The sequence below is a fragment of the Canis lupus genome, chromosome 24, assembly GCF_003254725.2.
Source record: "Canis lupus dingo isolate Sandy chromosome 24, ASM325472v2, whole genome shotgun sequence".
Classification (NCBI taxonomy): domain Eukaryota; kingdom Metazoa; phylum Chordata; class Mammalia; order Carnivora; family Canidae; genus Canis; species Canis lupus.
In genome coordinates this window covers 29,445,639-29,733,996 of record NC_064266.1, presented here as the reverse complement: position 1 = coordinate 29,733,996, position 288,358 = coordinate 29,445,639, and the positions used below count along the sequence as shown (strand labels likewise).

At 42.1% G+C, this 288,358-nt stretch overlaps 2 protein-coding genes and 3 long non-coding RNA genes across 12 annotated transcripts; 3 read left to right on the top strand and 2 right to left on the bottom strand.

Moving 5' to 3' along the window:
• Window positions 1–16,944: 16,944 nt before the first annotated feature.
• Window positions 16,945–21,937, bottom strand: LOC125753534 (uncharacterized). The gene is made up of 2 exons (XR_007405602.1): window positions 21,606–21,937; window positions 16,945–19,455 (listed from the first exon to the last, which is right to left on the bottom strand). It is a non-coding gene; the product is annotated as an uncharacterized LOC125753534 (long non-coding RNA).
• A 664-nt stretch (window positions 21,938–22,601) lies between these two features.
• LOC112673394 (uncharacterized) lies at window positions 22,602–77,023 on the top strand. Of its 2 annotated transcripts, XR_004809024.2 has the most exons (4): window positions 22,602–23,011; window positions 24,341–24,486; window positions 75,883–75,983; window positions 76,610–77,023. It is a non-coding gene; the product is annotated as an uncharacterized LOC112673394 (long non-coding RNA). The 2 variants fall into 2 exon arrangements; XR_003144773.3 differs by lacking the exons at window positions 75,883–75,983; window positions 76,610–77,023 and adding an exon at window positions 27,138–28,504 and having other exon boundaries at window positions 22,607–23,011.
• On the top strand, window positions 40,488–40,947 carry LOC112673393 (60S ribosomal protein L39-like). The gene has a single exon (XM_035705856.2). It carries the CDS (start codon window positions 40,595–40,597, stop codon window positions 40,748–40,750), a length of 156 nt encoding a protein of 51 aa, XP_035561749.1. The 5' UTR covers window positions 40,488–40,594; the 3' UTR covers window positions 40,751–40,947.
• A 5,980-nt stretch (window positions 77,024–83,003) lies between the features above and the next one.
• On the top strand, window positions 83,004–286,656 carry CHD6 (chromodomain helicase DNA binding protein 6). Of its 6 annotated transcripts, XM_049100161.1 has the most exons (39): window positions 83,082–83,179; window positions 91,794–91,844; window positions 137,926–137,981; window positions 148,691–148,794; window positions 149,886–150,406; window positions 169,382–169,529; window positions 171,326–171,475; window positions 184,574–184,636; window positions 185,495–185,553; window positions 186,210–186,327; window positions 190,971–191,057; window positions 191,249–191,383; window positions 195,352–195,473; window positions 196,673–196,916; window positions 198,320–198,496; window positions 199,110–199,253; window positions 202,629–202,884; window positions 203,679–203,889; window positions 213,225–213,420; window positions 228,718–228,882; window positions 230,187–230,366; window positions 231,359–231,469; window positions 233,425–233,627; window positions 234,300–234,499; window positions 235,203–235,362; window positions 240,551–240,640; window positions 242,977–243,080; window positions 248,291–248,420; window positions 250,209–250,269; window positions 263,602–263,662; window positions 264,372–264,588; window positions 265,935–266,143; window positions 267,202–268,773; window positions 272,000–272,151; window positions 272,537–272,743; window positions 274,011–274,463; window positions 276,058–276,249; window positions 277,227–277,346; window positions 283,742–286,656. In XM_049100161.1, the coding sequence occupies exons 4-39, from the start codon at window positions 148,768–148,770 to the stop codon at window positions 284,636–284,638; spliced, it is 8,142 nt and encodes a 2,713-aa protein (XP_048956118.1). In that variant the 5' UTR covers window positions 83,082–83,179; window positions 91,794–91,844; window positions 137,926–137,981; window positions 148,691–148,767; the 3' UTR covers window positions 284,639–286,656. The 6 variants fall into 6 exon arrangements, with proteins under 6 accessions (XP_025325878.1, XP_035561748.1, XP_048956119.1 ...); XM_035705853.2 differs by lacking the exon at window positions 91,794–91,844 and having other exon boundaries at window positions 83,050–83,179; XM_025470092.3 differs by lacking the exon at window positions 148,691–148,794.
• LOC125753470 (uncharacterized) lies at window positions 286,505–288,130 on the bottom strand. Of its 2 annotated transcripts, none has more exons than XR_007405387.1 (2): window positions 287,685–288,130; window positions 286,505–287,072 (listed from the first exon to the last, which is right to left on the bottom strand). It is a non-coding gene; the product is annotated as an uncharacterized LOC125753470 (long non-coding RNA). The 2 variants fall into 2 exon arrangements; XR_007405386.1 differs by lacking the exon at window positions 287,685–288,130 and adding an exon at window positions 287,432–287,675.
• Window positions 288,131–288,358: the final 228 nt, after the last annotated feature.

The following is a 288,358-nucleotide window of genomic DNA, read 5'->3' as shown; positions in this document are numbered from 1 at the left end:
TCAAGCCCCACATTGGGTGTAGAGGAAAGAAAGAAGAAAGAAAAGAAAAGAAAAAAGAAAAGAAAGAAAAGAAAAGAAAAAGGAAAAAAAGGAAAGAAAAAAAAAGAAGGAAGAAATCTCAAGTCTCTAGAAGACTCAAGTTCTCGATAATGTGTGTAGTCTCGACAGTGCTCAACAGAATTAGTTTTAATTCAATCTCCACTAGTAATTTATTGAACAAGTTACTTAGCCTCTCTGTATGTCTGATTCCCTGTATATTAAGTGGAAATAATAAGAGCACTGCTTCCCAGGGTTGCTGTGAGGACGAAAGAGATAAGACCTAGCAATTTTACTTTTAGGAATTTATTCTACAGATAAATTCACACTTGTATGCAAAGAAATACATAGAAAGATTTTCATTGCCCTGTTTTCTGTAAGAACAAAGGACTAGGAACAACATAAACATCCCTCAAAAGGAAAGTGGTTTAAGAAATTATGACACATCCATAAAATGGAATGCCATGTAGCTTTAAAAATAAATAAATAAAATAAATCTATTTGGGCTAAAATGGAAAAATCACCAAGATATATTGTTACATGCAAAAAGCAAGGAGCAGTATAAAATAGTTAAGATACAACCATTTTTTGTTATTTGAAGGGTGTGCCCGTGTATGGTGGCTCACAGATTTAAAAAATTCTGGAAGAATATATAAAAAACAATGTTTGCTTCTAAGGAGAGAAACAGAGACAGGTGGGAGGGGAACTTATATTGTACTGCATATTTTCTTGTACTATTTCAATTTTACATTTATCATTCTTGATAAAATAATAATGTAAATAAAATGCTTATCCCTCAGTACCAGTAAGTGTTCAGCATTGGTGGTGGTGGTGGTGGTGTTATTGTAATGGATTAGTATTGATTTCTTTTGGCTAACATTTCATGACACTGGCTCCCTTGAAAGACCCGTCTCCTACCTCCTTGCCTTCTCCTCATTTCTGTAAGGAGCATGAGAAGCAGGAAACCGTGAAGACCAAATTCCTATTTTCAGCCTTGTGCAGAAGGAACAATCCACCTGGCTACATCTGCACGCCAACATAGCCCTGGCTGCCTCTCAGAAAAGGTGTGAGGTTCAGCTAGAGGTGCTGGGAATGCGGCAAGATGACTCCAGCAGATGGAGTCCTGCTGCAGCGCCCCAGGAGGTGGTTCTGGGGCGGGGTGGGGGGAATGCCTGTCCTTGAACAGTAGCCAGGTCTCCAGAATTGTAGTCAACGTTGACTGCCATCCATCACTGCGGCTATGCACTCTGCCGTGTGGCAATGACACAAGATGGGGATGCTGGATGAGAACATTTCCTCCCCAGGGTGGCCACCCCACCAGCCAGGCAGGACCCACCACGGAGACAGTCAGTGTAGGAGGCTGACTAAGGGCCTCTCAAATATGTCCGTGTCCTAAACCCTAGAACCTATGGATGTTACCGCATAAGGCAAAAGAAACTCTTCACATGGTATTACATGAAAGCTCTTGAGATGGGGAGATGATTCAGGGATATCTGGGTGGGCCCAAGGTAATCACAACAGACCTTAGGAAGAGGTTCACAGGAGGCTCCAAATCAGAGAAGGCCAGGCAAAAGTGGAAGCAGAGAGAGTTGAAGATGCTACACTTCTGGCTTTGAAGATGGAGGAAGGAGGCATGAGCCAAGGAGTAGAACTCTAGAAACTGAAAGGGATGCCCTCCCCAAAGCCTCCAGAGGGAGTAGAACCCTGCCAACACCGATTTCAGTCTAGTGAAATCCATTTTGGATTTCTGACCTCCACAATTATCAGACAATAAATGTGTGTTGTTTAAAGCCACGAACCTTACGGTGACTGGTTACAACAGCCATAGGGAAAGGACACAGTCAGGATCCACCTCTCACAGTCTTCCCTGCTCCGCTCACCTTCCCCTTTGAGCTGCCTTAACAGGTAAACCTAACCCTCCAGGTTCCAAGGGGCAGGTGAGACCCAACCTCACATCCTCTCAGCCTCAAGCCTTTTTTTTTTTTTAAGATTTTTTTAATTTTATTTATTCATAGAGACACACAGAGAGAGAGAGAGAGAGGCAGAGACACAGGCAGAGGGAGAAGCAGGCTCCATGCAGGGAGCCCGATGTGGGACTCGATCCAGGGTCTCCAGGATCGCGCCCTGGGCTGCAGGGGGCGCCAAACCGCTGCGCCACCAGGGCTGCCCTCAGCCTCGAGCCTTACATTAGAGTCCCTCAGCTAATTCTCACCACCTGCCCCCTCTCTGGCTCTACTGGGATGTGAAAGGCAAGACTTGGCTGACCTAACTGCAGGGACCCTTTGGCTTTGTGGTGGGGAGAGCCACCCCCGTCATGTACACACCGTGGCATAAAGCAGTGGTAAGGAGCATGGGTTCTGCAGGCTCCCTGCCTGTCACAGAGGTGTGACCCTGGCCGAGTTACTTGACCTCCCTGTGCCTCTGTTGCCACACCTTAAAACAGAGATACTAATAGCACCCAGCTCTGGGGCTGCTGGGGGGATTCAATGGGTTAATAAACATAATGCTCTTGGAACAGGGACTGGGACATAGAAAGAGCTATAAAAAGGATTTTATTATGATTCTCCCAGAGGATATCAGGCTTTCTGAAGAAGGACTAGATGCTGAGTGGCCAAAAATTGCTGACTATTCATCCTGGGGCAGGAGGATTCTGGGTAGGACAATGTGTGCTCGGCTATTTCTAAAGCTCGAATGCAGGCTTTCCTAAGCCCAACGTTTGGTCCTAGGGACGCAGTGAAGACTTCGAGCCACTCCCAGGACTGGCATGTGCCTTTAGAGCAGCTGCCAGAGCCTGAGCCAGAACTCCTTCACCTTAGCTTCTCCGTCTCCACTCCTCCGCTCCATCAGGAACAGCATCCCTGGACTGCCCAGGGCTTCCCACTGTGAAGGATGACCCGCAGGACTATGGTGTGGTCTTCCCTGGTGCATCCTCATGCCAGGTGAGGATTACTCACCAGCCCTGGAGTCAGCCAGACTTGGATTTGAGAGCCGGCTCAGTCAGGATGTCAATAAACATCAAAAGCTGTCTTGTAGGGGCACCTGGGTGGCATAGTTGGTTAAGTGTCTGACTTTGGCTCAGGTCACCATCCCTGGGACCAAGTCCTGCAGCAGCCTGCTCCCGGCTTGGCACGGAGTCTGCTGCTCCCTCTGCCCCCACCCTCACCTGCTCGTGCTCTCTCACTCTATCTCAAACAAATAAAATATTAAAAAAAAAAAAAATAGGGCAGCCCCGGTGGCGCAGAGGTTTAGCGCCGCCTTCAGCCCAGGGCGTGATCCTGAAGACCCGGGATCGAGTCCCACATTGGGCTCCCTGCATGGAGCCTGCTTCTCCCTCTGCTCCTCCCTCTGCCTGTGTCTCTGCCTCTCTCTCTCTTTCTGTGTCTCTCATGAATAAATAAAATCTTTTTAGAAAGAAAGAAAGAATAAAGAAGAAAGAAGGAAAGAAAGAAAGAAAGAAAGAAAGAAAGAAAGAAAGAAAGAAAGAAAGAAAGAAAGAAAGAAAGAAAGAAAGAAGAAAGAGAGAGAGGGAGGGAGGGAGGGAGGGAGGGTCTCACGGGTGTCTCAGTGATTGAGTATTTGCCTTCTGCTCAAGACGTGATCCCGTGATCGGGGGATGGAGTCCCACATCGGGCTCCCTGCATGGAGCCTGCTCCCTCTGCCTATGTCTCTGCTGTTGTGCCCAAGATTGCGAATCCGAGAAACCACCAAGGAGCCGACACCGATGCAAACACACGAGGGTTTATTTACAAGCTCGAGCTTGGGTCCAAGTATACCCGACACAGTGGAGCAGGGACTTGGACCCCGTGGTGGGTTTCAGCTTAGTTTTAAGGACTGGTCTAGGGGACCTCCAGAAGAGGGGGAGCAATTCCTCAAGTTCTGTTTACATTTTGATATGGGGCTTCAAGGGCATTGAGCTCTGTTCTTATTCTAATAGGGGCTTCCTGCCCTTGGCTTGGGCTCTGTTTTTATTCTAATATGGGGCTTTCTAGGATGTTAAGCTGTAAACTGTTTTCTTCCTGTAATGAAGTAAAGTTCAGCTCTTATTCACCGGGGCCTGGGATGGCTGTACCTGCGAAAACGCTGAACTTAAAGTGGAATGGCCTTAATTTTCTCGGCCTCCACATCTGCCTCTCTTTGTGTGTCTCTCATGAATAAATAAATAAAATCTTAAAAATAATAAAAATAATAAATAATTAAAAGAAAAAAGAAAAGCTGTCCTGTAAAGTTTGTCCCTTTCATATTTTTGCTTGAGCATTTTTCCCAAGATTACAAAACCATGAGTCGGTCCTACCATCTTGCGCTGCCATCTCTCAAGCAGCTTTTGTCACATGCAGTGACTCATGCAGCATCCCCACACATCATCCCATGCGGTGTCTCCACCCAGTGTTCCCACAGATGGTCCCTCTTCTAACTTACAAATGAATAACTACCTTCTCCTTTTACCACTGCCTGGTAGTGACAAGGACTCTCTCCTTGACCAAACTCTAGCCAAGCCCTTCTGAACCCTCTTCTCCATTAAGCCTCAAGCTAGTCCTAGGAAGACTTACAAACACCAATACACCCAGGGCCACATCCCTAAGATGAACCTAACCCCCGCCCCCCAAAAGGGGCCTGCCTGAGAAAATGCAAGACTCCCAAAAAAACTAACCTTTTCTTCCAGAGGACACTTGAGAACAGGGCTCCAATCTCCAGCCTTGGTGGGAGGGTGGAGCAAACCCAGATAGGCTTCATGTGGACCCACACACACACACTTTTCGTAAATTTTCATTACCCAGACTCTACTGAGCCCTGGTTCACCACTCTCCTTAACCCCTCATTCTCCCTCTAAAACACCCAGTCACCTCTGTACAAACCAAAATGGAGTTCAGGTCACACCAGACTCTCTTTTCTTTTGCAACAGTATGTTACTGATTAAAATTGGTCCTTAACCACTGTTAACCAGTGGCCAACTTTGTTCATCTTTGACACTAGGCACCAAGCTAAGGGTTTCTCTTGGCAGTATCTCACTTGATTCTCACAGGAACCCTATGAGATAGGGTCTATTACAGATGGAGAAATGAGGATCAGAGAAGTCTTTTGCTGGAGACCACAATGCTGGTGCACAGCAGAGCTGGCCCACAGCAGAGCTGACCATCCTGCCACTACATACTTCCTACCCTGTTGCAGAGAAGAAAGAAATCATTTGAATCAGAGAACAACATTCTAATCCCAAAAGTGACATGGCTTCAAGCTCAAAGCAGAAATGGGAGCTGTCCACAGGTGTAGGAGCCCCTGGCCCATCACCCATCAGCGGGAGGGGAAAGCACTGGCCACCAGAGCTGAGGTTCACAGGGAGCCAGCTCTGGGCTTCAGCAGTCTCATCCCATTTTTCTAAGATCAGCACAGCCACTCAGCTTCTCCGACTCTCAAGTCATCAATTCTGACCCTGGCATCCAGCCACCGGAGTAATTTTATGGCACCTTGGGGCTTTTGTGTGCAGCCAGGTTTAGGCAGCAGGACAGATGAAGGGCTCCCCACCCTCTTGCTATTACCTGGAAGGAATTTGCTTTGCTTCTTTTCTGTGAGATTAGAAATACATTCCTGTGAAATCTGTTGGGCAGAGTGGGCATGAACAGCATTGGCAGGTCTGGTCTCTGCTCTAAAGAGAATCACAGCCCTTGGGGGGACTTGACAGTTTAAAAAGTATTCAGAAAAGTGCTCTGTACATGGAATCTGAAGACTAGGATTTGAATCTTGAATACAGCAAGTGATCTTTTTAGTCTCAGTTTCCATAACTTGAAAATGGTAGCAATGTCTCCAGCAGAACCTACCTTAACTGCTCAGCGTGTCGGTGCTCCAGGGAAACACGGGCAGTCCAAGGTCAAGAGTGTCCATCCTTAACCTAGAACCCCTTCACAAGCCAAAGAGAACCTAGTTGTTGAAGGACTGTCAGCTTTCTCCCCCCAAAACAGCAATGTGTTGTATTGAAAGCTCAATATTTTCAATAGATTAATTTCCATGCATTTTAGCTTCAGAGAATAATTTCAAGTTTGGAAGATTCATTTTTTTAAATGCAAATTGGCTTTGACTTGGAAAGAACTGAGATGGAGTTCTGGGGTGGGGCCTCCAATCTTAATGGCATATTTGCATATCAATGGCCTCTTACTTCATTTGCTGCCTTGGCCACCCTCCGAGCTTAGATGGCTCAAGACGTAATGGGAAGATGGGAGAAATGCTGGTCGTTCTTCCTTTTCAAAGTTTAAATATAGGAACTGCTTTGAAATAAAAATTTCCCCATGGACTTTTGAAGTCAGCCTGAGCAGATAAAATAGATAATATTTTATCAAACTTACCAAGACTAAAAGAGTGTGGAATGAATTCTCTTACATTTGCATGAGCACGCATACCCTTTAGAATTCCCAGGAGGCCAACTATAGGCCGGTCCTGCACCCCCAGGTGTTTATTGAGGGTGGCACTGTACCCCACATGCTGGGGCTACTAAGAAGTCAAATGTGGGCACTGCCCTTCAGTACTTGGCAGTGGATTAGTCAGGTCCTAAAGAAACACTGAAACGGCTGCAGAAATGCAATCTGTAATGAAGGCTAAGGTGGGGGGGGGGGGGGGTTGTGCTCTGAGATTGTATAACAGGGGAGCCTCCCAGAACAAAGAAGTGAAGAAAAAACACACGTGAGACACGTGTGCATCCATCCTGGGGAGCAGGGGAGAAGTTGTTTGTGGTTGAAGAGCCTGAAAACAGGACCGTGTGGCGGCAGAGCAGAAGGCACAGGGAAGAATGGTACACGTAGACGCCAGGGGGCTTAGCAAAGATTTTGGTCTTTGTTGAAACAACAAGGAGTATCCATTTATTTCAAAAAGAAACAAACCCAAAATGGGTTCATTTGTGCCCCACCCACCCCCTACCTCCCAACAGCAAACCAAGACTGAAGTAGTTACAACTCAACCCAGGAATGAGACCTTTCAGCTGTCATTGGAAAATTTCCCCCATCAGCACCAGTGAGGCATCTGCCTGATAAACAACCCTGTCATTCCCTTCCCCACCGCCCCCCAAAAGAAGATGTCTTAAAAAAAAAAAAAGATTTATTCATTCATTCATTCATTCACGAGAGACACAGAGAGAAAGGCAGAGACACTGGCAGAGTGAGAAGTAGGCTCTCCACAAAGAGCCTGATACGGGATCCAGGTTCGCGCCCTGAGCCAAGGGTAGATGCTCAACCACTGAGCCACCCAGGCGTCCCAAGAAGATGTCTTGACCAGAAACAATCCTTTCTTTTCTTTTGCTAATAATCTCCTTGCTCCACCCTCCTATCTATGAAAACCTTCCTTTTGTACATCCAACTCCCTGAAACATCTCTCTACTTGCCAGAGGAGATGCTCCCCATTCATGAATTGTTTAATAAAGCCAATTGCATCTTCAAATTCACTCAGTTGAATTTTTGCTCTCTAATACATTGAAGGATTCTTTTTTTTTTTTTTACACTGAAGGATTCTAAGAAGGGGAATGATGTCATCAGAAAATTCACATTAAAAAATATAAAAATAATTTTTTTAATTTACATTTTAAGAAGATATTTTGGCTGTTCTGAGGAGAGCAAATTCAGAAGGGGAGCCTGGGTAGAAATATGAAGAGCAGTTAGGGGGCTGTAGGAGAATAGTGGCGTGGACTAAGGTGGTGGTACAGAAGATGGAGACAGTGCATGGATCAGACAGGAATTCAGGTGGTCAGAGCAGCAGGAGTTGGCGCTGCTACAAGAGGAGGGGAAAAAGAAGCAAGCATCCTGGATGATGCTCTGGTTTCCAGTTCACATAACTGAATGGGGGGCAGAGTGAGTTTGCTGCCACTCCTGGAGACAGTGAGACCAGAGGAGGACCACACCTGGCAAGGGGCTGGTGTACAGTGTTGAACGTGCTATGTGTGAAAGACCTTAGAGATAGCTCTGAGATGAAAACAAGGACTGGGTTTGGGGAAGTGGTCTGTCTGAAGATGGACATGGGAGCACCCTCTAAGCCATAGGGAGGCTGGGATGAGATGATGTCAGAAGAGTGAGAAGACAGGAGGAGCTTCAGACAACCCCCAATATTCCTGCTCTGTGAAAGTCCCCCCACCCTGAGCCCACGCAGCTCTTCCATGTGCCATGCGGGGTATATTTGTACCTCACTGCTGATGTACTTTATCCCTTTTCCAACCCAAACATTTCATCAGCACATCATCTACATAGCTTTGAGACAGGGAAACTGAAGGGAACCCATAAAGGACTACTTTTTGTCCCTTTCCCTGCCTCTATTCTTGCCAGGACCTGCAGCCCAACCTTATACATGCCTTAAGGTACTGATGAGGTAGGTCCTCCTAGTAAAGGTCAAGGAGTTAATGATTTCTTTGGAATCTTCCAGCACAACAGATAACTACTAAGGAGAGACTGGGTTGAGGTTGTCATTAACATTTTACCACTGACTCCAGACACCTTGATATCAAGATACCAAGACCTCTAGTTCCAGGGCATAAGTGAGCACTTGTCTTTGTTTTGACCAGTTCGTAGATGACTGAGAGGACATATATATCAGACCATCACCCTCAATAGAAACCCCAGGCCTCAAGCAAAGATGAGACTCGCTTTCTTATCCTTTCCAAGTCTCCCAGATACGTTTGTCCATATCTGCTCTCTCTATATCTTCAGTTAAACTCTGCCCTCATTTCCTCTTAGCTCATGTTTGGTTTCTATTCTTTGTAAAGCCAAGGACCCTGTTGGCTCATCCTGTGGGACCCCCTCTGTGTCTTCAGAACTAACCAGCCTGCATCAGTTTGTATTCTTGCCAAGAATTTATCATCTGAATCTAATCACGAGGATACAATCTGGCAAATCCAGATCATGGGATAATATACAAGACAAGTAGATTGGCCCCTTCAAAAATATCAACGTCCTGAAAGACAAAAAAAAAAAAAAAAAGAAAGAAAATTAAAACAAATCTAGGGGACAGTTCTAGAATCTAGATTAAAGGAGGGGGAAAATGACAATCAAATGTAATATATATCCTTGACTAGATCACAAGTCTAAAGGGTATAAATTATATGATATTTGGGGGACAATAGGGAAAAAATATAGTATATTAGAGAATATTTATATCAATGCTAAATTTCTTTTTTTTTCTTTTTTTTAGGATTTTATTTATTCATGAGAGACACATAGAGAGAGAGAGGCAGGGACACAGGCAGAGGGAGAAGCAGGCTTCATGCAGGAAGCTCAACCTGGGACTTGATCCTGGGTCTCCAGGATCACACCCTGGGCTGAAGGTGGTGTTAAATTGCTGAGCCACCCAGGCTGCCCTTAATGCTAAATTTCTTAGGTCTGATCATGACATTAGAGTTATATAGGACTGAGTTAGGGACAAATGGGGCTAGGCACGGATAGGTAGGGAGCCATGGAAGCAGGCTCACAAAAATCCCAAAAATGCTGAGGTGTAAGGAAATCAGAGATAAGGAAACAAGCCAGACCACTCTGCCCTAGGTGTAGGCAGGGAGGGTGTCCTTTTTTATGACAGTCATTTGTGATCAACAAAGAATAACCAGTTCCCAAAGAAGTAAGCCATTAAAGATGTTATCACTAGTCTTACTCAATGGTGATATCAATAGATAATATTAAAAAGATTTAGAAATAAATAGATAGATAGATAGATAGATAGATAGATAGATAGATAGATAGATAGATTTAGGTTCCCTGGTTGGCTTTCAATAAAAGACCAATCCTACAAGCCCTCAGGGGCAACCCTGTCAGGACCCCTCTCACTCCTAAGAGCTTTCTCTGTATCTTTGCTCAATAAACTTCTATTGCTTTACTCACTCTCTGTTGTCCGCTAGATTCATTCTCCAACGTTGTGAGACAAGAACCTAGCTCTCCCATATCAGGACGATATCCTGGTTCTCAGGTATATGCCAAGAAGTATTTAGGGATGTTACATCTGAACTTTTAAGTGGTTAGGAGAAAACAAACAAACTTAATATGCATAAGAAGAGAGAGAAATAAAGAAAATACTGGAATGGTAACAAACAAGACTGTAAGTAAAAGTTTTATGAGTATTTGTTGCATTCTTCTTGTAAACTCAATTTTTTAATTTCTTAATATAAATAGGGAAATTGCAATGATTTCTGAGGCCCACTACCCAGACTTTGCTCAAACTTTACAAGGGTACAGCACTTCATAAGACTGCCTTCACTTCAGAAACCAATCACAAGTTTGGGGTTCCCCAGGCCACCCTCACATCTGATCTGCTGGCTGCAAATTCAGGACCTCCCACCACCACCTCAAATCTGTTAACTCAGTAGAACATCTCACAGAACTCAGGGAATTGCTCTACTTACAAGGAGTTTTATATAGCAGAAGGATAAATCAGAACGAGCCAAACGAAGAATTACACAGGAGAGGAGAGCTCTGAGAGGGTCCTACTATTTTATCCCCCTAGAGTCAGGACCTATTACCCTCTCCTACACTGATGTATGACCACACACAGAATATTGCAACCAGGGAGGTTCACCTAAACTTCAGAGTCCAGTTTCATTGGGGTTTCATTACACAGCCATGATTGATTGACTCACTGGCCACACTCCCTTCTCCTCTCTGGAAGTTGAGAGGGTATCACAGGGCTCAAAGCCCCAACCCTGAGGCGCCTGGGTGGCTCAGTGGTTGAACATCTGCTTTTGGCTCAGGTTGTGATCCCAGGGTCCTGGGATCGAAGTCCCGCATCAGGCTCCCATAGGGAGCCTGCTTCTCCCTCTGCCTGTGTCTCTGCCTCTCTCTGTCTGTCTCTCTTGAATAAATAAATAAAATCTTGGGCAGCCCCGGTGGCTCTGTGGTTTAGCACCTACTTCAGCCCCGGGCGTGATCCTGGAGACCCAGGATCGAGTCCCACATCAGGCTCCCTGCATGGAGCCTGCTTCTCCCTCTGCCTGTGTCTCTGCCTCTCTTTCTCTCTCTCTCTCTCTCATGAATAAATAAAATCTTAAAAATAAATAAAATAAAATAAAATAAAATAAAATAAAATAAAATAAAATAAAATCTTAACAACAACCAAAAAAAGCCCAATCCTCTAATCACAACATTGGGCTTTTTTGGCTTGGCCCGTCCCCAGTCTGAGTCATCTTACCAGTATCAATTCTCAGGGCCCACCATGGATATGATAAGGAAGCAGGCAACTAGCTGAGGACAAAGCACAAGCTGACACTCTGCAGCCCCCTCCCCAACACACACACACACATATACTCCTGGGTGGGATACGTGTGACATTCCTCCAGGAAACTTCCAACTGTCTTAATATTAATGCCTTGCTAGAAGGGAAAACAACTTTAACTTGACAATGGCCAGGCCTCTAGTATCTTGTAGGTCCTCTTTAGCACATGAAAGTCCTTTTGAAAACTTCTCTTTTTCCTTACCCCCAAATATATAATCAGTCACCCCTCACAACCCAGGTACAGTAGCTCTTTCTGCCCACAGATCCTGTCCCCATGCTTTAATTAAACCACCATTTTGCACCAAAGACGTATCAAGAATTCTTTCTTGGCTGTGGCTCCTGACCTCACCCCACCAAACCTCACCTACATTCCAAAATTCAATCAGATAAACAAAAGATCTTTCATGACTCAGGAAATTCTAAGTATTTAGAGGATGTTCCCCAGAAGCCAGGGGCAAGGGCCAGACATTCTCTTTAACACAGAAACAAGACAAAATATATTCAAAAACAATTTTTTTTTTCAATTCCATCAAGAACCACAGTAAATAGGTCTCAGCATTTGAATCAAAAACTATCAGACTCCAGGGACATTGTCTCAGCTCCCCTCAGACTCCTACACAGCACAGGCTGTTTGCATCTTGAGTTTAAAGAGGCCACTTAGGGATCCCTGGGTGGCGTAGCGGTTTGGCGCCTGCCTTTGGCCCAGGGCGCGATCCTGGAGACCCAGGATCGAGTCCCACATCGGGCTCCCGGTGCATGGAGCCTGCTTCTCCCTCTGCCTGTGTCTCTGCCTCTCTCTCTCTCTCTCTCTCTGTGACTATCATAAATAAATAAATAAATAATTAAAAAAATAAATAAATAAAGAGGCCACTTAGATGTCTCAACAGTTCCCATTTCAAAGAAAGGAGAAGTCAATTCACTTTTCTACTCAGGGTCAGCCACAAACAGTAAATACACAGTTGTAAGGGAGTGAGAAAATAATTTACATTTGTTACCCAATACTTCCCAGTTCAATTGAATATACCAAATTCTTAGGGTAATCAGAGCCTACACTGTTTCAATCAAATCGGATCCTTCTAACTATCCAAATCAAACAGGGAGGAAGTAAGAATTCCAAGAGCAGTGTGAAAAATCACTGTATAATTGTAAATTAGAACTGTAATCAGTCCTCCGGCCCCAGGCCTTCTTCATGTCTAAGCTGTGAACCAAAATGATTTACTGTGAATATATCTGCAAGAGAAGAGCTCCAAGGCACAGGACAGAGAGAACTGCCTTGTTCACATACCTCGTTGTGGGAACAGAGGGAATATTCATAAAAAATGAAAAAAAGGCTTGTTATCCAGCAAATAGAGGCTCTAGAAGCATCTGTATTTTCTGGAGAGGATCCACTGAATAGCAGTCTGGATATACCACAGAAAAGAGATTTTTCACCCCAGAATCCCAGCTCCACTCCCCAGAGGGAAGCATTGTTAATTTCTCAAGCTTGTTCCAGAAATATTTTATGCATCTATCCACCTATCTGTGCACTTATGCATCCTTTTTGTATAGATCCCTATTTCTGAAAACATCATATTATTCTGTAGCATACTTTTTTCTTTTAACAATGCATCTTAGACATCCTTCTACATCTACACAAGCAGAGTTACCTACCTCATTTTTGTGAAGCTTGAGTGATGCTGCTGAAGGGGAGCAAATTTTGTCACACGAAGTGATCTGCCTCTTTGGCATTCTGATTATTTCAAGCTGATTATTTTTAAGAAACTACAAGACAAGAGAAGCTCTTGTGTCTGCACCCATTTATTGAAGTATACATGTTATTACATTTTTTGTTCATTTTTCTTCTGTTAGTCTGTCCTGTGTCAATTTAATTATTAAACCAGCCAAAGAACTTAGAAGAGTTGAGGGGAATTTTTTTCTCCCCAACTCTACTCAAAGTGTAGTCTGTGCACCAGTGCTAGTCCAGGAACTATGTGTTCTGGACTGAGAAAAGATAAAGGAGAGCTTGTACCAGAATGCAAAGCAACTATGTCTCTAAACACACTATTCAGCTACATAAACACATATACATATATATGTATTTATTTTTATATGTATTATTGTATATGTATAATTATATGTATTATTTTTAGAGATAGCACATATATGTATATGTATTTATGTAGCTAAATATATATGTATATGTATTTATTTATATATAATATATATATACACATATACACATATTTTTTTGTTAGTAAGACTTTCTTGATAAAGTCATTAATTCACATTCTGGCTCAAGCTCCTAATCCCCTAGCAAACCAATAAAAAACAGGATGTCTACTTTGAGCAACATCATCATTGAGCATGTATACCATAAGCTATTTAACCAATCCCCTGCCTTTTAGGATTTACTTATTTATTTTTAGAGATAGCACAAGAGTGAGGAGGAACAGAAGGAAAAGAATCTCAAGCAGACTCCCCGCTGAGCAGGGAGCCCAAAGAGGAGCTGGATCTCACAACCGTAGATAATGACCTGAGCCAAAATCAAGAGACAGATGCTCAACCAACTGAGCCAACCAGGTGCCCCAAACAATCTTGATAGGCACTTAGGTTACTATAAGTGAGTATTCTTGTGTGCATACATCTTTATGCACTTGGAAGAGTATTTCTGTACAGGTTCCTGGGAGTAAAATCAAGGTAAAAAAGCTGATCATGATGGTGTCAGTGGCTGGAAGAGAGTTCAGAGATAACTAGTCCAACTCCTACATTTCTTTGATGAGAAAATTGAAACCAGAAAGGTAAAAGCTAGGTGAAAGGTCAAACAAGTCAGTCATTTAATCCTCACAACAAGCCTGTGAGGTAGGCCTTACTACTTTCTTCAAATCCAAAATGATAAAACCAATGACACAGAGCTTACAAGCCTACTACAAGTCATCCAGCCAACAAACAGCAGCATCAGAACCCAAACCCAGGTTCATCCTACTCCAGTGCCATGATCCTAATAGTGAAGCCAGGGTTTCTCGAGCTGGACTCTGAACCACTGGCATCAGGATCACCTAGGGAGCTTCTGAAAGGGCAAACCCCCAGCTTCCACAAAAGATCTATTCACTCCAAATCTATGAAAGTAAAGCCCAGAATCTGTACTTCTGCTAAGCTTTCCCACACAACTCCTAGGCTCACAGAAGTCTTCTTATATGATGAAGCATTTACCTCATTGTTTAAGCTGTCTGGCATTGGTGTTCATCCACATTGGGATTCACACTGTTCCCTGAGGATAATGATGGGCTGCGCTGTCTGTCTGAGATTAAACAGCTTCTCAGACCTTAACCTGGGCCTATCGAATGAGTATTTCCAGACGAGAGGACTGTCTATCCATGTATTTAGCAAGTTCACAAGTCATTCTTATTTTGGGGGGAGATTCACAGCCAAAAGTATCCTAAACATTACTCTGCGCTCTAATTTAGGTTCTAATACTTAATCATTCTAAGCTTTATTTTCCTCATTTGTAAAATGGACATAAATATGCCTGCTTGGCAGAGCCACTGTGAAGATTAGATACTGTACCAATTAGAATTAGATTTACTTGCTTATAATGCAAAGTAACAATGGCTTAAACAAAGGTTTTTGTTTTTTTTTTTTCTCTCAGGTTAAAGTCTGGAGCTAAGCAATCTAGAGCGGATATGAGGTCTCTAATCATCAGGGATGCAGACTCTTGCTATATGTCTATTTGTCCTTTCATCATGAACAAATTGCCTCTTGGAGCAAAATGACTGCTGAGGTTGCAGCCATTTTGTCTTTAATCCTGGCAGAGAGAAGGGAAGAAGGGAGGCACCTCCCAGCTGATTCAGATCCCCTTAAGGAGCATTATTTGTAGGTTCCCATAACACTTCTGCTTTTTTTTTTTTAAGATTTTATTTATTTATTCATGATAGTCACACACACACAGAGAGAGAGAGAGAGAGGCAGAGACACAGGCAGAGGGAGAAGCAGGCTCCACGCAGGGAGCCTGATGTGGGACTTGATCCTGGGTCTCCAGGATCACGCCTTGGGCCAAAGGCAGGCGCTAAACCGCTGCGCCACCCAGGGATCCCAACACTTCTGCTTATATTGCATGATTAGTCATACATACAATCATAGAGCCACAACTAGTTGCAAGGAAGGCAGGGAACCATCTTTTAGTTCAGTATCCCGTCTTTGCCACCCAAATAAATCAGGCCTCTGTTACTTAAAAAAGAAAGGAGAATAAATATTGGTTTGGCAGCCACAGAAATGTGCTCCCACAGACTTCCTACTGCATGGAGCTGAGGACACCAGCTGCTGTGCTTTGAAATTCACTGGCCACACTTCCCATGGGCTGCACCCCACCAATGACTGAGTTTGGTTGGGTACAAAGTCAGACCCAGTCTCAAAAGACAAGGGACTCCTTCCTTGACTGGCTTGAACTGAAGGATTCCCTGACAGCTCTGCCTAACCTGCTAGACTGAAGTCTCCTTAAAATGGAGAGCATTGTGGGACACTTGAACCCAACCATCTCTCCCTACCCCCTTCATTTGGGGTCTGATGGCCCTCCTGGCCTTGAAGCACTCTCCCTATTTCCTTTGAAACAGACTTTCCCTCCACCCCTAATAAAACCCTTACACAATTAATCCCATCCTGGTGTCTGCTGCTCAAAGGACCCAGACTAGCAACACTGGCCAGGCAATTCAGTCTCTAGCACAGATTCAATAACACATGTAACACCTGCATAACACAGGGATGGGCATGTGGTAGGTTCTCCACAAATCGTAGCTGTGTGGTGATAATGGTGGTGGTGGAGGAGGAAGGGAAGAAGTAGTGCAGAGCTAGCTATCCAAAGAGGAGTGTTTACAGATTGGGGGTGGATAAGGGTCTCAATCAAATCACCCTGATTCTCCTTCATCCCTAGAATGTTTCTGTTACAGTAAAATATGGTTAAAATCAGGACCAGAGTCAATATGAAAGGAGAAAATAGACTCTAGATAGTGGTCATTACGGGGAAAATGAACTGCTATTACTTAGCATTAGCCTTTTCAGATTTTTTTTTTTAAAGGAGGTGGGGAGAAAAAATTAGGTGGACCCTAAAACAAAACTACACAAAATAAACCCAGTATTCTGAGCAATTCTGGTTCTCATATTGGAAAAACAGTAACCAGAAATTACCCGGCATAATGACCTAAGAACACTACTCCCATGTGAATGTTTTCAGAATGCAATCTAAAATACATGCAAGGCTCTACCAAAATAATGAAGAATTCCAAGCAGGAAATACAGAGGGAAGACATAATGGGAAGAAAAAGTGCATGTAATCTGTATAGAACACAAAAGTTCTATGGAAGCTTAACCAACATTATGTACTTGGCACATAGTAGGAGCTTAATGAGTGATGGTCTTCCAGAAAATTGAATGGCTCATTCCGAGTTACAGCTCACCATTCATTTATTCATTCAAGAAAAATTTGTAGAAACCGACCATGTGCCAGGCCCTGTGCTAGGCCATGAGGGTGCCACAGTGAGTAAGACAGTTGAGGTCCTTGCCCTTACCATTCTGCAAAGAAACCTCCTTTGCAGACATTTCATGTACGACTCTCTACTTCCATCTTTCCAAAATTATCTCAGATTCAGCCTTGGGTTTCCATTGGCCTCTGTGTTAGTCATCTACTGCTGTATAACAAATTAACCACCAAAACTCAGCAGCTGAAAAGAACAAATACTTTTTTTTTTTAAGATTTTACTTATTTATTCACGAGAGACACACAGAGAGAGGCAGAGATAGAGGCAGAGGGAGGAGAAGCAGGCTCCAATGCAGTGAACCTGATGTGGGATTCGATCCAGGGACTCCAGGATCACGCCCTGAGCTGAAGGCAGACAGTCAACCGCTGAGCCACCCAGGCGTCCCAAGAACATATACTTATTATCTCACAGAGCTAAGGACAGACTTAGCTGGATAGTCTGGCTCAGCATCTCTCATAGGGTTTCTGTCAAGGTGTCCGCTGAGCTAGAGGCTTTGCTTCCAAGATGGCTCACACACATGGCCAAGCAAGTTAATGCTGGCTGTTGCCAGAAGGCCTCAGTTCTTTGCTACATGGGTCTCTCCAGAGGGCTCCTCATGACATGGCAGCTAGCTTTCCCCAGAGCAAATGATCTGATAGAAAGACAGAGACAAACACACAGAGAGACCAAGAGAGCAGCTGCAATGTCTTCTGTAACCTAACCTCAGAAACAACATGCCATCACCCCTCTATATTCTGTTGGTCACACAGACCACTCCCTGGTATGTAGGTGGGGACTCCATAGGGTGTGAAAGCGAGGAGGCAGGGGGGTCATGGGGGGGCATCTTGGAGACTGGTGACCACAGCCTCAAGGAGAGCCTCCTGGTCCCAGGCTTCACCCAAACCTCAGGAGGTGGGTGCAAATTTCACTTTTTGAAAATACAAAAGCATAGAGCAGCAAATTCAACTCCTGGAAACCCAGTGTTTGCACCCCAGAGAACTACATTTCTTCATGTAGCATCACACCATAGTTCTGCATAGAAGGACTCACAGAAACTGTTCCAGAGAAGTCACTGGTGTTTCACTGTTCAGCATCCTCCCTCTGAAAACCCATCCTCGAGTTACCATTTCCACTTGTTCTCTACTTTCTCCAATTCCTTCAACTTTTCATTTTATCCTCTTGCTTATTTTGTACTTGTATAATTCCTCTCAAAGCTTTTGTGGTTGAGATGGGAGTACAAATATATTTTTAAAGATTAGAGTTTTTGCCGGAAGACTGATGACTTGCACACATGTGCCATCTAGTGGTAAGAGTGCTAACTGCCAGAATAGAAACATTCCGGATTCCCCCACCCAACCCCCCCATTTGATTTTTCAGGGAAGCAGGAATGGGAGGGGTGGTAGAGGAGGGAGACCGGCACCTCTCTCTGTGCTTTGTCAGGGAGTTGAGACTGCTGCGGATTTAAGAGGCTCCAGATAGGGCAAAGAAGCAGGTGATTCAGTGGCTGGAATCCAACATGACTTACTGCAATCCAGAGAAGCACTAGTGAAGATTGCAAATGAGAAAGGCCCCGGTGGTGTAAGGGTTAAGTGAAAGGTGTCAGAAAAACTAAACCATGAAAATGGACCGGATTCAGGCAAATGATTACTTAAAAGGTACTTCATGTGGGTTGATTGCAGATGTGACCAGCCATTTTTCAAGCATTCACATTAACAGCAGGAAGAAGCTTAGAGTCTAATGTTTTTGTTTTACTTATGAGAAAACTGGGGTGCAGAGGGACGGAGCACCTTGTCCACTACAGCCTGTTAGGTCCAGGATGACCCTGAGACTAGTCCTCTTTCCTCAGGACCACACTGCCTCTAATCATGCAGAGCAGATGCTTATATGGCTTTCGTTTTGCAGTTTCAAAATAAAAATCAGATTGTCACATAACAATGCTGAATCCAGGATGTTTCCAATTATTGCTCACTGGTTTTCAGCTGTACCTTGGCACACACCCCAGGAAGTCAGGATGGAGATGAGGCTGAAGCCCTGGTTTCATTCACCTTCCATGGATAGCAGAAGTCCTTAGTCCACATAATAGGGAGGGATTCTAGAAGCCATCCCAGTAGCTGAGGGAGACCGGCCTGGCGATGAGAAGGTAGTCCATTGATCCAATGTTAACACAGCATCTGCTCCGGGCCAGGCTCCTGCAGGATGCTAGAGTGGTGAGATCAGTAACGTACTGGCCACATCCGTCTGTACCCTGATGTGTGTCCTTGGACATGGCTTGAGCCATGGCTACGGTAGAGACTGGATCTGGAAGGCCCATGAAGATCGAGCCCAGGGGTCTGTAGTCTCAGACTAAGCTGTCCTGGACACAGCCTGCAGTCAGAAGAGGACCGGGAAGTGTGGGATGGGAGCTACTATCTAAGCAGGAACTCTATCACCCTGGACAGCATAGATAAATAGAACATTTTAATCAACTCAGGGAATTCTATAGGACAGCACATCCAAGAGTACCCTTTCCTGCATGTTCTGCTTCTGAGTCTCACAGTCCTTCTAGGCCCTGTAAACACTGATAGAAGAAGAAACTGCCATGAGTCACTGGTTTTGGTTAGGGGCAGAGCCCCAGGACGACGGCCGTCCCAGATCTGATGTCCTCAGGTACAAATAACCCACTTGATAGAAGATACTTGGAGTTTGGTTCCTTCAGCGTCTCAGGCTCCTGTGCTGGCTAAAGGTGCAAGAATAGGGGCAAAGGGAGTGGAGGGAGTGTTATGTACTTCGACTTTCGAGGTCAGAAAAGATCTAGGTTCCTCATTATCCCAGGTTCCTCATTACCAGTGGGGTGATCTCTGGAGCAAGCCTTTGGGCACCAGCTTTCTTTCTTTCTTTCTTTCTTTTCTTTCTTTCTTTTCTTTCCTTCTTTCTTCCTTCTTTCTTTCTTTCTTTCTTTCTTTCTTTCTTTCTTTCTTTCTTTCTTTTTTAAGATTTTATTTATTTATTCATAAGAGACACAGAGAGCAAAAGAGAGAGAGGCAGAGACACAGGCAGAGGGAGAAGCAGGCTCCCTGCAGGGATCCCAATGTGGGACTGGATCCCAGGACCCCGGAATCACACCCTGAGCGGAAGGCAGACGCTCAACTGCTGAGCCACCCAGTGGTGGCTGGTGCCCCGAGCACCAGCCTTCTTGACTACAAAAAGAATCTAAGACCCATAACTATTATGAGGATTAAATGAGACGGTGCCTGGCCATGATAAGCGCAGACTTCTTACTCATCTCTTCTTTGGGATGCTACCCTCTACTCAACCGTAGCCAGAAACCCCACGTCACCCTCTCATCGGGTATCAGGTGGCGGCTAGTGACGGGTACCTCTTCCACTCATTCTCTCAGTGGATATTTGTTCTGAAAATACTAACTGCCTGGCCTCATGTTCTGCATCATACAGAGAAAGAATACGAGTTCCTGGGGAAGAGCACAGAGGAAGTGACAGTGCGACCAAGACCAAGTCCACCCACTCAGCAAGCACATGGAAGAAGGCGTAGTACCAAGCAGAGGTGAAAAGGGAGACTGGAAAGAAGGTAAATCCAATGTTGAGGGTCCTTGAACACTGGGCCCAAGCAGTTTGACCTGCAGGGAACACAAAGCCTCTAAAAGGGAGCAACATCATCACATCCGAGTTTTGAAAATTCTTGTCGGGGGATCCCTGGGTGGCTGAGCGTTTAGCGCCTGCCTTCAGCCCAGAGCATGATCCTGGAGACCCGGGATCAAGTCCCACGTCAGGCTCCCTGCATGGAGCCTGCTTCTCCCTCTGCCTGTGTCTCTGCCTCTCTCTCTGTGGCTCTCATGAATAAATAAATAAAATCTTAAGGAAAGAAAGAAAAGAAAGAAACAAGGAAGGAAGGAAGGAAGAAGAAGAAAGAAAGAAAGAAAGAAAGAAAGAAAGAAAGAAAGAAAGAAAGAAAAGAAAGAAAAGAAAAGAAAGAAAAGAAAGAAAGAAAGAAGAAAGAAAGAAAGAAAGAAAGAAAGAAAGAAAGAAAGAAAGAAAGAAAGAAAGAAGAAAGAAAGAAAATTCTTGTCTATTGCCAGCATGTGACGACTTAAAAAAGAGGCAAGCCTGGAGGAAAGGAGGCCAGCCTCAATTTGCTCTACTCCCTCCCAACTTCACTGTGCTCCAGTCACAAAAGCCTCTTCTCAGTTCCTTGAATAACAAAATCCTAGGTTCTGTCCTGCCTCAGGGCCTTTGCACTTGCTGTTCCGTCCGCCTCCACTACTCTTTCCTGGGCTGTCACAGACCTTCCTTTTTCTGGGCCTCCCAGTCTCCGGTGGGGCCTGCCTTTCCTCCTTTCCCTAATCTCCCAATCTGACTTCTGGCTCCCTCCATCCTTCTCTCTTCTTGCAGCATCCTGTTTCCTCCTTCTAGTTTTGAAACTTTGAAACTTTACTCCTATTTGCGCCCTGTGACCCGTCTCCCCCACTAGAGGCAGGTTCCATGTCCCCAGCACTGGGCACAATGCCTGGCTCCCAGCACACCCTGCATAAACACCGGCTGGAGACGTTAGAATGGCCGGGATGGCGCACGGGGTGGGGGGCTCAGCGGGGGGGCATCTGCCGGCAGCCCAGGGCGTGACCCCGGGGTTCCGGGATCGAGTCCCGCGTCGGGCTCCCCGCGTGGAGCCTGCTGCTCCCTCTGCCCGTGTCTCTGCCTCTCTCTCTCTCTCTCTCTCTGTGTCGCTCATGAATAAATAAATAAAACCTTTAATAGAAAGAAAGGCCGGGATGATGCTGACTTAACCCAAGGTAGGAGCAGCAAACCCGAGAAAGGGGGTGACCAGCACACGACCGGCCGGGCAGCCCGGGCAGGCCAACGACCCCTCACCCACCACATCCTCAGTCTTCCCCTCAGTGAAATGGGACCGTCGCCCCCGCAGCTTAGGCAGAACGCACGTCCTCGAGGCAGAAACAAGGCTGGGGCTGGGGCTGGGGCCGAGCGTCGTGTGGCCCAAGAAGGCAGCCCGCGACGGGGGCAGCACCCGGCAGGTGCAGCGGCTGCGCTCCGCGGGGCGGAAGTCTGTGCCCGGCTGGAAGTCCAGACCTGGAAAGGATCCGCCCTATGCGCAGCGCCATGGTCCCGCGTACCCTTAATAAGCGTCCGCTGCGCAGCAGAGGAGGGGGGGAGTAATTTAGGGCCGCTATCATTTGTTTCCTTTAAAATTCTTTCCCCCCAAAAAAATAAAAATAATAAAATAAAAAATAAAATAAATAAAATAAAATAAAATAAAATAAAATAAAATAAAATAAAATAAAACTTTCCCTATTTCTCAGCAGATCCCTCTAAAAAGTACTTTGCAGAAACCCGAGCTTGGAGAATTCTCAGGACTAGAGGGTAAGAGGGTAGAAGGTTATCCCAGCATGGGATGATCCCGAGGTAGATGCGAAGATGCTCGCGCACTGCGCTACCTGGTGGAGAGGGAAGAGCCAGTGTGGAAGGCTCGGCCGGACTCTCCCCACGGGTTCCCGCTCCATGAGCGACCCCAGGGAGAGCTGAGAGCCCCAGGCCCCAGGCATCTGCAAGTGACTACATTTCCCAGAGGTCTGTGCGCAACAGTAGGGGGGGCGGAGCCGCGCCTCTCCTCCCAGCCTCCGGTGTGCCGGCTGTTTTAATCCAGAAAGCTTCGCCCCCACCCTCCCCACCCCCATCCCCACCCGGGTCTCGCAAAGCTCCGCAGACGCGAGGGACGAACCAGGTATCGTCCTCATTTAACCAACCAGGAGCAGCTAAGCGCCGCGAGGCCTTCTGGGAAATGTAGTTTCCTAAACCACAGGGACGACAGTGGGAGAGACGGCGAGCTTTGCGAGCCAATTAGGGGCGGGCTGGAGCTTGTCAGGTGACCTCTGCGGCCAGCGGCTGCGCGGCGAGGATGGATCCCGGGCTGCGGGCAGTGGCCGGTGCCAGCGCCCGGTCTCCGCTTCTGGGCTGGCTTCCCCAGTCCCTGAGCTGTCCCTCTTGGCGCGACGCAGCGCCGCCCGCGTGTCTGCAGATCCTTAAACCTGTGCCGGCTCTCCGTGACCTCGAGTCAACTTGCAGGCTCAGTGGGACCTCCCCCTGCTCTTCTACCCTGGCTTCTGCAGCAGCCAAACTGAGCCACTCGAGCGGCTTCAGAGCTTTAACGTCTGGTCTTTGGGAACCTTTTCCACTGTCTGTTCTCCCTCTACCCCCTTGTGCTCACCCTGGACCCTGTCGTCTCAGAAGCATGATGTATGGGGACTACATCACCTAACCTCTCAGGTTGGTGACCCTGCAATCAAGGTCTCCGACCTCACCTGAGCTCAGTGGGTTGGGAGAGCACTGAGGGGAGCAGGAGCGGGGAATCTGCTGCCAAGACCTCCGGCGGGAGTGTAAGGCTTCGGAAGGGCTGTCCTTGTGGCCTTGCAACTCAGGTTCCTCCTAAAAGGGGGAGACAGGAGGGCCTGGCTGACTCAGCCCTGGGAGCATGACACTCTGGATCTTGGGGTCTTGAGTTTGAGGCCTACATTGGGTGTAGAGATAAATAAATGAGCTTTAAAAAAAAAGTAGGGGGCAGCCCTGCAGGCGCAGCGGTTTAGCCCACGTCGGGCTCCCTGCATGGAGCCTGCTTCTCCCTCTGCCTGGGTCTCTGCCTCTCTTTCTCTCTCTCTCTCTCTGTCTCTATGAATAAATAAAATAAAATAATTTTAAAAAAAAGTAGGGGCACCCGGGTGGCTCGGTGGTTGAGCACCCACCTTTGGCTCAGGTGGTGATCCCCGGAATCCTGGGATCGAGTCCCGCCCGCGTCCGGCTCCCTGCTTCTCCCTCTCTACCTGTGTCTCTGCCGCTCTCTGCGTGTCTCTCGTGAATAAATAAATAAATTTTTTTTTAAAAAATAAATAAATAAAAATAAAAGAGCCTGAGAATGAAATACAAAGCAAAGCTAAATATTAGTCGTGAGAATGCTAGAATGGCACTTTGGTACGAAAGTGGAAGATACTGATGCTCAAACAGAAGTGCTAAGTGGCATATAGAGAATGAAATGAGAATCAACAAGAAGACATAGCGAAGATGCTAAATTAATATGTTAATAGAGTTAAATGAACCCAGAGAGCAGATAATAAAGTCCTTTATAAAGCATGATAAGGGCAGCCAGGGTGGCTCAGCGGTTTAGAGCCGCCTTCGGCCCAGGGCGTGACCCCGGGGTCCTGGGATAGAGTCCTGCGTCGGGCTCCCTGCATGGAGCCTGCTTCTCCCTCTGCCTGTGTCTCTGCCTCTCTCTGTGTGTCTCTCATGAATAAATAAATAAACTCTTCAAAAAATTTGTTTAAAAAGCATGATGATTGAAAAGGAGAGGGTGTTTCTTCTTTTTTTTAATTTATTTGGAAAGGGTGTTTCTGAGGGAAAGCCAGGTATATGCAATGTTTTGTTAGCCTTCCAGAAAGATTAAATAGTATACCAAAAAAAAAAAAAAAAATCCCTTGGGAAGTGGCAGGTGTAAGAAAACCCTGGAAATCAGTAATCTGGCTTCAAAAAAAGAATACTTTTTTAAAAGGAATCTTTTCTTGAGGGGAAAAGGAGATCTAAAACAAGTATGTTTGGACATTTCAGAGGCGCCTGTTGTGCTGCATCTTACAGACAGAATCTCATGGAAACTGGGTTCCTGCTGTCACATAGGCCATTCCGCAGATTTTGGATCCCAGGATGGAGGCCACACACAGCCTGAAACTGCTCAGGAAGTTTACTGCCAAGCACTGGTGAGATTTAGTTTGGTGTCGTTCTCTCTCTCTCTCTCTCTCTCTCTCTCTCTCTTTTAAGATTTTGTTTATTCATGAGAGACACACAGAAAGAGGCAGAGACATAAGCAGAGGGAGAAGCAGGCTCCATGTAGGGAGCCCGATACGGGACTTGATCCCAGGACCCCAGGATCACGCCCTGGGCCAAAGGCAGACGCTCAACCACTGAGCCACTGTCCCTGGTGTTGTTCTATTATGATGATAATGTTTTATTAATGTATATCTTTCATTCCTCTGTAGTATGAGGTCCATTTGTCATGGAAAAAAAGCCATGAACTGCCTTAAACCCTATCTAGTGTTTTCACACACCATGTGATATTTGATATAAGAAGACCCGCACACTGGTGAGTTAACAATTAACTAGGAAAGATACGACTTTGAAAGCAATCCAGTTTGTTAGGCTTCTACATGTCAGCCTCCCCACCTGATTCTAAATTTAAAGACTTACTGTTTACTAACAGGAAGTTACAACTATATTTATATGTGTCTCTGGGGAAAATGCATGCAGAGAATAGCCATATCTTTATATGCAAGGCACATATCCAGAACCAAACAAAACAATTCCGGACTCCCACATTGAACATTAATATTTTAGGAGTAGAGCACAAGATCCCCAGTGAACAAGAAAACCTACGCATTATAGAAAAAGAAATCATGTAGATATCAATTCTCATTAAGGCAGAGCAATGGATCTCAAATTATTTGTGCAGGACTAGTTGTTTCTTTGTTTTCAATTCATTACCCTCCAATACTTCTGTAAAATAAGAATTTATTTCTAGAAAAAATTAAATTATAGTGAAATATAAAATATAATCCCATTTTTAGTTATTAGATTTAACATACATAAAATCTCTCTAAAATTACTATAAAAGCGGGACACCTGGGTGGCTCCGTCAGTTGAGTATCTGACTCTTGATCTCAGTTCAGGAGCCCACATTGTACTCCATGCTAGGCATGGAGACTACTTTAAAAAATAATCATAATGAAAAATAAAATTGCTATAATAGCTCCCAAACACTTAGGCTCGATGCTATATTTAGTTCATGGCAGACTAGATCGGCAACCCACACTTGTCTAAGGATCATATTTGAATAGCACTGAGATAAAGCATCTACAAATGAAGATCTTACAGAAACATATCACATATTACTCCCTGATTCACAGTTTTATTAGTTTTATCATATCGACTTTTACTGAAGCCACAATTGTGTATCGTTTAAAAAGTCAACCAGGAGTGCAAGGTTTAAAAAAAAAAAAAAAAAAAAACAAGAGTCTTCTGGAAGTTTCCTTCACCCTCCCCTTCCTAATTCCTGGTGCTTCTTCCTCCATGTCTCTGAACAATAAGCAAACAGTGCTACTTAAGTGACATATTTTCTTCTAAGTGATAAATGATAGTGAATAGCCATCACCCACCTTAAGAAATAAAGCATTGCATTTATAGTTGGAGATCTGTGTTACCCTCCCTGATTTCATTCCCTCTGCCAAAGCAAAACCATGTGTGTGTTTTTTTGTGTGTTTTTTATTCTCATTTTTTAAAGATTTTATTTATTTATTCATGAGAGACACAGAGAGACAGAGGCAGAGACATAGGCAGAGGGAGAGGCAGGCTCTTCACTAGGAGCCCAATGTGGGACTTGATCTCAGGACCACGGGATCACAACCTGAGTAGAAGGCAAACGCTCAACCACTGAGCCACCCAGGTGCCCCCCATACATTTCTTTTTTATACTTTTACTAGATGTGTCTAAATCCCCAAATATCTTGTCTTTTCATGTTTTTAAGTTCTAATAAAAATGGCACAGTACTTCCTAAAACTTTTTTTCTTAAGTTTTTTGAAAATCATCCTCCATAACACGCATAGCTGTGGTTCATTAATTTCCTCTGATATATAGTAGCTCATTATTTGAATATAGTTGAATTTATTTACCCAACCCCTGTTGACAGAAATTTGGATTGTTTCCTGTTTTTATTATTACAGTGTCTCCTCAAACACAAGTGCAGGAGCCTAGGGCATATACACATGTCATCCTATGTGATTCATTTACCAGTGAATGCAGTCCTGGCTCAAAAGGCATATGCATCTTTATGCACCTTCACCTTTAAATATTATCTGCTTGGTCTCTGAAATGCTTGTACCAATTCACACTTTGGCAGGGTAGGAGAGTTCTCATTTCTCCGTATGACCACCAACATTTGAAACTGTCAGACTTAACTTTCCCAGTCTGATGGATTTGAAATGTACCTCATTATGGTTTTGTTTGCATTTCTCTGATTAACGATGAGGTTGAGCATCTTTTCATGCATATATTAGACATTCTGGTGTCTTATTCTCTGATTTACCTGCTTATTTTTTTCTCATTTTTCCATGGAGCTTTTTAAATTATTGACTTATTAGTTATTTATATATTCTGGATTTGAATCCTTTGTCAATTATGTATTTTTGCAAATATTTTTTCCCAGTCTGCCGTTTGTCTTTTCACATTTTTAATGATGTCTTTTGATACTTGAGCATTTTTAATTTTAATGATGTTGATTTTATCAGCTTTTTTCTGTATAGGTTATGCTTTTTTTAATTCAATTTTTTTCTAATTTTTTATTTATTTACTTAAACAGAGAGTGAGAGCATGAGCAAGGAGAGGAGCAGAGAGAGAGAGAGAGAGAGAGAGAGAAGCAGACTCCCTGCTGAGCAGGGAGCCCAATGCAGGATCCCAGGACCCAGAGTATCATGACCTGAGCTGAGGCAGACACTTCACCACTTGAGTCACCCAGGTACCCTTTAAATTCAATTTAATTAACATATACAGTATTATTAGTTTCAGAGATAGAATTTAGTGACTCACCAGTCGCATACAGTACCCAGTGCTGGGGCACCTGGGTGGCTCAGTGGTTGAGTGTTTGCCTTCTACTCAGGTCATGATCCCGGGGGTCCTGGGATTGAGCCCCCACATCAGGCTCCCTGTGGAGAGCCTGCTTCTCCCTCTGCCTATGTCTCTGCCTCTCTCTGTGTGTGTCTCTAATGAATGAATAAATAAAATCTTTAAAACAAAACAAATACCCAGTGCTCATTACTTCAAGTGTCCTTAATGCCCATCACCCAATTACCCCATCCCTCCACCTGCCTCCTTTCTAGCAACCTGCCTCCTTTTGTTTCCCAGAGTTAGGAGTCTCTTATGGTCTGCCTCCCTCTCTGTTTTTATCTAATCTTATTTTTCCTTCCCTAGGTGTGCTTTTATATTTTGTTAAATCTGTGCTCTAGCCAAAGATCATAAGACATGCTCTCATAATTTCTTCTAAAAGTTTTCTTGCTAGGTTCTCAAATTCCACTTGGATTTTTTTTTAATGCCATTCAAGAAAGAGTTCCAATTTTATTTTATTCTTTCCTCTGAATAACCAATTACTCATCACCATTTTTTAAAAACTGTCTTTTCTCCACTCATCTGCAAAGCCACTCTGTCATGTATATCTGCTGTCCATCTATGGCTGTGTTTCTGGGCTCTATTCTGTCCCAGTGCTCTCAATCTCTGCCCCTATTCCAATGCCACAGTCTTAACGACGGTACATTACAGTAAGTCTTGTGTACAACGCTGAGTCAGCCATCCTCTGCTGCATTTTCATGTGTGTTTCACCTACTCTTGTACCTTTCCATTCCTATTTTAAAATCAGCTTGTCCCGTTCCCAAAGAAACATAACCCAAAGAGTCACATGCTCCACTGACTGTGCCAGCCAGGTGCCCCAACATAAAAACAGATTTTTATTGGAATTGCAATAAAAGCCACATGTTCCTATGGAGAATTGACTTCTTTATCTTAATAACTTTTTCTGCCCATGTTCATATGTTTTCCTGTTTATTTAATTCACCTTTAAGACTTTTTTCTATCATTTTTTATAGTTTTCTTCATGAAGGTTTTAAACATCTTTTATAGATTTATTGCAAAGTATTTTATAGTTTCCTTTTTATTAGAATCCTTTTAAATTTTGTTTTCTTTAGGGACACCTGGGTGACTCAGCGGTTGAGCATCTGCCTTTGGCCCAGGGTATGATCCTGGAATCCCATGATCGAGTCCCATGTCGGGCTCCCTGCATGGGGCCTGCTTCTCTCTCTGTCTGTGTCTCTGCCTCTCCTTCTCTCTGTGTCTCTCATGAATAAATAAATAAAATCTTTTTTTTTTATTTTTGTTTTCTTTAGAATTCTTTTTCTAGATTTGTTGAGATATAATTTCTTCTTTAATTTTGTAAATGATCTTTTTAAAAACTATGCTTTCCAACTCCTAGTGTCAGAACCATGGGAAAGCAATTGAGCTGCCTTGCTAAACTCTTGTATTAATTCTAATAATCTGCAAAATATCTTTTTCTATGGAAACAATCAAATAACCTGTGAATGATTCTATGGAAGTGATATGCAGTAGACTGAATAGTGAGCCCCCAAAGATGCCCACATCCCAACCCCCAAAACCTGTAAATATGCCACCTGACATGACAAAATGGACTTTGTAGATGTGACTAAATTAAAGGTCTTGAGATGGGAGAGTTGCCTGGATTACCTTGGTGGGCCTAGTGTTATCACAAGAGTCCTTTTGAGAGGGAGGCAGAAGGAAAATGAAGGCTGTGTGATGAGGTACAGGAGAGAGACCATTCAGTGGTATAAACAAATTTTGCTGTGAGGCATTTTGATGATGGAGATAGGGGCCCCTGGCCAAAAAATGTGAGCAGTGACTAGAAGCTGAAAAAATTAAGGAAACATTCTCTAGAGCCTCCAGGGGGAACACATCCCTGCTGGCACCTTGATTTTAACCTCTAAGACTTATTTCAGACTTTCAGAACTGCAAGAGAATAAATCAGTGTTGTTTTAAGACTCCACATCTGTAGTGATTTGTTATAGCAACAACAGAGAAACTAATACAGGCTTATGGAAGATAAACTTTGGAAGACATATCTGGTCTGAATTCGTTTTAATTCTCTTCTCTCATTTGCAAGTTTGGTGGTTTTAGACCTCTAACCTGGAATCTTGTCTCCTCAGAACAAGATAGAAGCTATTTTCTCCCTTTACAATCTTTGTATCATTTATTTCTTTTTCTTTTCTTCCTGTTCTGCCTGGTCAGACTCCCCAGATACAATGTTGAACAGAAAAATATTAGAGGACCGCCCCCCTTGTCATCTCCCTGATTTTAGATGATATTTTTTTTAAGTAATCTCTACACCCAATGTGGGACTTGAACTCACAACCCTGAGACCAAGAGTCACATGCTTCATTGACCAAGCCAGCCTGGTGCCCTTCATCTTGCTGATTATTTTTAAAAGATTTTATTTATGTATTTGACAGAGAGAGCACAAGCAGGGGGAGCAGCAGGCAGAGGGAGAGGGAGAAGTAGGCTCCTGCTGAGCAAGGAGCCTGATGCTGGGGCTGATCCCAGGACACTAGGATCATGACCTGAGCCAATGGCAAATGCTCAAGCAACTGAGCCACCCAGGCACCCGATCTTGCTGATTTTAACCAGAATGTTTAATACTTCACCATTTAAGTATTCTATTTAAGTATACTTCACCTTTTAAGTATTTAAGTATTCTATTTGAGAGGAGAAAAAGTATTTGCTGTAAAATATTGGTAGAGAGTTTCCTAAAATTAAAGAAATTTCCTACTCCCCATTGGCCAAGATTATTATTATTATTTTTAAGTAGGCTCCACACCCAGTGTGGAACCCAACATGGGCCTTGAACTCACAATACTGAGATCAAGACCAGAGCTGAAACCAGAAGATGGACACTTATCCAACTGAGTCATCCAGGGCCCCTGGCTAAGATTATCTTTAACATAAATGAGCGCCAAATGTTATCAAACACTTTTTCTATGCCTGTCAAGGTAATTATGTAAAATTTCTCCTTTAATCTATTATTGTGTTGATTTAGATGAATACTTTTTTTTTTTAAAGGTGGGCCAACTTTTCATTACTGAGCTAGAACCAGCTTGGTTCTATTGCATTCAGCGGGCTAACATTTTAACTAAAGCTTTTGCATCTACACTTACAAGTGAAACTGGCTACCCTCTGATATCCTTGACTAGTTTTGGTTCAGGGTTAGATAGGCTCACAAATTGAGTTGGGGAGTGTTCCCTATCCTGTTATTTTGGTTGATTCTTTTTATTTTAGAAATTAAGCATTTATTTACAGCTACAGAAGATTGAGTTTCTTAAATTCCACACACTCTTACCCACAAATACACTTCTACTGTGCTCATTATCCCTATATAATTAGATAATTTTTGGTTCAGTCAATATTCAACATTATCAGGATTTTGTAAATACTACATACTAATGAGCTGTATAGATTATATTTATTTATCCTTTCCTTTTTTTAAAAAAAGATTTTATTTACTTATTCATGAGAGACACACAGAGAGAGAGGCAGAGACACGGGTAGAGAGAGAAACAGGGTCCCTGCAGGGAACCCGATGTGGAACTCCATCCTGGGACCCCAGGATCATGCCCTGGACCAAAGGCAGACGCTCAACCACTGAGCCACCCAGGCATCCCTACTTATCCTTTCCTATACAACTTTTGGCTTTCCCTAGAGTAAATTGGCCTTTTGGCCTCTTTCTGTTTGTTTGTTTATTTTGGCTTAGTTTTCTATATACCAATCAATAATTCTTCCTGAAACTATTGCATAGAACTGCAGATTTCTCAGTTCACTTAAATATTAGGTAACTGAACAATTGCAAGATTTTTGTGGAGAAATTTCTCCTGGAATTCTCTTGTTCTCTCCAAACTGTCCTGTCCTCTGTGCCTGTCTTCAGCTGTTTTGGGGACTCACCCCCTTTATATTCTTTTTGTCTCATTTCTGTATTAGAATCCTTGTGTCCTCAGGGCACCTGGGCGGCTCAGCCAGTTAAGTGTCTAACTCTTGATCTTGGCTCAGGTCTTGATCTCAGAGTGGTGAGTCTACTGGGTGTGAAGTCTACTTAAAAAAATAAAATAAAATAAATAAATAAATAAATAAATAAATAAATAAATAAATAAATAAATAAATAAATAAAATAGAATCCTTGTGTCCCTGTTTCCAGGTTTTCTTCTCTCTTGATTTACATGTTTTTTTTTTAATTTTTATTTATTTATGATAGTCACAGAGAGAGAAGGAGAGAGAGGCAGAGACAGGCAGAGGGAGAAGCAGGCTCCATGCACCGGGAGCCCGACGTGGGATTTGATCCTGGGTCTCCAGGATCACGCCCTGGGCCAAAGGCAGGCGCCAAACCGCTGCGCCACCCAGGGATCCCCTCTCTTGATTTACTAGCTCATTTTGGTGGGGCACATTCTTTCATTTAGAGAAGGGGTACTTGGAAGATAAAACTCCTGAGGCCTAACTTGTCTGAGTTTATCTTAATTCTCCACTCTCATTTACTGTGTTGATCGGTATAGAATTCTAGATAGGAATCGTCTTCCTTCAGAATCTTGAAGGTATGCAGTCTTTTACTTTCAGTCTTGTTGGTGAGAAGACCAAGACTGTTCCAATTCTCAGTTTTGTGTATGTGAGGCTTTTTTCCCCTGTCTTACTACTTTTATAATAATCTCTTCACTTCTCATGCTCTGACATTTCATAAAAATATGCTTTGATATAGATTATTTCCCTTGTTGCATTGGACTGTTAGGGTTTTTTTTTTTTTTTTAAGATTTATTTATTTTATAGAGAGTGAGAAAGAGCACAAGCAGGGGAGGGGCAGAGGGAGAGGGAGAAGCAGACTCCCCACTGAGTAGGGAGCCCAACGTGGGGCTTGAACCCAAGACCCCAGGATCACTTAAGCTGAGCTGCTGAAGGTAGACACTTAACCAACTAAGCCACCCTGGCATCCCGTTAGGGCCTTTTAGTTAGTGTTTAATAAACACAAACAAAAGAAAAGAAAATCTTAAAAAAAAAATAGAAGCACCCTTCTGATGTTAAGTGAGATGTTACATCTATCTGCTCAGATGTAAAAGTTAACGTATCAAAATGCTGATTTCGAGTCCTGAGTGTCTGGATGGGGCTTATCTCCCAGTGGTCTTCACAGTAGGGTGACCACGTGGGAACCCAGCTGTTTCACTGGGGCAATGCCACATGTCAATAGTGCTTTTCTCTCTCAGCCTAGCCCTTTTCCCAGAGAGGAAACTTCCTTCTTCCCTCCAGAGGTTGTAAGCTTGTCTGCCATCTTTTTGGCTGTAGGGTGGGAAGTTGAGTGGAGTGAGTGGGGGGGAGGGGGACGTTTACCACTCACACATAGACTTTCGCTGACTTTGCATTTTCAGTACAGTTCCCTGTTTTCACCTGGTGTGTGGTAACTCTGAACCCAGGGCCTCTTGGTGTGAAGTCCCCATCTTTCTCCATGTGGGCAAAGTAGTCTCCTGGTTGTGCAGGTGGGAGTGGAACTCTGGGCATCTCACTGACCCTCAGAAGGACAGCCAAGATGTACCTCCAAGCTTCAGTCCCACCTCTTGTCCCCATCTTTAGGGGGATTCCAAGCAAGGAATCCACTTGCTGTTTCTTATGGCACGCCATGTCCCTTTCAGTTTTAAAGATTTTATTTATTTATCCATGAGAGACACAGAGAGAGGCAGAGACATAGGCAGAGGGAGAAGCAGGCTTCTTGTGAGGAGCCCTATGCAGGACTTGATCCCAGGACCCCAGGGTCATGACCTGAGCTAAAGGCAGAGGCTCAGCTGAGCCACCTAGATGCCCCCCCTTTCAGTTTTAAATGTTAGCTTTCTTCACTCTTTAAAATGAGTTACTGCTGAGTTTTCCAGCTTCCAAAATTTTCTTGACATGTCATCTGTTCCTGTATCATCTCTCCAGTTCTTTGTCCTTGTGGATATATGCCTTTTCAGTTGTAATTTCTCTGCTAGCATTTGGAGGCTTTGGGGATGATGTGTTTTTAATGCCACACACACACTCACACACACACACACACACACACACACACACACACACACATCCCAGTGTGGATGTAGGACCTGAGGGGAGGAGCACAGAAAACCGCAGATAGTCTGCAGGGCCTCACTTGGGTCTGCAGCAGACTCTGGTTTTCAGAGGCCTCCCCACAGCTGGCCGACTGCCTGACGTGGTGTTCATTTGTGTGATTGAGTAGAGAGGAATTCTCCACGTGTGTGTTCAGACCAGTGGCATTTCTGCAAAGTGCAGCAGAGAAAGGGGCTACTGAACTGAGGAGAGGGAATCAGGCTCAGCTGGAGCAAAAATCTCCTGGAAAAGTATTGACAGCCGAGATCTGGATGAAGCTCACCCACCTCAAGGTCTCTTTTGAGAGAGTTAATTCCCGAGGAGGCAATACTGGGCGCTCCTGAGGAACAGCCTAGGAGAGCAGAGTCCACCACCAGCCCCTGCTCAGACTCAGGGAGTGAGTACTGGTCTGACTCCAGCACCTGAGGCTGCCTCCCAGAAGTGAGCAAACAGCAGATCTCTCCTCCACAGAGAGCACCCCCAGAGGCTAGTACCTGGTTAACAGCACTGGCCACCTCATTTCCAGTGTGGAGCAGATAGCCACAAACAGGAGAGCTGCCTCTTGGACAGGATGCTAACCTGCCCCTTGCATCCAGCAACCAAAGTCAGACAGGGCAGAGTCTGAAAGAGGAGAGTGGAGCTCTCCCGTGTGGCCAGGACTCCGTGGCCCATGGTGGAGGCATCGTCTCAGAGATGACTGGGCAGTCCCCCATGCAAGTTCTAACCACACAGACCCCAGGACTCTGCTGCCCTGCGGTCAGGCCGAGAAGCAAAGAGAAGCCTCAAAGAGGTGGGAAAATGAGACAAGGGCCTGTAAGAATAAGCATGCTCTGGACTGTGTTCCAACACCACCAAGCAGTTCTCTGCTTCTCCATGAACACTAACGGGGTGTCCCACACTGTCTACCTAGGGATGGCAGCAAATCCCGCAGGCTAAGGGCTTGGTCCTACAAGGATGCCTGAGGTCACACACCTTTCTTAAGTCCAGGTTGTCACCTAGACTTCTTTTTTATTTAAGATTTTATTTATGGGGATCCCTGGGTGGCGCAGCGGTTTGGCGCCTGCCTTTGGCCCAGGGCGTGATCCTGGAGACCCAGGATCGAATCCCACGTCAGGCTCCCGGTGCATGGAGCCTGCTTCTCCCTCTGCCTATGTCTCTGCCTCTCTCTCTCTCTCCCTGTGTGACTATCATAAATAAATAAAAATTAAAAAAAAAAAAAAAAGATTTTATTTATGTATTCGTGAGAGACACAGAGAAAGAGGCAGAGACACAGGCAGAGGGAGAAGCAGGCTCTCTGCTGAACAGGGAGCCCAAGGTGGGACTCAATCCCGGGACTCCGGGATCATGACCTGAGCTGAAGGCACATGCTCGACCACTGAGCCACCCTGGTGTCCTGTCACCTGGACTTCTGACCAACTGACTATAAATTGGAGGTTTCCACAACCCCTTCCTCAGGTTTGAGTAATTTGTTAGAACAGCTCACAGAGCTGAGGGAACCGGCTTTCTACATTTCCCAGTTTATTATAAAGGATATGACGAAAGATACAGATGCCCAGCTAGATGAAGAAGTCCAGAGGGCCAAGTCATGAAGCGTCCCGAGCTCAGGAACTCCTGTCCCCATGAATCCTGGCACATGGATGCATTCACCCACCCAGAAGCTCATCAAATCTCCTTGTTTAAGAGCTTTTATGCAACTTAATTTGCAATGCCCTCCTTTCCTTAAATCGGTGAATGGAGCCCAAAGTTCCAGTCCTGTAATCAATGGTCTTTTCTGGTGAAGAGTTGACTTAGTAGAGCCCCCAACCACCCTATGTCACTTGAGTAGCATGAACTCAGTTGTGATTAAGAGGCCTTGTTATAAATAACAGAAGGTACTCCCATTACTGAGGAAATTACAAGAGTTTTAGGAGCTCTGTGCGAGGAACTGGGGATGGAGATCAAATATATTTGTTATTATAGCACAGAGGCTGACCTCTCATCCGCAGCAATAGCTGCTTCTACTTTCCAGGGGGTGCCATGACTCACATCAGTGAGGAAATTATTCTCCACACAACCCTTCCCTTCATGCAGGTGGGTGAGGGAGGGACAGGAAAGGCTGGGCAGCAGCCACTGTCAATGCTTTGCCCACCGCACCCTGGCCCCCTGGGCTGTGTTTTATGCAGACTGGTTCTCCCCATGCCTGCACCTGCAGCTCTTGGTAGAAAGCCAGGGAATGTATGTGCCCCTAGGGCCAGCCATCAGCCAAAGACTGACAAACACAGGGGGATAATCCTCCCACTCTCTGGCTCCCCAATGGGGGCAATTTTAAGGCTTTAAGGTGTCCCCAGGGTTCCCATGAGGGACTGAGCCAGAGCTACCCTCCTTCAACATTGCTTGCTGTCACATCTTTCCTCGGCTTCCTTTCCAGGTCCGATCCCCCACTCCCTGCCATTTGAATGCTTAAATAAATAATTTTCATATGAATCTCCTTCTCCAAATCTGCTTCTGGAAACTTAAGCTAACACAGCCTCATATTTCAGAGTCCTTGCTGGCTCTCTGTTACTAAAAATGGAAAGACGGGGTAGCCCTTTGTTTATAAAGCACAATGACAATGCTGCAGGTTGAAAATGTAGACCCTGAGATGAGGAAAGAATGCAGAATTGTTTCTTTACATTGAAGGGAGATGTTGGGCTTCTGAAGGGTGCCTGGCATGGCAAGGAAGACAGGAAGCTGGAAGCTTGAGGCGGAGAAGGGGCTGAGCAGCTGGGCAGTAGGAAACCCCTCGATTGCACCATGCCTTCCATAAAGGCTCCTGGCACACACCCCCTGTGGGTGTGATGTCTGGAGCAGGAGGAACCCAGTGAAAAGGCTCTTCGGGAAGCGATGCTGCAGTGCAGGCCAGCAGGATGGGAAGGCAAGGTGCTCCCAAAGCAGGAACTCTGAGCCAGAGAAAACTAAGGAAAACATAATCCATCAAACGTGCACTGCACGCCCCCCACACACACACATACACGTGCATGCATATGCACACACACACACCAGTCCACCAAGAGGTGGAAAAGCATAAAACACCCTCCTTTGAGATCTGATTAATGCATGAAGTGACAAACTTGAAGTAACTAAAGGTATAAGTTCCAAAATCATCCCAAGAATATGCAAAGGTGTCTTCAACATTGAGGGGATCCCTGGGTGGCTCAGCGGTTTAGCGCCTGCCTTCGGCCCAGGGCATGATCCTGGAATTCCAGGATCGAGTCCTGCATCAGGTTCCCTCCATGGAGCCTGCTTCTCCCTCTGCCTGTGTCTTTGCCTCTCTCTCTCTCTGTGTGTCTCTCATGAATAAATTTTTAAAAATTTTTTTAAAGGTGTCTTCAATATTGAGACAGCATTTCTCAATTAAAATTGGGGTTACATGGGCCTGGCTCCAGGCCATAAATTTGATTCAAGTCTATTCCATTCATTTTTTAAGTTTTATTTATTTTAGAGAGAAAGCATGAGCAGGGGGAGGGCAGAGGGAGAGGAGAGAAGCAGACTCCCCATTGAGCACAGAGTCCAACTTGGGCTCGATCCCACAATCCCAAGATCACAACCCAAGCCAAAATCAAGAGTCAAATACTTCACCATATGAGCCACCCAGGCGCCTGTATTCCATGAATTTTGGGCCTCCTTGACCATTGGCTACCTCATTATCATGGCAAAAGATAGGCATAGAAGAGACAAAGCCCAACACGCAAGCACATTTTAAGCCTCTGCTCAATCATGTGTACCAATATCTCATTGGCCAAAGTAGGTCATATCACAGACCAAAATCAAGGTGCAATAAAGTACATTTCTTGCATGGATCTGCAGTGTAAAACTAATTATTTGCTGAATAATCATCTAACCTACCACAGGCTGAATCTTGGACAACCAAGGGATGTTGTTCTAGGGAGAAGTGGGAGGAGTATGTGTTCCATAGAGAGGAACGACATCAGGAAGGTCAGAGAGACACAAGGTTGTGTGGCACATTTAAAGAATGACAGGTGGTTTGAAGGACAGGACACTGGTGAGAGATGTTGAGTATGTGCAGGAGCTAAGTCTGGAGAGAAAGGTAAGAGCCAGTATCTCAGGATAGGAGGAAACCCAAAAGATCTAGGTAGATTTTTTAAAAGATTTTATTTATTTATTCATAAGAGACACAGACAGACACACATAGGCAGAGGGAGGAGCGGGCTTCCCACAGGGAGCCTGATGTGGGACTCCATCCCAGGACCCTGGGATCAGGCCCTGGGCTAAAGGCAGACTCAACCGCTGAGCCACCCAGGTGTCCCAAGATTTGGATAGATATGAGCAAGGTAAGAGGTCTGTCCTCCCTGTTAGGTTTTCTTTCTTTCTTTTTTTTTTTTAAGATTTTATTTATTTATTCATGACAGACACACACACACACACACAGAGAGGCAGAGAGAGGGAGAAGCCTGATGTGGGACTCAATCCCAGGTCTCCAGGATTATGCCCTGGGCCTAAGGCAGGCGCTAAACCACTGAGCCACCGGGGCTGCCCCGTTAGGTTTTCAAGGGACTCTTGCCTTGTCTCTTGAAGTCTCTACTTCTTGGCAGAAAAAAACCCTTCCATCACCCTTCTTGCTCTCTAGGGAACTGAAATTACCTTCACCTCAGTATTCAAGTGAGGAACTGCACCAATTCTCCTTTTTCTTATCACCTCCCATGCCTTGCGTAGCATCTAGTAAATGTTTGTCATATATACCCCTAAAGAGTGTAAGCGACTCAGAATTTTTTTGTCAAAATTATTTTTTTTTCTAATAAGGCATACTTATTCAAAGAATGTCACACTGCCTGTTGGCAGATATAACTACCTTCACACTTCGGTGATAGCCTTCCCAGATTCTATGCAATGTAATTACATAATTAGAATCATTGTTATGTTTAACCGGTTTTTTTTATATCAACTCAAAATGTAACAACTCAAAACATAAACCTATCACATCCTTCTTAATGGCTGCATTGTACTTTGTTGCATGGTTATGCCGTTTATTCAATCTCTTAACTTTCACCATTAGAAATAATAGTCTGAAGATATCCTTCAAATACATCTTTGCTCCCTGATGTACTTGGTTGTCTAGTTAAATTGCTAGACATAGTTTGTTCAAATGAATACCCACTTAACCTTTTTACATATCATTAAATTGCCTGTCAGAATGGTTATATCAATATACAATCCTACTTCACACACTTGACATTACTGGATATTTTATACATGGCTAATATGAACAATTTTATCTCATTGTTATTTAATGGAACAATGACTTTTTTATTTCTTTGTAAAAAAAATATGTTTTTAAATTAGATCTCTCCCAGCAGAGCTATCAGCATATGTGAGGGGAGGACACAGATATTTTAGAAGAGAGGGATGATTAAGTTAGAAACAAATTAATAAATTAGAAAGTTAAAAATAACTAGATTTTGATAAATAAAACTAGAAGCTGGTTCTTGGAACAAAAGAGGGAAAAGAAGAAGGAAAGAAAAATTATTATCAAGTACAAGGAGAAAAATAAGAGATAAAACATGTTAAGCACAGTGCCAGATATAAGGAATAGGGTCTTCACTTCTGCATATAAAAAATATAAATTATTAGAAAATTCTATATTAAAGCTTATGTTAATATATCTGAAAATTTATCAGAAATGAATGGTTTTCCTTGAAAATATGAGTTCCTAAAATTGACTCTAAAGAACCTATATACCATAATTTACCAAAAGCCATTGATAAAATGGAAAAATGTCTCCAAGCAACAGAGCCCCAGATGGTTTTATGAATGACTTCTAGGAAATCTTATTTTAAAATACCATTTCTGTGTTATTTAAACTAGACATTTACACTAGCATAGGAAAAGATGTAATTTATAATACAAAAATGCAATACATTTTATAATACAGAAGACTAACTAGGCACTTACAGATATGAAAGCCTTAAATAAAATATTAGTAAGTTAAATCCAACAGTGTATTAAAAGAATTGTGCACTGTGATCAAGTAGTGTTGATTCCAGGAAGAATGATTAAGAAATCTGTGCTGAATCAAGCATTCTGTAATACATCAGATGGTGAAAGGAAAAAAGCATATGATCATCTCAATATATGCCAAAAATGCATTAATTAAAGCATGACATATATTTCTGATAACAATGACAATGGCACTGACAATGATTATGATAAATACCTTAGTAAGCGAAGAACAGAAAAGCCAAGGATACTTTCTTTTTTTAATCAGAGGCCACAAGCAACAAACTTAATGGTATAACATTAAACTTTGGGAATGTTCCAATTAAATGAAATGTTCACTGTAATTGCTATTAATCAAAATGTTTCTGAAATCTTAGAACAATGCCATTAACGAAGAAAAGGAAATAAAAGCAATAGATTAAAAAAAAAACAGCAAATAATCTTCATTTCCAGATTATATTCTTTTCTTCCTAGAAATTCCATGAAAACCAATTGAAAATATTATGGAAACTAATAATAGATGTCAATTAGGGGAGGATTGATTTGTGTTGTTTTGTTTTTGAGAGAAAGAGAGAATGCACTCCCAAGAGCTAGTGGGGGGAGGGGCAGAGGGGGAGAGAGTCTTAAGTAGGTTCTGTGCTCAGCTTGGAGCCCCATAAGGGCTCAGTCTCACAACTCTGAGATCATGACCTGAGCCAAAACCAAAAGTCAGATACTTAAGCAACTGACCCACCCAAGCACCCCTAAAGTGGTTTAATATAAGAAATAGACAAATCTACAACTTTCTTATATACTAACCATAACCAGTTAGTAAATGTAATGGGAGAGAAAAAGGAGATTCTAGTCATAATTGCAACAATAACTGTAGAATACCTGTGTGTGACTATGATTTAAATATATGACACATGAAGAAAATATATGAAATATAAATAAAATATTCCTAAAACAAACAAAAAACCCTTAAAAAGTTGGAGAGAGAGACCACATCTCAAGATATAAAAATGTTAGTTTTTCCTGAATTATTTTATGAAGTTAATGAAGTTTCTTTTTTAAAAAAAGAGTTTAGGCCCATCTCCTCCTCTCTCCTTTCTGCCGCCATCCTTGTTGCATGTGGTTGTGATCGCCATGTCTTCTCACAAGACTTTCAGAATCAAGCGATTCCTGGCCAAGAAACAAAAGCAGAATTGTCCTATTCCCCAGTGGATTCGGATGAAAACTGGTAATAAAATCAGGTACAACTCCAAGAGGAGACACTGGAGAAGAACCAAGCTGGGTCTATGAGGAAGCATCGCAGATCATGAAATAGCATAGTTGGCACACATATTTAAGCCACATGGAGATCACATGTTCCTATCCTATCAATATGGAAACATCCTTCCTACCTGGCCAATAGACATGTCTTATCAAGGGAATGATTTTCTCTGTTACTATGCCTCTATACCAGTAGGTTGGTTCAGTAATAAATGTGAGACCTTTCAGCTGAAAAAAAAAAATTATTTATTTATTTGAGAGAGAGAGAGCAAAAGCAGGGGGTGTGGAGCAGCAGAGAGAGAGGGACAAGCAGACTCTCTGCTGAGCAGGAAGCTTGACACAGGCCTCGATCCCAGGACCCTGAGATCATGACCTGAGCCAAAGTCAGATGCTTAACTGACTGAGCCACCCAGGTGCCCCAAAATTAATGTAGTTTCAATTCAAATCCCTATGGGATAACTTTTGGAACTTGAAAGATTGATTCTAAAGTTGTCTGAGGGCAGCCCCTGTGGCACAGCAGTTTGGCGCCACCTGCAGCCTGGGGTGTGATCCTGGAGACCCGGGATCGAGTCCCACATCAGGCTCCCTGCATGGAGCCTGCTTCTCCCTCTGCCTGTGTCTCTGCCTCTCTCTCTCTGTGTCTATGAATTAACAAGTAAAATCTAAAAAAAAAAAAAAAAGGAATATAGAAATCTCTTTGTTATAAAAAATAAAAAAAAAATAAAGTTGTCTAAAAGAAGGTATACTTGAAGCCAAGAAATTTTTGGTGGGCTTTTAGCCCCACAGAATAAAGAGTACATTTCCCATTCTCCCTTGCAGCAAAGTATGTTCCTGTGACTAAGTTTTGACCAATGAAAGTGTTTTGTTGCTGCATCCCAGAAACCTTTCTTTAAAAATGGATTCATGCATCATTTCCCTTCTAACCCCTTTCTCTACCCTGCTGCTTGGAACATGATGATGTCTGAGGATGAGGATGTATAGGCTAGACCTTGAGAATGAAGGTCAGTCTAATAACAACACAGCAGAAAGCTGGAAAGAATCTGGTTTCCAGAGGTTTTCATGAAAGTGAAAAGCCACATCAGCTCCAGATTGCCTACATCTGGACCTTAACATGAACGAGAACAGACTATCTTATTTAAGCCACTGTTATTTGGGGTTTTCCTCATTCACAGGTGAATCTCACCCTATTATAATATTTTCCCCATGCTTATATAATTATATTAAGACCTATATAAAGACACACACGCAAGTTTTATGTAGGTTTCTGTCATTGTTTTGAGGGAGAAGACAACTTTCTTGATCTTGCTTTCCTGAGTCTATACAACCTTGTGACATTTCCTCCACTTCAACTAGTATAGCTCTAATACATATATATATTTTTTTAAGATTTACTTATTTATTTTGAGAGAGAGAGAACACAAGTGGGAGGGGCAAGGAAAGAAGGAAAGAGAATCTCAAGCAGATTCTGTGCCCAGTGCAGAGCCTGACACAGGGCTCAATCCCACAACCGCGAGATCACAACCCGAGCAGAAACCAAGGGACACCCAACCAACTGCATCACTCAGATGCCCTTTTAATACATTTTTTGATGGCTTCAAAAAAGTACCAAAATTTATTCCCTCATCTTCTCATTATTGGGCACTTGCTTTGTTTCTGATTTTCCCCCCACTCTTAACAATGTAATAAACATAGGTTCTTGTCTTCTGATGCTTTTTTCTAAGGGACAGAATCCTATATACTTCTACCCTTGGTTGGACCACTTCACATCTTAATGGAGGGCAAGAATAATACTTGATTTGCGTAAATACCTAAGCCAACTGGATGAAGGGGTATGCATTTAAAAATTTTTTTTTAATTTTTATTTATTTATGATAGTCACACGCACAGAGAGAGAGAGAGAGAGGCAGAGACACAGGCAGAGGGAGAAGCAGGCTCCATGCACCGAGAGCCCGACGTGGGATTCGATCCCGGGTCTCCAGGATCACGCCCTGGGCCAAAGGCAGGCGCTAAACCGCTGCGCCACCCAGGGATCCCTTTAAATTTTAATAGATGTCAATAGATTACTTTCCAAAAAGACTAAAACACTTACATTTCCATCAGCAGTGTATGAGAGCACCATTTCTCAATATCCCTACAGGCAATAGTTCTTTTTTAATTTTTAGCAGTCTGGAGGATATAAAATGTTGTTACCTCAGTTTGCTCTTCTTGGACCATTATCAATATCCGGTAATGTAAGACTCCTGTCCCTTCTTTTCATAGTTTTCAGACAAGATCACTTTATCCAGTTTAAACAAAACTTTATGGGATTAAGAATGGAATTATAATAAATTGATATATAAATTTAGAGAAAATTAGAATTTTTGTATTAAGCCTTTCCATCCAAGAACATGGTAAAGCTTTTTATTGGGTTAGTTCTTTTATATCTTTCAATAAACTTTATAGTTTTTTTTTATTTAGCTTTTCCAAAGCCTTTCTTGTTAAATTTATTCTTAAATATTTTTTAGTTTTTGGAGCTATTATAAATAAAACATTTTCATATTTCCATTTTTAGGTATTTATTGGTAAAATAGAAAAATGCTATGATTTTTTGTATATCTTATAACAAGACACCTTCTCAAATTATCTTATTCATATAATTATATTTTTTACTGGAACCTCTCATATTTTCATGTTAAATAATAGCATTAGAGAAAAATTTTATTTCCAATGCTTAGTAAGTTATTTCATTTTCTTTTTTTGGCACTTTCTAGGACCACCAAGACCAGGATAAATAATAAAGACCAAGTTTTGTGGTTTGTTTGTTTCTTAAGATTTTATTTACTTATTTGACAGAGAGAGAAAGCAACCCCAAGCAGGGGGAACAGCAGGCAGAGGGAGAAGCCCCAATGTGGGGCTTAATCCCAGGACCCTGGGATCATGACCCAAGCAGAAGGCAGACATTTAACCAATTGAGCCACCCAGGCACCCCATTTCATGGATTTTGTATTCCTTTCCTTCAATTGCTAGTGCTCCTATATACTTATACCCTTGGTTGGACCACTTCACATCTTACCGGAGGGCAAGAATAATACTTGATTTGCCTGCCACTCCATCTCTAGCATCCAAAATAGGGCTGGGAACATACTATAAAAAGGAAAAACATATATGTATTTCAAGAAGGAGAAAGTGGCCAAATGTTGAGTTCTGCTAAGATCAAATAAGATAGGAATTCAAAAGTGCATTTTAGATTTAACAATAAGTTCACTGATGAACTTAGTGATAGTATTTTAGTGGAAAGAGCAGAAGCCACAGGACAAAAATTTTGGAAGACCTCAAGGAACGTTTTGTACAAACATTTACGGCACTGAGCTCTCCTAGTGTTTATGAGACCCTGAAAACATTTCAGGGTAGTGGAGCTCTTGGTACACATGGAGAGCTGAGAGCTGAGCAATAGTCATGTTAAGGACTTTGTACTTAAACTTAAACTTAGCTACCATAGGTAGCTAAGGAAGAATTTAAACTAAAGAATCATACCATTAGTTGCTTTTTTAGAAAGGTCATTCTTTCTAATTTTTTTTTAAGATTCTTAATTCTTATTTATTCATGAGAGACACACAGAGAGAGGCAGAGACATAGGCAGAGGGAGAAGTAGGTTCCCCTCAGGGGAAGTCCCCAATGTGGGACTCCATCCTGGGACCCTGGGATCAAGCCCTGAGACAGTGATGGCTCAACCACTGAGCCACCCAGGTGTCCCTGAATCATTCTTTCTAAAGAAAGAGAGTACTATTTCCTGAATTCACCCATTCCTCTCCATCCTTATTTGCATTGCCTTTTCCTGGATCACCTTTCCTACCCCCTCCTAACGTGTGGGTTCCTGTGGCAACCTCCTGGTCTCATTCTTATCACTCCTCTGTCTGTCACACCAGCTTCCAAGGTAATCCCTTTGTTTTGCTTTTGGTTTTGGTTTTGTTTTTCAGATGAATCTTCTTGAGATTACAAATCTAATCATGTCATTCTTCTGCTTAAAGTACATTTTTGGGATCAGTAAAGCACTGTCCCAACTTCTATGGTTTCTAGCCTTCCCAGGTGAGTGCCCAAGGGCTCAACATCCATTCCTTAGTTGGGTAGAATTTTTATCTGGGGATTGACCTATTCTTGGGACTCCTAGGGAGAAAGCTGGTTTCTGCTTTAGGAAAACAGAACTTGATGAAGATCCAGTGAGCATCCTTTGAGCTTTTGGGTGCAGATTTCCTCAGAATTGTTTATTCTCCCACCCTGGAACCAGTTTAAATGGTGCTAAAAGCTGGTGATGGTGCTTATCCCATTCCTCTGCTGCATGTTCCCTACAGAAGGCCCTGATGTCCTCATTCTGTTGGGATAATAGGGTGAGTTCTCTGGAAACCATCTGGTCTGTAAATCTGTGTCTGAGAAAGGAATCCGGAAGATTTGGATGGATTTGGCGAAGAGTTCTTCTTAGAAGACTTCACAATCCAACCAGTTCAAGACTAGAATTCAGTAATTATAATGGTGACAGTAATATGGCAGAACTGTTTTCCTTCCATATCTTTCTCCCCTCCTCCTCAAAGTCTGGTCCATCCTGAGGCCAAGATTGTAGAGGTAGTAAGACTTGGTCAGGTTCTGAATATGTTTGGAATTAGGGCTGATGGGACTTGCTGACAAATTGGATGCAAGGTGAAAGAGAGAGATGGATCAGGATGACTCCAAGGTGTTTAGTCTAAGCAATCGGAAGCAAGAAGTTGCTATTTATTGACATGAAGGAAGTGATACAATGAGCAAGTTTTGAAGAGGTCTAGAGTTTAATTCCATGTTATATTTGAGATGCTATTAGACATCAAAAAGGACATCAAGCAGGTAGTTGGGCATATAAGCCCAGAGATTTGGGGGGAAGCCTGGATTGGATATATAAATCTGGGAGTGTTCAAAGCCATGAAACTGGATGAGGTCACCAGGAAGTAAGTGGAAATAAAGCGGGAAAACAGAAAATCAGGAAGATTTGTATGGTGCCTGGGGAAGAGTTGTTCTTAGAAAACTTTACAATCTGGACGCCAGGGTGGCTCAGTGGTTGAGCGTCTGCCTTTGGCTTAGAGCATTATCGGGACTGAGTCCCCCAACGAGCTGCCTGCAGGAAACCTGCTTCTCTCACTACCTATGTCTCTGCCTCTCTCTGTGTGTCTCTCATGAAAAAATAAAATAAAATAAAATAAAATAAAATAAAATAAATAAAAAGACTTTACAATCAAACCAGTTCAAGACTAGGATTCAGTAGTAATATGGTGACAGTGATGAGGCAGGATTGTTTTCCTTCCAACATTTAGGTAGGAAACCCAACATTTAGATGGGAAGATGAGGGAGAACCAATAAAGGAAACTAAGAAGGAACATTCATTGAAGTAGAAGGAAAACTTTAAAAATGCAGTGTCAAGGAAGCTAAGCACAGAAAGTATTTCTAGGGGATCCCTGGGTGGCACAGCGGTTTGGCGCCTGCCTTTGGCCCAGGGCGCGATCCTGGAGACCCGGGATCAAGTCCCACATCGGGCTCCCGATGCATGGAGCCTGGTTCTCCCTCTGCCTATGTCTCTACCTCTCTCTCTCTCTCTCTCTCTCTCTCTCTCTCTCTGTGACTATCATAAATAAATAAAAATTTAAAAAAATAAATTATAAAGAAAGTATTTCTAGGAACACATCAATTGCCAAATGCTGTAGATAAGTTGTATTAGCCCCAGTAGAACTGGCTGCCATAATAGAGACATTAAAGGCATCCCCATATCTCAGTGGCATGAGCAATATAAGTGTATTTCTCACTCACGTACAGTATATTCAGCAGCAGAGAAGAATGATAAAAGGAGGGGAGAAGAAGCTCTTTGCTCCATAAAAATATTCAGAGTCCATGTTGACAGAGGCTGAATTATCTTCAACTTGTGGCTTTCAAGGGCACTCAAGGTATCAATGTCCAGCCAGTAAATGTTGGTGGGAGATGAGAATAGTACACAGAAAGTATAATGGTAAGAGTCTGGCAAGAAATAGCACACTCAAGCTGTGTAATTTTAGAAGCATTTGATTAAAAGATTATCTATAAAGGTAGGAGCAGGGGCAGGAAAACTGTGAAAGGATTTCCATGACCATGAGATGGTTGATCGTAGTAGCTATTACCATCTTAGACTTGAAGAGATAAGAGAAAGCAATGATTAGTGGACTCAAGAGAGACAAAGAACTATGTGGTAGAGATGCCTGACTGAAGCTTTGGTAGAGGCAGATAGCCAACTAAAAACAAGCATACAGGGACCAATCCAGGGGAACAAATTGCCTGACCTTCTTCCTTCCTGCCTCCAATCTCCTGCAGGTACTTCCCAATGACTCAAGCCATCCAGAAATGAGAAGGCTCATTACTAAAATCCCTAGTGGCCAGGCTCTTAAGGCACAGACCAGGGTGGGAAAAGGTGAAGAGTGGATTTGGAGGAACAGATATCCAGCATGGAATGTTTCTGTAACTCAGGCTTGGGAGGCACATATATCCCTTCCACCCACATTCCATTGGCCAGAACCCATCATATGGCCACATCTAACTACAGATTAAGAAATCAAGTGCCCAAAAGGAGGAAAGGAGAGATTTGGTGAATGGCAAGCTAGAGTACTCTCTACTGTGTGGCCAAGGAAGATAACAACTGAGCATTGACCATTGGATTTAGCAATATGGAAGCAATTGGTAATCATGATAATCCAGTCATGAGTGTGAAAACCTGATAAGAATAGATGCAAGAGAGAATGGGAGGAGAAGAATCAGAGATAGCAATTGCTAACAACTTCTTTCAGTCAGTTTTGCTGAAAAGGGAATCAAAGCAAAAAGGTGATAGCTAGAGGGTTGTGAGATCAAAGAAGTTTGCTTTGTTTTTCATGGTGAAGAAATAAAAGCATGTTTTATGCTGATGGGAATGTTCCAGGGGAGAGAAAAAATTGATGATGCAGGAAAGGGCAAATTGCTGGAGTGATGTCCTTGAGGAAGCAAGAAAGGATGAGATCTAGCCATAAGCTGAAGGTTGGCCTTGGAAAAGAATCCAAGCAGTTCATCTGTAGGAACAGTGAAGAAAGCAGAATATATGGACAGAGTCCTGGTAAGGAAGAAATGTGGTGGGGAGCTTGTTGGAGGTCCTTTCCAATCACCTGTATTTTCTCAGTGTAACAAAAAGGAAAGCTAGCTGAGAGTGAGTCCAGAGGAGGAATTTGGGGGATTTAAATAGAAATGAGACAATGCAACTTAGTTACCTAAGATGGTGTGAGAAAAAAAAAAAAAGAAAAAGAAAAAAAATAAAAGATGGTGTGAGAAATGATGTCCAGAAGTTAATCTTCCCATTGGAGATGGTCCAATTGTCTCTGAGACAGGTGAAAGGCCCTGCCTCTCTCCATTCTGTCAGTAGCCCTTTCCTTGCCCTAACCCAACATCAGAATTGGAAAATAAGCATAGAGAGAGAGCACTTACAAGGCCCAAGCTCTGCTCTAAACACTTCATATATACTTAGGCATAGTAATGCCATGCAGTAGATACTACTTTTTAAAAAAAGATTTATTTATTCATGAGAGGAAAAGAGAAAGTGCAAGTGTGAGGGAGAGGGAGAGGAAGAGAGAAACCCCACCAGACACCGCACTCAGTGCAGAGCCCCACATGGGGCTCGATCTCACGACCCTGATATCATGACTGGAGCCGAAACCAAGAGCCATATATTCAACGGACTGCACCCAGGTGCCCCAACAGTAGGCACTACTATTATCATACCTCCTTTTCATAATGAGGAAACCCACACACAGGCAAGTAATACAGTAGATTATTGAGCTGAATTCAACTCGGGCAGTCTGGCTCCAGGCTCTTGAATCCTATGTCTCTATCTGTATGTATTAGATGTGTCAGAGATAATCACTAGAGGGGGTTGTGCTTGAGAGAAGGAAATACAACTTTGAAAGGGTGAGGAGCTGTGGCCAGGTAGATGGGGATGAGGATTGGTGGGTGGGACGCCTGGGTGGTTCAGTTGGTGAAGTGTCTGCCTTCAACTCAGGTCATGATCCCAGGGTTCTGGGATCCAGCCCTGCATTGAGATCCCTGCTTAGTAGGACACCTGCTTCTCGCTTTCCTGCTCCCCCTGCTTGTGTGCTGGCATGCTCTCTCTGTCACAAAAATAAAATCTTAAAAAAAAAAAAAAAAAAGGAGAGGATTGGTGGGGACTTGCTACTGGAAGACAGGTGGCCACATGGTGACCTAGGGAGCCTGGGACCAAAAGGCAGAGCCAGTATCCGAAGTACAGGGACAAGTTGAACAGGCCTGCATCAGTCAGCATATAATGCTTGATTTAATCTTGACTTAATGTTCCCTTGGTTTCTGTGTGTGTCACTGGCTAACAGAATCTGCTGTGTTTCCATGATGGAGGGGTGTGGTACCGTGGTGGGAGCAATAATGATGATGTGGTAAAACAGCTCTCAGTCAATGCGTGCTTCATCAATGAACAATGAATCCATGAAGAATTTTATCGGCAAAAATACCCATCTATGAGCAAAGAACCAAATTGACTTACATTACATTATTTAATGCTTATAATACCCTTATGGGGTACACACCGTCATCCCCATTTCCAGATAAGGAGAGTGAGGCTCAGAGAGGTTGTGTAACTGTCCAAGGTCACATGGGTAACAAGTGGTGGAGCTGGGGCCTGAGCCCCAGCCTTTTGGAGCCAGAGGCTGACTACATTGTACCAGCTGCCTCTCTATTTGGGGATGAAGCACCAGGAGCCCTAAGGAACCCTACAGGGCCCCGAGGGCCTCTGGGGCAGGGCCCCCGGTTGAGAGGGACTCCCTTTAATGAAGGCAATTGAGAAACAATCCTCCTCTTTATTTGCCTGTAACAGGGGCTCAGAAAAGCTAATTATCTTCCTGTGAACCAGTTAACTATTCAATTTTCTCCATTTGGGTAATTAATTATCAGAGTCAAGTGCAGGATCCAGCTAATTTTAGAAAGACGCAGCTGTAGGGTCATCTGGGGAACAAACTCAGCTGAGAAAGGAGGAAGCACAGGCAAGAGTCTCTCTCTGCTGTGGCTCAGAGGGAGGTCGGGAGAGGGGCTTCGGGCTGGCTGGAGTGGAGGGCAGGGGAAAGTGTGCTGAGAGCAGGCTGGCTGGGATTCCCTCAGCACCAGGGAGCAGCAGAGTCAGGGGCATGGGCCCAGCTGCCAACGCAGCTGCCAGCATCACTGCAGGGGAGAAACGGGGGCATTCCTTCAACCACCAGCTGCTCTGTGTCCTCTCTCCCTTTGAGGCACCCATGGGATCTGTCACCCCTCAGTCCTCACATCCTCACTTGGAGACAGCTTATAAAGACGTTAAGCCACAGAGGGAGAGAGAAAGAGAGAGAAATCAGTTTTCATCTCTGGCTATCAACTCGGGCTAATACTGCTAACATTCGTCAAGAGCCAGGCATATCTCATACCACGGTGGTTGGGTACAATGACTTTCCTGTGTTACAGATGAGAAAACTGAGGTTCAGAGACACAATGTAGCTTGTTCAGGATCTCATGGTTAGGATGTGGCAGAAACTGGAATTTGAGCTCAACTCTTAAATCCACGCCCTCACCATTTCTTAAAGCAACATGCCACACGTGCAATTTTTCTGAGCAGCACCATGGTGAAGAGTTGGAGTATTTGGGACAGTAAGGGTCAGACAAGCACTTGGTTCTCTAAACTAAGTCAATTAATTGGTCAGGGATATCAAACCTTCAGCAAGCTCCTCAAGGGAAGGGACATTCCAGTTGTAAAAGCAGTAGGTCTAGAATTCTTGCCACTATGTGCCACCATGTGCTCTGGGAGGCATCAGGGGAGAATGGAGAAGACCTGGCCAGAGAGTCTGCCTCCAGCGTCAGTTGCTGAAGGGTCAGAATTGGGGTGGGGATGTTGATGATGATAGTTTTACTGAGCACTTACTATAAACCAAGAACTGTAATGATCACTTTTACTGAGTTGGTGACTCTGTTAATCCTTATGATGATCCATGAAGTGGTCATTCTTATCATTCCTGTTATACAGATAGAGAAACTGAAACACCAAGTTGAGTTCCTTGCTCTTGAGTGAGGAAGCTATATTAAAATCTGAGCCATTTGTCCCTACTATTCCCCTCCCAGTCAACCAGGCCCTGGTAGCGGGTCAGAGAGAGTTGGTAGGGAGGCTACCCCAAACCATGGACAGCTCCCCATGGCCCCTGGTTGCCTAGTTACATCCCTGAGACTGGTTCATTGTACCAATGACCACTACCAATGTCTACCCTTTGTGAAGAGCTCTGCTTTCTTGCAGAGGGGAATTTTCCTTGGACTGACTCTTAGGGACCAGGTGCTGTGGCTTGATTCAAGTCCCTGATAAGCCTTGTGGAGCTGGGTCCTGAGCCAGGAACATCTCTCCTCAGGGTTCTGGAGACCCATCCTCTAAGATGTAAGAGTTTTCTCCATGTGGGACAGTCAGATAACTGATCCCCACAGTCATTTTTCCCATCCAGTCCTGCTCTTCCTACATTTGCCATTACCTCCCACATCCCATTTCTCTGGGAAAGCCAGTTCCATATGTCTTAGCTTCTCCATCTGTGCTTCTGTCATCCCTGCAAAAGCCCATGGTCCAAACTGGACCTGCCCAATTATGTCTTCCTCATTTTGCCAGCTCTGATAGGAGTTTCCAAGTTCAAAGCCAGGCTCCCTGGCCCAATCTGCCGGCCCAGAGCCCCAGCAGGTGCAGCATAGTTGCTAAGCAACATCTCCAGGATCTCTGTGTGTTCCTGTCACATGATTATCGTTGCTAAGGAAACAAGTCCTCTGGCATCCCAGGACGCAGCAAGGCCTAGGCAATGGTGTGTTACCTGAGGCCTAACAAAAATCTTACTGTCCCATGTTCCTGACAAGTTGTGAGTCCTTAACTGTTATAGGGGATGATGAGGTTGATCCTTACCTTTTACCCAGACACTGGCTCTTAGAAGGGAGTATCCAAACTGGAGTCTTGGTGACTCACTGGGCATTCATGGAATCCAGTTCTTGGGGGTGGCCAGTATTAAGAGAGGCTTTTAAAGAAAGATATTAATACATCAGAGTTCAGAAGACAATCTATATCACCAATCCTCTCACTTCTGTCCATAGATTCTATTGTAAAGATAGAATTTGGATTTGAATTGGAAGACGGGAAAGGTGAGGAGGTGCAGGACAAGAGGGTTGCAGTAGGGTCCCAGTACTACAGCAACAAGAGAACCAGAGAAGGTTTTCCCCAATACCACCTCCCCACACCTGTAGCTCAAACACTGCAGGACAGTAGATGCCATATCAGGGCATATCACAGTCTCCCTGGAGGGCTTGCTTCCCTGTATTCTCTAGTCCAGACTTCTTGGAGCTCTCTCCCCAGGACTGGCTCAGAAATGAGATGAGGAAATGAGGAAATCTTTCTGAAGGACAAAAAGACAGAGAGATGGATGATAAGAGATAAAATATCAGAGAATTTGAGCACTAATTGAAGATGCAACAATTGAAAAATAGGAATTCCAAAAATAAAGAACAGAGAGTACAAATGGAAGAAAATTATCAAAGAAATAATAAGAATATATTGAAAATAACTGAAATATCCTGGAAAAGATAGGCATGAGTTTCCAGCTTCAAAGATTCTAAAGAAGGGTCAAAACAAACACCAAAAATATTTCTCCCTAAGTCACATCTTCAGAAAGTATCAGATTACTGATGACAAAGAGAAGATCCTAAAAGCTTCCAGACAGTGAAGCCAATTTGCATAGAAAATATCAAAAATCATAATGGCATCAGGTTCCAAAGTAAGAGAAAACCATACAACGTCCTCTAAATATCCAAGGAAAATTATTCCATCCTTTCAATTAAAGCTGTTTTAATTTCCAAGAACTCTTTTTGATCTACTTGATTCCTATTTTAAAACACCCCTGTCCTTTTTCCACGGGGGCAGTATCCAATCTTGTCTTTTCTATGTATTGTCTCAAATTCCTTCAAATTGCACCCATTAGGTAAGCAGTTTGTGTCTCTCTCTTTCACAGTGGAGGCTTTCCTCAAATGTTTGGGGACATTTAGCAGATGGTTTGATTAGTTTTAGGTGTAGAAGTTTAGGTTGCCTGATCACATTTAAGAGTAAAGCAGTAAGGAGTGCCTGGGTGGCTCAGTTAGTTAAGCATCTGACTCTTGATCTCAACTCACATGTTGATCTCAGGGTCATGAGTTCAAGCCCCACATTAGGTGCCACACTAGGCATGGAGCCTACTTAAAAAAAAAGAGAGAGAGAGAGAGTACTAAAAAGCACCAGTTAGGAGCTCTTTGTACTGGGTTTGGAGTGTGGTTTGTGAACATCATTGTAAAGAGATCCCCCCAGGGTCTCTTTGTTATATCATTCTTCTTAAACTGGTAAGATTCCCCAGAGAGAAGGATTGTCCCCTTTGATTGGAGGATATGATCCTGGCAACCAGCACTCTAGCTGCTATGAGGGAAGAAAAGGGTGGGAGTTTCAACACTTAGTATGCAAATTTATATCTAATTCCCCTGCTTTCAGCAGAGAAGATACCTACCCTTAACTATACCTGGCATCCCCAGATCCAGAGCCCTCTTTAACCTTATCAGGAAAATAAACCTTCAATTTTCAGCTGGGGTTGTAGAGAACCAGGTGTCTTCTTCTTAGATTTTAAACCAACCTTCCTGTTTCAGCCCCATCTAGGGGTGCCTCCAAACCCTGAGCTTTGGGAGTTTCTGCTGTGAAGACAGGTTGCTGTTTCTTGGCTTTTCCCACAACAGTTCTGGGTCTCCTAAGCCAGCCAGCATATATTCATCTGATTTCCAGCTTCTAAAATTTTATTGCTGCTTGGGAGTATTGTCTTCTCTCCTACCCTCTTTATTTTTATAGATAAATCAATCAATCAATCAATCAATCAATCTTTTCGAAATTCCTACACTTATTATTTTACTTGTGTTTTGGGAAAGAAGGTTGGTAATCCACTCCACTTGTTAAAATCGCCATCTTGAACCAGAAATCTTGAAGTTGATTAATAACTGGCATTAACACACGTGCATCCAGACTGGGTAGGTTGGAATGTGGGCTTCAGTATCTTGGCTCTTGAACATACTAGCTGCTTAACCATGGGTAAGTTACAGAAACTGTCTGTTTCCTCATCTGTAAAATAGAGATAATAATAGTACATAGTTGAGGTGCCGGGGTGGCATAGTCAGTTAACTGTCTGACTCTTAGTTTCAGCTCAGGTCATGATTTCAGGATCCTGGGTTGGAGCCTTGAGTCAGGCTCTGTGCTCTGTGAAGTCTGCTTGGGATTCTCTCTCCTCCTCTCCCTCTGGCCCTCCCACCTGCACTCATGCTATCTCTCTCTCTCTCTCTCTCTCCAATAACTAAATCTTAAAAAAAAAAAAAAAGGCACATACTTCACTTGAGTGTTGTGAACTCTAGAATAGTGCCTAGGATATAGCCATTCCCTCAGAAATTATTGTTATTATTGTTATTATTATTATTATTACGTTGTATTTACTATATGCTAGCACCTGTGGCAAGGGCAGTGGGTCTGGGGAAACCAAGATGAATATTCCATTTGAGTTTCCACTCCTTCCAGCCCCCAAACTGGTATGACCAGTTTTCCCACTCTGGTCTATACCATGTAAATACAGTATGTGTCCTAAGTAAATTACAGGCAGGTGGAAGTTCTAGTTGTGCAAATATAGCTGGTAACAATGTAAACAAAGTATTCAAATGAATTGGAGGCCCCAATGACAGGGCAGTTGCTTTCAAGTATGGTTCCATCTCTTCTGTTTGAGTGTAGTGGCCGCAGGCATCATTTCCAGCACGACTCACTCACATATTTCTTTCTGAGCATCCAAATCATATCTGTTACTTGTTTTGCAGGGCAAATGACACCATCTGGACAATGGAAACAGCAGCATAGGCTTGGGGCAGTGCCCTGCTCCCACCCCAATGGCTTAAGCAAAGTCTCCTCCCCCTTTTCAATGAGCTTCCTTTGAGTTTCCTTTCTTCTGGTCGGCGAGGCTTTCATCTCTCTCTGCTCTCTTTGTCCTGCAGAGCAGGCTGCAAACCTGCAGGTTCTGTGATCCTGCTGCTCAGCTTTAAAACAAAAAACAAAAGCAAAAAAAAAAAAAAAAAAAAAACACCAAAAAGCAAAAACCCAACTGTTGCAGTTCCTGAACTTCCCCTCCTGGAAGGCATAAGCCGTCAGCTTTTGTGAAAGTAGCTGCTACAAGGTAGGAAATCAGGAGGAAAAGATTGAAGAGGGAGAGAGAGACAGAGACCTGGGGCAGAAGAGAGAGAGGGGCTGGAGGGAGTGAGGGAGAAAAGGAAGGAGATAGTAGGCCAGCCTGCTCCTAGGGTTGAACTGGTACTCAGCCTTGGAGAGAAACAGGACTTCTTTTTTTTTTTTTTTTATGATAGGCACACAGTGAGAGAGAGAGAGAGGCAGAGACACAGGCAGAGGGAGAAGCAGGCTCCATGCACCGGGAGCCCGACATGGGATTCGATCCCGGGTCTCCAGGATCGCGCCCTGGGCCAAAGGCAGGCACCAAACCGCTGCGCCACCCAGGGATCCCAGAAACAGGACTTCTTTACCATGAATACCTGTACCAGCCACTACATATTCACCACCCAGGTGAAGATGGCTTGACATTTTTTAAGTGCTAGCAATTGCGCCAGTCCTGGAAGATGTAGTCACTCAGGCTATTTTTGTCTAAATTCCTTACCACCCTCTCTGCTATTGGATGAATGTTCTTCATCCAATAACTAATATTTTGATGGCTCTTGCCCCTAGCTTCAAACACAAAACTCCCACTTCCAGGCAAGAATTTCACAGTAGATCATTCAGGGGCCCAGGGATGTCTCACATTGTTTACAAGCCTGGAAGGTGACCTTGAGTTATCTCCAAGTAGATTCTTTGGCTCTAGCTACCCTCTAATGGGTACAGTTACATGGCTTCCTCCAGACACTACCACTGATGCTGAGATGCACTGGGGTAGCAGGAGCATCGTGCCATGGGAATTGATCGAAGCCCAACAGCTATGCTGTGCAGGAGGGAAGGGCTTTACGAGGTTTCTAGTGCAGCAATTTTTCTAGGCTTCCCATTTATGTTTTCACTTTCCAGAGCTCAGAATTTCTCTCTCTCCTCACCCTATCTGAAGATTCAGATATTTATTCACTGGACATCAATCTCCTGTCTGATCTCCAAATTGCCTAGGACAAGGGCTTCATTCATTAGGTCATCTTCTCTGGTTCCCTCTTTATTTAGGGTGAGTTTTCTCCCAGGTGGCCCCTCATAGCCTCATGCGGAGTAGATGTCTGGTTGACAAGCCTAGCAGGTCTGTAGAGGTATAACCAGGTGTGTCTTCACTCCATGTATGGACACAGCTTAGACCAAGCTGATATCCTTGCTACCCTCTTGATCCCAGTAAATCCTTCACAGTCCCTTTCATGAACCTGTGCCTTCGCCCATTGATTCCACCTGAAAAGTGAAGTTATGATTTTTCTATTAACCAGGGTCCTTGGGTGCTTCTTCAGAGCTTGGCTTCCAGCCACAATGCTACTACATGCTAAACAACCCTGTGCTAATGAGCTCTGAGTACAAACATAAACTGTTCCAACACACCCTAGGAGTAGAGTAAGTAGGCCTATCCCTGCTCTATGCTTTGCCCTCCTGTCTAAGAATCTGCTCCACCCACCCCATCTCATCCACTCCAGAACTGATTGGCTTGAGGATTCCCTTGACAGGCCCCAAGTTACATGGAAGCAGGCAGCTGCCTTTGGCTCAAAGGAAGAAGCAAGTCCAAACACATCATCTATCCCCCAGCCAGTGTCTCCAGCTGCAGCCACTTCATTCTCAGATTGGCCTCCATTTTGGTTCATGGTGGGTTTCTTGGCTAGAGAGGAAGATCCTCTTGCTCCCTTTTGGGGCCACTTTTTCATGCCCTACTTCTTATTTTTACTGTGGGCCCAGGGTGCAAATAACACAGCTCTCCCCACCTGCTCTCACTTCATGGGGAAAACCTTCTCTGCCTGCATTACCCCCAGGGCAATGATGAACACTTAACTCATGCTGAGCCAATTGGACCCTTTCTCTCCTCTCCTAGATTTTGAGTCTTGTGCAGAATGATCCAAGGACAAAAGTGATTACTGTGTACTATAGCTACTCCAAACAAGCTTCCTAAAGAGACTGCTGATTCCTATTCCCTAGATCTTAGAGCTATGGATCTTTCCAAAAGCTGACTATTTAGCTTTTTTTTTTTTTTTTAACAGTTCTCTGACTTTTCCTGTAGTCTTCCAATAAATCCCATTTATACTTAAAATAACCCAAGTCTCTATCTGTTGCTTGCTACCAAAGAACCCTACCGGATTCTGCAGGGATGGCCCTTCCTCCATCCCCCACTGTCCCCCAGATGTCCTTTTCCTGTTCTCCTGGGTTTTGCCAGTGCCTCCCATGCTCAACCTAGCTGTAACTCAGCTGACAGATGAGCCTGTGGGGTCAGTCTGCTGTGACACAGAGCAAAGCAGGGGAAGGGTAGGATGCACTTGAGAGCAAACAGATCATGGACAGGACATGCTTCATTACTTATATTACATTTGTTAGAGTACCATTTTACTTTTCAGACTAAAAGAATTTAGCATTTAAATAGCACTTAATAAGTATGTACATTTCAAAACATATGCACTGTTTTGATTCCCTATTGAGTTATCATACAAAACAAAACAGGAAATTCTTCTCTTCTAGAAAAATCTCTGTATCTCAACCATGTTCTCAATATAATCTATGAAGTTGTTCCTTTCTTTACTGTTCATGTTAATGGCACTTTCTTTGGCCCAGCATCCCCACACATTCAGGCCCTACGCACAAGGGTGGAAAAGCACGTGCCTCTGGGGTTTCCAAACAGACCACGTTCAACTACTTGCTGACAAAATCCGAAGGCAGAGAAATGAGTGGTAGTGAAACAAGAAAGGAATTTCAGTGAGTCACTGTCACTGAAGACAGTAGACTAATGTCTCAAAGACTGCAAAGTGCCGAAAATACTTCCAGGTTTATGTAAGGAAAATGTGGGACAAAGGTTGGTGGGTACGTGCAGGTGGGCAGTGAAGGTCAGGCCCATCATTGTCTTGGGGTCAGTCCCGCAGAGTGTTGCTGGCTCTGGTCAGTCCTTCTTGCTGAAGTGGGTAGTTTCAGTTCCCATCAGGGGATGCTTTACCTATAGGGTCTTTTGCCCAAGCTAATTGATAAGCTGGAAAGAAGACACTTCATCAATTAAAAAGTTCGAGGTCAGAATGGAGGTTGTTGAGGGATGACTGGCTGGCTCAGTCAGTGGAGTATGCGGCTCTTGATCTCTGGGTAGTGAGTTTGAGCTCTATGTTGGGTGTAGGGATTACTTAAAAATAAAATAAAATAAAAAGACTTAAAAAAAAAAAAAAGGAGGTGGTTGAAATCCTCTTTCATGGAAAAGCCAGAGAACAGGGCAATTTTCACGGGCGACTGAGTAACACGAATCCCTAGTCCCCACCCCCAAGCCCCACCCCGCCTCCTCCGTGCTTATTTCCTGGCTGCTGTCAGACAGGCTGGCCTCACTTCTGAACCCCTAGAAACAGGAGTGGCACAGTGACATGACAGTAGTATAGTAACAAAACAGGATTCTTTTCCTTACGTAAGGAGCCATTGGAGTGTGTATCCACATCTTGTTAGGTGATTTGTGTTAGTTTTATAATTTTAACTATAAAAGTAATATAAGCATGTGATGTGAGCACTCAGTTTTATCAGTCTGTGCTATCTAAAAATTGAGGCTCCGGCGTTCTGGACTAGCTTACATAATTCTGAGAAAGATGTATGGGGCAGCATTTAGGCTCAGTCTCCCTAAAAGCAGAGCTGTCCTCCCTGCAGTCCTAAGGAAGTGACGAGCCTGGGAACTAGGAGAGGGAAGGTAAGACATCAGGATGGCCACAGAGTGAGCTCTCGACGTTTATCACATAAATGTTTAATGGCAGAGTCAAGGGCAGAGACAGGGCCAGGGTCTTCCCAGGGTCCCAGCATCCTGGGCTCAAGTGTCCTAGCTGGCACAGACCCTAGCACTGCTCTCCGGAGAGATTTCTTCAATCTCCATCTGTAGTCTCTCTAGGGGTAGATGTGCTTCCTTGGAGACCTCTTGTAATGAACTTCACAGTGGGATTCTCCACCTGGACCTTCTGAAGATGCCTAAAACAATGTGTTGACAGACGAATTTGTTCATCTCTGTGCCAGACCTCCCATCATTTCTGTCTTGAGTGGTGGTACCCCCAGCTATTCATCTGTCTGTGTAAGGAACCAGGACATCATCCTTGATACCTTGCCCCCTCCACCCCCCGGCAGCAGCTAATGTATTCTATCTCCCAAACATCCCATGAATCTGGTCTCTTCTCTCCACCCCCACAGCCCATCATTACAGTTCAGACCACCACAGATTATTTAATATTTAATATTATTTAATGGGCACCTCCTGACTAATGGTCTTGCGCAGAATGGTCATGCCTTCATTCACTTCACAAGTGTTTACCCACCACCTCCTGTGTGTTTGGAGCTGGTGATACAATGGTAAGCACAACAAAATCCTTACTCATGGAACTACTGTTCTTACAAAAATCACTTGTCTTTCCTGAAGCATGAATATCATCATGTCTGTCTTCGATTTAAAATATGTCAATGGCATCCCGCTGCCTTCAGTATAAAATCCAAACTCTCTATTATTCCTTCCTGTCTAGCAAATCTCACCCCACAGTCTCCTTTGCCTGTCTTCCCAGACATGTGGAATCAATTTCAGTTACTTAAATGCACCAAGCCTTTGTATATACCAGAACCTTCTTCCCCCATCTCTGTGACTGGCCAGCAACTACTCACCCTTCAGGTCTTAACTTGGTGCTCACTTGGCCAGGTTTGCCAACTGTGATGTGTTAAGTCATGTTGGGGATGATGGAATTCGGAGGATGCCCAGGATTCCCCGAGACCTGAAGCCTATCCTGCCACAACTCTTGCTCATTCCTTCTCCCAGGGACTTAGAAAGAAATATGTGAGCAGAGAACCTAGCCAGACAAATGCACATTTTCTTTCTCTGGGGTTCTGGCCTCTCGTGCTCAGTTGACAAATGTGAAGGATTTCTTTGACCTGGGCTCAAGGGAGACCTAACTGACCTCAAAAGACAACATGTGCCATTTTTGGTTGCTCTGCATCTGAGTGTGCATTCTATTTGGAGGAAACCAGAGCCTGTATGTTAGAGGCATGTGTCCAGGGGCAAAAGCAATGACCTAATTGGATGGTCCCTGTAGTAGGATCTTAGCTAGATTTTCTTTCTTTTTTTTTTTTTTAAAGATTTTATTTATTCATGAGAGAAAGAGAGAGAGAGGCAGAGACATAGGCAGAGGGAGAAGCAGGCTCCCTGTGGGGAGTCTGACACAGGACTTGATCCCTGCACCCTGGGATCATGACCTGAGCTGAAGGCAGACACTCAACTACTAAGCCACCCAGGCTTCCTTAGCTGACTTTTCTGAGGCCAGTTTTCCAGTCTTCCTATTAGTTCTATGAGCTACTTGATATTCTTCCAGTAAATCCTTTTTTCTTTAGGATCACTGGGCACCTATTGTTAGAGACCAGAAACCTCAAATATTTTAGTATCTTTTTTATCCTATCCCCATCATGGGGCCCATACTCATTCCCCACTCCACTGGTGCAAAATGGCAAGCCCAAGGACAAATATACTGCGCAGGATAGAGATCCTAAGTTCCACAGCTCATCTTGACTTATCCACCCACTACAGGTTTTCCTTGATATGCTGGAAACACAGATCCTTAGTGGGAACAAACCGAAGCAATTTCCCTTCTCAAGCACACAGGAAGAGAGGGAGAACATAAAACAATTGCTAATCAGAAAGAAGGGAGATTCATCCTTCACCCTGTGGCTTAGTTAGTATCCTGGCCCTTGGCTCATCATACTGCCATGTCTTCTGCTTGGAGGCAGAGCCAGGGAGAGAGGAATCCAGCAGCTATGGATGAACAGAAAATGCTTGTTGTCTTTCTAGATATCCCATGGTTTCGTGAGAAATGAGCACCCTTGCTTCCCAACTTTGTCCCTTCACCAGGCTTATGACTTAATGCTTTTCTATCTCCACTTCTATCTCATGGCTTCTCCCTCTGGTGAGTATTTATTTACCCTTCCCAAGCATTTACTCTCACTGGGTCATAGCTTCACACCAAGGCACCCCTGCCTGCCTGCCCCATGGTCTCTTCTGCTTGGTGTCTCTGCTGCCTCATTGCTTCTGCTCCCTGCCCCTTCCCTGTATTTCTCTCATATTGCAGGCTGCTCTAGTGTCTGGGTTTATCTATTAGATCCAAGCTTCCCAAAGATGGTGTGATTAGATCAGTTGATCACTCTTTATAGAGAGGGCCCTGCCCAGGGCTTCGAGTCTCTGGTTCCCAGGCCCAGGGAGGCTAAAAGGTGGCAAACAGAGCTAATGGGTTCCACTCCAACCCAACATTTCAGACTCAAACTGTACAAACTTAAGAAAGTCAACTTTACTCCCCCTTCATTGCTTCTTCTGTGTACCCAAACTCAGTGAATGTTCTGTTACTATAGCAATCTGGTCTTCAAAATGAAGTCCTCCCTGTATCCCAGTCCTCCTGCTTCATCTCTCTCCACTCCTTCTGTACCACAACATCTGAACTTCTCAATACATAATTTTTTAGATGAAATCGTTCTTCCTACCCTCTGGCCAATGCTCTTTCTTTTCAACCACACTCCATACAAGGGGGCTTTGTTTGGACCTCTCTGTCTCTACTTGTATCCCCTTTTCTCTATAAGAACCCAATCTGGAATGCTTTAACATCCCCATCTACTGGATCATGAACCTTTCTGGGCAGAGATGATGATCTAGTGATCTTTGGGGCTTGCCCAGAGTGGCCATCTGTGAGTATTAAAGACCAACTTGGCAATGACTCTCAAACATCCTTCTCCTAGAGCTCAAGACACATAGTCCCCGATCCCCTGGTTCAGCAGTTCATCTTGAGGAGGTGTGCAAAAATGAGGATCCTGGCAACAGCCTGGTGGGATCCCACGATCCTTTCCCTGTATCAAGACTTCTCTGGTGTGACTGGATTTGTAGGCTTGGCCCTGAAAGCACTTCTCTCCAAGGAATAGCAAGAGCAGAGAGGACACAGCTGTGATCTGGGTGGTCCTTTGCCTGGCCTGCCGGGGGCTGTAGTCTGCCTGGCTGCTTTAAGTGCCTCTCTGTGGGATGAGCTAATTTCTCTCGCTCTGTTGCTTTTGCTCGTGATGCTGCAGGACTCCTGGTCCAGGAGTGACTCAGCTGATTTTCCTTCTGACATGCTTGAAGTGGTAGGGGGGGCGGGGGGTGGGGAGCAGAATGATAAGGGAGACAAGCTGGGAGCAAAGTTTGAATCTTATAGTCATGAGGAGGCCTGGCCTCATGCCCACAAGACCACGAAGAGGGCCAGAAGAGTTAGGGCCTGGTCCTGAACTGAACCCCGGAGTACAGCCAGGAAGGACCTAAGGGAGTGCAGAGTCCTCACTAAAGCCCAAGCTCTGAGACTCTCCCACCAAGCAGGCAGAGTTAGTGGTGCAAGTCCAGCTGGCAGGTAATGCAACATAAAGAGGTATTTCAGGCCCTCACAGTAAGATGGAGATAGGAACTAAGCTTCATAGAATGGTGGGGAAGGAGGGAAGCAAATCCGAGTGAGATCTAAGGCAGGAATCAGACCCGTGAGTCTGGGCACAGGCTGAGTGGGGAGGAGAGACCTCAGGATCAGAAGCCCTATCATTCATTCCCCACCTCCTGCTGCACACTGGAGATGCAGAGATGACCAAGCCTGGATCCTGCCCTAGAGGGAACCCCTGTTTGAATTTGGTGGGGAACCCAGACATATAATAAACTACAGTTAACACTGGGACACCTGGGTAGCTCTGCAGTTGAGAGTCTGCATTTGACTCAGGGTGTGATCCTGGAGTCCTGGGATTGAATCCCACATCGGGCTTCCTGCATGGAGCCTGCTTCTCCACCTGTCTATGTCTCTGCTTCTCTCTGTGTGTCTCTCATGAATAAATAAATAAAATCTTTTAAAAAACAAAACAAAACTACAGTAACAGTCAAAGCTATGGGAGAGGTCAGCACAGGGGCCGTGGAGTGCAGAGAAGGAGGACGGACTCTGCCTCTTTGGAAAGAGAGTCTAGAGATCCTTCATAGTGGAAGGAGAATCTGAGGGTCCTTCATTTTTTTTTCTGAGGGTCCTTCAAAATGGAAGGGGAGGTCTGAGGGTCCTTCATAGTAGAGGGTAAAAAACTGGAAGGTCCTTCACACTGGAGTGGAGGGTCTGGAGGTCCTTCAGAGTAGAGGCGAGTTCCTACTTGACGGACATAAAAGTATTTAGGTTTTTTAGGCGAAAAAGAGAAGCGTGTGTATTGGCATGAAGTATGTCACAGCCAAGCCTGTTGGGTACTACAGGTCATTCGATGGGACTGGTACACCAGCTGCATATGAGGATGTGACAGCAGATGTTGCAGATGTCGATGAGAGGCAGAAGAAAGGGCTGTACTCCTGGTTGTGATTCTGGTGATCCCACCTACTAGTAATATGGATTCTAACCCCACAGCTCTACCATTTAACTCAGTCAAATTACAAATCTTCCTCTTAAAGGAGAGGGGATGGCTGATATGCTGCTCCTGTTTTGTATGAGTTGCTGTCTTTTAAGCAGAGGAATCCAACTTGGGCTGGCCTCAGGGAAACAGGGAAACAGGCAAGAAGAGAAAGGAAATTGAAACTCAGTGGGCACCCCAGTGTCCAGGATTCGTCCCCAAATATGCAACATGCTAGAAAAAGGATAGTTTGACTAATGTTCAGCTACCTGTTACTTCTGCCCAATTCGTGTTCCTTCAAGAACATGAACAAGCTGGGGCTAGCCCTGCTGTGGGGTCCCAGATGTAGCAAGTCAGAGATTAGGTGATGGTTAGAAGAGCTTGGAGCCTTCTGAAAAGGCATTTGCATGATTGAGAGGAAAGAGACAGCTTTAGGTTCCAAATTCAAATTGTCCTTCCTAGCTGTGTGTTCTTGAGCAAGTTACCCAGTCTTTCTGAGCCACTGGGTCTTCAGCTGTGAGATAGGGATTATAGCACTTATGTCCAACAATACCTTTTGTTGTGAGGGTAAATGAGATAATTTATATGAAAGACTCTGACACACAGTGGATATTCTGCTTCTCCTCCATGACCCTGTCTCAAGAAGCCCAAGGAAGGGGGAAAGCGTTATTCAATATGTATAAAGGGTTAATACCTGAATATATATATATATGGGGGGGGGCTCTTTTAAATCAATAAGAGAATGGATACTCCAATACAAAAATAGGCAAAAGATAGAAGCAATTAATAAAGAGTACATTTTATTTTTTATTTTTTTAAAGATTTTATTTATTTATTCATGAGAGAACAGAGAGAGAGAGAGAGAGAGAGGCAGAGACACAGGCAGAGGGAGAAGCAGGCTCCATGCAGGGAGCCCGACGTGGGACTCGATCCCGGGACTCCAGGATCATGCCCTGGGCTGAAGGCAGGCACTTTAATGGCTGAGCCACCCAGGTGTCCCTAAAGAGTACATTTTAACGGCTATTAATCATATACAAATATAATGCCATCTACATACAAATATACAGCCATATATACGCACTTCATTAACCAAAAAAGGCAAATGGAAAAAAAAAGAGAAAAAGGCAAATGATAACAATAAGAAAAAATCATTTCCACTTAGCTTGACAAAGCTTATAAACTATTTATTCATAAACACAGTGTGCTCCCATTTATAATTTATAAACCACTTGTATTCTTTTTACATGAACTATCTATTCATACCTTTTGCCCATTTTTCTTTTTTTTAAGATTTTATTTATTTATTCATGAAAGACACACACAGAGAGAGAGAGAGAGAGAGGCAGAGACACAGGCAGAGGTAGAAGCAGGCTCCATGCCGGGAGCCCGATGTGGGACTTGATCCCGGGACTCCAGGATCAGGCCCTGGGCTGAAGGCGGCGCCAAACCGCTGAGCCACCCAGGCTGTCCTTTTTGCCCATTTTTCTGATGTAGCATTACTCTCTTCTTATTGGTTCATAAAAGCTCTTTGTATATTAGATTTTAACCTTTTTATTGCCATATGTATTGCACATACTTATCTAATTTGTTATTTGTCTTTTGACTTGTTTATGGTATTTTGATTCTACAAAATCTCCAAATGGTCAGAATCATCAATGAATGTTTACTTTTTAGCTTGGCAAAGAGGATAAAGTTTCACAATACACAGCATGGGAAAGGCTATTGCTAATAAGAGATCATTAGCTTAAGTAACATGGATTGCAACCACTTTATATTTAAATCTTTTATGGCTCACTGCTCTGACTCGAATTTTCTCATTATGTAGTGTTCCTATGGAGACTTGTCTTCCAACATAGGTGTGAGCCCAGGGAGAAAATGTAGTAATCACACAGCCTTGAGTATTCTAATCTTCTCAAAGTTGCATATCTCACTGAAAATTAATTGACTACAGTTGGGGCGTTGGGGTGGCTCAGTCAATTAAGTGTCTGACTTCTGATCTTGGCTCAGGTCTTGATCTCAAGGTCTTGAGTTGAAGTCCAGGGTGGAGCCTACATAAAGAAAAAAAAATATTAATTGACTGATCTGGTTTGTATATTGGTCTAATGAGTTTGGTTAGTGTGAGTCCACCCTAATCTCAATGCTGACAAAATCATCCTTAAGCTATATATAAGTCCAAGAGCTGGACTTTGGGTTGTGTTAATTAATCCAGAACTTTCTGAGAAATGTGAGTCTCACCATATTTTCTTGGAAATAATCTCCAACATTTCCATGGCTATGCAAGTATCTTTCTCAATAATAAGTGGTGGAGGTGAAGATGCCAGAAACCCTATAACTAATAATAATTAATAATCATGCCTATCCCCTGATTAGGTACTTTTTAGGTGCCTGGCACTATTCTTGTTACCTGTAATGGATTATTTATTTATTTATTTATTTATTTATTTATTTATTTATTTATTTATTTTTTGTAATGGACTATTTAACAGCTACAACATTCCAACATAATGTACACAACATCAATTTCTGACTTACAGGTGAAGGAAAAGAAGCCCAGGGGGACAGAGTAACTTGACCAAAGTTACAGTCAGAAAGTAATGCTGCCAATATTTGAACCCTGGACTGTCTGCTTTCCTTTGTGCTTGTGTTTGTTATAGTTGATAATGATCCTGTCTTGAAATCTCCATTTAGAGACCCTCACCATTATCAAATTATTCCACTGACTACACTAAAAATAAGTTGATAACCATTTTTCCACTAATTTCTTCATTTCTTTCTGAATTTTCAAATCTCCAACACTTACATACGCATATGAGCACCCTGTGGGTAACACATGGGAACTCCTGCCAAATCCCTCTTCCTGGGAAATATGGGCATCCATTCTTCCACTATCATCATGGCTGCTGTGTCAAATTTAAAATATAAAGGGTTTCTTGTGCATTGTCTTCCAGCCAGAAGAAGCAGCAATAGGCTGACACATTCCATATGAGGCCGTAGGCCTCCGGGAAAATGTCTTTCTCTTGGTGTTTTTTAAAGTATTGATTTGGCTCTTTATTCTCTGGATGAATATAGACCTTTAGCAGTTTCAGGTGGCTTAGTAATGTTCGGATAACTAAAATTGACCGGTCTATAAATGAATTGAGTTATTCGGAGGATATAAAAATACCGTGCCATTTTGTTTTATGTAGTGCTATTTTTATGAGAGCTAGAAAACGTTCTGTAGACAGAACAGTGGAAAACAGAAAGGGAGACAGCATTGTGCCACAGAAAGAAACAAGAGAGAGAAACCTGGAAAGAAAGAAGGGAATTAATAATTGATTATCACTTACTATTGCCAGTCAACGTACTAGATACTTCCTTTGTATCATCTTGTTTAATCTCCACAATCATCCTGAAACAGATTTATTGCATCCATTTCATGGACTAGCAAACAGGCCTGGAAAGGTTAAGTGACTTGCTCAAGGGCACACAGCTAGTTCATGCAGAGCTGGGACTTGAGTGTAGTTCTCTCAGACCCTTGGTGTGCTGGGTACAGCAAGGAAGAATAGATCACAAAACCCAAATTGAAGCCTAGCAGAGAACTGAGAAGGTCAAAGTGAAACTGACAGGAGACCACAATGATTACAATGACAGAAGAGTTTTCGCTAGCAGTTAGTTAGTGGTGTGGCCTCTGAATCTGCCCCCCTGGAGCAGGGCAGGAGCAGGTGGCTGGAGCTGGCCCTGATGGAGGTCAGGGTGAGGATGGCTGGAGGGACTCATCCAGTCAGAGAGGCTGCTGGTTCCCAGATGGCTGAGAATCTGAAAGACTGTTAAGGCAAAGAGATGATTGAGCTAGGCCTGAGATAGAGCCCTGGTCTTTCTAGGATGCAGGGGACACTAGGTTCCAGGGGATGGCTCCTCCCTTTTGGAGAAGCACTCTCCTTGTCAAAGTCTTACATCAGTAAATCAAAACTTAATCACCCTGGTATCAGTAATGCCCCAGGAACCCATCAAGATCTTTCCTGATGATCTGAGTGAGAAAGCCACAGGAAGGTTTCAATGTATTCAAAAAACACTTATAAAAAGCACACTTTCTATGTATCAGACATGACTTAAGTGATGGGGACCAAATGGTATGCCAAAATACTTTGATCCCTGCTCTTTAGAGCTAGATAGAATCTGGTGGAGGAGACAGATACTAATCTCACAATCATGTATCAAATAAATGTAAAATTGAAATTTTAACAAGTGCTTATAAGAAAAGTTACACAATACTGTCAGGTAAGGCTTCCCTAAGAAAGCAATGCCTGTATTGTGATGCGGGGAATAAGCAGAGTTAATTACTTGGAGGTAGAGTATTATATTCCAGATAAAGGAATCATTAAGTGCAAAGGTCTCTTGTTTTAAATGGTTCATCTTGGAGGATGGAGGCTTACTGCAAGATCAGGACTTTGCACACATTTTACATTCTATCTGGACATCTCTTTTCCTAACTGGAAAGATCCTTAATGGTCAACAAGTCCACATTTCATGTTGAAGATTGGACTTCTGTTCTTAAGCATAATGTACTTTTCATTTATTCATGCCTACATGCAAGTATCCATCTATCCAATCAGATCTCCAACCAAGTATCTATTTATCTGTTCATTCATTACCTATTCATATATCCACTTAATCGCCCATCATACCAATTATCAATCCATGTGTCTGTCTACCCATCTACCAGACAACCATCCATCAATCCGTGTATCTATACATCTACACACATTTTATCTCTTTATGTTTATATATCCATTTATCTATCAGCCACCTATGTATTCATCCATTTACCTACCTATCCATCTATTCATTTACCCATTCATGTATCCATTTATTCATTTATCCCTCTCCAGCATAATAAGAAATATGTTTGGTGTCTATCCCCAGCTCCTGACACAGAACTCTGAAAATGCTTGTAATTTTCTCAGTGATGGAGGTGATAGAATTGTCTTACACAGAGGTCCCAAATCCCTTGGAATTTGCTGGGTGATAAGAGCACTGTTTGTTTTAATGATGTGACTCTTGGTAAGCTCCTGAATAGCTTCAGGATGGGGACTGGTAACCAGATAGATCAAGCCATAATTGGAAGCTTGAAACTTTTGACCTCACTTCTCCCCATTCTCTGAGAAGAGGAGAGGGGCTGGAGATTGAGTTAATAATTAATCATGCCTATGTGATGAAACTTCCACAAAAATCCTTAAACCATGAGGTTTAGAGAGGCCCTGGTTTGGTGCGTCTATCCATGTACTAGAAAGCTTCTGCCCTTGAGACACTTCTAGACCTTGTGCTATGCTCTCTTCACGTGACTGTTCATTTGTATCCTTTACAATAATCTGGTAAATGTAGATAGAGTATTTCCCTGAGTTCAGTAAGCCATGATAGCAAATTCCCCAACCTGAGGAGGGGGTTGTGGGAAGCCCCAATTTGTAGCTAAGTTGAACAGAAGTGTGGGTAACCTAGGAACCTACAACTTGTGGTTGGCATCTGAAGTGGGAGGCAGTCTTATGGGAATGAGCCCTTAACCTGTGGGATCTGGGCTAACCCCAGGTAGTGTCAGAATTGTTTAATGAAAGGACAAACTGCAGACATTTGGTGTCAGAAGTGTAATGAATGGAGAAACAAGTCTTCTTTTACCTTCTTTCCAACCAACTAACCATTTATTTATGTATCCATTCACCCATTCTTCCACTCATCCATTTATCCATCTATCCGTTTGCCTCCATTTATCATCCATTCATTTAATCATCCAAGTATTTGTCCACCTTCATCCATTTATTTACCCACTGGTGTATTCATCTATTTCTATTGCTGCAGTGACCAATTACCACAAACAGTAACAGTGGTTTAAAACAACAGTGGTTTAAAACAACACAGACCATATTATACAGATGGTTTCCAACTTATGATGGTTCAACTTAAGGTTTTTCAATTTTACAATGGTGCAAAAGCAATATGCATTCAGCAGAAACCATACTCTGAATTGTGAATTTTGATCTTTTCCTGGCTAGCCATATGTTATACTATCCTCTCTCATGATGCTGGGTAGCAGCAGTGAGCACAGCTCGCAGTCAGCCATGTGATTACAAGCCATGAGAACAACCAATATACTTATAACCACTCTGCACCCATACAACCATTCTGTTTTTCACTATCAGTACAAATTCAAAAATTGCATGAGACATTCAACACTTATTATAAAATAGGCTTTGTGTTAGATGGTTTTGCCCAACTGTAGGCTAAGATAAGTATTCTGAACACATTTATTAGGCAAGACTAAGCTATGATGTTCAGTAGGTTAGGTGTATTAAACACATTTTTGACCTATGGTATTTTTTTGTTGTTGTTGTTGTTGTTAGACACAGTATTTTATTTTATTTTATTATTTTATTTTATTTTATAGATTTATTTTTTATTGGTGTTCAATTTGCCAACATATAGAATAACACCCAGTGCTCATCCCATCAAGTGCCCACCTCAGTGCCCATCACCCAGTCACCCCCACTCCCTGCCCACCTCCCCTTCCACCACCCCTAGTTCGTTTCCCAGAGTTAGGAGTCTTCAATGTTCTGTCTCCCTTTCTGATATTTCCTACCCATTTCTTCTCCTTTCCCCTCTCTATTCCCTTTCACTATTATTTATATTCCCCAAATGAATGAGACCATATAATGTTTGTCCTTCTCCAATTGACTTACTTCACTCGGCATAATACCCTCCAGTTCCATCCACGTCGAAGCAAAGGATGGGTATTTGTCGTTTCTAATGGCTGAGTAATATTCCATTGTATACATAAACCACATCTTCTTTATCCATTCATCTTTCGATGGACACCGAGGCTCCTTCCACAGTTTGGCTATTGGGGACATTGCTGCTAGAAACATCGGGGTGCAGGTGTCCCAGCGTTACATTGCATCTGTATCTTTTGGGGTATTTTCTTTTCTTTTTTTTTTTTTTTTTAATTTATGATAGTCACACACACACACACACACAGGGAGAGAGAGACAGAGGCAGAGACATAGGCAGAGGGAGAAGCAGGCTCCATGCACCGGGACCCGACATGGGATTCGATCCCGGATCTCCGGGATCGCGCCCTGGGCCAAAGGCAGGCGCCAAACCGCTGCGCCACCCAGGGATCCCTTTTGGGGTATTTTCAACTTAACAATGGGGCTATCAGGACATAACCCTGTTCTAAGTTGAGGAAGATCTGTAGTTCTAGAATTCAGAAGTCCAAAATGGGTCTCAATGGGGCAGCCCAGGAGGCTCAGCAGTTTAGTGCCGCCTTCGGCCCAGGGCCTGATCCTGGAGACCTGGGATCGAGTCCCACGTCGGGCTCCCTACATGGAGCCTGTTTCTCCCTTATGCCTGTGTCTCTGCCTCTCTCTCTCTCTCTGTGTGTGTATGTCTCATGAATAAATAAATAAAATCTTTTTTAAAAAAAAATGGGTCTCAAGGGATTAAAATTAAAATGTTGGTAGAGTTGTAGTCCTTTTGGGGAGAGTCAGTTTCCTTACCTTTTCCAGCTTCTATAGCCCACTTGCATCCCTGATCTATTGTCTCCTTCTTCAAAACAAAGATGTACACACATCTTCAAATTTACAAATCTTCAGAGTTTAAAATCAACACCTATGTGCACCTTCAAATCTCTCTCTAATTATGTACCTTCTGCCTTCCTCTTATAAAGATACTTGTGATTACATTGGGTCCATCCTGATAATCCAGGATAATCTTCCTATATCAGGGTCAGTTGATTAGCTAACTTAATTCCCCTTTGCCATGGTAATCTAACATACTCACAAATTTTAGGAATTAAGACATAGACATATTGGGGGCCATTATTCTGTTTACTGAATCATCCATCCATTTATGCTTTGATCCATCCAGTTCATTCATTAGTTCATCTTTGTGTTCATCTACCAATCCATCAGTTTGATCATCCATTCACTCATCTATTTATGTACCTATATACCCATGTATGTATGTATGTATCATCTATCAAGCTCTCCATTCATCCATCCAAACATCCAATTGTCTATTTATTTATCCATTCATCTAACTAGTCATTCACTTGCCTACCACCCATTCATCTGTCATATCAGCCATCCATCCTAATTTCATTATTCCCATTTATCCATTCAGCATCTATTCATCTACCAATCATTCATGCATCAATTTATCCACCTATTTAACCATCTATCTAATCATTCATGAGCTACCTTTATCTATCTTGCCTCTGACCTTTTAATTAAAAAAATATACCCCTTCCAGACCCCAAATACATGCATACACACGCACACACACACACACACACACGCACACATACACCAAAATTTGGACCTAATGACTAAAACAGGTCATCCTAATTTGTTCTTAACCACCTCTTTAGCTCTGATCCTAACTCCAAATGACTTGGAGTTCCTGGATCCTAAGCCTCTCTCAGTTTTGCCTGTAGTAATTTGTACTGGCTGCATGCCAATGGGTCTTCCTGTAATCTTCCTGTAATGGAGCCCTGCCTGTGTTGACTCTGTGTTGACCCTGATCTGCCCTTCTCTGGGTTATGCCCAGAAGGAGTCAAGAGAATAAGCAAACCTACAGTATATGAGTGTGTGCGTATGGAAAGTTCTGGATTAGAGCTATGTGCCTCAGGGTTTTTCTGCTCTACTACCCTTTTCCCAGTAAGGAGGTTTAAAAGAAAGTCATACTCTTCATGATATAGGTTGATTTACCCCCATGGGGAAGTGAGACAAATAGTACTAAAAACAGTTGTGATGAGATAGATGGTCAGAAAAGCATCTTGAGGGGCACCTGGGTGGTCAGTTAGTTGAGTGTATGATTTTTGATTTAAGATCAGGTCATGATCTTGGGGTTGTAGGGTTGATCCTCCTGTTGGGCTCCATGCTCAGTGAAGAGTCTGCTTCTCTCCCCCTGCCCCTGCCCCTGCTTGTGCTCTCTTTCTTTCTAAAACAAATAAATAATTCTGGAAAAAAAGGCATTTTGAAAATAAGAAAAAAAGTCATTTAAAAATCGTAAAAATTCACTGAGGAGGGCACTTGATGGGATGAGCACTGGATGTTATATGTTGGGAAATCGAACTTCAATTTTAAAAGATCTTAAAAATTGCCATTAGATAAGGACAAACTAAATCAATATGGCTCACTTTATTTTTAACAAGTTTTGTTTCCTGCTCAGACTTTTCCCCCACAGATACTACTACTAAGGTGAGAAAACATGTATTACTGAAGCAAAAGCATCCATAGAGGCAATAACTGCAACGTCACCACTCATTCACAGACACCACCATAATTTACGGTTGTCAGACGGGTGATGGTCTCTCACCACTGGCTGAGCCATAGATAAGGTTGACTGTGGGCTGTGTGATATTCCCAGCACTCAGCTAAAATGCCACTCCCTGCTCTATTGCTCAGGAGAACGTGTCAAACTACAAATGAACAGGAGTGACACTATTATAAGACTACTCCCATTTGTTTGTTTTCTAAAAGGTATCTCATTAGTGACATTTGCCACATACCTCCTGATTGGCCATGTCATGTCAAGACATGATCACTGAGGACTACGACTGAATGACTGTCAGATTCCTATACAGTTTTGTTTTTTTTTTTAAAGATTTTATTTATTTATTTATTCATAGAGAGAGATGGAGAAAGAGGCAGAGTCACAGGCAGAGGGAGAAGCAAGCTCCATGCAGGGAGCCCGACGTGGGACTTCACCCTAGGTCCCCCGGATCACACCCCAAGCTGCAGGCGACGCTAAACTGCTGCGCCACCGGGGCTGCCCTCCTATACAGTTTTACGATAAAAAAAATCCACGATGGACGCAAGTTTAAACTGGAATGAAATTGTTTGAGCAAGTCTTGGTAGATCAGCTCCTGTCCCAGAGATGCCATGAATTTGCTGAGTGAGCAGAAGTGCTGGTACATCTTCATGGAGTTCAAAACTGGCCCTTTGGGGGCACAGTCTACACTTTTTCAAAACTGTCCAAGGAAGACAGTGGAAATTATGTTGCTATTAGAGCCTAGGCCAAAAGAATATTTCAGGAATAAGTGAAGAGGGGCAGTGCTCTGGCAATTCTCTATGACCGATTGGCAGTCTGGTCTGGGAAGATATCACTTTTTAGTAGTTGGAAAATTCTAGGGCCCTGAGTCAAAAGATTTTTGAAGGCACTGACATTCCAACACTGAGACATCATCGGTTTATGAATAGGGGCTCTGGCCATCAACAAGACATGTGCAAATTATACACAAAGGGTTTATACTTTAACATCTCTTATATAAAACACTACTTGAGGGGCACCGGGGTGGCTCAGTGGTTGAGCATCTGCCTTTGGCTCAGGTCATGATCTCGGGGTCCTGGGACTCCGTCCTTCATTAGACTCCTGGTGAGGAGCCTGCTTCTCCCTCTGCCTATGCCTCTGCCTCTCTGTGTGTGTCTCTCGCGAATAAATTAAAATCTTAAAAAAAAATACACTACTTGAAATCCTCAACAATAATTCTTAGGTTTATGTCAAAGCTCTTTCACATTCTACACCTCATTTGGTCCTCACAGCAACTCTGAGAAATTGCCTAGACAGGGCATATCCCTATTTTACAGATGAAATGACTCCATCTAGAAAGTCAATGTTTGGAGATGGCAAACGGTTTTCATGCTATGAGCCATTCTTAGTTGGCGCCATTCAGGATGGGAGGGAACAATATATGGAGGTCTACCATGCTTTTCCTCAGCAAAAATGTGTTAACTAATTAATTTTAAAAACTGTAGCACTTTCTTCCTAAAGAATGAAACAGTGCTGCTTCTTTTATTGTTAATTTGCAGGTGGTAGTTTCTCTGAGCTGGTCAGTTATGCTGATTGTTAGAATTGTGTTCATAAGAAAAAGGATTCCACCACAACTTGAGGCTCGGTGAAAAGCCTCGGCTTAAGCAAGTTTTTATGGCTAAAATTATCTGTCGCTGCAGGAAAGTACACTGCTGGGTGAGAATGAAAGATTTATGGAACTGTTTCAGGGTAGAGTGACCGGTGTTTTAAAAGAAATCCTACCCAAGAACATTCAAGGTGTGACTTTTTATAAATCATGGTTACTAAAAGTGAGCACAGTCATTTGTATGTATTAACTCAAATAAAAAAAAATAAAAATAGTCGTAGTTATACATGTGTGAAAGAGCTCTGCAGCACTTTAAGAGTTAAATCAGTCAGATTAAATCATAAGAGATGGAAGCTATCTATTACCAGAAGTCACTTTAAAGGACAAAAGCTCCCTCAGGTCAAAGGCAAGAACACGGATTGACTTCAGGTGAATCAGTGGAATCAGTATGTTTCTTTTTTTTTTTTAAGATTTTATTTATTTATATATGAGACAGAGAGAGAGAGAGGCAGAGACACAGGCAGAGGGAGAAGCAGGCTCCCTGCAGGGAGCCCAATGGGCGGCAGTTGGGGGGGTGTTGAACCCAGGCCCCCAGGAGCACAACCTGAGCCAAAGCCAGATGCTCAACCACTGAGCCACCCAGGTGTCCCTGGAATCAGTATGTTTTAAAGAGAGCAAGTCAACAGAAGAGGGAAAGCCTACACAGTACAGGGGGAAATGAGGGTTGTAGAAAAAGATGTAATAATGTAATTAACAATTTATAGAACAGTTTTCATGTGCTAAGTAGTTTGAATGAATCATTTAATCCATACAACAACCCTGTTAGCGGAATCAAAAAACTTCACTAGTGGTAAATCTGGGATTTGAACCAGATCTGTTGGCCTCCAAAGCCTGTGAGCTTAACTATTCTTATCCAGTTTTTTTCCCATGGAAGGGTGCTTTTGGCAGACTGACCCCTGTCATTTGGCTACACACATTCTTTTATTTCTTCTTTGGAAGTTACCTCTACACACTATGGGTCACTGTTCAGAATCTCCTCAGTGGCAAACCACAGACACATGATTTTTGAGCTATAAGGGAGAATAGACTTCACATTGTCCACTCTCCTCCTTTTACGAATGATATCTGTAACTTTATTTTTGCAAACTGCCATGAACACCTTTCCCCCAGCTCTGGGGAATAAGGTCCATGACCCAGCAGGGGAATTCCATTTTGGTAGTAAGATGTGATTTTAAAGGAATGCAGTAGATTTTCTTATGTGATTTGTTATGGTATTCATGGTCTAATCAGAAAACAAAAAACTCTGAGAGGTTAAGACATAAGGACTTTATTTGAGGACAAACAGGCCTAGGTCTAGCACACCTATAAACTGCCTTGGAATTGTTTGCAAGGGCAACATTATTGGAAATAAACATATAGGATATTACTTTGAAGGGTGAATTTCACTGGGGTGATATGTCTTGGCATACTTCTGCTTTCCTGACCTTGACTGGGGCAGATCCTTCCATCACAGGCTCTCATGGCACCATGTACCACTCCTTTATGGCACTTACTACTGCTGTGATGTCACATTTGTTTGCACAATTATTTGACTTATGCCTGTCTTTTCCATAGACTGTATACTCTCCACAAGGGCTAAATTTGTGCTGAATTTTCTCTGTCACTGTATCCCCGGCACCTAGGACAATGCTGTGAAAGTCAGACCTAGGCATTCAGTAAGTGTTCTCTCAGTGAATGTTTTCCATTTTAAACAGCAATCTCCTTAAGTATCTTCCTAAAAGAAATGAAAACATGTGCCTACACAAAGACTTGTATATGAATGTTCCTAGTAGTAATATTCATAATGGCCCCAGAGTGGCAACAATCCAAATGTCCATCACTGGTGAGTGGATAAACAAAACATGGCATATCCATACAATGGAATACCATTCAGCTATAAAAAGGAATGGAATGGAATATCATTCAGCTATAAAAAGGAATGGAATGGAATACCATTCAGCATTCTACAACACAGATAAACCACAAAGATATTATGCTAAGTGAAATAAGACAGACACAAAAGACTACTATTACATATGTATGAAATTTCTAGAAAAGAAAAAAAACCATATAGAAGAAAGCAGATCCACGGTTCCTTGGGCCTGGGGCGTGGGAGTGAGGATTGCCTGTATATGGGAAAAAAGGACCTTTTGGAGGTGATGGAAATGTTCTAAAATTGGATTGTAATGATGGTTGCACAACTATATAAATATACTAAAAATCATCAAACCGTACATTTGCAATTGTGAACTGTATGGTATGTGAATTATGCCTCAATATAGCTGTTAAAAATGTTTTTTAGGGGGACGCCTGAGTGGCTCAGCAGTTGAGCATCTGCCTTCGACCCGGTTGTGATCCTGGAGTTCCGGAATCGAGTCCCACATTGGGCCTACTTCTCCCTCAGCCTGTGTCTCTGCCTCTCTCTCTGTGTCTCTGTGTCTCTCATGAATGAATGAATGAATGAATGAATATTTAAAAAAATAAAAAATAAAAATGTTTTTTAAAAAATCAATCTCCGGGCAGCCCTGGTGGCCCAGAGGTTTAGTGCCGCCTTTGGCCCAGGATGTGATCCTGGAGACCCTGGATCAAGTCCCACGTCAGGCTCTCTGCATGGAGTCTGCTTCTCTCTCTGCCTGTGTCTCTGCCTCTCTCTCTCTGTGTCTCTCATGAATAGGTAAATAAAATCTTTAAAATAAAATAAAAAATAAAAAATCAATCTCCCTAGTCATTTTTTCCTAACTTATGTTCTTTTTTTTTTTTTTTTCCTAACTTATGTTCTATGGAATATTATTTCTGTGGGACTTTGTACTAGAGACTGCTAGTTGAGTCTCTCAACTCTTTAGTGAGGGAACTTCATTTTTTAAAAAAGATTTTATTTATTGATGAGATAGAGAGCACACGAGAGAGCAAGTGCATGGGCACAAGCAGCAGGGAAGGGCAGAGAGAGAGGGAGAAGTGGTCTCCCCTTTCGATCCCAGGACTCTGAGGTCATGACCTGAGCCGAAGGCAGACACTTAACAAACTGAACCACCCAGGCACCCCAAGAACCTCAATTTTTAACATGGCACATAGGCAAGCAAAATAAAATCCATATTTTCCAACCTCCTTTGCAGCTCCATTTGGCCATGTGACCAAGTAGTGGCCAATGAGATGTAAGCAGAAATGATGTGTAATATTTCCAGAAAGGTTGTTTCAGGGACATGACTGAGCTCCATTTTTTTCCTTTTGCCTTTCCTTTCTTCCTTCCAAGGAAATGTGGACTGTTGCTCCAGCAGACATCTTGGACCTTGGAAACGAAAGGAAAGATGGCGGAGCAAAAATATTAAAGTTTGGATTCCTGACATACCATAGAACTGCTATGCCATTCTTGAACTGCCTGCTTCTCATATTTCTTTTATGCAGAACAAAAATAAATTTTAATTTTATTATGCCTTTTTTTCTGTTATGTGTAGCCAAATCTAATCCTAATACCAGTTTTATTTATTTATTTGAAGATTATATTTATTCATGAGAGACACAGAGAGAGAGAGAGAGAGAGAGAAAGAGAGGCAGAGACACAGGCAGAGGGAGAAGCAGGCTCCACGCAGGGAGCCCGATGTGAGACTTGATCCTGGGTCTCCAGGATCACGCCCTGGGCTGAAGGCGGCGCTAAACCGCAGAGCCACCCAGGCTGCCCCTAATACCAGTTTTAATAGGCATTTAATGAAAAGAGGGTTTTGTGGTCAAATAATTTTGAAAATCATTAAAGTTTAACAGATTTCATTAATACAAGACCTCTCAGTTTTTAATATGCTAATGAGGAATGGCAACCTTCAAGATGCACCAGAGTATACACAACTTCCCAAACCAACTTGACTCTTTTTTTTTTTTTTTAACTTTTTATTGTTAAAAAAATAGGCTCCATCCCCAATATGGGACTCAAACTCACAACCTCCAAATCAAGAATTGCATGCTCTACCAGCCGAGCCAGCCAGGTGCCTCTGAAATCTCTTGATTGGATCATCTCATGGGATGAATGACTGAGGGGCAATGGGAAATGTTGCTTTAAAAGTTTACATTTTTGGGGTAGCCCGGGTGGCTCAGCAGTTTAGGGCCTACCTTCAGCCCAAGGCCCCGGTGGCTCAGTGGTTTAGCGCCTGCCTTCAGCCCCGATGTGAGTCCCACATCGGGCTCCCTGCATGGAGCCTGCTTCTCCCTCTGCCTCTTTCTCTCTCTGTGTCTCTCATGAATAAATAAATAAAATGTTTTTAAAAAATTTACATTTTTGCTTCTTTCCAATGCATCCTTCTTCTAGGCTGATCTTTCTTAAACATAAATTTGATGATATCATATAACTGTTTAAAATCCTTGAACAGCCCGGGTGGCTCAGTGGTCGAGCGATGCCTTCAGCTCAGGGCATGATCCCGGAGTCTCTGGATCAAGTCCCACATTGACCTCCCTGAAGGGAGCCTGCTTCTCCCTCTGCTTGTGTCTCTGCCTCTCTCTTTCTTTCATGAATAAATAAATAAAATCTTAAAATTAAATAAAGTAAAATAAAATCCTTGAACAATTCCTGTAGGACAAAGTTCAAACTCCTTTATGTAATAAATAAGACCTTTTGTAATCTGGCTCTTGCCTTCTCTCTAGCCTCACCCTAGCAATCTCCTTTACACATCATGAACCATTTGCACTGTTGAGACCTGCACATGTTCTACCCATCTCCTGGACTCTGCATATGCTATCCCACTGTGAGTGGAACACTTTCTACCTGCCGCCTTGACTGGTATTCTATCCTTTAAGACCAGGCTGTTGTATTAACTCATTCACATCCATTCGTGCTTTGAGCAATTCCTACTTACATATCAGGCAACACACTGTACTTGGGTTCCAAAGCTAAATAAACATAATCCCTGCCCTAGAGGGACATCAAATCAAATGCAGTTAGACAAATACTGTATTAGTCAGAGTCTGCTAATGGCTGTAACAGACAATCCTCCCATTTCAGTGACTTGGCATTAAGACAGTTCTTTTCTCATTTACAGCACAGTCCAATTCGGGTAAGCACAGGGGTTCTGCTCCATGCAGTCAGGGACCCAGGTTCATTCCATTGCCACTTTTGGGGGCCTCGAAGTCCTCCACTGGGTATTTTGCATCTGGCCAGCAGATGAGAAAGGAGGAGTTTCGAGGCTCACACAAGAGGTTTTGGGGGATGCCTAGAAATGAGATCTGTCACTTCCGTCCAGTTTCCATTATCCAGAACTTAATCACATGGGCCTACCTGATTACAGAGAAATGTGGTTTTGCTATGAACCTCGGATGAATACATAATGGGCTGGTGAAATTAGCCTTTTCTGTAACACAGATATATAACAAGATATATAACAAGAACAGATATATAACAAGAACAATAAAGAAGCTCATGGTCTAATGGAGGAGACGGACAAGTCAACAGAGGCAGGAAGGCAGGAAAGAACATGGTCAGGCAGGATGTAACCTGTGTTTATGGAGTTACTACCAGAAAAGTTCTAGGACTGCTGGAAGTTCCGCTTCAGAGCTCCTAAGAATTGCTCTTCTGGAGCTGTCTGTAAATACCATGTGGTACAGATAGTTGTGCATCATCGCTGTCACCTCCATAACAGACTTTCAGGGCCTCTTAGTGTCAACCATCTCTTGTCCAGTCAGCCACTGTGATGTCCAGCTCTGCATGGGCTCCATTCGACTTCACGAGCTGTATCCTGACAAATCTTTGCCTCATGACCCTGCTGTAAGCCCCCTAGCACTGAGTTTTGGGACACCACAAAGCCCCACCTCTCACTTATGCATGAACTGAAGTGAATCTTTACCCAATGGGAGATGGAACTTCCTTCCTTTTCCTCTCCCATATAGGCTGTCCTAAGCCTCATGTCATGTGGCTTCTCAGAGGATAATCCTTTGAGCTGAAGCTATCAGCCACACATAGTGAGGTCAGATGAGTAACCATCCTGGTATCAGTTCTTCTTACTTCCCTACCTTCCTCCTTTTGCCTCCCATTCTGTCCTGTAGAATCAAGCTCTGTGTCCTAGAGAACTCAGGCCAAGACATCCCAATGAATGCATACTGCTAAAAGCCACTTAGCAATCAGTTTCCCCTCTAGTGCCTATTTGCAGGTCCCTGGATGCTGCAGATGTGGTTCCCCCCACCTTTTAAAAAAAAAGATTTATTTATTTATTTATTTAAGGAATCTCTACACCCAATGTGGGACTCGAACTCATGGCCCCAAGATCAAGAGTTGCATGCTCTACTGACTGAGCCAGCCAGGTGCCCCACTGCATAAGTGTTTTAAGGGTCAGATTCCACTAACCCTGTTCAGTTCTGCAGACATGACTCTGTGAAGGTCAAGCCCGCTGCCTCTCCTGAGTGTAGCCTCCAGGCCTTTGCTTGTACCTGTACATTTGTTTGTGGATCAGTTGTGTACTCCTATTGATTTCTTGTTTGGTAACATAACATCTGTATCTCTATGTTTGACTTCCTATGTGCTACAGACTTTTCTCAAGTTTAAGAACAGGAATTACTGTCTGATGAGTTTGCCTCCCTCCCGCTCCCACACCTCTCATTAATGTCTCTTTCTTCTGTGCCTTGGCACATGCATGCTGCTCCCTCGGTCTGGAGTTCCATTCCTTACCCAACTTGTTTATGTTATTTCATCTTTTGAGAGCGAAGGACATGATTTTACAAAGGGAGGGCCACTTGACTCCCATGTAGGACTCAACAAGTCTGTCTCTGATATAACTCTGCGCCCAGCCCTTTCCCAGGAACTAAAGGGCACAGACCTGAGCCCCATCAGCACTCTTGAGAGTTTTACATCCTTGATCCTGGGTTGGACTGAAGGGGTTGTGGCCATCAATTGCCTGGACCTGCCTCAGCCTCTGCAGCAGCTGGTTCAGGAGGGCAAGCATGCTGTCCCTGTGAGGCAGGGGGAACAAGTAGCTCTCTCCATACTCACTCACCAACAGCTTGGCAGGATTGAAGATCCTCAGGATCAATGTGTAAATCTCCATCTTAATCCAAACTAGATTATGAGCTCCCGGACGACAGGGATATTGTCTGCCTTTGTGTTTACAACAATACCTGGAACACAGTTGGTGCTTAATAGTTTTGTTGTTGTTGTTGTTTTTAAGGAAGGAAGAAAGAGAAGGAAGGAAGAACCATGAGGTATCTTGGACAGCCTTGAGTCAAATGAGAGAAAAGTGGACAAGTGAGGTAGACAGGGGGCAGGGGGCTGCTATCTCTGTATTTTCAAACTGGAGAAATCTCTGCAAGAAAGTCAAGAAGTGGTCCTCGGAAAGGAGTCGGGGTCACAGGACAAAAACCACAGGAACACTGGGGCTTCAAAGAAACTAAAAATATCTTCTCTCCCAGGGTACTGTAAGGTTTGGCTACATCATTACAGCTACTCCTGACAAAGTTGAGCCATGTTCATCTTCAATGTATCCAACAAACTGCTCTTGGAATCCCCAGGACTCAGATCATTCCTACTTTGAGGTAAAATGAGCCTCTACAGTCAGAATCCAGCCATTTTAATTTTATTTTTGTAAGTGAGTGCTAGAGAAGCACCCATAATAGGGGGAAGCAGGGAGTGAGGGGGACAGGTTGACTCACCCCCCGGGGAGAAGGCCAGTAACGGGATGGCATAGGTATTGGGCCTGGCAGTTGGATAACACTCCCTCCCTTGCTCCAAACATTTTCTTTATGGCATTTTCACTACTTGCCCCTTGTATTTACTTATTTGTTGTCTGTCTTTCCCCTTAGCATGCCTATTCCACGAAAGCCGGGCCTCTGTCCTATTGACCGGTATCCCCTGTCTTAGATCAATGCCTGGCGTTTAGTGGATTTTTCAAAAATTAGCTGCTAGCGAACGAATTAAAGAATATTAAACAATTAGTTGAATCTCTGCCATATGCTGGGCCCTGTCCTTGAGGATGCTACAGGGATGGTGGGGGAGATAGGCCTGAACATAAACGTACGGTAGCTCAGCACCTGATTTTTGGGAGGTAGACCCAAGGCACCACCGCAGGATCCCCGCGGCTGAAAACTCCCGGGGAGAGGAGGGGGGGGGCTTGGGAAGGATCCTCGGAGTCCCGTCGTGTGCCCGGAGCGCCAGGAAGGCAGGCGGAGCGGCAGCCGATGTGGCTGGAGGCACAGACTGAAGCTCCTCCGGCTCTTCGCGCGGCTCCTCGGCATCCTGGCCCGACCTGCGGAGCCCTTGCCTCTCCTGGCTGCCGTCTGCGGGACCTCGGCCCAAGCGGATGCCCCCCCCCCCGCCCCCCCCCCGTCGCGGGACCCCGGGCACATCCTCTCGCGCCCCGGGAGACGCCGGCCCCGGGTCCTCCGGCCCGCTAGCCCGCCACCTGCGAGACCTCCCTCCACCTGCGGGCTGAGCCCCCCGCACGCCCGCGCGCGCCCCGGGTCCCCGCCCCCTGCCTGCGGTCTGCGGCGTGCAGGACCCCGCCCCGCCCCCTCGGCCCGCAGGACCCCGGCCCCGCCCCGCCCCCGTGGCCCCGCCGCTCGGTCCCGGGGGGCGGGGCCGCGCGCCGCGGCGTCTCGGAGGCTGGGGGCGCGAGGCAGGGGGCGGGGCGGCCCCGGCGCCGGCCAATCAGCGCCGCGATCACATCCATGCAAATACGAGCACAATGGAGCGAGCCCATCACTCGCCCCTGCAAGCAAGCTTGAAATGGGCTTCCGCCTGAGCGGCGGCCGGGGTGGCCAATGAGCGTGTGTTTTGGGCTGGCGAAGCCCAATGGCGCGGCAGGGGAGGCGGGCCCGAGCTGGGTTAGGGTGTCCTTGCAGGGTGTCTGAGCTAAACTTCACCAAATAATAGCTGTTTGTATTTTGGCTGCTGCAGGAGCCATTTTAGGTAAGTTCTTCTCTTAACTTTTTATTTTCCTCCCCGGCCTCCGCTGGCCGGCCTCGCCCGCGGGCCCGCGGCCCCGCCCCGCCGGCCCGGGCCGGGGTGCCCCTATGAATGGAGCCGGGATGCGGGGCGGCTGCGGCGGCGCCGAGGCCCGGCCGGGGTCCGAGCGGGGCCGGCGGCGGGCGGCCTGGCGGAGGGCAGGCGGCGGCCTGAGGCCTGGGACGAGCAGCCGGCCTCCGCCGCGCCCCGAGCCCGCTCGCGCTCAGGCCGCGCTCGGGCCGGGAGGCCGTCCTTGGGAGTGCGCCGCTGCGGGCCGCGCGGAGGGGCGGGGGTCCGGGCAGCCCCCGGCCCGGGGCCCGGCGGGCAGGGGCGGGGCGTGCGGAGGGCCTCCCCCTCCCCCTCCCCGCCCCTCCCCGCCCCCGCCCCCCCGGGGCGGGCCGAGGGGGACCCCCGGGGGCGCGGCGGGGGCGACCGCTGCTGCGCCGCCGCCCCCGCGGAGAAGTTGCTCCCTCGGCGTCCTGCGTCTGTTTGCAGGGGTGGAGGGGGTGGGGGGGTGGGCTGGTGCCAGGCCGCTGCTCCGGGCGGGGGCGGGGGCGGGGGCGGGGGCCGGGGCCCCGGCGCGTCCTCGCAGCGCGCTCCCCCTCCGCCCCCTTCTTACGCACTAGCGCGCACTCGCCCCGAGACTCGGAGCCCTACGGGGTGTCCAGCAACCCCGCAGCCAAGTTTTGTGCATTTATTAACATTGCATGCTTGGGCTTTCTTTCTTTCTTTCTTTCTTTCTTTTTTTTTTTTTAATTCTAAAAAAAAAAAAAAAAAAGAAAGAAAAAAAAAAAAAGAAGGAATCCTCTGTCCCCTCTAGGGTATTTATTTCCTTCCCCGTTGAGAAGTAACGGAGTCTTTTACTCCCAAATTTCCGGGGACGTTCTTCTCAGATGTGCAGAGGGGTTGGCAGCTACTCGGTCTTTAAAACGACGCTCTTAGGAAATCCCCCTCGCTCGTGAGATGATTGAAATTTGAGTTTGTTTGCAGCTTCAGTTTTTATTTGATCCAATTAAAAATACATAAGCAAGCACTCATATTTGTGTACATAAAGTCTTCCTAGTTCCAGTTAGGACTGATGTGATGTGGTTGTGTGTGTGTGTGTGTGTGTGTGTGTGTGTTTCCGGTAGTGTGGGATCTAATAAGGCAATATAATTCAATTTTCGACTTGTAGGCCCGTGTTCTCCAAATTAGGGTTTTATGGACCACTAGTAATCTGGCCAAGGTTTCTAGTGAATCCTTGGCTTCTCCGGGCATCTCTGGAGCTGTCGTATATACCTTATTCCCCAACCCTCCCAAACCTGCTCGTTTCTGGTGTCACAGATCCACGAACAGAGAAGATACACATATTAATATTTTTATGATTTTTAAGAGCGTCTGCAGTAGTGTCTGAGATTCAAGTTACTGTTTCTCAGATGGCCTATCGGAATGCAGTCCTGTTAATCCCCAAGTTTTGACATAATTTGATGAGGATAGGCTTGTGGTACTTTACAAAAGTGCTGGTAGGGACCCCAGTACTGTGTTCCCAAGGGTGATTGTGAGCTGCCTTTCCTACTGGAGGTCTGTAGCCACTGTGCACTATACAGTAGTTTGTGGATCCGCCAAATTGGCAGATAAGATTGGCAACCTCAGGCGAATAGTTTCTGTGAACTTCGTGGCTCTCTGGCGGTACAAAGAAGGTTTGAGGTCTATGTATGAAAAAACGATTAGACATGAATCTTCAAGTAACATGGTTTATGCCAACCAGAACAGGTGGTTTCATATAAGCAATGCGTGACTGTAACCAAAGGCCTGGGAAAATGGGGAGTGGTAAATGATTAATTTTGGACTTCTTTCTGTCCCAGGACAGATCTCTTAGATGAATTGAGATGGATTATTTAGACTTTTATCTTCATTCACCGACTACTACTAAGAACTAACCTTTACATTTTTCCCCCCCTTTTTGCTAACTTTGGGATCTCCTTTATAGTAACCAGACTAGGATACTGTTCTTTTGCTGTAGTCTGGCCATGGGCGAAATAATTCTAGATGTGTTGTGAAATTAATTATGTCTCTTAGTGATATTACAGTCTGCCTGGAGTCACATCTTTTACACTGCAGTTATTTCTTTGCTTTTTACATTTAGCTTTTCTGTTGTTACAGCATGCAGTCATTCAGTGTGATGTCTTTTGCCACAACTTTTAATATTCCCTATCATTAAAATTATTTTATAATTTATTGATATAGTTAGAAGTTCCCTGAACTCATCACTATATTCGTGCCAACCACACAAGAAGTTGAAAGACCAGTTTGGAGTGAAATGGGAGAGCCACAAGTAACACTGTATTTCTGGAAGATCCTTTGGCAGTTAGTTTCTTATATTTATTGGTTTACTTTTCTTATAACTGTTTCAAAATACCAAAGAAGATCTCAAGCAGAATCATACCTCTATAGAAACCAGATATCGTTGGTGATTTTTGCCATTATGTTACAGAAAACTTACCAGAAACAAGAGACCTTGGGCCACTGTGTCTTAGAGATCTCTTTGATTTATAGAAGTTTGAAACAAGTCTTTTGGTTTTCTTGGAAGCACGGCTTTGCCCCAAGTAGAGGTTGTGGTTATGTCTTCCTGTGTTAAACCGTGAGGAAAAAGGGCTCCATACTTTCAGGCTTGATTCTCACTGTAAGGGGCCTATGTTTTTCCATTTTCACGGAAAGACTTTTTTGTCTTGGTAGTGGCCAAAAGGAGTCAAACATATTCTGAATCCTTCTGAACAGGTTTGGGGATTCAAGGATTCTCTTGCAAAAATATTGTGACAATGACTGTATCTAAATCAGCTGAGGAGACTGTGTTCTTACTCTAGTCCATCCCCTTTGTCCCCCACCCAGTACAGCAAGGTTAGAAGTAGTTTTATTTTTTTTATTTATTTTTTTTTTTTTAAAGATTTTTATTTATTTATTCATGATAGTCACAGAGAGAGAGAGAGAGGCAGAGACACAGGCAGAGGGAGAAGCAGGCTCCATGCACCGGGAGCGCGATGTGGGATTCGATCCCGGGTCTCCAGGATCGCGCCCTGGGCCAAAGGCAGGCGCCAAACCGCTGCGCCACCCAGGGATCCCAGAAGTAGTTTTATTTTTAATAAAGATTTGGTGGTTCACTTTATACTTCCATTATTCCTACAAAGCTTTAGTTTAATTCAGGTGAAAAGCTGCAGTGAATTCCATGGGACTGCCTGCATTCTCCTGTTCCAGGTTATTATATTGAAAACTCTTTGAAATACATAAAATAATAGCTAGGGCTTAGATATCTGTTTCCTAGAGAACAGGTCTGGTTTTTTTTTTTTTCCTTCAGTAGAATGTGACATGCTTGTGAGATAAGCAAAAAGAACTAGCACTGAATGAATACCTGGTGTGTGTCCAGCACTCAGCTGGGCCCTGGGGCTGCAGGGATGAAAAAAAAGTATCCCATTTTCATGGTCATTCTTATGAGATTGGATCGAAGCTCAGAGAGGTGAAGTAGTTTATTTAAGGACATCAAGCTAGTAAAAGTTGGAGTCAGAATTTGAACCTAGATCATCTGGATTTAAAGGACATATATTCTTTCACCAACAACCTTCCAAAGATTTCTTTAAAAAAACTGGAGTATGCAGTCATGTTTTAGTGGTATGGGGCTAAGTTAACTAACATAAGTTGTTCTACACATTTGTCTATTTTTACTTCTTCATTTCCAGAATTTGTCACTGAAGAGGCAAATTAGAATACAGTAAGGGCACCCCTAACCCCCCTTGTCTCCACAGTGTAGGAGAGGTCCTTGTTAGGGCACTTAAGAGTTCAGCCTAGCCTGGTACTAATAAACATGAAATGCAGAGGGAGAATGCAGTCACTTTTTCCTTGCCAAAATGTTCTTTTCTTTAGTTCATTTTGTGGAGGCGTTGATACCCTCTTGAGAAATTCTGTTACTTCCATAAAAGTCCTGAAGGTAGTAAAATGGAGTTATTTTAAAATATCCATCCCTGTTCCCATTTCTGAACTAAATTATTTGCATAAAATCCAGAGAAAAATGTTTTCTTTTTGCTTGTAGTACCTATATGCTTTGATTTTTAGAGTTTGTAATAGTGATTCTTTACGTCCTCCTACGCTTATTCTTTTTGTCTGTTTGCCATCATTGAGACCTTTAGAATCTTTGATAATGTATATGACATTAATAGTTCCTATTTTGAGAAATCATTTTTTAAGTTGATGAACCTTTTTCCTTTATAGTCATCATGGAGGACTTAAAATTTTTTAGCAGGGGAGAAAACCTGATATTTCAATAGATTTCTTTTTTTTTTTTCAATAGATTTCTATGATGCTTTTATCCACTAGCTGTTTCAGAAGAAGTTAGGTACTAAGACAGTATTTGAAAATTTCAGAAAGACTAGGAAGCAGAATTTTAAGATAACTTTAGGACATGAAATGTAAGTTGGGTTTGAATTTTCTAAGTAAGTAAAGGGAAAGTTTTATTTTTCTCCTTTATTAATTAAAGATTGTTATAGGGAGTATTCATTAATCTAATTTTATGGATCAAATATATTATTTTATCAGTAAATTTTAAATATATATATATTTTAATTTTAAATATATTTTGAAATTTCTTGTACATTATGTGACCAAGGTATTTTGTTTTTGGAATATCTATACTTTTTTTTTTTTTAAGAGTTATTTATTTAAGAGAGAGCAAGGGAGCGCCTATATACGCATGGGGGGGCTTGAGGCCTGAGAGGGAGAGAATCACAAGTAGGCGTCCTGCTGAGCAAGGAGCCCAAGCATCTCCATCTCAGAACCCTGAAATCATACCCTGAGCTGGAATCAAAAGTTGGTCACTCAACCAACTGAGCCACCCAGGCACCCCTGGAATCTAAATACTTTTTAGTTGTAAGATTGTTTGCATATAAAAGGTCAGGCTTCAAGTTAAAAGGAGTTCTAACTACTGTGGTAACCTTAGCCTTACTTTAGTTTCTACCTGTTCAGGTTGAGGCTTTTTATCCTGAGATTCATGGACCCTTATGGAGCTGTTCTGTGAACTCCCCAAAATAGTATATGAAATTTTTGTGTGAAGTTTTATGGGAAGTGACTCCATTCTTTTATGCTTCTCAAAGGGATCTGTGACTCCCATCCTCCTTTCCTCTACCCCTCATGTCTTCCCATCCTCCCTTCTCCCCCACCATCTCTTCCCACCCACATGCAAAAGCAGTATTAAAGATTATTGATGGGCATCCCGGGGTGGCTCAGTGGTTTAGTGCCACCTCCAGCCCAGGGCATGATCCTGGAGACCTGGGATCAAGTCCCGCATCGGGCTCCCTGCATGGAGCCTGCTTCTCCCTCTGCCTGTGTCTCTGTCTCTCTCTCTCTGTCTCTCATGAATAAATAAATAAAATCTTAAAAAAAAAAAAAAAGATTATTGATTTAGGTCATTTCAAAAAGTTGTCTTGTATGAGCAAAGTCTTTTCCTGGAGACAGATTTGTTGGGCCTTTTTTTTTTTTTTTTAATTTTATTTATTTATGATAGTCACACAGAGAGAGAGAGAGAGGCAGAGACACAGGCAGAGGGAGAAGCAGGCTCCGTGCATTGGGAGCCCGACGTGGGATTCGATCCCGGGTCTCCAGGATCGCGCCCTGGGCCAAAGGCAGGCGCTAAACCGCTGCGCCACCCAGGGATCCCTGTTGGGCCTTTTTTGTGCTTTAGGAGGTGATGTAGTCTCAGTCTGGACCAGTTAGCCTGGGCTTGGTGAAGTACTCCAGGCAGCATCCAGACAAGGGTTATGCCCAGAATTCTCCCCTGCCTTATTTTTATGCTTGGGAAACTGTTCCACACCCTTGCTCCTATAGCCTGATAAAAGAGCAGCTTCTGCAGATGGGACTGGAGGGGTGGCCATGGCTAAAGCTCCTGACATTTTCTTGCTTTGAATACCACTTACTCATTCTGTTGCTGCTTCATTCAGTATGTTTAGGAGGAAAAGGTTTTTCCCTAACATTATAAAAGAAACATTTAAAAAAAACCCTTCATTTTTATATTCCCTAGACTTTGTATATACCTTGAAACTCTTTTGTTAATGTCAATTTCAAATGGAATTTTTCTTAATGTCTGGTTGAGCGTGTGAGCTTGTTTTTACAGATAATATGCCTATATGTAGAGTTATATTAAACCAGTTGTTACCATAGGAAAAAGGATCAAAAGTTAAAATTCTCAAAGCCTTATTTTATCATTTGCTTAAGTAAAAGTCAAGCAAATTAGTAAAACAGAATTCTAGAGTGACAAAATTCTAAAAGTAGTCTCTAGGAAGTGGCCAAACTTGAGAGATCCTGGAAAGTTCATTTGTTGGGCCAGACCAGAAGATGAATAGAAGAAAAATCCATTTCTTTGGTTTGATATGTAAATGGAGGAAAACACTATAAGCTTGAGGCAGTTTGGTTAAGGGCATTGACGTCCCATGAAGGGATTCTGTTTGGTTTGTTCCTTCCCCTAAGTGTACATGAGCAAAGAAGCGTGCTTGGACTGTTTACTTTGGGTTCAAGGAAACCATCAGTATTCTAAGAAATTCTTTGAAAGATTATGTCCGGTAAGCTAGTACATATAAAGCATAGGTTTTATTTACTGAAAGAAATTTTGTATAATTTAACACAAAGACTTTATTAATGTTCATTTGTATATTTTGGCCTAACAGCTCTTGTAAAGTTAGCAGTCTAAATTCAACTGTAGATTAGCTTGAAGAAGTCAAGGCACCATCCTTGTTGACCATGTGGCGGAATCAGAGATAACTGTAAAAATGTGAAATAAGCCCTTTTAGGTCAGGGTTGCTCATAGTATGCAGATCTGTGCAGGTCTACAGATTGTTTGTTACCTGTCTGTGGTGAGATAAGTACAGAACTTGAAGAATGTAGATGTATTTACAGTACTTTTTAGAAAATTGATTTGTCTGTTGAGTAATAATAAAAAATGTAAGTTTATGTATAGTCTTTGTTTTTAAAAAAGTTTTTTCCTGGGCAATTCATTTTTCTGGTATTTTATAGAAGTATTATTCCATGATGGATTGGGAGAAAACAAAAACTAGTGGGGTATTTTGTTTTGTTTTGTATTTAAGTAATCTCTACACCCAATGTGGGGCTCAGACCTACAATCCCAAGATCAAGAGTTGCACGCTTGGGGCACCTGAGTGGCTCAGTTGATTAAGCATCTACCTTCCGCCTGGGTCTGTGTTCCAGTCATGGTCCTGGAGTCCTGGGATTGAAACATCCCCCACCCCCATCCCCCGGATTGGGTGCTTCTCCCTCTCCCCCAACTTGTGTTCTCTTGCTCGTTCACTCACTCTCAAATAAATAAATAAATAAACAAAAGAAACAAATAAATAAAACATTTAAAAAAAAGAGTCACACTCTGTTGACTGAACCAGTCAGGCATCCTCAAAAAGTAGTTCTTAACCATAGGCAGCACTACATAAGGTGATATGTAAAATCACCATTATCTTGCAGCTTGTTTAAAATGCACATTTTGAGGCCTCATTCCAGACCGACTGAAATAAATTACCTGGGATGGGGACCCAGTATTCTTTGTTTTAGCAAGCTATACTGATAAATTTTGTGCACATTTAAATTTAAGAAACATTGTTCTAGATTAACATTGTCCAATAGAAGTCTGTGCTATGATGAAAAATGCCTTATCTATGTGCAGTACCTACTAGTCACACATGTGGCTTTTGAACCCTTCAAAGGTGGCTAGTATGACCGAGGAACAGAATTTTAAATTTTATTTAATATTAGTTAATTTAAATTTAAATAGTCACATAGTGGTATTGGCATTTGACACCACAGGTCTAGATCCTCTAGAGTCCCCCTTTCGGGGAGGTGGGGGGAGTGGAGTTTTTCCCCCTTCATTTAGAAAATACAGGATAGGACAAGACTATCCTATAGTTTTAAATGAGATGGAGCAAATCATAGAATAAAAGTTGGCAAGTTGGCACTTATTTGCCCATTTATATTTACCTATTTTTATCTAAAAGTTGATATTAAGAAAATAGTAGGGTCAGGAAACAAATTTATATCTATGTCACAAAAGGTTTTGCAAACAGCAAGGTAGCTGTTTTAGTGAGGCCTTGTGACCCTTCATGGCTGTGACTAACTGCCTGATGTCTTGCAGTATGACTTCTGAAGCTTTTGTCTTTCCTATAAAGATTTAAGCTTTTAAGTGCAATACTGTAGCTTTCCAGTTTTCAGTAGAGAGCACTAGTTGTTGGGAGTTCTCATTACTTTAGACTGGGTAATGGAGATTTTTCCTATGTAAATTATTATTGGTTTATCACCTTACTTAGAGGATGGTTTTTCATTTTATAAAGGTAATCTTTGTTTTTAATAATATTCAGCAAGGTTCCCTTGAAAAATTGAGCCTTATCTTCTGTCCTCTTCCAATATATTTAAAAACTGATTTGTTAAAAGGATTTCTTTTACTCATTAAGGATTGTATATGCTTCCCTGCCTCCATCCCCATCTACTTGTACTTCATATTTAAATTCCTAAAAATCAAAGATGGCCTTGGCTCTACTATATTGATCAATATCCTTTGCAGGATTGAAGATTATTCTGTGATTGACAAGTAGAAGGAAACATGGCTATAAAAGTAAGTGACGATGCACATGTAGAATCATAGCCTTTTAAAATGTTGTCCAGACATGGTGAGTCTTTTCTAATTGTACCATAGTTTTATTAAATATATTTGCCAGGTTTTAGGTTTCCAGGTAGGAGATTGTTAGTCATATAGGCAGTGACTCTTGAAGCATGAGAGACAGTAGAGGTGTCCCATGTTGTTTATACAGTTAGAATGGGTAGCTTCCTTAAAGATCATGGATAGGACTGCAGGAATAGGAAAATTAATATAGCAGTGTTGGTTGGCTTTGTTTATGGCATGAATTAGTGTATTGTCTTCCATTGGTGTTCATTAGAGACCAGCACTGTTTCCCATTTTGTTGTAGGGACAGTCTTATATTCTCAGAGAGAGTGAGGATGTACTGGTAGCTTGTCTGGCAGGGACTTCTGTTTAGCTGAAAATGATACAAGTATCACTGATGGAGAGAGGAGCTATTTTGTAACATGTTGCTTTGCAGCTCTTTTTTTTTTTTTTTTAATCTGTCCAAGGAGTTTCAAGTTCTTGATCTCTAGGTATGTATTTGGATTACTGCTTTGGAGTCTTTTTATGTATTTATTTTTTTTAGGAGAGAGAGAGTATATGGGTGGGGGCAGGGGAGAAGGGGCAGAGGGAGAGGGTGAAAGAGAATCTCAAGATCTCAAGCAGGCTCCATGCCCAGTGCAAAGCTGGACACAGGCTCAGCTCACGACCCTGAGATCATGACATCATGACGTCGGTTGAAATTAAGAGTTGGACGCTTAACCGACTGAGCCACCCAGGCACCCCTGATTTGGAGTCTTAAGGAATTGAAAAGCCTAGTCTGTTGGTACTGAGATCTGATAGTTGACAGATCCCAAGTTTAACAATGTTTGTTGGTTCCTTGCTTCAAGTTTGTTCCCATCTTTGTCACTGGTTCCCAGAGCTGGGACTGGAATGTTGTAAGAAATGTTACTAAAAGACTGATTTCATAAGCCATGGCCAAATACCAGTCTCCTTATTTACACATAATAGTCCTACTCTGTCCATCCTTATCTGCTCTAATGCAGCATTTCATGCCAGCAGGGCTCTCCCTAGGTACTGACTTTCCCTATGTTCAGTCTTGAACTAAGCTTTGTTGTTACCATTATAGCTGTGGCTGTGGCAGTTATTTCTAGTTTAAGCGTTATCAGGGCTTACATAATTCAGCATCTCAACTAGATTCTTCTCAACCAAAGCCTCTTTCTGGCTTTTTAGGATTGAAGAAGAGTAGTGTTGGAAGGGACTTTGTAGGCCACCTAGTCCAATTTCATCATCTTATGGATGATAGAATGGATTTATACTCATGTAAATATTTTGTGAGACCATAGAGCTGATCTATGGCCAAGGTAGGCTTAGAATTCAGATCTCATTTTACTAACTAGATCTCTTTCCCTGATTGATGGTTAAGGTCCTGAAAACCCCTGTGGGAGAATTCCCTTAAGAACTTACAGGGATAGGGGATCCCTGGGTGGCTCGGCGGTTTAGCGCCTGCCTTTGGCCTACGGTGCGATCCTGGAGTCCAGGGATCGAGTCCCATGTAGGGCTCCCGGCATGGAGCCTGCTTCTCTCTGCCTCTCTCTCTCTATGTCTATCATGAATAAATAAATAAATCTTAAAAAAAAAAAAAACTTACAGGGATAATATGGGGAAGTTATGTTCTGAGATTAGAAATGAATCTCTGAAAGGCTGAATAATTTTTTTAATGTTTTCAAAGTAAAGATATCAGTGGAATTTTACATGTTTTAAATGAATAAAGATGTGTGGTACTATTTTGGAAACTCTTGTTTACTATATCTTGTTTACTAGAAACATTTTGGCATATCCCTCCCTTTTATATCTTTTTTTTTAAATAATAAATTTATTTTTTATTGGTGTTCAGTTTGCCAACATACAGAATAACACCCAGGGCTCATCCGGTCAATTGCCCACCTCAGTGCCCGCCACCCCCTTTTATATCTTTGTAAAAGGCCTGTGGTACTATTTTGGTAACTCTTGCTTACTGTTTTTTAGGTTGGAGGTGGGCAGTAAAGCAGAGTTTACTGAGCGATACAGTATAAAGTTCCCAAAGAGGGAGGAGACCCGAGAGGGTTGTCTTCTTCTTTACTATTTTTTTGCTTCCTAGAAACTTTTTGGCATATTTCTCCATTATATATTGTGAAATTCGTTGTAAATTTACCTTTGGGTTATTGCAAATAACATGGATGATTTCTTTTTTTTCCCCAGATCTCCATACTTGTTCAGCTTTTTAACTTAGGGTTATTAGAATAGGTTTTTCCCAGACCCCTCAGTTGTGATAATAATAGCAGCTGCCAATAATTGAGCACTTACTATGCTCCAGGTGAGGTGTTAGGCTCTTTCATAGTGTGGTAGTTGTTAGGGCTGCACACTGATACTCTATTTTTCTTTTCTTCTGGGTTCGTGGTAGGATAGCACTTACCCCTCACCTTGAAATTGTGCATGGCTGTGTGACTTGCTTTGAATATTGAAATCTGAGTGCAAGTGATGTGAGGCACTTCTAGGCAAACACTCCTTTTTTTTCTGAAGGGGATCTGAAGTGGTTGTGTAGTGTAAGCAGTAAGTCTATGCTTTAAACCACTGAGTTTTTGTGTGTGTGTGTGTGTGTGTGTGTGTCTGTTTTAAGATTTTATTTATTTATTTGAGACAGAGAGAAAGAGAAAGCAGGAGTAGGCAGGAGGGGCAGAGGGAGAAGCAGGCTGCTTGCTGAGCAGAGCTTGATCCCACAACCCTGGGGTCATAACCTGAGCCACCTAGGCACCCCACCACTGAGTTATTTTATTTTATTTTTTTAACCACTGAGTTTTTTAAATGGAGTTTTAACTGTAGCATAAACCAACCCATCCTCTTGAATATAAATATACATGGATTCTTATCATTGACCCTTTTTTTTTTTTTAAGATTTTATTTATTTATTCATGAGAGATACACAGAGAAAGAGGCAGAGACACAGGCAGAGGGAGAAGCAGGCTCCATGCAAGGAGCCTGATGTGGGACTTGATCCTGGGACCCCGGGATCACACCCTGAGTTAAAGCAGACGCTCAACCACTGAGCCACCCAGGTGTCCTTCTAATCATTGATCCTTACGGCTAAGTGCTAATATTAGCCCATTTTGCAGTTGAGGAAATGGAGACAAAGGAATTAAATTTACTTATCTAACAGAACTGGCAGCCCAGGCACTTTGAGCCCTATATTCTTTTCTTCTTTTTTAAAGATTTACTTACTTGTTTGAGAAAGGGAAGGAGAGCATATGAACAGGCCAGGGAGAGAGGGAGAGAGAGAGAATCATCTAGCAGACTCCCCTGTAAGCATGATGCCCAACGTGGGGCATAATCCAGAACCCTGAGATCATAACCTGAACTGAAATCATGAGTCAAATGCTTAACCACCTGAGCCACCCACGCGCCCCAAGCACTACATTCTTTTTTTTTTTTTAATTTTATTTATTCATTCATGACAGACACAGAGAGAGAGAGAGAGAGAGAGAGAGAGAGAGAGAGAGAGAGGCAGAGACACAGGCAGAGGGAGAAGCAGGCTCCATGCAGGGAACCTGACGTGGGGACTCAATCCCAGGTCTCCTGGATCACACCCTGGGCTGAAGGCGGCGCTAAACCGCTGGGCCATGGGGGCTGCCCAGCACTACATTCTTAAGCATTACTTAAGTTTGCTGCTACCGTGTATGCTGTACCAACTCAGTACCCATAACATCATGCCAGAGCTTATGTTTACTTCTTTGTTCCATGCCTTCTTACTGATGCCCCTGAAGTTCCATTCCAGGTCCAAGGGTCTCTCACCAGCATTTCTCTTTCCCAGTGTTGTACTGCAGAAACCTCCATTCCTTTCTGTTGTCTGTTACTTACTTTTACTACCTTCTGGAATTCCATCTTTCCTGTGAGGGTGATAGTTCCTTGCATTAGATATCCTTGCATCTCTAAAATTTTCAGAGTAAATTTCTCAGAAGGCCACAGTTGGCTTTATGAGTAGGCTGCCCAGCAATCACTGAGGCTTTGCAGTGTAGTTAAGTGCATGGATTCTGCAGCCAGACCACCTGTTTGAGTCCCAGCTCTGCCACTTACCGGCCATGTGAACCTCTCTCTTCCTCAGTCTCCTTGTGTGTACAGTGTACAGTATTATAATAATAATACCTATCTCATATAGTTCTTTTGGAGATTGAGTTAATTTATGTAAAGCCTTGGAACAATGCCTGGCACAATTGTAAGCATGATATAAGTGTTGGGTATTATGATTTTGAAGAATCAGGCATCACAGGCCAAGATGAGTGAAGATAACTCATTACTGAACTTAATCTTTCTGATGGTAAGATATTAAAGGTTTAATACCACAATTTAAATTTTCCTCTTGTTTAACAGGGATTGCTGAGCAACTCTACAAGGCACTAAGCTGGGGGGGTGGGGGGTGACCTAGAATTTGCCCTCAAAGAATTTATAGTATAAAGGGGGGAGATAAGATATACATAAATACCGGTATACAAATAATTGTGTTGTTGCCAGGTAGCCCATAAAAAGTGTCCTTTGGGAATTTAGAAAAGGGGGAAGTGGGAATCAGAGAAGACTCTGAGTTGGGGCACTTACTAGGGTTGGAAAAGGCGTCAGGATTTGGATGTGGAGACTGGGTGTGGTAGGGAGGAAACTGCCAGGTGAAAGGAAGCATTAGATCAGAGGCCCATAATAAACATGTTCATTCATCCATTCAGCAAAAATATAGTGAACATTTATTTTTAAAATTTTATTTATTTATTCATGAGAAACACAGAGGGAGAGAGGCAGAGACATAGGCAGAGGGAGAAGCAGGTTTGCTGTGAGGAGCCTGATGGTGGGACTTGATCCCAGGACCCTGAGATCATGACCTGAGCCAAAGGCAGATGCTCAACCACTGAGTCACCCAGGTGCCCCTATAGTGAACATTTGCTATGCGCTAGGCATTAATGTCAGCCCTAGGGATGCAGCAATAAACAAAACAGTTCCTGCTCTTATGGAGCTTGCGTTGTAGTATTTGAATATACGGAACCATAATGTATCAAGTGGTGATAAGGACTAAGAAGAGTTGTAAGGAGACAGAATAGATTTATATAGAACAGTAGATTCATTTCTAATGTCTTTCTTAAGGTATCTTTTAAGGAAACCCAAAGCCAAGCTAAATGGCTTTTTTGTGTGTACCGGGCCATATTTGTGCTATTTTCCATGCTCACAGTTCTCTGCTCTTCTTTCTTGGCTGTCTAGACATTTTCCTTCCTTTGAGACTTGAGTTCAAGTCCCAGTGTCTTGTCTTCATGGGTCTATCCCCCTCTGTATCTGCCAGAAGCACTCTTTTCTGGAGTCAGTTTTGGCCTATGGAACTAATTTGGCGTTTCCTATTGAATTACGTTTGTCTTTTCTCATATTTTTTGTCATTTATTCCACAAGTATGTGATGCCCATTTATTTAGTAAACAATTTATTGGACTTTCATTTTGTTTCAGCCATGACGAGGCACTGGGAACTTGAAGATAAATGTACATGGTCTGTGCCCTTGAGGAATGCACAGTCTGTTGGGAGGGAGAGAAATGTAAACTGCTACTACAAACATCATGATAAATGTCAAATTAGGGCTGTGTCCAAAGTTTTGTTGGAATGCAAGAAGAGGGAGCCAGGGGAGTTAAGAGTTTTGAAAGGAAGAAACTTTTACATTGGCTCTTGAAAGTTGATTTGTATTTTAATAGAGACTGGGATGGGTGTCTGTGAGTTTGGAGAACCTTTTATGCATGGGATGAATCCTGTGGGGGGGGGGGCGCAGAAGGAAATGGTAAGTTCATTGAAGCTGGAGAGTAGTGCAGAGTTGTGGATTTGGGATGGGTGGTAGGCCTGGAGGGATAGATTGGAGACGTTGAATGGCTTTGAAAATGATGTAAGGAGTTGAGATTTGTGTGGGCAGTGAGGAATCATCAGAGGTTTTATGGCCAGAGAATAGATTGTATTTGGTACTTGGGCAGCCAGAGGTTGGTTTAGATCAGTGCTGCTTAAATTTTCCTGCGTATGAGAATTACCTGGAGAGCTGTAGAAAAACCAGTGCCTAGGTCACACAGTAAAATCCTTTTCTGGAGAAGGGATCCAGATAATGGGTTTTTGATAACTTCCCAGGTGATTCCAGTGTACCCCCCAAGTTTGAGAACCTGTGGTTTGAGAGGCCTGATGACAGGTCAGTAAATGAGGCTGTTGCAGTGGCCTGGCTAGGAGAGAAGTCTTTGAATTGAGGCATTGCGAACATGGAGACTAGGGAGGACTGAGCTAACCATTGTTATTTTCCTTCACTTTTCTCTGTATTTGTTTTCAACAAAATTGTGACCCCCAGGGGTGCAAGGTCTAGTCTTTGTAGTTTGAATTCCTCAGAGATATGTACATAGTAGGTTCTCAATAAATATTTGCCTTGATTAAAGTTCATTTTCTTTTGTTCAGCTACTCAGAGTTGAGTACTTAAGGGCATTTTTATTTCATTTGCTTATTTCCTTTTTGATATTAAATAGAAATTCCTTTAGGGATGTGACTGGATGGAAATGAAACTTTTTCGTCTGTTTTACTTCCTCAGAATTCCAATTCAAGATTTTGGAAGTTAAAATTCACTAATTAAAACAATAAATATGCATATGAATTTGGCTTATCCATATGATCTTTCCTTTTTAGTGCAAATGAGCAAGTTTGCTTTTAACTCTTGGCATTTGTGTAAAACCCATCAGTGGTGATATACCGTTTAAAGTAAAGAATCCTGAGAAAGTATCTAGAATCTTAAAAGTACTTTTTAGAAAGTTTTATTTATTTAGGTAGTCTCTACATCCATCATGGGTCTTGAACGCACAACCCTGAGATCAAGAGTTGCACGCTCCACCAAGCCAGCCAGGTGCCCTGAGATTCTTAAAGTATTGTTAAGGTTTATGTTCCACAACATGTGGATAGTGAACCTTAACACTAGATTCTGTTAATGTATGTAACTCAGGAAATTTTCCATGTGGTATAGAGTCTGACTTGCCTTGTATACTTGAAATATATTTGTCTCTGAATGGGGATAGTATTTAAAAAATGCTGTGAATCATTTTTTAAAAAGATTTTATTTATTCATTCATAGAGACACAGAGAGAGAGAGAGGCAGAGACACAGGCAGAGGGAGAAACAGGCTCCATGCAGGGAGCCCGATGTGGGACTCGATCCCAGGTCTCCAGGATCACGCCCTGGGCTGCAGGCAGCGCCAAACCGCTGCGCCACTGGGGCTGCCCTCTGTGAATCATTTTTATATCAACTCTCCATTCTCTATTCTAAGAGAAGCGAATTGGAACACACAGAAATTAAAAAACTTTTTTATACTTGATGCCATTTATACCTCCCCTCTGTCATTTGGCATCTTGAAAAACATCAAACCTACAGAAAGTTGTAGCAATGATATCATTAAACACCCATCCTCCTTTACCTAGATTCACCAGTTACTGTTTTGCCAATTTTTTGATTACTTGCTAGCTTGTGCTTGTGCTCCGTCTTTGTAGCCTGATCCTTTGAGAGTTACTTGCAGACAGACATTATAACAGTTCACCCTAAATATTTTGCATCTTAATCCTGGGAGAAAGGGTGCACATAATTATAATATAATTACATCATTCAGGACACTTGACATAAACCTGATATATAGTCCATTATCTAAATATTAAGATTCACGTATTCTCTAGCTTTTTAATTTTTCCTGCTCTTGAATTCAGTTAAGGACCATGCACTGTATTAATAAGTTGTCATGCGTCCTTACATTGCAGTATCAACTGGTGTGACCCAGTAGTCTCAGGATTTCAGGAACGGAAATGAAAACCTCTGTAAGGGTCATGCAGCCCAGCTTCCCATCCTTCTTCCCTGCTTGCCTCCTCCACGCTCTCCCTGGCTGGCTGGGAGTGACCGCCCGAGACTCATGGCAGAGTTCTGAAGTGGGACCTCATACCTGGTGCAGAACTGCTTGTGCACATCTTTCTTTTTTTTTGTGCACATCTATCTGAGGCTAGGAGAGGTTTTATCCTGGACAGGGTAATTTTTTGTTTTAGGGTTAAAGCCATTCCAAGTTGCCCAGGTGCTTCACTAAGAAAATGTAGTTTAAAAAAGAAAGGGAAAATGTGATAGTGTAAATGAGACTTTGAGAAAAGATTTTCATAGGTGACTCAACATCATCTGAAACATAAGTTATCTTTCTACTGTTTCTTGAGGACCACTCCTCATGACCTTGTCTTTATATAGTTCATGGGGCGGGCTTTCTTTTCTTTCTTTCTTTGTTTCTTTTCTTTCTTTGTTTCTTTCTTTTCTTCTTTCATTTATTTATTCATGAGAGACAGAGAGAGGCAGAGACATAGGCAGAGGGAGAAGCAGGCTCCCTGCAAGGAGCCTGATGCGGGACTCCATCCCGGAATCCTGGGATCATGCTCTGAGCCAAAGGCAGATGCTCAGCCACTGAGCCACCCATGCGTCCCTCTTTTTTTTTTTTTTTTTTTTTTTAAGCTATTAGAACCTCCCTGCCCCCCTTTAAATATTGCAATGGTTGTGTGTTTTTGTCTTTTCACTCCTCCCTAGGCAGACTTCATTCCTTTTGCTTCAACTCTTCATGATCCTAAGATCTGTTTCCATTCTCGTCCTCTTTGCTTCAAACTCTCATTTCCAGCCTTGGCTTTTAGCAGCTTCAGCTGCATGTCCCACCTCAAAACTGAACTCAGTATCTTTTTGGGTAAACCTGAGCACGAATTTGAATATTGGTGGGGAGATGAGAATGAGATGGTTTTTGGCTAGGGAATTAGGAACTTTAGGCTTGTGCCCCTTATTAGCCCTTCTCCCCCTACTGCACTCTACCATCCCCAATCCCTCAAGGGAAACAGGTGAGCCAAAGGCAGGCCTTGCTAACACTGCCATTTCTGGCTCAGTGTGGAGTCTTGGGAATTAGGCTTCATAAAATGAATTCATTTAATCCATTGTTTTTCAGGTTTTTTTTTCCATTATCACTCCCCTAAGAAGGCCTTTTAGACAATTTCTTTTTTAACATTAAAGCCCTCCTACCCATGAAATTTTAATACCACAAGTATATAGTGTATCCTGTGTATATACTATATTTATGTTTGTATCACACATGAACAATTAAGAGATTATAACCTTCAAGAACCACTTTTTGTCCCCTTGGAGTGAGATTGCTCCATTGAAAATACATGTTTTAACCTAGACTGGAGGCAGTCTAATGTCTAGAAACAAAGCAGGCCAAAGAGTCTGCCGTTGTCCACAGAGAATTTGCCTTAGGGTCACATCTCACTGCTGAAACTAGAGTTTCCTGATCTTGTTGTGACCACAACTCACAGTAATAACAACACAGTATATTAATTCAAAGGTTTTAATACTCAGTATATATTCTTACTACTTGTGATGCACTGTATCTACTGTATTCTTTTAAAAATAGTTCCATTAAGATAATTACATACCATAAAGTTACGTTTTTATTCTGTAAAAAAATTTTTTTAAAGATTTATTTATTTATTTTAGAGAGGGGGAGAGTGCAAGTAGGGGAGCGAGGAGGAGAAGAGGGAGAGGGACAAGCAGAATCTGAGTTGAGTGCAGAGCCCAACGCAGGGCTTGAGCTCATGACCTGAGATCATGACCTGAGCTGAAATCAAGAGTCAGATGCTTGGGGCAGCCCGGGTGGCTCAGCAGTTTAGTGCCACCTTCAGCCCGGGGCATGATCCTGGAGACCTGGGATCAAGTCCCACACCGGGCTCCCTGCATGGAGCCTGCTTCTCCCTCTGCCTGTGTCTCTGCCTCTCTATCTCTTTGTGTCTCTCATGAATAAATAAATAAAATCTTAAAAAAAAAAAAAAAAGTCAGATGCTTAACTGACATAGCCACCCCGGTGTTCCTGTTTTGTAAAATTTTTAATTTAAAAAGAAATGCTAGTTGTGATCCACTGACTCGAAGAAGCATGACAGCCAGCAGGAAGAGTAATGCCAAGGCGTAGCTTGTCTAGAGACTACCATATGTCCACCAGAGAGGTGAGAAGAAAGGCAGACAGAGTCCTAACCACTGTGCTTATTGTAGACATTGGACTTTGTTTCAGTAAATGCCCTTGAACTGACCAGACTGGCAGTTTTACTCCTTGGTATTGGATGAAGACTGGGAAGCATATGGCAGAGGAGGGCTGTAGTGAGTTTTTTAAGCCCACAGGTAAAAATGCTCTGGTGGCAACCATGGCTTGCCTCCTAAGCAGGTGAAATGGGCAACTTTATTCTTTGGTTTGTGGTGCTAGCACTGCCCTGCCCCCCTTAAAGGAAGGAAGAGAGGCCCAATGGGGGAGAGAGGATGAGGGGGAAAAAGTTGATCTAACATTAGGTAGTAGAGCCTGAAATTCTTGAAACCCTCATTATTTAGTGGGTTTATCCATAAGAATATTTGACAGAGTGACTATAAGGATCTGTGTATTTGATTAATTTGTTGTCATTAATCTGTGAAAAGAGTATAGAGCACCGAGGAAATGAAATAGGAAGCTATCAGTTTTTATTAGAATGGAAGAGGAGAGGGTGTAAAGAATGACATGTAGCTTTGCTCTGTTGGGGGGTATTTATGGTCAGAGGGAAACCCTGCGTATAGATACGCAGTATCAGCTGTGCAAACATGGAAGCAAGTGCTAGAAAGGCCAAGAAAGCAGGTTTTGCCTGTCTAATTTTGGCCCCAGTGCCAAGCAAGGCAGGAATATGGTGGGACCAAATAAAGCCGAGGCATTACATCCCAGAGAGTAGAATAATTAGAGCAAACTCTTATTGAGTGCTTATATGCTAGATACTAAGCATTTTATATTTATTCTCTCATTTAATCCTTTAAAACAGGGACACTTGGGTGGCTCAGCAGTGGAGCGTCTGCCTTTGGCTCAGGGTGTGATCCTGGGATGGGGATCAAGTCCCAAATTGGGCTCCCTGCTGGGAGCCTGCTTCTCCCTCTGCCTCTGTCTCTGCCTCTGTCTCTCTCTCTCTGTGTCTCTCATGAATAAATAAATACAATCTTTAAAAAAAAATCTTTTAAAAACAGTGTGAAGTTATAGGTAACCAACCTATTACTTTCCTCATTTTACCGATGAGGAAACTGAGGCACAGGGAGGTAAAGAAACTAGTTCAGGGTCACATGGTTACTTGTTCTTACATGTAATAGAAATGCTCAGGGCACTGGAGACCCTGCCTTGAAGTGAGTGAACCCACCACTTCTGGGGCCGTGACTGCTGTGCCATACCTCTTTTCAGGAGCATAGCCTACCTGGTGGATCTCATGATCTTTACTTAAGTCATTTTGTCTCCAGGTTGCCACCCTGAAGTTCACTCTTAGAGGCTGGTGACCACAATACTAAAAATAACATTGTCCTAGACAATATTTATAGTTTTTTCACTCCCTCTGGGTACAGACTGTGCCTTATCTGGGAAATACCACTTATTTTAGGGCTTGTCCAGTGGTAGTCATATTTCAGGTCAGTTCAGCAGACATTTACATGCTTCTTAAGGGCGCTGCCATGCAGTCAGTGCTGGGGGTGATCATGGTATAGTAGGGAAAGACAAAAACCAATATTTGAATTGCAGTGAAACTAAGGAGAACAGACAAAGGAACATTGAGGAGGGTAAGGAGGTTAGGAAGAACTACCCAGAGGAGTTAACATCTAAGTTGAGTTTTGAAGGATAAAGAGGAGTTTGCTCGGTAGGTAGACAATTGTAGAATAATTAAGTGAAAATTGCTGGAGAGATGGACAGAAGCTCCCTTCTGATATTATTGCCAGTGTGTCTAGATTCTTAATGCAGTAGAAAGAACTTTGTAAAATTCCCTTTTTTCCCCTAATGTCTTGAAATGTCTTTGGGATCCTAGGCGTTAGCAGTAGTGCAGTCAGTATATCTAGGGATTATGCTTTGGGCCTTTTAAAAGAGGGAAAGCTGCTATCCCATGTAGCACCTGCAGGCATGCTGCAACTTTGGACAGAAGCAAGTGTCCTTGTATGAAGGGATGATGATGTTTCCAATACCCTAGCTCTAACCAAAGCTTTTTTGTTTTGTTTTGTTTTTAAGATTTTTGATTTATTTATTCACGAGAGACACACAGAGAGAGGCAGAGACATAGGCAGAGGGAGAAGCAGGCTCTCAATTCCTGGACCCCATGATCAGGCCCTAGCTAAAGGCAGATGCTCAACCGCTAAGCTACCCAGGCGTCCCTCTAACTAAGACTGATTGCAATTGCTTGGTGAGCTTTTTCTTCTCTTTCTCTTTTAAAGAGTTATTTATTTTAGAGAGAGAGAGAGAGAGAGAGAGAGCACGTTTGTGCACTTGTGTGCACGGGTAGGGAGGGGCAGAGGGAGAGGGTGGGAGAAACTCAAGCCAGTTCCTTGCTGTGTGCAAAACCCAACGCTGCAGGGCTCTATCCCAGGATGAAGAGATCACAGCCTGAGCCAAAACTGAGAGAGGGATGCTTAACTGACTGCACCACCCAGGCGTCCCAAGACTTTTCTTCTCTTATGTGAAAATTGTTGATTAATTGTTGTTATTCAGAAGGTATTTAGTTATTCAGTCACAAATGTTTCTTGTGAGCACTGAGTTTTTGAGGTGGAGGGTAGATAAGGACAATACATAGAATTTGAGTGTTTGAAGTATAACATGTATTCAGTAATGTGTACAGATCTCAAATGTACTGCCTGATGGATTTTTTACATGTGAATATACCTGTGTAATTATAACATTCAGATCAAGATAGAGAACATTCCTAGCGCCCCAGAAGTTTCTCTCAGGTCACTTTTCTGATAATACTCATATCCACCCCTTCATCCCTCCCCAGCATTATTGTGATATATTTTGCCAAAGATTAGTTTTACCTCTTCTTCAACTTTAAGTGGAATCATAGAAGATGTCCTGTTTTGTATCTGGCTTCTTTCACTCAACCTTATGATTGTGAGATTCACCCACCTTATCGGGGACCATTGATTATTTACTGGTCACCCTGCCAGGAAGAGGCCTGGAGTAATCACATGTGATTGCTGGCATTCATTTATTCAGTGGACATTTCCAAGTGCTACATAGCAGGTGCTTTGCAAGGGCTTGGTGAGCAAAGATAAGTAAGTGCTTGCCACCAAGGGACTTTCAGTCTAGTGAAGGGGATGGGCACTTACATACATAATTATGAGAGTGAGGAATTGATCACCTATTGGGGGTGAAAATGGTTTTTGAAAGACTTTATAGAGAAGATGAAATTTCATCTGATAAAGAATTACTTGAAGTTTTCCAGGCAGTCAAAAGGTGATAGCACAGGTATGGATGTATGAAGCAGCATGGTGTCTTCAGAGTCCTTTGATTCTAGATTGATCCAGAGGTTAAAGAATGCCAAAAATACCACTTTGGGAAGAAATTTTTAGGAAACCTTTGGTGTATAACCTCCATCTTAGGCTGGGACCATGGGAGATGACCACTCTAGGGAATGGTTGTAATTGTGTTGTCATGGAGAAAGCAGGGAATGGAAGTGAAATTTGGTGATTGCTGTAGCTAAGGAGAAACTTCCGGCACTGCTTTACTGTTGATGTTAAGGAAGACTTTTATAAGGGTAGGTGAAACTGGGACGCCTGGCTGGCTCAGCGGTTGAGCATCTGCCTTTGGCTCAGGGTGTGATCCCAGGATCTGGGATCCAGGATTGAGCCCCGCATTGGGCTCCTTGCATGGAGCCTGCTTCTCCCTCTGCCTAGGTTCTGCTTCTCTCTCTTTATGCGTCTCTCATGAATAAATAAATTTTAAAAATCTTTTTTAAAAAAAGGATAGGTGAAACTACAAAGATGCTTATTATTAATGTGGTATTTTTTCAATAATTGAGATGACTAGAAATGTCTCAAAGCCATCAAAAATTCCCTGAGGTAGGTGGGGCACCTGGGTGGTTCAGTTGGTTAAGCATCCAATCCTTGGTTCTGGGTCAGGTCATGATCTCATGGGTTCTCACTGAGATTAAGGCCAGAGATAGAGGCTGGAGATCGAGGCCTCTGTGCTCTGTGCTCTAGGGGGAGTCTGCTTGAAGAAGCCCTCCCTCTGCTCCTCTTCCTCACCCTCAAGTGCTCTGCTTTAATAAATAAATATTTAAAAAAAAATTACCTGAGGGTGGATTTAGATGCAATGTCTCCTCCCTCAATCACAGGGTTTTATAGAAAAATGTGTTCCATTTGTGTTCCCTGTAGTATTGGTTTGCTGGGGCTACCCTAACAAAATCCTGCAGACTGAGTGGCTTTCACAGAAATTAATTTTCTCATGATTTTTAAGGCTAGCAGTCCAAGATTAAGGTGGTTGGTTTGGTTTCTTCTGAAGGCCCTCCATGGCTTGTAGTCCTCCTTCTTACCATGTCCCCATGTGGGTTTTTCTCTGTGCTGTGTCCTAATTTTGTCTTAAAAAGGACACCAGCCATATTGGATTAGAGCCCACTCCAGGGACTGCATTATAACTTAATTACTACTTTAAAGGCCCTATCTTCAAATATAGTCACATTCTGAGGTAATGGGAGTTAGTTAGGGCTTCAGCCTATGAATTTGGTGTGTGGAGGGAGTTACACAATTCAGTTCATAATACCAATGTTTCAGAACTGGCCATAATATTGTTGGGCTGTGCAAGGGTTATCACTTGAGAAAAGTAGGATAAGGGGAGGGTGCACAGGACAGCGCCAAGAAAAGCAGGTTGTAGACCGGTCTGGTGTAACCCCTGGGAGGGCTAGACTTGCTCTTCAATGGCTATCTCTTGAGTTCATAGTGGCTCATCTGCACACACAGACCCGTGAGCCTTGGTTACTATGTCTAACACCATTAAGACTGTGGTATTTTATCAATTAATAAAGAGTGAAAATGGAGACTGGAAAGAAAAGAACATAAACTGTGAAGGCCAGGTGGATATCATAAGGAAGATAGTTTTGTGACTTTTACAACTTTTTTTTTTTTAATTTTTTTTATTTTTATTTATGATAGTCACAGAGAGAGAGAGAGAGGCAGAGACACAGGCAGAGGGAGAAGCAGGCTCCATGCACCGGGAGCCCGACGTGGGATTCGATCCCAGGTCTCCAGGATCGCGCCCTGGGCCAAAGGCAGGCACCAAACCGCTGCGCCACCCAGGGATCCCTACAACTCTTTTTTAATTTAGATTTTACACATTTATTTGAGAGAGAAGGTGCATGCAAGTATGAGTGGGGGCGGAGGGGGGGCAGAGGGAGAGGTAATAGCAGACTCCCTACTGAGCACAGAGCTGGTCCTGGGTGTCTATCCAGGACCCTGTGACCATAACCTGAGCTAAAGGCAGACACTTAACTCACTGAACCACCCAAGCACCCTATAACTTTCATAACTCTTAATAACCTGTTCATGTACCCTGTGCAGAACAAATCCTATCCCTCTGATCTGCCATCTAACCCTTTTCTTTGATTGGGCTGGCGTTAAACAGCCTTGGCATTCTCCTTATCAAAACATTTGAATACCAAAGAGCTGTTTCTAAATCAGATCACCTCACTCTTCCTCCTCCTTGGGAACAGGAAATTGTTGTCTGTAGAAGGATTTTGAATTTTCTCTTGTGTTGGCCACTGAGAGGCTGGTGGGTGGGGATTTTTTGTTTTGTTACTGAAGCCTCTTAAAAGTGCTTTTATTTTATTTATTTTTTTTAAAAGGTTTTTTTTTTCTTTTTTTTTTTTTTAATTTTTATTTATTTACTTATGATAGTCAGAGAGAGAGAGAGAGGCAGAGACACAGGCAGAGGGAGAAGCAGGCTCCATGCATCGGGAGCCTGATATGGGATTCGATCCCGGGTCTCCAGGATCACGCCCTGGGCCAAAGGCAGGCGCCAAACCACTGCGCCACCCAGGGATCCCTTAAAAGTGCTTTTAGAGAGTCACACCTTAAATTTGTTTGTTTGGAGGCAGAACTCTTATTAGAACTGCTTTTGTTGTTAATCTGCATTGAAATTCTCTGGTGGCAGATGAGGCTTTTTTTCTTTTCTTTTCTTTTTTTTTTTTTTGCAGATGAGGCTTGTTATATGTACCTGATAACTGAAAGTTTTTGATTTTCAAGGTAATAGTGTTTATTATAATGAGATTATAATGGTCTATGTCCTAGAGTTGCTGTTTAAAGACCTTTTTCCAGAATTAGATCTTTAAAGTTTCTAGGCTGTTTTTTTTTTTTTTTAAGATTTTATTTATTTATTCATGAGAGAGAGAGAGAGAGAGAGAGGCAGAGACATAAGCAGAGGGAGAGGCAGGCTCCCTATGAGGAGCCTGATATGGGACTTGATCCTAGGACCCTGGTATCACAACCTGAGCCAAAGGCAGATACTCAACCATTGAACCGCCTAGGTGTCCCAAAGTTTTTAGGCTATTAAGAGAACTCATGCAGAGTTGAATGAGATGTGTTCGCTTACACCCACTCCTATTAGACCTAGCCTAATGTGAGGCAGAGATCTTGGAAGTCATGGCATGCCCCAGGTGTTTTGATGCTGCATCCCTGTTAGTACCAGTGAGGTTCCATTGTCTTTTTGCTATCCCTTAGTGGTGGGCTGGTGGACCATGAATCCCAAGTTGCCAGGATAGTCTGTGTCAGAAGTAAGCTTTTAAAAATCTTTGAACAACAGTCAAAGATAGTGTGCATTGTGGTTCTAATTTCTGTTTATATTAATAGGACATTTGTGTTGTCTTTGACTTGCTTGGCTGTTTACTGAGGAATGAAGTTCTTTTAACAGATATTATGGAGTCATTGTTAAATCCCTTAGCAAGGAGTAAGTTCATTGTTTGAAATGGGTCATAGTTCCAGAGTGTACCCAGCATTTTACTTACTTTTTTAAGAAACTAGACTGTTTTTCTCAAAACTTTCTTTAGGCCAGTAAACTATATATCTTATACTCCTAGCAAGTTTAATGTTTTAAGTTTCCAGATTTTTGTATCTTGTTTTCATTCTCTTTTCTACAATTTCATTTCACTCTAATCTTAGATTTGACTCTGTCCATTCTTTTTTCTTTTTGTGGTTTGTGACATTTTTCTTTTTTACAAACTGTGTTGATAATACTATTCTAGAAAAGTGTTTTTTAACCATAAAGTTGCTGACAGCACTCAGAAGCTTAGGTCATAGAAAATCTGGGATCACTGGACAGGTAGCAGACTAATTTGAAATTCTATGTACCTTGGTAGAGTGTTGTACATGTTTAATTGGCATCTTCCATCTGTGGAAATCCTTGAGCAGTTGCTGCCATTTTTTTTAGAAATGTTTTGATTTTCTTAAGAGGTCTTTTTTTTTACCCCTTTTTAGTTGGAAATACTTCAACAAAACAATACAGATGTTTTCCAACTTCCTAAAGGAGAGATAGAATCCATAGGTTGCATTGCATTGGGGATTGGGAGCTCCCAGTGTAGCCTGTCAGTACTCCTAGAGAATTTTTTTGGTCCTTTTGTTTTAGTAAGGTCCTTTTAATCACAGGGAACAGAAATGTAGGCCATTAGGATAGTAAAGTGTGGAATAGTGTAGTAGATTGAGTCATTTGCTCTACTTATTCACCCTTCTGTAGTACTATTTTACTTTTATACCCTTGCCATAACTTCATAGATGGAATTATATCCCTATCCCTTGATTTTAGTTTTGGCTGTATGGCTTGCTTTCACCCAATGGTATATTAGTAGACATGAGAGCACAGGTTTGCAGCATGCTTGTGTTGATAGGCTTGCCCTCTCATGCCTTTGCCATTACCAAGAGAAGAACCCTGAATAGCTGTAGCCTCTTCTTCTTCTTATTTTTTTTTAAATTATTATTATAGATTTATTTATTCATTCATTCAGAGAGAGTGAAGAGAGAGGCAGAGACACAGGCGGAGGGAGAAGCAGGCTCCATGCAGGGAGCCCGATGTGGGACTCGATCCCAGGTCTCCAGGATCACATCCCAGGCTGCAGGCGGCGCTAAACCGCTGCGCCACCGGGGCTGCCCAGCTGTAGCCTCTTCAGCGTAGACCTCAAAGTGAGACAGTAGAGCAGGGCCACCCAACAGACCTGTACTTTATTTTATTTATTTTATTTTAAATATTTAATTTATTTATTCATAGAGACAGAGAGAGAGAGAGGCAGAGACACAGGCAGAGGGAGAAGCAAGCTCCATGCAGGGAGCCTGATGTGGGACTCGATCCAGGGTCTCCAGGATCACGCTCTGGGCTGCAGGCGGCGCTAAACCGCTGCATCACCGGGGCTGCCCCAGACCTATAATTTAAAGCAGAGTCAACCCAGCTCAGATGCCCAAGGTAAAGTTAAATGCTTATTGTTATATGCTACCAAGATTTTGTGGTCTGTTGTTATGCAGCATTATTTTGGCAATAGATGACTAATATAGACATCCTGCTGATTCAGAACAACTCCTAGGCCTTTAGTGACCATTTCTCTTGGATGGTCTCTCCTAGTACTTTACCATTTATAGGATTCCTGGTGAATCTGCCCCACCCTTCTCTTCCACCCATTGGTTTCTTCATTCTACCTTATTCTCCTTTACTGTATAGTTTCTGTTTTCTTGTATCTTATGTTCTCTCTTAATTTTTCTGTGACCAAGGTCCTTTATGGCTCTTCCAGGGTCTCAGTCTCATGATGTCTCAGCTTCTACTCTAATTGCTTAATACCTTATTTTTCAAGAACATTCCATTTTATATTTGAGGGAAAATTAATTTTGCCTTTTAGGGTTTTCCCTCCCACCCCAGACATGTCATGACCTCAGTTGTTGGTTTCTTTAGGAATTGGCTGCCCTTGGGATAAGGGTCTGCCTCTGCACCAATTAGATGTGTCTGTGGGTTTGTTGGGAGTAGGAATGTGTCTGAAATATGTGAGTGCCTGGTACTTGCCTTACTAATAGAGGCTGTGAATGTATAGAAGACTTAGTGATAAGATAAATCTTACACAGTGTTATATGTATGTCATCTGGGGATTTTAGTGAGTGTGAAAGCTTGTCAGTTTCTGGGCTTATCAGTTCACCGGAGGGGAAGCTTTTAACTTCGCTCTTGAAGGCTTTTAATTTTCTGGGGCTGCATTCCATTTTTTGGTTTCTTAGTTCTAAGATATCAACCTTACAGCCTGAATCCTCAGAATGAATCCTTTTCAAGGGAAAAATGTGAGAAAAGAGATCATCTACTGGAAGAAAAGCTGACTCATGCAAACCCTTCCAGAGTTGAGAAGCAAATAAGTCCACTTATTTTGAAGTTCTGAATTTGCTGGCTCTTGAAGCTTTCTTAGAGATTCTTTTTACATTGATAGTTATGTCAAGTGCAAATAAAGACAATTTTATTTCTTTCTGTTTAATCTGTATATCCTCTTTTTCTTGTCTTATTGCACTGGCTAGGACACTGGTATGATGTTGAATAGATGTGATGAGATTAGACATCCTTACTTTGTTCCTGAGTTTAGGGAAAATTATACAGTTCCATTAACTGTTTTTCATCAATGCCTTTTGTGGGTTTGAGGAAGTTCCCTAGTTTGCTGAGAGTTTTTATCATAAATGGATGTCAGATACTTTTTGTGTATCTATTGAGATGATCCTGTATGTTTTTATCTTTAGTCTGTTGATACCGTGAATTACATTAATTGATTTTTGAATGTTGAATCCCTTTGGTCATACCCAGGGTAAATCCCACTTGGTCTTGATTTTTTTTTTTGTTTTTGTTTTTTTTTAATTTTATTTATTTATGATAGTCACAGAGAGAGAGAGAGAGAGAGAGAGAGACGCAGAGGGAGAAGCAGGCTCCATGCACCGGGAGCCCGATGTGGGATTCGATCCCGGATCTCCAGGATCGCACCCTGGGCCAAAGGCAGGCGCCAAACCGCTGCGCCACCCAGGGATCCCTTTTGTTTTTTTTTTAAAGATTTTATTTATTTATTCATGAGGGACACAGACAGAGAGAGAGAGGCAGAGACACAGGCAGAGGGAGAAGCAGGCTCCATGCAGGGAGCCTGATGTGGGACTCGATCCCAGGTCTCCAGGATCACGCCCTGGGTTGAAGGTGGCACTAAACCACTGAGCCACCCGGGCCACCCCTGGTCTTGATGTTTTATCTCTTTCATCTATTTGCTGTATTCAGTTTGTTCTAGTATTTTGTTAAGGATTTTAGTGCCTATTTTGATCTTTGTGTTTGCCTGTGGTTTCTTGTATTACTAAATTTGGTGTCAGGAAAATGAGATAGCCTGGGTTCCCTTCTCATGTGTTTCCTGGAAGAATGTATGTAAAATTGGTATAATTTCTTCTTAAATTTTTTTTTTTTTTTTTTTCTCTTCTTAAATATTTGATAAAGTTCACCATTGAAGTTGTCTGGGCCTGGAGTTTTCTTTGTTGGAAGGTTTTTTTGTTTTTATTTTGTTTTAAGATTTTATTTTATTTTTCACACACACACAGAGAGAGAGAGAGAGAGAGAGAGAGAGAGAGAGAACTAGCAGGGTGGAGGGACAGAGGGAGAAGGAAAGGCAGATTCCGCCCCCCCCCCCCCCCCCCCCCCCCCCCCCCCCCCCCCCCCCCCCCCCCCCCCCCCCCCCCCCCCCCCCCCCCCCCCCCCCCCCCCCCCCCCCCCCCCCCCCCCCCCCCCCAGCAGGGAACCCAATGTAAGGCTCAATCTCAGGGTCTGAGATCATGACCTGAGCCCAAGGCAGATGCTTAACTGACTGAGCCACCCAGGTGCCCCTGTTGGAAGATTTTAACTATAAATTCAACATCTTTAATAGATGAAAGGCTGCTTAGGTTCTCTTTTTCTTATTAAGTGAGTTTTGCTAGTTTTTGTCTTTTGCGGTACTTACCTGATTCATCTAAGTTATGCAAATATACATGCATAAAGTTAATATTATTATCCTTTGTTTTCTTTTTTCTTTTTTCTTTTTTTCTCTTTTCTTTTCTTTTTTTCTTCTTTTTTTCTTTTCTATTACAGAGAGAGAGAGGCAGAGAGGGAGGAAGAGAAAATCTGAAGCAGGCTCCTTGCCCAGCACAGAGCCTGGACACTGGGCTTGATCTTACAATCCTGAGATCATGACCTGAGCTGAAATCAAGAGTTAGACTTAACCAACTGAGCCCTTAGTCATCCCAAAAATTACTATCCTTTTAATGTGTGTAGGCTTCCTAGAGATGTCTCCTTTTTGAGGCTTGATATTGGTAATTTGTGTCTTTTTTCTTTTCTCTTGATTATTCTGGTTAGAGTTCATCAATTTAAAACATCTGGCTTTTGGTTTTATTAATTTCTCTCTTTTTTCCTTTTTTTTTTTTGGTTCTCCATTTCATTGATTTTTATTTTCTATTATTTCTTTCCTTTTACTTGCTTTGGGTTTACTTTGGTCTCCCTTTTTTGTTTCTTAAAGTAGAAGCTTAATTTATCAGAGGGCTTTTTCTTCTTTTATAATATTTTTTTAATGCTATAAATGTACCTCTAGGCACTGCTTCAGCTGCATTCCATGAATTTTCATATCTTATGTTTTGATGTTAATTCATTTCAAAATATTTTCTAATTTCCCTTGTTAGTTCCTTTTTGACCCGGGGTGGTCTACAAATGTGTTTTATTTCCAAATATTTGTGGGCTCTCCAGGTATCTTCTTGTTAATGATTTCAAATTTAATTACTTTATGGTCAGAGAATATACTTCGCTGTAATTTCACTTTTAAAGTTGTTGAGATTTGTTCTGTGGCCAAGAATATATACTGTATTGGTGAATATCCTGTGTGCCCTTGAAAAGAATGTATATTCTGCTCTTACAGGGTGGAGTGTTCTGTAAATGTTAATTAGGTCAAGTTGGTTGATAGCATTATCTGTATCTTCTGTATGCTTACAAGTTTTTTGTCTACTCGTTTTATGGATTACTAAAAGAGGGGTGTTAATTTTCCAACTATAATACATATAATTGTATGTTATATATTTATTCATTATATGTTATATATATTTCCTTTGAGTTCTCAGTTTTTGCTTCATGTGTTTTGAAGTTCTTTTGTCAGAGGCATACAAATTAAGGATTGTTATGTTTTCTTGATGAATTAACCCCTTTGCCATTATGTGAATGGCTTTCTTTGTCTCTTTTAATATCCCTTCTGAAGTCTCCTTGATATTAATGCAGTATCTCTGGCTTTCTTTTGATTAATACTTGCACGAAATGTCTTTTTCCATCATTTTACTTTTAACCTATCTAGTCTTTCTTTTTTTTTTTTTTTAAGATTTTATTTATTTATTAATGAGAGACACACACAGAGAGAGGCAGAGACACAAGCAGAGACACAGGCAGAGGGAGAAGCAGGCTATGCAGGGAGCCTGATGTGGGACTAGATCCGGGGTCCGGGATCATGCCCTGGACTGAAGGCGGCGCTAAACTGCTGAGCCACCCCGGCTGCCCTAACCTATCTAGTCTTTAAAGTGGGTTCTGGGGTACCTGTGTGACTCATTTGGTTAAGCATCCAACTCTTGATTTTGGCTCAGGTCATGATCTCAAGGTTGTAAGACTGAGCCCCATGTGGCCTCTGAACTCAGCAGGGAGTCTTCTTGAGATTCTTTCTCTCACTCTGCCCCTCCCGGAACTCTCTTTCTCTCTCTCTCTCTTTCAACTTCATAAATAAATAAATCTTTTTAAAAAGTGAGTTTCTTATGGAAAGCATATAACTGGGTCTTCTGTTAATCTGTGCCTTTTAATTGGGGCGTTTAAAACATTTACATTTAACATCATTATTAATATGTTTAGAATTAAATCTGTCATCTTGCTAGTTGATTTTTGTCTCATTTGACCTGTTCCCTCTTTCTTATTTTTATTCCTCCTTTCAGAGTGAGGGTTTTTAAAATTTCATTTTATCTTTACTATTGGTGTATTAGTTATACCTCTTTTAAAAAAATTAATGGTAACCTTAGGGTTTACAATATTCATCATGGTCTGCCTTCACATAAAATGCTAATTCACATTTCACTTATGGCATAGGATCCTCACAACACAGTATACTTGTAGTTTTCTCCTTCCATCCAGTGTAATATTGTTATACATTTTACTTTTACATATTTTATAAATCCACAATACGCTGTTCGTGTTTTTCCTTTGACATTTATCTTTTAGAATGATTAAAAATATGGAAAAGTGGCTTTAAAAAATAACTATTTATTTTATTTTTTTAAAAGATTTATTTATTTAATGGGGGAGGGTGGAGAGAGAGGGAGAGAATATTAAGCAAACTCCCTCCCGAGCACAGAGCTGATGTGGGGCTCCATCCCAAGACCCTGAGATCATGACCTGTGCCAAAACCAAGAGTCAGACGCTCAACCAACTGAGCCACCCAGGTGTCCCTGGAAAAGGGCCTTTTGTATTGACTTCCCTTTTTATCATTTCTGGAACCGTTAACTTTGTTTTGTATTTCCTCATTTTTGCTTGGTATCATATGCCTTCTACTTGAAGAACTTCCTTCACCATGTCTCATAGGGCAAGTGTGTAGACATTGGATTACCTCAGCTTTTGTTTGTCAGAAAAGCCTTTTTTTTTTTCTTTTTCTTTTTTCTTTTTTCTTTTTTTTTTTGCCTTCATTTTTGAAAGATACTTTTGCTGACTATAGAATCCTGGATCATGAAGGCCTCTCCCTGTTTAATACTTACAAGATTTCACTTTAGGAGCACCTGGCTAGCTCAGTCAGAAGAGCTTGCAACTCCTGATCTTGGGGTTATGAGTTTGAGCCTTACATTGGATGTAGAGATTACTAAAAAAAAATAAATAAACTTAAAAATACAGTTTAAAGGTTTCACACCATTATCTTCTGGTTGTATACATTCTGATGAGTGGTCTGCTGAAAATGTAATTTTCTTCCTCAGAAGGTAATGTCTTTTTCTTCTGGTTGTATTTAAGATTTTCACTTTGACTTTTAGCAGTTTAACTATAAAGCATCCTGCTGTGTGTTTTTTGTTATATTTACTTAGTTTATGTTTGTTTAGTAGGGTTCTCTAAGCTGCTTAGATCAGTGGTTTGATGACATTAATTTTGGAAAGTTCTTAGCCATTTTTTCTTCAGATGTCATTTCTGCCTTATTCTTTTCCTCCCTTTTCTGGGACTCCAGTTACATGTATGTGATATCATTTGATTATACCTCAAAGCTTTTCAGTGTTCTTTCTGTTGTGCACATACCCTCTATACACTTCTTTTTTTCTGTATTTCAGTTTGAGTGATTTCTAGTGATTTATTTCTGAGTTCATTGATTCCTTCCTTGATTATGTTGTTAGGGTAAGCTGAACAAAGGAATTTTTCATCTCTAGTAACAAAAATAGCATTTCTTTTTGACTGTTCTGTACACAAGCTTTCTACTCAAATTTATTGTTCATATTATCTACTAAATTCTTTTCTTTTAAAAGATTTTATTTATTTCTTTGACAGAGAGAGAGCACTAGAACAAGTATAAGCAGGGGGAACAGCAGAGAGAGAGGGAGAAGCAGACTCTCCATTGACCAGGGAGCCCAATGTGGGGCTCGATCCCAGAACCCCAGGATCATGACCTGAGCTGAAGGCAGATGCCCAACTGACTGAGCCACCAGGCGCTCCTGTAGAACTTTTTCTTTAACTTATTAATCATTGTTTTTTTAAATTCCCTTAGTTACAGCATTTGGGTCATCTCTGGTTCTCTTGATTGCTTTGTCTCCTCCTTCCTTCCCTCCTTGCTTTTTGTGTATCTTGTAATTTTTGATCAACTGCTGGACATTAGTGCAGAACAGTTAAGAGACCGAGGTGGACATTAAATGTTGTTGAGACTGCTGTTACATTAGGGGTGAGTTTTGGGGGAGAGAAGCTGAACATTTGTGTATATATAATATTCAGGACCTGTTATAGAACTAGGAACTAGGAACCTAATTTTATTTTTTCAGTTACTTTAGAATTTCACATTTGTATATCTTGTTCCTTTTATAGCATCCATAGGAGTTACTTTGTCTAGACTTACCCTTGTAATTGCTTTCTCCTTTATTTTGGCTCACACTGTATTTGAAATTCTTCTTACTTCTGTTGTCTTCTATACCAAATGACATTTGTTAGCAAGTTTGTCTTTTCTCACTAGACTGTAAGTTCTTAAAAGTAGGTAGAATGTCTTATATTCGGATCTCTATCATCTTTTAACAACATTTTAGATGCAAGTCTTTGTTGTTGTTGTTGTTGTTTGTTTTTTTGTTTTTTTGGTTATTGAGGGGTGCCTGGGTGGCCCAGCCCGTTAAGTGTCTGTCTCTTGGTTTCAGCTGAGGTCATAATCTCAGGATAATGAGATTGAGCCCTACATTGGGCTCCAAGCTCAAAATGGATTCTGTTTGAGATAGATCTTTTCCCTCTCCCTCTTCGCTCATCTACTCACATGCATACACACACTCTCTCTCTCAAATAAAATAAATAAAATCTAAGAAAAATGAAAATAATGCAATAAATGCTAGTTGCTGCTTTCCAATTTAATTATTATTAACAATGCATGTTAGGCAAATCTAATCTAAGTTTTTAGAAGCTAAGTTCTTTCAGTAGGAGGACTTTTAATATTGTAAAACCATCTGTCTCAGCATGAATAAATATAACCACTTCTATATTAATTAAGGAGATAACCTTTGGTATGAGTGTTTACAGTAGAAAGGGAGTAGAACTAGAGTAGTTTCTACCATACTAGCAATATACTGTCGTACCTTCTCTCTTATCCTAGGGACAATGTGCGTACCTTCTCTCTTACTCCTAGGGGAATAAAAGCAATGCAGAAATAGATTTCCCAGATCAGCCTTCCCTGGGACCAAAGGTACTTTATCTTATAGCACATTTTCAATTTTATATAAAAACTGTATTCATCTTTAGGTATTATTTATTGTTTGTTTTTACAGTGTCTTCTTTTTTACCATTGTTGATCAAATGGTGTTCAAATATATAAAGCCCAGAGGGAATCACAGAAAGGTGATGATAGCTTCTTGAGAGTTATTAAAAATATTTGGCAGACAGCTATTGGGAAAATATTAAGGCTGGTATGGTACCGTATTCTGGATTCACAATTTTTCTTACCTCACAAGAAGGGATACAAAGCACAGTTGTGGATCAAAGAGGATTATTCTTTGGGTACCCTTGGTGCCTATATCACTGAGCACCCCCCCCCCTTTTTTTAAAGATTTTATTTATTTATTCATAGACAGAGAGAGAGGCAGAGACACAGGCAGAGGGAGAAGCAGGCATCATACAGAGAGCCCGACGCGGGACTCGATCCAGGGTCTCCAGGATCACGCCCTGGGCTGCAGGTGGCGCTAAACCGCTGCGCCACCGGGGCTGCCACTGAGCCCCCCCCCCCTTTTTTTTATGATAGTCACTCAGAGAGAGAGAGAGAGAGAGAGAGAGGCAGAGACACAGGCAGAGGGAGAAGCAGGCTCCATGCACCGGGAGCCTGACGTGGGATTCGATCCCGGGTCTCCAGGATCGAGCCCTGGGCCAAAGGCAGGCGCCAAACTGCTGCGCCACCCAGGGATCCCTGAGCCCCTTTATTAGGTTAGTAGTTACATTTGGACAGTATCCTCTTCTTCTTCTTCTTTTTTTTTTTTTTTTAAGATTTTATTTATTTATTCGTGATAGACCTAGAGGGAGAGAGAGAGGCAGAGATATAGGCAGAGGGAGAAGCAGGCTCCATGCTGGGAGCCTAATACAGGACTCAATCCCGGGACTCCAGGATCGCGCCCTGGGCCAAAGGCAGGTGCTGAACCGCTGAGCCACCCAGGGATCCCCTAGTATCCTCTTCTAGTGAATGCAGTATCTTACTATATGTAAGACAAGGATAATTATTCATGTATTTTTAAGTTTTGGAAACAGGTGATTAATTTGGCCCACAGATCTGGTATAATTAGGTAATATTTTAACTACTCTGATAGCAAATATATAGTGATGTTAGCATAGCACAAACAATATTAGAAGGAATGGGAGTGGGGAGGGGATTGGAAAAAATGGGGTTGAAATAACTTTTTTAATCACAATGAGTTTTTTTATTGTACCAAATATTCTTGAATTTGGAAAACAATATTTATTTATATGAATGTTGGAGAAACTGAAACGTATAAAGAGAATAACTGCCAACAAATACCCCATTAAAAAATACTGACCCTGAACAGTGCCAAGAATTAGGGGCCCTGACCCCTGAGGAATTAAAAATCCATATCTAGCTTTTGACTTCCAAAGACTTAACCAGTAATAACCTACAGTTGACTGGAAGCCTTACTAGTAACAATTAACAGGTTTTGTATGTTACATGTGTTACATACTGTAGTCTTACAATGAAGTGAGAGAAAAAAATGTTACTAAAAAAATACTAAAGAAAATACATTTACAGTACTGTGCTGTATTGAGAAAGATACGTGTGTGTGTGTGTGTGTGTGTGTGTGTGTGTTGTTCAAAGGTCAACTATATGTATGTTTTGGTAGTCAGTTTCCTTGGACAACTTTTCTCAGAGTGAAGAGGCTGAAGAGTTCAGTTTGATATCAAGACATCTTGACACCTTGGCAATGAAGCATTGCCTAATGGAAAGCACACCTCCATGGGAATGTTGTAGAATTTCTGCTGACAAAAGAAGTCTACCCAAAGTACCTCACATATTGTCTTTAGAGGCCACTTCTGTCAGCTTTTTTTGGTGTTTGTTTTACATACAGGCTTTCTGCAAGTTTTCATGCCTCATGGATGGATGGTGGCCAAAGTTGGATTTGGTTATGAATTCCTGTTCTTTCTTTCCCTTAACCTTTAAAAAATGTTTTATTATGGAAAATTTCAAATGTGCACAAAAGTAGAGAGAATAATACAATTTTTTTTACAACATTCTCATATGATTCTTATACTGTGTCCCTTCTCACTTTCTTTTTGACCTGTTTTAAAGAATATCCCAGACAACCTGTTATTTCATTTATAATTATTTTAGTGTTTATATCTATTGGTTATGGATTTTACAGAAAAGCACATTATTGTACCCCACAAATTCCTTAAAATCTAATTCCTTAGTATCATCTAAATTTTTTTTTTTTAATTTGTATTTATTTATGATAGTCACAGAGAAAGAGAGAGGCGCAGAGACACAGGCAGAGGGAGAAGCAGGCTCCATGCACCAGGAGCCCGATGTGGGATTCGATCCCGGGTCTCCAGGATCGCGCCCTGGGCCAAAGGCAGGCGCCAAACCACTGCGCCACCCAGGGATCCCTCCTTAGTATCATCTAATACTGCATCTCTTCTCTTGATTTTTCTCAAAAATGTCTCTTTACAGTTAACTCTTTGAATCAGGTCTACATAAAGTCCACCTAATGCATTTCATTTATATAGTTCTTTAATCTTTTTAAATCTATAATATACTTTTTTGGGGGGCCTTAGGCCATTTATTTATCAAAGAAACTAGGTTGTTCCCCTCTCCCACATTATGGATTTTGCTGATTGTGTCCTTGTGTTGTATAACATGTTATTTTTACCTGTAAACAGGTAGTTAGATTTGGAGGCTTAACTATTTTTATACTCATTTGTATTTTTTTCTAATTTCTTTTTAATTTTTTAAATTTATGATAGTCACAGAGAGAGAGAGAGAGAGAGAGGCAGAGACATAGGCAGAGGGAGAAGCAGGCTCCATGCACCGGGAGCCTGATGTGGGATTCGATCCCGGGTCTCCAGGATCGCACCCTGGGCCAAAGGCAGGCACTAAACCACTGCGCCACCCAGGGATCCCTCATTTGTACTTTTTATTATCCATACATGATGTATTAAACTTCCTTTCACATTAGAAGAAGACCATAATGTTTGATTGTCTTACTTTGTATACTGAGATTAATTGGTAGGCTCCTGTTGACCTAACTCTTTGTTTGTCAAGTATATTTTCCCATTTGACAAACAAAATCCTTGGGGTGACATTGTGACAACCTGCAGATCTCTAGGTCTCTTTACCTTCCAGCTGAGGGTCATGATTTAACTTTTATTGGTGATTATGGCCTGAGTCATTTATTTCACTACTGTTAACATTTTAAGAAGACTTGAGAAACTTGTAGAAAAGAAAAGGAGAATTTTTTATTAAGAACTTTAAAAAAATCTGCAAGCAAACTTTGAGGTGTCTGGAAAATTAATTTCTGCAAGGTATTTTTTTTCTCTGATTATGGCTAGTAAAGGACATGTTGTGTAGAAAAGAATGTTTAAAAGTTGCGTGTTTAGCTAAATTTACGCCCCTATATTTGTTTTTGAATAAGTTGTCCTTAAAAAGTTTTATGGGAACAGATTTTGAGTTAGACTCCTGCTTTTGGATTATTATGCATTTGTGAAATATTTTTATCTACATTGGGTTTGCTCCAAGAATAATAAAATTCTAAGATTACGTTGGGGATTATGGGTCATGATTCCATATGGGTCACTTGAATCCATGTAGGTAATTTCTTCTTACTGTTGTGGTTACATATTATTTTTGGTAAACCTACCTAGAAGACTGTTCTTTAATATCCGTAGAAATAGTTGACATTATAAAGTACTTCCTGTGTGCCAGACACTGTACTTTGTAATTTACATGTACTGATTTATGTAATCGTCACATGATTATCATCCCTGTTTTTCATATGAGGAAACTGAGGCAGAGAGATTAAGTGGTTTGCCCTGGTCATACAACTAATGAATGACAAGGGCCAGGATTTGGACCTAGACTGTTTGATTGTAGAATTTATCCTCTGCTATAGCAGAAGGACAGAGTGGATTAGGTAGTTTCTCTATCACTAGAAAAATACCTCAAGTGTACTGTCCTTTACTAGTCCTGGAGGATAATTATTTGTATTCCTATGTAAATAATCTACATATATGTGTATTTAGTTTGTGTGTGTGTATATATATAGAGACACATTAAATGAGAACAAATATGTAGTTTTCCCTTTAGGAAGAAGGTCTTTCTGACTCTAAGACCTTTTTTGAATCTCTTACCTTTATTTATTTGTTTAAAGATCTCAATATTAATTTGACAGAGAGAGCATGCACAAGCAGAGGGAGAGGGAGAAGCAGGCTGCCAGCTGAACAGAGAGCCCGACAAGGGGCTCCATCCCAGGACTGTGGGATCATGACCTGGGCCAAAGGCAGACGCTTAACTGACTGAGCCACCCAGGAACCCTTGAATGTCTTAACTTTAGATGGAGATGGAAACAGCCCCCTGACTCCAGTATTATCATCTAGGGTAGAGGGACTTATAAGGTCAGAATAAATGGCAAGGTCACAAGGGAAACCTAGCAGACAGCTTTAGGTCACAGTCAGATTCACACAGGATACTACTCTGGCCTTTGGACCCTTTTTGCCTCAAAGTACTAGTTGCTTGCTCTCTAATCATCCATCCAGATCTTACTACACATTTCAGGTTATTTTTGGAGCAGAAACCCATATAGCTAGTGTTCAGTACCATAGAAACAATTTTTTAAATTCTCCAAATCAAAATAAAGAGCTGTCTTAAGTCTCTATTAAAGAATCAATAGTCAGGAGGCACCATGTAGACTGTATTGTCCCAAGTTTATCTTTGCTCTTTGCTAAGTGATTTTTTTCTTAAATTAAGGTAATATGTATCATATTTTAACACATTTCAATAATTCTCTTCACCTCTTTTGCTGCCCGTCATTCTGTTTTTAATTTAACAAGTGAATGCTATTTCAGATGGGAACAATGAATAATTTGACCAGTTGTGTTTTTTTTTTTTTACAAGAAAATCTCTACTTTTCTTTATGTTTTTACCTTTGAATTGTGTTTTGTATTAGTCTAGTAAGAGGTTACTCTAGATAAGAAAATGTCTAGGTCCTCAAGAATCTGAATGTTGTAAAAATCTGATGGTTTGAACAGTTGGTTTTATCATTGATAGGAATGTGTTACACAGAACTAATGGGAAAGCTTCCTCAGGTCGGGAGCCAAAAGAGATGGATTATCTAATGTCCTTTTAGTCTGTGTTTGAAGCTCCAAGCAGTTTTGTACCAGTGGTAAAATTTAATAGGAAAGACCTCAGGGATTGATTCTCGAGGTATAAGAGAGAGGACCGACTTAAAGACAACATGTTTCTTAATTTTACTTATCTATTGCAGATTCAAATGTTGACACTGTATATAATTTTGGATATCATAATTTTGGTAATCATTGCATCACTAATTTTTCCCAAATTTAGAGAATTTCTTCAAGTACTTAGCATGTTTTTGTAAGGATGTTCATGCCTTCTAACAGAAACATTTGCTGAATCATCTTCTTGACTTTAATGTAGCCCTTCCTTTTTAGTAAGTTTTTCTTGGGGAAAGTAAAAAAGAATTTATTAACAGCTTTCTTATTCCCTAAAGAGTGGAAAACTCAGTAAAATAGAGAACATAGTAATATTTTTGCAGGATTCATTTTCCATAGTTTTTTTTTTTTCCCTTGGTATGTAGTTCTTCTATGTACAGAGGTCATAGAAGTATAGGCTTGTAGAGCATAGGATCCTTACAAAACGAATTTGAAAATCTCAGGTCAAACAATTTGAAGAAACAGTTCTTCACTTTCATTGATGACCGTCTGGCATATCTTCTCTTGTTGGTTCCTGAGTTAGGTGGCCACCCCATTGGGGATACGATAAACCATAAATGAGAGGGAGACATTTGAGAAATGGTTGAATTTGGTGTAATGGAATTTCAAGATGAATATTATGTTTGGCATAAAGAATCGTCCTTGCATGGCCTTCTGGCTGATTGGGTCAGTTCCAATATGGTGCTAAACTATAGGAAGTTAGCCTCTAATGTCTGGCCTGTATAAGTGGACCTTTGCCTTGGCACTAGATCATTGAATAGGTTAGTCAGAGGCAGAGCAGTAGAGTTGGTTTCCCTTGATATGTAGGATATGACCAGCAGCAACTGCATACATGAAGAAAGCTTGAGGTTTCTTTCCACAGTTATTAATGTTTGTATACAGGTATTTTTTTACTGACCATTTTGTAAACTCTTTTTCTTGGTTCTCATAATTTTTAAGTTGTTTTTTGGGCTTCCAAGAGAAACAGTCACATCATCAACTAATAATTCTATGTCTTTCTGTTAAATGTATGCATCTTATAGTTTTCCCCCATATTCTTTATAATGTCCAGAGTGGCTCTTGATGGATGGCATCTTTGTCTTCCTGACTTCTTAATACTACTACTGCCTTGGATGTTTCACCATAAGATTTGACTTTTTCAGATGGATATTTATAAGGGATAATAACTACTTCAATCAGATAAAGTATCTGAGTTCCACTTTCGACTTGCAAATTAAAGGAAGTACAGAACATAGAAAACTCAGGAGATAGCAGAAAATATATGGGCTATTAATATTAAATATCTGGGAATATATGGGGTATTAATATTAAATATCTGGGAATATTAAATATCCTAAGGAAGAAAAAAAAAAACGATAGGATGATTTTATTATCCTCAAGTATAGGTAGGACCTGTGCTGGCACATTAAAGCTTCCAGATCATCTTTGAGAATGAAAAGATAGTGATGCCCTGGCCATGTAACTGGGTCAGAACACACCACCAGATGTCTCTGTATACTTTTACTGGCAACCATGATCACATGTAGGAGCAAGAACAAACAAAAGCACTGTACTCTTCAACCTGAAAAGACAGGACTCCCTGCCTCCTGAGATGTTCCTCCAGTGCCCTCTACTGACCAAGCTTAACATCATGCTCTGTCAAGGAGAAATGAATGCTTCAAGAGCTCTGTTACCACAGAGCAGGTACTGAAGGGTGAATTTGGAGTTGAGAGGCAATACATTGATAATTAGCACCAAAGCCAGACACAATTACTATATAATTCCATTTATATAAGATAGAGAAACATGAAAACTATAGAAACATGAAAACTGTTAGAAGTCAATCTAATGGTTAATCTTGGAGAAAAGTAGTAGTGACCAGAAAAGAGTATGGATAGGCCTTTCGTAGTACTAATAATGTTCTTTTTCTGACATGAATGCTAGTTATGTAGGTGTGTTCAGTTTGTGCAGAGTAGAATTTTTTTTTTAGTACATATTCTACTTCCACGGAAGTTAAAATGTGATTTAGTTTTATTCCAAAAGTAAAAGCTTAAAAATAAGATCCAGTCTAGAATAGGGGAAATACAAAGTAATCCTGGGTCTCTCCCCTTTTCTTATTTTTAAAAACTGGTTTGAGGGTTGGGTATCTTTTAAGGTTGTGTGTGTGTGCGTGTGTGTGTGAGTGTGTGCTTTTCAAGATTTTATTTATTTATTCATGAAAGAGAGAAAGAGGCAGAGACAGAGGCAGAGGGAGAAGTAGGCTCTCCACAGAGAGCCTGATATGGGACTCTATCCCGGGATCCAGGCTTAGGCCCTGAGCCAAGGGCAGATGCTCAACCACCGAGCCACCCAGGCGTCCCTCTTTTAAGGTTTCATTTATTTATCTGACAGAGAGCACGAGTAAGGGAGGGGCAGAGGGAGGAGCAGACGACCCTCTGAGCAGAACCTGATGGGGGTCTGGATCCCAGGACCCTAGGATCATGACGTGAGCCCAAGGAATACACTTAACCAGACGAGCCACCCAGGTGTCCCAAGGGTTGTACATCTTAAAGTTGAAAAACAGGTGCCTATTTCATTCAGCAAAAATATTCATTACCAGACTACCTTTCTTTTCATTTGAGATCAAATTGTTAATAACTGAGGCCACCTGTAGAGCAGCTTTCACTTCCTTTTGTTGCCATTCTTACCAAATCTTTGAACAGCAGCTTCTTAGTTTTTTTTATGGCATTTCAGATACAGTGTAAAGTAAAATACCACTGTTTTCTATAAGCATTTTCTTTGCTTTTATCTTCCTCATGACATGCCCTTCCTCTTGTAGCCACTGACAAATCAGCAGATCCCTTTTTTCCTGGCTGAGAGATTTGGAAGCCCACCGTGGTTACTTCCATGTAGGAGTTAATGATAATGGGAACCATAGATGGTTGGTTCAGGAATTGGTGGTTATAGGACAGACTCAGTGTGTGGCTTTTAAAAGCTCTAAAAGAAGCAGTGTAGTACAATAGTTTGTTCAGGAGTAATAACTGAGTGTAGAATGGGAGGAAGCCATCAAATTGGGAATCAAACCCAGATCCAGGAGGCAGATATGGAATCTTTTTTTTTAAGATTTTTATTTATTTCTTTATTCATAGAGATGCAGAGAGAGAGAGAGAGAGAGAGAGAGAGAGGCAGAGACACAGGCAGAGGGAGAAGCAGGCTCCATGCAGAGAGCCCGATGCGGGACTCGATCCCGGGTCTCCAGGATCATGCCCTGGGATGCAGGCGGTGCTAAACCGCTGCGCCACCGCCACCGGGGCTGCCCTGGAATCTAGATAGGAATCACATTCCCAGAAAGCAAAGGTTGCTGAGAAACTCTGGCAATTCACTGTGGATAGAATTCAGGGTGAATTTTAAAGTGGAGCCAGCTGTTTATAAAAGCCCAGTTGTTTTGAAATCAAATTAAAGTGAATAATAGTAATAGAATTGGAATTACCACCTTTTCTGTATAGAGTTTGATATCTCCACATTGATAGGATAGGAGGTTGTTTTTAAGCTTTGAGTGGCTGGTAGTACTCTTATCTAGTGAGGGTTTGGCTAGGGTAAGAGTCACCACAGACATGTAACACAAAAGGCTAAGAACCTAGGATAATTCTCTTGCAAAAATTGTTTCCTTGTATTTTTTAACCTTGAGTTATTTGAGGGTTAAGGGAATAAAATAGTAAGAATAGTGAAACTAGCCAGTGGGCCTTTCATTTGTAAATTTAGTACATGTACTTATCCAGCCTATATATAGGTATTTACTGTATCATAGGCCCTGTCCTAGACATTTAGGACTCAAAGATGAATCTAATGCAGTCCCTGGGTCCTATGGAAGGTTATTATTTTGTATTCCTTTCTTTGAGGGCTGTCTTTATTATACTGTCTGTGACATACAGCTTTGTCACCAACTCCTTTAGGATTCTATAGAGCCTTTAAGATCTGATACTTGAATTTCATATCCAGGCAAATGAGTATCCTGACTTTTATTTTACTTCATTGTATTACTAGTCTGGTCTTACACTATGTCACTAATAAAGCGCTTCATTTGCAAATTTAGCATCTTAAGGAAAGGGTAGCCATGATTGAAGGTATGAATCTCATTGTGCACATATACTCCAGAGTGGTGGTTTGGAAATTTTCTCACCTCCACACTGGTCATCTGTATGGAGAACAGTTTGAAATCACATCACTACAGCTAGTTCTTAGTGCTGATGATGGAAGAGAGCATTGGAATGGGTAATACAAAAATAATGTAATATATGCACAAGATTATGGGTATTAAGCTTATATTTCAAAACGGTTGTCTTTTGATCTGGGAATTGATACTGTTTGCCAAGTAAACTAACAGGCTCTTCTCTGTGGTTTTCTTGCTCATTCTGTCATGATTCTGACATCTCAGACCAGTCCTCCTAAAATAGTCCTGTTGAGTTTTACTTACAGGTAAGTAATTACTTAGGTGTTAGTTGTTAGAAGTCAGTAGTTTTAATAGTTTGTTGGTTTGCTAATGTGACTACATCTAAACCAATTTGTAGTTAGGTGAACCACACATAATGTAGATGGTTTTAACAGAGTTTAGTCAGTTTGCTTAAATTTGCCTAAGGTGGCTTCTTGACTGTTTTGCTTATTGTTCACAGTTTCTGCCCTCAGTGACATACTGCCAGATTCAGAGAACCAGGGCATTTTATTTTATTTTATTTTATTAATTATTTTATGAAAGATTTTATTTATTTGTGAGAGACAGAGAGGGGCAGAGGCATAGGCAGAGGGAGAAGCTGGGAGCTTGATGCAGGATATCCCAGGATGCCAGATCACAACCTGAGCCTGAGCTGAAAGCAGATGCTCAACCACTGAGCCCCCCAGGCTGATAAAATGTCCTGAACCAGGGCATTTTATTGGCAAGAGAGCCCTGTTGCCAGCCACCTTCCTCGTCATTCGGCCAGTGTTGTCTGTGCTTGCTTTTGTAATAACTTTTTACATATGTGTTAATAATATAGCATCCTGCTTTCCATAACAGCTCCACCCACCCACCCCCTGCCCTGCCCCCACTGCAGACTGGTTCTGCATTTATCACAGCACTCTTCTCTTGAGAATTTGAGGAAGGGGGAATTGAGGATGGGAGAAGACTGGAGAACTGTTTCTTTCATCTTTTAAAATCCTTCTCGATTTCTATTAAATTCTTAGACCTTAAGGGAAGGGCAGGAAGTGCCAGAGTTGAACAGCTTTTAGGGGCTGAAGTTGCTGTGGACTCCATCGGGTGCAGCCTCCTCCTTGTTGTACAGCCAACGATTTCATGTAGGATGTGCAAGTTAGGTGTCAGAATTTTTACCTTAAAACTGGAATGTAAGGAAATTTGTGTCAGATTCAGAATCCATTACTTGTCTTTACACAACAGAAAAAAGGTCTTTGGAAACATTTTGGCACTTTATTTTACTTGAATACAGCAGAGTGGTAGAAGTAGGGGGAAAGCCCATCTTTTTAGTGTTAGGAATTCGAAAAATGTAGGTGATTGGATGTTTACAGATATGTTTGCACTTGCGCTGGCTCTTTTGTTCCTGTAAAATAAAGTGTTGAGCCTGGATGATCATAAAAATGTGATTTTCCTTTATTAATTATCCCAAAGTAAAAACTCTGCTGAGGACTGTTTGTATTACAGTCTGTTTGCATTAATTCTGTTAACCTGTTTACTTTGTTTCCCCCACTGTCTTGGATAGCTGTCAGATAGACTTTATTCCTTCCTATAAATTACTCCAAAACAATTTTGTGTAACAATTCAGAATTCAGATGGAAGACATTATGAAAGTAGATAAAGAATTCCTTGCAGTTATATATCCCTGAAGATTTTATCTGTTTATCATGAATTACTTCATGAAATATTTTGTTCCCTTGTATGTGGGTCCATCCATCTTCTCTAAAAATGTGTTTAACAGGTCTTCTTGAAAGATAGTTTTATCAAGCTGTTTTAATTGCTTCCTCTTCAACTCGTGGATGGATCAAAACTGTCCTCTGCTGCAGTCTGCTTCCCCCCCCGCCCCCACACACGGGCTTTCCTTTTTTTCCTTTTCTAGACTGTTGTACTTTATCTATAGAATATCCGTCTAACCTCTGCCCACTCTCTGAGTACCCCAAATAGAACATCTCCAACTCCCGACCTCTCAATTGTGCTGTTTTCCTTTGCCTTTCATTTGCTCAAGGCAGCTCCATGTAGTGCTGAGAGCTGAATTGGAACCCAGGAAATCCAATTCTCGTGCTTTGGAATAATTGTGAGCCTTTGGGCAATCAGACTCCTTTGACCCTTAGTTTCCTTATCCTAAAAAAAAAGGATTGCGTTGCCTGAGCTTTAAGTTCCCTCCCTGTTCCTTCAAACTTAGCCTATCCAAAATAAAACTCATCCATCTCCTCTCCCGAAAGGTGTTTTTTTGTCCCTGTTCTGCAAATGAAGAAACTGAGACCCAGGGAGATTGAATAAATTGCACACATCATACAATCTTTGTGTTCAGAACTTTAGATATCTTCATTCCTATCCATGGGTATTACTGTTCCCCACAAAAAGGCATTAAAGTGTAACAAGTCAAGGTCTTATGTTGCTTGTGGAGGCCTCTTGAGAGTGAACATGGAGTATTATTTGTTAAGCCCTTTGTCCTCCCCCATAAGATTATAGATTGAATTTTCAGGGCTCTGAACTTTGAGCTCTATTGTTAGAAGATTTGTTTCTTCAATCTTGAGTTCACTGATTTGATCGTTCCTGAGCTGGGTCAGTTGACATGATGGCATGTGGTCTAATGATAAACAAAAAAGTACAGTCAGGTTTTACTTTGCGGTGTGATATTTAATATAGTTCTGGTTGTACCTGGCTTTCTTCTACTACTTACTGCCCTTAATAGTGATTCTTATCAAGCAAGTTGATTTTTATCATCAGATTAGGAATTAAAATGTTTTTTTCTGATTGAAAAGAGCATTTTGAGATAAGTCAGTGATTCATAGAAAAACACAGGTTTTAAAATGAGGTACTTATTGGAATGCCTGGGTGGCTCAGTCAGGTAAGTGTCCTACACTTGGTTTTGGCTCAGGTCGTGCTTGTGGAATCGAGCCCTACATCAGGCTACATGGTCAGGGTGGAGTTTGCTGGAGATCCTCCCTCCCTTCCCTCCACCCCCTCCCCCAATGTGTGCACAGGTGCACTCTCTCTAAAAGAAATAAAATCTTTGAAAAAAAAAATGAGGTATTTACTATCTGTACGGAAAAAAATTACACAAATTTTTCTTAGCACAATATACTTCATGGTTTCACTGTGAATTAGATATTGATTTAATAAATAATGATGATAATAAGCATATTGGGAAGCTAATACTTCCATCTTCTATAACAGGATATTATCTGTTTTTGTAAATAAAGTTTTTTAGAACACAGCCAGACCCATTCATTTGCATATTGTCTGTGGCTATTTTCATGCTACAATTGAATTGTTGCAACAGAGATCATATGGCCTGTAGAGCCTAAAATATTTATTATCTGTCCATTATAAAAATATTTACCACCTCCTATTACAGGAAGAAGCCAATAGAATAGACCTGAGCCAAAACCAAGAGTGGAACACTTAACCCACTGAGCCACCCAGGCACCTGTAGACTGTTGAATTCTTGAGCTAAGTACTTGGATTACTTGGCAAAAGAATGAATGAAGAATACTGAGAAATTTGATTGGACTCAGAGAACAGAATAAACAGAAAAGGAAAAAAGACAGAGCCCACTAGTTACGATGAAGAAAACAGGAGCTCAAAGCATTTTCTGAGCTTTCCCATTTATTCACTCACTCATCTTGTAGGTAATCATTCAGAAGCCCAAGTATCAATCTTGATAGGACAGAACGGAGTTCCTTCCCAGAGGATACGTAACCACTTAACAGCTGATGGCATGCGCAGACAGGGAAAATGGGAAGAGATGATATCATGGTGATACAGCTACTATAATTTACTGCTTTTCACAAGATGTTTTCAGTGTTTAGGGAAGTTAGGTTAGACAGCCCCAAGAACATGACACCAGAATAGAGTTTTGAAGGATGAGACCGGAGAGGAAGGACAGTGGAAGGATTTTCCAGATGGAGATGGAGACATAGCTTGAACAAAGATCTGTCGAACAGTGCTGGTTTCAGAACCCGCAAGTGCTCAGGATAGCTGGATGAATGCGGGAAGGTGATATCAGAGCAAGAGATGACCAGGGGCCAGATTGCTTATGCAGGGCCCTGTATTGTGAGGAATTTGTATTTCTTTCTGAAGACACTACAGAGATACAATTTCATTTTCTTTACACTTTAGGAAGACATACTCTTGGTACAATGAGGGATGAGATGAGGGTAGGAGGCATGAAGAATAAAGGCACTTGGGAGGCTATTTCAAGTTTAAAAAAAAAAAGACCAGAAAGAGTAGGAATAAATTAAAGTGGACTGGAGAAGAGCCAGGGGATTCAGGAATTTTGAAGGAGTTGAGGATGACTGAATTCTTGGCTGGGTGGCAGATAGTGGGACATTAGCCTCTGATGGGGGGACATTGGAGCAAGTATCTATGTGTGTAAAGGTGGTATGGAATTTGATTTTGAAAGAATTGTGGATTTTTGGTGCAATCTGTGGAACACCTAATTGGAACTGGCCAAAATATGGTTGGCTGTGTCCACTTGGAGGTCTAGAGGAGGGCTTGGATTTGGGAATGTACAGTGGTCATGGTGTAGAGAGATGAAGTTTGGCAACTGAGTAGAGAACTCAGCAAGTCCTGGGGGTAGTAACAGTGTACAAACCCTGGGGACACTGACATTTAATAGGCCTTATAATAGGAGATGCCAGGGAGGGCACTGAGCTTTGGAAGCCTGCAATCAGAGGAAAATCAGCAGAGGATGCCCTCCAAGATGCCAGTGGGATGAGAATTAAGAGGAGGAAAAGGTCCATGATTTAAAATGCTGCAAGGAAAATAGAATAGAGTCTAAAAATACCTAGGGAATCATTGTTAAGAGCAGTTAGGAAGTAACATGGGAAGAGAAAATATAGGTGTGGCAGGGATTTGTTAGTATAGTTACTATTCTAGGATCAAGTTTAACTTGTTTCTTTGTTGAGCAGAGAACATAGAGAGAGGTTTAGTAATAAGGAGTGGAAATGATTCTTCCATTCAGCACATGTTTACTGTTATAAGCCAGGTCCGTTCCATACTCAGAGTACAGCATGAACAAAAGAAGGCTCACGTTTGTGTACATGTGTGCACGTGTTGCACAGGTAATAAATGTATAATCAACGTGTAATATCAGGTAGTAATAAGTGCCAGAAAGAAAACTAAAGTAGGAGCATAGAGAATGGGGACAGGCTGGGGGCAGAGGTATGTTTTCTGTGGAGTGGTTAGGAAGGACATCACTGACGAGGTGACATTTGAGGAGAGAGACCTGAGTGAAATGAGGAAGGGCTAAACTGCACAGTAATCCAGAGTCTGAGCTCAGATTGAGAAGTGGGAGAGGAGAGAGGATGGATCCCAAGTATTGATGGAAGGGTTAATTGTCTTCAAGAGAGAGCCACCTTCCTCCGACGCTGGAGGGAAGCGTGGGATAAGCAACACCAGTGGCTGCCATGTAGCTAACGTTTCCCATGTGACACACACTGGAGATTCTCATCCCTTTTAATTCTCCTGAAACCCTGTGAGATAAGCATTGTCACCATTTTGCAGGAAGAGGTTTTACCTGGCTAATCATTATTAGAGCCTGGATTTACACTGCTTTTTGGCACTTCACACTTTTGCTGTCATCGTCCTGTAGATTGCCACAAGCCTAGTGACAGACAGATAAAAATTTGTGCGGTTTGTGGAGGGTGCCAGAGTGGGGAAGTGAGAAATTGAGGGCTGCCTTACCTGCTGTGGACCCTCTCTGTGGTCCAGAATGTTTGTCAGGAGTCTTGGTAAGGGGTGCTTGGTGGGGGATGTAAGGAAGGTGGCACTACCCAAGCCCCGCCTGCCTTTGTCATTAACTCTTCCCCAAGTGAGTTGTTACTCCCTGTGTTCAGTTCCTTGCTCTTCTAAAATCCCCACTGAGCAGTAGCATGGGATTGCCTTATTTGCACCTGCGGTTGTCAAAGTGGTTCTTAAGAACCAGTCTCAGGGGGATGGATCCCTGGGTGGTGCAGCGGTTTGGCGCCTGCCTTTGGCCCAGGGCGCGATCCTGGAGACCCGGGATCGAATCTCCACATCGGGCTCCCGGTGCATGGAGCCTGCTTCTCCCTCTGCCTGTGTCTCTGCCTCTCTCTCTCTCTCTCTCTCTCTCTCTCTGTATGACTATCATAAATTAAAAAAAAAAAAAAAAAAAAGAACCAGTCTCAGGGCTGAGGGTGGGCGCAATTAGGTTATAAAAATACATATTCACTGTGGAAACTCTGAGGTGTACCTGATTGTTAAAGTTGCTTCCCATGTCCTGTTTGCCCCAAAGGGCCTGAGAGTTCAAGGGCTGGAGCCTGTTAAGAGCAAAGGTCCTGTTCTTCCTGCCATCAGATGTGTCTTCTGCTGTCCTTGTGAATGTGCCCTTGTTTGTGTTTGTGAAAACACATGCTCTTGAAATAAAATAGACCCCTGGGACTGAGCAGGGATTGTTTAGAAGGCAGAATTCTCAAAGCATAGTAAATATAAATAATTTCTGAATGAATGGTAGAATAGTGTGTACCTGATGTTTTATTTTTATGTTTTAAGTGTCCAAAACAGAGCACAGGGGAACTGGAAATGGCACAGGCACCGTTGCAGAATTTTTGAACTGGAGAGAGAGATAGTAATAAAAAAAAGTAACTTTCAAAATGTTACATTGGGGGATCCCTGGGTGGCTCAGTGGTTTAGCGCCTGCCTTTGGCCCAGGGCGTGATCCTGGAGTCCTGGGATCAAGTCCCGCGTGGGGCTCCCTGCATGGAGCCTGCTTCTCCCTCTGCTGTGTCTCTGCCTCTCTCTCTCTCTCTCTTCTCTCTCTCTCTCTCTGTGTATGTCTCTCATGAATAAATAAATAAAATCTTAAAAAAAAATGTTACATTGAAACCTGGCACCCATTTTTCTTAATAGAAGCATTGTCAGGTGGGTGAGTGAGTGTAAGAAGGAATAGTAATTTTTATATTGTTTGCTTTTTACATTATTAGCAGCTTGTCTCCTGAAGGTAATTTTTTTCCCCTGAAGGTAATTAAATGCTACATTCATACATAAGCACTGAAATGCAGTGAGGAGAGCAGGCATCCTGTCAGTTTTCATTTAATTCATAAATCATACATATTATTTTTCCCCCTGTTGACAAATTTCCTGGTTTGCCCACACAGTTAGGTATTGCAGAATATGTCTGTATTATCTTTCTAATTAAGTTGTGGGACTCTGAAGTTACTTTGTTCTTTATTGAGCCCAAAGGATCTAATCACAACTTTAAAAAAAATTTTTATTCTTTCTTTCTTTATTTACTTACTTACTTATTCATGAGAGACAGAGAGAGAGGCAGAGACACACAGGCAGAGGGAGAAGCAGGCTCCATGCAGGGAGCCCAATGTGGGACTTGATCCCAGGACCCCAGGATCATGCCCTGAGCCCAAGGCAGGTGCACAACCACTGAGCCACCTAGGTGTCCCTAATCACAACTTTTGAGTGATGGCAGCACTGCAACAGAAGTACATGCTTTGGGTTATATTTGTTCATCCATTCCTGCTATGTAAAATTCAGCTTTGCAAAAAGATTGCATAGTTTTAGTTTTATATATATATACATATATATATATATATATATATATATATTTTAAGATTTTATTTATTTATTCATGAGAGACACAGAGAGATTGAGAGGCAGAGACAGAGGCAGAGGGAGAAGCAGGCTCCATGCAGTGAGCCCGATGTGGGACTTGATCCCGAGTCTCCAGGATCACACCCTGGGCTGAAGGCGGCACTAAACCGCTGAGCCACCCAGGCTGCCCTAGTTTTATATTTTTTAAACAAGTACCATAAAAGAGAGGTAAAAAAGTAGAGGTAACTTGAGAGAGTGCTTTGTAAATTATTAGATACTATTTGGAGAAATAAAAGTAGATAAATGCTTATTGAACGCCTACTGCTGTTGTTGATGACATCTGCCATTTTGTAGGGTGCTGGTGCGTGGTGATCCACAGAGTGCTGTAAGTGATTTCACAGTAATAATGTGAGGTTTGTCAAAGCTCACATCTAGTGAACTAGAGCAGTTATTCTTAGAGTAACATCATTCCCACTCAGATCTCACACACACGTTCTCTCTTTCAGAGGATGGGGTGGGGTTACCTATGCAGCATGAATATCAGTAAAGGTACTGGCAATAGTATCTTGCCTGTGAACAAATTGGTGGTGGGGAGATTTGGTTTAGAGTCAGTCACCACCTCTTTTTCTTCAAGCTTTCTTTTTGCTGGGTAATCAAAATCAAGCCACATTTGGGTGAGCCCACCTCTTCCCCAGTCTTTCCAGCTTGTGTTTCTCTTCCTTCTCTGATGTGTGCAGGTCCTGTGATGACACAGGCCCTAGGGCTGGTAGGCCTGTGACCCTTGTGGCCACCTCCATTTCCTGGGCTTTACTGGGATGTTCACACTTCCCACCTCTTCCTTGAGCTTCCTCCATGCCCAGCTCTATTTCCTGTTGGCTTATTTCTTGGGATGTATTCCTTAAAGTAGAATTGGCAGATAAAAGGACTCAACAGTTTATAGATCTAGTGGCACCTTGCCTGAATACTCTTCAGAAAGGTTGAAACAATTAGGGAAGTGCTATTAGCAATGGTAAGTTGGACCTGTTTTTCCCACATTCCTGGCAGTGCTGTGGCCCTGCAAATTTATTTGCATGCTAGTTTGTTGTACTTAATCAGAAGTTGTGCTTTGATGGCTCTGCTGCATTATACTTATTCTTTAGATATTAAAAGGTAATTTGTATTGACATTGGTAGGATTTTCTGTATTTTTTTAAATGATTGATTTTCCTTTTGTTGAGCAGAATTTTGAGTACATGTGTCTAATCAATAATTAGACACATGTACTTTTTTATTACCTGGAATTTATTTTTCCACCTTTTTCTTCATTTCAAAATTTGTAGCCATTTGTGATGGCTGAGAATCTTTGTTTTCTAGGGTCTGATCATTTGAAGTTGACAGATAAAGGAGATAAATTTGTACTAACATTACCTAGAACTGACTCCACTAGGATGAAGGTTAGGGATAAAATTCTCTTAACTGCCCTGATTCAGAGCACTTATTACTACTGTGGAATTCACGGGTTTCTTTTTTTTTTTTTTTTTTTTTATTTTATTTTATTTTATTTTATTTTATTTTATTTTATTTTATTTTATTTTTTTTACGGGTTTCTTTTGAAGTGAATCCTTGTTGTATCAAATGCTGATCCTCGCAGCAGTTCTTAGAATCATCATTTACTAATTTGACTTACCCTTCTCTTGATTTGGCCAATTCTTCTGTACCTTCCTTTGTTTCCCGGTGAGTCTGACCGCTTTGCAGTGTGTTAGCTCTTTGGATGCTATGCTGTTTGTAAGTAAAGTGCTGATAGCATTTTATGGTTCTTCTTACAGAAAACCCCTCAGACTCTGGGAGAAAAACACCAAGTGGACAGATATTAAACCGATAAATTATAATTGTGGCCCCAAGAATCACAAATCCTTCCTTTTTCTCAGTTGCATCAAACTCATCATGAACTAACTTAAAGAACAATCTGTCACATTTTAATCTTCAAGTTCTGCTTACTGCCTGCACATCACATTCATTTGGATATAAGAAATAATTCTGAACATAAGGATAACAATGTGCTCCTGGAATGGTTTCCTGAGGGAGCGATGTTCTGTAGCTTTGTGGGCTGTCCAGGAAATCAAAAGTGCACAGTAAACATGAGACCTGGAAGCTGAAATTCTGGGATCCCTCCCTGGTTCATACATGAGAGCTGTAGACCTCAGATAGTACTACTAGTTAGTAATTCAGGCAGCCCCAAATTCCAGATTCCTTAGGCTAGGGTTTTTTCTGGTTCCTAGGATGCCTCAAAGTGTTTCTGAGCCTCCAGTGCTGGGCTCTAACTGCTGTGCTACTCAAAAGTCATTTATGAGAAAAAGTTCAGTGTCGTCATGAGCATTATGGTTAGGTGGAGATGGGGCTTAAATATGGGTACAGTAAAATCAGTCACTTAAAACTCATACTAAATACTGGAATGGAGCTTATTTTGTCAAGTAACATATGCACATAGTTTAAAACACCAAATAATAAAAGGAGGCATGTGATGAAATGCAAGAATGACCTGTCCTGTCTCCTACAAGATTCCCTCTCTGGCCTTCAGGAAAACTACTTCTAACTCCCTTTTTTAATTGTATATATTCCTATTTCTCGATTTATCAGTTGTGACATGATTTATTGATTTCCTTCCAGGAGAAATGAGGACTTTGTTTGTTTTTGCCCCCTCTCTTTCTTTTCTTTTTTATTTCTTAAGATTTTATTTATTTATTCATGAGAGACACAGAGAGAGAGAGAGAGGCAGTGACACAGGCAGAAGGAGAAGCAGGCTCCATGCAGGGAGCCTGATGCGAGACTCGATCCCCGATATGGGACTCGATCCTCTTCTCCAGGATCAGGCCCTGGGCTGAAGGCAGCGCTAAACCGCCGAGCCACCTGGACTGCCCTGCCCTCTCTCTTTCAACTCCCCTCAGTATAGTCACATCGTTATTTAAGATTCTTCTTTTAGTTTCCTTTGTAATTTAATATGCCAGCATCTTTTATAACTTATTTTATCTACAAAGATAGTATCTTTTTGATTCTACCCAGCTGAAGCAATAAATTAGGGTTAGGTAAGATTAGGTAGGGTTAGGACCATGCTCTGGGGGTGGGGGGCGTTGACCCATTACACAGGTTATTGTGTTCTATGTTCTGTAGAAGCAGCCTCTACTCTGTGTTTGCCTCATGTGTCACAGTTAATCCTGAGACCACCTTAAATGTTTTATTTTGAATTTTACTATAATTTTTGCCTTTTCTTTATGTTTTACAGAGATAAGTATCTTCCTTCAATAGATGATAATGAAAATACAAAAGAAAGAGAAGCAGGTAAGTGATCACATATCTTTTTTTTTTTTAATATTTTTTAAGATTTATTTATTTATGATAGACATAGAGAGAGAGAAAGAGAGAGAGGCAGAGACACAGGAGGAGGGAGAAGCAGGCTCCATGCCGGGAGCCCGACGTGGGACTCGATCTGGGACTCCAGGATCACGCCCTGGGCCAAAGGCAGGTGCTAAACCACTGAGCCACCCAGGGATCCCCATATCTTTTAAGTGAATGCATCCAGCGTACACTGCCTGGTGCTTCTTTATTAGGAGCAGTTACTGGCAGTTAGGACTTACCTCTTAGCCTCTGGGGGTTAGCCTGCTGGTGCTTTTTCCCATTCTCCACATGGTCACTGAGTGCTCTTGTGCTCAGGTCCGCTCCATATAGAAATAAGTATAATGAAAACTGTAAGTCAAAATGTTATTCAAAATTAGATATGTGGAAGAGAAATTTTTCTTCCCTTGGAACAGCTTTCCAAGTTTTTATAGAGATATGGTCAATTCTTTATAGTTTATGCATTTATTATTTTGGATGTTAGGTTAATCTAAAAGCATTCTCATTCAGAAAATTCATACTCCTTATGATCTGTGGAAGTTCCTCCTAGACAAAATAGTGAACTAATTAGAAGGATGCGAACATCAACTATTGGGCATTTGGTTTCTTGAAGGGGAGGAGAATTGATAAAAACATTTGACCTGTGTGACCCATCCTGCCAAAATCTTTTCCTTAGTTGGTCCTTCTGTGTACCCGGTGGTTCCATATTCAAAGGAACCCAGAGACCCCACCCAGTATGGCTCAAGGACGAGAGAATGGGGACTTGCCTCTGTCTCTTCAAAACAGGCTATCTCTGATGGGCTGGTTTTCCTTTTATAGAATTGAGTGACAGTCTGGTAACTGGGAAGGTCTGAACCCCTGCCTTTCCCTGAGTGAGACTCTGTGCAATGAGGTTGGGTAGAATCAGCCACTTTGCTCTCTGCTTCTAGGAAGCACTGACTAGTCAGAAACAGGGTGACCTAGGGATATGGTTACAAGGATTATTCTCTGTTCTGTCCCAGTGGATATGTCCTTGTGAAACCAAACCAAAACAAATTGAGGAAATAATTGACTTATCTGCTGCCAATTCTTAACAGGAAGAGCGATGACTACTCTCCACACACTGATTTCTCTTCCTATCCTGACTCTCTAGTGTCATCAGCTGGTAGACAAACACTACAGAGAATGCAATTCTATCTGCCAGGAATTTATCCTATGGAGATACTCAGACAAGTGTTATCTGGATGAACAAAGGTTTCACTGCAGCTTTCTTTATAGCAGCAAAAATGGAAAGGAACCTACATGTCCATCAAAAAGGGGACTTTTTAAATCATGGCACATCTACCTGTTAGAATATTAAAATCTCTGTTAAAAAGAACACATTAGGGCAGCCCTGGTGGCACAGTGGTTTAGCGCCACCTGCAGCCCAGGGTGTGATCCTGGAGACCCAGGATCGAGTCCCGCGTCTGGCTCCCTGCATGGAGCCTGCTTCTCCCTCTGCCTGTGTCTCTGCCTCTCTCTCTCTCTGTCTCTATGAATAAATAAATAAATAAAATCTTAAAAAAAAACCACACACATTAGGGCACCTGGGTGGCTCAGGCGAAGCATCTGCCTTTGGCTCAGGTCATGATCTCAGAGTCCTGGAATCCAGCCCTGCATAGGGCTCCCAGCTCAATGGGGAGCCTGCTTCTTCTTCTTCCTCTGCCTTTGCCCCTCCCCCCTGCTCATGCTCGCTCTCTCTCTCTCTAAAATAAAATAAATCTTAAAAAAAAAAAATTAAAAAGAGAACACATTACTGAAGAAAACCCCAAGCCTTCAAAACTATCATTTACAAAACATGGGCAGATCTATATTTCTTAAAACATTCTGCATATTTAATGTTCTAAACATTCTTTAAGATAAGCTTTTATTTCAGTAAAAATACTCCTTTTTTAAAAAAAGTAATCTCTGCATCCAGCATGGGGCTTGACCTCACTACCCCTAGTTCAAGAGTCACATGCTCCTCCAACTGAGCCAGCCAGGCACCTCTTTCACTAAGAAGCTCTTTACCCAAATTACACCAACATAAATTCATGTTTCTTTCTCTTGAGATTTTACTGGTTCATATTACCAGTCTGTCGGCCAGCTGTTGTATAGTCTTCATTAGCTGAGTTTTGTTCAGATAGTAATACTGATGAATAGGGTGGGGTTTCTACTTAGAAGTTAGTATTAGCTATGGTAGAGGAGTAAGTTAATTAAGTGGAGTCACTTTCAGAAGGAATTGATCCTGCTTCTCTTCTAGGTACAGTTGATAGACCATAATGATGACTGAACTGCCTGGCATGGAAATAGAAACTTAGGTTCATGCCAAAGGAATCCATAGGTACCAGGATTGATCATATATATAGTGTTTATTGCCTGACAGAGACTTTGGTAGAATAGGATTGGAATGACCACTTCCCCATCTAACTTTGGACAAGTTCAGCCTGTTTTTCTATCACTTGAATGGGAGTAATCGTGCATGCCTCACAAGGTGTTGGATTAAATGGGGTAGCTCATCAAATGCTTGGCATTCAGTGTGTCAGTGGCAAGGAAATCATCCAGTAGAATAAGAAAATTAACCATCAGACTTTGTCCTTTTCCTTACTGTGTTTCTAAAAGGTGTTAGAAGTAACAGCAAATAAAATGTCTGCTCTTTAAAAACTCTCATTCCTGTGAATTCATTTTTCTCTTCTCTGGAGGAAAATGATATGTAAAATACATTCCAATCTTAAAAAATCCACATTTCCTTGTCCAAAGTTTTATCAAGGTAAATTAAACTGAGATGAAAGATTCTACAAGTTAATCAGAACTTTGTAATAAATAATCATACTTCTTATTAACCAGAAAGGGCATAACAGGAGTAGTGTACCAAGGACAAAGGGTTTAGAGATTGACTTTGTATTGCCTAAAGAAGTGATGCAAGAAAAATAGACTTTAATAAAACTTTAAAAAATAAGTCACTTGGGTGCTATAGTCTTTTATCTATATTAAAGAATAAACTTCTGCTAAGAAATATATATACATCTTAATCCCTCAGAACACTAAGCAATGTTAGGTAGAAAAACATTTTGCCAAAGGAATAAAATGTGAACTCCAGTCACTGAAAACCATTGTAGCACTACTGATGTATCGAACAGCTAGAACTGTTCCTTTGTAAGGGGACGAAATCTGGTGTTAGTGGTAACAAACCCATAGTAAGTAAATACTGGTTTTTATTCATCCCAATTCCTTGCATGGTACTGAGAGAAATGGAAAATGTAGTTAATATTATTTGATATATTTTATGGGTAAGAGGTTTTTGGTACATATATCCGCTGTAGAGGATAGTTTATGAGCACAAGTACAATAGGAATAGGTAATACTATGAGTAGGATTAAAATTTGGAGCTTGACCAGAAGGTTAACCGAGACTTGCAGTAATCAGGAGAGAACCTGCTCTCCAAACTCCACGACCAAAAATCAGATCAGTAGAGCCCCTCTTTCTAAGACTTCTAGAAAATGAAAAGGTGGGGCAGGAAGAGTTTTCTTCAGATAAACGCTGGGAATCTCAAAGACCTTCGTATTGTTAGACCAGGTTTCCTTCTCTAGAGTGAATATGGATATAATTTATTTACTAAACAAATATTTGTTGAGTTTTTCCAGCAGTTATTCATCAAGAAATATTTGAGGGTCTGCTTTAGGCCAGCTACAAAATTGACTAAAAGTTAGGTTTTTTTTCTTAAGAAAGTTTAGTCTGGTTACAAACAGGCAGTTGCAGTAGGGGAATGGCATATACCTCAAAAGAGCCAGGCTTCTCTGCATTGCAGGTCGAAGAGTGACGCTCTGGAACTGGGGAGTATGGAGGTTTGGGGCATGTCAGTCCCACCAAAGACTCTCAGAGTGTTTTAAAAAGATGTTGTCTTCTGAGTAGAGCCAAGTTTTAGTCAAGTTGTTTCAGAGGACCCAGGAGTAAAGTTTGGGAGGGCAGAGAGTAATATGTGGGTGGGTTTGGAAAGGTGAAGCATATGATAGTAAAGGAGAGTGGAAAGCCCTGGAGTGTGGAGTGCTACATTTTGGGTGGTGACCAAAATAAACTAACATAAGAAGCATGGTGGATTGGGATGCCCAGGTGACCTGAGCCAGGCGATTTTGGCTCAGGTCATTGGTCTCTGGGTTAGGGGATCAAGCCCTGCATTGGGCTCTGCACTCAGCAGGGAGTCTGCTTGAGATTCGTTCTTTGCCTCTGCCTCTCCCCTCACTTGTACTTTCCCTCTAAATAAATAAATAAAATCATAATGAAAAAAAAAGTGGCATGATGCATTTAGCTGGGCACCACATTCCCAAAAGAAGTGGTCTCAGCTGTGCTCTATTGGGGATAGGTGAGAACTCCCATCCCTAGGATGGCATGTACCACCAGTATAGACCACCAAATAATGACCCACAACTCAGAATAGTGAAAGAGAGAATAGCAAAATTGATCATATGGATGAATAAATAATTCGTATCTTAGACTTTTCAGCATCACACTGCAGAAGATCTTAAGATAAGGGCTAATGCCAGTCAGATCTTCCATTTGGCAGTCACTGGAGGGCCTTTTCAACATACCTGAAGATGGAGTGTTAGTAAATTGCTTAATACAACCAAGATTTTAAACACCCTCATCCTGGATTCATGTTTCAAAAGGACTTAAAGTGGACCTTACCCAAATTCTCCCTCCTCCAAAGAAAAAGAAATCTGAGCATTGAATGCTTTTCTCCATCTTTTGACATACATTGACAGATATTCTATTGTTGTCCTAAGTCATTCTGTGTTCTGAAATATACTTGAGAAGGCAGAGCACGGTGACCAGGATAGTAAAAGAACACTGACTCATTTCATACGAAGTATGATGGATGAAACTAGGATTATGTAGCCTAAATAAGGGAACCTTTAAAAGCATCCTGTGGAGGAAAAGATGAAATGTATCTGTTGCTGGACCTGTGGATGCGAATGGTCACATGGGACGCATTATTAGAAGGCAGGCAAGGTACTTACTAAGTATTGTTTTCTCTCTTTCCTTCTTACTCTTTTCTGTCTGCATTTAAATTTCATAATCTACCTGCCCCCAGTTTTTGTTACTGCCTGGAATTAACAAGATTTAGATTGACTTTGCAGATTTGGAGAAGCTAAAATCTTTGAGACTCTTGAAATATCATAAGAAAAAGTGTCATCCCCCCTCTCCTCGCCCCCCAGGTTTTAAACGCAAAAATACAGTAATAGAGATGGGGACTGGAATGACAGATTCTAGGACTTGGCAAGAGGGAGTGTGAAGTTTGCACATCTGTGCACCCCCCTTCAGTCCTTAACTTACCACCTCCCCAGCAGTATTTGATGCCTGTCTTGGAGTGTAGTACTCTTTATCTTCTGGCTTCTGTGATATCACACATTCTGACTTTTTCCCCACGACATCACTGACCTGATTGCTCCTTTTCACCCTCTCTGTAGGTTCTTCCTCTGGGGACCCTTAAATATCAGTGCGTGTCAGGGTTTGGTCCTGTTCTTCTCTCTTTGTCCATTCTTCCTGGACAGCCTGATTCATTCTTGTAGAAATGTCTTTTGGAAAGTATATCTGAGAGCCTCTTGGACACCTCCTCTTGCAGTAGCCTTAGATGCCTGAAACTGACCTCTCCTCCTCCTGGTGCTAACCAGCTGTGGCTATGTGAGGAGCCACATCTGGGTCAGAATGCCTGCTCTGTCACCCAGAGCACAGGACTCCTGGGTAAAGAGGGATTGAATATTCTAAGTGGAAGAGAACACACACACATACACACTCATACACGCACACACACACACACACACACACACACATAGTTGGTCATTGTTTCTCAGTCTTGCTCACCCAGCATAGCCTGCTTGCCAAATGACTGGGCCCAGTACAATGGCAGTAATAAAGGCAAAGAAATGTGGGTTTTTGCCTTTAGTATATCCCATGGTCAGATAACCGTAGAAATATTCTTTCAGAAGGAAGTGAAGGTGAAAGAATAAGACAATCCTGATTTTAATTGGAAACTAACTTTTGCCACCTGAAGATGTCTGCAAACTGACTCATAGTAGTGGTTCTTATTTTCTATTTTATCATTTGGACTTCAAAAAAATCTCAAATTTAGATAAACTTTTCTGTTCATTTTTATGTTGAGCTAATTTCTTGATACTGTCTAAACATAAAACTTTTTTTTTTAAGATTTTATTTAAGAGAAAGCGTGAGAGAGAGAGAGAGCACGAGCATGGGGGAGGAAGAGTGAGGGAGAAGCAGACTCCCCGCTGAGCAGGGAGCTCGACCAGGGGACATGATCCTAGGACCCTGGGATCACAACCTGAGACCTGAGCTGAAAGCAGACACTTAACCGACTGAGCTGTGCAGGTGCCCAACATAGAACATTTTCATCTTCCTGCTGGAGAAGATGGAAGATTCTGAGGCAGATAGCCGCAGAAGCTGGCTGAACCTTGCCGAGATACACAGAAGTACTTCTGGATGGAGGGCATGCAGGGGGCCTTTCCAACTTGAGTGCAAAGAGCACTCTCTTTGCCCAGCACTCGGTCCCATGTGATTGTGGTGCTGGTGCCTCTCATATTCTGCCTTTGAATCCTGAATCATGATAATTTGGAGGAGTATGAATTGTCTGCCAAAACAGCTTTTCCTGTTCATTATTAAAGCCTTTAAAATTTTTCTATTACATATATGTGAAAATATTTTAATTACAAATATTACAAAAGTAATATCCTGGTTATTGAAAATGTAGGTGTCTATTTAGAAAAATTAAACATCCAAATTTCCATAGCCTCAAATGATTACTGTTAACGTTTTGCCGATATTTTTCCATTCTTTATACACAGGAATTTGTTGTCATTTGTATTTACATGTACAATTTTGTAGACTTTTTCTGTTTTTCAAATTGAAAATACTAATTTCATTCAATAACTGTATGATTGAGTTTTACCATAAGCCATAAAGATATTGGGGAGTACTTCAGTCACTGCCTTGTGAAGCTTACATTCTTGTGAGAGACGGATGAAAACAAGTAACTTTCAGAAAGTTATAAAGAAAGAATGGATGTTATCCACAGTCCTATTTCTCACACATAATGATGGTTAATATCTATGTATCCTAAATTTATTTTTAAAAGTTAGTGTTGAGAAATAGCATTTTGGGGGCATCTGAGTCGGCTCAGTGGTTGAGCATCTGCCTTTGGCTAGGTCATGATCTCGGGGTCCTGGGATTGAGTCCTGCATCAGGCTCTCCAAAGGGAGCCTGCTTCTCCCTCTGCCTGTGTCTCTGCCTCTCTTTCTGTCTCTGGTGAATAAATAAATAAACTCTTAAAAAAATAGCATTTTTAAAAAACAAAAATGGGATTAGATCATAGATTTCCCCCCCTACTTCCCACATAGTATGGATTTTTTAAATGTCAACTAAAACTTTGTAATTAATAATGTGTAATATAATAAAATAATATAACAGTGGCTGCATAATACTGTTCCATATAATGGATGTGCTGTTAATTTATACATTATTCTTTATAAAGATTGACAAATAAGTGATTTATAGTTTTTCCTCCCTTTTAAAAATTCTGTATGTTACTCAGCTTTTGGAGAACCTAAATATTTCCTTAATTTCTGTTATAAAAGAAATCATTCAGTTTATTATTATTTATTTTATTTTTTTAATCATTCAGTTTAAAAGCATACCCATAATTAAAATATTGGTATTGTTGCTATACTTCCCTGAAGAAGGCTTTTTAATAGTTGATGGAGCTGTCAGCAATGTCTGAGAGGACCATTTTTGCCCTATCCTTATATTGGATTTTTAAAAATTGAGATATAATTCACATCCCTTAAATTCTATTACACGTTTAAATTGTGCAATTCAGTGATTTTTAGTACAGTCACAATATTGTATAAAGATCACCACTATTTGATTTCAGAACATTTTCATCACCCCCAAAAGAAACCATATGCCCATTAGCAGACACTCCTCATTTCCTCTTCCCTCAGGGCCTGGCATCCACTAATTTACTTCTTGTCTCTATGGATATGCCTATTCTGGGCATTTCATATAAATGGAATTATACAATAAGTAGTCTTTTGTACCTGGCTTCTTTCACTTAGCATAATGTCTTTAAGGTCTATACATGTTGTACCATGGGTGATCTTATTTAGAGTCTATTTTGACTTTCAAGTACTTGAGTGATTCTTGGGAGGATAACCCAGATTTGTCCTTGGACCTGTGTTTGGGAACCATTGACATAGGCCATAATCTCTCAATTAGTTATTAAATCCTTTACAAATGACCCAGATCCAGTTATCTGGATTCATAACTTTAAGTGTCTTTTCCAGGAATATTGTAGGTTGCTAATTTTGAGTCAAAGAAGTGGGTTTTATTCCTAACTGCAGTTTATGAGCTGGCATTTTTGGATGTCTTTTTTATCAGTTGGCCTCTCCATTTCATCCTCTGTTCTAGGTTCTCTGTATTTAGTAAATTGTCAGTGTAATGTAAAATATTGTTGGTGCTGTGGTCCATCATTGCCAATCTGTTCCCTTTAGGGCCATTTTCAAAGTGGTGATTTACTGTCCTTCTTGGTAGAATCTGAAAACAGTTTATTGAGGCTCTTTGCTGCTTCTTTACTGACCTTGAGACACATGTAAGAAATATTTTTTGTCATAGTTTTTAATCCTCAACAGATATCTTTTCAAGACCCCAAAAAGGTGCCTTAAAAATAAAAGTATTTCTGGTAGATTATTGGCTTTGGAGATTTAATGTTTTTTAATTACTAATATCTGCCTCTTAGGATATTTCTTCCTTTTTAGCATTGACTAATTGTGCAGCATTTCTTGGGGTTCCCTTCTTCCTGTAGGATGTCCCCGCTCTGCAACTCCCTAGGAATATAACCTTTTTTTTTTTTAATTTTTTTTTAAGATTTTATTTATTTGACAGCACAAGTAGGCAGAGTGGCAAGTAGAGGCAAAGGGAGAAGGAGAAGCAGGCTCCCCGCTGAGCAGGGAGCCCAATGCGGGACTTGATCCCAGGACCCTGGGATCATGACCTCAACCAAAGGCAGACCTTAGCAGACTGAGCCCCCAGGTGCCCCGAAATATAACCTTTTGACTAACTTATTTCATCTCTTTGACCTGACTATCTTATCTGTAAAATGAGGGGTAGAGCAGATGACTATTTGTGATTCCTCAGAGTGGAATTGCTGAGATGTCAGGTAGTTACATGTTTACGTTTATAAAGAACTATGTGATCTTCTCCCAAAGTGGTTATATAGGCCAAGTCCATTTAACGTTTCTAACCAAGTCCAGTCATACTGGTCTGGTGGCCTAGCAATCGTTATGGTTTCCTGGGATGTATGTCATAAAGTGCTCAGTGAAGTGAGCACTAGCTTTTGGCCAGAAGGTCCAGATCCAGGTTCCGCCATTCACTGAATGTATGTCTGTGGGTACATCACCTAACATCAGTAATCTTCTATTTCTTCATATACAAAATACATGTCTTTACACTAATATTTCAGCATTCTTGTAAAGATTAGAGATATCATGAAGCATGCTTTGCATAATTCCAAGTATATCTATGTGATATATATCCAATAAGTGTTAGGTGTTGCTGTTGTTACTGTGTAATGATTGAATATTGAGTTTCCACCACCTACATCCATCTACCTTAACTTTGGAGGGCCCTAGCTTTCAAAAGATAGACCTTGAAATGAGGTATGAGTTGAAAAGTGGGTCCCACTTTGTCTACAGTGAGCTGCCTTGGTGGAATTAGGTTTTGAATATGTTGTCTTTAAAATTCTCTTTAATAAACTAACTTGTATTTGTTGTTTTTTTAGTGTGTCCACCCTTGCATGCTAAGCAAAAACTTGTTTCCTGAGGGTCAAGTGTCTCTGGCACAGAATTGAGTAATATCCCAGGGATGGCTGTATGCTCTCAGGTTCCAAGCTTCAACTGGGTACCTATTACTGCAGTCTCAGATTTCTTGTTGCCTGTTTTTTCTTTTTTACTTCTTTTTTTTCTTTTTATTGTGGTAAAAAGTATAACACAAAATTTGCCATCTTGACCGATGTCTTGTATTTTAAATTCCTTTTAAGTTTGCTTAGTATCTCTTTTTCCTAAACCATCCCAAGTACTAAATCAGCAGTGAGATAGTCAAGCTGAATTGTCTTGTCTTTTTTTTTTTCTTTTTTTTTTAAAGTAGGGAGTGCTGCCAGAATGACCAATTCTTTCTGAACTTAGGCTTGTTTATGACACTGGACTTTATTTATGATAAAGATCCAAAAAAATCCTTTTTTTCTTTCATCTTTTTCTCCTGGGATTCTCAGTGTTATGTTTGGGAGTATTAGACTAGGGAAGGGATCTGGAAAACACAGAAGGGGAAACATGCAGCTGAATTTTGCACTCCATCACTCCAGGGTGGGCCACGAAGTCTGAGCACAGATGGGTTACTCGAACTCTGGAAGGAAGCCATACCACCTAGGCAAGGGCCTGTGCCTTCTACCCCACACCAGGCCTCTTGTTAGGGGAGCAAACTAGTCACACATGGAGCTGTTCTAAGCCATCATGCAAAGATGATTTTGACCGGCTTCCTGGAAAGCCTGCTTGTCCCTCCCATGCTCTCTTTAAATTATTTCTTTGTTCCCAACCCAGGAGAGTGTGCTGTTGCCTGAAACCGGCACCCATGTTATCGGATTATTGCCAACCTTAGCTTGGTTATGAAATGACAGATGTACTCTGTGATACCAGACCCGAAGGTATGAGATGTGACTTCTGTTTCCAAAGGGATATTTCCTGAAAGTGGTCACCTTGGGAAGTTGCACCTTTATTTAATGGTGCTCAGAACAGCTTCAGAATTTCCTTTTTAGGGATGTCTGGGTGGCTCAGTGGTTGAATGTCTGCCTTTGGCTCAGGTACTGATCCAGGAGTCCTGGGATCAAGTCCTGCATTGGGTTCCCTGCACGGAGCCTGCTTCTCCCTCTGCCTATGTCTCTGCCTTTCTGTGCCTCTCATGAATAAATAAATAAAATCTTTTAAAAAAAAATTTCCTTTTTAGGAAGATGCCTTCAGCTTCTGTGACACATTCTTTCTAATGGCATCTATTACAATGAAACTTTGTCCTACATGGGTGGTTTTTATGGGTTTTTTTGTTTTGTTTTGTTTGTTTTTGGTTTTGGTTTTGTTTTGTTTGCAAGTGGCCAAAGGTTATTTGGTGTGCTGAGTCTAGGGGCTAAGGTGATCGATCTTATGAAGGAACTCTACTTGTAGTTAAAAATAAAAGATGTAGTTTTGAATGATACGGGTTTTCCTATTGAACATCAAACCTGCTGAATGTTGATGCATCTTGAAGATAGGTAAGAGCAAGAAATTAGGGAAATCAGCACCAACTGAGTTCACCCCCCTGCATCCTTGTCATCCAGTGATACCAGCTTCATTTATAAGCACGTGTAAACAGAACTTGTGTGTACTCACACGAGTTGTGCTGTTCTGGGTCAGAACAGTGTGCCTAGGATCTAAAGGTATTTGGTGGGACATTGTTGTTGCTGGTTCTAGATGTGGGATCCTAAGGTGTTTCAGATTTGGGCAGGTAACATGGAAATCCTTAAGGATGTTTTCGTTCGTTTGTTTGTTTTACATATGAATTTTTTATATGCTAACAGCGGCTTAGTGCGTCTCCACAAGGGCAAAGGCAAACACAAACTGTCTCCCCAAGACTCTAGCACATGAGAAACTTACCCATGGTAGGAATACAGTAAATGTTGAACAGATCCATGCATTTGAACTTCCTAATGCTCTCTAGAATTAAGCACACAGCAGGAAGTAATATGCTTGTCTCTCTCTTTTACAGTTGTCAAATTTAAAAGTTCTGAATCACTCCCCAATGTCTGATGCCTCTGTCAATTTTGACTACAAATCCCCCTCCCCCTTCGAGCACAGCACTGATCAGGAGGAGAAAATTGAAGATGTTGCCAGTCACTGTCTGTCTCAGAAGGACCTGTATGCTGCTGAAGAGGAAGCTGAGACTCTTTTCCCTAGGAAGATGACATCCCATAATGGGATGGAGGACAGTGGAGGGGGAGGCACTGGGGTGAAGAAGAAAAGGAAGAAAAAGGATCCGGGAGAGCAAGATGGTGCAGCAAAGGGAAGCAAGGACAGGGAGCCCAAGCCAAAGAGGAAGCGAGAACCTAGAGAGCCAAAGGAACCCCGGAAGGCCAAGGAGCCCAAGAGGGCCAAGGAGCCCAAGGAGCCCAAGCAGAAGGATGGAGCCAAGAAAGCACGGAAGCCCCGGGAGGCCTCGGGCACCAAGGAGGCCAAAGAGAAGAGGAGCGGTGCTGACACTGCAGCCAGGACAAAGTCCAAGAAGGCCAGGTGCGTCCGTTTCCTCCCTCTGTGACCACTTGGCCCTGCCTACACTGAATGGGTTGCTTTTGGCCTTACTCCAGCCCCTGGACATAACTCCACTACTTTCATCCAAAATGAACCACTTTTTTACCTCTTAATGAGAGAAAGATAACTTTAATACTGGCGCTGCCATTTCTTGCCATTCCTTTTGGATTAAGGAGAATTAAGATATGTTTGTACACACAAGGTGTAAGGGAAGGGATGTTAGAGGTGTGGCACAGGGAAGGCAGTGGTTTTGGGGATAGCAGCTATCAGGACGGTGCCTGGTCCTGGGAATCTGTGTGCAGGCTGTCTAGGAGAGCCATGGGTATGCCAGATAGAAGGGGACTGCCTAGCTATCGTCGGCCGTGAGCTCTCTAGTGCGGGACGGCTCCTCATCTGTTTCTCTCATTCAGCATCTAACACGGTGCCTGACACATCAACAGGTGCTCAGGAAGTGATGAGTAAATGAGACCAGCAGAGACTACAGTAGAAAGCCCCAAGGGAATGAGCACAGATTCACTGCAGAGTGGGTGACATTAAGGGTCTTAACTAGAGATTCTATCAGGATCCAAATGTAGTCTTCACTCAGGAAACTCAGTATTTGTCATTGGAAAATACTGGAATTGTATTGAAATGGAATTGTATTGAAATGGAATGTTTTTCTTTTTGTCTCTTTCTAAATTCTTTGTGCAGAACATTAGATTTAAACTTTCTGAAAAAAATGCAGAACAAAAAATATATAACCTCTATATAGTTAAAAGGAACTTAAGGAATTTAAGTTTCTAAAATCTAAGTGCAGGGGCAGAAGATAGAAAGGAGCACCCATGAAAACACAGAGATTGTTGTGAATGCGGACATAAAGTATAAGACCATCAGACCTGTATAGGGTCAGGTATGGAGGAAGTAAATTTTAAAGAGAAGAAAGCATTTTGGATGGTTTATGCTATGACTCAGAATTTACTATATAGTTCAGTTCATTTTCAAAAGGATTTTGTTGGGACCGGGTGGATAATTTCATAATCCAAGTTAAAACTGCCTTATAATACTCATTCCCTTCTGCCTGGCAAGGGATTTCGTCTTTTGTCTATCATAGAGGCTTGGAGTCGGGGGTGATCCTAGGAATGTAGTTTACAGATAGTAGACTTAAAGTACCTTCTAGAAGGTCAAGAGAGGTAGGTAAAAATCAGGATTCTCACTAAAAAGAAACTTAGAGGCTCTGTTTCTCAGTGAACCTAATGAGTATACTCAGATCTTTGATGTGTGTGTGACATAGCAGAGTGAGTCTCTGTCTTTTGCTATAACTTTCATCTCCAAGTTACTTTGGAAAAGCTGAAGTGGTTCTTTAGGGTGATAACACATGTGAGGGAGATGTGAACTAGTGCGGTGACTTTCAGAAAACAAAGAAGAATTCCTGAGGATAGTGTTTTAGAATTAGGGTAATTGGAGGAGATTTTCACAGATCTACTAAGGATTTTGGTTTGTTTGTAGAAGGCATTAGAAAGCCATAGGTACCTGAGCTCACTAGCACTGGTCTCTGGTGCTTATCTGCTTACAACAATTCATGTTTACTTTGTGTGAGGTATGAAACAAGGAGATGAGTGTACAGACATTGCCATAAATTCCATTTGGGGGCCACAAGGAGGCATTCCACAAAAATACTTTAGGTGTCCATATATATATACAGCAATACTAAGGGAACTTGCCTGTGATCTAAATAGGCTGTATACAAGATAAGTGAGCTGGAGAAGTGCTTCGTAGTGTTTTCAAGGGCTGCTAACTTCTGGCAGCAGAAGACACCCTTTGAGAGGATCCTGGCAGATGGGGCAATGGGGGCAAGTTATGTGAGACTTTCTCTCTTGATTTGGGGCCTATGCAAAATTGACTTGTAACGTGATAGAATTCTGTGTAGCTTGGTAGGATATTGCACTGGTGGCCTTTCATTTCTTGTCCTTTATATATTTATCAAATTGCTTTTGATTCTTTTAATTAAAGATCCCACTAGTCAACAGAAGCAGTTTTAGTTATAAAAGGACATTAATTGAAAAAAATGTTGGCAATTCAGTCTGTGTTTTGTGCTCCCTGATATTATTCTCTTACAGATTGGCTCAAGTACATGTTTTGATTTGAGCAGTTATTGATTAGACCCGGACATTTGGTGGTTGCGGGTCATTCACTGAATACTTGGATTATCATGGGAGCTCCACAGTTGATTTAAGAGCTTCCAGTCTTTTCCATCTTTTGTCCATCTTGCCAGCTTCCACTGGCTAATCTTTCTGAAGCACTATTATTATCTTGTTTCTGCTTGTAGTTGGAAAAGGTAGTGAATCAAATGCCTTCATTTTCTCTCTTCCTTCCAGATCAGTTTGGAAATAGTCAACAGAGATTGGAGATGCAGTGATCAGCTTTATTATTATAAACTGGATTGAAGACCCTCCACCAGCTTGTGGCTGGAATTGGGCTGCTTGTTACTCCCTCAGTTGAGTTTATCCCTCAGAACTGCAGGCACTGTAGCCTAGAGAACACACTTTTTTCTCTTTATGGCATTTATGGGTGGAGTATGTTCTGTTCCTTTTTCCAGCCTCTCTATTCTGCTAGGTCTCTGATCATAGAAGGAGGAGTTTGAAGAAGGGCTGAAAATCTGGCGCCAATATTATTCTCTCCTTGGGAGTAAAACGTGGGGACCGGGAAATGAGATTTCCTCTAACAATCTGTACCTGATTTGAAACTTCTGACTGTTCCTCCTGCTTTCAAGACAAAATCCAGACTCCTTTCTCTGATATTTAAACCCTTTGGGGTCTGACCCCTCCCCCACTTCCGTCTCTGACAATAGACCTCACCAGCTAGCCTGATCTCACTGGCTCTTAAAGACACTCAACTTGTTTCTCCTGGATTGCTTTTGCTGTTCTTCCCAACATGATTCCCTGTCCTTCTTCTAGTATCCCAAGTCCTTTCCATTTCCAGGTCTGAGTACAAGTCCCAGTTCTCCCTAGAGCTTCCCCAGACCAGTATGCTGGCATATCCCCTCTTCCATAGAACTTGGAGCCTTGCTCTGCATAGTAAATCAGAGACTTTTTTCCCTGGGAGACCTGAAGGAGAGCTAGTCTGACCTGTTGTACTGCAACTAGGATAAAGGAGACCCACTGAGAAGTGACTTGTGTACAGGGTTGTGTCGTAAACTCAGACCTCCTGATCCCCAGTGCTCATCCCATCAAGTGCCGCCCTCAGTGCCCATCACCCAGTCACCCCCACCCCCCGCCCACCTCCCTTTCCACCACCCCTTGTTCATTTCCCAGAGTTAGGAGTCTCTCATGTTGTCTCCTTCACTGATATTTCCCACTCATTTTCTCTCCTTTTCCCTTTAATCCCTTTCACTATTTTTTATATTCCCCGAATGAATGAGACCATATAATGTTTGTCCTTCTCTGATTGACTTACTTCACTCAGCATAATACCCCTCAGTTCTATCCAAATCGAAGCAAATGGTGGGTATTCATCGTTTCTAATGGCTGAGTAATATTCCATTGTATACATACACCACAGCTCCTTTATCTATTCGTCTTTCAGTGGAAACCAAGGCTCCTTCCACAGGTTTGGCTGTTGTGGACATTGCTGCTATAAACATTGGGGTGCAGGTGTTCTGACATTTCACTGCATCTGTATCTTTGGGGTAAACCAGCAGTGCAATTGCTGGGTTGTAGGGCAGTTCTGTTTTTAACTCTTTGAGGAACCTCCACACAGTTTTCCAGAGTGGCTGCACCAGTTCACATTCCCACCAACAGTGCAAGAGGGTTCCCCTTTCTCCATATCCTCTCCAACATTTGTTGTTTCCTGCCTTGTTAATTTTCCCCATTCTCACTGGTGTGAGGTGGTATCTCATTGTGGTTTTGATTTGTATTTCCGTGATGCCAAGTGATGCAGAGCATTTTCTCATGTGCTTGTTGGCCATGTCGTCTTTGGTGAAATTTCTGTTCAGGTCTTTTGCCTATTTCATGATTGGATTGTTTGTTTCTTTGCTGTTGAGTTTAATAAGTTTTTTATAGATCTTGGATACTAGTTCTTTATCTGATAGGTCATTTGCAAATATCTTCTCCCATTCTGTAGGTTGTCTTTTAGTTTTGTTGACTGTTTCTTTTGCTGTGCAGAAGCTTTTTATCTTGATTAAGTCCCAGTAGTTCATTTTTGTTTTTGTTTCCCTTGCCTTCATAGATGAATCTTGCAAGAAGTTGCTGTGACCAAGTTCAAAAAGGATGTTGCCTGTGTTCTCTAGGATTTTTTTTTTTAATTTTTATTTATTTATGATAGTCAGAGAGAGAGAGAGAGAGGCAGAGACATAGGCAGAAGGAGAAGCAGGCTCCATGCACCGGGAGCCCGACGTGGGATTCGATCCCGGCTCTCCAGGATCGCGCCCTGGGCCAAAGGCAGGCGCCAAACCGCTGCGCCACCCAGGGATCCCTCTCTAGGATTTTGATGGATAGAACTCTACTCCAGTAACTCCCATTGTTTGGGTTTTTTTTTTTTTCCATTGTTAAATAATAGGTGGTGTCTCAATTTTAACTAAAGAAATGAACATTTTAAAAATAACTTGTCTAAAGCACAAAGCCATTGGGAAGCACTGTTAGGATTTGGCTCCAGGCTTCCACTTTTTTCTCCAACAGCTTTGCACATGTTTATGCCTCACTAGGGAATGTCGGGAATGTAAAGTGGTGGGGAGATTCCAGTGTCAGAGAAATTGTTTGCTTATTTGTAGGAAATGACCCTTCTGTAGAGTTTCAGTTTGCACACTCCATGGTGTTTTCTAATCCTTGAACGATTGTTAAGATGACTCCAGCTTTTCCCTGCACTGTTTCTCTTGCACTTGGAGTAGCAACCAGATAACTGAACATGTTTCCTCTTCTAAACAGGTGACAGAGCCTAACAGATTATCCTTTTCAAGGATGATATCAATAGTGATGAATATTCATTTACTGCAGAGGGGATAAAAGTCCAAAATGCTTTGAAAAGTATGAGAAGCTTTTTTTTTTTTTTTTTAACTACTATCTCTTCCTTTCCCTTCAAATGATCTCAAGAGTGTGAGCTTAATTCACTTCTTTACTGTATAAAACTTAAGCAAGAAAGCTCTCCCAGGAAGCCAAGGTAGGCTGTCATTTCCCTGACACTGGAATGTAAATTTCATTTAGTATAGATTAATTACTATTATAGTTTTTTTTTAAAGATTTTATTTATTTATTCATGAGAGACACAGAGAGAGAGAGAGAGAGGCAGAGTCCCAGGCAGAGGGAGAAGCAGGCTCCATGCAGGGAGCATGACGTGGGACTCGATCCCAGGTCTCCAGGATTAGGCTCGGGATTGAAGGTGGCGCTAAGCTGCTGAGCCACAGGGGCTGCCCAACTTTTATGGTTTTTAAATCACAGTACCTCTTCCCAAAGAGGAAGGGGCCACTGGCATAAGAAGACGTGTAGACAAAGGTACACATGCACGTGTGTATCCAAACATATACATAGACCTATCCATATGTAGACACACAGCGCCTGTATAGCTGCAGCAAGGCAATAGGAAAGGTAGGCAGTTGCCAAGTCAGATCCTGGGGCATCAACATTATATAATGTGTTCGGGCTTTGGGAAAATGCTTTGGTATTAGAAAAGCACCTTGGCATTTCCTTAGGGAGGCCAAAGAAATTTCTTACTGAGGAACTTTAGAAGATGTAATGGATTCTGTCCTCAGCAACAGTTTTGGGATCAGATGCTTCTGTGTTGCCTTTGAATTTCATATTTCTCTTTCTTGAAATAGCCTTCAGTAAAAGTTAGCTTCATGGCATTAAAGCACAGCTTGGTGAGCAGGAAAGACAACCCATTCTAGTATACGTGAGGTCGTCTGGTGTTCTTAACTCTGCATCTAGGGAGGAGTACCTAAGGAGTAAGTAGGTTGATAGCCCTTTAGGCTATACTATCTTAAATTGAGAGCTGAGCATTTTGATTGAGCTGGAAGTTGTTTTTGTAAGCCGGGGTCTTGAGTGTTGGAGTTCATTTTGTTGAAGGCAGAGCATAGGCTTTGGAATTTCCACACATGTCAGAATAGTTTATATTCTCTTTCTTAAAAGTCAAGAAACTGATCAGTGAGCTGGCTTAAGTGGAGGAACATCTACTTGGATCTGTGATGCTCAGACTTTCCTGTGCCTAAGGAATCACCTGCCTGGACAGCTTGTTAGAAAAGTAGATTACCAGACTACATCCCTAGAGAGGGCGATTTATTTATTTATTTATTTATTTATTTATTTATTTATTTATTCATTCATTCATTCATTCATTCATTCATTCATTCATACCTACATACATACATACATACATACATACATACCTAGGAATCTACAATTCAAAAGCCTGCCAGATAGTTAGTGCATACTTGGTTCTTAGGCCATCCTTTGAGAAATAAATGAAAGATCATTGGAATAGTAGAGCATATTTACGTTTTTGTGTTTAACATCTGCTGGTAATGGGAAATCAAAAGAGATGAATGATGTGATGAGCCCTATGAAGTAATGAGAAATAGATGTATTGGTTTCTGCCCTGGTTCCTGGCACAGAGCTCCTGAAACTCTTGTACATTCCTGAGTGATAGGAATACCAATCTCATTTCTTATTCTAGTATTTGGTCTTTGACCTGTTCCTGACATGGGACTCCTGAAACCACTATAATGTTCTCATTGATAAGAATACCAGCAGCATCACTTGTTCTAATATTTGTCTCTGATCCTGTTTCTGACACACGACACCTAAGCCCTTGCAAACTCCTAGGTGATGAGAATGCTAGAAGCATCTTTTGTTCAGTGAGGTGACTCTGGGTGGGCTCCTGGATGGCGACTGGTCACAAGAAAGACCAAGCATGATTAGAAGCTTGAAGTTTTGAGCCCCACTCCTCATTATCCAGAGAGGGGGAAGGGGCTGGAAATGGGATTGATAATTGATCATGCCTATGTAAGGAAGCCTCCATAAAATCCCAATAGTAGGAGGTTTGGAGAACCTTCAGGTGAGTAAATACTCCCATGTGCTGGAGGGTGGTACACCTCAACTCTACAGGGGCAGAAGTCCCTATGCAAAGGATCCTCCCACACTTCACTCTGTGTATCTCCTTATCTGGCTGTACATCTTTTGTCATATCCTTTAACAAACTGGTAAATATGTTTCCCTGAATTCTGTGAGCTGCTGAAGCTAATTAATGGAATTAATTGGGGGTGGGGGGTGGGGGTGGAGGTCGTCATTGGAACCTCCAGTGTTGGTCAGAAGAACAGGTGAATCTGGGCTGTGAATGGCATCTGAAGAGAGCAGGTGGGGGTGATGACGTGGCACTGAGTCCCCAACCTGTGGGATCTGATGCTATTTCCAGGTAGACAGGGTCAGAATAGAGTTGAATTCTCCAACACCCTGCTGGTACCTGAGAAGTGCTTGTTGAATGAGTTGGTTTTGTTTTGTTTTGTTTTCCAAACATACCCTAAGTTTTGGGCCTCAGCTTTTATCTGCATTTGTTTTGGCTTGTCAACCTAGAATAGGATATTTTTTCTCCCAAATCCAGGATGCTTAGTAACATCCTGGAAGAAAGGTTTTCTCTTTTCTGGTTTTCTTCTTTGACGGTTGCTTCCGGAAAGTTAAGCCCAGACCTTCCCATTATATAAACCTTAGAACTGTGAGTTGGCTGATACCATGATGCAGGGAGCACAGTAAAATTCAGTCGGTCCAGCTCTGTCTGGATTGCTTGAAGGTCAATCACTTGTCTTTGTTGAGAGTGCAGATCTTTGCGGAGCCTCCAGATGAGGAGCTAAGACAGGAATGTGTGTTGACCATATTCTGTCGGGGAACTTGTTTTTTATATTCTGACCACTTATTAGAAGAAAGAAGACACATGTGAAGACATATGAGTTCTGAGTAGAGACCTGTGCTTGGGACCCACTGGGCTTTCTGTGTTATAGGGAGGAAATGTGAATGACAATGGCAGAGACCCACCTCTGAAACTTTGGACTAAGTCTCCATTCCTATCTCTCAAGGAGCACCTGGAGTGCTTATTACTCTGTAATCCCCAGGGCTTTTTAAGTTAAGATTGGGTACATAGTCGGCTTTTACCGAATCTGAAAGGAAACAGTTACTGAATAACAATGTGATGAATACCTGCTTCTTTATTTCTTCAGTATATTTTTAGTGTCTCCTCTGTGCCTTGCTTTATTTATGAGTATTTTTGGTGGGAGTGGGATAGTAGAGGAAGGAAAGTGTCATAGAAGTATCATCTAGATCGCAGAGGAATTTTACGAGTTAGACAAACAGTCTTGCAAGTGTTCAAAAACAAGTGAAAGAACCTAGTATAACTATATACAGAATAGCTGAAAGGATTTGGCGGATTAAGAGTGTTTCAGTTGTGGTCCAGGGAGTCCCTTGGAAGTGGTGAGTATTGAGCCAGGTATTAAAGGAATTAGTAGATAAGAAAAGACTTGGAGCAAAAGGACCAAAAGACATTTAAATAAATGTTGGGGTAGGAGGTGGCTTCCAGGTTTTTTTTTTCCCCCTGCATTTACTTTTATTTGCATTTGTTTTTTGCTGAAATTATTCCCAGGCCATAAGTTTTTGATATCTGGGATATCTTTTTCTTCTGGGCAACCTCCTTTTCTGGTTTAGGAGCAGTCTGCTCTTTTTCAGTAAGGTCATCTCAGTGTCCAGGGAGAGAGCTCATGTATGAGTTAATCTGACCATGAACTGTGTAATCTGCATCTTGGGGGCATTATTCACCTGGATGTGCTCAATGGCCAGAAAATCTACATCTAAACCCTTAAGTCAGCATTATTCTCAGTATTTTTAAGCAGGTACAGTAAAAATTCACTCTTTTTGGCCACTGATCCTGTGTGCAGCCCCACTCTTTGGTCTGGGCACACCTACCAACTCTGCCCTTGTAGCACTAGAATGATAAACATTGATTTCAGACAGCAACATCCTTCAGATACTGGCAGCTTTTCAGATGTGCATAACCTTGATGGCCTGGGCAGTTTCATGTGGATTCTTAAAGTGAACATGAAAGTGTGAACCTATTGATTTGCATCAGTTTGTAGGGTTTTCTGGGTCTGGTGAATAGTTAACCACTTTTAGAGATCACTGTAGGCTGCTTATGGGAAGAGGAGGAGTGGTGGCTCCTAGGAGAATTCATTTGGAGGGGCAGGGTCAGGGGGATGGTCTGCTTCTAGTTTTAAGATGGTCGCTGAGCATATTTTTATTTTTACTTCCTAACCAAATAATAATGAAATGACAGGAAGGACAGAGGGGAATAAATCTTTAAAGATGAGATGTTGTGAATTTCTGGGCTAGGAAAGCCAGTGTTTCATTTTGGTGTATAAATGCTGTGAGGGAATCCCATCCCAGCTCAGAGTACATGCAGGAGCTCTTTGTAGCAGAGATAGAAATACTTCTTCACAATGGACTTGGCCGCCCTGGAGAAGGGATGGGAGGCAGGCCAGAAATGTAGGTGATTGATGAAGGGACTGTCTATAGAATGAGTGTCATATGACTTGTCAGCTTCAGCTAAAATCAGGTAATTACTCTAAAGATACTGAGCAGTTTGCCCTGAGTGTTAGTCTGGGGCTTCCATCAATGGGAAGGGGACTTAGAGCTAGTTGCTTTACCTTTCCCTGTCAGTACCCTAAAAGGGGGCAAGAGGGTCAGCTACTTATGTGTAGAGTTCTAGGCCAGGCCTCTCATTCAAGGGTGAGGCTTGGTCTCACCATCCATCTGTATTATCGACCTCATTCATCTATTTAAATTTTCAAAAAAATATTTTATTTATTTATTTATTTGACACAGAGAGAGACAGCACAAGTACAGGGAGTGGCAAAGGGAGAGGGAGAAGCAGGCTCTGCAGGGAGCCTGAATTGGGGCTTGATCTCAGGACCCTGAGACCTGAACTGAAGGCAGACACTTAACTGACTGAGCCACCCAGGCGCCCTTCCGTCCCATTCATTTTAAACAGGAGCAATCCACCAAAGATCATTAAGACTGTAGAGGCAAATTTTAAACAGCAAAGGAGGAAAAAGGAATGAGTAGAACAATTGTCTTCAGAAGAAAGACCAGGGAAAAAACTTGTAAAGGTGTTAAGTTTGCATCCTCAGATTCAAGATGATATTTTGTCTGCAAAACAAGGATGAATTATGAAACGGGAGCAGTCAGAAAATGAGAATTACTGAAAATTTAAACTAAAATAATTCAACAAAAATATTGAGTAGAGGGAAGAGAAGGGGAGATATGTAATATCCGAATTAATCGACTTTCATATCAGGATGTCACCAATTGTTGCTTGATGTTGATAAATAAAGAACTAGAGGCATACTGGAATTAGGGTGCTATCATTCAAATGCACTTCTCTCTGGAAAGTGGGGTTTGGTGTGAGTAGGGGTGGGTTGTCAGTTGAACACCTACAATTTTTGAAATTTTATTTCTATTTGCTTTTATAACTTTTAGTAAGATTACTTATTAAAACTGTACTTTTTCATCTTCTAAATATGTAATGTTTTTGTTTCAGTTTTTACTAGGATAATGTCACAAACTAATATAATCTTTTTTTAAATTTTATTTATTTGATTGAAAGAGAGAGTGAGAGCGCAAGAGCACAGCAGGGGGAGGAATAGGCAGGGGGAGAGGGAGAAGCAGGCTCCCTGCTGAGTGGGGAGCCTAATGTGGGGCTAGATTGCAGGACCCTGGGATCACGACCTGAGCAAAAGGCAGACACTTAACCACTGAACCATCCAGGTGCCCCTAATCTATGTCTTTGATGGTGCTGATGATACAGTTAAAGAGACTGAGGACAGGGTAGATTTGCTTCTGATTTTCGTCTACAGATGACTACATCCATACCAAAACAATTAGTTCTATGTATTTTTTTCTTTTTCATTTAGCCAGGATTTTTGTCATCTCTGCTTACCTCAATTCTCTGTGTATAGACTGAACCAACATGGGCATTAAGTAAAAGTTGAATTAAGAGTGCAGAGGAGCTCTTTGGGTGCCATATCCATTTTTTTAGTATTGTACTTCTGGCAAGAAGATCAGGGCCATGGCAAAGCCCAGACTGGAAACTTCTCCAAAGGGTTGTTCCTGGAGTAGACATAGTTCCGGGCTTTTCTCCTCAGCCACGTGCACGTCTGTGGAGGTGGTAACTGGCATTACATGTGCTGTTTTCAGTTCTGAATTTGGGAATTACGGTAACTCACTGTGCCAATAACTGATTTTTCCTGTTGAATTTGATGAGTATTTTATAAGGTTTAATTTAAAAATGGGATGATGCTGTTACTTTGAAATAATGGGATTTGATAGATAAAAAAAATTTTATTATCCGGAGTCTTTGGGGGCAGAGTAATAAACGACTTCTAGTAGAACAGTGTTGTGACACACACCCAGATCTTTCTCTTCTTACTCAGATCCAGCACTCAGTTTCTAACTCTCAGTTCTACCAAAGAAACGTGGATTTTGGGGACTGGAGATGAAGCTGGGAGGAAAGTTTGAGAGAGTCCTGTCTATCTATTGCTTTCATGAATTTTCTATATGTAGCTACTGTAATGTAATTTCCTACTCGGAAGACCCCTAAATTCCTTATTTTCCTAATACAAACTGCACAAAGTAAAGATGTAGAAAAGCTTCTTGGCTGGTGAAGGTGTATAGAGGACAGCAGGAAAGCTCTGGGATGAGGCCTGCTAATCAGCTGTTAGTTCCCTGAGCCAGTCGTCTTCAATGCTTCTGTTTATATACTGCAAGTGTCTTGTGTGTCATAAATACATAATAGATGCTTTCTCTAAATTTAGTAGATAACATGTTTTATTGTAAAATCAAGTTTGACTTTTGTTACTAAAAATAAGTGCTTTGAGCCTCCAAAATCTTGTCTACCATTTTTCTTTCTGTCCTTGCACGTTAGTTTGTTTCAACTCTGAAAGCTAGAAAAGAAGATTATAAAAATGAAATGGCTTTGATCCAGCCCCAAGTGCCACTAAATCGTGAGAGCATTAGGTCTTTGTATAATACAGAATTCCCTTGGTTATAAGTGACATAAACCCAACTTGAATTAAGTAAAAAAAAATAATAGTAACAAAGGGTTCACTGGCTTAAGGAATCAGAACCAGGAAGTGTAGTTGAGGATTCCGCCAGTGTTCTTTATCTCCATACCTCCCCCTGCATCTTTCTGGGAGTCAGCTTCATCTTTTTCAACTGCTTTTCTTCCTGAGGCTAAACATTGGCTGTCTGCAGCTGTGGGCTCACAGCTTAACAACCTTTTGTAGGAGGAAAAAGATTCACTTTCCTACCCAATCCCCCCCCTCCAATTTTTTTTTTTTTAAGGAAAGACTCCCAAGTTGGCCTGGCTAGGTTATGTGTCCACCCCTGGATCAATCACTGTGGTACAAGGAATAGGATCCATAGCCCAGCCTGACCTTCTGCCCACTTGTGTAGTCTGGAAGGTCCATATTGGCTATCAGCAAAAAGATGCTGAACAAACACAGTATCCAGCTCGGTCATGGAATAGTTATGTATCAAAGCAAACACTATATTTGTTTTTTCTTGAGCCATTTGAGAATAAGGTGCATATATCATGACTTTTTATCCCTAAATAATCCCGTGTCTCTTCCTAAGAGTTAAGGCCATTTTCTTATAACCATTGTCTAGTTAACTGCTTTTGTTCACTTGCAACTAATAAGCAGTCTGTGGGGAGACACTTTAAGATCATGCAAAAATCTTGCTCATTTTCAAGTTGTTCTCCCTAGATTTAACATTCCTTGATGGTACTGGACTATACTATGTTTCTTATAGTGGTTACAAAATGATTTTCCAACTCCACATTTCCTCTGCATTTACCATTTGGGTTCTGTAGTAAGCAAGAGCTCTCCCTTCTCCCTTATTTATTCATCATTTATCTATCTCTCCGTGATTGGTATGGATTCCTATTGTTCTCAGCGTCTATAATTCATTACTGGCCTTAGTTGCTTTGGTGCTCAGATGGTCCCAGTTTTGACCAACAAGAAAGAGCTCCTCAAGTTGACTCCTGTGTCTTTTTGCCATTCTGCCTTCAGTTTTTTGGAGCACTCCCTTACTTTCTGACATAGTAAGAATGTTTCAGACTCATCTTCTATCTTCCCTACCTTAACCTTAGAATCAGTCATTTCTCTAAGGAACTTTGGTATTAGAAACCAAGATCTGAGTGCTGGGTCTGCACATTGCTAATCAGGCATCTTTACTTTTTGGCTCTTTGAGTTGTCAGAGCAAGGGAAAACACACATAGAAATGCATATATATATATATATATATATACACACACACACACACGTGTATATGCACATATGCACATAATACATATATGCCCACACATATAATATATTCATAATACACTTATATGCATGTGTTCATATATATACTTATTTTAGAAAACCTGAGTCTATGCTGGTGCTTCTGATGTAGGTCCACTATTATCATCTCCTGTTATCTTTTTTTATTTTTTTTTATCTTTTCATATTTACATCTTCCTCCTCCCTCAGTGAGAATCCCGGCTCCTCACATCAACACATTTACTCATTTGCTTAATCTATATCACATCTAAAATGGTTTCAAAATTACTTCACCTATATGCCTACCAAAAAGTTTAGGATTTTTTCACTGCTCCTAAGGCTGAAAGTATATAAGCTAATATAGTTGACCCTTAAACAACATAGGTTTGAATTGCATGGGTCTACTTATATGCAGATTTTTCCCAGTAAATATAATACAGTACTGTAAATTTCTTTAAAATTTTATTAGTAACATTTTCTATAGCTCACTTTGTTGTAAGAGTACAGTATATAATACATATAACATAGAGAATATGTGTTAATTGCAGTAAAGCTTCTGGTCAGCAGTAGGCTACTAGTAGAAGCAGTAGGCTTCTAGTAAAAACTAGTTTTTAAGGAGTCAAATATTACACAAGGATTTTTCAATGTATGGGGAGTCGGTACTCCTAACCCCTGTATTGCTAAGGGGTCAACTATTGTGTTCATAAATTAATGAGATTTTCCTCCTCCATTCAATGTGGAGGAAGGGAGAGGACACTTGGATTAATTTGTTTAAGCTTGTTTTCATCTTTAATTTTTTATTTTTTAATATGTAGAACTTAAACATGCTTCCAAAAGTTAAATCTTTATCAAAAGGTACTTTCAGAGAAGTATTATGCATTTTTTGTATCCCTTCCAATCCATTCCCTCCACCTATCCCTTATGGATAACCATTGTTTTTTAGTTTATCCTTCCTTTGATTCTTTTTATTTGTTTAAATAATTTAATTAATTTATTTTTTAGAGGGAGAGAGGAAGAATTTTTTTTTCTTTATTTTAAGATTTATTTATTTGAGAGGGAGAGAGCTTGTGAACATGGTAGGGAGGGACAGAGGGAGAGCCTTAAGCAGACTCTCTGTTGAGTGTGGAGCCTGGCAAGGTGCTTGGTCCCAGGACCCAGAGATCATTACTTGACCTGAAATCAAGGGTCAGCTGCTTAACTGACAGAACCATCCAGGCGCCCTAGGAGAGAGAGAATCTTAAGCAGGCTCCACTCCCGACTCCGGGCTCCATCTCACAACCCTGAGATCATGACCTGAGCTGAAATTGAGTCAGACACTTAACCAACCAGGCCACCCAGGTGCCCTTCTTTTAAAAATACAAATAGGTATATTCATGTTTTCTTATTTTCCCTTTATTCTTCCACAGAACATAGCATGATACACCCTTTTGCACTTAGCTTTTCATAATTGGTAGTGTATCTTAGAAATCATCCCACATCAGTGTGAAGGTTCTTAATTGTTTTTATAGCTGTATAGTACTCCCCTGTAGGTATCTGAATTTGTTCACTTTGTTTCATCATGTAGATAGTTTTTCTTAATTTGCAATTACCAAATGATGCTGCAGTGACTAACCTTACTTGTATATATTTTCATATTGTTGGAGGTGTATCTTTAGAGTATATTCCTATAAATGGAATTGCTAGATCAAGGGGTGTATACATACATAGTTTTGTTACATGTTATTTGACTACTGTTTTTTGTGGGTTTTTTTTTTTTTTTGAGATTTTATTTTTTTATTCATGAGAGACACAGAGAGAGGCAGAGACATAGGCAGAGGGAGAAGCAGGCTCCCTGCAGGGATCCTGATTCAGGACTAGATCCCAGGACCCAGGGATGATGACCTGAGCCAATGGCAGGTGTTGAACCACTGAGCCACCCAAGTGTCCCTTGACCACTATTTTTGAAGAACCTGGGGCTTCACAGAGCAAAAAAGCATCCATGGACCAAATCCATCTATAGAAAGAGCAGTTTGGAGGTTGTCTTCATTTGATAAAACTCTCAATCATAAAGTTTACAAAAGTTATTCCAAAGAAGGAGAAAACACATCTCACCTAATCTTCCTAGAGAATGAATTTGGTGATATTTTCTTGTGTCCTATCTGAAAATCCCATTTATAAGCTTACAAAGAATCTTTTCTTCCTGATATTTGTCTTTATCAGAGGAACTCTAAGAAGAATTTTTGGACCTCAAACTTGATTCTGTTGCCAAAGATAACCTACAGAAAATCACTTTGAAAATTTCCCAGCTAGAGTATCTTCTTACTTACCCACATAGGCAAGCAGATTTTACCAGTCATTTTCCTATTTTACCAACATATATTTGAGAAGATGTTCCCTCTGCTCCACACTGGCCCCAGCTTCTGGCCAGGAAAATCTTGTAGTGTTCTAGGCTTTACTTTGAAAGTGCCTCAGTGACTCTCCCTTATACTCATTGCTTAATGTGATTCTGAAAAATGGAAGACAAAGAATATATATATACACACATACACACACACACATATATACATATATACACACACATGTATATATTATATATTATGTCTTGTAGTAAAGATTCATATATAGAGGAGGTTCTGGTTCTTTAATTATGACGAACTTGGTTCAGGTTTGACTTGGAGTGTGAGTTGAGTAGTTCTGAGTGTATATATATAAATATACATATAATGAAGATTAAACATATGGACAAAGTTTTCTAATATAGTGAAGTTATATTTAGTAGATGGATAAATTAATTTCAGTTGTTGGGAGAAAGGATTTCAGATTTCATAGAAGATTAAATGGAGCCCTGAGCATGTGATTATTATGGTGATTCTTAGTATATTAGTCAGCTATCTTTAAATTTGTGTCCAAAAAATTAAGCACAAACCTTCTTCTGTTAAGAGATCCTATTTAAAAAAACCGTCAACAGCTATAGATTTGTAGATTTATTTTTCTGTATTTGGGTCATTGGAATATTTGATTGTTAATTCTTTTGGTCATTATTTTGAGATTCAAATAACATTAAAGGAGATTTGAAGTTTTTACATTCATTAAAAGGGAGACTGAGGTTAAAAAAAATAGGAGAGAACATGATATGGTGTTAAAAGCAACAGACTGTGAGTCAGATGAGCTGAGTGTGGGCCTCTGCTCCTGTTCTGCTGCTGACTTTGAGACCTTTGCTGCTTTTAAAACTACTTCTTTATCTGGAATATGAGTTTCATCTGTCTGCCCTGAATCCCTGGTGGGATTCTGGTTGTTAACAGTGAAATGATACATAGAACATGCAAGTGCTTTATAGAATATAAATTGCTATACGGTTTTCTTAGTGAGGAGCTGTAAAATATGAGATAAATATTCCTACAAAAATTTAGCATCTTTATAAACTGTTTCACCGTGTCTCCTGTCCTCAACTGATAAGTAGAACCTTTGCTTTTTCCTCTGTATTTGAGAATACAAGTCCCTTATTAAAATTATAGTCCTCTAAAATGGCAAGATCCCTTGAATCTCATTTCCTCAGGTTGGACCAAAATAATTTTCATAAAGAACTTCCTTGATAGGTAGGCAAGCCAGTCTTCAGCCCAAAGAATCAAGGATATGCTGTTTGTGTTGACCTGATTGAAGGTCCATGAGTAGTGAAGTGTGTTCAAGAGAGAGGCAGGCCAGTTTCAGCAGTTAGCACTGGTTGGTATTCCTAACAAAAGTTCATCATGCTGGGTCTCCCTTCTCTAAATAAGGTCATCTGTTTTCCTCTCTTTCTGTACACCTTCCGATAACTCACCTGTTAGAAAATGCTAGTAATTTTGGCTCTTTGCTCATCTTCCATATTCTGTCCCTTGTTCAGACTTACTGGTTGCATATCTGCTGGATTTTTTTTTAAGATTTTATTTATTCATTCATGAAAGACACAGAGAGAGAGAGAGAGAGAGAGGCAGAGACATAGGCAGAGGGAAAAGCACGCTCCATGCAGGAAGCCCAACATGGGACTCGATCCCAGGACTCCAGTATCACGTCCTGAGCCAAAGGCATATGTTCAACTGCTGAGCCACCTGGGCGTCCCTATCTGCTGGAGGTTTTTTTTGTTTTGTTTTGTTTTGTTTTGTTCTGCTGGAGTTTTAAATGATTTTCACCTTTGAGTTTTCATTGATTGTATTTAGCCTGGGTCTTCGTTCCCTCCCATCTGGGCTTGCCATCTGGCCTTTGTCACACAGAATGAAGTCAAAACTGTATGGCTTGGTGTATACCAATTTCTTTGTGGCTCCATTACTTAGTGCTTCTGTCCACTTACCTTGTCATCCAACCATGCAGACTATCCTTTAATAAATGTGCACTTAATGTACTTCCATTCCCCAAGAATGCCAGGGTGGTTGAGCTTGCCTTGGGTTCAGATCCTTTCTTCACCATTTACTAGCCATATTACCCTGAAAATCTAACTGACCCTCACTGTGCCTCCTAATAAAATGAGGATAGTAATCCTATCTGCCTTATAAGATTGATGTGAAGACTAAATGAGGTAATCCATGTGAGAGACTTGGAGAGCTAAGCCTGTATGTAGTATGTGTTATATAACTAGTAGCTATAATGATTATTACTACTACTGTTATAATTACTATTCCATGTACATCCCTGCTTAGTTGTATTTTCCCAAATCTCCCCAGTGGTGAGTGATCTTGATGCATCCATCTATTCAGTAAGTATTTATTGGATATCTACTACGTATAAGGCATAAAATTACTTACTGTGAGGAATGCAAACTTTAATCAAGTACATAGTATCCTCTAGGAACTTAGAATCTAGTAGGAGAGATCAGAGAAGTGTAAAGTACTCATCCACTCGAAAATGTTTATGGAACAGCTACATAGGATCCAGGCACTGTGGTTCCAAGACTGACATTATAATTAGTGCCTAACTTTGGCGAAAGATCAGAGTTTGAGTACCATAAGCAAAGCACAGCTGAGGTGCTTTGGGAACATAGAAAAGAGACTTTATCAGCTAGGAGGGTCAAGAAAAGCTTCTTAGAGATGTTGCCATCTTAGCAGATGGATAGCCTTTGCCTATCTTCACCTGTCTCAGGAGGCATTAGACTACTACCCTGGCTATGGCTCTAGGTGGCCTGTAAGGTTTTCATAACTATAACCTTGTCAAGGGCAGGGACAGTATTGTTTTCATTTTTGAGTTCCTAGTACTTACTCCAAGTCTTATATAGAATATTTTCAGTAGAGGATGGTGACAGATTATGGAGATGTCTCTTCTCATGTAACTTAAAAGGGAGATTGAAATTTATTGATTCTTAATATCTAGCAATTAAACTTACTAGACAGGACATTTATGTAAACCAAAGTAAGGTTTTTGGAGATGTTAATATTATTTTATTTCTTACCACATTAATCATAGCCATAGTAGCCATGATAGGAACGTAAAAAAGTGAATTCTGCATCAAGCCATGTAGATATTTCTTCCCATATTTCTGTGTAGTTCTGGGAAGAGTCTTGTAGATTCCCCATTAAAGCCTACCCTAGGACAAGAATTCCAGGATGTGCTATCATAACTTTGATCATGTGAGAACTCTTAGTTTTTAAAACTGCCCAAGAGTTTTAATTCTGAATTTCTCCTTGTAGCAAGGAGCAAGGACCAACCCCAGTGGAGAGAAAGAAGAAAGGAAAGAGGAAAAGTGAAACCACAGTGGAGAGTTTAGAGCTGGATCAGGGCCTGCCGAACTCATCCCTGCGGAGTCCTGAGGAGTCCACTGAGTCTGCAGACAGCCAGGTACAGCTGTGACCGGGAGCCCTGCTGGAAGTTATGGCTGACACGGGTCCTGTTGCCTTGCCCTTCTCTCTCCATCTCTAGCCCACACTCCTTATGTACAGCCCTGGGCTGGCCTTTCACTGTTGGGTGGGTGAGCACCAAAGATCACAGGCTTTTTCCCCTAGCATCCTAATCCTTACACTAATGATCTCCCAAGGTTTTTTAGTGGTGTTTGCTTCCTTCTTGGGAAATAGCATGATATTAGGCTGCAGAAAGAATGAATATGGAAAATGGAATTGTGGGGCACTCTGGGTAAGGCTTGGGGGGCCTGACTTGCCATGTAGGTAATGCTTTTAGGGCTCAGAGTGCTGAGCCAGTTTGCATAAGGACATTTTCATAATCCCAGATGCTGGAAAAGTCAGGGATGTATGTATTCATTTTGCCAAAATAGCTAAGGAAGTATGGCCAAATATGGAAACAAGGAGTTTCTCACCTGAGTGAGATTTCTAGAACTATTCCTAAGTGAGCCCATGACATTGGTAGGGATTTTTTCCTAAGTTGAGGCAACCTGTCTTGGATAGGAGTTCTGATATTTGAAAGTGTTATTTCCTCTGATAGTCACAACAGTTTCTCTGGGCTATGCTGCTGCAAAGGGATCATGTAAAATCATCTAACTGCTGTACTTTCACGTATCCTCTGAACCCTCAGAGATTCCTAGGAAGGGTGTTATTGTAGGAAGGTGTTAACTTCTAATGTCACAGTGGTAATAAGCAGTAGTGTCTAGGTGTCAGAGCAGAGACACCCCCCTCACTGCCTTTGAACTCAGGCTAGTGACTGTCAGGTGTCCTGATGGGCAGAGCAGGAGGTATGTCCGACTGATGGGAGTTAGCTGGGGTTTGAGTGTTTCCAGGATGATGATCTATACATGGGGTTGGGGAGCAGGTTTTCATATGTGATCCCTCATGTAAAATTAAATGTCATAGAGGTGACCTAGGGAAGAAATGGTGGGAACACAGAGGTCCAGAACGTATGTTTTTTAAAAATAAGTGAGGTAGTGTTTGGCTTTTGTTTTTGCTTCTTAAGGTTGAAGTATTGGAGAAAGAACCAGCTGGTGAATGGTTCCCAGAAGTGTTTCTGCTGCTTGGATATGATGTATACATGGGATGAACCATGTGCTTTCCTGTTTGAGGAAAGCCACTGGGCTGGTTTGTTGTAGAATGTTGTCTTTCCAAAAGGTCACAAGTTACTTAATTATAGATGAGTCCTCAGATGGTGACTCATGAATCTTGTTTTGTCACACTTAAAGATGTCTCCTTGCATTTCAAGGAGTGGTATGAGATTCTCAAAGTAAGTCCTATAAAACTAGTATGACTTAGTATTTTAAGAATATATGGTAAGTATGGTGAATTTGACCAAAACCAAAACAAATGTCATATTACCCCAAAATCAGAGCTTCCATCTGGAAGAGATCTGAAAGATACTGGAGTTTATTTCCTATCCCTGTTGTACTAGAATAGAAGCTGATTCCAGAAGGGAGAAAAAAAGTCACTGTCATTGATGAACAAAACATCTCACTGGATTCTGAGACTATACCTTCTTCTCAGGGCATCTTGGCAATTTGGATCTCCTCCCTCAGCTAGATTTCATTTTGAGTGAATTTAATTCTTAAAAGAGTTGTGTTTTAGGAAGATTTCTTTTGTAAAATAGGAAAGGCCTCCCGTCCATGTTAATGAGTGTAGATGAGTATATTCTTTCTCATGCAAGCTTTTGCATTTGACTCACACAGCATCTCTCTGATGGGTGTGTTTGCCCTGCAGAAACGACGCTCTGGACGGCAGGTGAAGCGCAGAAAATACAACGAGGATCTGGACTTCAAAGTGGTGGACGATGATGGGGAAACAATCGCTGTTCTTGGAGCTGGCCGAACATCTGCCCTCTCGGCATCTACGCTGGCTTGGCAGGCAGAGGTACAGTCTTTGGATTAGGGTGCCGGCCTAAGTCATTTTGGCCTGCTTGACACACCTGTTCTGTGGCTCTTTGCTGAAGCTGAATTAGGTCATTATAGCCGCTGCTTATAATCTTCATTTGGCTTCCTCTTCCACTTAGGATGAAGTTCATCTCCTGCCATGCCCAGCAGGATTCTCCCATGGCATCACATTTGTTTGGCATAGCAGCGACCCTCTCCCTGCTCCCTGGCCTTGAGTTAGCAGATCTCTCCCACCTCTTGGCCTTCACCCATATTGTCCCTTTCCTTGTTATGCTCTTCTCCACATGCATTACATGGCTTGGTTCTCCATCTTTTAAGCTAAGATGATTTCTCCCCAGAGGTCTTTCCTGACTTTTTTGTTTAAAGTAGATCCCTGCTTCCTGATCCTAGTGATTCTGAATTTCACTCCTTATTTGTTTCCTTCATAGCATTGTAATACAACTAATAATTGTGCTCTGATTTCTGATTTCATTTTCTTTGTCTCTCTCATTAGAATATAGAAGTCTGATACATACTAAATAGCCATTCAGTGAATGAAATCACATGCAGTAGTAATTACAGTTGGAACTTGGCATCAATAAATGTGTATTAACAGTCCTTGCAAGACCAGGTCCTAGGATACAAGGATAAGTGTCAAGGCATGGTTCCTGGCTCTAAGGAGAGGAGGTATATGGCTGTGTAACACTGTGATTAGTGTAGCCTTAGAAGAATGTGCTAGAGGGGTGCCTGGCTGGCTCAGTCTCAGTAGATCATGTGACTTGACCTTGAGGTTGTGGTTTAAGCACCACGTTGGGTGTAGGGATTAGTTAAAAATAAAATCTTATAAAGGAAGGGGGCCTTCTCAGTGAATCAGTCGGTTAAGTGTCTTACTCTTGATTTTGTCTTAGGTTATGATCTTAGGGTTGTGAGATGGAGCCCTTTGTTGGGATCCACACTGGGTGTGGGGCCTGCTTAAGATTCCCTCTCTCCTTCTCTGTCTACCCCTCTCCCACTGCTCATGTGCTCTTTTTCTCTCTGGAAAAAAAAAAAAAAAGAATGTGCTAGATACAGTGGCTACACAGAAGGGGGAGTGGATAGGAAGAGAGGAGGTCAGGATTTTAGGAGAGGCATTTCCAACATGAACTAGGCATGATAGACAGACAAGCTCAGCTGGGTATTGGGGGTGATCTGAAGAGTGGTGGGAGATGAGCCCCTGAGTGGTAGGAAGAGTCACATTTTGCAATCCCTAGATATTAAAGTATTTGGTCTTTATAGTAAAGATCAAATAATGGGGGTGGTGTGGGGGCACCGAGTGAGGGTTTAAGCAGAGAAGCAAGATGGCCCTCTTTGTGCTTTAGGGATTTCCATTGGCAGCAGTTTCAAGGGGAAAGAGGGACCTGATATCCAGATGCTAGAAGGAAGAGAGGTAAATGTTGAAAAGGTCTGTGCCAAGGAGCTGACAGAGAAGACATTAGAAGGAAAAGAAGATAGAGGCTGTGCATATAGGAGGAGCATCATTGGCAGCAGCACATTCTGGGACACAGCCTGGCTGTTGTTACGGAGTCACTGTCGCTGACTTGGCAGAGTTCACGCTCTGCGTGCACAGCAGAGCACAAATACCTGTCCTTCCTCCCGGGTGCTAGGACAGCTTACTGCAGTGAGAATACTTTATCTGTTTAAACCACCTTGCCTCCAGCTTAAAGCATCCTCACATAATTTCGCATATCCTTTCATCCTGAGTTTGCATGGAAAGTAGCTAGGAGCAGGGGTCATGGTCAAGGAACGTCACGGAAGCATCCTGGTCCTGGGATAACCTGGCAGCAGCTGACCAGTGACTAGCATATAAGAGTTGGTTTCAGGTCTCTCTGCCAGGAGTTATCCAGGCAATGAACACAACACTTCAGGTCTCTCTGCCAGGAGTTATCCAGGCAATGAACACAACATTTAATAGGAATAGTGATTTGATGTTCTGTCAATGCAGTACTCTTCAAGCAGAGAGTCAAGGGTAGTCCTTGCAAGACTGCTATGAGGCGATAGGATTCTATTATTCCAGAGCGGTTGTCCCTTCCTTGGAGAGGTTATGGTGGGTTTGATAGTTAAAACACTACGGGGGAATTTATTTTCTCCTAGTAGCTATTTAGCCCACCATTAACTATATTTCAGCTGCTGTTATGACTTCTTCCGTGGTACCTGAAGGGCAGTGTTAGCTCATCTGATAGAAATAATTCAGGAAATTCTACATATCTTAACAAGGCTCTTTTTATTCTCTTCAGGGAACAACAAAAAGAGAGCTAATCTGTGGTAAAACATAAGATAGAATCTGAATTTGCATTAATTATGCCTTAAAAGTTGTTACTAAGACCAAAAGAAGCCTGATATGGGGTTTGGCAAGCTTGGCGATCTGGCTATCTGGCCCCTGCGCCCCAGGCGGGGGCCTAGCTGGCAGGACAGCTAGGACAGCCTGCAGGGGGCCGAGCAGGTTTCAAAGGCAGTGCTTAGCAGAGCCCTACTAGCTGCTGCTGCACGGTTGCACTTGCATCTGGTTTACATTTGGGACTTCCTGGTGAGGTTTGAACAAAGATTTCCCAGGCTGATGCAGAGTTTGAAAGCCATGAATCTCATCTAGGATTCTAGACAATCCTCAGCGCCCCGTGGCACAGAAAATCAGTTGAGGAAGTTAAGGCTTTTTCTTGTGTCCTTCTCTCGAGGCCCTTCGGCTGGGTGTCTGCCTGCTTGCTGGCTTCGGCTCAGGGCAGAGAAGGGTGTGGAGTCAACACCAAAAAGGCCTGCTGCTCCCCCTTGCGTTTCTGTGCACTGTCTTATTAGCATGCTGTGTCTGATGCTGTGGCTCCTGGCCCCTGGCCCAGCCCCAGAGTGCAGCCTCAGCATTAGTTACCTAGTGGAGAGTTGCTAAAAACATCTCTACACATGATTTACTGTAGCCCAGGACTGGCAGGGTAGCACCACCCTGCTTTGGAGTATAGAGGACAGTCTCCTGATTGGGATATGGGATTCTGGGACAGGAAGTAGGTGTCCATCCTGACTGTGATTCTGCTTTCTTATTCTTTGTCAAATGGATGTTGGTGCCTGGAACAGAGACAAACTTTTGTAGTAGTTGTAAATTTCCAGTATATAGATTTTTACAAGGCTGTCTCAGTTCCTGCCTCCTGTGGTTTGTGCAGTTTGTATGATTTTGCCTTTTAAAACAGAGGACTTTAATTTTAATTAAATTCCCTGTGCCCTCCTGTGCCTCATTCTGTGTCTCTGCAGTCAGCACCTTCTGTTTCGTCTGGCTTTGTGCTATGCCCGGCAGGCTGAGCCAGGTTGTTTCCTTCCCCAGGAATCCCCTTAGTTCCCCTGAGCTATGGGTGGACTGCTCTGCACTCTAGGGTGATTGCTTCTTAACTCCTATATTAAGTCAAAATTCCTGCCTGATTTTTTTTTCCTAAGTAGTCTCCATGCCCAGCATGGAGCCCAACATGGGATTTGAACTCATGACCCTGAGATTAAGACCTGAGCTGAGATCATAGTTGGATGCCTAACTGACCAGGTGCCTCTCACCTCGCCTGATTTTTTAAAAAATGTGGCTGCAGACTACCTATTTACCCTCATTTATTTCTCTTCCTCATTCAATGTAATGCTTTTGTTCTACCAAGACTGTTTACTTAGTATTCTTAGTATACTTAGTACAGTATATGCATCCTGTTTTCCTGTGGACTCATTCTTTAATCCTTGGGTTCACTTCAGCTTTCCTTCCTTCTTGTCTTCTTATAAACCACCATTCCTTAGGTCCCCACTAAAACCTCACCTTTCTGTGAAATCCAAGTTGTTCTTGCTTTCTGCATGCTTGTGGACTTAGAATTACTGTCTTACCAATTAGAATTAACCCTGAGACATTTCTAAGAAAAATGTTTTATGTTGCTTTCCCTGCATGAACATAAGCCCCGAAGACTGACCATCTTGTTTGATGCTACTTTTGTGCCCTCCATGGCACTAAGTCAATATTTGATTAGTTGAAAAGTGATTTGCTTCCTGCTAGAGCCTCTCCTTTTTGCCCACCTAAATAGAAATAAATCAGGTGGTTGGTTGAGGTTGGGGGCAACTTGGGTTGAAAATTTTTGAAATGTTCCCTAAGAAAAAAAAGTTTAAATTATATGAATCTCTGACATGAAAGAGAATGAATTAAAATGGCCTTCTTTGAAGGATAATTTGAGAAAATTCCAAGTAGCTGAGAACAGATGGTTGTTATGGAAGTGTGTTTGGCAAGCAGATTTAGTTTATATCTGTGTGTATCTGTATACACTGAGTGTTTATACACACACGATCGTGCTTATGCACAATCTCTGTTTAGTAAAGTCCTGATTTTCTAGTTTCCTTCCTACTTTGATGTGTATTTTGGACATGCTATTTCCTTTTCCTTTTATTAGATAGGGTAAAACCTGCTCTCAGTATTTTCATGATAACCACTGATTTTTTTTTTTAAGGAGTTAGTGTTCATCTTCCTTTCTTTAACCAGTACGAAAAGATAACTTGAAATTTTATTTCAAATTCCTTAATTTTTACTTGGGAATCTTCTACGGTGAAGAATGTTTGAAGCCCCCCATCCTTTTATTACTTAAAGTTCTGTCCTTTCTTGTTCATGTGTTAACTTTTCCTTGGATTTGGCTGGTCCTAATTAAAAACTCCGAATAGCCTTCTGAATCCTACCACTACAAACCATCTTTTTCTATTCTTCATGGTAAATGAATAAGAATGTTTGAAATAATTTGATAGTGAGGAAGAGATAATTGTTCCTTTTAGCATGTTTGTACATGTATGAATGCTCCCTGGCTAGTCTGGATTGTACATGCTTGGGAGTGAGTGGGTACGAAAGGTAGTCAGCAATTATGAAAGTTTGATGCTGGTTAACAGAGATCTAACTTGGTGCCCTATCTTCTGTGTTCCCATAACACTTGCTTTATGCTATTATAATAATGTATTGCAAAATCTTGTAACAATGCTTATTGAGCATTGTTAAGTCAAAAATGCTTATTGAGTATCTACTACATGCCAAGGACTATTTCATGCTGGAGATAATCTCAGGGAACAAAAGAGACAAAAATCCCCACTCTCACAGAGGGAGCCACAACAAATGGAGAGGAAGCCTGCAAAACCATGCAAGTGCTCTCTCCCTCACATTTGCTGCATTTTGAATCTCGTAGGATAGGAGGCCAAAGAGTGAAGCTCAGAGCTTCCAAAAGGTGGAAATAACTAGGGAGAGGCTGGGAATAAACCAAAAAATAATAAAATTTGTGCAGTTTTTCATAGTAGTAAGTGCTATGAACAAAAATCAGAAGAGGAGTAATATGGAATTGATGAAATGAGGGTTGCACTTATAAATAGAGGTGTCTGTTTTGGCCTCACAAAGGTAACATTTGAGCAATTGAAGAAAGTAAAGGAGCAAGGGAGTCATGAGCGAGAGAAAGATCTTTGATTTCACTCTGAGTTAATAGAGAAGCCTTTTAAGCAGTTTAAGCCAAAAGAGGGACATAATAAAAAGGGCCATTCTGAAAGTTGTATTACAATTAGACTAGTTGAGCAGGAGTGGAAGCAGGGAGACTAGTTAGCAGGCTTTTGGGAATTATCTGGGTGAGAAATGAAGATGGTTTTAGACCAAGGTAGAAGAGGTGGTGAGAAACTGATGGATTCTGGACATATTTTGAAAATAGAGCCTACATGATTTCTTGGCTAATCAGACGTGGTATGTGGAAAGAAAAGGAGTCAAGGATTACTCCAAGATTTTTGGTTTGAACACCAAGAAGGATAGAGTTCCCTGTCACTCAGTTGGGAGAAAACTGCAGGATAAGAGGAGTTTACTTGTAGGCATTAAGTATAAAATAGTTCTGAGGTAATCAAGTGAGGATGGCAAGTCACAAGTAGATCTATGAGTCTGTGAATTAAGAGGAGGTTCTGAGCTGGATACATAAACTTGGCTGGTGTTACCATGTAGCCCATATTTAAAGCCATGAGACTGGACAAAATCACCAGGAAAATGAGTATAGCTAGAAAAGAGTAACAAGTAGGCCCTAGGAAGCTCCAGAAATTAGAGTTGATGGTGGAGGATTCCTACTTCATGGAAGATACATTAGGTCATAGCAGCGTAACACTCACTGCAACTAAAAAAAAGATATATTGCAAAGAATATTTTAAAAGACATCTGATATCTGGGGAAGCAACAAGAATTAGATGAACTAAAATTCCAGACAGCATAGAGCTATTCCTAGATGAGCCGACAATTCCAGAGACTGTTTCTTCTCTGGAAATATTCCTCAGTTCTGGGCATGGGTTGACGATCAGGCTTGGCACAAACACACTATTCTGGGTTGAAGAGAAACCATCTGACCCTGCTGGTAGTAGATTATAGGGCTGTTGAAATGATTGGAAACTAGAGGAATTCCCCAAAGCAAGGGGCTTTCCCTGGGAGACTTGTTGAATTCTGAGGTAGTCCAAGAAGTTAGTAGCTCACCCAGAAGAAGGCAGATTAAAATCTCACAGTCTCGTGGCACCTTGAGGGAAAATCTCACTAAAGGGATGGGCCTACTGTAGAAAGTGTAGAAAAGTGGATTCTCCCTTAAGAGAGATTTTTAACATGCTTCGTATTGGAGACTTCAGGGATCAAGAGTAAAAAGACCTACCAGACTCCATTGGTCACCTTGGACATTCATGGTCAAGAAACAGGGTAAAACAAGAGATGGACTAAATTTTAATGGTAACCCAGGCCTGACCCAATTCAGTCTCATGTTTGTCTAAGAGAAAATAGGAAGTAGTTGTGGAAAATATTGTTTGGAGCTGCTATGGTTCCTTTATTCACAAGTTCTACCCTAAGTAAAAAACTACCAGACATTTTAAAAGACTGGAAAAAATGGGACTAAAAGGCAAGAGAACACACACATATATATATAATACAAGCAGACCTTAGACGATCCAGATATTGGAGTTAGCAGAAAAGAACTTTAGAAAATAACTATGGTTGAGGCTCCAGGGTGGCTCAGTCAGTTCAGTGTCTGCTTTCGGCTCAGGTTATGATCATGTGGTCCCAAGATTGAGTCCCGTGTTGGGCTCCCTGCTCAGTGGGGAGTCTGCTTCTCCTTCTCCCTCGTCCTCTGCCCTTCTCCCTGTTTGTGCTGTCTCTCGTTCTCTCAAATAAATAAATTTTTGGGCAGCCTCGTGGTGCAGCGGTTTAGCGCCGCCTGCAGCCTGAGGTGTGATCCTGGAGACCCAGGATTGAGTCCCACGTCGGGCTCCCTGCATGGAGCCTGCTTCTCCCTCTGCCTGTGTCTCTGCCTCTCTCTCTCTCTCTCTCTCTCTCTCTCTGTGTGTGTCTATGAATAAATAAATAAAATCTTTAAAAAAATAAAAAATAATAAAAATACATTTTAAAAAAATCTCTAAAAATATAACTATGTTATGTGAAAGAAAATAAAAGAAGATGGGCAAAAAAAAGGTTTAAGGTGAAGAATTTGATTAGAGAAATGAATCTGTAAAGAGAATCAGATCAACTGTCTAGAACTGAAAATTCCAGTTGTAAAAATTAGAACACAGCGGATGACCTTAAAAAGCAGATTAGATACATCAGAAGATAATATTTGTGAGTTTGAAAACAATCAATAGAAAATTTCTAACCTGAAGCCTAGAGAGAAAAAAGAATGCAAAGAACAGAGCATTAGAAACAATTGGGGTGCAGTGGAAAGGTGTAATTGGTTAGTGGTATATCTGATTAGAGTCATAGGCATGGGGGAGAGCTGGGGGTAGAGGAGTGCTTGAGGATAAAATTAGTGGCCAGGAAACCCTTCCCCCCCATAAACTGATGGGGGATATCAACCAATGGATTCAACATCAGTTAGCTCCCATACTGGAAAAATACAAAAATGAAAACCGTACGCAGGCATATCTGAAACTATAGAAAACCAGACTGAAAAACCAGTAGATAAAAACAGTACCAATACTGTATTAAATGGTATGATATTGAGTACTTTACCCTTGACTTTTTGAAATAAAAAAAATTCCACTATTATCATTATATTCAGAAATGCACTGGAGGTCCTGGCTACTGCAGTAAGGAACATGAAATAAAAAGTTTAAAGATCGGAAAGAAAGAAGTAAGATTCATTATTTGTAGATGACATGATTGTGTATAGAAAATTCAACAGGGCAGCCCGGGAGGCTCAGCAGTTTAGCGCTGCCTTTAGCCCAGGGCGTGATCCTAGAGACCTGGGATCGAGTCCCACATCCAGGCTTCCTGCAAGGAGCCTGCTTCTCCCTCTGCCTGTGTCTCTGTTTCTCTCTCTCTCTCATGAATAAATAAATAAAATCTTAAAAAAAAATTCAACAGAATTGGGGACACCTGGGTAGCTCAGTGGTTGAGCATCAACCTTCAGCTCAGGTTGTGATCCCGGGGTCCTGGGATAGAGTCCCATATTGGGCTCCCCACTGGGAGCCTGCTTCTTCCTTTGCCTGTGTCTCTGCCTCACTCTCTGTGTTTCTCATGAATAAATAAATAAAATCTTAAAAAAGAGAAAGAAATTTCAACAGAATTGACCATTAGAATCAAGAAAATGGAGATTTAGCTAAATTGTTGGATACAAAAACAATATACAAAACCATCTGTTTTATTTCTATAAACTAGCAACGTGAAATCAGGAAAGGAAAACTAAATTGCCATTTGTAACATCATCAAAAATATTAGATATCCTGGAATAACTCAAAAGATACACAGACTCTCTCTATAGAAAGACATTGCTGAAAGAAATTAAAGGAGGCCTAAATAAATGGAACCTTATATGATATACATATATTGAATATGGTTGAGATGTCTGTAATTCAGTCCCAGTCAAAATCTAAGCAGGGTGTTTTTTGATAGAAATTGATAATAGAGGGGCAGCCCCGGTGGCGCAGCTGTTTGACACCGCCTGCAGCCTGGGGTGTGATCCTGGAGACCCGGGATTGAGTCCCACATCGGGCTCCTTGCATGGAGACTGCTTCTCCCTCTGCCTGTGTCTCTGCCTCTCTCTCTGTCTATGAATAAATAAATAAAATCTTAAAAAAAAATTGATAATAGAAACACCAAAGACCTGGAATAACCAAGGGAATCTTTAAAAAGAACTAAGTTGTAATGCGGACTTGTAGTCAAGCTATAATAATGAAGACATAGCATTGTCCTAAGAACAAGTAGATCAGTGGAACAAAATAGAGGTGTACTGCTCAGTAGAGCTCCTACTAGCCATCTGTGGCTTATTAAGCACTTGAAATATGGCTAGTCTGAATTCAGATGTGTCTTAAGTGTGAAGTACACATTGGATTTTAAAGACTTAGTATGAAGAAAGAATATAAAGTATTTCATTAATAATTTTACATTGGTTATATGTTGAAATGATAAAGTTTTAGATTTATCAGCTTAAGTATATTTATTAAAATTAATCTCATCTGTTTGTTTTTACTTTCTTAATGTGGCTACAAGAAAATTTTAAATTATGTGGCTTAATGAATGACTTTGGGGAGGGTGGAAGATTCTTTAAACAGGACATAAGAATACGTAAGAGAAAAGATTGATTAAGTGGATTTATGTAGAACTTCTGTTCATCAAAAGACACATTTACAGAATTGAAAGGCAGACCATAGATTGGTAAATAATATTTGTATTCTCTATAACTGGCAGAACTCTTATTCAGAAATGTGTCAAGAACTCTTGCAAATTAAAAAAAAAAAAACAAAGGATAATTCTTAAAATAGGAAAATGACTTGAGTAGGAGCTTCATAGAGAAGTTAAGCACATTGCCAAGAGGCATAAAAAAGGTACTTGACATCCTTAGTTATCAGGGAGATAGGAGTTAGAGAGATAATACTACAATATCCACAAGAGTAGCTATCAAGTCAGCTGGAACTCCTCCTATATACATTGCTGGTGGGTGTAAAAATTGTTACAATTACTTTGGAAAAAATTTTGACAATATTCTTTAAAACTAAACATATAACCTACCTCATGACCTAGTAATTTCACTTTTATGTATATATCTAAGATAAATGAGTGTATTTGTCGACCAAAAGGCATACAATTTATATGAACATTGGAAGCAACCTGAATATTCCTCAGCAGTAGAATGGATAGATAAATAAATGGTAGTGTGTTTATACAACAAAATAGTATGCTACAGAAGAATGAACCATATACTATATAATTCCATTTACATGAAGTTTAGTAATAGGCAGAACTAATCAGTGGTAGTAGAAGTCTGAATAGTGGTTACTTTCAATGGGGGCACGAGTCTTCTTGAACGATGGAAATGTTATGTAACTTGATCTAGGTGGTATTTATACAAGTGTATATGTAAAAATCCATCAGTTGTACATAGAAGATCTCTACATATAAATGCCTACCTTAATAACTTTTAAAGTGTTTTGTTAACATATATGGCAGTTCCTTGCTGATGAAGACTCTAGCACATCTATTTCTATAAGACTAGTGAATAAACATAAAAGATATTCAATAAAGAAATGTGGAAGAAATTTAGGAAGGAAGTGAAGTAGGAAGTTAGGAAGTTAGTTCATTAATCTACTTTCTCTTAACCTAGCAATGTTCCTTTGCTCACGACACACTTGCCATAGAGCTCCGTTGGCTCCAAGATTGGGAGCTTGAGAAAGTACACCTAGCTCTAGCCATTTGCTGTTAAACGGTATTAGATAGGTCCGAGTATCTGGAGAAGAGGAAGGCTTTTTAATTAAATGACATAGATTAAGAATAACAACTGTTTCCAATATCTGACCCCGGTGAGTTTGATGCTTTATTTCGTCATGTGTCTCCTCTCTTTCCCTCTTGCTGTGTTTAGCATTCAGCAAATATTTCTTGTCACCAGGCCTTTTCAAGGCATTAGCTACTGGGCCTTTTCAAGGCATTAGCATCAGACCTCTCTCAGGCATCCTACTTCTCCCTCTGCCTATGTCTCTACCTCTCTCTGTGTGTCTCTCATAAATAAATAAGATCTTAAAAAAAAAAAAAAGAATCAACAGAACAGGGGCAGCTGGGTGGCTCAGTTGGCTAAGTATCTGACTCTTGATTTTGGCTCAGGTCATGATTTCAAGGTCATGAGATTGAGCCCTGTGTTGGGCTCCTCACTGAGCTAGAGCCTGTTTGGGATTCTCTCTCTCTCTCTCTCTCTCCCCTTCTGCTCCTCTCCCCACTCCCATCCTCCCACTGTCATCCCCTCCTTGTGTACGTTTGCATGTACATGCTCACGCTCTCAAAAAAAAAAAAAAAAAGTCAAAATAAATACTTGAGCAGAAAAACAAAAGCTTAGCTTGTCTTCCCATCCCTTCTTCCTACTAGGCACAGTTCACTTGTCTTCTTGTTGAGCAGTGGGAAAAGACTCTTGTCACTTTGGATTAACTTTGGCATGGCACCTAGCACACTGCCATGTGTCTAGGGGAATGTAATAAATATTTGTAACCTTTGGGAGCATCTGTCAATGCCTGCTGATCTCCATACTTCTTTTTTACCATCTGCCTTCCTCATCTTTTTTTTTTTTTTTTTTCCTTTCCTCTATTATTTCTTTGGGGGAAAGCTTTATTTAAGATCTTAGGTGGGGGGCGGGGGGGAATACCTGGGTGGCTTAGCAGTTTGGCACCTTCCTTCAGCCCAGGGCATGATTCTGGAGTCCCTGGGTCGAGTCCCACATCGGGCTTTGTGCATGGAGCCTACTTCTCCATCTGCCTGTGTCTCTGCCCACCCCGCCCTCCCCGTCTCATGAATAAATAAATAAAATCTTTAAAAAAAAAAATCTTAGAGGGGGATCCCTGGGTGGCTCAGCGGTTTAGCGCCTGCCTTGGCCCAGGGTGTGATCCTGGAGTCCTGGGGATGGTTCCTGCATCAGACTCCCTGCATGGAGCCTGCTTCTCCCTCTGCCTGTGTATCTGCCTCTCTCTCTCTCTCTCTCTCTCTCTCTCTCTCTCTCTTTCTCTCTTTCCCTCTCTCTCTCATGAATAAATAAATAAAATCTTTTTTTTTTTTTTAAAAAGATCTTAGAAAATATGTTTTCTATAATGGTATGGCTCTGAGACATTTGAGCCCTAGAGTGGGTAGGACTGAAGACAGTGATATGTAGCCTAAGCCATCCTTTTGGAAAGTTCTGATCAGGATCCCAAGTTATTTTGGGGGGCTATCATGATGAGTGTTCTTCTCATCTACTGTTCTACTAGATCTGACAAGGTCATGTAGTGCGTACGAAACCTCTGAAATAGAACAGCTCAAATAAAGTCCTAAAAAGAATGTCAAACACAAGAGTGCTCTGACTCAGCACACCCTTTTTAAGTTTGTCATTGTTTAATCAAATACTCTGTAGAAAGAGATTTCATGCAGCTCAGGAGCCTAGAAAAATTGATGTATATCTGGAGTAGAAAGGAAGAAATTAATTTGTTTTCAGTTAGGATTTATAGTCAAAGGATGATCAGTGAAACAACCATTTCCAGGCACAGAGGGGAAAGATGGTATCATTTAGTAGAGAATAATTATACCTTGCATTTGCACAGTGCTTACTGTTCCAAAAATATTTTCACATACCATTTTATCCTCCCAGTAACCCAGTGAGATAAGTATTTTTTTAACTACTATTTTAATAGATACGGAAACTAAGAGGTGTTAATTGCCTTATCCAAAGTCAGTAGCTGGTAGGTGTTAGAATTAGGACTCTCTAATTCCAAGGGCCCCAGACTCCTTAATGTTACACCTTTCTGAAGATTTTATGCAGCAGCATGTAGGCAGGTTTGGCAGGAAAGGGAAGTCCTAGGACCAATTTTAGTGATACTAAAGACAGATCTGAAATTAAGAATATGAAAAGCGGAGTTAACTTCTCTGTTCATGTGAAAGCAGGGGGAAAGTGTTAGCGTTGTGCCCAGAGGTTAGAATGTTTGTGGTCTTTTGATTACTCTGTAGACTGATAGGAGGAAGGCCTCAGCACTCACAGGTATACTTCTGGACAAGGTAGTACCTGCTGTAGTATTTCTTACAGAATTATTTCTTGGTCTCTGGGGTGCCAATAATTTTCTGTCTTTTTCACTTTTCTGTCTCTAGGAGCCTCCAGAAGATGATGCAAACATCATTGAGAAGATCCTGGCATCTAAGACCGTCCAGGAGGTTGGTGGCTTATGTATCATTTTTCCTATCACCAGCACAGGTTTTGCCCTCTGTGAAGAGATATTTGGCTAGAGAACCTGGAACGGACTGGCTGGAGTGAGAGCTAGGCAAGAACATTGGCAAGGCAACGCTTATTTTTACCCTCCTGGAAGATTTTAGGTCATAAAATTCTTAAGTATTTGAGAGTAGAGCCCCAAATAGTGTTTTTCCTCCATAGTGATCCTAGCAAAAGTTATTTGCCCCCTTAGCTGCTGTAGCCCGGGTGAGATTTTCAGGGGGCCAAAAAGAAGACATGGAAAGAGTCCTACTGAAAACCTTTGGGGAAATTTTTCTTTAGACATGTCAGGGCCATTGTAGGGATACTTTAGAGAACCTGCCAGGGGTGAAGGATATGTGTGCCCTGGTGAAAACACAATTTTATCTTCAAGTATTTATGATAGCAAACTTCCTTGCTTTGAGAGGGAACACCGCCGATGTTTCAGGATGGGGGGGGGGCATGACAAAGACCCATGTTTTTACTTTCACAGCCGGCTCTGATCCTGACACCGCTCAGAGCCCTGAGGCTGGTTTGCTGATAAGCTGATTACTGTCCTAGCCTGGACCCTGCAAGGACACCAGGAGGATCAGTTTCTTTCTTTCTTTCTTTTTTTTTTTTTTTTTTTAACCTTCTAGCTGGCTGTGGATTCGTCATTTGGGAAAGCCGCTCAATAGCTGTCAGGAAAAGAACTGGGAAAGCGAAAACATCCTCTAGAATTTTGTACTAAAACCAGGCAGGGATGTTGATTTACCTGTTTTCTTGTGCTGCCTAAGGGTGATCTGAGGGGACGTGGGCTGTTAACTGCTTGCTCTTGGTTACAGGTTCACCCAGGAGAGCCCCCATTTGACTTGGAGCTATTCTACGTTAAGTATAGAAATTTGTACGTCTTTTTTATGTATTATTTGTATTTGCATTTTATATGAATGAAATTTCCTTTCCCTCATCACATCATCTTCTGTACTTTCCAAGAATGGCCCCTGAGACCTGACCCATAGATGTTAATTGACTCAAGTTCACATTAGGCAGTAGTGCTCACCTTTGGCTGCACAGTCACTGGGGAAGCCCTTGCTCCCCTCAGGACCAGCTGACTTAGAACCCTGAGAGGAGGTCCCAAGGACCAGCTGACTTAGAACCCTGAGAGGAGGTCCCAAGGATCAGTGCTTTCTAAAAACGCCCTATACCATTCTTATTGCACCCAGGGTAGAAACCACTGTCCTATAGGTTGCACTCTCTCTCTTTTTCTTTCTTTCTCTGCAATGTGCCCACTTTCACTAATGTGTATTGATGATAATAGCCCTCCCTCTGCTGTGAGGCAGTTCCTGTAGAAGATGCAAAGGGACCAGTTGTTTGGAGTGGCTGCATTGTTTTGTTGTCTATTTTTGCCCTTACCACAAGGCCTTTCTCAGCCCAATCTCTAGCAGTTTCACAATAAACCACTACTTCTGGATTAGATGGTCACTTTGTTTACTGAAACACTTTAAAGCTCAGTGATTTGATAGTTTGCACTTGTCTCATAATTTATGTGTCTTTGGATAGTTCCTACTTACATTGTAAATGGGCCACAATGGAAGAGCTGGAAAAGGATCCTCGCATCGCCCAGAAGATCAAGCGATTTAGGAATAAGCAAGCCCAGATGAAGCACATTTTTACTGAGGTGAAGCACTGTTTACCAACTAACTTGACCACTGCTTTTCTTACAGTACTAAATGCTGAGTAAAGTCGAAGTCCTGTTCAGATTCGTGGCTCAAGTCACATTGCTAAATGTGTACTGATTTGCAGCAAAACCAGTCCAGATTTAAGTCAAAGGGAAAAAATTATCCACCAAGTTAGAGGGATTGAACCTTACAAACTGACAACTCATAAGAATGTGCATCTTGATCAGAATATCTATAAATAGCTAGGGCAAGAGAAATGTGCCCCAAACTTTTATTCCTTCCCCCCTTCCTGCCCCCCTGCAGTCCTTAAAACAGAAATCCAAAAAGATGTAAACTTTGAGTGTAAAAAATAAAAACAAAACTAAAATATTAGAGAGTAAATAAATAAGTAAATTTATATAAACTTGGTTATTTCTAAGTATGGTACCTACAGTGAGAGGAAAGATTGATGGGTTTGGATGTTAAATCTATAGTATCTATATATTAGAAAATACTACTAAACAAATCTTAAAGTAAATAATTAGGAAATATGTGCATTACATACATACATGTATCTCCTAAATATATGTATGTATGTATATGTGTGTATGTGTGTGTGTATGTGTATGTGTGTCTTCTCCAGTATGGGAACCTTCCTGTTAATACACACACACACACACACGACAAATAATTTTAATGATAAATGCTTATTAACCATATAAAAATGTGGTCAATTTCAGTAGTAATCAAAAAAACTGAATTAAAATAGTAATTTTCTAGTTTTTATTTACCAAATATTTGAAGGTTTTAAAAATAAGTAATCCTCACTGCTGGTAAGGGTGTAGGAAGAGACAGTCTTGTATCTAGTGGGTGGGAACATAACCTAGAATCACCTGTCAGTAGAGCAGTATGGCAGCAGATGTGAAATATCTCAAAATTTTCACATCCTTTGTCCCAGCAATTCTAATTCTGTTATGTATTCTAAGGAAACTGTTGAGTTTTTGTGCAGACTTAGCTATGATATCCAGTCATTTATATTGGTGAAAAATTGCAAACAAACACAGATAATAGACATTTGTTAAATTCTGTGTATGTACCATAGAACAGAATACTGTTCTACTCTAGTAAAAACGATATGGAAGGACAGTTGTTAATGACATAGAAGGTTTAGTGCCATAGACTATTGTTAGTTGAAAATGTCAGGCTCTTAGAAGTGTGAGGGGCATTTCCATTTTGGGGAGTGGAGGAGAAAACAGGTACCATATAATATAATGCATAGAAAATATCTTGACTCTACATGAAAACGCTGATGTCATTTTCTCTGGTTAATTATGGTGACTTGTTTTTTCTTTTCTATACAGTATGTAGTTTTAAATCTTACACAGATACCTTTGAAGAAAAGAAGCCATAAAAATTATTCTTAAAATGTAGTTGCAAGCACTAGTCCTCAAGAGTACAGTCAGGAGCCCCAAATTACAGTACATGGCTACAGTACTTGACCAACTCATTCTTTGTGATGTGCTCCTTTTCCTCAAGTGACAAAAAGTTATTTCAGGATAATGTCAGTAAGCATTCTTCTCATTCCAGGGTGGGGTCTTTCGTCTGTAGCCTTAGCATTTGACCCCATCCCTTCCCAGGACTGTTTTAAAGAATGTGAACACGGTTTCTCATGGCATTGTTCTTGTCATAGGGAACTGGGGAAAGAAGAAGACAAGTAGGGGATCCCTGGGTGGCGCAGCTGTTTGGCGCCTGCCTTTGGCCCAGGGCGCAATCCTGGAGACCCGGGATCGAATCCCACATCGGGCTCTCGGTGCATGGAGCCTGCTTCTCCCTCTCCCTGTGTCTCTGCCCCTCTCTCTCTCTCTCTCTCTCTCTCATAAATAAAAAAAAAAAAAAAAAAAAAAGAAGAAGAAGAAGAAGACAAGTAGAATTGGAAAACCGTTTTGAGGCACCACTGGATACTCTTTCTCTGTTCTTAGAATATTTTATTTGTACCTCTATTTTAGCAAGTATGTGCAGTGTAGTAACTTGTTTACATGTCTCTTCCATTTTAAGCTCTATGAGACAGACGGGGACATGTCCTCCTTGTATTTCTATCCCTGGTACCAGGCTCAGGGTCAGTGCTACGTAGTTATTTGGCTGCCCCCTGGTGAGGGAGGGAGTTTGCCTTAAGCTCTTCTCCTGCTCCAGACCCTCCAGTGCCTCACATTTTCTTGAAATAAAGTCCACAGTCCCTAATATAGCCTACAAAGCCCCATGTGCCTGTTTTCTGCTTTATTCCCAAGGGAGTGATTTTTACTGGGTTGGGAATAGAGAGCTGAAACTATGTTAAAATATATAGAAAAAAAATGTACCAGGAGCCCATAACTCTTGTGGGAAGGAAAGGCTTTTGAAAAGATTGGAGAACATCCTGAGATGGAGGAGGAGGAAGGGTAGAGAGTAGTTCCTATAATACTGTCTTCAGTCTTGACCTGTTCAACATTTTTATTAATGACTTGGATAAATAATATACTTATGAGATCAATGATAACTTAGTTTTGGATAGAGTGGCTTCATATCGATTATTTCCAGCTGCTTTATGAGGTAGCCAAGGGCACCTGTGAAATAGAGTCAAGCTCAAGAGACAGAGGCTTCCCGCACTCTGCAGGGGTAGACGTGTTCTGACTCCACCCAGACTCCTGAAAACCAAACCCGATCTTGGGAGATTAGATGACAAAATCAAAGTTCAGGTTTACTGCACAGGGTAGGATGAATGAAATATAATGGCAGTAAATATATATATAATATCACATGTATTTTTAAAAATCTTCAAAGTAGAGAAAATGACTAGCAGTTCTAGGGAGGAAAGGTAGTGCCCGTTAAATGACAGGTTTCCTGGTGGTCAGCAGGAGGGTGTGCAGCTGCTTAAGAAGTCACAATAGGGATGCCTGGGTGGCTCAGCAGTTGAGCATCTGCCTTTGACTCGGAACATGATCCCGGCGTGTGGGATCGAGTCCCAGTCGGGCTCCAGCAGAGAGCCTGCTTCTCCCTCTGCCTGTGTCTCTGCCCTTCTCCCTGTCTGTCATGAATAAATAAGTAAAATCTTAAAAAAAAAAAAAAAAAAAAAAAAGTCACAGTAATCTTAGAACATTCCTGACTGTTCTGTTCACTTGAGTATCAGGGTTCAGGGTAGACCTGAAAGCAGCTGCAGGACGACTGTAACACCAGTAAAGGAAGCACAGCTGAGTGGCTGTCAGCAGATGTGGAAACTAGGCTGCATAGTGCTAGGATCCGGGGCTCTGGAGCCAACTTACCAGGCTGCAGGTTCTGCTCACGCTATTGCCCCCCCCCACACACACACACTAAATTAGGTCACCTTGGGCCACTTGCATAAGCTCCTTCAGACCCAGTATCCTCAATGTAAAGCCTAGTAGCATCAGCCTCACAGAACACCTGTGAGGATTAAATGACTGGGTTTACAGGAGTGCTTAGCACAGTGCCTGGCCCATGGCCACTGTTCATAAGTGCTAGCGCTCTGCATAGTGAAGGGACCTGGAAACTTGGACTCCTAAGAACAGCTGAACGCCTTGAGTAGTTTCACCCAGATCAGATGGAGTTTTTTAAAGAGGCAGGATAGCAGAAGAATGAACTTAGTTACTGCTGCTATGGGGGAAGCAGGAACACCAGTGATCCCCAGCTATAGGAAAGAAACTAGATTATATTTAATAGTAATAAAGATCATGATGCTACCACTGAGTAGACAGAGGTAAAACTGTCTTGGCAGTGCCAGATCTTAGAGGCAGTAAATTCCCAAATAGAGAATAATGGAATCTGAGGGAGGGTTGCCAGGGATGTTATAAAAAGTATTCTTGTGTTGAAGATGAAACTAGATAGCCCCCAAAGTGCCTTCCAGCCACAGAGACAATAAGAACATTCTGGTAGTCCAGGAGGAGGGCATCTGGGTAAGAAAGACCTGGGTAAGCATTCCAGTTCATACAGCTCTGTGGGCTTTGGTCACATTACTTATTTAACTTCTCTGAGTCAGTTTCCTCATCTGTAAAGTAGTTATGGCAACTAGTTCATAAAGTAGTTTTGAGACTTAAAGCACTTAGCTAGCATTACTCCAGACATAGGTTAAATATTTCCAAGGAATACTTACTGTTTCGTAAGTACATTTTTTGGGGAAGCATAATGTACATGAAGGTAAATTCTAAGAGTGCAGGTCAGTGAATTTTTACAAAATAAACACACCTGTGTAGCTGCCACTTAGATCAGGAGATAGAACATTATTGGACCCCCAAAAACTCCCCTCATGCCTCATTCCAGTGTTTGCTACTATTTTTGCTATAAAGAAGAAAAAGCAACTTATTCTCAGTTTCCAAGGGTTATCTTTGGGATGAGAAGCAGTAAGAAAAAGGGAATCCTTGGCTGATTTTTGTGCAGTACTATAAAGACCATTAGGAGAGTGACTCTGGCCATGGTGTAACCTATAAATTCAGTCACAGAGAGCAGGATTTGGGGACAGTGAAGAAAGTCTGTGCTGTGACTTTTATTCTCAAGCTACCCCTTCCATTCTGTGTTTCTTGATATGCCCAGAGTGGGAAGTCACTTACAGATGAAACCTAGGATGTTGGTTTTGAGGGAAGAGGGATGCTTTCTCATTCTTCTCCTTTGTTTGTACTAGCCTGATGAAGACTTGTTCAACCCAGACTACGTAGAAGTTGATCGCGTCCTGGAGGTGGCCCACACCAAAGATGCAGAAACAGGAGAGGTGGGTGTTCCATCATTTTGACTCGCCTATGGAGCCTTCCCTTCTTACTACATATTTTGTTTGTTTTGTTAACATGTGGTCTATTTTAATGGCATTGATCTGTGATAGGGTGGGTTTTTCAGAGGTTGGCCAGAGTATGATCAACCCCTTTAATCTAGTTGAACATAAATTCCTCTCCTATCTCTCACCAGGAAGTGACGCATTACTTGGTGAAGTGGTGCTCTCTGCCTTATGAAGAAAGCACATGGGAGCTGGAGGAAGATGTAGATCCTGCAAAAGTTAAAGAATTCGAGTCTCTTCAAGTTCTCCCTGAAATTAAGCATGTGGTAATGTATCCATATCCCAGTTTGGCACATGTTGTAACATGTAACTTTATGAACTAGCAGTCCTGGATGTCTGTGGGGCTGTGCTCAGAAGTGCTATTTGGGGGTGTCTTAACCTTTGGGTACTCTCCATTGAACTTGCAGTTTGGGTGTTTTTCTACCCAAATCATATTTTGCTAGCACTCTGTCACCATTAGGTCCTGTTTTGATGTGTGTGACACTTATGAACCTTAAATACAAGCTTAGATTTCTTGGTATGTGGTGCTGTGTGGAGTCTATAATTTAGAACATGTAAGAAATACCTGACTTGGGAAAGAAGCTCAATAAATTCTTAGGGTCTTTCTTGTTTCCTATTACCTCTTGTTCCATCAGTGATCTTTTTTCTTTGTTTTTATCCTTTGCTTTTCTCAATTGGAATGTTCTTAAGGGGAAGAACTATCTTTTATCTATAGATACCTGGGCTTCACAGAGGGAACATAAGTTTTCAAAATACACTTATTTAATCAGTTTGTTTTTCTGATTCTGAATTAATCCCACCCAGCTGCATAAATGTCGCAGGGAACCCTACAAGTAGTTGTATATGGAATGTCAATAATTAAAAGGATATAGACTACAAAAAAAAATAATAATAAAATAAAAGGATGTAGACTTAGGATAGAGCCTGATTAAGATGTGACTCGGGAAGAGAATCAGAGTTGTTGAATATGGCTGTAGACTGGAATGGTAAGTTTCTATTTTTAAAAAGTCACCACTTTTATATGAAAAACCCTTATCCAACTCCTTATCATTACTTATCGTTGTTATTATGTCCCAGGAAAGTAGGCTTAGGAGATAAGAGCTTGACATTGAACTTAGATCTCTGTCAGAGTCCACTCAAAAGCGGTGTTTAGTTTTTGTTTTTTGGCATATGAAATGTCTGGAGGAATCTTGAGGTGCAGAACTGTGATTAGAAATCTATATAGTTTTTAATGGTTTTTTGTCCACTTGACTGATTAATAAATTTCTCTTTCAGTCCTCTCCTACAACTATTGTCTGTTGTTAATTCATCATTGTTCAACATCTTGCCATTGGCTGACTCTTGAGTGACATATAATAAGAGAGTGCACACCCAGCCCCCAGGAGCTCACAGATTAATGGAAGAGGCATGTGCGTGCGTGGACATACATGGCACCAGACTGATGGGGACATGTGGCACAATGCAGGAACAAACCAGTGTGGGGCAGAGAGAGGAGGGCATTTCCATTCTGAAGCTAATTGTATGTTATCTCAAAGTAATCAGGATTCTCTCTCTGAGGATAGAATCTCTCTGAGGATTCTATTCTCAGGCTGAGGATACTCTCTCAGCCTGAATCCCACTTATTTCCTCAGACTGACTACATGCATTTGGCAAGAATATGAATTCTCAAGTGTTTTCAGGCAGTTTTACTTTTCCTTTACTATTTTGCTATTGCGATGCTGCTGTTTTCATCTCTCAGTGAACCATGGTATTATTTCACACTTGTCTCTTTGTTTCTCAGTTATTTGTTCTCTCATTTAAAATGCACATTTTGAAATTTTATCTCAAAACTTCTAACTTAGAATGGTAGCTGATCATATAACTAAAGCTATCTTTTTAAGGACCAGCTCCAAACAGGAGTTTACCTGAATAATTTTTTTTTAAGGTATCTTACTCGGGCTTTGAAGTTGACACAAATAGGACATCCTATACTTGAAAACTTTTTGATAAAAATTGGTTACGTATAGGTAAAATATGGAATTTTTAGAAAACAAGAGGTGACATTGTCCATGACGATTGTGCAAAGTTGGAGCAGTCTTTCAATAGGCAGGACCCACCGTGGAGACTCAGAGTCCCTTCTCCTCCTTTGAGTTAGCTAAGTAGCCACTGAAGGTTGTGGGGCCCTGGTGTCAGTGGTTTCCTGTAGTCTGTACCCCTTAGGAGACAACCAGCTGATTTCAGGTCTTGTGCTCAGATGGCTGAAATTTCTGGCCAGTAGGTGATGTTAAACTAAACCCTTTAGCCCTGGGGAAAGGGAAACCCAGGGGAGAGACTGGATAGGAGAGTGATGCCTCTGCTTTTGGAGTGCCACCAAGGCAGCAAAGTAAAAATCTGCAGTGAAATTCCATCCTCTGGTACTTACAGTGCTGAGAGTGAGTCACTTAAATCACTGGAGGAACATTCCAGAAAGTCTCCCCACAGTATCTAGTGCAGTAGGGGAGCATGCCCGATTAAAGGGGTACATAGACTTTAGGGGAACCACACTGGTTCCTGTGAGTTAAGAAGAACATAATTTCTTTAAGGGAACAGAACAAGAGGGGTTTTATAGGAATACCTTGCTTAAAAGATTTTCTTTAAAATCATTGTTTTCTTACATAAAAAAAATTATTTTCTCCCTTATTTTAAAAGCACCTGTATCTCTACCTTAGTAATAATACACTAGTATTACTAATACACTAATACACTTAGTATAATACACTAGTATTACATTTCAGCTGGGTCCTATTTTAAAGGGCTTAGCCTAACTGTGGCTGTAGTAATTTTATAGAAAGCTGTGATGTGTATTTTTCTGAAAGGTCATGGACAGATTGCACTTACCTCCAAATATCAATGATGTAATTGGGGATATATTGTTAATTTCACGTGCAAATTGCTTAATTTTAGTTAATAAGGAATTCTAGTTATAAACGGTATTGTACTCCAGAGCAGAATTACCAAAGACTAAAACTGTTTAGAAAAGTTACAGTCTCAAAATTCTCATTTGTAATTATAGCTATAGCTAGGAATTTTTAAGACTATAAACTGTTAATTTGGGGGCTCAGTTTGTCTATAAACAAAATAACCAAGTCTATGTCCAAATAATATAAAATCTAAATAATTAAAATTTTTGGATGGGAAGTCTCCACACCTAAAGATTTAAGCTTTCTTCTGATTGGGGCACCAGCGTTGCTTGGTCGGTTAAGTGTCTACCTTTGGCTCAGGTCAGGATCCCAGGGTCTTGGGATCGAGCCCCACATTGGGCTCCTTGTTCCATGGGGAGCCTGTTTCTCCCTCTGCCTGCTGTGCTCTCTCTCTGTGTCAAATAAATGAAGAAAATCTTTAAAAGAAATTTTCCCCTGGTTAATTGAAATTTCAATGAGATTTTTAAGAGAACTTGACAAATTGATTCTAAAGTTATACAGAATAGTGAATAAGATAGAATAGCTGAGACATTTTTTGAAAAATAACTCCCTAATCAGATAAAAGGCTTTAATAATTTAAAAATTGGGTTTTATTGCAGTACTAGACAGTACAATGGAACAAAACGAAGAATCTAGATGGAGCTCTGTGGATATATTGAAATTTAGTATGTGATGAATATGGCATTTCATATAAATAAAAGATTGATTATATTTAGAAATCAGTATTTCATATGGAAAAATAAAATAATAAGACTGCTATTATGTTTATGGGGTGTTTAAGGAATTTGCATTTTTGATTTTATAGGCTTTTTGCCTTATACTGACTCTAGGAACTAATCAGTGAAATATTTGACCTACCATACTTTCCTGAACTGATGCCATACGCACAAAGAAAATACAAAGAGAAATTATGTATAGAAACCAAAAACACCTGACTACTTTTGGTTTGTAGGGAGATGGAAGTGTAAGTGAGAGTGACATCTAGGAGTCTGGGTAAAACAGTATAATACTAAACAAGACTGTAGGTGAATCTGTTTCTTTTCTTCATTAATTACTTGCAAATTTTATAGGGATGTTCTAAGTTTAATCTGGTGAAATCTAGAAAAGATAGGGGCTTGCCTTATATCGGGGGTGGGGGGTATGTGTGTGTACACACCTAAAGCAGCTAGAAGCTAGCTTTAGGACAGTGCTTTGAGACTTGCCACCTTCCCATTATTATCCTGTGTCCCTATTCATGTTATCCATCCTCAAACATCATTCTCTGTGTATTTTATTCTCTTGCCTTCCTCCACTAGGAGCGGCCTGCTTCAGATTCCTGGCAGAAACTGGAGAAGTCGCGAGAGTATAAGAACAGTAACCAGCTCCGGGAGTACCAGCTGGAGGGGATGAACTGGCTTCTTTTTAACTGGTATAACAGGTGAGGAACCAGAACCAGTGCTATCTTCACGGACTTATCCTCCCAGGTGTTTGTACCTGGGGGTAGATTGTCGCCTTTGCCTGTTTAGAGCAGCAGTAGCTAGCAAGGTGGTAAGAGAGTGCAACCTGGCCGTGTGTTTAGGGTAGTAATCTTTGTATATGTATATGAGGCATGCCAAGACTCCACATTCCAACCACAAGGAATGGTTTTAGACATTGTTGACTTTGTGCTGCTTTTTTCTTTGCCATTCTTGCCAAAAGGTTAGGCCCAACCTAGAGGAAGCAAAATCCAAAAGATCATTATCTCTGAGTCTTTAGAAAAAAATTGGGTCTAAAAGGAAATGGATCTGGATTATAGCCCCAACTCTGCTACTTGTTTGTGAGCCCTAGATATTATAGACTTGAGCTGTACCACTCAGTTTTGGACTCTTCCATGTTTCAGTTCCCATCACAATCTACATGAAACAGATGAACTTTGAAATTTTTGTAATGTTCTACTGTGTACCCTAGTATGGATTCTAAAGATAGCATACCGTAGTGGAGAACACACAAGATGGGACCCTTGTAACCTGTGTCCTAGAAGCCTGTGCCACTTATTCACACAGCCCCTTGGAGCACTGCTCACCTGAGTTTTCCAGTGCATTCTGTTCAGTGAGGAGTGAGATTGAGGGGGGCCACACCCTCCGAGTGTCAGCTCTGTGCAGTTTGGAGTTCTGGGCCACTAAAGAGACCAACATTTTTACTCTATAAGAAATTTATTTCTTAGAGAAATAAATTGTGAGTTAAAAGTTTATCCTCTGACACAAAAAATGGACAAGGAAAATCACAATGACTTCTCTTTTTATTTTTGCATTGACTTCCATGAAGTTTGTCAGATAAAGAAATTGGCTTAGTTTTAAAGCAAATTTTTTTCCTCATTGTATCTATTACTTTAATTTTTAGTATTTTCAGTTTATATTCTATGGACCTCTTTCCTATATTTTCTCCCAAGTTGCCCTAATTCCTTTTTGGAAGTAGGTAGGGTATAAAGCATAAGACTAAAAATGTGCCTCAGTTGCATCTGTGGAAAATGCTGAGAAGGCCCTTCACTGATGACCTTTCAAGTCCAGGTGTGCTTCTAAAGTATCTTTTTAGTTATACCCAACCTCTACCTCTTTCCTATATTGATGATGAATTATCTGTATTTCTTAATCTCTGCAGAAAAAATTGTATTTTGGCTGATGAGATGGGCCTCGGGAAAACCATCCAGTCTATCACATTCCTCTCAGAGATATTCCTCCGGGGAATCCACGGCCCATTCCTCATCATCGCCCCACTCTCTACCATCACAAACTGGGAGCGGGAGTTCAGGACATGGACAGAGATGAATGCCATTGTGTACCATGGCAGCCAGATCAGCAGGCAGATGATCCAGCAGTATGAGATGGTATACAGAGATGCACAGGTGAGTCTTACACAGGTCTCAGACCTGGTGCCAGCTTGATGTCATCATTTCAAACAGCCTTCCTGTCACTTGTCTTCAGGAGTTTTAATGCCCTGAACCTTGAGTTACTGTTGACTGACTTTGTAGAGTCTTACGTTTATTGAGGCAGACTTCTTGCTCCCCCTTGGCAGTTTAGTTTGTGATAAGCATAGGATTTGTAGGGCATGCTTTCCACTCTCTAAAAAATTCCAGAGGCTCTTTTTAGGATACTGAAAGCTTGGCTTCATAGTTGGCTTATGAAGTTGCTTCTACATGCAGAAGATTTTTTATCTGACTTGTTATATGCTCAGTGAAAAAAAGCGAGTGGAAGAATTAGTATACAGAGGATGGATTCCTAGCCAGGGAGTTTTGGAGGAGATGTTAACACATTTAACAGGGAAGGATAAAGAGAAGACAGGATTCAAATTGTTAAAAGCACACTAATTGGGGGACATGGGGGGGGGGGGTTTGTTACTTATAGTCACTTTACTGAGTCTGCTGGTTTGTCCGGGCCACTGGTTTTTATTATCAAGCAAGGTGAAAATTAAATGAATCTAATCAGAGGAAAGTCAGTGTTCTCCCCCACGGATTTCATTAACAGCAAAAGGAGACACTTAGAAGAAATTTAAGACATGCTCTAACATGGTATGCGGCTCTGCTCTTTAAATGTTTTGGTAACACTAAGATAGGTAAAAGACAAAGATGTGTCCTGCCCAGTGCCTCTTATCCCAGGCCAGTCAGGAACATTACATTGAAACCTGGGCTGGAACCCCAGTTACAAGGTAAAATTAACTATATCTGAATAGGAGCAAGGGAGATCTCCTTGGGTATTCAGGCTCTGCGTTGTTGAGACCAGCCCTGGCTGGGTGTGTGTGAATCAATACCATGGCAATTTTTTTTTTTAAGATTTTATTTATTTATTCATGAGAGACGGAGAGAGAGACAGAGAGGCAGAGGGAGAAGCAGGCTCCATGCAGGGAGCCCGACGCGGGACTCGATCCCGGGTCTCCAGGATCAGGCCCTGGGCTGAAGGCAGCGCTAAACCGCCGAGCCACCAGGGCTGCCCCTTACCATGGCAATTAATAAATAATAAATAAAAAGCTTCCTTGCAGTGTCTTCCATATTTACTCACAAGTCTGGCCATTGTGAGAGCCCGTGTCTCTTACTTGTGTTTCATCGATGCAATGAGGTCTCTCTCTCGTCTAAATAGCTGGTTCATCCTTATATATTCTCTTTCCGCAAACAAGGAAGTACAGTGCTTACTGGCTTCTCTTACCTAGGCTCTAGCATTTTACAGTCCTGCGTCCTCTGCTTCTATTGGGAGCACATTAGCTGAATTCTGTAGTCATGACATAAAGCTTCACCTTCCATTGTGTCACCCTCAGGGAAACCCCCTTTCAGGAGTCTTCAAGTTCCATGTTGTCATCACAACGTTTGAGATGATCCTGGCAGACTGCCCGGAGCTGAAAAAGATTCACTGGAGCTGTGTGATCATTGATGAAGCCCACAGATTGAAGAACAGGAACTGCAAACTTCTGGAGGGTCTAAAGCTCATGGCCCTGGTGAGAGCTAGCAAGCTCATTACATTAACACAGGTTCCATCTATTCAGTATGGAAGCATTCTGTAGCCATTTTGCATTGTAGCTAACTTGTGCAGAGTCTGTTTATTCTTTTTTTTTTTTTTTTTTTTTTTTTTTTTGCCTTCTATACCTGTGATAGTGTAGGAATCAGAAGGGTTTTTTTGTTACAAACTGGGTCAACAATTGGACCTTTGCCACAAATAGATTCCCAAGAGGACCCAGGGTAGCCTTAAATAGCATGAAATTTGTGACCTGGATATGTAAGGTGTTTCGGCTTGTTTCTAAGACCTTGAATGATCCGGTACCAAGGATGATAGCCTTGGCCCAATGCCCAGTATGTAGAGGGTAGTAATAATGAATGAATGTTGCTTTTACTAACGTGAAATTGCTGCTGGAATCAATGATGTAAAAGGAATGTTTATCTTTTTATTGACTATACCGACCATGAAATGGTGACATCCTATCTTTTCATTAAAACAAAACCTAATTGCCCCAAAGTGAGTACAGAATGCCCTGGCTTGATCCCTCCCACCCCCCAAAGCATACTGTTTTGGTGGCTCAAATATTGCTCATTTTGTACTGTTAATTTGTGCAGGAACACAAAGTGCTGCTCACTGGGACACCCTTGCAGAACTCTGTGGAAGAGCTCTTCAGCTTGCTGAATTTTCTGGAGCCATCACAGTTTCCTTCAGAGACTGCTTTCTTGGAGGAATTTGGAGATTTGAAAACAGAGGAACAGGTAAATAAGGGCCTGAAGGATTGACGATAATGTGGTGATTACCTTCACCATCAAGGAGAGAACAAGCCATTGTAGGGATAGGCATTAGCAAGACCTCACATCTCTGCTAAAAAGAGCGTTACCTCCTTTATTTAATTTGTTTTTTATGTTGGGGAGGGTAAACTGATCATTAGAAGTTCTTACTACTCTGGAGGATAAATGAATCAACATCCAAAATACCCTGTATTAGCATATCAGGCCTCTTGCCTTCATTGATCTCACATGTGAGTTCAGTGATTTTGTTTCACCCTGAACTCCGGAGCGTGGTGCCTTCTTCTGCTTTCCTCATCCTTCATCTTTCCTCCTACATCCTGCAACATGTTCCCAAGCTCATCTTCCTGAGTATAACAAACTACACAGGTAGTGAGGAAAAGAAGGCAGTCATATACTAGAAGAGTTGGTAAGTCCAATTTTGTCCAAATCAACCAGATTGGTTTTCAGAGATCTAGTCCTGAATCCATCTTATTGGACTAAAAGCTAAATCAGAACAGCCAACATTAATAAGTATCTATTATATGCGATGGGTAGAAATCTTGACTAGAAATTATGGAAGTAAGCCAGACAAGTTGAAATGCTATAAGAGGAACAAGTAATAGAACTGGAGATTTTAGAAGAGAAAAGGTCACTTCTGGGAATTGGGAAAGCCTTTGTGGACAGAGAGCAATTTGGAATGGGACTTTGAAAGGTGGGTATATTTTCTGTTGTGGAGAGAGAAAAGATGGTGACTGGTTTGCACAGGAGAAAAAAAACACCTGGCATAATCAGCCATGGAATTTATTCGGTTGTAGGGAATCATCTGGTTGAGCTGGAAACTGTGTCGATGAATTGTGGAGCATGAGGCCAGAGAGGGTGAGGGTTATATCATGGGAAGGTCTTGAAAGATGGCTTGAAGTATTTGAGAGGTATTAGGGAAGCAATGCAAAGATTTAATTGCAGGGATGACATAATTAGTTATGCTAAATTAACCTAGCAATGGTGTGAGAGTGGGTTGGGGCAGAGAATTGGGGAACTGAGAAGGTTTGGGAATTTCACTAACAGATGTCAGGAGTACATTCTGTGGTTCCAGTCTGTTTCTACTTCTGTGGCAAGTCAGACTTTGAGGGCAGTGAATAATCCAGCTTCATTCTACTTCTCTACGTTTGCAGTATCTGTTGATCTTTCAAAAGCCAGCTCCCAACCCTCTCTCCATTTTTGGACCATTAGCAATGTGTCCTCTTCTCCCGTTGCACTTATTTTGTGGTATGCATTTTTTCTTCTTCCTAGACAATGACCTCCTTGAGGACAAGGCCCACCTCTTCTCCAGGTTGTGTTTGTTGTATTGACCAGCACAGTGTCTGGCATATAGTATACTCTAAATGATTCAAGGTATGAACCAAGTGAAGGGCAAAGCTGAACCCAGCATGTGGCAGATTGACATTTGTCCATATCTTTAATAATTATCTACGTGTGTCTTTCCCTTTGGGATCTTATATAGTAATTCCTAATCCACTTGGGGGATAGATTCCTAAGTACCGTGGTCGATAAAATCAAGGTCCCAGAAATGGGTTAGATTTAAGGTTGCGGTTAGTTAGGAGAAAACTTTAAAAAGGGCATCAAATGTCTATATTTTAAATCACAGAAAAAAAAAGTTCCAAAATGTATCAGCTTCCAAATGAAGCATGTTCATCATTGTTTAAAATCTGTTCTGTTGACTCTGCTAAATCACTGTCTGTAAGTCATTTTGTATTTTTTTTCAGGAGCATTGATTCTGCACACAACTTTTTTATGCAGAATGTACCCCTTTTAATACATTTTTTTAAAAAAGATTTATTTGAGAGACAAAGATAGCGAGAAAAAGCACAAGCAAAGGGGAGGGACAGAAGGATAGGGAGAGCAGGCTCCCGGCTGAGCAGGGAGTCTGACTTGGGGCTCAGTCCCAGGACCTCAAGATCATGACCTGAGCCAAAGGCAGACACTTAACCATCTAAGCCACCCGGATGTACCCTAAAACATTTTTGAACAGCCCTTTATAACTTAAAACTCAGTCTTTTGCACTTGCCCTTCCTTATTTTATTTGTCCACCAGGATTAATCTTACAGGTCTCATGTTTTAGCTCAGGGTTAAGTCAGGCGCCTTGGTTTTTGAATCCCTTGTCTGTCATTGTCTTCTTGGGAGAGGAAGCAAGTCACCTTGCCAGTGCAGTCAGGTGAATAGAGATGTGCTGTCCAGGTCTGAGCTGTTAGGAGAACAGACAAATCATAGCAAAGACTACTACTGTCAGTTCAAAGTGCCCCTGAGATGACAGCTCATGTGATGGCATGAGAGACCTCATCTTACAGCATCAATTCCCTACATGCTGCTACACCAACATGTTTGCTGCTGTTACTTAGAAGCTGTAGGAGGGGTCTGCTTCCAGAGTGCTTCTACTTCTTCTTTTTTTATTTTTTAAACCTAAAATATGATTGACCTGTAAATTTAGTGTCAGGTGTGCATGATAATAATTCGATACATGTACATATTATGAAATGATCACCGTAATAAGTCTAGTTAACATTTGTCACATATGTAGCCACCGTTTTTTCTCTAGTAATGAGAACTTTTAAGATCTCGTCTCCTAGCTGCTTTCAGTTACACAGTATTATTAACTGTAGTCATTGTGGTCTAAATTACATTCCTGGGACTTATTTTGTAACGGAAAGTTACTACCCCCTTTGAGCCCCCTTCACACATTTTGTCCACCCCTCAACTGCCTCTACTTTTTACTTTGTTCTCTCAGCATTAAGTGTAATGTGTCACTTGTCCCTCCTATAGCTAAAGTTGTCCTCAGGTTATGGCTGCACAGTGTGGGCGGGATTGAGAGGCGTTTGTTTTCTCCATCCTAGAGAGTAGGTACTGTCTTTTATATCTTTCTCCCTTTATCTCTTGTAAGGTTGCCACCTAGGTTCTCAGTGACTGTTTGGGAATTAAAACCAGGCGCCCCCCACCCTTTTTTTAAAGATTTATTTATTTATTTATTCATGAGAGACACACAGAGAGAGGTAGAGACATAGGCAGAAGCAAGCTCCATGTGGAGAGCCTGATGTGGGACTTGATCCCAGGACCCCGGGTCACACCCTGAGCCGAAGGCAGATGCTCAACCACTGAGCCCCCAGGTGTCCCAAAACTGGATCCCTTTTTTTCTTGAGGTCCAATTATAAACTCCCCATGTTTAGGGATCAGTCATGATCTTTCATTGCATCTACTACCACCATACTATGATTAGATGCCCAGGAGAGTGTGGTAAAAGTTGGAATACCTCAGTAATCAACCATTAAAATCTGATATGGGCAGGTGAACAGGTCTCATTTCCCTGGACAGGTGAAGAAACTGCAATCTATCCTAAAACCCATGATGCTTCGGCGGCTGAAAGATGATGTGGAAAAGAACCTTGCTCCCAAGCAAGAGACGATCATTGAAGTAGAGCTGACCAATATCCAGAAAAAGTACTACCGTGCCATCCTGGAGAAGAACTTTTCCTTCCTGACCAAGGGTGCAAATCAGCACAACATGCCCAATCTCATCAACACCATGATGGAGCTGAGAAAGTGCTGTAACCATCCCTACTTGATCAATGGTGAGTCGGGGAAGCAGGGAGCAGCTCAGGACTGCCAGTGGGCCTCTGCCAGAAGCTAATGATAACCAGCAGTCCTATGTTTTGAGTTCCATTAAATGCTAGGATATATGTATGCTTTTCTATGATGTATGGGGCTCAGAGTGGTTGGTGGATCTGGGTAAGCCATCTGGTAGTGAGTGCACAAAGCTAATTTCTCTACCAACTCTCTGCCATCAGAGGATGGACAGCACTCATCAATCTGCTATCCTGTATTTACTTGCAGTCCAGCACATACTGTGCACTTTGGGACAGGGAATTGTATTACTTAGCTAAATAAATGATCGTGATGCAATCAAATTAAAACTCTGCAGATAAATTAACAGTTAATTATACTAACTAGAGAACACATCAGAAGCTTTTTTTTTAACAATAAAACTTTCTGATAAAATTCTACATCAAATTGTAGCTTGAATTTGCTTACAGCTAGTTTTTATGATATCAATAGGTTTGTCCTTTTGTCACCTTTCTGTAGAGGTTTCTTTACTTGTCTGATTCAGCTTGGTATCTCCAGTTCTTTCTCTACTTGGTAAGGTTTCCCAGGAAAGCAAAAGCACCTGTGTTCTCTGCAAAATGGCCCTGGTGCCACTGCAGAACCCTCTGCCGAAGGCACAAAGTATGCACACAGAGCATCGCCTCACTGGACTGTTGGTCTGGATCTAGAAATTCATTTCATTTCTTATAGGATCTGTAGAGCAAAAAGCAGTTTTTACCCTCAGAGTTTGTTCAAGGAATAGTTTTGTTCCATTCCTTTTCAGGGGCAGAGGAGAAAATTCTGGAAGATTTCCGAAAAACTCACAGCCCTGATGCCCCTGACTTTCAGCTGCAGGCCATGATTCAAGCAGCAGGGAAGCTGGTGCTGATTGATAAACTGCTCCCTAAGCTGATTGCAGGTGGTCACAAAGTACTCATCTTCTCCCAGATGGTGCGATGTCTCGATATCCTAGAAGATTATCTCATCCAGAGAAGGTGAGAACTTCTTTCAAAGCTGTGCATCAGATGCTGCAGGCAGTTCCTTTTTTTGGGTACCTTTTGATTCATTTAAAAATGATGTTTTAACAACAACAAAGCATTCAAACATGGAGAAAAGTAATCTCTTCCTAAAGATTGAAATTCAGAGTTAAATCCTGTGACCAAGTAGGCCCAATTTTAACTGCCTAAAGGGAATTTCACGGCCTCTGATATGGAGCCCTTGTTTTACTTAAAAGGTTAAGAAAATAATGCATTTACTTTTTTTTTTCTCCCTTAATAATGATGAGAGAAATACTACCTGGAAAGCATCACTGTATCAAGTTGCTAAAAGAGTGTAAGTTGACAGCTCACAAAAAAATTGGGTGTACTTTATGTCCTTTCTCAGCAAACCCTCTAAGGTTTTATGATACACTAGCTGTGGCATTCCAATCTATTTTCTTGTTCATACTCCTATAATTCCTTGAGCCTAAGTTCCATCACTCACACAGGTAAACAGTCTGTGGTGTTATGTTATATGGGTTGTTTTGATTCTGTGTGGACACTACATTTGTCACTTTATATAGTGGACTTTACGTTCCCAGTCACTGGGATACATCAATGATCCAATGATGATAAATGGATTTTTAAGAATTTGTACAATGATAAAAGACTTTTCAAGGTCATAGAAACTATTAGTTTAGGCATTGCTAAGTTTAAAGGAAAGCTTTGGTTTCATAAAGTAATCACAGCAAATCACAGTTGTCTTAAATATTCTGATCTTGAAAATCCTGTTAGGTGTTATAACATGTAATTGATAGAAGAAGTGTTAACAGAACTGACACATTCAGCAGTGGGATACGCTGACATTTAATGTGACATAAATCGTTCTCCAGAATCAAATTAGACCATAAAAGAATTCCTCAGAGTCCTACAGTGGAGGTCTTTAGGTAGAGAATTCTTGAGATGTGTATTATTTTTTTCTTTGGGAAGGTATGAGTAAATCAAAACTAACGCAATTTCATATTTTATAAATTTACTATAGATTAGGAACCCATTGCCAAAAATTTGTTTCTTATAAATATATTATCTAACTCTTCAAAATATATACAACTACTGACTCGCAGTTTGTTTTTTAAAATAACCTCCCCTGCAAAATGGGTAACAGTGTAATAAACAGACTTTTACCAAATACAGATGTCTCATAGCTCCCTTTTATGCTCTTTGTCCTTATCATCTATTGCTCATTTTGTTTTCAAATTATTTAAGTATTAAATTTCCTTTGAAAAGTCAGATATATATGACCTTACCACTGGCTCCAAGCTCCCACTCATACACAAGATGGAATATCTTTTCTATTTTGTGCACACAAACATTTAGTTTTGTCATCCATTTGTTAATATTCTACATTCTATTTTGTAGTTCACCTTTTTATTTAATATATCATGAGTTTTTTAAAAATTCATTTTCTGCAGTCTGATTTTGATGACACCATATGTTCCCAGTTTTTCAGGATTTTAAGGAACCCTGTAGCTGTCCCTTTAGGGTCATTGTGAATGTTTCCAGTTATTTCCTTAGGCTAAGTTCTGATGTACACTTTTAAAAGCACTTGATACATATTTCCAAAATACCTCTGAAAAGATATTGTTAGCTTTATGCCTTTCAACAATGTACGAGAATGCTTTCTCTCCCCTTGCTTTTTTCCCCCATACCCCACTTAATCTTAGCTAATTCAGTGAGCCAAAATTATGGTCTCTTAAGTTGTATTTCTGAATAATAATGAGAGTAAATATTTTTCCATATATATTAGCTATTTGCAGTTTTGCGTGTGTGAACTGCTTATTCGTGTTCTTCCATTTTCTGTTGCTCTTTGCCTTTTTATTATAAGAATTACTTGTTTACTTAAGAATATAGCATACTATTCCCTAGTATTGTTTTTTACTTTTTGTTTATGGGTATGATTTTTTTGTTTGTTTATCTTACTTTTAGAAGTTTCAAGTTTTCTAGTAGTCAAAACTCACATTTTAAAACAGCTTTAAATAAACTTAAATGCTTATTTGTGCTTAAATTTAAGGTTAAATGCTTAAACTAATAGGCTTAAAAAGGCTTCCCCTATCTCTCAACCACACACTCAAATAAATATTCTTAAGTATTTTCTTTACGTTTTTTTGGTGTGGTTTCTTCACCCCAGCTGCATCAAACAGGATTCTTCTGGCCTTAATATCATCATTAATTTTCTCTTTTTAATTTAGTTTTTATTCCAGCAAAGTTATACATGTACATATTTTAAAGAGCCAAATTATTTTGTTAGACTTTCAAAAAAGTACCTTTCCCAATAGCACCCTTCCCACCCAGCCCCAGAAACTATTACTGTAAACTCTTTATACTGTTTCTTTTGGTATTTATAGCTATACCTAAATAATGTTAGTACTTGTAATTTCTTGATAATTTTTAGTTTGGGGTATTACCTTTTCCCACTATGGAAGATAAGCATTTGTTTTCTCTCATTGCCCCTCCTCCCCACATGACTCCTGCAAACGCTAAGTGACAGCCCAGCCATCTAGTATGCTGCTTACAATTTTTTTCTTGCACAATTTTTTTTCCCCCTGAAACTAAAAATTCTTTTTTTATTTGATTGCCTGTCATTGTTTCCCTATGAAAACTTTGGTTCCAAAATTCACCTCAATTGTGTAAGTCTCCTCTTGTGTTCAAGCGTGTCCACTCCGTCTGCTCAGAGCCACCTCTGGTAGGACCACCCATGGTGACCCTCTCCGGCCTGGTGCTCTTCCCTCCTGCTAACATACCACCACCTGTGCTCTCCTGCCTTCCCACTGACAAGTTTCTTTCCTTCCCTCTTGAATGAAATCTCCTCCTTGGTGGATCCCATGTATGGCCTCAGGGAACTTCTGAGGGAGGATGGATGATAAGTGAATGTTGATACTCCCTGGAATATCTTCAGTTGACTCTTCCTTGAGTAACACTTTGGCTGGGTTTGGGATTCTAGGTTAGAAGTAATTTCCCCACAGAATTTTGAGGGTTTGGTCCACTGTCTTCTAGCTTCCATTGTTGCTTCTTAGAAGTCCAAAGCCCTTGTGCTTCCTGGTCTGTGTATGTGACATGTTTTTTTCTATTCAGAAGCTTTGACTTTTCCTCTTTGTCCCAGTGCTCTGGAATCATACACTGAACTGTCCTTTGTATGGGATCCGTTGAACTGGCTACTGATCAGGTCTTTCTCAATCTGAGATCTGTGTTCCTTCAGTTCTGGGGAATTTGTATTTTATCTTCCACTTTTTTCTCTTTGTGGACTCCTGTTATTTATATGTCAGACCTTCTAGACCGGTCACTTGATTTTCTTTCCACTCTGTCTTACTATCTTTTACTACACCTTTGGTGGGATTCTTTCTTCTACTCTGTCCTCCCACCCCTAGGTTTTCATTTTTTCATTATGTAATTGTATTTTCAATTTCCTAGAATATTTTGTTCTCTAAAATACCAATTTTCATAGCATTCAACTGGTTGTTTCAGAGGTGCATTGTCTGCCTTTTTGAGATGAATCATCATAGAGGGATTTTGTTTTATTCTTTAATCTTCCTACAGTGTCTGTTTTCTCCAAGTCAGATTTTTTTTTTTCTTTTTGTTTGTTTGTCTCCTTTTCATGTTAGAACTCTAGGTTGGCCTTTTTTTTTTTTTTTTTTCCTTCTCCTTTCAGCACTTTTAAATGTTATTCCACTGTGTCCTGGCCCACGGTTTCTGATAAGAAGGTCTGTGGTCATTTAGGTTCCTGTTCCCTTGTATGTAATGTGGTGTTTTACCAAGATTGTCTTTTGATTTTTAACAGTTTGTGATGTGTGGCATTCATCCTGTGTGGATTTCATTGAGCTTCTTAAATTTGTAAATGTTTATCTTTCATCCAACTTTGAAGTGCTTGGCCAGTTCTCCTTCAGTTTCTTTTTTTTCCTTTTGCCATTCTTTTGTTTCTTTGTGAGACTGCAATCACCTGTATGTTTGACCTTCTCGTATTGTTCCACAGTCCATAGGCTCTATTCTTTTATTTGTTTCAGTCTGTTTTTTCTTCTTTTATCTGTCTTCTGATTCTTTTCTCTGTCAGTTTCCGTTGTGCTAATTACTACACCCATCCAGTGCTTTCTTTTAGAGATTGTACTTTAGTTGTAAGCTTTCCATGTGATTCTTAACTTTTGTGTTCCTTTGCTGTGATTTCCTATCTTTACTATATACATTCTTTCCCTGAGCATAATTGTAATAGCTGCTTTAATTATAACATGTTAGACTTGACACCTTAATAATGGGTCATGTTTCTCCTTTTTCTTCACACAAGTTTGTTGCATAATTTTGGTGTTTCCCCCTGAACATTGCGAATACTTTGTTGTGGAGATGCAAGATTCTGCTCTGGTACTGTGAAGATGGCGAGTTTGATCTGGAGGCAGTTCACTAGGGGAGACCCAGAATGTACATCCTGTCAGTGTCTCTGGTTGGCAGCAGCTGCAGTCTCAGCTGAGCTGCCTTAAGCCTCCTCAAGTATGTGTAAGTTGGAGAGATCAGCCAGTCTAGCTAGTGTTTGGTAGTCTGTAGCCAGAATTTGGGGTTCACTGTCTGTGTCTCTACTTTCAGTAGATCCCTTCTCACCCTCTGGCAGTACTCATTGCCCTAGATTCCTTCCTCTGGTGCCTCTGGTCCAAAAGATAGTGGCTTTTTATCAAGTTTGTAGCTGCCTTGCTCCTCTGCCACCATAATGGTGGCTTTGCCTTTGGCCAAAACTACAAATTTCTGTTTCTCTCCAGAATCTGCCTCCTTTCCTCAACTTTCCAGTTGTCCTCTGATTGGTTTTCCTGTTTACTTGTGGGTTTTTGTTTTGTTTGTTTTGTTTTTTTTTTTGTATATTGTCCATTTTATGGTTGTTACTTGCTGGAGGGTTGATGTGTTAGGACCTTCCCACTCCATTCCAGAAGCAGAGACTCTGTGCTTCAGATCATAGGCTCTCCTATATGTGAACACTGTCCATTCAGCAGGAACGTCCCAATGTCTATATTTCAAGGTGTCTTTCTTCTCTCTTCTGCCTATAAGATGGGAACTTGATTGTACTGGGAGCCAATTGTGGTGAAGGGATGGAGAGAACTAGGGAATTCTCAGTCTCTAGCTCTTCCCTTTTATCAGTATAGTACCTCTAACTGTGGGGTAGAGCGAGTTACAGGTCTTCTGTTTACCCTCTGGCTGGAGTGGGTGATCTATAGGCTGATACTTTCACAAATATTCAGCTGTTCCTCTGTTTTAGACTCTTTGCTTCCCCATTTTCAGGATTACCTGGTGCCACCAGTGCCCGATCCCTTTGGATATTCTGCAATATTGAATTAAGTTCTTTCTTTTCTTTTTTCTTTTCTTTTCTTTTCTTTTCTTTTCTTTTCTTTTCTTTTCTTTTCTTTTCTTTCTTTCTTTCTTTCTTTCTTTCTTTCTTTCTTTCTTTCTTTCTTTCTTTCTTTCTTTCTTTTCTTCCTTTCTTCCTTTCTTCCTTTCTTCCTTTCTTTTTCTTTCTTTCTTTTGTAGGCTCCATGCCCTGCGTGTGGAGCCCAACATAAGGCTTAAACTCAAGACCCTGATATCAAGACCTGAGCTGAGATCAACAGTTGGACGATTAACTGACTGAGCCACCCAAACACTCCTGAATTCAGTTATTTCTCACTTGAGAATCTTTAACTGAATTTCTTTGATTTTTTTTTTTTAACATTTCAAATCTTTAGTCTTTCTGTAATTTTGGTAAATGGTGGAGATCTAATTTACTTCCAAATGTGTCTAATTTTTTATCATTATAGTACATCTTTTCCTCCAGTCATATAAAATATTGTCCATAAAATATACTGAGATACTATCTATGCAGGGTGTGTGTCTTACCTTTGTATTCTTTGTATTTCTACTCCTTTACTCAGGTATTATTGTAGGTAAATTTCAGAGTTACTCTTTTTTCATCTATCCCCAACTACAGGGATCCCTGGGTGGCGCAGCGGTTTGGCGCCTGCCTTTGGCCCAAGGCGCGATCCTGGAGACCCCGGATCGAATCCCACGTCGGGCTCCCGGTGCATGGAGCCTGCTTCTCCCTCTGCCTATGTCTCTGCCTTTCTCTCTCTCTCTCTCTGTGTGTGACTATCATAAAATAAATAAAAATTAAAAAAAAAATTTAGTTATCCCCAACTACAGAAAAAAAATATATGTGTATGTGTATACACACATACGCATATTTGTATTTCTACATCTATCCATTTGCTGGGATTTGGTTGGCTTTTACACATTTAGTAGAACAGGATTGATATCTTTTCAGTACTAAAGAACCTGATACTCTGCACATATTCAGGTCTTTTATATACACTGTTGTTTTCAATAAATATTTATGAGGTACCTGCCTTGTGTTAGAACCTCTGTAGGTGTTAGGGCATGGTGAACAAACCAACATGGCACCTAGAGTCATGTTGCCAAGTCCTGCATGTTTCTTACTTTGAGCCTAATCTGTATTCTATATGTGTATAACTATTGTGAATGGGATTTTCTTTTTTTCATTCCTTGTTTTCCAGCTAGTTATTGCTGAGAGATGAGAAAGTTTTTCATTTCCCTTCAGGCCTTCTGAGGTCAGCATTTCCTGTTGTGCCAAAAATGCATCACCGCCCCCCCTCCCCAAAACAAAGCACACAGGTTTTCCAGACTGCCACCTGCTTCTTGTTGAAATTTGACAGTGACTGAGAATTACAGTTTGATGAGCCGCATAAACTCCCAGGGACTTTGTTCAAAATACAGTTGACGCAGAGGGTTAATTGCTACACTGATGTGTGTTATGGAAAATTTTTTGATGTCTGATTTCTTCATTCAGACTTACTAGCCCTCAAGATCTTCTTTGTTCTCGAGCCTCGATGCCTCTCCAGCTGTCAGTTTGGTTTTGTTCCCGTTTAATTTCATGCCATATTCTCATACTGGGGTAAGGGCATAGCCAAGGGATCTGGCTCAGAAGGGAGTGGGTGAGGAACAGTTTAAGAGAAGTCACATAATGGGATAGATTTTTAGCTTTGTGTTCTTTGAGAGCACTCCCTCAAAACTGAATGAATAATAGAAATGAGAATTAATGTTCCAATCATCCTGCACAATTTCTAAAGCTGTTGTTATGTCATAGCTTGCAGAACACTATAATTGTATGGGAATTTTTCCCCTGGGTGGTGGTTGAGTTATAGCATTGCTATTTATTGGTTTCTCCTTGTCCTTAAAGCTGTGCTAATTCCCTGCCTCCCTCAATCCATGGGCATCTAGCTCCTCTCTGATAGCTGGGGAATCCTTGGTACCTTCAGCATTAATCGTCCTCATGCGATGGAGGGGGTGACAACTCCTGTTTAATTGGATCTCAACCTTGTCTTCTGACTCCAAATCCTGTGCTTCTTCCATTGCATCAACCATATGCCCAGAATTCTGAGTACTGGTATCAAAACCATGTCAGTACCTATAGTTTCTTCTGCCAATTTCCACTAGAGTTATCAGGTCTAATTTACCAGTGTTTCTTATTTTATCCTTTAATTTTCTCTTTTAAGTTTTTCAGGCAGTCTTTCCATCCTCCTGCATTGAAATGTAGGATACATTATGAAGGCCATATAGCAAACTGGTTAAGAATGTGGACTTTGAGTTAAAAGGATCTCAGTTCAGCTCACTCACCTGCTCAATGACTGAGGGGAATTTCATTGTTTTTGTTTTTGAAGTTTCCTCAGATATACAGAGGGGATGATAATAAAACCAGCCCTTAGGATTGTCATGAGACGTAAATGGGATGGTACATATCAAGTTATTATTCCTGTGACTATTAAAAATAGTAATGACCATTATACCTAACTGCCTTATGGTTTTGTAGAATCCAGACATACAACCCTTTGCTTTTATCTTAGACACAAGCTCTTCCTACTCTACCTTTATTAAGTCACCACCTCCTGTTTTATTTGCTACCATAGTACCACATATTATACTGACGTCCATTACATTAAAAAAGAAGAAAAAGGGGAAATCTACACCTGTAATTCCAGGTGTTGATGCACTGTGGCTTTGTGGAAGGAAGACGTATTTTCAGACTTGGTTCTTTGCTTCATATGTGTCCCTTAGAGGCCTGTGTTGGTCTGGTTTCTCTATATGGATTTTCCTTTTCCTCAAGGAAGTTAGGATTATGTTGCTCGCTCTGTTTTCTAGAGCCATCCCCACACAGAGTCGTCTACCCTAGAGTGTCTATCCTTATTCTCTTACTGGTTATTCATCTGATGTTTTAGAAATCTGATTTCCCAAACTGTGGGCTACCGATAAGGTTTTTGTTAGGATTCATGTTCTTTAGGTGCAGGGTGACTTAGTCCTTTTGTTATTTTCCTTTTCGTTCTGCTTTACCAGCCAGTTTCTGCTTGTTGTTCAGGATTGGGCCTTGGGTAACATCCCCTTGTGAATTTATTCATCATCAGGGTACGTAAGAAAAGAGTAAGGTATCAGCAGCTGTCCATATTGCTACTTTATTGATTCTGTATTAATCACATGATTCCATCACGAAGATGCCTTCTGTGTATTTAAATTGGATGGACAGATAGTAACACACTCCCATAGCAGTTTCAGTTTTGTTCTCCTTCCTTTTATCCTCTTCCCCATTATGCTTTCCGCCCCTGTTTCCACACAGGTGTTTGCCTTCTTAATGATAGCCAGCTGTACTTCCTTATTTTCTCTCCCTCTAAGAAGTCCTCAGTTGTCATCCCCTGCCCCCAACACAGCTCATATCCTTCTTGTGGATATGTGTGGAAGTGTGCTGCCCAGGAGAACTGACGGGCTGAAGATGACCAGCCCAGACGCACAAGGACTGCCTGTTGGTACAGTCTGCTTACCATTCTCAAGTTACCCCAAAGCAGCTACACACTGATTTGAACTTTGATTCCTTATTAAGAGCACTACATAAAGTAGACAGTTGAGGCTTTTATGTGTTTTTCCTGGTCTTCTTAGTAGATTCAGTGCAAATAAAAACTGGGAAATACTGGAGAATAAGTTGTTCAGGCTGTGGGGGTTGTTATTTTATGTTTACAGTTCTTCTAGACCTTAGTTTGTGGCTGATATTTTTGTTTTGGTTTGGTTTTTGTTTGCCTGTTTTGGGGGGGTACGTTTTGCAGCGCAGTCTCTGGCGTCTGCCCTGCTGCCTATGTGGGCGGGAGGGATTCCTTGCAGACTACTCTCATTTGGTCTACATTTAGAAGTGAGGGATTTAAGGCCGTGGGTCAACAGCTTCCTGCGTTGTTTGCTGTTCTTCATTGAAGTATGATTAACACCTGGGCTTTCGTTCATTTGGGTCCCCTCAGATACACCTATGAGCGAATTGATGGGCGAGTACGGGGAAACCTGCGCCAGGCAGCCATCGACCGGTTCTGTAAGCCAGACTCAGACCGCTTTGTCTTTCTTCTGTGCACCAGAGCGGGAGGCCTGGGCATCAATCTCACAGCCGCCGATACCTGCATCATATTTGATTCAGACTGGAACCCACAAAATGACTTGCAGGTAACCACTAGGATGATTGCTGTTTGCCTTAGCTGCCCCTGCATCTAAGAACATCATGATGGGGCCCGGCTTGCTGTAGAGTGTCTGCTGTGTTCATGCTGTCGTATCAGCTGGACAGCAGGCTTAGGGCCTTGGGCAGGGGTGAACGGAATAAAAAGTCAATGTCGACCTTTCCCACTAATCAGGAAGTGGTTCTTTCTTTTTGCTTTAAACCGAATGGTTTTTCCCAGTGGTGGCCTCCAAATATAGAACTACTGTTTATTTTTATTATCTGACATAAAGAAAAATATTAAGCTTAACTAGTTCTCTAGTTTTTGATAATATAGAGTGATTCAGGCATTTTCACTGGTTGGTTTCTTAGATGGTCATATGTCCTGTACAGTAAAGGAGACAGGTAACCCAGAATTCCATTGTGTGGCCAGGTCATAGGCACTCCCTAGTTCATTTGCTGTCAACTTAGTACTGCATATTAGAGTTTATATGTGCTCAATTGAGTGAATTTGCAGACATTTTTTTTAGTTTTAACTAAAAAATTAAATAATTGGTGGCTTTAAAAGATTATCATAAAGATTAGAGTTAATATAGTTTTAAAAAATAAGCATAAATAAACAGGAAAATGACAGAGCTAACAGTTCATTGGGTCAGAGTCCTTCATCTGCCCTGTTTGAAAGTAAAAAAAATGACATTCTGGCCACATTGGACAGTGTGTCAGCCAGAAAAGATCTGACGTGTCAAGAATCCCATTTCTAGATTTACATCCATTTTCACAAATGATAAACTTCACCCTAATCATATATTGTATCATGGGATATTTGTTAATACTAGGATTGTGAGTATGCAGTGGGGAAGGTGGTAGTGGCTCAAAACCTTTTTCATGATACAGATGATTGATAAAAGAAGTTTAGAGGCTTCTGTGTCACAAAATTGAAGGATATCCCCTCAAGGGACACTGTAAGGGATACCAGAAAAGGAGCTCAGCTGGGGGGCTTTTGGGCTGCTGCCTGATCTACTGCTTCACACATTCTGCTTTGCCTTTTTCATTTAATGAGTTTCCAAATAAGATTTTGTTTGAAGAAAACAGTCTACTAGTTGGAAAAATGGCACTCTAAATTATTAAATTGGTGACAATTGACTAAAGTTCAGGGGAAAAAATCATTTGTAAAACAAACTGTGTGGCACTGTGTTCAGTGTACAGCTTCAGAGAAAACCAGTGGACACGACTAGTTCCCCATCAGGCCTTTCTACTGGTGAAGGGATATTTGGATCAAAGGTGAGTTGCTACATATAATGAATAACCACTTTTTAAAAGAATAATGTACTTGATACTGACATAAAAATAAGCAAAAACTAATATTTGATTAGGTAACTAGCGAGAACCTAATTAGGATAGTGATATAGATCAGGTGGTGGGAAGTTATTGCCTATTGGTTGTCTGGCTTGAAGTAGTTTTATTGGAATACAGTCATACCCATTGTATACATATTACCTCTAGTGCTGCCATGTTACAGTGGCATAGTTGAGTATCACAACAGAGACCATATTTACTATTATAATAGAAGTTTGCTGACTCTGATACAGATGAACCCTTAAGTCCTTGCCACCTGTAAAGTTCTCTGCTCCTTTGCAGTGCTCACCTGACTGAGCCTTGTTACCTGGGAGAATGATGGTATGAGAAGCTGAAATTGGGTGGGTAATTTGAGGGCATGATAGCTAGGCATGTCTGGGGGGAATTTCCAGGGTGAGGGGATTGGAAGCATGGGGCTGGCATTTGGAGGCAGGTCATGGTCAAGGCAAGGATTTGGGGATGCCATGCTTCATCTAGGTGAAATCCTGGACATTACCAATTGCAAATAGGTGCCAATGCCAAGAGCTGGAACTAGCAAGAATGAGAGTGGTGGAGCCTGGTAGGGAAGATGAAGTCATCTGAGGTGATCGATTTGTATGCCTAGCAGCCAGAGGGGGTGGGTGGGGCTGTCCAGAATTGGGGTCTCAGGAGAAGGGAGAGGCTTTGGAAAAGCTGTTTTTAATATCTACTGCTGGGGAGCTGGCAAGAGATGAATAAAAGGAATAGCAGCAAAGTCAGATGGAAATTGGATCACGTGAGGCTTTTAGTCTGCTGGGTCAATTTCTGAACTTAATCTAATGCTCAGTCTCAGTGGAGAAACAGACCACCAGCACTCCGGGCCATCCAGGGTGGGACCTTGAACCAAGAATGTGGCAGAAGGTAAATGAGTGAGGGTGTCAGTGGTGACAGCAGCCCCAGGTGCAAGTTAGAGTTAGAATTCCTCAACTCTTGGGCTCCCAGACTGGCCACCGAATCTTCTGGTCTGGTCCTACTGCTGTCTGCTCTATTGTTGTTGTTGTTGTAAAAGTTTTGTACTTAGAGGGAACTGTCCTATATTTTTAAAATATTGGCCAGACTGGGTAGAAATTAAAGAATTGGGAAGAGTGATGTTAGGGCAAGGAAGCCTGATCAGTGCAGTCTTTGTGGGGAGTGGGATCGGTTGTGAAGAAGACATGAGTGAAAGGGAAGTCTAGTTCTGAGTTGCCCACAGAGATGGAGCAAGGTTGTGTACTTAGTTGGTGTAGGGAGGAGCCCAGGGGCTGGAGGCTTCCTGCAGAATGGTACACACTCAATATACATGCTCTCTCTTCCACATGCCCTTGTACTATGTGCCATAAATATGATGTAGGGGACAGAGTCTGGGTACTGGAACCTTGAGACCTTCATGTTGTTCCCAAGACTACTGCTAAGTTCCGCTGTGAACATCAGTGCAATGCATTCCTAAGCCTAACAGTAGGAAACAATGAGACTGTCTGTTCCCTGGTACTATCCTTGCTAGTTACATCATGTTGACCTACACATATTCATTCACACAAGGGTACATAATCTCATATTTTTTGTAAAATGAATGAAAGCTTTCAGTCATCTCTAGTTCTTTATGGTTATGGAAGAACCACAATTCCTGCTCTGATAGATGATTGTATTTCTTTTGGAAGATGGCCTTGGCACAGAACATTTATCTGTGTGTGGATTGAAATGTGTCCTGCCTGATACAAATGTCAGGGCCACAGAAAAGAGAATCTCATAAACAGGGCCTTATGCCTTACCCTACTGGGATTTCATCCTGGCTTCAGAGGTCTGAGTTCAGATGATAGAACATGTGAGTATTCACTCTGGTCTCGTAAAATGTGGAAAGATCTGGTGCAGTCCATGGTTATCCCCAGGCAAACTAGCATGGGAAAGCAGTGCCAATGCTGGGACACTGTTTCTTGACTGATCGAAGGAAGACCCTCTCAGAGCCTTGAAAGGGAAGCCTACCTGACTAGAAGAGGCCTGAGGCCCTGAGGCAGGTCGTGGACAAACCAGCTTCTGTAGCTGGAGAACATAGCTCCTTTCTCTGAGAAGTCAGCTAAAAGTCAAGGAGCACTGTTACCTTTTCTGGTGCTTTTTCATTATTATTATTAAACACTCATTCATCTTTTTCTTCTGATCACATTGGTGGGGTTTTCTGTGCTTTAGGGGTAAAATTAGGCTTAGGAATTGCTAGAGATGTTTTTTTTAAATCTAGGTCTTCATGAAACAAATGACATCAAGTGTCATATGCTGTTTCCTCTGGTCTTACTAGAGCCTGAGGAGTTCAGTACATTCTATCTTCCCACAGGCCTAGATCTTAACCAATTAAGGAATAGACACAGAAGTACTATGGCGGATCAAAAGGTGAGCTTTCAGGGTGCCTGGGTAGCTCAGTCAGTTAAACATCTAACTCTTGATTTCAGCTCAGGTCCTGATCTCAGTGTGGTAAGATTGAGCCCTGCATCAGGCTCTGTGCTCAGTACAGAGTCTGCTTGAGATTCTCTCTTTCTCTCTCTCATAATAAATAAAATCTGAGGGGGGAAAAGAAGATGAGCTTTAGTAAATTGTATAGGTGGATTAGATGATATAGCTTGACCTGTAGCCAGAATGAGGCTCCCTCAGACTCCTATCCTTGCATACCCTCATCCCAAGGCGAACCTTCCCGCAGAGAACTGCTGGCAGGCATAGAGTTGAGGAGAGAAAAAAGCAGCGCTGAAGAATTGCACCTGTGTCAGAGGTGAACCAACTCGAGGTCCCTTTAACAGGCAGATCTTCCCTAGAGGTATCAGGTGAATGCACATCCTCTCTCAAACCTTGAACATGTCTGTTTAGATTCAGTGCATATAAGGAAATCGAGTGTGAATTCCCATGTTCTCACCTTCACTCAGGAGGCACAGCCGGGATCCAGTCCTGGCACATCAGGGTTCCTGGAGCACTGAGGTGAAGAAACGGCAAAGGGTACTCAGAGTAGCCTGAGAATGAAAACAAGCAGTGAAAAGCGAGTTTCTTTCCTTCTGGTTTACAGGAAGTCAGCAGTGCTGCTAGCTCTGAGGGCAGAGGTGGGCCTGAGGAAGTAGCAGGGTACCACAGGTCTCACAGAGTCCACCAGCACCTGGCTTTCTCATTGCCCTGTGACACCTCAGATGCTCCTCCGGGAACTTTTTGCTCTTTCAGACCAGATTTCCTGAGGGTTGGGTAGGCCTTGGGGTAACCGTGGTGGAGCTGCATGGTTCCTTGTCGCTCTTGTTGATAAGGTCCCTAAAGGGAAGGTTCAGAAAGCATGAGAGCAGGGCTGCTGGCAGTGGGCATCGCCACAAGGGAATGCCACAACTGCCTGTCCAAAGCATTTGGGAAGGGAGAGGGAATCCAGCCTGAGGAACAAGAGTCCCTTCCATGGTCTGCTCTAGGGGCCTGATGCACTATTACAAAAGAGAGAGTTTCTGGTCCCCTTGGCCTCTTCCTCCACTGCCACACATTGCTGGCACCAACTCTGTTAGCAGTATGTAGGCCTGGAACTCAAAGGGCTAAATTCTACTGGCTTTACTTTTCTTTGCTGGAAGAAAGTTGAGAGTTTGTGAACGTTCTGTTACGTGGTCCATTCTTTCAGTATTTGCTGAATACTGGGATGTGCCAGGCACTGTTCAAAGGGTTGGAGACACAGCAGTGAGCAAGACTAGTGGTTAGTGCTCTTCGTCAAAGTTTCATTTTAGTGGGGTGACAAGGGAAACTGAATGAGGTACAGACTGCATCCTTGTTACAGAGAAGTAAAACAGACTCAGAGGATGAGAATGGTGTCAGTTTGCCCTGTCCTAGAGAGTGATCTAGGAAGGCTTCTTAAGAAGATGACATCTGGAGCAGAGACCTAGGTGAGGGGCAGGATCTCAAATCTGTGATCAGAAGGAAGAATGTTTCAGACCAAGGGAACAGAAGGTGGGAATGAGCACAGGTGGTGCTCCTGAGACAGGTGGAATAAGGCACTTACTGTACAGCAGCGGCCACAAATAAAGTGAGCCAAGTTTTTGAGTATGCTCCTGTGTCTCCTTCCAGTTGCTGCTCTCTTTCACTCCCCACCTCTTTTTTGGCTCCCCCAAAGGACCCTTTCCCCATGCTGCCAACTTTTCTCTCCTTCCTATATTCAGCTGGCTCTTGACTGACTTACTGAAACATTGATTGAGCCCCACACAGCAGGCCAGGCCCTGGGGAAACAACAGCGCTCAGGACTTTGGTTTGGGTGACTAACTGAGCTACACAGTAGACATGGAATGGGCAGGTGTCTGCTATTTCCCAAAAATGTTTACATTTTAAGAGGGGATGATACCTTTTCCAAAGGAATAAATCTGGAGCCAGAAACTTCCTATTCCAAAGCAGGCCTGCAAAGGAAATAGTTAAGGGAGGGCAGTGTCCAGTACGCCCTGATTCCTCCTGCAGGAAGAGCCCCTAAGTCCTCTTTTGCGTGAGTAGTTGGCTTGTGAAAGCAGACTTTTTAGAGTGCCAGAAGAGATGTAAAATTGCTGTGCCTGAAATCAAATACTTGGGCAAAGAAATAGGCTAGGAAGCTATGCCAGTGCGTTAGGTGTGGTTGGGCTCAGCTGTGACTATAGGCATTTGTTTTTGCTTATCACTGAGGACCAAGTAGCATTGTAAAGTATTAAAGAAAATGTACTTTTTAAATACAGGTAATGGGGACACCTGGGTGCCTCAGTAGTTAAGCTTCTGCCTTCAGCTCAGGGTGTGATCCCGGAATTCCAGGATTGAGTCCCGCAATGGGCTCCCTACGAGGAGCCTGCTTCTCCCGCTGCCTAGGTCTCTGTGTCTCTAATGAATAAATAAAATCTTTAAAAATAAATAAAATCTAGGTAATGATTCAAAAAAGTAGATATAGGTCAAGAAAGAAGTTAACATTATGCTTGGTTCTTTGTACCAACTATTTAATTTTTATGTAATTGTAAAGATGTGGTACAAGATTGTGCCAAATTCTAGATCTGAAACTGACACGAGGGCTGGTATCAATTGGAAATCTGTCACTGTTCAATTCAGCTACTCCCCAGGACTTCTTCCCATTGTAGTCATTGGGATCTGCGCCTGGTTGTTTGTTTGTTTTTAATTTTCTGAACGTCACTACTTGTTTCTTGTAGGCCTATCTTTGTTCACCTCAAATGTATTAAAGTAAGCAACAAACTGAGCCTGCATATCATGCAGGAGAGCATGTGAGCTCTGGAATTTTCCCATGGTGCTCCCTGCCCCCTCCTCATGGCCTACTCTGGAGGTTCTGTATTTGTGCCTTTGCTGAGGATTTCATTTGGACATTTGGACTTCATCTCAGTCACTGCCCTAGTTCTGAGTGTTTCTCTGTTTACCACGTTGTTTTGTGTGAGTTCTCATTAGGGAAATAAGGACTGTCATTGAGATTTAACTGTAACAGGATGAGTATCTTACATGTGACAGGACTTCATCCTGTTGTCTTTCAGGTAAACCATCTTGGGAGAGCATGTAGCTATCTTCTGGTGTCATTTAGCTGCTTGTGACCATGCCCCATGCCCTGCCGCCACCCCACCCCCACCACCCCCATCCTGAGACAGGTTGGTTTTTCTCCATTAACAAGAATCCTGGAGACAGGTAGTCCAAGGTCAGGTGGCTTTATAGTGTCCTCTGAGTCCCGGATTCCTTCTCTCTTTCTGTTCCACCATCCTCAGGGAATATGGTTTACATCCTCTTTGTTCCAAGATGGATACTTCGTACCTTAGGCAGGAAAGATAAGGAAGGAAGGTATGATGCATTTTTCAGGAGAGCAGAACTTTTCCAGATATCCCAATAGACTTCTGCATCTCCTCAATCAGGCTGTATTCCCTTGTCATCCCTGGGAGGCTAGAGGTGGTTGCAGGTGGACACATTGCTGCCCTCTACAAGTATCCGGGTTCTGGGATTGAGGAATAAGGGAAATATGGATACCAGGAAGGTAATTAGCGGTGTCTGCAGTTCTCCTGTATTGGACTTTTGCTCAATACATTTCTAAATTCCCTCCTCTTATAATTTACCTTCAACATCAGATGAGCCAGAGAAAGAAAATCAGTGTCAGTACTTGTGGCCACATATTATTCATGCTATGCAGGTTTCATAAACCATATTAGTTACCTTGATCACTTCCTTTGTTTGCTGATTATCCATCAAATCTTCTTCCTCAATAGATCTGCCACTAAAGGTACCAAAAATAGATGTGGCAACTAACTGTAATAGCCAAAGGCCCAACAACTGAGTTGTCTAGCAATAGAAGACTGACTAAGCCATGGTATTTTCAACTTGATAAAAGAATGAGGAATGTCTCTATATACTGCTATGGAATCATCTCTTGAGTATATTGTTGGGTGGGGGGAAAAAGATAAGGTGGAAAAAGTATGCATAGTATGCTAGCATTCATCTAAAAAAGCTGTGTGGGTCTTGCTTCTTCCTGCCCTGCCCCCCAAATGAAAGATAAAACAAACAACAACAAAAAAAAACACTTTATTTTTAAATTGTTACCTGTAGGGGGAGCGAGGGAACAGGATGGAAGTGACAGAGATAGAAGCTACTTTTTTCAAACATGCCTTTTTGTATATTTGACTTTGGAACCGCCCTAAGTATTTTATAACATTATAAAACAAAATTAATCTTTAAAAACTTTTTATTCTCCGAGGTGCCTGGGTGGCTTAGTCAGCTAAGCATTCTGACTCTTCACTTGATCTTAGCCAAAAGGCCAACAAGCAATAAGCATTCTGACTCTTGATCTCAGCTCAGGTCTTTGATCTCACAGTCGTGAGTTCAGACCCTGCATTGGGCTCCACACAGGCATGGACCCTACTTAAAATAAAAAAAGAAAGAAAGAAAGAAAAGAAGAAGAAGAATGTTAAAAAGCTTTTTATTCTAAAATAATTTTAAACTTTAGGGCAACTCCGGTGGCCCAGTGGTTTAGGGCCGCCTTCAGCCCGGGGTGTGATCCTGGAGATCCGGGTGTGATCCTCGAGTCCCATGTCAGATTCCCTGCGTGGAGCCTGCTTCTCCCTCTCTCTCTCTGTCATGAATAAATAAATAAAATCTTTTATAAAAAATTTAAACTTTAAAAAAGTTGCAGAATAGTGCAGATTTCTAGGACTCTTCACCCAGTTTTCCTTAATGTTAACATTTCATATAACCGTAGTCTAATTGAAACCAAGACATTAACATTGACACAATCTATAGACCATATTCATATTCCTCCAATTTCCTGCAAATGTTCTCTTTCTGATCAGGGATCCAATGCATGTTCTCAGATTTCCTTTACAAGTCCTGATTCCTTGCCTCCTTCAATTTGCAGCAGCACCTGTCTTTCCTTGACTTTCATGACCTTGACACTTTTGAAGGATACTGACCAGCTAATCTCTCAGTTTGTGTCTGCCTGAGGTTTTCTCATGATCAGATTTGAGGTTACGAATTTTTGGCAAGAATATCCTAGAAGTGATGTTATGTCTTCCTCACTGCATCGTTTTGGGGGTACATGGTGTTAATACATCTTCTTGTGATGTTAACCCTTGATTACTTGGTCGAGGTGGTGTCTGCCAGGTTTCTTCACTGTAAAGGAACTATTTTTATCTTAAACTTAATCAGTATCTTGGGAAGAGATATCTTAGGACTCTATAAATACCCTGTTTCTCACCATACTTTCACCTGTTAATTTTAGTATCAATTAGTAGTTCTTGCCTTCAACAATTACTACCATGGGGTTTGGTTCCTCATAACTTTCTTTTTCAGTCATTTCTTCCACACTTATTAATTGGAATTCTACTGTAAAGAATAGCTGTCCTTTATCCCCATTCGTTTTTTATGCCAGTATAGACTCATTTTATTTTTGGGCTATAGTCTCTTACTCTCATTATTTATTTTGTTGTTCATACTTGGTCATTAGGAGATCCCTCAGGTTGTCTCCTGTGTCCTTTTGACATGCTCCCATCAGGTTATTTATTTGCTTATTTATATTTTCTTGGTTGAATAAATTTTTTAATTTAATTCAATTAATATATAATGTATTAGTTTTAGAGGTAGAAGTCAATGATTCATCAGTCTTATATGTTACCCAGTGCTCCTTACATCACATGCCCTCCTTAATGTCCATCACTTCCTTACTTTCTGGTACCACAAGATGTTCGGGTTCATGTTGCATTTTTCCTGCCACAGCCATAGAACTGACAGTTCCTCCAAGGATCCCTGGTTCCTTTTATTTTTTTAATTTTTTTTTTTATTTTTTAAAGATTTTATGTATTTATTTCAGAGAGAGAGTATGAGCCAGGTGGGGGGAGCAGGACAGAGGGAGAGGGAGAAGCAAACTCCCCAAAGAGCAGGGAGCCCAAAGTGTTGCCAACCCCAGGACTCTAGGATCATGACTTAAACTGACTGAGCCACCCATAAGCCCTGCTGGTTCCTTTTATTCAAGAATGCCATTTAGTTAAGTGTCCAACCCGGGCCATGATCTCAGGGTCCTGGGATCAAGCCCTTGACTAAGGGCATGGGTGATTCCCTCTCAGCGGAGTCTGCTTGTCTCCCTTTTCCTTTATCCCTCCCCCTGCTCACTCTCTCTGTCTCTCTATCTCTCTCAAATAAATAAATCTTTAAAAAAAAAAGAATGGCACTTAGCCACCAAGATCTGGCTACTAGGAGTGCCCAATGCTTCTAGAGTATTATTGCTTCTAGACTCTCTAAGCAGACAGAACTAGGAAACATATGTATGCATGTATATTGACACAAGCACTCAAACCACACATCTGTACTTTCCCATACTGTCCACCCACAGTGAGTTCCTGATTCCAATCCAACAACATAGGATTCACTCCGGCCTTCCCCTCTTCCTTCTTTTTAACTCCTTTCTCTGGCTGTGAGAAGTTTTATGATAACACAGTATATTTACTCGTATGTTCAATCCTAGTATGTACATAAAGTAGTTGCAGAATTCCTGACCCATATTCTGTGAAACAAATTTACCAGCATATAATATTGAACTGTAGTAGTGGGTTGGTTTTTTGTTTGTCATTAGTCTTTCGGTATATAATCAAAATACCATTGTCCAAAGTTACTTGGTTTGGTTTTCTTCTTTCTTAACTCCCTTCATTGTGATTAAGTTAATGTGGGGCCAGGGGTCATTGGTAGTCAATCCCTAAAATGCAGAAGCAAAATAAAACCATTAAATATAGCCATATATCAAGTGGATAGTGTAACCCCAAGAGAGAAATTATTTCAAATGTTTGTATTTAATATTTTTGACATTTTCATTTTGATATAATTTTAGTTTGCAATTTCAGTATAGCCTTTATCCAGATTCACCAACTTTTATTTTATTTTATTTTTTTAATTTTATTTGACACACAGAGCACAAGCAGGGGGGAACGGCAGAGGAGGAGGGAGGCTCCCCACTGAGCAGGGAGCCTGATTTGGGGCTCAATCCCAGGACCCGATGATCATGATCATGACCTGAGCCAAAGGCACATGCTTAACCAACTGTCACCCAGGCTCCCCAAGATTCACCAACTCTTTACATTTTGCCCCCATTTACTTTATCATTTTACCTTCTAGCTCCCCTACCTCTCTGAGTATATACATAGACTTAAACACATGTGTGCACACACCATTTTTTGTCTGAACCATTCAGAATAAGTTGCCCCCAGCACTTCAGTGTGTAGTTCCTCAGTGCAAGGACATTCTCTTCTATAACCACAGTTTAGTTCTCAGAATCAGGAGATAAGAAAACGGCCTTCAATCCACAGTCTGTATTCAGATTTAGCTTTTATTTCAGTGTCCTTTTATGGCCACTCTACCCCTGGTCTGAGATCCATCCAGTTCAGGAGCACCCATCACCTTACTGACCATATCTCTTTAGTCTTCTAGAGTTGGAAGAGTTCCTCTTTCTTTTTCTTTTATAACCTTATGTTTTTAAGGACTGCGGGCCAGTTCTTATACAGATTATCCCTCAATTTGTGTTTGTATTTCCTCAGGATTGGATTCAGGCTTAGTAATACCACTGAAGTGATATGTCCTTCTCAGTATATCACATCAGAAGGAACATAATATCTGTGTGATAATATGTGCTTGGATATCTTCGTTAAGGGGTATCTGCCAGATGTCTTCACTATAAAGTTGCTGCTTTCCCTTTAAAATTAATAAGCAGTTTTGGAAAGATACTTTGAGACCGTGTAAATAAATATCCTATTCCTCATCAAAGTTTCACCCACTGGTTTTAGTTTCCATTGATTAATTTACCTGAATCAGTCAGCACTGTGATGGTTGGCAAGGGGTGATTTTCTAAGCTTTGTTACTCAAACTCTGTTAGTCACACTCTACTATAAGAAAGAGTGTTCCTTTTTCTCCCATTTATTTATGTCATTATGTACTCATGAGTTCTTTTTTTGCGTTCAGTGGGTTATATTCTACTACTGTATTTATTTTGCTATTTGTAGCATCCTGGACATAGCCAGTGGTAAACCTCTGCAAGTTGGAAGTGTTATTTGGGTATGTCTCCATATTTCTTTGTGCTCTTCCTTACATTCTGACACAATAATATGTTTGGTGCTCACCCTGTACTTTTTCTGCCTTCAGGCCTGGGATTAACTATTTCTCTACCATGTCTTGGTTTTATCTTAGTGGAAAATATATTTAGAAACTAAGATCTGAGAGTGAGTTACAGCCTTTGCTACTGCGATGCCATTGCTTCTATATGCCTGTTCAGTGGACATACCTAGAATACATACATGCAGAGAATATAGATGCACATAGATGCATAATATGCATTCATATGTGTATATGGACACATGTAGTAAACAAAAATACACATATATCTGTATCTATTTCTATACCTGTATATATGTGTATGTTTATATACACATAAGCACATAACCTAACCATGAGTTCATACTGGAACCTGCAAATCCATTCTAATACCATACAGTTATTCTAGTTTTTTTTCTTTATATATTTGTAACTTACTTCTTCAACAGTGAAATCCCTAACTCCTGTTTTCCTCAGTATATTTACCCATTTCTTCAGTTCTATATTACATAGAAAGTAATTTCAGAATTCCTAAGCTTACCACTGGGAAAGAAAAAGAAACCTACCTGCTGCTGTGTATTTAAAACAGTATGATTTGAGTGTACATACTTAGTGGAATATAAACCCTGAGAGGAGGAAAACAAAAATCTTGCAGTTTTTAGTAATTATGTTCTGGAAAGATTATAATGATTCAGTTTTTCTCAGGCTATTACATAAATTGGGGGATAAATCAAATGAATAATGATATTGGTGTGGTTGAGAATTCAGCTTTTCGACATGCTTAGAAAGATACAGATGTGTGGTTGGTAAAGTTAAAATGCTGTACTTTTAAGTTTGAATTACAAATAATAGTATGATCTCATGATGTATTTTGTCCAGTATATGCTTTGTCCTTTATATGTACGTGGTTGAATATACCGTACACACACACACTTCTAAGTAGACCTAGAAACAATGACCTACCTAATAGCAACGAGCACCCCTAAAGCATCCATACTCCTACTGAAAGAAACAGGACTCCCAGGAAATAAAATGACTGCATCCAGGTCAGGGCAGGAAATAGACAGTAGGAACGTGGAACATATCATACCAGGATGCAAACATAAAGACAGACATATCTGTATCTCTTTTCTTTCTGTGTATGTATATGTGTACTCAGACCCCCTGTAACCATGAGTTCATACAGATATTTCCAAATCCATTTGAACACCAGAGTTTATTCTCATCTTGTTCCTTTCTGAATTTGACTGGATCATGTCAAAAGAATTCAGGAGCCAACGTGAAATTTCCCAAAGGAAAAAGAACAACAGCAGTGGGATAAAACATAGCACATACATTTAAATGCATAACCTCATTGTGTTCTTTAAAAAGTAAAAAGAAAACTCTTCATTGGTCACTTGGAGGATGTTATTTTGGAAACTGGTTAAATAAAGAGAAAGAAAGGGCCCCTGGGTGGCTTAGTCAGTTATGCATCCTGCTCATGATTTCAGCTTAGGTCTTGATCTCATGGCTCATAGGAAGGATTGAGCCCCATGCTGGGCTCTGCACTCAGTAGGAGTCTGGTTAGATATTCTCTCCCTCTGCCCCTTTCTCTGCTTGTGTACTCTCTCACTCTGTCTCTAAAATAAATAAATAAACATTTATTTTTTTTTAAGATTTTATTTATTAAAAAAAATATTTTATTTATTTATTCGTGAGACACACACAAGAAAGAGAGGCAGAGACATTAGCAGAGGCAGAGGGAGAGAAGCAGGATCCATGCAAGAAGCCCAATGTGGGACTCGATCCTGGGTCTCCAGGATCACGCCCTGAGCTAAAGGCAGATGCTTAACCACTGAGCCACCCAGGCATCCCATAAATAAACATTTTAAAGATAAAAAAAAAAAAGAAAGAATCAAGCATTTAGCTTGTGTTTTCTACAGGAATTGAGCATCAGAGTAACCAAAAAATTGGTGAGGAATTGTAACCTCTAATGAAATAGTGGATCTAGCAAATGATTATCACTCTGAAGAAAGATAACCAGACATCATGTGCCTCCTGATGGAAATTCAAAAACCACCAAGAAACACACTTGCCAAAAATCAAATCTTAACCTGATCAAGTCTCAAGATACAGCTCCCAGTTTAGAGGAAATACAGGGAACAGAGGAACTTGTTCAATGACATAGCCAGAATGCTGATGGCAGTGTGGATTATGAGAAACTAGAGGACAGAAACCTGGTCTCTCCAACAAAAAAAGTTGCATTGAGTGGCATTTAGGTGGCTCCATCGGTTGAGCTCTGACTCTTGATTTCAACTCAGGTCGTGATCTCAGGGTCATGAGATCAAGTCCTCCCTCGGGCTCTGCACTCAGAGTTTTCTTTTCCTTCTCTCTCCCTACCCTCTCTTTCATGCGCTTATACACACTCTGTCAAATAAATAAAAATACTTTTTTAAAAGGTTGTATTTGAAAAAGGGAGAAGTCAAAAGCAAGGAGTATCTGTAGATTGAAAGAGAATTGAGACAGATCAACCCGCTACAACATATGGGCCCTATTTACATCTATCTATCTATCTATCTATCTATCTATCTATCTATCTATCTATCTATTTTAGTCAGAGAGAGAGAGAGGCAGAGACACAGGCAGAGGGAGAAGCAGGCTCCATGCACCAGGAGCCCGACGTGGGATTCGATCCCGGGTCTCCAGGATCGCGCCCTGGGCCAAAGGCAGGCACTAAACCGCTGCGCCACCCAGGGATCCCCCTATTTATATCCTAATCCAAAGAAGCAAACTTAATATGCCTATGAGATAAGTAGGGAAATTGGGACACTGGCAAGATGGTTTATACTAAGTGTTCATATTTTGAAGTGTGGCAGTGGCAACGACAAGAGTCCTTGTCTTTTGAATTATATATTGAAATACATGAAGATGAAACTATAGGATGCCTAGGATTTGCCTCATAAGTCTTAGAGGATGGGGGCATAGTAGAGATGAGAAAGGATTGTGCATAAGAGGTCATTCTCCTTTTCTCTACTTTTGTCTATGCGTGAAAACTTCTTTCTAGTAAAATGAAAAAGTGAAAAAACTGGTGTTGCCAGCTCTGAGGGATTTGCCCAGAGAGCAGGACAGCATCCGAGGAATGAGTGGCAACACTCAGACCATAAGCTGGGGAGGGTAGGAAGCTGTGTCCTTCTTATCACTTTATCCCAGCATATGGTAGTCACTCAATAAATAATGGTATGAAGAAGTGAGTGAGTTTGAAGGGGCAGATCTGGGTGAATTTTGTTCCAAAAGTGATCCCATGACTTATTAACTGTGAGAGCTGGCCACTTACACCACATGGTATTTGAACACTTCCCTGTTTCTTGAGCTGCTGCCATTGTATCTGGTGACATGATGTATACGACCTTCCTTTCTAGGCTCAGGCCCGATGTCATCGGATAGGCCAGAGTAAGGCCGTGAAGGTATATCGTCTTATTACTCGGAACTCCTATGAGCGGGAAATGTTTGACAAAGCCAGCCTAAAGCTGGGTCTGGACAAGGCTGTTCTTCAGGACATAAACCGAAAGGGCAGCACCAATGGAGTGAGTATGACAGTGCCTGCCCGGGGTCCTCAAGGAGCACTCATCACACAGCCTGGGCCCCTCTAGAGTCTTCCTTCCTACAGCTGCTTTAAGATTCACTTTCACTAAATTGAGTCAGGTTGTATGTCTTTTTTTCTGAGTCCTTCCCCACAGCAGAGGATAATTCAGGGTCAGGTGTCTGCATTTTACAGATGCATAAAGGGAATCTAGGCACAGTTATGGGGTAGAATTGCCCAGCGTGCAATAATGTTTCAGTAAGCTGAGTTTTTAACCATGCTTATTAGAAGTCAGTAGATCTTAACACTTAACACTCTAAACATCTATTGTCACCATGACTTATCTCATACTCCATACTTTGAGCTTCCCGAGGTATAATGGAACCTATTTTATCTGTATCACCCATGGCCCCTAACAGTCCTTGGCATATTAAAGATGTTCAGTGCATGATGGTCAGTAAAAAAAAAAATGAATAATTAACAGCTTGCAGTATGGTAGTTAATAAAAAGTCTTTTTCCCCCTCCACAGGGATGAAAAATTGCAGCTAAGATTCCTAAACCGTATTAAATTATAGGCCAACAAACCAGAGTATCTCCTTAATCTCTGGACTCAGGGCATCAAAGGTTGGGAATTAAAACCTTCTAAATGAGTTGTCTTCAGTCCAGATGTTCTATATCCTCTTAGCTATGCATATGTTGCTAAGTATAATACTTCAAGTTACCAGTGCTGGGAGTCATGGAATTCCCTTTTGTGATGGATAGAAAGAGAACCAGATTCTTAATTAGAACCAGGAAAGAGTGTTTTGAACTCCTATTTCCTGTTTTCAACAAGCAGTTGAGAAGATCTCACTTGGCACAGGATCCTTTCTTTAGTTGAGAAATGACATCATTTCCAATACTCATGTATTTATTTAATAACGAATAAATCATCATTCTTTAGCTCATTTAGTACATCTGGAGGTTTTTAAAAAGATACAGACTCAAACTAAAACATTAAATGGTGCATAGTTTCAATGGTTTGTGACATTCAATAGTAACCAACGTCCTGAGGAATGTTGAGGCCATCAGGTCTTGTGCTGACTTTTATTCCAGAGCTCCGTATAGAGGATTACCTGCCGGCCCTCTCCATAGTTTTTTTGAGCATCTTTATCTGGGCTTTAATTTTCTAAAACTTGTGGCCCATATCTTTATTCTTCTGACATGTGCAGTTAGTGGAGGAAGCGTACACTGAATCATGAGGGCAGGTTTGAGGCTCTTTTTCTCCTGTGCATTTTCCACTTTGTGAGTAGCCTTTGGTGACCTGTCCAGGTACAACAACTCTCAAAGATGGAGGTAGAAGACTTGCTCCGGAAAGGTGCTTATGGAGCCTTAATGGATGAGGAAGATGAAGGCTCCAAGTTCTGTGAAGAAGACATAGACCAGATTCTCCAGAGAAGAACTCACACCATTACCATCCAGTCCGAAGGGAAAGGGTCTACTTTTGCCAAGGTATGGCACTTTTTCTCCAGAGTCTGTGTTGGAGTGGGAGCAGAAAGAAAACTATTCTTTGATCTTCGTTGACCAAGCTTTGTTTTCTCTGAATGCACACTGTTGAGATTGTCTGTACATTTTTTTGTGTGTGAGACTAAAAATGCAGGTTCTTAGGGGGATTCTGAGTAATGAACCAGAAGCTGTATAAAAAAGAAACATCACTCCTGTCATTTGATAGCTGATCTTCAGCAGACAAGACAGACACTTTAGTTTATACTTTGCGCCATTCACTGTTCACAAAGACTGCTCTGACACTTTTGAATGGTCATCTGGATTTCCTTGTAGAGCACTACTGTCCAGATCCTGAAATTCCAATGAGCATTCCATTCCTCAAACTGAAGCAAGTGTTTTTGCTCATATCATGAGAAAAGACATGTTAGTCTAGATTCCCAGCTGCTAGTCTAGATGCCTCTTTCCTCTACCCTTCAGCTTACTGGATTTCAAATTCCAGCTCACTCTCCAGTGTTTCTGACCACAGGCTCTGGATGCACTGTGGCCTGTTTGATTGACTCACATAGGACTTCTTCAGTAGGACATCCTGTGCTTTGTGGGTGCTACCCAACTTAGTGCCTTTCCTATAGTATACATGTGTGAAGATGGTGAACTGAAAGAAAAATCCCATCTAGGAAAATTGGAAGAAGCAACCCTTTTGTAGGGAACTAGACATCAAGTGACACATTGCCACTGGAAAGCAGAGGCTTTCCTTCTGCTTCCAGTTTTCAGTTCCAAAAAATGATCTATACATTGAAATTGTAATTTCCTTACCCAAGCTTTCGAAAAGAACAGTCTTGAGATTTTCACATTCACTTGGGAGGCTCTGTTAGGGGTTTCAGTTTCAAATGCAGTTGGAGGACATACTTGAGATTCTGATATATTTGAAATAAGTCAGGTGGTATTATCAGTTTGTACTGTGTTCAAGTGTACTTTATTGACTTTCATCATCTCCACAGGCTAGCTTTGTGGCTTCAGGAAACAGGACAGATATTTCCTTAGATGACCCAAACTTTTGGCAGAAATGGGCTAAAATAGCTGAACTGGACACTGAAGCAAAGAATGAAAAGGTATAGTACTGAGAATGTTGTGTTCCATGGCAATTTCTCTGTGTCTCATAGGATCATAAATTACTGCACAGCTCAAGTCATTATTCACTCCAGAGCTTTAGTCCTAAAATGAGCTGCTATATGTAACATACTTAAAGTATGCCTGACACATAGAGCTCAATAAATGTTCATGGTTACAATTTCAAAATGACCTAATGGGACAAGCAGTCTGCTAGACACCTGGGAAATTTGACAAAGGCATTTAGAACTGGAACTGGCCACACACAGGTCAAGTTCAGCCCTCTGACCCAAGCCACCGTCCCATCCTTGCCATGTGACTATTTTGCATCTGCTTCAACACTTCTATGAAAGAGACTTTGCCTGTGACAGATACTCCAGAGGAACAAAGAAGGGTTTGTTGGCCTCTCCTCCATTCTTTAAGTATCTCGAGTTTTCCTACTACTTCTTTCTTTTTTTTTTAATCTTTATTTTTATTTATTAATGATAGTCACACAGAGAGAGAGAGAGAGGCAGAGACACAGGCAGAGGGAGAAGCAGGCTCCATGCACCGGGAGCCCGACGTGGGATTTGATCCCGGGTCTCCAGGACCGCGCCCTGGGCCAAAGGCAGGCGCTAAACCGCTGTGCCACCCAGGGATCCCCGAGTTTTCCTACTTCTGAACATGAGAAAGAGAATAGCCCTGGAAGGCATCCAGAGTCTGACATCAGTTCACCTATGACTATGCCTCTGATCAAGGCAGTTGCCCCACTGAGATAAGTGAGCAGGACATGTGACAAAAGGAGGTGACGTTTTCCCCTCAACAGGGTTGGCAATAATTGTGAATACACCTGCCTAGCCTACAAGGAGACACCCCTTCTGTGTTCATCTTGTCTCCCCTTTCCTCCATCTCTGGCCCTGTCACTTCACTCCAGGATGCACACACGTCACTTTCTACTTGTCCTCTCTGGTGGCTGTCGAACTTCCTTGGACCCACAAGCCCAGGAGACAGTCCCTGCTCGTATCTAGCTGATTCAGTAACCAGCACCCAGCCTTAACTCTTCTGTGGGATCACCAGAACACTCAGTCCAACCTCTTTCCTTAAGTATGTAGTCTGAAGTCCCTTGAGTAACCTGTTAAGTAACTCCTGTTTTACAAGGTCACAGTCAAGAAGTTACTGTGTGTGTGGGATAGTGGGCAAGAGTGGAGAGAAAAAGCTCTTGTTCTAGAGATATTTATAAACCAGGGGCGTGCAAGGTGGGGAGCAAGGTAGCAGGGTACGCCACAGCGTATCTGGGCTATACAGACAAGTATTTAGGAGCTTAACTGAGCTTTGGGAAGAAATATGGGGGAAGGAAGGAAGGATAAAGAACAGGAGGTAGTGGGGATTGGGAAAGAGGCAATGGTTTTGGCACAGCTGCTGCCAGAATGAGCTGAGGATCCTGGGCTGGGGATTTTGTCTTCAATGAAAGACAAAAGGTTAGGAGTTAGTGCCCATGGAAAGCAGAGAGTGAAATAGCAAGAAATGTGTGTGTCTTCAGAAAGTGACTGAACAGATGGATGTGTCCAACTCCTTCTGCCTCTAGAGCACAGGCTGCCTCTGCATGCCAGGCAGAACAGCTGGAGAGTATCACTCCAGCCTTTCTTGGCAAGAGCAGACCACTACTCTGGGCACTGGGAGGTCTTACTTGCCATACCTGCTCTGCTAGCAGAACTGCAGAAAGAGCAGATGGTGGTGGACAGCAGTGGGGGCTTTGGGGAACATGCCATTTCTAGTGAGTCTCCAAGAATCCCCTCTGCTTGTCATAGACATGGCAGGTGTACTGGGAAGAGCCTTTCCTGCTGGAGGATGAGGCCACGTGTGGCTCTCTGCTGGATGTGTCCTCAGGACCCAGGACCAGCCACAAGATGGGCATGTTTATTGTGATGGGGGTAGAGCAAAGGGAGACTCTCTCTTCACCCGATGTTTCTGTTTCTAGGAGAGCTTAGTGATTGACCGGCCTCGAGTGAGGAAGCAGACCAAACACTACAATTCCTTTGAGGAGGATGAGCTCATGGAGTTCTCAGAGCTAGATAGTGACTCGGATGAAAGGCCCACGAGATCTAGACGCCTCAATGACAAAACCAGGCGCTACCTCCGAGCTGAGTGCTTCCGGGTGGAGAAGAACCTGCTCATCTTTGGGTGGGTATTGATTTTGCCTGTGTGTTGTTTTCCAGTCCCTAAGATTCATCCAGTTTGTCTCTCCAGTCACCTCTAAGAATTCCAGGCTGATGGAGGATCTGTTAGAGTAGGAGAGAACTGTGCTTTTTGCCCATGGCCCCCCTCAGTCATTGTACGCTCTGCTGCCATATTGTAGACGTGCCATGATTTTCTCATGTGCTTGTCACAGCAAATCTCTGTTACTAATTTGCTGCCTGGTACTGATTTCCTGCTTTCCCCCCTCCAAGGACGTATAAGGAGTCCGCACAACAGATGTTAGAGTGAGGGCATGATTCGTGCAGGGCTCTGGTTCTGGTAGAAGTAGAAGGTTTAGCTTCTGGGAGCTCACTATTGCTTTTGATTATTGCAGCTGGACTCTCTTAATTCCAAATCTATTCCCTGCTCCAAATAGTTTCATCCCTCCCTTGTTAACATTTGAGTGACTATATGAAGCTCTTGATGTCCAGGTCACCTTAATGACTTGTGGTGTGCTACTGCATGTGGTCCTTGAAGGCCTTTCAGGGCACAGCCCTTGAAGTGATTAGTAGACCCAACAGATGACGAGAAGCACTGTTGGCTCCTGTTTGTCCCGCAGTGTTGAGGGCATGCATGGCCCTTCCTCCCTCCAACGCCCTTCTGTATTTCTACTCTCAGCTGGGGCCGGTGGAAGGACATCCTGACTCATGGGCGATTCAAGTGGCATCTGAATGAGAAGGACATGGAGATGATTTGCCGGGCCCTGCTGGTATACTGTGTCAAGCATTACAAGGGGGACGAGAAGATCAAGAGTTTCATTTGGGAATTGATCACACCTACCAAAGATGGGCAGGCCCAGACCCTCCAGAACCACTCAGGTGAGCAGTGACAGGGCCATGCCTGAGAAGTGGGAGCCCCCGTGTGCTCCCATCCCTCTCCCTTGTTGCCCCAGGTTGCTGTGCTTTGGGAGATTCCTCTTTCTCAGGTATATCTGAAAATGACAGCTGCGGGAGAGGAAGAGGATTCCTTCAGTTCTCCCTCAGACTCATCCAGTATTACTTAAAATGTTTTGTGGAAGTACCATCGGGCCCTCCTGAGGTTTCCCACGTGCGAGGCCTGTTCGCTGACCTGAGCATCACAGGGCTTCCTCCTCTGAGCTGGGGTCACACCATGTGCTCTGTGGTGTTTCTCTTACATTTCACCATTCTGTCCCAGTCCTGTCTGTGCCTTTTCTTGTGCTGTGCTTCTCCTTCCCTGTGCTCGGCCATCGCTCACCTTCACATTTCAGATCTAGTGTGCCTTTTTTCCTGGCCAGATTGAAAGTTCCCTGGGGGGCACAGGTGATATTCTTGATCCACATGGGTAAATTCTCACTGCCTGACTGAGCAGTCCTGGAGTTTACTGAGCTGGGGGCCAGGCATATCTCCCCACTACTAGCACTGCTTGGTGGGCCGAGGAGTGGGGTCTGTCATCCAGGGCTACCACACACAGCCCAGCTGCCTCTCTGCAACCCCAGCCCAGCTCTGTTCTGTCCCCTGTGTTTAAGCTGCCCAGGCTCATCTACCTGCCTTTCTGTTTCAGGGTTGTCAGCTCCAGTCCCCAGAGGGAGGAAGGGAAAGAAGACCAAGAACCAGCTGCTGCTCCCAGAGTTAAAGAATGCAGATTGGCTGGCCACCTGCAACCCCGAGGTGGTCTTACATGATGATGGCTATAAGAAACACCTCAAACAGCACTGCAACAAGTGAGTGTGTCCCTCCCCAACCCTGGTGGCAGCTCCACATGGACTGTCTGGACTCCTGGGATCCCCATGGGGCTATGGGAGACCACTCAATGCTCCTATACCACCACGCAAAGTCTGGAAAAGCAGAATGTGTGGTCTAAGCTGGGTCAGGATCCCTTCACATAAAGCTTGTCTTACTCCTTTAGCAACATCTCCTCTCCCCCAGAACCTGGATTCTCTACTAATACAGCCTGTACCCCTGAGGGTTTTTCTGACCCAACTCTCTAAATCCAGGCAGAACACTGGTGATTTCATTATTCTCTCTCCTTCTGCCCCTGAGGTCACACTAGGGAGAGCAGGAGACAGACTTTAGTGGCCACTGCTCTTGGCCTCCCCCCTCTCCCATGCCAAGTTGCTGCTGCTGCTTCTCATTGGCTGTTGCTGCTCAGGGCCTCCAATTGTTTGACACACATGCATTTGAGATGTATCCATTATATCTCTAGGCCCTGGGCTAACACCAGGCACGGGGAGGAGTGCAAAGGAAACAGTGACAAAAGATGAAACTGCTCTTGTGCAGTTTAGTTTGGGGAGGTGGGGCACCCAACCACCAAGCAGTGACAAGCTGCACCTGGATACTTGCATCACCTGGTATAGGGGATCCTTTAGAACTTAGAGGGCCCTCGGAGACCCCCTAATCCAGCTTCGCAGGCCTTGTGAGGGTGATCTCCCTGACGCTCCCACCCAGCAGTGAGCAGGCCTGTGCTGCCACAGCTCTGGTTATAACCATAGGATTTAAGCGATAAATAAGAGCTTATTAACTTCTAAATTAGTATGTTTTGATAAGGTTTTCTTTCTTCCCTGTGTCATCAACCTAATGGTCCTGTGGTTGCGGTTGGGTTATGTTCTTTGTCTTTTATGAATGAAGCCTGATCCTTTCCCTTTGTCTCTCTAAACCTTTGGACGGAGGCCTCATGCCCACACTATAATAAAAACTGCACAGAGGTACAGCCTCTTTGGGACAGTAGTTCTCAAGTTGAGAATATAAGGGCACATGGTTGATGGTAGACCTGCCTGCGGCAAGACTCGGTAGCATGTTCCATGTGACTGACTTTGAGTCACCATGGAGGGGACACACAGAGGGGGCAGCCTTGGTAAGAGGACTTGTAGGAGACCTTGCACGGCAAGCTAACTGAGGATTCTCTTGTACATTAAGCATCCATCTTTCTTGAACAAGTGACATGCAGTAAAAAATGATGTTTGGGGAGAAAAACAATCTGGCAACAGCAAGATGGAGTGGGCCAACCTAAGGCTGAATGACCATCTTGGAGAGTTCTGTCATAATTTAAGTATTGATCATGAGGACCTAGCGGAGAGTGCTAACCATAGAATTGGGGAGAAAGGTCAGCTGTGAAAGATGTGACAAAGGAATAATGAATACATAACATGTGATAAGGAATACATAAGCAGCTAACTCCAGGATTGTGAGCTTCACTGGCTGGGAAGCTAACAGTGCTTGGTCCAGGACAGAGTTAGAATCCTTACATCTACTGAACGAGGAAGAGCAAAACGAAGGACTCGGGTTTTGCCCTGCTAACTTAGAGCAGTAGCATTTGGCTGTTCATTCACAACTGCATACATGGGTGTGGAGACCTGAAAATAGGCTGAGCTGGAGAGGTTGGTATAGAAGTTCCCCTGACACCTACACAGATGATCACAGATAATGACCAGAACCGTTTTTTGACCTTTGAGGAATATCTTAACATTTCTGACCACCACCTCCAAGACTTTCCTGAGAGCATGCCTGACCCTGGGAATTGAAGAATGCAGTAGGTGTACCTGGCTGGCTCTGTTGGCGGAATGTGCAACCTTGATCTCGGGGTTGTGAGTTTGAGCCCCACGTTGGGTGTAAATTGCTTAAAAAACAGAATACAGTAAAGTGTTTCTCTGAGTTTAGAGAAGCTATTGTTTATTATCCTGATCTAATAGAAACTACTGTCCTCTTGGGCAGCCCCAATGGCCCAGAGGTTTAGCGCCTCCTTCGGCCCAGGGTATGATCCTAGAGACCCAGGATCAAGTCCCACATCGAGCTCCCTGCATGGAGCCTGCTTCTCCCTCTGCCTGTGTCTCTGCCTCTCTCTTTCTCTGTTTCTGTCATGAATAAATAAATAAAATCTTTAAAAAGAAGAAAAGAAAGAAAGAAAGAAAGAAAGAAAGAAAGAAAGAAAGAAAGAAAGAAGAAAGAAAGAAAGAAAGAAAGAAAGAAAGAAAGAAAGAAAGAAAAAGAAAAGGAAGGAAAGAAAAAGAAAGAAAGAAAGAGAAGGAAGGAAAGAAAAAGAAAGAAGAAAGAAAAAGAAAGAAGGAAAGAAAAAGAAAGAAAAAAAAAGAAAAGAAACTACTGTCCTCTTTAGTTCTGGCTCAGCAAGAGCCAGAGACTCTAAGCCAGCAGAGACTCTGCAGCTCTTCCCACTCAGTATGGAAGTTCTGTGGGCAGTACCCTGACAGGGAATCTTGAGCCTTCCTACTGATGGGAGCTTACCATTTCTCAGCAAGGCTCATTTAATTACCAGATGATTCTAATTAATTATCCTTCTGTATATTGAATCTAAAATCTGCTTCCTTGAAACCTCCACCCATTGATCTTGGGTCCTGGTTTTGCCCTGAGGCACACTGAAGAACAGGCAGACTTTTCAGCAAAACTGGACTGTGAGCTTTTAGAATTGTAGGCTCTGTGAGCAATTGTACTGCCACTTCAATATCAGGTATGGGTTAAGACAGGCTGTGAGATCGGGACTGCCTGGATTTAAATCCTGGCCCTCTTACTATGAGCAGGTGCATTACTTGACCTCTTTATGTCTTTCTTTCATATAGAAAGTAAAGATGATATTAGTCCCATCTCTTAACACTGCTATTTGGATTAAGGGAGCTAACACATGCTGCCAGTAGTAAGCACTCAAAGTGTTGTTTGGTAGTGGTAGTAGTATTATTTAGGGACAGGAAATTGTCAAAAGAACTTTAAAAAATTAAAAAACAACTGCCTCAGAATCAAGCAATGAGTCAGGAGAGTGGTCATCCATTTGGGAGTGGGAGTAGTGACTAGAAGAGGACCCAAGGAGCCTTCTGCTGACATGTTCTGCTTCCTTATCTGGGTCCTGGGTTCACAGATGTACTCAGTGTGTGGAAATTCATCAGGCTGTATGTATATCTAAAGTACACTTTCTGGGGATCCCTGGGTGGCTCAGCGGTTTAGCACCTGCCTTCAGCCCAGAGCATGATCCTGGAGACCCGGGACCGAGTCCCGCGTGGGGCTCCCTGCATGGAGCCTCCTTCTCCCTCTGCCTGTGTCTCTGCCTCTCTCTCTCTCTGTCTCTCGTGAATAAATAAATAAAATCTTAAAATAAATAAAGTACACTTTCTGAAGTATAGTTCATATCAACAAAATGTGGGGTTTTAGGGTTTTTTTCCAAGAAAGCAATCAAGGAAAGAGCAATAATGCCACCCAAATATTAATGGGTTTTGTTTGACTAAAGTAAGGGTATTACATACCTGCTCCATTTCTCCTTCCCTTTGAGTTTAGATGTCAACTGGGATTATCCTCTCATTCAGGGTGGGTTGCCCATCTGTCCCCTGAATTGACTGGCTTCTCATTTGGAGAAAAGTAAATACTATTCACTTTAAATTCTATTCCCTTCTGTTGTAGATATTACCAAATACCAACATATCTCTGTTTAGAGAAATAGAGACAGCTCTTTCATTTTCAGAAAAGCCTTCCTGCAGTTGGGCTAGATCTAAGCAGGTAGGAATACCATACCTAAGACCTCCTCATTCCAGTTCCTACTAAGGAGGTCAGCAGCTATTGTCAGCAAGATAGAAGGATTAGTGGCTTTTATAAATTCTTAGAGTTCTTATTGTCTGAGCTTTAAAAAAAAATAAATCTCAAAATTATTTGAGTTGATTGACAGCTGAGGTAAGAAATGGCATACCGGAAAAATAAGCATGTTCTTTCCATTCTTAAAATTCTAATTTTGTGTGTTGCCACCTACTACTTGAGCCCACGGTGGCACTTTATGTATTTTTTAAAAATTATCAAAAATAACCTTTCCTCCCACCTCTGATTCCCATTTCCCCCTCCAGAGGCAGCCACTGCTAACCTGGTTCTTCCAGGGATATTCTGGGCATGGACCAGCTTAGGTGAATGTATAGCCTCCCTAAAATAACATACATTTTATATACTGTTTGTGCTCTGTGCTCTATTTCTCTCTTTTTAAAATAACTTATATGGAGATCAGTTCCTGTTTATGTAAATGGACCTTTATTTTTAATAGCTGGCCTTTACTCTTGCCTAGTTTTTAACAAGTTACAAGTCCTTCTCTGTATATGAGGCTAATCGAATATGAAGCATCTCCTTGGATAACTTCTCTATGCCTACCCTTACCTTCACCCTGTTTCTGAGTGCATTTAGCCTTCCTCACCCTCACTCACGCCCCACCCCCACCCCCACCCCCGGTCATCTTCTGTACTGTAATTCCTTCCTGGTTGGCCTCTTTTCACAATTAAGATGCTATAGGCTTTTCAGGAACAGGGCTAAATGGCTTAATTATGTGCCTCACAGTACCCAGCACGGTTGCCCAACAAATACTTGCTTAATTGCCTTGTCTCAAACAGTTTGGTGCCTGTCCTTGGACCTTGAGTGTGCTCTCTGCAGAATCCAGGGAACTGAGCACCTCAGGAGAGAAGATGTGATTATGCTTGGGCAGTATTGCCATGAAAAAGACTTGTAAATATACATTTTAACTACATGCAAGTGAAACTAAAAACAGCACCATTGAACATGACCTACTCTTCAGTAAATTAGTAAACTGGTAACCAGCTTCTTGGAGGGCAGCACTGCCTGAGAGCTCATTGTTGAGGGGTGGGGTACTGACTACTCTTACAGACCAGAACAGATAAGTGTTTCTGCTGCTGTCCAGTGCTTACAGGGTGACCTAACAGATGACTAGTGAGATACATTTTTCTGTGTAAAATGGGGATAATCACAGTAGCATCTGTTATTAGTACCTTGGGTTTTGTTTTTCTAGTGCTTTCAGATATTATTTCACATCACTAATGACATAGGAATTCCCAGAATTTCCTTGTGTCCACTTGGGGGTGACAGCCTATAGGCAGCTCATGGGTTCTGACACATTTGCATTAATGTGTTTACCTTTCACAGGGTACTTTTGCGAGTCCGGATGCTCTACTACCTAAAAGCTGAAATACTGGGAGAGGCAGCTGAGAAAGCATTTGAAGGAACCCCTGCCAGGTAAACCAAGTCATCCATAGCTCTCAGTGCTAATGAGCTGCCATAAGGTACTTGTTCGTGGAGATGGACAAAGCTGCCTGTGCTTTGAGAGGCCTATGTTTGCACCCAGCCTAGGGTCAATTACCTACATGGTGGAACAGGCAGGTCTCTATCATGTAAAATAAAGGAGAAATCTTTCTCCACAGCACAGTTTTCGGTGAGGTTTTGAGTTAGTTTGCTTTTCTTAATGGTTTTGTAATATTGGTTGGAATAGTCATTTCTCTGCCTTAACTAGTCATTCTGGGATGAGTATTCACACTCTGAGTCATTGTGGGTTGAATAGTCATACTTTGATACGTTTGGTCCAACAGGTATGCACTAGGCATTTTGCTCAAAATCCCACTCTTGGCCGTAGTGCTCTTCCACATTTGAGCAGTTCTCTGTATTTGTTAATCATACTGATAATACCTGATACCCTGTTTGATTGTTTGCACCTTAGTTTTGTAAACTAGTGTTTCCAAAACTATAGAATCCTATGGGAATCTCCCAAGATTTCAGCGAATGAGGCCACCATGCTCCCACCTACCACTTGATGAAGCCAGACAGCCTCCTTCACCTTCCCCAGACGCGCTGTTTGCTCTGGCCCTTTTTGATGCCCATCATTCCCAGAGAAAACCAGAAGGAGTGATATTTCATCTTTGCTTTGGGATTACCTGTGGCCAAGGTTTCTTCTTCCTTTTTTTTTCCCGTTAAGCAGTCCTAATGGCTTTAGTGGTCATGAAGGCACTGGAAAAGAGAGAATATACTTTCTGTAGTTACTATAGTCATTTTTAATAGGTATTGGGAGCTTGAGTGCTCTGGTAAAAAGATTCAGTTCATGAGTCATAGAAATGCAGCAGAATTCAACATGATCATTTCTGTCAGGTGTTACCTGGCAGAAATAATCTACCTCAGCTTCCTCATCCCACTATCAGATGCTTTCTTAGACCATGTAGATGGAAGGAGACCATGTAGATGGAAGGAGCTAGGTATAGCACAGAGAGTCCATTACCCACCCCCTTTCCTCCTTTCCTCTGCTCTCCTCAATCCTGGCTGTTATGGGTCCTTACTTTGCCATGAGGAATGAATAACAGTTCATCCCAGAAAAGTCACTTGGCTCATGGCACCACTCTGGCAGAGCAGTGGGCCCTACAACAAGAGCCAGATCGAGCACTGCCTAGAAAGGTAGGGCCATGGACCACCATGGCCCTGAGGAGGAACAGTTAGCTGTGTGTCACAAGAAGAGCTTGATGGAAGAAGAAATTTGAGATGCTATAGAGGAGCCATCTCAGAAAGCGGGTAGGTGGGAGAGAGGAACCATCAGGTGAATTTTTCTCCCCCAGACCCAAAGCCTTAAAGAGTAAGGACTATGCTCAGGCAAATGAAGACCGGGAGCTAAGGGTCCATGTGAGCTTTCAGAACATGGACAGAATTCATTCAGTGAGGGGCTAATGGCACAGGCCTACTCGGCCTGTATGTCTGCTCCCTAGGGCAAATTATGTTCATCCCTTTGGCCAGGAGCAGGGTAATTGGTGTTCTGTTTGGTTTGTTTTTTAAGATTATTTATTTATCTATTCATGAGAGACACAGAGAAAGAGGCAGAGATACAGGCAGAGAGAGAAGCAGGCTCCCCACAGGTAGCCCCATGTGGGACTTGATCCCAGGATCACACCATGAGCCAAAGGCAGATGTTCAACCACTGAGCCACCCAGGTGCTCCTGGTGATCAGTTTTGACCCAGCAGACCACTCACTGCCAGACGGTGCCACCTAATATGGGACCTATCCTCTGAAAGACTGTCTTCATATCCTGGAATGTACCAATGCTGACTGCCTTATTCTCAAACAGTGCTTGAGATCTCTCTACATGTTGAACCAAGATGATTCGGGCACTTTTCAGCATTTGATTGTGTATGAATTTGACAATATGAAGATTGTTCTACCTGCAGTTGACCAATATATTGATGACGTTTGCTGTGGTTCTCAACTGGAGATGGCTATCTACATTATATATGTGGATCCCAAGGCCCCAACCCTAGACTGACTGATGTGTTCTCCAAGAGGTGCTTCAGGATTCTGTGTCAGTCAGTCTAAGTTGAAGCCTGGAAATCAAGTACATATGTGGAAATAGCTCACTGGGTGGGCGTGATGGAAAGTCCTGGTGAAGAAACCTTGGCCCGCCACCTTCTGAATCCTTGTAACTTCAGCCTCTTAGCACACAACCAGGAATGTTGCTGAATACCAGGGGTCAGCCAGTAGCTCTTGCATTGTTTTCTGTCTACGTTGAAGGAACTCTGAGTCCATGCCCTTCCTTCCACAGGGAACTAGAAGTGCCTCTGCCTGACATTGACTACGTGGAGATCCCAGTGGATTGGTGGGACGCTGAGGCTGATAAATCCCTTCTGATAGGCGTGTTCAAACATGGTGTGTATTTCAGTGAGTGCTCTCCCTTTCCTGAGAAACTCTATAGCCTGCTGCACATCTTTGGTAGGAAGTAGAGCCTCACCTCTGTCCTCTCAGATAAATGTGTGAGTCATGAAAATATGGTGAATGTTAATATCAGGACCTTTACAAGGGCTGTTGTGGTTCACTGTCAGTCCTTGGACTGCCTCACTCTCCTTCACTTTAGAACCCCAGCATCTGGCCTAGTGCCTGGCACATAATAGGCACACAGCATTTCTTGAGTGAAGGAATGAATAAATGGGAAAATGTTAGGTTTTAGCATTTCATATGTATGTAGAATTCTAACATCATTTCAGGTTATCTACACATTCCTAGTGTGTATCATTTTGCCCCATTGGTATAAAAATTTAAGAATACAAGATGGTGTTCTTTTTTTAAAATGTGGTAACCAAGAGTCCAGAGGACTGAGAGAGGTTTTGAGCTTGGAGAAACTGAAATAAATGTCCCCTTTCTTCACTTCCACCACTGTCTAAGTACTTGCCCTTGCCCTCAGCCAGCAGTCAAGGTGAATGATGGAAGCACCACATGATAGTCGCCGCATTGTGCCTGGTAGATACCTTTCCTATTAAGGTATCCTTTCCGGTTAGTTAACTGAAATCTTACATTGGAGAGCAGGATTTAAAGTGGAGAGAGCTGGTCATATCTGGCTTTTACTTGTCAGCTCTGCCACTTACTAAATGTAAGACCTTGAACAATAAATTTCTCTGACCAGTTTCCTCATCTGTACCATAGGGATAGTATCGAAACAGCTTACCTGGAGGGTTGTTTGAAGATTCAATGAGACCATGTATGTAGACTGCCTAGGGCATGGCTCAGCAGTAGATAGAAGCGTAGGAGATGTTTAGTGCTCTTCTGCTATTATTTGCTTTCTCGCTTTGGAAAGTTAACTTTCTCAGACATCCCTAATCAGTAGAATTCCCAAATCAGTAGAATTCAACATTTGGAGGCCAACCAATCACATTTACTTAACAACTATGCCTATGTATATTTTAATGAGGAATCCCCTCAAACTTGGAAGGGCTACCGAGAGCCCTTTGTCAGACCACTTGGGTTAGGATGAGTAGTGCTGTCCTTGAGAGCTACCTGTGATGATGGAAGGGTGTCCTGTCTCTGCACTGTCCACTGTGGAGTCCAATGGCCACATGTGACTATTGAACACTTGTGATATGGCTGGTACAACTGAGCAACTATATTTTTAATTTTATATAATTTTTAATTAATTGAAATTTAAATAACCACATGTGGTACCTCTTTTGGACAGTGCAGGGCTGGAACTCAGCTCTGAAGTGGGAAGAAGAAACATGTGACCTCTCTTTTAAGCACAAGCAACCACAGTTCACCCAAAGCTTGGTTTCATTTAATTTGGGAAAGAACCTAAAGACAAATTGCCAGAGACAGCCAGATTCAGAGCATCTGAACATGTGTGCAAGAAAATCCATTGATCCTGTGTCTCATTTCAGTGGTAGTTTTACACTGACCACATCATTGGTGGAGAGAACGTGATGTGGAAAAGGGACAAGATGAGAAGTCCCAGCAATAGGGCAGATAGAATCTACATGCTTCTGCTCCGTCCCTCCTCTGACTCAGCACAAAAGCCTGAGTGGGTTAGGACAATAATGTGAAACTACCTAGCTGCACATGAAACAGATAAAGGAAAATCCCCAAATGAAGAGGTCACTTAAAGCCAGAGCTGAAAGCTCACTGGTGGGACAGCAAACCAGAGGGATAGACTGGGTTTTTAATGACTGCACAGAAAAAGGAAACAAGCCCCTCCAAGAAAGGAGGGCAAGAAAAGGCTCTTTGACTAGCCCAGGGAAGCAGAGATAGAAGAACATACTCCTGAGAAATAGATGGAGACATGGAAGAGAAGAAGAAGTGGAAGATAGAATGCAGTTGCCACGGAAGGAGTAAAGCAGGGTATGCCAGGCAAGTGCTAACCACAGCCAAAAACCAAACATCTTAAGACCTGGTATGGTGAAATCAATATCTTACAAAAGGTCTCTAAGGAAAGAAGGATGGTTTGGGATAAAGAGGGTCTTCACACAACGATGATAGGTATAATTCATGAGGAAGATGTGGCTAACAGTCTAGCCTCACAGTACGTTAGAGGACAGGACTCTCAGGGAGTTCAAGACCTTTTCTCTCCAGGGAAAAGCAAGTTATTACCGGCACCATATCTACTTGCTTTTTCATCCTTGATCAAAGTTTAGGTAGTGGGATTAATCAATTGATCTCTCTTCGTTTTATATTAGGAATGTTCAAGGGTCAACCAGATGTGTCTGAGGTCACTTCCATATCTAAAACTCTTCTGCTCTATGAAGCAGTTTAGGAGGGTATAAGTTAATGATTCCTGAGTGTTTCCTGAGCACACCGTGAGGTCTTTAATCCCATGAGATACCCCCAGATTGCTAGTTGAGGTGAACTCAGTACTAGTCATATTCAGGGCTGAGGGCATGTGCATGATGCCTGAAGTGGCTGATTATAGCATACGATGACTTTAAACATACTGTAAAGATGGGACAACCCGGCCTCTGTACCCAGTGCTAGGGGACTGGATCTAAACCACACATGTACACATGACTTACCCTTGCACAAAACCAGCCATGTTTAGTTGGATGGTAACATTGGATCTACCCAGACTGCATTGGATAAATGCCTGTAGTTGGCTTCATGGGCTCATCCTCCTTGGGGTCTTCCAGAATCCAAAACATCCTCCCCCGGACTAGATGCTGCCCATCAGACATTCCATGAGCATAAGCTTAGACCTATCCTCATCTAGGTAACACACCTGACCGCCCCTATATAACTTAGCCCCACAACAGATCTTGCCAGGTGACGGCTCCCAGATACCTAGCAGCTGGTAGAGATGTGACATTTTCAGGAAGCGAAGCTATCTGGTATTCAATTTCCAGGAATTTGTGTCAGGAAGCCCTCTGCCTCACATCCATCCCATGGAGGCCTAAGTATGAGCTGTGACACTGCCACCATTTTCTTTGTTAAGAAACACAGCCATCTGTTGTCTGAAATTTTAGGGCTCCTTCAGTCTAACCCAGATATAGCCTGCTACAGCCCTACTTAGATCAGAAGGATATACCCGTGGTTCCACCTCTCAGCTGACCTCTGTGCAAGAATTACCTGTACCTATGGTTATTTATAGCAGGAGGGGCTCTGTAGCAAACCTGTTCTGAATGAGGTTCTCAATGGCTCTCAGTTGCATTGACTGACTACGGCCCTCTAGGGCAGCCTAGATTTCTGTAATTTTCATTAAGATAAGAGTTTAGTATTTTTGTTTATATTCTTAGAAAGGAGCTTTTAGACCAAAGAGGTAAGCAGCCCACACCCTTCAAAGGCTGTCATCTACTATGTATTTATTGGCATTGCTCTTAGAGCACTGACAACTCTATAGGGCAGTTGGTGGGGTTTCCTAGGGGACTGAATCAGTCACTCTTCCTTGCTTCCAGCTTCATAGCTCACTGAGAAATAGGAATGCAGAATCTGTCTAGACTCTGGATCCACACAAGATAAGAGAAAGTCTGCGGAGTAGAAGCAAAGCCAGGTAGTAGGCTGCTGAATTCGCCTGGCCTGCTTTATGCCCTTGTCAAACACAGAGCACCTGAAGGCAGGACACTCTCCCAGGAGTAAAAGGCTGGTGGAGAAGGCTTTCAACTTCTCACCTATCAGATGAAGCACCCCTCTTTTCATGGGGAGCAGCAGTTAGAGATAGTGGCAGGAATTTCCTCAAGGCATCAGGAGAGTTGAGAACATTTCCGTTTTGCCATAAGTTGTGGTAGAATTCGGGAAGAGGGTGTAGATCTTTCTATAACGATTATTGAAAGAGAATCTGGGCAAAACTGACTTATCTTTTGTCAAGCATGTATGGTGTTGGGCCCCACACTAGCTACTGAATGTGTAATGATGAGATAAAACAGACCCAGATTCTTTTCCTAAGGAGCCCACAATCTCATGAGACAGACTGAACAGTAATCAAATAATCACCCTAAGAAATAGTGAATAAAGAAGAGCATAAGGCATCGCAGTTTCTCCTGCCATGTGCCTCATGCGGACAGCACCTGTCATTGAGATGACAGAAGAGTCATTTTGGATTAAAAGATAAAGTACCTGCAGCTCCTCAGAGAGAGAGAGAGAGAGAGAGAGAATACCAGGTGCTGCCTACAGAGTGGAGAATAGAACTGCATCCACAGCGATGTGGAGCAAAACGCCACACAGAAGTGAAATACCCAGCAAAGTAACATCCAGTCTGTTCTTCACACCCGTGGTGGTTCTCGTTTTAGGTGCAGCATTTCCATCACTTGTGATGGGCTCTCTGTACATACTGGAAATGGACTTCGTTTCCTGGGAGCAACATGGAAAGGGTTTTGACGATCTTGAAAGCGCTTCCCCCAAGATAGTTTGCTCTAACAATAAGATTTGGATCTTTTCTGTGACCAAATACTAGCTCATTATCAGGTTATATTAGACTCAATAAAATAATAACAGATTCTCATGCCTGGCATTATCAAAGTAAAAGTGATGTTATTTCATTGTTTTGGCTCCCTTTCAGGGGTCTTTTCTGAGTCAAATATGTTCATTCTCTGTTTGACTTTGGGGATGTGGTAGGGGTAATTCCAAAGCCCTGGCCAGTGGATTTGGATTTCACACCAAATGGGTGAATATGGAGGCAGTAGATTGTTTTTAATCTGATTAACAACCACAGTAGATCTCCTTGTATTTTATCCCCTGCATCCATCACTTAGTTCAGTTTCTGTTTCTAAGACATGGGATAAAATTGGACTATCAGAAACAAGGCCCATTCAGAAGGTAACAAGGTGTCCAGAAGTGGAGGATGAAGAAAAGTTGCAAAACCAACTTGCCTGATTCCCTTTGCTATCCAAAAGAAGTAAACAAGTGAGCATTGCATCTGTACCTTGTGTCTCTTCATGGACACAGAATATTTACGTAAGCTTTTATTTTTGGTCAAACAGTACTCAGAGGCATATACTTTAGCTCAAGGATCTTCCTCTGATAGGAATTCTTAGAGGATTCAATTATTCTTAAATAGTGTTCTTGTTTTATTTTTCACTTAATAAGGGAAACAAAACGATTGTACAGTGTCTGGGATAGATTTTGTGAATTCTAACATGACTTCTAACATTTCTTATTACCCCTATCAGGGTATGAGAGGTACAATGCCATGCGAGCTGACCCAGCACTTTGCTTCCTGGAGAAAGTCGGGATGCCAGATGAGAAGTCCCTTTCTGCAGAACAAGGTGTTACGGATGGGACCTCAGACATTCCTGAAAGGTGAGCCATCTGTGATATGACATGTTATGCCATGAATCTGACCCCCTCCATGTATATCCAGCATTCTCACTGTCTCTTCCTCAAACCTAGCATCTTCCCTAAATCTTGCCATGCTGGAACTACTTTCTAAAATTACTGCATTGGTTATATCCTATTCTGCCTCAGGCCTTTTCTTTGACTTCTAAACCAAATACCAAATACCAGTTTTGTTCTTTTGAACCAAATACCAGTTTTGTTCTTCATGGGTTCCTCAAACTGCCCACCATCCTACTCTACTCGTCCCTTGTCTGGTTAGAGGATTCTTGAAGAATTCAGACCCTTCATACCTGGCAGAAAGCTAAGAGGCACTGCAAGAACAGGCTTCCTGACCTTGAAATGCCTCAGATGAAATTCTGGCATTATTTAAGAATGTGTTGTCCATGAGTAAGGTGAATTAGGAGCCACTGCTCGATGGCTGTGGCATTTAGGCCTTATTTATGGATTGTGTGCAAAAATATGGAGGTATCTCCTTTGGCTGAATTTTACTTACTGTTGGCACAACCCCCAAATCTGTAAATTTATTGGAAAGCTAAATAAACAACTAGAAACTGTGGTGCTCTAAAAATATATATATACATTATAATCATATATATTTACATATATAAATAAATATTAAATGTTATATTAATATTATGTATATCTTATATGATAATATATATATAAGGAATACATAATGTGTATCTCTTAGCTTGTATTTGGTAAGCTTTGAACTGATCTTCCCCCTAAAGTAGCAGATACTGCTCTCCATTGCCTAGGGCTGTGGTCAGGCCTAACCAGGAGCTCCTAACTACCAGGAGCTTCTGACTACTTGCTAAGGCCAAGAAAAGAGTGAGATACATTTTCCATCTGTCTTTAAGCCGTGATAAACACTTGAGCTACTATAAAGTTCTCTGCTCCAAAGAGAAATTTCCTCCGGGCAGATAATAAAGACTCACTTGGAGAAATGTTAGCAGAAGCCCAAGTGCATGGTGATGCTACTGGTAGATGTAGGGGAAAACACTACGTGGGTAAGGTACCTGAATATAGATGAAGTTTACATTTATGTGGGGCATCTGTTCTTCCTATAGTTAAGCAGTGAGAGATAGTTAAGGTAGGAGAGATTCTACTGCCTCCAGGACCTGAGCTGCAATGATAAGAATATTTGAGACAGGAGCACTTCAAAGTCAGTTTGAGGACAAATCATGAAAAAGATAGGCATCAGCAATAGTTAAGCCCACAGAAAGTGTTAGGCAGCTAAGCTTGAGGTAGGTGTCTGCAGGGAAAGGGTAAAATCCCCTCCCTTACTGGCAATAGCAGCTCTGCTTTCTCCTGAGGAAGGGACTGCCACCAAATGAAGCATTCTGCCTAAAGCTTCACTCCACTCTTGGGGGAAGGGGTTGGGAATGCTTCAGGACTGGCTGGGTTTGCAAAGGCCTCAGTCTCTGGAGTCTGTTCTTTTATCAAAGGCCCATGTTCAGGTAACTCTCAATGGGCAGTAATGACCTTGCCCATGACAGTATCACTGTCAGACAGCTGTCCTCTGAACTTATCTGAGTAGATCATGTGTCTCTTGCTGAAGTCTTGATTGAGTGGAGGTCCTTGCCTGTAGAAGTTATAACACTGGTAGAAACCAAGATTTTGGGGCCTGTGGGAAAAAGGATCCTAATTTTCCTTCTGGTTAGTGCTTGGGAGGGTGCTTCTTGCAAGCATTCTGGTTGCAAAATAGTTCCTAGGTGATGTGTGGTAACTTTTTATTTTGCTTTTATTTAGAGGCAATATGGATAAAGAAGACAACACCGAAGACAAGTTAGATGGCCTGCAGAAGCAAATGGTAAGTCACATGTGCTGTGTCGAGAAAAATCCCCCTCTTGGCAGTCAAGCTTGAGCTTGATTGCGATGCTGCAGTTGCATTGCATTTTCCCCAGCGTTTTATTATAAAATTGTCAACATACAGACTGCATTGCACTTTTATTCTAGTCAAAATTTTGATTTTGGTATAATTGCAGATTTTAGATGCAATTGTAAGATAAAACAGAGTGATCCCCTGTGCCTTTTATCCTATTTCCTCCCATGGGAACATTTTGCAAAATGATAGTACAGTATCACAACCAAGATACTAACATTGTTAGAGTCAAGATACAGGATGTTTCTGTGACCACAGAGATTCATCATGTTGCCCTTTATAGCCACATCCACTTTCCCCCTTCACCTCCTTTTTTTTTTTTTAAGATTTTTTATTTATTTATTTATAAGAATACACAGAGAGGGGAGAGAGAGAGAGAGACAGGCAGGCAGAGACACAGGCAGAGAGAGAAGCAGGCTCCATGCAGGGAGTCCAACATGGGACTCGATCCTAGGTCTCCAGGATCACGCCCTGGGCTGAGGCGGCACTAAACTGCTGAGCCACCCGGGCTGCCCTTCACCTCCTTTTTAATCGGAGGCAACCACTAACCTATTCTCCACTTTTATAATTTGTTATTTTGATTATCTCTTAAGATTATGTAGTAATAATTTAAGAATATATATTATTAAATGGAATCATAACAACAAGGGGCCCTTAGGGATTAGCATTTGTCACTCAGCATAATTCCCTATAGAGTGTTTCAGTCTGTTTTCTGTAACAGTAATGCCCTCCTTTTCATTGCCGCGTAGCAGTCCTTGGTGTGGATGTCCAAGTTTGACCGTTCCATCCATGTGCAGGATATGTGCATTGTCTCCAGTTTTCGACTATTACAAATACCTCTGTAAACACTTGTGTACAGATTTTGCGTGACCACACATTCCCATTTCTGTGAGATAAATGTCCCTGAGTACAACTGCTGGGTCATACAGTTGCTACATGTTTTACTTTTTTTGAAAAACTGCCAAGCTATTTCCACTGTGGCTATACCCCGTCATCATTCCCACCAGCTGCATAGGAGTGATCCACTTTCTCCTCATCTTTTGTTAGCTCCTGGTTATGATCTTAATCGAGCCATTCTGATATGTATTTAGTGATACCTAGTTGTGGTTTTATGTTACACTTTCCTAATAGCTAATGATGTTTAAACATCTTTTTATGGGTTTAATTGCCATCTGTAAGCCTCTCCAGTGAAGCGTTTCCTCATGTCTTTTACCCATTTTCTAATTGCATTGTTTCTTTGTTTTCCTGTTGCTATTTGAAAGTTCTTTAAATATTCCAGATACCAGACTTTTGTCAGATATGTGGTTGGCAAGTATATTCTTCCACCTATAGTTTATCTTTTTATCCTATTAACATTATCTTTCACAGAACAACTGTTTTTAATTTTGTAAAAGTTCAAGTACTAATTTTTCTTTTTATGGGTCATGCTTTTGGTTTTAAGTGTAAGAACTCTGCCTATCTGTGGATATCAACAGTTTTCTTCTGTGTTTTCTACTAAAAGTTTTTTAGTTTAACATGTAAGTCTGTGGTCCATTTTGTTAGTTTTCATGTAAATGGAGAGAATTAGATTAAGGTTCTTTTTTTAACCTGTTGCTGTCCAATTGCTCTAGAACCATTTGTTTTAAAAAGTTCTCTTTTCTACATTGAATTACTTTTGCACCCTTGTCAAAATATCAATTGAGCGTATTTGTGTAGATCTATTTATGGGTTCTTTACTCTGTTCCTTTTTTCTGTTTGTCTACTCCTCTGCCAGTAGCATGTAATATCAATTAATGTAGCTATATCACAAATCTTAAAGTTGGGTAGACTGATTCCTCCCACTTTTTCAAAAATGTTTTAGCTTTTGTTCCTCTGCCTTTCCATATAAATTTTAGAATACTTTTATCTATATCTACAACAGTTCTTGCTGGGATCTTCTAGGAATTGCATTAAATCCATATATCATTTTGAGGAGAATTGACCTTTACTATATTGAACCTTACTACATATCTCTCTATTTATTTCGATTTTGATATCTGATTTCTTTCATCACTATTTTATAGTTTTTCAGCACACAGTTTTTTGTTTTTTTTTTAAGATTTTATTTATTTATTCATAAGACTGGCAGAAACACAAGCAGAGGGAGAAGCAGGCTCCCCATGGGGAGCCTGATGCAGAACTTGATCCCAGGACCCTGGGATCACAACCTGAGCCAAAGGCAGATGCTCAACCACTGAGCCACCCAGGTGTCCCCAGCACATAATTTCTGTACATGTTTGTAGATTCATATCTAAGTATTTCATTTTCTTTGGTGTGATTGTAAATGGGGTTCTATTTCTGCTTTATCTTATATCCTGCAAACTTGCTCAGTGCAATTTCAATTTAAGGTATTTTGAGATTTTCTATATCAACAACCCTGTCATCTGCAAAGATGGGTAGTGTTATATCTTCTTTTCTAATCTGTATGCCTTGTATTTCTCTTTCTTGCCATATTGCACTGTCTAAAACTTCCAGGACTGTGTTGAATGAATGCTGAGAGCAGACATTCTTGCCTTGTTCCTGATCTTAGGAGGAAGACATTCAGTCTTTCATCATTAAATATAATGTTAGGTCTGAGTTTTTTGTAGGTGTTTATCGAAGATGCAACATTCCCCTGTATCCCTGTTTTCTGAGAATTTTTATCATGAATTGATGTTGAATTTTGTCAAATGCATTTTTTGCATCAATTGTTATGATCATGTGGTATTTCTTATTTAGCCTATTAATATGGTAGATTACATTGATTTTCAAATATTGAATCAGCTTTGCATCCCTGGATAAACTGGGATAAAATCCACTCAGTCATGATGTATAATTCTTATTGAATTCTATTTGTTAATATTGTGTTAAGGATTTTTATATCTATATTCATGAGGGATATTGGTCTATCTATAGTTGCCTTTCAGTACTGTCTTTGTCTGCTTTTGATATTAGGGTAATGTTAGCTATATAAATAAATTGGATATTCCATCCAACTATTTTCTGATAGAGATTGTCTAGAAGTGGTATTAATTTTTTTAATGTTTAGTAGAATTCTCCAGTGAAACCAGCCTGGAGATTCCTTTTTGAGATAGTTTTTAAATTATGAAACCAATTCTCGATTTTATATTGAGTAAATTGTGATAAGTTTGTGTTTTTCAAGGAATTTGGTCTATTTCATCTCAGTTGTCAGATTTGTGTGTTGAGTTGTTCCATTGTATCGTCTTATCCTCTTGATGATCACAGAATTGTAGTGCCGTTCCTGTTTCCTTCTGGTGCTGGTCATTTGTATCTTCTCTCTCTCTCTCTCTCTCTCTCTCTCTCTCTCTCTCTTTTTTAATCTGTCTTACTAGAGATTTGTCTACTTTATCTTCTTGAATAATCACCTCTTTGTTTCAATTCATCATCTTCTCTTTTAAATTTCATTGATTTAGGGGCGCTTGAATGGCTCAGTCAGTTGAGCATTTGCCTTCAGCTTGGGGTCCTCGAAGCAAGTCCCACGTTGGGCTTCCTGCTCGAGGAACCTGCTTTTCCCTCTTCCTCTACCTCTTCCCCCTGCTCATGCTATCTTGCTCTGTCTCGCAAATAAATAAAATCTTAAAAATTAATAAATTTCATGGATTTCTACACTTTATTATTCCCTCCCTTCTGCTTGCCCTGGTTTTATTTTCCTTTTCTTTTTCTAGATTTTTGGAGTGGAGCTTAAGTTACCATTTTGAGACTTTCCTGCTTGTTTAGTAGATACATTCAGTGCTGTAAATTTCCCTCTCATCAGTACTTTAGCTACGTCCCACAAATTTTGCTATGTTGTATTATCATTTTCATTCAATTTAATGTATTCTTTAAAAATGTCTCTTAAGACTTCCTCTTTAATCCATGGATCATTAGACATGTATTATTTCGTTTCCAAGTATTTGGAGATTTTTCTATTATCTTTCTGTTTTGTCTTTCTAGTTTGATTCTGTTGTGTTCAGAGAACAAACTATTATTTCAGTTGTTTTAAATTTGTTATGGTTTGCTTTGTGGCCTAGGACGTGGTCTGTCTTGATGTATGCTCCATGGGCACTTGAAAAGCAGTGTGTATTGTGCTGTTGTTGGGTACAATTAGGTTGACATAATCGCATAAATGATCATGTTGGTTCATAATGTTGAGTTCTTCTGTATCCTTGCTTATTTTCTGTCTGGTTGTTTCATTAGTTGTTGAGAGAGGAGTATTAAAGTCTCCAATAGGGATCCCTGTGTGGCGCAGCGGTTTGGCGCCTGCCTTTGGCCCAGGGCGCGATCCTGGAGACCCGGGATCGAATCCCACGTCGGGCTCCCGGTGCATGGAGCCTGCTTCTCCCTCTGCCTGTGTCTCTGCCTCTCTCTCTCTCTCTCTCTCTGTGTGTGTGTGTGTGTGTGACTATCATAAAAAAAATAAAATAAAATAAAAAAATAAAGTCTCCAATAAAATTATCAATTGGTCTGTTTCTCCTTTCATTTGTATCAGTTTTTGCTTCACATATATATTTTGCAGCTCTGTTGTTTGGTGCATACACATTTAGGTATGTTCTTAGGTAGATTGACTCTGCTATCGTTATGTAATGTCCATCTTTACCTCTGATGGTTTGCTCTGTTCTGAAGCACACTTTATCTCACATTAATATAGCTACTTCTGATTTCCTTCTGTTAATGTTTGCATCTTAGAACTTTTTTTATTCTTTTACTCTCAGCCTTCTTTTATTGTTATACTTGAAGTAAGTTTTATAAAGACAGCATAAAGTTGGGTCACAGTTTTTAATGCATTATGCCAATCTCTGGTATTGAGTTGGTGCATTCAGCCCTTAATATTTAATGTAATTATTCAGACAGTAGGCTTAAGTCTGATATGTTATTATTTTCCCGATTTTTTTTTATTATCTGTTTTCTTTTTCCTGTATTTTCTCTGGGTTACTTGAACATTTTTATGATTCCTTTTTTCTTTATCTCTTATCTGTATTGTTTTTTAACAGCTTTTTTAGTGGTTCTTCTAGATATTTTATTATATATACATAAAGTATCACAGCACACTGGTATGATCATTCACCAGTTCAAGTGGAGTATAGAAACCTTACTACTAGTTTTATCTTTTTACCCTCACCTCATTTTTAATATAATGGTCTTAAATATTTCTTCCACATACATTTAGAACCATATCAGACGGGATGCCTGGGTGGCTTAGCAGTTGAGCACCTGCCTTTGGCCCAGGGCATGATCCTGGAGACCAGGATTGGGAACCACATCAGGCTCCCTGCATGGAGCCTGCTTCTCTCTGCCTATGTCTCTGCCTCTCTCTCTCTCTCTCTCTCTCATGAATAAATAAATAAAATCTTTAAAAAAAAAAACCATATCAGACAATGTTCAACTTTTGCTGCATGTATCAGTATAATTTAGAAAAGTAAAGAGGAGAAGGAGAGTCTCTGGTATTTACTTGTATTTTTGTTTACTGGATTCTTTCTTCTTTATGGTGTTCCAAGGTTTCTTCTTTATGTTTAGAGAAATTCCTTTAGCCGTTCTTTTAGAGTGGCTCCAATTGACATTTCTCTTAGCTTTTCTTTGTCTGAGAATGTCTTAATATCCCCTTCATTCCTGAAGGGTATATTCACTGGATACAGGATTCTGGGTTGACAGTTCTTTTCTTTCTGCTCTTGAAAGAATTGTGCCACTTTCTCCATGCTTTCTGATGAGAGATTTGCTGTCATTCAAGTTGTTTTTCCCCTGTAGGTAAGGAATCCTTTCTCTCTTGCTGCTTTCAAGATTTTTTTTCTGGGATCCCTGGGTGGCGCAGTGGTTTGGCGCCTGCCTTTGGCCCAGGGCGTGATCCTGGAGACCCGGGATCGAATCCCACGTGGGGCTCCCGGTGCATGGAGCCTGCTTCTCCCTCTGCCTGTGTCTCTGCCTCTCTCTCTCTCTGAGACTATCATAAATAAATAAAATTTAAAAAAAATTAAAAAAAAAAAAAGATTTTTTTTCTTTGTCTTTATGTTTCAGAAACTTAACCATGGTTTTTTTGTGTGTGGATTTCTTTTACTTCATCCTGTTTGGAATTTTCTCAGATTCTTGAATCTGTAGATTTAAGTCTTTTGCCAAAGTTTGGAGAGTTTTCAGCTATTATTTCTTCAAACCCTTTCTTTCCCCCTTCCTCTGAGCCTGATGATAAGAACATTAGAACTTTTGTTACAGTCCCACAGGTCTCTGATACTCTATTTTTTTTTAATGTTTTTCTCTGTTGTTTACATTGGGTACTTTCTATTTTTCTGTCTTCAAGTTCTCGGATTTTTTCTTTTTCTCCTGCATTCTGCTGTTAAGACTGTCCATTGAGATTGAGTTGGTTTTTGTCTTTTTTTTTTTTTTAAGATTTTATTCATTTATTCATGAGAGACAAGGAGAGAGAGAGAGGCAGAGCCATAGGCAGAGGGAGAAGCAGGCTCCACACAGGGAGACGGATGCGGGACTTGATTCCAGAGTCCTGGGAGACCAAAGGCAGATGCTTAGCCACTGAGCCACCCAGGTGTCACTGTCTTGTTTTGTTTTTTAAGGTTGTTTTTGGTTATTATAGTTTTCAAATCTAAAATTTCTTTTTGGTTCTTCTTTGGATCTTTGTTTCTTTGCTGAGATTTTGTTTTTTCATTTGTGGCGAGCATGTTCAAAGTTGCTCATTGATGAGCGACTTTAAATCCTTATTTCAAATTCCAAGATTTCTGTCATTCAGTGGTAAGCATTTATTGTCTTTTCATTCAGTTTGATATCTTCCTGTTTCTTAGTATGATAAGTGGTGGGGGTTTTTTTGTTTTTTGTTTTTACTGAAATCTGGACATTTTGGTATTTTATTGTAAGACTCAGGATCTTAGTTAAAAGTTCTGTTTTTGCTGACTACCTCTGATGCCTCTCTTGCAGGGGAGTGGGTAGGGGCTGGGTATTACCTTGTTGCTACCAGGTAGGAGTAGAAGTTCACATTTCCATCAGCCCCCAATGATACTTGAGAGGAATGTTTCTCATTATCGCTGAACAGGAGTGGAAATTCAGCTCCCCCATGGTGTTTGCTGACACCGTGGGTGGGGATGGGGGGAACTCATTACTTCTTCTTAGGGATGAAAGTCCCAGCTCTCTACTTGCCTTATTGATACTACCCAGCAGGGGCATGGGGTGCCCTGTTATAGCCTGGTGAAGGTAGAGGTCTAGATTCTCCACTTGGCCTTTGCTGGCATGGATTTGTTGAGCTAGTTTTTTGTGTTGTTGGCTGGAGTATAGTGGTTATTGTCATAACATTTTGTGTACTCCTAACCTGCTTTCTTCCTGGTCCTTTGCTAAAGAGAGCAGGCTTTTGTTGGGGTTGTTTGTTTGTTTTGTCTGCACCCTTTGGCATTTCTATAGCCAGCTTCTTTTTCTCCAAATCTAGGATATATGGGGTCAAAAAGAAAACCCGTGGAACTCACCACTGTGTCATTCCTTAGGTCCCAAAGTCCCTAGTTGGTTTGCCTTCTCTTCACCTTTCAGAGTCTTCTTTTGTCTGTTTCACATACAAAGTCCAGAGGTTTTAACTGTGCTTAGAGTAAGAAATAGGGAAATGTGCATCATCCCAGAAGCAGAAGTCTGCATTGCATGTTATGAATGAGTTTCTGGGGCTTTACATAAGCAGACTGAAACCTTACCAGGGCCCCAGCACCATTTGACCACACATGTTCTCTGGCTTTGAGTTATGGAGCAAATGAATCTGGTAGAATTCATGGATTCTAAATCCCAGAGGTTACTGTACAGTTTTCCCCAACTGAGTTCATCGCCAGGATCTCTCATCCTCTCGTCATCATCACCCAAAAGTTTATCAATTCTTTTCTTTTGGTTCTAATTGAGAGAATGTGTGGTATTTACTTTGGCTTCTATCAGCTCTGATTCCTCTAACAGTAACAATGACATCACTTCCCCTAAAGTAAGAAATAATTATTGTTCAAAGATATGTTTCCGTATCTCCCCATGGTTTGAGAAGCATTGGATTGAAGCAAGTCAGTGTGAAACTTCTGACCCTGACCTAAAGGAAGTTGGGTTCTGATGTCGACAGTTGAAATCCAGGTTCTGCCATTCAGGTCCCTAAGCTTATCCTGTTACTCCTTTTGTCTGAAATTTGGGATATGTTTTTCCTTAGACGGAACTCAAGTACCAGAGAAATGAGAGTAATACCTTATACTTAACAGAACTTTACTCTTTCCACAGCACCTTTTCCATTTGTTTCCATTGATCCTCACCTCGACTGAGTACAGTAAGCACTTCCAGTGTCATTGCTCTCATTGGAGGGCTGGAGACACAGGCTCGGGGACTTTAAAGGGCTTTGTCAAATTCTCACAGCTACCAGAGGATAGAGTTCAGGCTAGATATTTTCTAGACATTCTGGTATTATGTTCTCTAATGAAGTATTATTTTCATAGTCAAGGAAGTAGAAAGTATTTCAGCTGCACATACATGTCACTTCTATGGAAAGGCAGCCACATACCAACTACAGGCCAGCCCGACTCTGAAAGCTGTTCACAGTCAGGTTTATACACTTAACTGATCCGTCTTTGATCTCAAGAGATCTGGGCACCGAAGGGGTTGTAGCAGAATCGTAAAATAACTCATTTTTTTACAGTAGGGTTAAATACCTCCGGAACTACATTTTATTCATTTCTGAAATTAATGCCTCTATTATTTATTTTGATTTTGAAATCCCAAAAACCTGGGCTATAGAATATAATCAAAAGCAGATGGAATGGGAATGGGGAGTGGCTTCTCCCAGATTTTGAGGTAGACAAATTATAAATAGATTAAGCTTGACTTCTAATTCATGTGCTAAAATAACAAATGTAGAGAAATAGCCAACATTTGAACCCAGTCTGCTTCCCTCCCATCCCATACCTCCTACCCCAACCCCAGAGATACTGGTTGGGTATTTGCTTCTTCCAGTTCTATTCTCAGGCAGATCAGCAGGCAGGGTTAAAGATGCCCAAAGAGCCTGTTTCATCTGTAACTAGGCAAATTCCCCTGAATTAAACAGACTTGGGCACAGACAGGGGAATGGTTAGTAGATTGGCACAATCCCAGTATTGCAGAGAGTACTAACACGTGTCTGAGTGGTCTCTGAATGTCCTATCCCCTCTGCAGCCTTGCCGTCAGAGGTCATTCCAGGTAGGTTTAGGTAATTCTGGGAGTCCGTGGGAAGAAGAAGAAAAACGTGCTGGGTTCCAAGGAAACTTCCTTACACTGTTCCAGAAATCTAGCTCCCAGTGAGTTTCCTAGATTCTGTTTAGTTTTCTTCTGGTGCAAAGAACAAAACTGTTCTTTCTCTCCTCTCTGATAGGATTTTAAATTCTTGAGGCCAGCTTGCTACCTTCATGTCTTTAAGTGTCTTTTCAGGTGAAGTACCCCTAGTTCCTCTGCCTTTCTCTATATTGCATCATCTCCATATCCTCACTGTTCTGCTGCTGCCTTTCAGAGCTCACAATAGTTGTCCTCCTAAGATGTGTGGGTCAGAGAATCAGAATGTCAGAGTTAGATGGGACACTTGAGATGATCTAGTCTACTCCTCCCCCCCCCCCCCGTTCTAATACCAGTAGAACTTTGGTAAACAGTTACAGATTTTGCATTGCAGTTGGAGGCAATGAATATGCAGAGACTTTCTAAAACAGTCTAAAAGTTCACTTGTGTTGGAAATAGTCTGAAGCCTTGAATTGTAAACAAAATCTCTCTGTATCAAACCTGATATGATATAGAGAGAGTAAAAGCTCTTTTAACTGAAACAGTGGTACTAGTGGCCCACCTTTTACAAGTACCATCACATCTTCTAAATTATTTTATTTTATTTATTCATTCATGAGAGACACATAGAGAGAGGGAGGCAGAGATACAGGCAGAGAGAGAAGCAGGCTCCATGCAGGGAGCCTGATGTGGGACTTGATCCCGGGTCTCCAGGATCAGGCCCTGGGCTAAAGACGGCGCTAAACCGCTGAGCCACCTGGGCTGCCCCCCATCACATCTTCTAATCAGCAAGTCATCCTTGCTCTGCAGCCATGCCTGCTACAGGTGCTCTCTGAAACAGAAGGTCTGTAAATGGAGGGTGAAGTCAAAACCAGAGTGAACTTGGAAAAACTCTTGTGAAAAACTTAATACCTAAAATGGTCTAAATCTCATCATAAGAAAAATTCAGTTAAGAAGTGAACGGTTATTCTATTCTTACAAGTTCAGAGTTTGAGGGTTTTCTAAACTCAAATAGTAATAATATTTGAGTGTAAAGTACTTCTAAGCTAACAAAGCATATTTCCTCTTCAGTTAGGCATTATTCTTATCCTATTCTAGAGAGAAGGAAGCTGAAATAGTCTATTAGCTTCAAAAAAAGTCCTACTGGCTAGAGGACACAAGAGCAATGTCTCCCCTACTCAGTCTTTTTTTACGCCCTGTGATCTTTCCATAATAAAATCCTTGAGTTTTACATTAATGACAGTTGATGTGGGCAGCCTGGGTGGCTCAATGGTTTAGCGCCGCCTTCAGCCCAGGGCGTGATCCTGGAGACCTGGGATTGGGTCCCACATCAGGCTCCCTGCATGGAGCCTACATCTCCCTCTGCCTCTCTCTCTCTCTCTCTCTCTCTCTCTCTGTCTCTCTTGAATAAATAAATAAAATCTTAAAAAAAAAAAAAAAAAAAAAGAACCACGGACCATCAGACTGCAAACCACATGCATGCTCCAGATGGAGAAATTGCTCCCGTGTGCTCCCATGTAACCAATCCGTTTCCTTTGTGGTGGTGTTGTTCTTGTTGTGTTTTCAGTTTCCTTTGTTTTGAGGTTCTTGTGGTCAGCACTTTCTGAGACCCTTCATGCTGAAATGACAAATTCACACCTCCTCTAAGATGCATATTTCTTTCCAATCAGTTCATAACCTGGAAGACCAAACAATGAAATAGTAAACATTAAGCTGCATACCTCAGATGCAGGGTTTTCCTTGTGCTTCCTGTGTCCCCAGCCTGCCACTACAGCTGCATGTAACACGCTCACTTTACGTTGATTATTAACTAAGGTTATGACATCTTTTTCACTTGGGCTATGAATGAGCCAGGTCTTCTCCATTCTGTCATTTCAAGAGAGAGGAAGTGCTTCCAAGAGAGAGCAGGCAGAGAAAGACACTTGCCGATACCAGGATCTCACCTTACTCAAGGGGCTGCCTGAGGCTATTCCTGTTACAAACTGCAGCAACAGAAACTGTTAGACTGTTAGAGGGACTGGAAGGGAAACCTTCATGTCCTGTGTCTGCCTCACACCCAGCTGAGAACTGCTGTGGGGATCTGGGGTGCCACCCATCAATGTAATAAGGAGCGGGGTGGCTCTGGCGCCTCAATGCTCCATTTGGTAAACTGTAGAACATTTCTCAGTCTGAAAGTGTCTATAATTATACATTTCAGCATTCGAAGGATCTTTGTAGATACTGTAAGGATACTCAAAAATGTCAGTGGCAGGAAAGGATGTAGGGCACGGTTGGTAGTTTTTTGCTTACTTTTTAAACTACCTAAATAGTGGGAGAAGATGAGGTGGCATAGTTAAGTGCCATTCTAAAATGGTACAATAGATCACACTGAGGATGCTAGCTCCTCGACTTAGATGGCAGGAAACCGTTTGGGCTGAGGGAAAGGGATTGAACCCGGTATTCCCCAATTCTAAATATGTTTCACTTTCCAAAACAAAACTTCGATCCAGACTCTTGTTTGGCCCTTTTTAGGATGTTTGAAGTGTTTGAAAGTATAAGAGCTGTCATCAGCCCCCTACTGTGTCTGAAACCCAGCTCTGCCACTTGATAGCTGAAAGACCTTGGATAAGTTACAGAACCTTTCTAGGGCTTGTTTTCTACATCTGTAAACTTAGGAGTATTATAGTTTCTACCTCGTGAGGTGATTCTGAGAGCTAAGTGAGATAAGCCACGTAAAAGATTTCACAGAGTTCTCTATTATCACTATTTTGTAAGAAAGAAAACGTGCCCCTGCTCCTCTCTGCCCTTTCACGGTTTTCTCTTTCAGCCCTTTCCACGGTATTAGGGGCCTAAGAGAATGGTTAGAATTTTGACTATTGCCAATCATAGGTGTCTCTCCATTCCTACTGAACCAAGATTCCTGGTCTCTGGGCTGTGTGCACTCTTCTAGGAGACATCATATGTTATTTGTAAAGGCCCAGATAGTGAATATCTTGGGCCTGGGGCCACACACAGCCTGTAGCATGTTCTTTTCACTCTCCTGTTTCCCCGTTTTCTTCTTCCCTTTCCTCCTCTTTTTCTTCTCCCCTACAAAGGTGTGAAAAACTGTTCTTAGCTTGAGAGCCACATAAAAACAGCCTGCAGAACACAGATTATTGATCCTTAGTCTCATCTGACTCTCCCTAATATGGCCAAAGTCTTTTTTTTTTTTTTTAATGGCCAAAGTCTTGAGTCCTGGGATTATTCTCTTCTGTCATTCAAAAGATGCTAATCAAAAGGACAGTAAGTTTTCATGTTAAAAATGGAGTCCAGTCAAAAATAGCACACTCTTCTCCCACCCCTAAACTCTCCCACGCACCTTATATATAAAGAGCTTTCAGAGTTCCCTTCCTGAGACCAAGAAAGGGTTTGTAAAGGAATCCACTAGAGCCAGTTTGACTAACGCTCCAACTTGGATAAGCTCTGTGCCTGTGAAATTACTCCAGATTCACTTGGAGCCTCAGTTGTGATTTTAATTTTAAATTCCTGGGGGTTTTGCACCATCAGGTCTCATGTCTGGAGCAGTCACGTTTTAGGACAAGAGCATCTGTTGCTGTGAAGCAAGCTAACCGTAATGAATATGAACATGATACTTTTTCACAGAAAAAAAAAAAAAAACCCAAAACCTAAAATGCAGGCACAACCTTTGTGAAATGACAGTATTAAATTGCAAGAGATGATGGTAAGGCAAATATTTAAATTCACAGCTAAAATAGTGCTTGTAAAATATAATTGCCTGGGAGAGCATGCCAGCTCATCGTTCTTTCAGCTAATTCTCTGCAGACAGAATCATTCCATACAGTTTTAGTTAAAAATGCTTATTTTAAATAAACTGCTTTCTGGTTCTTTTAAAACTGCACAAGTAAGATTTTTATTGACTGGATGATTTAGGTCTTCAAGGTGTTCATGGTTCAGGAGAGAGCTCCTGCTGTATGGTGGCTGTCTGAGCTGACTTGTCCTGGGCTGCAGCTTTGCTGATGGCATGACTTCATTTGTCCCTAGGAGAGCTCCAGTGATGGAGGTGATGGCATTTTTGGCGAAAAGAAAGATGACAGCCGGGCAGGTGAGACTGTGTCCTTCTGAAGGCAAAGAAAAGTAAGGTCCCTCCTTGTAGTTATCCTGGAGCTTACATGTAATAGAAATGTGCTTTTTTAAGGAGGCTCTTTTAAAAAGCCAAGTTGACCTTCATCAAACTCTCCTGGAGTCACACACCAAGCTTTACTGTGGCTCTGGCAAGCTTCTGCCACCTGTTGTTGAAATTCAGAAGTGAGACCAGTGATACCTGAGGTCAGGATGGAGTCAGAGAGAGAAAAAAGGAGTTGTTTCATTGATTTATTATTTATGTAATTATTTGGGGGGATGAAACGTTAGGGAGGGTTGGTTTGATGTGGCTTGTTTTTTTGCTTGCTTTTTCTGAATTCAAATTTAATAAAGTCCTTGGCATTTGGAAGACCCAGCTACACAAAAGCCCATAGTTCTATCTGGAGAAGGCCATGGGGGGTCTGCTTGTTCCCATGCCTTAGCACAAGGTCCTCAGATTGGTTCTGCCCCCAGGGACAGATGCATTTTTTTTGTGAGAGATGACAGAGCCATCTATAACCTAAAGATGTTTCTAAAGCAGAATTTCAGCCCTTCCAGCTATGCCTAGCTCCTGAACTGAATGACTGGGTCCTTGAGTCAGCTGTGTTTTTATTTTAAAAAAAAAAAAAAAAAAAAGCCACCTTTGTTTTGGTTCTGTTTGTAAATACTAATATCCTCACTGATGTTTGAAGCCCAGGATGGCTCCGACCCAGACAAATCACCCTGGCCAGTTTCATCTGCTCTCACGGCTCGTCTCAGGCGTCTGGTCACCGTGTACCAGCGCTGTAACCGCAAGGAACTCTGCCGACCAGAAATCCTAGGACCAGGTAACCAAGGATACTGGGTCCAAGAAGAGATGTTCAGGAGAACCTCAGAAATGGATCTCATCAACAAGGAAGCTCAAAAGAGGTAAAAGTCCGTGGCCATAGGGCATACAGAGCTGCGAGTGAGTAAAGGTTGACAAGAGAGTGCTGAAGATAGACCAAATGTACTTAATGTTCTCGTTGTGAAGTTAGGGGGTCTCCAGAATTAATTCAGTCCAGCCTCCAGTGATGGTGTTGTCATGCTGCCTGAGAAGTTGATGATGAGATCTAGGAAACCCTTTTGTTCACAATTCCCAGACTTCTGTGATTTTCCAACTTGAATCCTCTTCCTTAGGTTGGACCCCAATCCCTGGAAATGTTTAAAATTAGCATATGTCAGACCATGTTTTTTTTTTGTTTTTTGTTTTTTTTTTTTAAGATTTTATTTATTTATTCATGAGACAGAGAGAGGGGCAGAGACATAGGCAGAGGGAGAAGCAGGCTCCCTACAGAGAGCCGGATGTGGGACTCCATCCCAGGACTCTGGGATCACAACCTGAGCCAAAGGCAGACAACCAACCACTGAACCACAGGTGCCCCTAGACCATGTTTTTTAGTACCAAAGTGAATAGTGTGCATCGAAGCTGCCATATTACAGCAACTAGTTCTTATCAAGCCTTTGAGAGCACCAAGTACTATAAAATGCCAGCCCAAAAGGAGAGGATAAATTATCAGGAGTAACCTGCCCATCTGAGAGTTATCCTAAAAATGGCGACAGAAGGACCACACAAGCTAGGAACAATGCCACCAGAAAGAAACAAAGCTGTAGTTCTTTGAGACTTCTATCTATCCTTCTGATGCAACATCCAGTGAATTAAAAGAATGCCAAATAGAAAAAATAGCAAATCCACTTCTGTGTATACCTTCTGGCTTCATGAAATTTGGTAATTCAGAGAAAATATGTCTCCCATCTTTCACAGCTCCGAAGAAAAGAACCTAAACCCTTCTTCTCTGCTTCTCACTCCTTCACTGAGCCTCTCACCCTACTCCTGACCTGGACTCCCTCTGGGGATGTAGAGTACAGTGCCCCAGAACCCCTCACATAAGCATATATAGTATCTTAAAATCTTCATCTCCCACAAGTAGAAATAGACTTTTAAGTAATCTCTAAAATTAATGAATTAAGAGATAGGAAGTCTGCACATGTGACTTAGGTAAATACTGGAAGAACAAGTTGAGAGATTTGAAAGTGGAGGTAGGATGAAAGGCTGTTTTTGTTATAAGCCTCTCAGCCCAATTTAACTTAAATAAAAATAATAAGATAGTCACACCAGGCCTACCTGCTTTCTTGACTCCATGGACTCTCCTAGTAGGCACTCAGTAAGGAGTTGTTGGCTTTTTTTTTTTTTAAAGGGACAAGAGCTCACTCTCCCTTTCTGATTAAATCCCAAGGTGGACTAGAAGAGAGCAAGCAGACTTCTACAGAGCAGTGTCCTCCTTCGGGGTTGTTTATGATCAAGAAAAGAAAACTTTTGACTGGACACAGTTCCGCATCATTTCCCGTTTAGACAAGAAATCGGATGAGAGCCTGGAGCACTACTTTTATAGTTTTGTGGCCATGTGCCGGAATGTCTGTCGTCTGCCCACATGGAAGGATGGCGGTGAGAAAGCTCTCTGTCCATATGTCTCTGATGAGACTGGGAAAGGGCATGTTTATTTTCAAGGTACAGAACCACTTCAGGTAATCTTGATTATAAGAGTGGAGTCTACCTGAAGAATTCAGGTAAAGACAAGTGGGTTTTCACAAATTCATGACCTGTTACTTGGGTCCACCCTCACAGAATGAAATCTCTCTCCCACAATGATGCGATGTCAACAAAAACTGAAATTCAGATTAACACATCACAGGAGTATTGGGAGGCTACTGTTAATTAGAGATTTATTCCGTGGCAAACTTTGCTCCCTCCGTAGATTATATCTTAGTAACTTTAACTTTTCCCATGTATTGACTTCTAGCTATAAAAAGTAAGTGGTTGTAACAATCCCTGATCCAATAGAGACCCCTTCTGAGAAATTGTGTCCTGGTTGGGATGGAGCATCTTCCTTCTTGCCCCTCTCCTGCCTCACACTTAAAGATAAACTTGATCTGGCCCATCTGACTGTATTGTAGGAAAGCTAAAAGAAACTTGGGAGTCCACCCAGTGTGAGTCCTGGGCTGATAGCAGCCTGCCCCCATGTGATAGGGTTAGGGTGTTTTCATTAAAATTTGGGATCTGGATAGATTGCAAAGAGCTGGACCTCACAGTCCTACTGATAAGACCTGGCCTCAAATCCTAGTTCTGTACCTTGAGCAAGTCAGCATATCTGACATATTACTTCCTCATCCTTTAAATGAGAATAATGATGGTACAGCCTGGCGTTGCCATAAGAACTCAATGACATGTGCACAGTACCTTAGGTAGAGGCCAGAGTACATGCTTACTGAACGGAAGCTTATCTTCCTTCCAGAACTGAAGTTTTCATGCTCCTCTTTCACTGGATCTGTCCTTGTTTCATAGAACCTTCTATTCTGGTAGCTTTCCATTGTGTCAGGGGCACACACACCCATGTGCTGGGGAGCCAGGGAGTTAAGCTGCTAGACCCAGAGATGCATGGGCCCAGGTGGGTGGCAAGTGTCCTGGGGCTACCTTTGGTGATAGTCTCTGCCTTGCCTCTCCAGGTCCCCCAGATCCAAGCATCTACGTGGAACCCATCACTGAGGAACGGGCTGCGAGAACCCTTTACCGTATCGAGCTGCTGCGAAAGGTCCGAGAGCAGGTGCTGAGGTGCCCCCAGCTGCACGAGCGCCTCCAGCTCTGCAGGCCCAGCCTTTACCTCCCTGTCTGGTGGGAGTGTGGGAAGCATGACCGGGACCTGCTCGTTGGCACTGCCAAACATGGGCTAAACCGCACCGACTATTATGTCATGACTGACCCCCAGCTGTCCTTCCTGGACGCTTACAGAAACTACGCCCAGCATAAGAGAACGGACGCCCAAGCACCAGAAAGTCTCTGTTGCCTTTACCAGACCAACTCCAAACTGTATGAATCTCTCACATACTCTCAGATGAACAGGACTTCAGAGCCCCTTGAAAATGAGCCTGAGAATCTAGTGAAAATAGAAGGGAGAGATGATCATCCTCCTCCACCTGGGGGCAATTTATCTGATATGTCTTGTGAAAACTTTCTTTCTAAAGTTCAAGATGTCATTTCCATCACCCACGACGAAAGTCTGCTGCCCGAGTCCTTGGAAAGCATGATGTATGGTAAGAAGGCTCTTAGCCAGGAGCCAGGCTCTTTCCAGGAAAGCCCCTCTACTATAGAACCCAGAAAGGATGCGCTGGCCAGCTCAGCAAGTGAAGAGGGGAAGTGCCAGCCTGGTGGCCACGAGGCAGAGATACCCACAGGCCCCTCTTTTATGGATAGCTTAGAAGCAGGAGTAGCTCAGATGAACATCAAAAATGGAAAGCATCTGTTGCTCTCTCTTTCAAGGGAAGGGGAGCTCTGCAGTGAGACAGGGCAGAGGCCTGAAAGCATTGGGCAACTAGAAGCCAAATGCTTAGCTTCCCCTTCCTTGGATCAAGGAAATGAAAGTGGGTTTGTAGATATGTACAATCTTAGTGTCTGTGACTCCAGAAGAAGCCTGTCCTCAGATCAGCAATTAATTGATTTATTAGAAGACAAAAGTTTAGAAAGCAAATTGGCTTTGAGTCAGACCCACAGCGATGAGGAGGAAGAGGAGGAAAATGAGGAGGAGAATGTAGGCGTGGCCACAGGCCTGAGGGAAAGGCCGGAGGTTTTGCATCTGGCTGAGCCCACTGCAGATACCCTAAGGGAAAAGAGCCGAAGTTTCCATGTGGAGGAAGCCAAGAGAGGAGGCCTGGAAGCCATGAATCAGAATCCTGGACCACAGGGGGCTTTTCCTCAAGCGGCCTGTCAGTGTCACTGCAAGCACGCAGACCAGTGGACACGAGGCCTCGAGAACGAGGGGTTTGAAGTGGAGAAACCCAAGGGTTATCACCCAGACATGTACAAAAGTAAAACCAACAGTGTCACAGTGGAGGGCGAGCCCACTGCTACTCCAGCAGAACCCCCTCAGGGGAAACATGAGCTGTTAAAAGAGCCTTGGAAGGACAGTGCAGAAGGCAAAAAAGGTTTCCATGTGTATTCAGAAGCCAGTGAGCTCAAGTCTGAAGACATGGATTTTGAGAGTAAAGATGATTTTGACAGAGATGGGAACGGCCATGCTCAAGGTAAGCTCTGTGGGGTCTATGGGATATTGGATGAGCGAGCTCTCACGTAGTAGGAAGGGGAGAGCACAGAGGGAGTGTCAGGAGATGCGTGGCTTCTGAGTTGCACCTGCCCTCGGTCCCTGTGGTTTAAGACCAAAGGTCACAGGCCTTGTCTGAAAGTGAGACAGAGTAGCTTAACTCTGATATCGTTCTAGAACATTGAGGATGATTGTAAACAATCATGGCAAAGTGCCTCATCAACCCTGTGATTTGGGCTGGGCTTGTGTGCTTCTTTCTATGTGGTAGATGCTAGCCATGGCATTGAGGGGGAAGTAACTTCTTCCACTAGGTGAGGTGCTTCAAACTAAAGTAGAAAAGCTTAGGAACGTCAAGAGTCTGCATTTTTCTATAAGGACAGTTAACTTTTCAGGAACTCCACAAAAGTACAAATAAATGTGATCTTTATTAAGGTGAGCAAACACAGTGCTGTTGTTAGTCATGTCATTGTCAGAAGCTTGTGATTCAATGTTGGTACATTTGGTTTAGAATCAGAAATAAAAATAAAATAACAAGTAACTAAAAAAAATAAAATAAAATTACAAGTAACTCAACAAAAATACAAATAAATACAAATCTTTTTAAATAGGGAAGTCTTAGATAAGGCTTCAAGTTAGGAGGACTTTTTAAATGTTAAGAGTCTAAATGTAAATGACTCTTAGGTATTTCTATCCCTTTGATTAGAGATTCTGAGCAACAAGAGTTAGTTTTTAACTTTTTTACTGTTAGTTTTTGCTTCAGACCCAAGAGGGCATATTAGAGTGAACAAAAATAATTCCATTTATCCTTGTTATTGTCAAAAAACCCCAAAAGACAAAATCCCTGTTCGTGTCTGACTTGATGTTGGGTATGGTCCTCAGAGATTTAGACAGACACAGCCTCCTCCTTCTGGGACAGTGACTTTTATATCAAAGAGGGAAAGAGGGAGGGGAGCTCAGCTAAGCTCCCTTGTATGATCTAGCTTCCCCTTTTTTTTGTATGCTCCCTCACCTTTGGTTTTAGTCACTGTGATTAGTGACTCCCTTGAGACAGGTACCTAACTCAAGTTAAAATTTACACACTAGCTAGGATGACAGGCTGAAAATAGTTTAATCAGCTTATGGCCCCAGCTGACCCAGGGGAGCCAGTCTCTGACCTTGTCCATCCTCAGCCTATGCCACAAAGGATCGCTGCTAATGTGTTAGATTATAAAACTTATATTGTTTCTTTGAACCTTGTTGTGGGGGAAATCACCAAATAGTCCTTGAAAACCAGGCAGTGAAATGAGTACAGAGTGTAGAAGAGTATGGTTTGTTTACTTATTTTTTATTCATGAGAGACACAAGCAGAGACAGAGGGAGAACCAAGCTCCCTGTGGGGAACCTGATGTGGGACTCCATCGGAGGACCCTGGAATCACACCCTGAGCTGAAGGCAGATGCTCAACTGTTGAGCCACCCAGGCGTCCCAGAAGAGTGTGGTTTAGAGAAGTGTCTACCCACTAAACCCCCTCTGTTGCAATGTCGGCTTAATGAGCTTTGGTGGGCGGCACACACACTCATGAGTGGGCCCCCTTGCCCCAGTGCTTTACAAAATGCTTTTGCAGACCTCAGAAGGGGTCCTCCACACACAGGAGATGTGGGACAGGTGGGGCAGAGAGGGTCAGTCTACTGTAAAGGAGCAGTAATTGGTATGGTTGTTGGGGCCAACCCCCACATCTCCTGGCTCTTTTTCCAGGGTTTTCTCTCACACATCATTACTTTTTCTTTTTTTTTTTTTTTTTTTTTTTTTTCATTACTTTTTCTTAAAACTTAAATCCAACCTCTCTGCTTGAAACAGAGGGACGCCTGGGTAGCTCAGTGATCGAGTGTCTGCCTTCAGCTCGGGGCATGATCCTAGGATCCGGAATTGAGTCTCACATTGGGCTTCTTGTGGGGAGCCTGCTTCTCCCTCTGCCTGTGTCTCTGCCTCTGTGTGCCTCTCATGAATAAGTAAATAAAATCTTTAAAAAAAAATTTTTGTTTTTAATTTAAAAAATAAAAACCTTTCAGTGATGTTCCCCATCAGGTCTAGAGTAAAATTCGCATTTTCTATCGTGACCTACAGGATTCAACATTATGCAAATGATTATAACCCTCTATCCTCATCTTTGCACTTTCCCCCTGGATGTGTCTCTTAATTCCTCAGCATCCTCCTCCTCTTCTTGGGTGTGCTCTCCTTTGAGAAACTCTCTCTAACCAACCTTCCTTTCTGCTTTCTCTTATTTCCTATCCTAGCAACTTGTTTCTTTTTATAACACTTGCCACTGTTTATAGTTTATTCGTTTATTATAACTGTTTTCCTGACTCTCTTTCCCTCCATGAAACCATATAAGAATCTGAGGGTCAGGGCCACATCTGTCTCAAATATCCTTGAATCTGCTGGCCTAAAGAAGTCTTATTTCTGGTGAAGGGTCCCTGTGGCTCTCTAGACTGATGCATAGGTCACCAGTGAAATCTATACATTTCAGAGGACCTACATTCCATATCATTTCACAAGAAAAGAGGCTCCCAACTTTACCTGCACTGGACATTTCACTACCTTGTGTTCATTCCCTATCATTCCCTCCCTTACTGGTAAATGGGTCTTTAAAAATCCATTTCACATTGATAATAAACTTCACCACTGAAACTTAAAAGAATGAGTTGCATTTCCATATCTTTCCATCAGTGAAGTAATTTAAATGTTCTAGGTTCTTTTGCATCATTTTTGACATGAAACAGGTCTATTTTACCTTTGTTGTAAGCTTTGGGACTTTTCATCCTTAATCACTAATGTCAGCAATTTAATGTGTTACATTTCAAAGACTGCTTTCAAATGTATAAAAGTATTATAATGCTCAGTTTCCTCTTGGCTTGTACGCCACATGTACAAGCCTCTTGCTGCTCATGTTGCTCTCATTCTTGGGTACACAGGACAATCTCTTTTGTTTTTGTTAGGTTGTGGATGCAAAGTTATCAGGTGACTTGCATGGATAGCCTTAGAGAAAGGATCTGCATTTATGGCTTAACTGTTGGGGTTCTTCTGGAAATAGAAAGCATGGTAATTAATGTTCAATTTCAAATAAGCACAGAATGGGCTAAGTTTTTGAAAAGACAGATCAGCTGTCCTAATCTTGGAGATCATTACTGTCTCCCAAGTACTGGATTAATTTTTTAAACCCTTCTTTGCAGATTACCCAGGGAAATACTCTGAAGAGGAGAGCAAAAGCTCAACATCAGGCATTGCAGGAGATCTTGGGGATGACCTGCAGGAGGCTCGGGCTCCCACCATTGCTCAGCTGCTCCAGGAGAAGACCCTCTTTTCCTTCTCTGAGTGGCCAAAGGTAACCCCCCTCCGCCCCCTCCCAGTATGCATTCTCTACCCAAAACATTCTCAGCTTGTAGAGTATTTGTGAAAGTGAACTCCGAAAAATGTGTAGTGTCTTGAAAAGGTATTAGTAATGTCATATTTGAACATTAAAGAAATACACATTCAACTAATTAGACCATAAGATAAAACTGCCTTCGTATTTAAAACACTATGGCTTTAATGTTCATTGTCCAGACCATAGAACTTATTTTAAGACTTGTAAAGTGAGTACATTTGAGTGTGCTTTTTTCTAATCAACTCCTTCTGGTTAGAAAAATGTGACACGTGATCCCTAGGGACTTTGTGAATTTGGGTAGCTTGTTGCTTACTCCTCAGAGCTTTTGGTCTTTTTTTTATAGGATCGCGTGATAATCAACCGCCTGGATAATATCTGCCACGTGGTGTTAAAGGGGAAATGGCCTTCCAGCCAGCAATATGAGCCTTCAGGCACCCTGCCCACCCCGGTGTTAACGGGCAGTGCTGGTTCTCGGAGCAGCCTCTCAGAGCCAGAAGCATCAGAACACAGCTTCAGCAGTAGTGCAGCATTGGTGGCCCAGATCCAGAAGGTGAGGCCATAAGCATAATGTCGACTATGAACAAACAATGAAGGACACTTTGTACTTCTCAGTTGAGTCATTCATTCAGCAAATACTTAATGGATAGATTTGTGTTTTTTTCTTTTCCTCTTTCTCTTTCTTTGGCTTTTTTTTTTTTTTTTCCCTGTAAGTTCACTGGTATTAATTGAAGAATTTAGATTTTATCCTCTAGGAAGCAGGGAGCTACTAAAATTTTGGAGCAGGGAAGTGCATGATGAAAGCAGGGTTTTACAGCTTGACTGAAGGGTTATGTAGGTTCTTGGGGGAGAGGATGGTCAGGAAGAAAGAGGGCCAGGGTCTGGGAGGCCAAGTGGGAATCTGATGAAGAGATGAGGTCCTGGACCAATTTAGTGGTAGAGTAGGTAAAAAGGGGGCGGATGTAGGTAGGCATGACTTGATGACTAATAAACATATTAGGAGAGGGAGGCATGAATGGATCAGTATGTTCCACACTGGAAAGACGATAAGAATGATGGCAGCTGATAGAAATAAGGGAAATCAGAGAATGGTTTTTATAAACTCAGACTTACAGCTCCAGCTTAATTTGAGGTACATTGTTAGCACACTGGCCCTCACTCTTCAAGTGCACATTGGAACCTGCTGGGGACCTTGAAAAGCTGTTGATTCTGATTTAATTGGTCCAGGCTGTGGACTGAGTGTTGGAATTTTTTTTTAACTTTCCAGTGAATTCTGATATACATCTGAGGTTGAGATTCCCTGGATTATGGTCTTGAACATCAGGGGTAGTTCATGGACTAGCAGCTATAGCAGCACCTAGAAACCTGTTAGGCGTGCAGAATCTTGGGCCCACTGAAGTAGAATTGCTGTCTTAACAAGCTATCCAGGTGAGGGGCCCTTGGCTGGCTCAGTTGGTTAAGTGTCTGACTTTAACTCAGGTCTTGATCCCAGGATACTCGGATTAAGCCCCATGTTGGGCTTTGTGCTCGGGGGGATCTGCTTCTCCCTTTCCCTCTGCCTTGCCTGTCACTTGTGCTTTCTAGCTCTCTCTTTTTCAAATAAATAAGTAAAATCTTTAAAAAAAAACAAAAAACAAAAAAAAAAACAAGCTGTCCAAGTAATCTGGTGCTAAGGTTTCAGAAGGTTTGAATGGAAAGAACTTCTAAGAGGTTGATTAGGAATCCTACTAGACCTGAGGAAATCAGGCCTGGAGAAAGAGCTGCCATTCAGCCACAGAAGTGGCATTCATACCTCTCTTATCACATGTCTGTGTTTGCAGGAGAGCTTCCTGGCTCCAGTATTCACAAAGGATGAACAAAAGCACAGACGTCCCTATGAGTTTGAGGTGGAGAGGGATGCAAAGGCCCGGAGCCTAGAACAGTTCTCTGCCACTCACGGGCACCCCCCCATCGTCCTCAACGGCTGGCATGGGGAATCTGCAATAGATCTCTCCTGCACGTCAGAGGGGTCTCCAGGAGCCACGTCTCCTTTCCCAGTGAGCGCCAGCACCCCTAAGATTGGGGCTATTGGTTCACTTCAAGGAGCACTCGGCATGGACTTGTCAGGAATTCTACAAGCTGGCCTGATCCATCCAGTGACAGGACAGATCGTCAATGGAAGCCTCAGAAGAGATGACGCTGCCACAAGGAGACGGAGAGGGAGACGGAAACATGTCGAAGGAGGGATGGACCTCATCTTTTTAAAGGAGCAGACACTTCAGGCTGGAATCTTGGTGGGTATATGAGGCCATTAAATGAAAACATTGACCTTTCTACACTGAGCAACAAAACACTTCCTCAGACACAGGATGTTTGATTTGTAGATCTTTTATCCCTATTTCAAATGTCCCTACTTAGTTTCTCTTATTATCAGTTGCTCCATTTTTTTCTAGAAACACATTTAATCCATTATAGACCCTTCACCTGTGCACAGCTTGAAGAAATGAGCCAGGGGTCTTGCCATTTCAAATACAAATGGCCCAGATCCCCGACCCGGGTTTCAAAGAGCTGCTGGTGCTTGAGTAAAGCAGGTTTGAGTTTGTGGCAGTGGCACTCCAGGTTAGTGGGCTTTCCAGGCACTTGGGTTCAGGAGAGGGAACAGGCATCAGGTTCCTAAACTGCTTGACCTACTGGGTGACACGGGACGTACCACCATGCCTCCTTGTGCTCCTAGTGAAGTGGGCCTGTAGCATCTCCCACAGAGGGCTGCTTCGAGGGTTCATTAGGATCACAGCAAGATGCCCTAAACCCAGAGGAGACCATTGTAAGCAGCAGATAAAGTTAGAAGCTGTATGCCTGGCCAGGAGAGAGATCCCCTTAGACTTTACTTAATGTGTCAAAGACAACTGACTTACCTTTGTGTTTTGGTTTTTCCTGTTTATTGAACTTCAAGCTCCAAAATAGGAATCATATTTCATATTTTCTTATCTTAAAAGGAATAATAAGAACCAGTATTCATTGAGTGCTTACTGTGTGCCAGGCTGTGTTCAGGCGTTAGTATGACTGTCCTGTTTGAGCATCACAACTCTGAAAAGGTGTTGTTATTACTCCCATTTTATAGATGAGGAAACTGAGGCTTACAAGCATTGAATAATTTGCCCAAGATTATCCAATAAAGTGACAGGTCAGGGAACCAAGCCAAGGGCTTTGTTCACTAGCACCTAAGAGCTTTATTATTAAGCTCTATTATTTGGTCTGTTTTAAAGTTTGATCTTCCTCTTACACTTTCTGTATAATTTGGGAGGCTGAAGTGGCAGCCCAGTCCTGCAAACTTTTAAGGCAGTTGTCTCAGTTTTTAGAGTGCAAACCCATAGTTTCTCTGTAGTGATCATAGACCATTTTTTAAAACTAATATGCAAACATTTATTTAGCGCCACATTGGACTTTGTAGACCCCATTATAAACATTGGGAGTACAGACATGAGTAAGACAGGCATTCCTCCTACAGAGGGTGCCACCGGGGAGTAAATTGCAGTGTGGCATTTCTTGGTATTGGAAAATCTGTGAAGGGTGCTGAGGGTATTGGGGACCAGGAAGTGGAGCACCCTGGGACCGTCAACGACAGCGACAAAGGAGGCAACACTGAACCTGAGCAGACAGGATGGAATGAAAGGATACCAAGTAGACAAGGGGAGAGGAACCTCAGGTAGAAGCAACACACTCAGGAGCCCTCAGTAGTGCGGAGGATTCTTACTCCACACCCCAGCACAGTAATACCAGGTGGAAACAGATGGAAAGATACAAAGCACACCTTAGGTGTTTTCCTTTCAGAACCTGGTTTTCATTCTGTCACACTTACTGGCACATACTTGTCTCTCCTTCATCCAGGAAGTCCATGAAGATCCAGGGCAGGCCCCCCCAAGCGCCTCCCACCCTGAAGGGCCGGTGCCTGCTGCTCCAGCCCCCGAGCCAACCCCAGCAGCCAGCAGCCAGGCCGAGAAAGCCATTCCCAGCAAGAGTCTGCTTGACTGGCTAAGGCAGCAGGCTGACTACTCCTTAGAGGTTCCTGGCTTTGGAGCAGTAAGTGTTGTGGGTGCCACCTGACGCTGTCATTTCCTTCCCGCTGACTTGGTGCTGTGTTTGATAAGGAGCATGCTTAGGGAGACCAGGAAGTTAGAGAGATCTGTATCAGCTGAGAACATCATTTTAAAGTTTTGGTTTTTATTTTTAAGTTTAAATTTTGATTAAGTGTTCTAGTAATAGAAATCACAGCCCATGTCAGAATACTATGCCAAGTCATTGTACAAAATCTGATGAGAACAGAACTTGCCTAAGCTTAGCCACCACCACCCCCAAATTACCACACAAGATCCTAAGTGCACAGAGAAATCTTTAGGTTGCATAAACACTGCCTCTTCAGGAACATCTTTCTGCGTATTCTTTCCAAGTTAATATATTACCACTTTGTACTTAGATTGAGTTACAAATTTGCGATTCTTACTTCAAGTTCTCTTACTGCCTTTGCCTGCAAATCTTCAGATTAGAAATCTGCAGGAGAGGGCTCCTGAGCATTGATGTCTCTTCTTGGTTTTTCTTTTCTCTTGTGGTCGCCTACCTCACCACCGTCTTTGTCTTGGGTACATCCAACTAATAAGATGTGGAGGTAGAGAGCTTACAAGAAAGGGAGGGGAATGCATTCACAGATGCACATTCTCCAAAGACAAAGCCCACCAGGTAGGTAGCAGTGGAGAGAGAATCTAGGTGAATGATTAGGAGAATGTTAGGGAGTCAGCAGTACACTGCAAGACCGGTGAGCCAGCTCACATCTGAGCCAAGAGGCCCATTCAGCCCGTTCTCCAGCTTGCCGCAGGAACTCTATTGTTTGAAAAAAAAAGCCTAGATGAGGCCGTGCTAGCTCTTTCCTTCAACCTACCCTGGTGGGTTCCTGTACAGAGGGGCATTAACGAGAGAAGAGCAAAATCAGCTGAAAACACCACCATCATCAGAAGACTCTGTGACAGAATGTTTTGTAATGTTGGTTTCCATTTGCCTCCTAGAATTTTTCAGACAAACCAAAGCAGAGGAGGCCACGCTGTAAGGAACCTGGAAAATTAGATGTCAACTCTCTGAGTGGGGAAGAGAGGGTTCCTGCTGTCCCCAAGGAGCCAGGACTAAGGGTAAGGAAGAGGGACGTGTCACCATGAAGCCCAGCCGTGCAGATTTGGGGAAAGCTCCAGCTGGGAGGTGGGGGGCCAGGCAATGGCTTCCCAGAGGACAAGAGGCTAGCAAGGGAAGTTGACAAGTAGTGATGAGTGGTCCTGTGGCCTCTGGAGCAGCAGTAGGACTTCCCGTGGTCATTTGTCTTTAACCTTTACCACCAGAACTTTTGGTTTAAATTTGTACTTAAACCATTTCCAAAACTTGACCTCCACCCACCCTCCTCCCACTCCCTCCTCCCACGTCCTATTATACTGTATAGAGTTCAGGGAAATATACCTTAACCCCTGTCAGGAGTCTGTTTCTAGTGTTAACAAATGTCATTATTGGAAATTTCCATTTAAGACATTTCCTCCTAGTCCATCCTCACTGGCAATGAGAAACAGCTGACTCTAAGCACTGTCTTTTCCTCGTATAGAACCCTGAGCCTGGAAGAGACTTCAAAAGACATCTGTGAAATGGTTGTAGTCCAACGCATCTGAGTTAATTATAGTTCACAGAGGACAGATTTGGAATAGCAAAGTCATAACCTCTAGGGGGCAGTAATAACATTTCAACCCGAAATTGTATCAAGCTTGGGCAAATTATACATCAGTGTGCTTTAACCTCCTAAAAGTACGTCCTCCCCAAACAGGGAGCCTCTAAGGAGCCTTGTGGACGTGTACTCTTTTCGAGTTGTCTCCCCCAAACGCACGGGCTTTCCTGAATGCCTTCTCTTCATGGCTCTGCCAGCTTCAGCTTTCCTTGGGAATGAATTCCCTTCTTAGTGGGATCGCCTGGATGTGATTTCTCCTTTCAGCTCCAGAGGACCACCCACCCTAGTCATTTCCTCCTTTTGCAGAAGAAAGTTGTTACTTAATGTTTTCAAGGAGTCTGTGACTAATGTTGTCACCTGGTGGATTGTTCTAGCAGCCCTACAGACAAAGCTGCTCTCCCTCATCCCCATCCCCCACTGCAGCCGCTCCAGGACTGGGGCCCGGCCCTGTCCCAAGGTTGGCTGCTTGTTAGAAAGCTTATCACACTGGAAAAGCTGCCCTTTTGCCCCTCTCTTGCTTTATCGTCACAGAGAATCTCTACCACCCCTTTTCTTAGACCTGCTTGGGCTGTGCAGGCTGATGCAGCGGTAGTTCTTAGCCAACTGTCTTTCTCCCCCCTCGTGCCGCCTCCCCACATTCTCCTCGTGTTTCCACACACAGCGTCACGTGAAAGGCTTCCAGGAGAGACTCTGGTCCTTGCTTTGTTGTAGTCTCTGAGCTCTTGTTGTAGAGACATGTCAGAAAAACCACATGGTTTCCTCCTTGGCTTTCTCATTTCTTGCTACATGTCTAACAATTTCCCTCATGTTCTCTGGAAATTAATGTTCACTCTCCTACAGACACTGATCCCTTGCCAGAAAACCCATTTCTAAGCTGTTCTTGCAAGCCAGCCTTTTTTTTTTTTTTTTTTTTACCAGAGATGCACTTTCCCTCCTTTGTTAAATAAACATAGTCCCTGCTTTGGAGGCCCTTCTCTTCCTTCAGTAAGGCTAGATGAGGAAGCACTTGTCCACCTGGTTCTCAGGGTCACCGGCCTCCTCAGTGGGAAAGAGCCAGCATGGCCCAGACCACGACACCCTGCTTGACTCCAGGAGGGCCCGTTTCCCCGCAGCCCCCTCCTCCCACAGCTTCTGGGGCAGGAGCCCTCCCAGGTATGCTGCACTCTTTCTTTCCCATGGAGAACTCCCCCCACACACACACACCCACGTCTGGAAGCAGATTCAGATCAAGAAACTTCTTCCCTCCCTCAGCCCCTTCTGCTCTTGTGCTGTGGCTCAGCTGGGCAAGCTCCACAGGCTGCAGTAGGGCTGTGAGATTCATTCAGCTTTCAGGATGTCCAGTGCATAGTGGTCGCTTGCAAGATGTGTGTGGGCACATGCACATGTAGATGTGTTATGTTTGCTTTATAGATATGCATGTGGGTTTCTTTTTGTTTGTTTCCTATTGAGCCACTGGCCAGTAACTTGCAGAGATGACCTGTCACCCCTAAATACTTCAGTGTGTGTCTCCTAAGAATATTTTCCTACATAACTATTATCATTATCAGACATATGAATATTAATAATAATTAATCCACATTCAGAATTCCCCAGTTGGTCCAAAAATGTCTTTCAGAGGTAGTTTTTGGGTTTTTTTGTGTATTTAGAATTTTAACTTCATTTCCACATACACCTCCTTCTTTGGTTGGTAGGTCTCTCTTCACTCAGTGAATGTTTCTTGGCTAAATCTCCTAGGCTTCCTGGGAAGAGTAAGGAAGTTTTGGTCACCACCACCTTCTCCACTTCTACCCAGGAGTTCAAGTTGAGAACTGGAATCCATAGACTTTGGAATAAATGCTACCATGTATTAATGAAGATGTTCTTGAGTTGGGCTGCCCATGTAATCATCTGGAAAAGCACATTTGCCTCCAGTGTTGCTTAACATCTAACTCTCCTGTTCCTTGCTCTCCTTGCCCTCTCCCCAGGCTTCCCCTAGAAGAGGAAGCAGGTTTGCTCTCAGGGTATAATTACCAGGAGGGAGAGCTGCCAAAGCCCAACTTGGCCGCTGTGTGTGGTCGCAGAGTTGCTGGGAGGGGCACCTGGCTGGGGTGGGCAGCTGCTGGGCGGCTAGAGGGACTCTCGCTCCCACAGGAAGTGGTGAGAGCCGACTTCCTCCGTCAGCACCCCTCTTGCGATGCTGTGGGTGAAGAGCTGTTCTCTTCACCCCTGGGATCTTTCTACTGCTGCACTTCAAATCTGAAGGGGAGAAGGCAGCCAGCCTTCTGTCTGCCTCCTTGGCAGGTTCCCAGTTCTGAGAGGGCTTGGTACTCTCTACATCAGAAGCTCACAATAATAAGGATGAGGAGGGGAAGCTTCTGGACATTCTAATACCTGAGGAGCATGTCGGAAGATTCCTGTGGGACACAGGCTGGTCTTAATGGTCTTAATCCCTAGGTGCGCTGATAAACTCAAAGTATGTAAACAAACATCTGATGTATAACAGATTGTTTGAAAAGAAGATGGGCGCATTATTCGTCAAGCTCTGGGTTTGCTTTCCAACAGAAAGACTTCTAAGATTGAACACACCCTCCCTACTGGAGAGTTATGAGGGAACTTTGTGGGTATCAAGGAAAAAGCATGCCCCGGCACCTTTCCCTGGCTCTTGGCTATGAGTGGGTTACAGGGAAGAGGTCTTGGAAAAGCCCTGTGGTCCAGGGGTGGCTCCCCTGGCCGGGGCCTTCAGCTGAGGTGGTGTCCATCAGCAGTCTTTTAGTCTGGCCCCAGTCTATCAAGCTCTCTCTCTTCAGAAATAGGAACCAGGCAGTACTTGCTCCCCAAGTGGTCATCCCCAGAGCCAGAGGGAACAGCTGCCCCGAGAGGAGTGGGCAGTGGTCATGGGGGCATAAGAGACGGCGTGGTGTAGTGGTCCCGACTGGGAGCCATGGGCTGCTCTTCCCTGACCATCTGTGCCCAGGGGCAGATCCCTGCCTCTGACTCTGTGAGGAACACGAACAAGGGAGGGTACAAAGCATGACAGTATCATGTTTCCCTTAATTCTGCTCTTCTAAACCAGGGCTTTTTGAGAAGAATTTTCTTAGAGTTGACTGTCATAAAGCTTTTTGTCCATGATCTGGTTTTTCTTGAATATTTTTTCGGACGTTGAAGGACAGATGTAGGACTTCAAAAATGACATAATTTCTGGGTACTCGGGAACATTCAAATACACATTTTTCCCGTGTCTACAAATCTATAAATTCTTTGTAAAATGGCTGTGATAACTGTACTCGATGCCGCAGGGCCAGTGGGATGGCTGACTGAGATACTGCAGATGGAGTCCTTAGCGTCTGCCTAACACAGGGTAAAAGCACATGGAGTGGTACTGTCATTCCTGCTGCTCCCCTTGTTCCCACCGCCCCTTCTGTGATGGCCACCCGTTGCCAGGTTTCCACACTGCCACTCCCGTGGGCCCCGTGCCTCCGTTCCCAGCTGCCTCTTGTGTGGGAGTCCACCACATAACACGTGTGTGCTCACTGAGAACCTGAACCTCTGTTACCAGCTAACCCTGTCCCTACAGCTGCCCCTTCAAAGAGAGATCTGTTGGGTTTTCTAAGGATTTGACTTCTTTAATTAGTTAGGGAGAAGAAAGGCAGTGAATGTAATGGGATGCCAGAGCTCCTGGATTAAAGTCCAAAGTGGGTGTCCTTAGAAAGGTTGTGAGGAGCCGTCTCACCTGTTCTCAGGCCTGGCTGCCAATCTCGGCCCTTAGGTACCCGTGGACTCTGACTTCTTTTCCTGTCTTTAGCACTCTGGCCCTAATAAAAGTTTCTTTGGCCCTTCTGGTGTCTCTTGATGTGACCTGCACCTGCCTTCTTGTTCCATCAAGGACCGCAGCTGGGTCCCTGCATCTGAGCCTCAAAGCAGACCGGTGGAGTCTCAGCTGTGTCTTGCCAGATCCCCGCTCCCCACTCCAGTCTTGCAGAAAGAGAAGGCATTTATACAGACGGCTGAGAATCCTGAAAAGGCAGCAGAGGCGGCTGTAGAGAAGTGTGGGCTCCTCCAGCATCAGCGCCGCCCAGGAGCCTCACCGTTGGGCCCTGCCACGTCCTGTCTCTGCATAGGGGCCCATCCCAGTTTCCACGTTCCAGTCCCGATGGTGACCTGCTTGCCCAGTGCAAACCCAAGGTTACAGATCTCTCGTGGCCATTCTGAACATCTTAAGCCTCACCACTGCTGTGATCAAAGAGAAGGCAGTAGAATAATACCAGCTCCATAACAGAACCACGAGAAGTGGCTCAGAAAGGAGAAAGGGCTTCCAGAGACCCACAGGGAAGGGCATTTTCTTTATGCTTCCCTGTACAAAGACCGAAAGGGCACAACAGCAGTTATTATAATGCGCCCCTGATGCTGTGGATATGCACCACCTTGATGAGCCAAATGGCAGCTCAAGAGGAGTGACGGCAGCAGAAAGGAAAGGAGGCAGCTCCCCGGGCCATGGAGGGCTTTCAGGCACGGGGTACTGAGAGAAATCGCTCCCTTTCTCTGGGCAGAACATTTCTCTTGACGCAGAGATTATTCATGCCATTTTTTTTTTTTTTTGGTCTTTGTTTGCTTTTTAAAGATTTTATTTACTAATGCATGAGAGACACAGAGGGAGAAGCAGGCTCCATGCAGGGAGCCCCATGTGGGACTCAATCCCGGAACCCCGGGATCACGCCCTGAGCCAAAGGCAGGCGCTCAACCACTGAGCCACCCAGGCGTCCTAATTCATGCCATTTTGGAAACAAATTCAGAGTTAGATACATTGTAAATGCAACGGTTTTTCTCCTTGCAACCAATCAGTAAGCTCTGGCAGAGCAGGTTCTCCAGCAGGTTCTGGTGGGTCCTCATTCCCCCGCAGAGCCCAGAGCCACAGTCCCAGAGGAAGGAGGGCTACAGGAAGCCCGCTGGTAGGCACCCTGAGTGTGCGCAGTGAGCCGCCTGCGGGGACCGGGTGCCGGGTGAGCCGTGTGCCAGCGGAGCTGTATGTCCCAGGCTCCCAGGCTTAGCCACAGCTCAGGCCCCGTGGTGCTCAGCCCCAGAGGTCACAGAGCACGATGCAGCTCTGTGATCAGAGGAAAGCTAGATTGTCTCTCTTGAGGGAAACCAGAACGCCACTTATTGTGATGCTTCTCCACAACAACGTTCAAGAATGTCTTCGTCTTCTCAGTGAACACGTAGGCACCCTGTGTGGTGTCTGAGTGGTTGTCCTCCAGGAGCTTAGGACCCAGAGGGAGTGGGGTGTGCACAGTTACTGGCATCCCTTCAGCGAGCACTCCTTCCTGTGGGCCAGGTAATATCTTGCACACTTCATTTTTGGTAACTGCCAGATGGGTGTCATGGTCCTTTCTCACCAGAACTCTGAGAAGCTAGTTACAGACTTCAGACCAACATTCAGGTACATCTGCTGCAAAACTCTGTCTCCCCTACGTTTCTTTGTGGCTTCCATTGAAAAACTTCTTGTGTCACAAAGAAGATGAATGCTCGGATTGGTCAAGTGGTTTCAGCCACAAATCTCAACTAAGACCTGGGTGTCCTTAGATGGGCTCCAGCCCCCAGCGCTCTGGCTTTTCTAGAACTCCTGCTGCTTTTGTGTGGTGGTGGCTGGCTCTCGGCCTCTGAGAGAGCAACTTCAGGCACAGTTATAGGCAAGAGGCAGCAAGGCAGGTAGGCAGGGAGCTCCCACTCAGGTCCTTCATGCAACAGGGACAGGATAGGCCAGTGCAGAACCTTGGTCTTCACCCCCAGCCCGTCACCTGCCATCCAGTAACCTTCAGCATCTTGTGTTTCTTTGTCCTTTTTCAGGGGTTTCTCCCAGAAAACAAGTTCAATCACACCCTGGCTGAGCCTGTTCTTCGAGATGGGGGCCCCCGCCGGAGGGGGAGGCGGCCTCGGAGCGAGCTCCTGAAGGCTCCTGCCATCGTGGCAGACTCTCCCTCGGGGATGGGGCCGCTGTTCATGAACGGGCTGATTGCTGGGATGGACCTGGTAGGACTCCAGAACATGAGAAATATGCCAGGCATCCCCCTCACGGGTCTGGTGGGGTTCCCGGCTGGCTTTGCTGCGATGCCCACGGGCGAAGAGGTCAAAAGCACGTTGAGCATGCTGCCCATGATGCTGCCGGGGATGGCCGCGGTGCCCCAGATGTTCGGTGTCGGTGGACTCCTCAACGCACCCATGGCAGCTGCCTGCACTTCCACCGCTCCAGCGCCTCTACCAAGCACAACAAAAAGTGGTACACCTGCGACCGAAAAGACTGTAGAAGACAAGCCAAGTAGCCATGACGTAAAAACGGACACGTTAGCTGAAGACAAGCCTGGTCCTGGTCCATTTTCTGATCAGTCCGAACCTGCAATAACTACCAGTAGTCCTGTGGCTTTTAACCCATTTCTCATCCCAGGAGTGTCTCCTGGACTCATTTACCCATCCATGTTTCTCTCCCCTGGCATGGGCATGGCTCTGCCGGCAATGCAGCAGGCCAGACACTCTGAAGTAATAGGTCTGGAGAGCCAGAAAAGGAAGAAGAAGAAAACAAAAGGGGACAGCCTGAACCCCAATCCAGAGCCTGCTCCCGGGTCCGAAAAGGAGCCAGGCAGCGATCAGAACTGCCCTGAATCCAGGGCACCCGTGCCCCCCGATAGAGAACATGCGGCACAGGCCAGGGAAGGGGGCCTCAAAGACTCTAACAGTGACACCAATTAGAACTTTTTCATTTAAGAAATGATTGTGACTTGTAAGTTTCTTATCCCATAAAGGTTTGTTACTTCCTCACTTCACCTTCATAAGAACCTGTGTTTCCATAAGTAATATTACCTACCTAATTTTCTGAGAACTGTGGTCACAGATGTGAATAGTCGCAGGGTCTTGCCACTTCATTAGCTGAGTTCGACCTAGTGTAGGAGGCACAGGATTCTCATTCTGTTCCCCAGTTGTTCATTCCGGCAGCCGTAGCTGATACAGTACTTGGCGACACGCTCCCCCGCCCCCCCTTCTCCAAGTTTCCCACCTATTCCAGGAGGGATGATGGCAAGTGAAGGCTGTCTAGGGATTTATCATCCAAGGGCCGAAGAACAGAGACCACGAGGGCTCTTTTTTCCATGAGCTGTGTTGAATGGGAAGCATGTAATGGGGAAACCAAAAAAGCACAGAAAAAGGAAGTGCTGGTGCATATTTTTTAGTTAAAATATTTCCCTATTTTATCATGATCACTAAATGAGTAGTGTAGGCAGAAGTATATAACTAATGGTTGAAAATGCGTATATTCATTTCTTTATAAAACAAACACCTTACTGGTAGTAACAGGACGTCCCCCTTCATGGTGTTTCAGACACGAGCAGCAAAAAGAAATACTGATGAGGCATTGTCTTAGACATACATATGCTCTCTCCCCCGAGTTCAGAGATCACTCTCGGTAGGAAAAAGCTTTACACACCCGGAGTTCTTGCCGGTGACGGGGGCGGGCAGGCAAGGGGCTCTCCACCCCACCCCCGCGGGGCTGCACGCTGCCCACAAGCGCACAGCTGGCATCAGCTCACCCCATTCTCAAGAATTGCTGCAGCCACTACCAGGGCCCTAATAGGTTTTTACCTTGCGCTTCCCTTCACCAAGAATAAGGCTCTTTCTGGAGCCTGTGAGAAGAGTCACTCAACACTTTTACACTTTGCTAGGTCCCTTCGTCAGATTATTTGAGGTTGTCCGAACATGTGTGTGCCACCTTTTATAAAACGACTGTGAACGTTTGTTTCTTCTATCCATTTTTTTTTTTTTTCCTATTTGGTTTCCATTTTGCAGCTGGACCCAGATTCCAAATCAAGGTAGCCAAGACTGTTGCAAATTAACATCATTTTCCCTTCCTCAATCGGGAAGCACCTGCCTTCTTTCCCTCCCCACTTGTGTACCATCCCTCCTGAGGGTCTTATTCTTTATCGACAGTTCACACTCTGGGACTTGAAATAAGCTCATGGTCCAGGACTCTGGGGGCACAGGGCTGTGCACGACCGTTGGAAATGTTGGAAGTGTTACTAGAACCAGTTTCACTTTGTGTTGTCACAATTTACTGTATTTTTTACTTTTTCTGTTACAGTTTTGCTAATTTATCAGAAGGTCCAAAAGTTTGACATAACTATTTCAGTTTGCATTATTTATTTATGATGCTTTTGTCATTGTCTTTTATACATTTGGAATTATAAATTATGTAAATGTTAAAATGAGCATCTCAAAGAAGTCTGTTAAATTGTGATTGGAGAAAAAAATCAGTCATGTATTTTCAAGTGGAGTCCCATCGTTATGAATCAGAGATAAAAATCAGAAATTCTATAACGGATCATATAAGTATGAAGAAAGAATCCAGTGATTGAGCAAATCCTATTTAATGACATCTTTGTAGCATAGATGGTCTATAATGCTGACAACAGATTTCTTAGAAATGCTGCTCTCTATTTAACTAACATTTTGTTCAGTTTTGCCTCCAGTGGAAGCAGAAAGGGTTTTTTCAGCTGTTAAATCCTAAAAATCAATATAATTTATTTATGTAAAAAAAAAATCACTCAATCGATATATTTTTGAACCTTTTAAGTACTAATTTTCTTTTTATCAAGTAGAAAAAAAAAATGTATTTGCCCTAAATCCTTAAAATACAAATGCTATAAAAATTCATGTATCTTGAAAGCCTTACTGCAAATGAGTATTATAGACATCCAGCAGAGCCTGGGTTTCCCTTTGTTGTTGTCCGTTGTTGTTGTTTTGTATGGAAAAGCTGCTCTCCCCAGGTTCCACTTAGAAGCTCCAGTAGGTCACAGGGTTCAATATGGATTTGATTTAAAAACCCACCAGCATGCTAAATCCCTTGTTATATCTTACCAAACCTGTATGTTAACTCTCTGGGTGTTTAGGCTTATATTTGACTGCTATTGTGTCCCTGTTTGCAAAATGAAAATGACACTCTGTGGATTATTTGCTCTGTAAGGCATAAGTGCTTCTTATGATTATTTTGACGTTTCCAAGAGCAAAAGCCAAATTTAAACTCTTCAGCAAACTTGAGCCTTTTCATCTAAACTCCATGTCACTCACAGCCATAACTTTCCTTGGTCATTCTTCACCCCGTGTCTTACATAATAAATTGTCTGTGGTCTTGATCCTGGATTTAAAAAAAAAAAAAAAAAAACAATTTTAAAAGTCAAATTCAGTGGCACTTGGATGTCTCTTGCTGCCTGGACCTTGTATGAATCTGTCATATGCACACAGCAGTCCACGATCTTTCTAAGGTGCCCAGTTTGTTCTGGACACACTGCTGGGGGCTTGTTAAATGTTCACTCATGGGGATTGATTTGCCGGATCTCTTGACCTATCAGAACACCTGATTAAGACACCTGCCACAGAAGGGAGTGCAGCAGAGTACCTGCTTCCTGGCCTTGGGACCTGAATGCCCACAGCTGATGCCTCAACTGCACCACTGTCTTAAGCCCCTTTCTAGAAGCCCCACCTCAAAGCACACACCTGGGATTTCGGGGGGAACCTCTGTGGGATTGGAACAGGCCAGAAAACAGAATTGCCTCAGTAGCTGGAGTTCTTAAGGCTTGGTAAGAGTTTGGTGGTCCTTAGCTTTGGGAAGCTTGGCTTCCGGGGCCCCAGAAGGACCGTGTGTGCCGTTACCAACGAGGCTGGCAGGAGAGCACTGAAGCCTCGGTGAGCCTGAGAGCAAGAGACCCATCAGTTTGCCTCTGCCGGGTCCCTACTAGGTGCTTCTCACCAGCAGATGGTGTCTGATTGGCCGGGAGGATGGCAGAGGCGTTGTCGCTAAGACCTCCGAGTCCTCCGTTGCAGTTTTTCAACGAAGGACCTACGACAGCCTTCATAGACACCCCGGTCCAGATGTGGGGCGCCCTCATTCCGGGCAGAGTAATGATTTACGCAGAGTAAGTAGTAAAGAGTCTTGGCTTCAGTCTTGACCTCAGAGCCTGCCCCCGTGGATTCTACTACCCCCGGGAGGGCAGAGGAGTGCAATTGGCTCAGTACGTTGGGCTAGTGTTGCGGTGTCTTGTGTGTGTTTGCCATAAGTGACCTCATGTGTCTGCAGTGTCTTGGTTGCTGGGTAGAGGGATGCTGGCGTCCAGGCTGCCTCGGGAAAGCCAACAGAAGGCCGCGGAGCTATCTCATCAATCAGAGAACAGAGCTGGGGTTGGACCCCTCGGCCCCACCGGCCTGAGGTTGGGACAGGCCAGCTTTTGTGACGCCACAAAGGTCCCCCTCCACCTCAGAGACCAGCTCTGCCTGAGTGACCCTTGGAAAGAACGGGCCCCGGGGAGAACGGATCAGCTGTGCCACACCCTCCGGAGAACCTTATGCTTGGTTCATTTACAGAGAATTCCTTAAAATGGTTTCCTGCAAGGACTGCTCTTCATCCGCCTGGTGTGGAACCACCGA

Coding starts and splice junctions, on each gene's coding strand:
- LOC112673393 (XM_035705856.2), top strand. CDS start 40,595: ATGTCTTCTCACAAGACTTTCAGAATCAAGCGATTCCTGGCCAAGAAA.
- CHD6 (XM_025470093.3), top strand. CDS start 137,949: ATGATAATGAAAATACAAAAGAAAGAGAAGCAG. Junction 203,890..213,224: donor GATTATCTCATCCAGAGAAG/GTGAGAACTTCT, acceptor GGGTCCCCTCAG/ATACACCTATGAGCGAATTG. Junction 231,470..233,424: donor CTGAAGCAAAGAATGAAAAG/GTATAGTACTGA, acceptor TTCTGTTTCTAG/GAGAGCTTAGTGATTGACCG.